We start from the raw sequence: 288,358 nt of genomic DNA, 5'->3' as shown, positions 1-288,358 counted from the left end.
GGTCTGGAGAATCGCGGAGGTGCTGGAGGGTACCGGGTCTGGAGAATCGCGGAGGTGCTGGAGGGTACCGGGTCTGGACAATCGCGGAGGTGCTGGAGGGTACCGGGTCTGGAGAATCGCGGAGGTGCTGGAGGGTACCGGGTCTGGAGAATCGCGGAGGTGCTGGAGGGTACCGGGTCTGGAGAATCGCGGGGGTGCTGGAGGGAACCGGGTCTGGAGAATCGCGGAGGTGCTGGAGGACACCGGGTCTGGAGAATCGCGGGGGTGCTGGAGGGTTCCGGGTCTGGAGAATCGCGGAGGTGCTGGAGGGTACCGGGTCTGGAGAATCGCGGAGGTGCTGGAGGACACCGGGTCTGGAGAATCGCGGGGGTGCTGGAGGGTACCGGGTCTGGAGAATCGCGGAGGTGCTGGAGGGTACCGGGTCTGGAGAATCGCGGAGGTGCTGGAGGGTACCGGGTCTGGAGAATCGCGGGGGTGCTGGAGGGTACCGGGTCTGGAGAATCGCGGAGGTGCTGGAGGGTACCGGGTCTGGAGAATCGCGGGGGTGCTGGAGGGTACCGGGTCTGGAGAATCGCGGAGGTGCTGGAGGGTACCGGGTCTGGAGAATCGCGGAGGTGCTGGAGGGTACCGGGTCTGGAGAATCGCGGAGGTGCTGGAGGGTACCGGGTCTGGACAATCGCGGAGGTGCTGGAGGGTTCCGGGTCTGGAGAATCGCGGAGGTGCTGGAGGGTACCGGGTCTGGAGAATCGCGGAGGTGCTGGAGGATACCGGGTCTGGAGAATCGCGGAGGTGCTGGAGGGTTCCGGGTCTGGAGAATCGCGGAGGTGCTGGAGGGTACCTAGTCTGGAGAATCGCGGAGGTGCTGGAGGGTACCGGGTCTGGAGAATCGCGGAGGTGCTGGAGGGTACCGGGTCTGGAGAATCGCGGAGGTGCTGGAGGGTACCGGGTCTGGAGAATCGCGGAGGTGCTGGAGGGTACCAGGTCTGGAGAATCGCGGAGATGCTGGAGGATACCGGGTCGGGAGAATCGCGGAGGTGCTGGAGGGTACCGGGTGTGGAGAATCGCGGAGGTGCTGGAGGGTACCGGGTCTGGAGAATCGCAGAGGTGCTGGAGGGTACCGGGTCTGGAGAATCGCGGAGGTGCTGGAGGGTACCGGGTCTGGAGAATCGCGGAGGTGCTGGAGGGTACCGGGTCTGGAGAATCGCGGAGGTGCTGGAGGGTACCGGGTCTGGAGAATCGCGGAGGTGCTGGAGGGTACCGGGTCTGGAGAATCGCGGAGGTGCTGGAGGGTACCGGGTCTGGAGAATCGCGGAGGTGCTGGAGGGTACCGGGTCTGGAGAATCGCGGAGGTGCTGGAGGGTACCGGGTCTGGAGAATCGCGGGGGTGCTGGAGGGTACCGGGTCTGGAGAATCGCGGGGGTGCTGGAGGGTACCGGGTCTGGAGAATCGCGGAGGTGCTGGAGGGTACCAGGTCTGGAGAATCGCGGAGATGCTGGAGGATACCGGGTCGGGAGAATCGCGGAGGTGCTGGAGGGTACCGGGTCTGGAGAATCGCAGAGGTGCTGGAGGGTACCGGGTCTGGAGAATCGCGGAGGTGCTGGAGGGTACCGGGTCTGGAGAATCGCGGAGGTGCTGGAGGGTACCGGGTCTGGAGAATCGCGGAGGTGCTGGAGGGTACCGGGTCTGGACAATCGCGGAGGTGCTGGAGGGTACCGGGTCTGGACAATCGCGGGGGTGCTGGAGGGTACCGGGTCGGGACAATCGCGGAGGTGCTGGAGGGTACCGGGTCTGGAGAATCGCGGAGGTGCTGGAGGGTACCGGGTCTGGAGAATCGCGGAGGTGCTGGAGGGTACCGGGTCTGGACAATCGCGGAGGTGCTGGAGGGTACCGGGTCTGGAGAATCGCGGGGGTGCTGGAGGGTACCAGGTCGGTCCCGCTAATGATATGCAAACGGTGCCTACTGTACGTGCGGAGTGAAATGCATTGACGCCATTTTTGAGGTGACGGAGAATCACGATTTGGCGTCAAATCGGCGGCTGCCGCGATGTTGGCGTTGGAAGCTATTCTCCGCCCAATCGCATTTCACCATTTTGGCGGCAGCTAAGGGAGAATCCCTCCTCCCGCTGTATGATCACTGATCTAGAATCCTTGACACTGAAACTGGATCCTCTTTGTGAATTCAACTGAACGCTGAAGTGAAGGAAAGGACACTGGGTCTCATGAATAACCCACGTCACCGTCCCCCCGACCCCCTCTCCAGGAGAGGAAGGGACCATTTAAAGGTGAATTGTTTCGCACACTGGGCTAAATCGCTGGCTCTGAAAGCAGACCAAGCTAGGCCAGCAGTACGGTTCAATTCCCGTAATAGCCTCCCCGAACAGGCGCCGGAATGTGGCGACTAGGGGCTTTGCACAGTAACACATTTGAAGCCTACTTGTGACAATAAGCGATTTTCATTTCATTTGATTATGAATTGCCGAGTTTGCAAATGACAAAAAATAGGTGGGAAGGGAAGTGTTGAGGATGACACAAAGAGTCTACACAGGGACAGAGGCAGGTATGGGAGTGGGCAAAAACTTGGCAGATGGAATATAATGTAGGAAAATGTTTTGGTGGGAAGAATAAAGGAGCTGAATATTATTTAAATGGAGAGAGACTGCAGAAAGCTGCAGCACTGAGGGATTGGGGGGTCCTCGTGAATAAATCACAAAAAACAACGTGCAAGTTCAGCAGGTACTGGGGAAGGCAAATGGAATGTGGATCCTTATTCCAAAGGGAATGGAGGAGGAAAATAGGGAAATCCTGCTAAAACTGTACAAGGCACGAGTTAGACATCACCTAGAATTACTGTGAACAGTTTTGGTCCCCTTATCTAAGGAAAGAGACACTGGCATTGGAGGCAGTGCAGAGAAGGTTCACCAGGTTGATCCCGGGTATGGGGGGATTTTTTATGAGGAGAGGTTGAGTAGGTTGGGCCTGTACCCATTGGAGTTTAGAAGAATGAGAGGTGACCTGATTGAGACATAGAGGAATCTCAGGCAGCTGGACAGGGGAGATGCTGAGAGGATGTTTCCCCTGATAGAATAATAATAATCTTTAATATTGTCACAAGTAGGCTTACATTAACATTGCAATGAGTTACTGTGAAAATCCCCTAGTCGCCACATCCCGACGCGTCTTCGGGTTCACTGAGGGAGAATTCAGAATGTCCAAATTACCTAACAGCACGTCTTTCAGGACTTGTGGGAGGAAACCGGAGAACCCGGAGGAAACCCACATAGAGACAGGAGAACGAGCAAACTCCGCACAAACAGTGACTCAAGCCGGGAATCGAACCTGGGACCCGGGCGCTGTGAAGCAGGAGCGCTAACCACTGTGCTACCATGCTCCCTGTGCGTGAGAGACTAGGAACAGAAGGTACCATCTCAGAGTAAGGAGTGGCCCATTTAAGACAGAGATGATGACGAATTTTGGGCGGGAATCTCCGACCCTCCCCGCCGGTATCACGCCCGGTGCGGGGGCGGAGAATAGCCGTTCACGCCTGAAACCCGGCGCGACGGCGCATCCGCGATTCTCCGCGGACCCGCCAGTCGCATGCGCGCGGTTGACGTGGCGCCTGTCGGGGGCTGTTGGAAGAGGCCCCTGCGGCGATTCTCCACGGAACTCCCGCCGGCGCGGTATTCATGTGGTACCACCCAGCGGGAGCTGGGACCCGCGATCGTGGTGGGGGCGGGGGAATCTGACTCCAGGGGGTGCCTCAGCGGTGGCCAGGCCCGCGATCGGGGGCCACCGATTGGTGGGCCATCGCGATCTGTGGGGGACCTACCTTCCTCCGCCCGGGCCTGCTGTATGGCTCTGCCATGTCGGCGGCGCCCGAGCCGAGGTGGGCCGCCGCGCACATTCACGGACCTGCTTGCGGCCGCTATGCGCCTGCGCGGACGCGCGGTCTGGCTAGCAGGGCCCCGCGGGCGGCCAGAGCTGCTGGACACAGGCCGGGGCTCTGCTAGCCCCCTGGAAAATGGAGAATCACCCCGTCCGGAGTGATTCTCGCCCGTTTTCCGGCGGGCATGGGGACTTAGTCCCCAGAAGGGAGATTCCCGCCCTTCTTCTCTCAGAGAGGAGTGAATCTGTGGAATTCTTTCCCACACAGAGCTGTAGAGGCTGGGTCGTTAAGCATGTTCACGGCTGAGATAGACAGATTTTTAATCAGCGAGGGAATCGGATTTGATTGGATTTGTTGAATTTGTTTTATTGTCACGTGTACCAAGTTACAGTGAAAAGTATTGTTCTGCGTACAGTCCAGTCCAGAATCAAGGATTTTGGGGCTAAGGCGGGATAATGGAGGATTATATCAGATCAGCCATGACCTCATTGAATAGCGGAGCAGACTCGATGAGCCTAATGGCCAATTCTGCCTCATGGTCTTATTATGGCCTAACCTTGGGGTTGCATTTCCATGGAGGGATCTCTGGACTGTATTAAGTGGGAACCTACAGTGACCCAGGAGAAATGATTGTGGTAAAATGGCCAATATACAATTGGATACTTTAACTGAACCACAGTCAGAACCACAGACAGGCCTGAATGGAATTCAAACAGCCAAGTTTGAATGTGCAGGACAGAGACAAACAGCTGGGGCAAAGAGAACATAGAACATAGAACATTACAGCGCAGTACAGGCCCTTCGGCCCTCAATGTTGCGCCGAACTGTGAAACCACTCTAAAGCCCATCTACACTATTCCCTTATCGCCCATATGTCTATCTAATGACCATTTGAATGCCCTGAGTGTTGGCGAGTCCACTACTGTTGCAGGCAGGGCATTCCACGCCCTTACTACTCTGAGTAAAGAACCTACCTCTGACATCTGACATTTGAGACAGAAGTATATGAAGGAGAGCAGCAGGCTGCCAGTCACTCACAGGACAAAATCCCCACCTCCTCCCATCCTCTCTCCACCCACCCCCACCACCAATAGACCTTCACTCCCATTGCCTGGTTTCAATTATTCCCTGTCGTTCACTCTAACCCTGTTTATTCTTCATTCTGCTCCGGGTTATGTCTCCAGCTCTCAAAGTGGGCGGGACCGAGATCAGCAAATAACAATAATTCCTTGAGGATTGCAGTGAGCATCCTGAGGGAATTACTGAACTGAATGAGTTCAGCAGCAGAGCAGGAACATTGGAACTATAAGTGGTTTGAATCAGGAAGTGCTGAGTGTGAACATGGCTTCCAGACAGCAGGAGAAAAGTTTGTCCGGGAAGGCAATTTGTCCCATTTGTCTTGATTTCTTCACTGATCCGGTTTCACTGAAGTGTGGACACAACTTCTGCCGCTCCTGTATCACCCAGTGTTGGGAAAAGAAGGAGAGAAACTCCTGCCAGGAATGTAGACAGGAGTTTCCAGAAAGAAACCTCAGAGCCAATCGGGTCTTAGTGACAGTTGATTAGGATTCAGAAAAGTCACGTTCCTGAGAGAACGAAGAATAAGTCTGAGAAATTTAAGGAGCCTTGGATAACGAGGGATATTGTGAACCTCGTCAAAAAGAAAAGGAGACTTTTGTCTGGTCGAGAAGGGTGGGGACAGTGGAAACTCTTGAGGAGTACAAAGAATGTAGGAAGGTAGTGAAGTGGGAAATTAGGAGGGCTAGGGGGAGTCATGAAAAGTCCTTGACAAGTAGGGTTAAGGTGAATCCCAAAGCTTTTTATTGATATGTAAAAAGCAAGAGGGTGGCCAGGGAAAGGATTGGACCACTTAAGGACAGTGGGGGGCATCTATGTGTTGAGCCAGAGGAAATGGGCGAGGTACTAAATGAATAGTTTGCATCGATGTTGACCGAAGAAAAGGGGTTGGATTCTCCATTATTGAGGCTATGTCCCCACGCCGGTGTAAAAACCGTGGAGTTTTACTCCTGAAATTCCTGCAAAAGGTTACATGAATTCATAGCCCTTCAGGGGGCTAGCAGGGACCCGGAGTGAATCTCGCAGCTTTTGCTGCAGATATGCGCCCCCGCACTTCAGGGTCAGAGGCCGCGCCTGCGCACGGCGGTGACCTCCAGCGGCCGCGCCGTGCTCCATGGCGGACTCGGACTGTGGAGCCATCCCGATGATGCGCCCGAGCCTCAACCCCCGCACATTAAATCGCCAGCCGCCTATCGGGCAGCACGGTAGCATTGTGGACAGCACAATTGCTTCATAGCTCCACGCGAGCATCCCGACCGGCAATAGGTGGTTAGTTCCACGCCGTCGGGAACTCAGCCGGTCGTGAGCGGAGGATTTCTGAGCGGCCCTTTGGCAATGGCCCCCCCCGGCGGCGTGGCGTACTTCACAATAGTTTTCGGTACCTGGGTATTCAGGTGGCAAGGAGATGGGAGTAGCTCCACAAATTAAATCTGGGCCGGTTAGTTGAACAAATGAAGGAGGACTTCCGGAGGTGGGACATGCTCCGGTTGTCCCTGGCGGGGAGGGTACAGACCGTAAAGATGACGGTTCTCCCAAGATTTTTGTTTGTTTTTCCGTGTATCCCTATTTTTATTCCAAAGGCCTTTTTTAAGCGGGTGAACTTGGTTTGTGTGGGCGCATAAAACCCAGCGAGTAAAGAAAATGTTGCTGGAGCGGAGCCGAGTGGAGGGAGGGCTGGCACTGCCGAACTTTGGAACTACTACTGGGCGGTGAATTTAGCCATGATTAGGAAGTGGGTAGTTGGGAGGGGTCGGGGTGGGAGCGGGTAGAGGTGGCATCATGTAAGGGCACCAGTTCGGGGGCATTGGTAACGGTACCTCTGCTGTTCTCGTTGGCCCGGTACTCCACAAGCCCGGTGGTAGTGGCGGCCCTGAGAGTCTGGGGGCAATGGCGGAAGCATATGGGAGTGGAGGGAGCGTCAGTGTGGGCTCTAATCTGTGGTAATCACCTGTTTGTGCCGGGGATGATGGATGGAGGGTTTCGGAGGTGGCAGAGAGCGGGTATTGAGAGGCTGGGGGATCTGTTTATTGATGGGAGCTTTCCCGGTCTGGAGAATCTGGAAGTGAAGTGTGAATTGCCGGGAGGGAATGGGTTCCGATATCTGCAGGTAAGGGATTTTGTGCCAAGGCAGGTTTTTACCTATCTGCTCCTACTGCCACAGGGGATACAGGACAAGGTAGTTTCTAGAACGGGGGTGGGGGAGGGGAAGGTATCGGAAATTTACAAGGAATTTATGGAGTGGGAGGAACCCTAGATAGGAGAGACAAAGCGTAAATGGGAAGATGAGCTGGGAGGGGAGGCAGAGGCGGGTCTGTGGGAGGATGCCCTGAGCCGAGTCAATACGTCCTCATCATGTGCCAGGCTCAGCCTGATACAATTCAAGGTGGTTCACCGGGCACACATGACTGTGGCCCGGATGAGCAGGTTTTTGGGGGAGAGGAAGGTGTGGGCGATGTGCAGGAGGGCCCGCAAATCATGTCCACATGTTAGGGGATTCAGGCCGGGATTTGCAGATGTTTTATTTTTTTTAATTGATGTCATGTCCAGGGCGTTAAAGGTGAGGGGGCACCGAGTCCAGAGGTGGTGATTTTTGGAGCGTCGGAAGACACGGGAGTCCAGGGGGCGAGAGACGCTGAGGTTTTGGACTTTGCGTCCTTGGTAGCCCGGAGACGGATATTGCTCGCGTGGAGGAACTCAAAGCCCCTGAAAACAGGCGTATGGGTTAGCGACATGGATGCGTTTCTCAGGCTTGAGAAAATCAAGTTCACCCTGAGAGGATCATCATTAGGATTTGTTCGGAGGTGGCAGCCGTTTATCGACTTCTTGGGGAGGTCAGGGAGCATAGGGGGGAGGGATTTAGACTATGTCGGTCCAGCCCAAAAATGTGCAGGTTAGGTGGATTGGCCACGCTAAATTGCCCCTTAATTGGAAAATAAAATAATTGGGGACTCTAAATTTTTTTTAAAAATCTGCACTTGTGTCTTTTGTTATTATAAAACCATAAATGCCTCAATAAAATGTTTTACAAAAAAACAAAAGGCATCTTGACAAGCACATGGATAGGATGGGTATAGAGGGATACGGCACAAGGAATTGCTGAGGGTTTTTGGCAAAGGTTGGCATCATGACAGGTACAGGCTTGGAGGGCCGAAGGGCCTGTTCCTGTGCTGTATTGTTCCTTGTTGAATCTGTCAAAGAAAGCTCGAAAATTAAAGCTGAATGGGAAAGAGAAGGAAAGTAAACTTCACTGTGAGGAACATCAGGAAGAACTGAAGCTGTTTTGAGAAACTGACAGGAAATTGATGTGGGATTTCCGGGAACACTTGATTCCTGTCGACATGCCCTTCTGTTTCTTTCCCCCTCATGTTCTTATCTAGTTTCTCATTAAATATATCTTTACCCTTCACCCCAAACACACTGTGTGATCCTGAGGTCGACACTGTCATCACTCTCTCAGTAAAGACGTTTCTCCTGAACTCCCTATTCCCCCCCCCTGTAAACTGCCCCTCCCCCCCCCCCCCCCCCCCCCCACAACCCCAAACCTGACCACATGCCGGCTCCCATACCGGCCCCATGGCCGGGTGAACTGGCCACTGAGTCCACCAGCTACCCACCTCCTGGGCTGCAGGCCTCGGACTGTCTAACACGGTCATTTTCTGTTTCACTCACGCCAGGAGAAGGCCGCCAATACCCGCCGGGAGGGGGGGATAACTGGAGGAGGACCCCCGGACCTGCGGCCCCTCACCGTGGCAGAGCGGAGGGTCCTGGATGTGGTCGGTGGCCCTTAAGAAAAGGAGGTCGCCGGGGTGGAGTTCGGCCGCGGGCGAGGATGTGAGACCCTGCTGAGTTACCATTCCCCGTGACACGTGTGTCAACAACTCCCCAACACCACCCTCACCCTCGCCCTCGCCCTCACTCGCAGCCTCACCCTCACCCCCAGCCTCACCCTCACCCCAGCCTCACCCTCACCCCAGCCTCACCCTCATCCCCACCCTCACCCCCACCCCCACCCCTCACCCCCAGCTTCACCCTCACCCCCAGCCTCACCCCCACCCCCATCCCCACCATCACCCTGACCCCCCCACCACCCCCATCCCAATCCCCCCACCCTCCCCCCCACCCTCAATACCACACCACCCACACCCTCGCCTCCCCCTCACCCGCACCCCCAAATCCCCACTCCCCCCGGCCCGTGGTCTAATCATGCATCTTGTCTTGTGTCTTGCAGGACCTGCTGGAGATGGGATGGGTCCACCAGTGTCCCCCTCCCCCAGCCAGTGTCCCCCTCCCCCAGCCAGTGTCCCCCTCCCCCAGCCAGTGTCCCCCTCCCCAGCCAGTGTCCCCCTCCCCAGCCAGTGTCCCCCTCCCACAGCCAGTGTCCCCGCTCCCAGCCAGTGTCCCCCTCCCCAGCCAGTGTCCCCCGCCCCCAGCCAGTGTCCCCCTCCCCCAGCCAGTGTCCCCCTCCCCCAGCCAGTGTCCCCCTCCCCAGCCAGTGTCCCCCTCCCACAGCCAGTGTCCCCCTCCCCAGCCAGTGTCCCCCTCCCCCAGCCACTGTCCCCCTCCCCCAGCCAGTGTCCCCCACCCCCAGCCAGTGTCCCCCTCCCCCAGCCAGTGTCCCCCTCCCCAGCCAGTGTCCCCCGCCCGCAGCCAGTGTCCCCCTCCCCAGCCAGTGTCCCCCTCCCCCAGCCACTGTCCCCCTCCCCAGCCAGTGTCCCCCACCCCCAGCCAGTGTCCCCCTCCCCCAGCCAGTGTCCCCCGCCCCCAGCCAGTGTCCCCCGCCCGCAGCCAGTGTCCCCCGCCCCAGCCAGTGTCCCCCGCCCCCAGCCAGTGTCCCCCACCCCCATCCAGTGTCCCTCTCCCCCAGCCAGTGCCCCCTGCCCCCAGCCAGTGTCCCCCACCCCCAGCCAGTGTCCCCCTCCCCAGCCAGTGTCCCCCGCCCCCAGACATGGTCCCCCGCCCCCAGCCAGTGTACCCCGCCCCCAGCCAGTGTCCCCCACCCCCAGCCAGTGTCCCCCGCCCCCAGCCAGTGTCCCCCACCCCCAGCCAGTGTCCCCAACTGCCGTCCAGATAGGTTTCGGGCCTCTGGAACGGACGATCCCATTGATTGAGGAGGTGCAGTCACAGAGCCAGGGACTACATGAGGGGTTGTCGGCGAACATCCAGCATCTGCAGGTGCAGTTGGAGGAGTCCAACCGTGTGGAGGAGCAGGAGGTGGTGCCGTCCAGGCCAACACCACACGGGTGGCGTCCGCGGTGGAGGCACTGGGGGCGACGGTTTCGGCCATGGATCAGCATGTCCAAGGCCTGGGGCATTCTGTGCAAGCGCTGGCCGAGGCCCAGGACAGGGCGGCCCTCTCACAGGCAGCCATGTGCCAGAGCCAGCTGGAAATTACAGCGGCGCTCCTCAGCATGGCCCAGTCACAGCAGGCCATGGCTGGGAATGTCGGCGGCATTGCCCAGGCGCTGACCACCGCGCCACAAACTCAGAGGGAGGTGGCCCAGTCCCAGAGGGAAATGGCGCAGTCACTGGCTGATGTGACACAGACCCAGAAGGTGGTGACACAGTCAATGGGTGATGTCGCGCAGGCCCAGACGGAGATGGTCCACTCCCTGTGCTCCGTGGACACTCTGGTCGAGACCTGAGCGGGTCACCAGGACTGGCAGGGCCAGGTGGCAGGGGAGCCTCAGGGGATAGCTTTGCTTGTCCCCTGCCCCACGGAGCAGCCCAAGGGCCATCGAACACCCAGAGGGAGGAGGAGGTGATGGGACCCGTGCAACAGCACCTTGGACCCCCCCACCTGCTCTTGTTCTTGGCGCATCTGGTGGGCAGCGGGCAGAACAGGGCGGCATCACGCCACCCGGGACACCCGGGCAGCAGCCGGGTCCATCCAGGCCCGGTCGCGTCAGCAGACGCGCGCCAATGGGGACCCAGGTCACAGGCCGGGAATCACAGCAGGCCGCCTCCACTCCTGATGTCCCGTCTGTGATCCACCAAGATGTAGCGTCAGGGCCTGTAAGGCCAGAAAGTTAGACACCGGTTACGTTGGCACGGGTGCAGGGCACAGTTTAGTTATAGGGGCGAGGGCACAAATTAAACAGCTGTTCACACTGCTACAACCTGCCTCGGTGCTCTGTCAGATGGGTGTGAGTGGGGGTCTGGGCTGGCCACAGAGGGGTGCGGGGGGGGGGGGGGGGGGGGGGGGGGGGGCGGGGAGGGGGGGGGGGGGGGGGAATGAGCAGATGAGCAGGCCTTGTGGGTAGCCTAGCCCCCCCCCCCCCCCCGGCACCCTCGGCCGTTCCCACCACCATCACCCCAAGGATTCGATGGCACCGTGTGATGGTATGGCCAGCTCGCAGGCAGGGATCACCCAGGTGGACGGTGGAAAGTGTCACCTTGGGCAGGAGTCAGACATTGTCAAACGATGCGGAGAACCAGGGCCCATCACAGAGCGGGTTGTCATCACCCCGTAGTGGGGCAGGTATGTATCACGGAGGGTGTTGCAGGCGGTGAGGTGTCTGGCGGAGGGGAGGGGGGAGAGGTGTGGGGGTGGGAAACGGAGTCCGTGCCCCTGACCAGTCCCTCCCCACCCCCTGCCCCCATCTCCACCCTAAGTCAGTGAACCTGGAGGCAATCAGAGCATCCCGTGCGCGTTGGCCCTGGCGCACACATCGTGCAGCCTCCCGTGCCTGCCTGGGCTCCATGTCCTGCCCATCTCCCCCTCCCCCTCCCCCTCCTCCAGCACGTCGCCCCTCTGCTGCGCGATGTTGTGGAGGACGGAGCAGGCCGCCATGATGCGGGCGACCCTCCCAGCGTCATATTGGAGGCCCGTCCAGAGCGGACCAAGCACCTGAACCGTATCTTCAGGAGGCGGAATCACCGATCGATCATGCTCCTGGTCGCTGCATCGGCGTCATTGTCCTGGGTCTCGGTGGCGGGTTGTGAACTCGGATACGCATCGTCAGCCACGACCACAGCGGGAATCCCAGGAGCCAAACCCCCGGCCGGTGGGGAGGGGCGTCTTGAACATGTCTGAATCATCGAGGGTGCCAGGACGAAGGCGTACTGCACACTGCCCGGGTATCAACCGCACACGTGAATGATGTGCAGCTGATGGTCACATGGACCCCTTTCGGTTTGTGTAGAGCGGCCTGTCATCTGCAGCTGCTCGTAGGGGGCATGTCAGCGATGGTGGTGAAACCCGCTGCCCGGGCATTCTGGGAGGCTAGGTCCACATTGAAATGGATTCATTGAGCCGCCTGGGCATATAGGGCCTCCATGGTGGCACGGATGCACCTGTGCACCGAGGTCTGTGAGATCCCGGACAGGTCCCCACTCAGTGCCGGAAAGGACCCCGTGGCATAAAGGTTCAGGGTGACCGGGGGGCGGGTGTCCTCCCCCATACCCCTGCAGTGCCAGGTGTGCCAGGATCTGGCAGATATGCTGCACAGTCTCCCTGCTGAGCCGGAGTCTTCGACGGCATGTCCGGTCCCACAGGTCCTCGGTTCACAGGCGCTGCCGGTACACATGAGGCCTCATGCGGTGCATCCTCCTGACCTCCTCCTCCTCGGCCTATAGGGCAGCCGGCTCTCCATCGTGGGCAGCTGCCTCCTGTTCCACTGCTGCCCGCTCCACTGCTGCGGCTTCCTCCTCCTCGAGCAGCTCCAGCTCGTACAGCCGCAGAACATCCCCAGGGCTGCGGAGACCAGCAGGAAGGCCATCATTGCTGGTTGTGTTCCAATACCCATTGTCTGCAGGGGGTGAAAGGTTGATATGTTTGTTATGGGAGAGGTGTTTTCAGAAGCCCAAAATGTATCATGGAGTTCAACCAACCCCCACCTTTAATGGATTGTTGCTTTTGAAGCACACGGCTTGTTCCCCAGGTGTCGTATTACAATTATGGACACGTGGTTTTTAAACAAAACAATGTTTATTCCATGAACTCAAATTAACCTTTTAAATAAACATTGGATCTCTTAACACCCCTTACTTCAAAGATAACCCCGAAAATAATACAACACTACCCAATCCTGCAAACGGTTCCCTTACACATCCAAAAGACTTCACCTTCACAAAAACAGTAACACACCAGGTCACAGTTAATACATAATTTCTATTGGATGGCAGAGATATATCAGCTTGGTTGATTCAGCTCCAGCACCTTGCTTTTCTTCCTGCAGCTCACAGCCAAAAACACAGTCACACCCAAGCTGCTGTCTCAAAACTGAAACTAAAACTCAGAACTAACCTCAAAATTGAGCTCAGCTCCACTCACTCTCTGACATCACTATTTTCTTCACCGTACATTGCTTAAACATCCATTTCTTAAAGGAACTCTCACATGACATGTTAGCATGGGGCTTACCCCCGTACCCAGACAGGTCCAACTGGCTACATGGTGGCCCCAATTGGCACTGTGGCCCCAGCCCCCCATTGTCCCCCACCCACCGGCCCGTCGGCGCCCAGCACTGTGAAGCTTCTGGCCCTGGCGCCCGTCTCTGATGACAGGGGTACCGTCAGCTGGCACAGCCCTTGCCAGCAGTACACTTTGCGTCCCCCTCCCGGCGCCTCCGTAGGGGTTACAGTGGGCATTTCCCTGGGTGGGGCGCTTGGTGCTCCGCCAGCAGGTGTGGCGGCATGGCGGAGGGTGGGGTGCAGAGGTGAGGGGGTGGGGGCACCCATAAGGCCAGTTTCACTCTGCAGAACCAATGGCCAAGGTTGGTCAGTGGGGTGCGCAGCAAGGTGGCTGCTTTGCAGGCCACAGCAATGGCGGTCCATGCCTGGACACCGCCTCAATCTCAGTGGGTTTTGATTTATGGGATTTAGTTTTTAAATTGGAACAGTTAAGGGGGAATCCATTCAGTGTTTACATAGATTACTGCAGCTGTGGGGTGTCTTTATGTTTGTAATTGATAAAAATTCTTGCTGTGTGTTTATATAAATGTTAACTAAGTTCTTAGAATAAAGCTGGTTTTGATTAAAGTATCTGGGAAGATGGTTAAATCACACCTTATGTGAAAGCTCTTGTGCTCATCCTAGCCAAATTCAACATAAAAGTTATAGGTCAGGTGAACTCCAGACTACACTTTGGATTTTTAAACCCTGGCCCATAACAGTATGTATGAGATAGAGTCTGTGGGCGGGATCCTCCGACCCCCTGCCGGGTCGGGGAGAATCCCACTCTGCGTCTGAGAGAGTGTTTTTGTGTATAGGTGAGGTAGAAAGTGTGTGTGTGTGTGTGTGTGAGTCTGTGTGTAGGTAACTGGGTGATTGAGTGTGTGTGAGTGTCTATGGATGTAAGTGTGTGTGATGGTGAGAGAGTCTGTGTGTGTGGTGATTGAGTGTGCGAGAGCAGAAACTCTGAGACTGGGTGTGAACCCGGACACACACTCTGCCTTCCTCAGCCTCCCTCCCCAACCACCCATCCACAAAGCAGGTGGGGAGAAGAGGAAATCCCCAGGCTGAAAGAAAATCCACTTCCAGCCCTTTACCCCCACTTTTGTATGAATTCCGCCAAGCCCACCACGGCATGTGTGCCCCCAGAGGCAAGGTCAGTGTTAGTGAAAAACAAGCCCTCAGCTCAGGCCTGGTCCCCACCACTTGTTTGACAACCAGGATTTAGGGCCCAGTCTGTCTCTCTCCAGCTCTGCTCCTGAGGTGAAAAGATAAACTGAAGTTTTCGTGGTGAACTCTATTTCTTGGAACTTTTTAATGGACATTTTTAGTCATCCCTCTTTTTTGAAATTTATTGCGGTGACATTGATATTTTTCACATTCACGTCTAATGTTGAGTGAAAACTTTTCTCACCCAAATTTGATCATCAACCCTTGAGTGAGTAATGGAAATGTGGCTCATCCAGCTGGAAAGGTTGGACAGGCCTGATCGAGGCAGTCCGTCTCTGTCAACTCAGATTTGTGTTTTCTTTATTTCAGGAGGAAGCATCTCGGAAGAGGAGGTAAGACAGGAACTTTTTTTTTCAGAAAATATTTTATTGAGGCATTTAGAATTTTAACATTTTTCAACAATAACATTCAACAGGACCCACAACAAAATAACCCTCAATCCCCCCAAACACAACCCCCAACCAACATGGCTTAGAAAAACACACCACCAGCCCTTCCCGGCCCTCACGCCATCGGTTTTCCTACCCGTATTCGTCACTTCCATGCCTCCCCTCCCCCCATCCCCCCCCCACCCCCCACTCCCCCCCGCACCCCCCACCCCCACCCCCGCCCCCACCGGCTGACAGTCTAATTTTTCTGGAAGAAATCGATGAACGGCTGCCACCTCGAGCGAACCCCCACAACAAACCCCTCAAGGCGAATTTAATTTTCTCAAGCCTGCGAAACCCCGCCATGTCGCTAACCCAAACCCCCGACTTCGGGGCTCCAAGTCCCTCCATCCCAGTAAAATCCGTCTCCGGGCCACCAGGGAAGCAAAGGCCAAAATGTCGGCCTCTCCCCCCCCTGGGTTCCCGGGTCTTCCAACATTCCAAAGATCGTCACCTCTGGACTCGGAGCCACCCTCCCTTGCAGGACCTCTGGCATGACGTCCGCAAATCCCTGCCAAAGTCCCCTCAGCCTCGGACACGCGCAGAACATGTGTCCATGATTCACCGGGCTTCCCGCTCACCGCCCACACCTGTCCTCCACCTCCTCAAAAAACCTGCTCATCCGGGTCACAGTCATCTGAGCCGTGTGGACCACCTTGAATTGGATCAGGCTGAGCCTGGCACACGACGAGGACGCGTTAACTCTCCGCAGGGCCTCTCCCATAACCCGGCCTCCAACTCCCCCCCCCCCCCCCCCCCCCCAACCCCCACCCCCCGCCCCTCCACCAACTCGTCTTCCCACTTTCTCTTCACCTCCCCTATTGGGGCTCCTTCCCACTCCATCAGCTCCTTATAGATCTCCGAGACCTTCCCCTCCCCAACTCCAGTTCTCAACATCGCCTTATCCTGTAGCCCCGTTTGCGGGAGGCGTGGAAAGCTCGAGACCTGCTTCCGTACAAAATCCCTCACTTGCAGGTACCGGAACCTGTTCCCACCGGCAACTCAAACTCCTCCTCCAGCTCCTCCAAACTCAGAAAACCCTCATCAATAAACAGATCCCAAATCTCTCGATCCCCACCCGCTGCCACCTCTGAAACCCCCCGTCGAGCCCCTCCGGAGCGAACCGATGGCTATCGCATATTGGTGCCCACACCGACGCCCCCTCCAAACCCCTGTGCTGCCGCCACTGTCCCCACACCCTCAGGGCTGCCACTACTACCGGGCTTGTGGGGTACCGAGCCGGCGAGAATGGCAGAGGTGTTGTTAACAATGCCCCCAAACTCGTGCCCTTACAGAATGCCGCCTCCACTCGCTCCCACACCGACCCCTCCCCCACTACCTACTTCCTGACCATTGATATATTCGCCGCCCGGTAAAAGTTAATAGTTCAGAAGAGCCAGCCGCCCTCCCCACGCCTCATTCCAGCAGCACCTTCCTCACCTGCGGGGTTTTACCGGCCCAATTAAAACCCAAAATTACCCCATTCATCTTCCTAAAAACACCCTGGGGGTAAAAATTGGGAGACACTGAAAAACAAACAGCAACCTCGGGAGGTCTGTCATTTTCACAGTCTGTACCCTCCCCGCCAGAGACAGGGGGAGCACGTCCCACCTCCGGAGGTCCCCCTTCAACTGCTCTACTCGCCTACCCAGGTTCAATTTGTGGAGCTGTCCCCCTTCCTGTGCCACCTGGATACCTAAGTACCTAAAGCTCCCTCCCACCACCTTGAATGGCATCTCCCCAATCTCCTCTCCTGCCTCCTTGCCTGATCGCAAAAGCTTTTACACATATTCAATTTATACCCCGAGAACCGGCCGAATATCCCCATAATCCCTCCAATCCCCCCCCCCCCCCACGGGTCTGATATACATAAGAGCAAATGATCCGCCCAGAGCGAGACCTTATGCTCCACCCCGCCTCACACTATCCCTTGCCAGACCCTCGAAGCTCGCAGCGCCATTGCCAAGGGCTCTATGGCCGGGGCAAACAGTAGTGGGGAGAGTGGACACCCCTGCCTCGTCCCCCGGTACAGCCTAAAATACTCCGACCTCACCCAATTCGTCTGCACACTCGCCACCGGTGCCTGATATCGCAACTGGGCCCAGTCCACAAATCCCTGCCCAATCCCAAACCATCCCAGGACCTCCCATAAGTACCCCCACGCCACCCGATCAAAGGCCTTCTCAGCGTCCATAGCCACCATCAGCTCAACCTCGGATCTTTGCCAGCAGTATGGCATCCGCATTCAATAAGGAGATTGGTCTGTATGATCCACAGTTTTACGGGTCCTTGTCCTGCTTCAAAATGAGAGAGACCGACGCCTGCGACAACGTCGGGGGGTGGGGGAGCACTCCTAACTCCTTTGCTTCATTAAATGCCCTTCCCAACAGTGGCCCCAGCACCCCGCAAAACCTCTTATAAAATTCCACCGGGTATCCTTCCGGTCACGGTGCCTTACCCGATTGCATTGCCTCTCGCCCCTCCATTACCTCCCAAGCCCGATTGAGGCCCCCAGGCCCTTGACCAGCTCCTCGTCCTCCCAAAAATTGCCTCATCCCCTCTTCTCCGGCTGAGGGTTCTGATTTATACACCTTGCTGTAGAAATCTCAAAACACTCCATTCACCCCCGTCTGATCCAAGACCACCTTCCCCCCCCCCCCCCCCGTATCTCTCACTTATCCCATCTCTCTCGCCGCCTCCTGCTTCCACAACTGATGCACGAGCATCCTGCTCACTAATTCCCCGTACTCACACACCGCCCCTCTCACCCTCCTCAGCTGTCCCACCGCCTTGCCCGTGGATAGGAGACCAAATTGCAATTGTAGCCTCTGGCGTTCCTTCAAAAGCCCTTCCTTCGGGCTCTCTGCGAACCTTCTGTCCACCTGTAGGATTTCTCCCACCAGCCTCTATCTCTCTCCCCTGCTCCGCCTTCTCCTGGTGTGCCTGAATAGAAATTAATTCCCCCCCGATAACTTCCTCCAGCGCCTCCCAGACCATACCCGCCGACACCTCACCCGTATAGTTGATGTTTATATACCCCCGGATTGCCTTCCTCACCCGCCCACACACCTCCTCCTCCGCCCCGCTCCCCTCCCCCCGCTCCCCTCCCCCCCGCTCCCCTCCCCGCTCCCCTCCCCCCGCTCCCCTCCCCCCGCTCCCCTCCCCTCCCCGCTCCCCTCCCCGCTCCCCTCCCCCCGCTCCCCTCCCCCCGCTCCCGTCCCCTCCCCGCTCCCCTCCCCGCTCCCCTCTCCCCGCTCCCCTCCCCCCGCTCCCCTCCCCTCCCCGCTCCCCTCCCCTCGCTCCCCTCCCCCCGCTCCCCTCCCCTCGCTCCCCTCCCCCCGCTCCCCTCCCCCCCCCCCCTGCTCCCCTCCCCCCTGCTCAAACATTAGTGCAAACAATCATTAGGAACAGAACAAAGAAACCAGCCGCCCTCATCCCTTGACAAAGAACAAAAATGAAAAAAACAGAACTGAAGCCAGAAACCAAGGGAAAACAGGAATGGTCCCGAACAAAAGTCCTTCCACCAGAGTTCAAGGTCTACCTTCTCCCGCCAGTCCATTGTCTGTCATAAACACCGCTGCCTCTTCCAAAGATCCAAAATATAGTCCCCGGCCCCATACGTCACCCATAGGCGTGCCGGGTACAATAGTCCAAACTTCACCCCCTTCTTGTAGAGGGACGCCTTGACCTTATTGAAACTTGCCCTCTTCTTGGCCAGCTCTGCATTCAGGTCCTGGTACACGCGAATCTCACTGCCCTCCCAGGCGCAGCGCCTCGCCTGCCTGGTCCACCTCATGATTCGCTCCTTACCAAGGAACCGGTGCAGCCGCACCACCATCGCCCTCGGCGGCTCGTTCCCCCCGGAGCCTCCTCATCAACGCCCTGTGAGCTCGGTCCACCTCCAACGGCCGGTCAAACGCACCTTCACCAAGCAGCTTCTCGAGCATCTTCCCTGTGGACGTGCCAGCATCGGCCCCTTCGCACGTCTCCGGCAGACCCATGATCCCAATATTCTGCCTGCGTGACCGGTTCTCCACATCCTCCACCGTCTCCTCCAACTGCTTCTGGTGGTCCCACATCAGCCCCATCTCCACTGCCATCGAGGTGACCTGCTCGTCGAGCTCCCCCGCCAACTCCTCCAACGTCTGGATTGCCCGACCCTGAGCTGCCAGTCTCGTCTCCACGCGGTCAACCACCGCCTTGATCGAGTCCACCGCCTGGACCAGGTCCTCCAGACTCTCCTTTCGATGCTGGGTGAACTCCTCATTCAAGAAGCTCACCAGCTGCTCCGCCGACCACTGAGCCGGCAAGGCCGCTTCCTGCCCCTTCGCCATCTCCACGTGCATTTCCAGCTCCACACCCACTTCGACCAACTTGTTCCTTCTTTTTCGGGCACTTCTGGTCCTCAGCTCCATAAACTAGAGGGTCAATCTCCTCGACTCACACTCCTGAACCTTTTTCCGCCTCACTTCCACTTGAAAACCGGGGGAAAAGCCCCAAAAAGACCGCCACGAGCGGGAGCTCCCAAATGTGCGACCACTCACTCCATGGCTGTCACCGGAAGACCGGTAGGACATGAACTTTACTGAAACTCAGTGCAAGTCGGGAAAATTACTCAGCAAAGTGTTTGTGGTCAATTTATAATCAACTATTTACAGGATTCACAATCGGTGTAAAAAGCTGTCAGGAGCAGATGGTGTCCTGTCCATCGGAAAATTCAACAGCCCTTTCCCGTTCCCAGTGTGGAGAGAAATGCTGGATGTCATTAACCCTGGTAAAACTCAGATAAGTTCCTCTGTCCTGATTTATACCTTGGGCTGGATTCTCCGCCGTCAGGATTCTCCATTTTGCCGGCAGCCCGGAGGTTTCCCGATGGTGTGGGGCTGCCCCACAATGGGGAACCCCATTGACCAGCCTGCGGGACGGAGAATACCGACGGCGGGGTGAAGCTGAAATCCGGGGCGGCGGGACGGAGAATCCCGCCGGCGGGGTGAAGCTGAAATCCGGTGCGGCGGGACGGAGAATCCCGCCGACGGGGGGAACCTGAAATCCGGGGCGGCGGGACGGAGAATCCCGCTCCTTACTGTGTGTGTAACTGTGTGTGTGTGTAACTGTGTGTGTGTAACTGTGTGTGTAACTGTGTGTGTGTGTAACTGTGTGTGTGTAACTGTGTGTAACTGTGTGTGTGTGTAACTGGGTGTGTGTGTAACTGTGTGTGTGTGTAACTGTGTGTGTGTAACTGTGTGTAACTGGGTGTGTGTGTAACTGTGTGTGTGTGTGTAACTGTGTGTGTGTGTGTGTAACTGTGTGTGTGCAACTGTGTGTGTGTGTAACTGTGTGTGTGTGTGTAACTGTGTGTGTGTGTAACTGTGTGTGTAACTGTATGTGTGTGTAACTGTGTGTAACTGTGTGTGTGTGTAACTAACTGTGTGTGTGTAACTGTGTGTGTGTATAACTGTGTCTGTAACTAACTGTGTGTGTGTAACTGTGTGTGTGTAACTGTGTGTGTAACTGTGTGTGTGTGTGTGTGTAACTGTGTGTGTAACTGTGTGTGTGTGTGTAACTGTGTGTGTAACTGTGTGTGTGTGTGTAACTGTGTGTGTGTGTAACTGTAACTGTGTGTGTGTGTGTGTAACTGTGTGTGTGTAACTGTGTCTGTAACTGTAACTGTGTAACTGTGTGGGTGTAACTGTGTGTGTAACTAACTGTGTGTGTGTAACTGTGTGTGTGTAACTGTGTGTGTGTGTAACTGTGTGTGTGTAACTGCGTGTGTGTGTAACTGTAACTGTGTGTGTGTGTACCTGTGTGTGTGTAACTGTGTCTGTAACTGTAACTGTGTGTGTAACTGTGCGTGTAACTGTAACTGTGTGTGTAACTGTGTGTGTGTAACTGTGTCTGTAACTGTAACTGTGTGTGTGTAACTGTGTGTGTGTAACTGTGTGTGTGTGTAACTGTGTGTGTGTGTAACTGTAACTGTGTGTGTAACTGTGTGTGTGTAACTGTGCCTGTAACTGTAACTGTGTGTGTGTAACTGTGTGTGTAACTGTAACTGTGTGTGTGTAACTGTGTGTAACTGTGTGTGTAACTGTGTGTGTAACTGTAACTGTGTGTGTGTAACTGTGTGTGTGTGTAACTGTGTGTGTAACTGTGTGTGTGTAACTGTGTGTAACTAACTGTGTGTGTAACTGTGTGTGTGTGTAACTGTGTGTGTGTGTAACTGTAACTGTGTGTGTAACTGTGTGTCTGTGTAACTGGGTGTGTGTAACTGTGTGTAGCTGTGTGTGTAACTGTGTAACTGGGTGTGTAACTGTAACTGTGTGTGTGTGTGTAACTGTGTGTAACTGTAACTGTGTGTGTGTGTGTGTAACTGTGTGTGTGTAGCTGTGTGTGTGTAACTGTGTGTGTGTAACTGTGTGTGTGTAACTGTGTGTGTGTGTGTGTGTGTAACTGTGTGTGTGTAACTGGGTGTGTGGATGACATCATCAAAATACACGAATCTTTTCACAAATTTAGAAAAGACCTTACGTTGTTTTTATAGAACTGTTTATTAATTAAAAGGCATTTTTCTCTTGGATTACAATGCGATAAATTCTGTGTGAATAATAAAGTTTCCTTTAATACTCATCAGTGGAATCGCTCCTGGAGTGAAGATGCCTTTCCTCAGTTTACAAATTGAAAAATAGTTGGGGTCTCAATATGAATTGGGATCTGGTTCAGGTACCATAACAGGAAAAATTGAGTAGACGAGGGCTGGGATTTTCCCGCCCTTCCCATTAGTCGAGGGATGGGATCCTGTGGTGATGCATGCCGCTGGCTGACCAGGAAAATTCCACTGGCTGGACTAGAACATTCCACTAGCTGGACTGGAAAATTCCACTGACTGGACTGGAACATTCCACGGGCTGGACTGGAACATTCCACTGGCTGGACTGGAAAATTCCACTGACTGGACTGGAAAATTCCACGGGCTGGACTGGAACATTCCACTGGCTGGACTGGGAAATTCCACGGGCTGGACTGGAACATTCCACTGGCTGGACTGGAAAATTCCACGGGCTGGACTGGAACATTCCACTGGCTGGGCTAGAACATTCCACTGCCTGGACTAGAACATTCCACTGGCTGGACTGGAAAATTCCACGGGCTGGACTGGAACATTCCACTGGCTGGACGGGAACATTCCACTGGCTGGACTGGAACATTCCACTGGCTGGACTGGAAAATTCCACGGGCTGGACTGGAACATTCCACTGGCTGGACTGGGAAATTCCACGGGCTGGACTGGAACATTCCACTGGCTGGACTGGAAAATTCCACGGGCTGGACTGGAACATTCCACTGGCTGGGCTAGAACATTCCACTGCCTGGACTAGAACATTCCACTGGCTGGACTGGAAAATTCCACGGGCTGGACTGGAAAATTCCACGGGCTGGACTGGAACATTCCACTGGCTGGACTGGAAAATTCCACGGGCTGGACTGGAACATTCCACTGGCTGGACTGGAACATTCCACGGGCTGGACTGGAACATTCCACTGGCTGGACTGGAAAATTCCACGGGCTGGACTGGAACATTCCACTGGCTGGACTGGAACATTCCACTGGCTGGACTGGAACATTCCACTGACTGGACTGGAACATTCCACGGGCTGGACTGGAACATTCCACTGGCTGGACTGGAAAATTCCACTGACTGGACTGGAAAATTCCACGGGCTGGACTGGAACATTCCCCTGGCTGGACTGGGAAATTCCACGGGCTGGACTGGAACATTCCACTGGCTGGACTGGAAAATTCCACGGGCTGGACTGGAACATTCCACTGGCTGGGCTAGAACATTCCACTGCCTGGACTAGAACATTCCACTGGCTGGACTGGAAAATTCCACGGGCTGGACTGGAACATTCCACTGGCTGGACGGGAACATTCCACTGGCTGGACTGGAACATTCCACTGGCTGGACTGGAAAATTCCACGGGCTGGACTGGAACATTCCACGGGCTGGACTGGAACATTCCACTGGCTGGACTGGGAAATTCCACTGGCTGGACTGGAACATTCCACTGGCTGGACTGGAAAATTCCACGGGCTGGACTGGAACATTCCACTGGCTGGGCTAGAACATTCCACTGCCTGGACTAGAACATTCCACTGGCTGGACTGGAAAATTCCACGGGCTGGACTGGAACATTCCACGGGCTGGACTGGAACATTCCACTGGCTGGACTGGAAAATTCCACGGGCTGGACTGGAACATTCCACTGGCTGGACTGGAACATTCCACGGGCTGGACTGGAACATTCCACTGGCTGGACTGAAAAATTCCACGGGCTGGACTGGAACATTCCACTGGCTGGACTGGAACATTCCACTGGCTGGACTGGAACATTCCACTGGCTGGACTGGAAAATTCCACGGGCTGGACTGGAACATTCCACTGGCTGGACTGGAAAATTCCACGGGCTGGACTGGAACATTCCACTGGCTGGACTGGAATATTCCACTGGCTGGACTGGAACATTCCACTGGCTGGACTGGAACATTCCACTGACTGGACTGGGACATTTCATCCCAGACATATTTTCCTTAGGCCGGAATTATCCCACCACACATGCCGCCCCCTCTTGCGTGGCCACCAAAGAACCCGCTGTGGAGAGTTGACTTCGGCGGGACCGGAACACACCGCGGGCAGGAAGCACGTGAAATTCCCACCTTGGTGTTCAGATTAATGAGCAGCGGTCGCATTGAAATGCACAATGGTTAAGGGGCTTTAGAGAGGTAGGGATGTTGCGGCCTGTCGAGGTGAGACCCGCCACGGTAGATTCGGTGGCCTAGCCAATGACTTTCAGTGGGAGTGGATGATCCTGGCTACAGGGGGGACTGGAAAATCCTGCCCAGAGTGTATATTGGGAGAATGTTTGCCCTGGCTGGGGAGAATAGAACTAGGGATCACAATCTCAGAGTGAGGGATCAACCATTGGTTACTGGGAGGTCTTGTGGTGCAGTGGGTCAGGTCCCTGGCTCTGAGTCAGAAATTCCAGGTTCGAGTCCCACCTTCAGACCTGACGGCCAAGAAAGGTGCGTTCAAAACGTGGCCAAACAGGCTGATTGTTCACCTGTAAATCCTTCCAAACGTGCCAATGGCCGGTGGTAAGAGCGGGAGAGACTCCTGGTCAGTCACACATGATGTGGAGTTGCGCCCTCTCAAGTTATAATGTGGGGATTTCAGATATATTATCGTGTATATATTTGGTGCAGTCAGCATGAAAAGTCTGGGTTACGGTGCGTATGACCGCTGCAGTCGTGTTTTTAAAAATCCTGTTTGCAAGGCAGCCAGAGGTGCAATTAAAGCATTGCAAAGGTTTGGGCTCATGTATTTATGCTTATATTAAGGGGGTTCCCTGAGGAGAGATAATTCGAAGGAAACAAAGTCCCCGAGCGAGCACATTTAACCACGTGTTTCCTGGCACTCGAGCGCTGAGAAACACGTGACTATTCAACGCGACTCGTGTTGAATAAGGGGCCTAAAGAGGGCCTGCGTCGCCAGTACCCCCTGTTGCAGCGAGAGATTGGGACGCCATTTTAAATGGGGCTGGATTCTCCGATCGCTGACGCCAAAATCGCATTCGGCGATCGGCCGGAGAATCCACGTTCACCATGTTTGCGATGCTCCACCGCCTCAAAAATGGCACACTCGGGGAGTACGCCGCACGCTGTCAGGACGGCCTCAGGATGTCACCTGAGGCCCTCTCCTGATGCTCCGTCCCCAATGGGCCGAGTCCCCGACTGCATCGCTCGCGCGTGCTCGCACCATTCAGGGATATCGCGTGGCGGCTGCGGTCTCAGTCGGGGGGACGCCACCACAGTCGGGAGAGGGGGCTGTTCCACTGTCAGAGGGGGCTTCAGCAGGGGCAGCGGGGACTGGTGGGGGGTGGTCCGGGGAGGGTGGCGAGGTTGGTTACAGGGTGGCAGTGTTTGGCAGACCGGATCCACCCACGACTGGCGCCATGTTGCATGGCGCGGCCGCCACAGGCCATCGCGGGCGGGATTCACCTTGCAATGTCTCGCGAGATTGCTTTGAATGTCACAAAGCATGGCGATCCGGGTAGATACTGGGAGTGGGGTCTCCCGGCTTTCACCGCACACTGCACCGCAGGGAAATGTTTTTCTGGCACAGTGTGGCCGGAAGATCGCGGCCACTGTGTTCAGCTTTGCAAGGTGATGGAGTTAATGGGAGGAGCCAGGACTGAAGCAGTTTCTGGGGTTTCAGTGCAGTTTTAGGTTGGGATTTGAACAGAAGACAAGCAGCTGCTCCCAACACAGTTCAGTTAAAGATCTGTCTGTGGACACACGAGCGGTGTCTTTCCTAAACAGTTCAGTTCAAGCTTTGACTGGGGACAGGCCAGAAGCAGCTGACCTCAAGACAGTGAGTTAAAGATCTGCCAGTGAAAAGGGTTGGCAGGTTCAGAAATACGTTGAGACAGGCAAGAAACTGCAGCTGGTTCCTGAGGGATATCACTCTCTCAAAGTGGTTTATCCCTTTACAGCAAATATTCCTGAGTGTTCTAACTGTATTTCAAAGTGGATTTTGGTTTGAGATGGGTTTGTTTGAGTGGGAGTAAAGATAGCGGTTAAGAGTTATTGTGTCACTGTATTCAGAAACATTGTTCAACTGATAATTGAAAGCTATTTGTATTGAAAAGGTTAAAGGTATTGAGACTGTGTTAGTAATAAAGTTTGTTTTAATATGCCATATCCCTGTTTGTGGGCGAAATCACTCCTGCAGCAAGGTATCCTTTCCTCACAGTCATACAGATTAAATAGAATATTGGGGTTTCTGTCCGGTATCCTAGCAACTGTTGGGATCTGGTCCGGGATCGTAATAGGCCCGAATGAGACGGGGAACCTCCTTCTGTCAATCAACGCTCGTTGGAGCTTGAAATGGCAGTTGACGTGTCGGAGTCAGCAGGGACGTATTCCGAACAATTCAGGAAATTCCGGGAATTCTCAGCAGATCTGTCAGCCTTCAGTTCTCGTAACTGGCAAGGTTTCAGTTTTTTTTTTCGCCAACCTGCATGATCTCGGACACGGTGTCAAGGAAGCGGCAAAGAAAAAAAAAACAGATGAAGAGCTACCATTAAAAACTTGATGTTGTCTTGTTCCCTCAGCTCTTGTTCAATATCCTGAACAGCAGCGGAAAGCGATGAGATTTCCTCCGTTATCTTCTCAATCCTCTCCTTCATCTCCTGACTCTTTTCCTCTTTCTCCAGTTTCAGACCTTCCAATACAATCCTCTCTTCCTCACGGAGAAACTGGTGAAGTTTCTCAAATTGGGCGTTGATCTCTTTCTCTGCATTTATACCTTGGTCCTGGAGAAAGAGGACGGAGGTTGATTAATAGAAATGAACATTCCAAAAACGTTGTGCAGTTTTCTTCATAAGAATATTCATAGAATCCCTGCAGTGCAGAAGGAGCCCATTCGGCCCATCAAATCAACACCGACCCTCTGAAAGAGCACCTTACCTGGGCCCAATCCTCTGTCCTATCCCTGTAACCTTACCTAACCGTTTGGACACTGAGGGGCAATTTTGCATGGCCAATCCACCAAACCTGCACACCATTGGGCTGTGGGAGGAAACCAGAGCACCCGGAGGAAACCCACGCAGACACGGGGAGAACGTGCAAACTCCGCACAGGAAGTTACCCAAGGCCGGAATTAAACCCGGGTCCCTGGCACTGTGAGGCTGCAATGCTGACCACTGAGCCACCGTGTCGCCTCTAAAGTAAAACCCTCTCTTCGGGGAGGCAGTGGTATTGTCGCTGAACTAGTAATTAAAAGAGCCAGGGAAATGCTCCAGTGACCCAGGTTCAAATCCCACCAGGACAGGTGGTGAAATTTGTATTCAATAAAATCTGGAATTATAAGTTTGATGACGACCATGAAACCATTGTCGATTGTCCTAAAAATCCATCTGGTTCACTAAGCCCTTTAGGGAAGGAAATCTGCCGTCCTTACCTGGTCTGGCCTACATGTGACTCCAGACCTACACCAATGTAGTTGGCTCTGTGCCCTCAGCGATACCCACATCCCTTAAATTAATTTCAAAACACTGAGGATTGTGTTGCTGTATTGTATTGAACTCGGGTTTTACCAGAACATGGAGATTTGCTGAAGTGACATTTTATTTTGGTGACGAATAGAACATAGAACACAGTGCAGAAGGAGGCCATTCAGCCCATTGAGTCTGCACCGATCCACTTAAGCCCTCACTTCCACCCTATCCCCCTAACCCAATGACCCCTCTTAACCCTTTTGGAGATGAAGGACAATTTAGCATGGCCAATCCACCTAACCTGCACATCTTTGGACTGTGGGAGGAAACCGGAGCACCCGGAGGAAACCCACGCAGACACGGGGAGAACGTGCAGACTCCGCACAGACAGTGACCCAAGCCGGGAATCGAACCTGGGACCCTGAAGCTGTGAAGCAACAGTGCTAACCACTGTGTTACCCTGCTGCTCATAAATCCACATAACCTTGAACTGAATATTGAACTGGTCAAAGAAAAAGAAAGAGTGACATCAAAAGTACCTGAATGTGGTTTAATATTTTCTCATAATCACTTCTCACAGCGTTACAGTCCTTCTTCTTGTCCTGGACTGGCTTCAGGAAGGTTCGCAGCTTCGCCTGAATAAAGAACATCAATTAACGTGAGCATACCATAAATATCTGAAAATTAAATTCCATTTGGTTTATACAATGGAAATTCTCACTGTCTTGAAGATAGAAAATGAATAGGTTCCTGTTTTCTATTCACTGGGATGTGAGCACTGCTGTCCCGGCCAGAACAAATTCAAAATTCAATTCCAGAATGTGGGGCCCACTGACTAGACCAACATTATTGCCCATCCCTAATTGCCCCTTGACAAGGTGGTGCTGAGCTGCCTTCTTGAAGCCGCTGCAGTCCCTGAGGTGTAGGTACACCCACCATGCTGTTAGGGAGGGAGCTCCAGGATTTGGACCCGGTGACACTGAAGGAACGGCCAATATATTTCCCAGTCAGGATGGGGAGTGACTTGGAGGGGAACCTCCAGGTGGGGGTGATCCCAGGTATCTGCTGCTCTTGTCCTTCTAGATGGTGGTGGCCGTGTGTTTGGAAGGTGCTACCTGAGGAACCTCGGTGAGTTCCTGCAGTGAATCTTGTCGATGGTGCACACGGCTGACACTGTCCATCGGAGGTGGAGGGAGTGAATGTTTATGGAAGGGACGCCAATCAAGCGGGGCTGCTTTGTCCTGGATGGTGTTGAGCTTCTTCAGTGTCGGAGCTGAGCTCATCCAGACAAATGGAGAGTTTAACATCTCACTCCTGCCTTGTGCCTTCTAGACGGTGGACAAGCTTTGAGGAGTCAGAAGCTGAGTTACTTGCCGTAGGATTCCTAATCTCCAACCTGTTCTGATAGCCAGAGTATTTATATGGCTAGTCCAGTTCAGTTTGTGGTTAACGGTAACCCCAGATGTTGATTGGGGGGGTTCAGTGATGTAATGCCATTGAATGTCAAGGCCGTTGGTTAGATCCTCTCTTGTAGGAGATGGTCATTACCTGGCACTTGTGTAACGTGAATGTAACTTGCCACTTGTCAGCCCAAGCCTGGATATTGTCCAGGTCTTGCTATATTTGGACATGGACTGCTTCATTATCTGGGGAGTCATGAATGGTGCTGAATATTGTCCAGTCATCACCAAACATCACCACTTCTGACCTTATGATGGATGGAAGGTGAAGGAGCTGGAGATGGTTGGGCCAAGGACACTACCCTGAGGAACTGCTGTACCTTAAGGAACTCCTGCAGTGATGTCCTGATGCTGCAACAATTGACCTCCAACCACCACAACATCTTCCTTTGTGCCGGGTATGACTCCAACCAGCAGAGAGTTTTCCCCCTGATTCCCATTCCCTCCAGTTTAGCTAGGGTTCCTCAATGCCATACTTGGTCGAATGCTACCTTGATGTCAAGGGCAGTCACTCTCTCCTCACTTCTGATATTCAGCTCTGTTGGCCACTTTTGAACCAAGGCTGTAATGAGGTCAGGAGCTGAATGACTCTGGCAGAACCCAAACTGAGTGTTTGACCACCCCTAATTGCCCTTGACTGAGTGGCTTGCTAGGCCATTGCAGTGCCATCATGTCGCTGTGGATCTTGACTTAGAGGCAGACATGTGAGCCAGATTTTTTCTTTTAAACAACAATCGTTTCACGTCATCATTAGATTTTTAAATCCAGATTTTAATTTCATCTGTCACAATGGAGTTTGATAGATTTTTGACGTTAAGGATCATAAAATCAAATAATTGACTAGAGTTAAGACCCAGACCAGCCAGGATTTGATTGAATGGTAGGACAAACATTTAGAGGCCGAATTGACTCTTCCTGCCCTATGTGGAACTCTCCAGAATTTTATGAGGCCTCTTCTTCTTCACATTCAGCAGTTTGGGGTCGATTTGCAGATTGCTGTCTGGTGGTAAAGTTGGAACGAGGGATCAGCTGCTGTCCATAGGAACCATCTGATCTCCATTTGCTTTGCAAGCCAATCTGTGGTCTGAGGCATGGAGTTAACATTGAGGATATGTTGACTGGAATAGCTTGTGAGAAATGAAGTATCGTTCCACTTATTCTCCTGTTGACCCTGTTGTCCTGCTTCTCTTTGGTAAGCAATCATGCAGTGGACGTCATTAGAACTTAGGGACATAGTTTAAAAATAAGGCCTCTCACATTGAAGATGGAGACAGGAAATGTTTGTCCTCTCAGAGAGTGAATTTTTGGAACTCTCTCCCCCCCCCCCCGCCCCCCCCCCCCCCCCCCCCCCCCCCCCCCGCCCCCGCCTCCCCCCGGGGAGCAGTGGAGGCAGGCTCAATGAATATTTTTCACAGATGTAGACAGGGTGCACATTAACAAGGGGAGTCAAAAGTTTCATTCGACCTGGGAGATTACAGGGATCAATAGCCCGTATGAGAGCTGAGGGGGGTGCATATCGACATGACTTGCCCTGACCTTCAATAATGCTATCGCAATCCCATCGACCAGCAAAAGTTGCAAATGCTATTGTTTTCCCCAGTTTTAGATTTCTATTGATAATAATGAAAACACTTTTACCGCTGGTCTGATTTGTGTAATCATAGTTACAGAGTTTTACACCACAGAACGAGACCCTTCAGCCCACCGTGACTGTGCCGGCCATTGGGACCTAATCTATTCTAATCCCATTTCCCAGCACTTGGCGGCCTTCTTGAAAGTGAACCCTTGGAAAGCAACGGGTCCTGACGGAGTCCCTGGTCGTGCAGTCAGATCCTGCGCGGACCAACTGGCGGGTGTGTTCGCGGACATCTGCAACCTATCCCTACTCCGTTCCGAGGTTAAAGAAACTATCACAGCGGTGCCAAAGACGTACCAGGCAATGCGCCTCAACAGCAACTGTCCAGTTGCCTTGACATCGATCATTATGAAGGGCTTCGAGAGGTCGGTCATGAGACACATCAACTCCACACTCCCAGAACTCCTTGATCCACTGCAATTCGCATAACGCCACAACCGGTCCACAGCAGACACCTTCTCCCTTGCCCTACACTCACCCTGGAGCATCTCGACAACAAGGACTCCGACATCAGATTCCTATTCATTGACTACAGCCCTGCCATCAACACCAGAATCCTGGCCAAGCTCATAAAACCCCAAAACCTATGACTTGGCTCCTCCTTCTGCAATTGGATCATCGACTTCCTGACCCATAGACAACAACCAGCAAGGATAAACAACAACACCTCCTCCACAATAGTCCTCAATACCGGGGCCCCATAAGGCTGCGTACTTAGCCCCCTACTCTACTCCCTATACAAACACGGCTGTGTGGCAAAATGTGGCTCCAACTCCATCTACAAGTTTGCTGATGACATGACCGTAGTGGGTCAGATTCATACAATGAGTCAGAATACAGGAGGGAGATAGAGAACCTAGTGGTGTTGTGTTATTACAACAATCTCTCTCTCAACATCAGCAAAACTAAGGAGCTGGTTATTAACTTCAGGAAGTGAAGTATCGTACACACCCCTGTCAGCATCAACGGGGCCGAGGTGGAGATAGTTAACAGTTTCAAATTCCTAGGTGTGCACATCTCCAAAAATCTGTCCTGGTCCACCCACGTTGACGCTACCACCAAGAAAGCACAACAGCGCCTATACTTCCTCAGGAAACTAAGGAAATTCAGCATGTCCACATTGACTCTTACTAATTTTTATAGATGCACCATAGAAAGCATCCTATCTGGCTGCATCACAGCCTGGTATGGCAACTGCTCGGCCCAAGATGAAAAGAAATTACACAGAGTCTTGAACACAGCCGAGTCCATCACATGAAGCCGCCTCCCATCCATTGACTCCATTTCCACCTCCCGCTGCCTGGGGAAAGCGGGCAGCATAATCAAAGACCCCTCCCACCCGGGTTATTCTCACTTCCAACCTCTTCCACCGGGCAGGAGATACAAAAGTCTGAGAACAGGCACTGACAGGTTCAAAAACAGCTTCTTCCCCGCTGTTACCAGACTCCTGAATGGCCCTCATGGACTGAACTGACCTCTCCACACATCTTCTCTAGTGAGTCGCACTACACTCTGTGTGCTTCACCCAATGCCTGTGTGTCTGTATTTACATTGGGTATTTATGTATGTCCTGTATTTTTTCATGTATGAAACGATCTGTCTGGACTGTATGCAAAACAATACTTTTCACTGTACACGTGACAATAAATCTAACTCAGATCAAATGTAGCCTTGTATGCTCTGGCATTTTCAGTGCTGATCTAAATACTTCTTAAATGTTTCCGCCTCCCCCACCCTTTCAGGCAGTGAGCTCCAGATTCCAACCACCCTCTGGATGTAAAAACATTTCCTCAAAATCCCCTCTCAATCACCTGCCCCGAATTTAAATCTATGCCCCGGTTATTGACTCCTCTACTAAGGGGAATAGTTTCTTCCTATCTACCCGATGTCACTCATTGTTGTGTACATCTCTATCAGGTCTCCCCCTCTTCCCCCACAGCTGCCTCTGCTCTAAGGAGAACCGCCCCGGCCTAACCAGCCTCCCTCCATTGCTGACATGCTCCAGTCCAGGCGACATCCTGGTGGATCTCCTCTGCACCCCCTCCAGTACAATCACATCCTTCCTGTAGTGTGGCGACCACAACTGCACACAGTACTCCAACTGTGGCCTAATAAGCGCCATGCAAACCTCCCGCTCTTATAGTCTCTGCTCAGGGAATAAAGTCTTCCTTCTTAACCACCTTACCGACCTGTCCTTCTGCCTTCAGAGATCTATGGACATGCACACCATGATCCCTCTGATCCTCTGTACTTCGGAGCATCCGACCCTTCCCTGTATATTCGCTTGTCTTGTCAGTACTCCCAAAATGCATTACCTCGCACTTTTCATGGTTAAATTCCATTTGCCACCATTCTGCCCATCTCACCAGCCCGTCTATGTCACCCTATAAACTCGGGCTGTCCTCTCGATTCACCACACCACCAATTTTTTTGTGACATGTGAGATCCCATTAGATCTCGGTGACGCAACAAGATCGTTAAATTTCTTGAGAGGCATTCCCGCGAGATTTACGTTTCCCGGAATGTGTCGCCGGATCGAATGAGATCTTATGAGACGTCGCATTTTTAATCTCGCCCTCGCTGGGCAAGATCCAGATTAACATATTTAAGCGAGCCAATAGGCTCATTTAAAAATGTTGCCTCACGATTCTCCCGAGGCCCAAGAACAAACACCTGGGAGAGCTCGCCATGCCGCCATTTAGCACTGGTACACACAAACCTGGACCAGGCATAATGGCACCTGGGGGTGTCTCCCAGGGCATAGGAGACTCCCGGGTAGTCGGGCTCTGGGCAGGTTCGTATCTTGGCATTCCCGCTTGGTACTGCCAACATGGCACCGAGCACTGTCACCCTGGCACACTGCCGGGCGCACTGCCGGGGTGCCAGGCTGGAAGTGCCAAAGTGCCCTGATGCTAAATTGTTTGTGCTAGGATCGGACCTGGTAGCGGCCTGCTCTCAGGAGGGATTGGGGGGCTTGAGGACCTCCTAAGAGGTAGGTTGGGGAAGTGGGAGGCGTCCGGTATTGATTTGGTATCTGAGGAGAGTCAAGAGATCGTAGAATCATTGAATCATAGAATTGACAGTGCAGAAGGAGGCCATTCGGCCCATCGAGTCTGCACCGGCCCTTGGAAAGCCCACACCGCCATCCTATCCCGTAACCCAGTAACCCCACTTCACCTTTTGTTTGAACACTAAGGGCAATTGATCATGCCCTTTCCCTGCAACCCCATCTAACCCGCACACCCCTGGACACTAAGGGGCAATTTAGTATGGCCAATCCACCTAACCTACACATCTTTGGACCGTGGGAGGAAACCGGAGCACCCGGAGGAAACCCACGCAGACACAGGGGGAACGTGCAGACTCCGCACAGACTGTCACCCAAGCCGGGAATCGACCCTGGGACCCTGGAGCTGTGAAGCAACAGTGCTAACCACTATGCTACCGTTTTTAAACTCCACCCTGATCTCTTCCTGCACTGACGAGCTGAGCTGGTTAGTTCAGGAAATGAGGTAAGTACGGCCTTGTCGGGGCGTTCCTCACCGGAGTCCTGCTTGATAGCGGAGTTGTTCTTGGCGCTACTGGCACTGAGGCAGACCATGCTACACGTGCCTGAAATGAAACTCTGATTTTGCACGTTAAATCATGCCCACTACCTCCTTACGGATTCAAAATAAATTTATTTTCCCACACTTCCAAATTGCTTATTCCTGTTAAAGCTGCCTCTGTCTGGGCTGTTCTTTCGGAAAAGGCCCGGAAAAATGGATCTGCCTGTTTCATGATCCCGGTTATTTTACCATATTGCCAAAGGCTGTTGGAGAGGTGTCGGTGATAGAACGATTCATGCTGGCACTAACTGCTTCAGATCTGGATCAGGCAGTTGAAGGGCTCGTCTACATTAATCAATCTAACACTTGCACGTTTTATCCCTGGCCTCCGAAAACAACAATACAACTCGCAGCCCAAGTAATGGGCTGGTTTAGCACAGTGGGCAAAGACAGCTGGCTTGTAATGCAGAACAAGGCCAGCAGCACGGGTTCAATTCCAGGACCAGCCTCCCCGAACAGGCGCCGGAATGTGGTGACTAGGGGCTTTTCACAGTAACTTCATTGAAACCTACTTGTGACAATAAGCGATTATTATTATTATTACTAATGGCTCTGTAATGACATAAATACAAACACAGTATCAAAAATGTCTTAAGTATTGACAGCCAGGCCTCAACCCCAAGTCAATGAACACCATTGTGATCAGGATCGATTCTGTTAGGTCCCTCTGCTTTACACAGTATCTCCTCACCTTAAACTCTTCAGCAGCTTCTTCCAGCGGCAGCAACCCGTGGGTTTGGTGGCTTTTTGAACTCTGGCAAACAACACAGATGAGCTGATTGTCCGTTTTGCAAAACAATTTCACCTTCTCCTTGTGGAGGCTGCACAGCTCCTTCCTCTGATCGTTTCTCAGCATCTCCCAAAAGTTGGACATCTCGGAGGGTTGCTCAGGTCCAACCCAGTTGAAAATTGGCGGTCCCGTATCAATTGGGCCACTTGTCAGTCGCTGCCGCTGGCTCCAGTGGCAATAAGTACATCTCAGAACAGGACAGGCAATTGTGATGAGCAGAAATGGATTGTTGAATAACCAGACTTGGTTCATTCATTTCCTTCAGGGAGCCTTCCATCGTGACCGGGTGTGAGCTGAACATTTTTAAAAGGCGTTAAGCCTTGTGTGCTTTTATGCGCAAAGAGACTTGGGTGTATTCGTAGAAGGAATGCAGCAGGTTGACACGTAAGTTCAGTGAGCCATTAGGGAGGCAAATGGCATGTTGGCCTTTATTTCAAGGGAGTTGGAATACAAAAACTAAACCAGTCTTGCTGTAATTATGCAACATTTCGGTGAGCCTGTAACTGGATGGCTGGGTGGAGTTTAGGTCCCCATGTATCAGAAACAATGTACTTATATTGCAGGCCGCATAGCCAAGGCTTAATCATAGAATTTACAGTGCAGAAGGAGGCCATTCGGCCCATCGAGTCTGCACCGGCTCTTGGAAAGAGCACCCCACCCAAGGTCGACACCTCCACCCTATCCCCATAACCCAGTAACCCCACCCAACACTAAGGGCAATTTTGGACACTAAGGGCAATTTATCATGCCCAATCCACCTAACCTGCACATCTTTGGACTGTGGGAGGAAACCGGAGCACCCGGAGGAAACCCACGCACACACGGGGAGGATGTGCAGACCCCGCACAGACAGTGACCCAAGCCGGAATAGAACCTGGGACCCTGGAGCTGTGAAGCAATTGTGCTATCCACAATGCTACCGTGCTGCCCCAATTAATAGATTGGTTCTTGGGATAAGGAGAGTGTCCTACGATGAGAGGCTGAGCAAACAAGGCCTAAATTCTCTGGAGTTTAGAAGAAGGAGAGGTGATCTCATTGAAACCAACAAAATTCTGAAGGGGTTTCAAAGAATCATAGAATTCATAGTGCAGAGGAAGGCCATTCAGCCCATCGGGGCTGCACCGATTCTTTGAAAGAGCTCCCTGCCTAGGCCCAATCCCCCATAACCTCAACTCGGGGCAATTCATCATGGCCAGTCCACCGAACCTCCACATCTTTGAACTGTGGGAGGAAACCGGAGCAAACCCACGGCGACACAGGGAGGATGTACAAACTCCACACTGACTGTCACCCAGGGTTGGGATCGAACCCAGTGTCCCTGGTGCTGCGAGGCAGCAGTGCCAACCACTGTGCCACCGTGCTGCCCGTTTAATAGGGTGGACACTGAGAGATTGTTTCTGCGGGTCGAGGAGTCTAAAACAAGGGGAGCGCAGTCTCGATAAGAAGCTGACCATTTCAGACCAGGATGAGAAGAAATTATTTCCCTAGAGTTGTGAATCCAGGGAATTCCCTATCCCAGTGGGGCGTGCATGCTTCATCAATGAATATCGTTAAGGCTGGGATAGACAGATTTTTGGTCCCATAGCGCGTTTAACCGCTCGCAGCGCCGAGAAACACATAGTTATACAACCCAACCGCGTTGTATAAGGTTCCTCAGCGGGGAACGCGGCCGAGAGCACATCACACCATTTTGTGCACTAAGGACCACTTGCTGGAATTCCCCAGTGTAGCAAGAGATCGGGCATCCTGATCTCCGAGGACCCCGAAGCGACCACCATCCCCAACCCACTTTAGGAGGGCACCCCAGGCCAATTAAAAAAAATGCCAGCTTGGCACCTTAGCAGTGCCAACCTGGCAATGCTCCTGCCAGCTGGTAGTGCCATCTGGGCACCTTGGCAGTGCAGGGTGCCCAGGTGTCACCAGCAGCACCAGGGTGCCACCTGTCCAAAGGGCATGCAGCTGGAGGCCTCCAATCCCCAGGGAGGCCCCCACAAGCACCATCATGTCTGGTCCCTGTTTGTGGGGACCAGTTCTGCACAGCACTCACCCAAGCCTCTGAGGCAAAGGGGATGAATCACAAAGACTCAGGTACCTGGGGAATCTGCACATTAACGCGAGACTAGCTGTCTCTCTCTGCTATGCAGATTTGCTACAAAGTGATTCCGCCCATTTACATCGTAACGCCTTGCGAGATCGCGTTAGATCTCACCAGGCGTTGCGAGCTGGGTAGATCCTGGGAGCGGAGTCTCCCGGCTTTTATTTTCCACACGGTGAGCTGCTTTTTGGGTGCAGCGTGACCATTGGATCGTGGCAATGGCTTCAGTCACCCGCTATTTAATTGGAGAAAAGTTCCGGTATTGATGTCGGACAAGCAGTGGGATAATTTTGAGACTGTGCAGGAGTCAAGAGAGACGGTGGTGAATTAGAGCTTGAAGTTATTAGCATGCATGCAGAAGCAAGGAATGAGCAGAGAATCCATATTGTAAAGATGGATGAGGTGAAATAAATGAAATATTATGAATGATTATGAAGCAGGAATATTTGTGCATCTGAAATGAAAAACAAAAAATGCTGGAAATACTCAGAAAACTCTGTGGGGAGAGAGACACAGACACTGTTATCGTTTCCGTACCTTCCATCGGAACAGGGCACCATTAGAGATGTAACAGGTGTCATAATATACACCAGTATATCATGGTGCAGACACACACTGATGGACACACGGTGGGACCAATCAACACACACAACACCGCAGCCAATCACCAGTGAGAGCACACGCACTATAAAGACAGGGGGCATCAGAGTTCCCGTTCATTCGAATTGCAGCTAGCTAGGAGGACAGAGCTCACAGCCTGTAACACAGACATTCACCATGTGCTGAGTGCATCGACTGGTTAGGACAAGGCAAAGGTCTTTAGTTAAAGCTGGTATTGTATTAACCCACAGTCTGAGTATGTTTAAACAGTTAATGATTCAATAAAATAGTGTTGCACTATTTCAAGTGTTGGTGACCTGTATGTGATCCAGAACACCCAACACATCATGATACCAGGAGTTGAGGGATATTAGCACTTCTTAGACCTACCTGCAAGTGATCTGCCTTCCGCCAGCATTCCGTCATCCTGCAACATGGACAACATCAGCCCGCCGCCGCCGCTCCGCTTCGCCGCCGGCTCCCGACCCACCCTTGAGGCTTAATTTGTGAACTTTGTGGACTTATGGGCTTTCTGACTTTTTCTGTTCTTCCGTTTAATCGTTCAAGTGGTTTGTATATAGTGTTCATCTCGTTATTCTTGTGACACACTGTTTTTCTGCACCAGGCACCTTCCCATGTAAATAGCTTAGTTTTCATGTACATAGTCCTGGAAATATTTTGCACACACGTAGTCAGGAACATTCACCATACACTATTTATTGCCACGCAGCTACATTTTTTATAAAAGGGGGGGATGTCATAATAGACACCAGTATATCATGGTGCAGACACACACTGATGGACACACAGTGGGACCAATCAACACACACAACACCGCAGCCAATCACCAGTGAGAGCACACACACTATAAAGACAGGGGGCATCAGAGTTCCCGCTCATTCAAGTAGCAGCTAGCTAGGAGCACAGAGCTCACAGCCTGTAACACAGACATTCACCATGTGCTGAGTGCATCGACTGGTTAGGACAAGGCAAAGGTCTTTAGTTAAAGCTGGTATCGTATTTGCCCACAGTTCAAGTATGTTTAAATAGTTCATCTTGTAATAAAATAGAGTTGCTCCACTTCAAGTGTTGGTGACCTATATGATCCAGAACACCCAACACATCATGATACCAGGGGTGGTTGCGTACTAGCACTTCTTAGACCTACCTACAAGTGATCTGCCTTCCGCCAGCATTCCGTCATCCTGCAACCTGGACAACATCAGCCCGCCGCCGCCGCTCCGCATCGCCGGCAACCTCGGGGCCAACTGGAAGATTTTCAAACAGCGCTTCCAGCTCTTCCTCGAAGCCACGGACAGGGAGGGCGCCTCGGACACCAGAAAGATTGTTCTTCTCCTCTCCACGGCCGGGGACCATGCCATCCACATCTTCCACATCCTCGTCCCCTCAGGGAGTTTCTCTGTTTCTGCCTTGAAATGAGGCCCAACTAATCCCCATCCACCAGCACCCTCCTCCGACCTGGCTCGACCTGTTCTCACGTCGAACAGCTTCTCCACTCATTGCGCTCACCTCCTCCAAATACAATTTGTTGCTATGGGAACAGGTCTGCGTCCAAGTTATGTTTGCACTTTGCAGGAGATGTGCAACATCTCTTCTTGCAGTCCTGCCCAGACCCCTCCCTTGTTTTTCCAGCAAGTTGATTCTTTACTTTATTACCACGCCCGTTTGTTTTGCACCATCAGCCTTTATTTGTGATTTAACATCTTCAATTCTCTGCCCTATTACAGTCCTTAACTTTAGTTCCCCCCCGACCCACTTTTCCTGCCTCAGGAATTTTTTAAAATCTGTTTCGTGGTTAGCTTTCTCCAGTTCTGACAAAGAACATAGAACATTACAGCGCAGTACAGGCCCTTCGGCCCTCGATGTTGCGCCGACCTGTGAAACCACTCTAAAGCCCATCTACACTATTCCCTTATCATCCATATGTCTATCCAATGACCATTTTAATGCCCTTAGTGTTGGCGAGTCCACGACTGTTGCAGGCAGGGCATTCCACGCCCTTACTACTCTCTGAGTAAAGAACCTACCTCTGACATCTGTCCTATATCTATCTCCCCTCAATTTAAAGCTATGTCCCCTCGTGCGAGACATCACCATCCGAGGAAAAAGGCTCTCACTGTCCACCGTATCCAATCCTCTGATCACCTTGTATGCCTCAATTAAGTCACCTCTTAACCTCCTTCGCTCTAACGAAAACAGCCTCAAGTCCCTCAGCCTTCCCTCATAAGATCTTCCCTCCATACCAGGATCAGTAGCCTGAGATAATGAGCCCAATCTGTCCAATTTGTGTCTATAATTTGCAGATTTCCGCTACACTATAAATTTCCCCCTCCACCTCATCTGGCTGCCGCTGTGAATTTCTTCCAGAATCTTCTGGTCAGGGGCTGTCAAAGAAATGCAGAGCGTCTCTCGGGAGCCTCAGTCAGAGCAGAGATAGAACATACAGGGCAGAAGGAGTCCATTCAGCCCATCGAGTCTGCACCGACCCACTTAAGCCCTCACTTCCACCCTATCCCCGTAACCCAATAACCCCTCCTAACCTTTTTGGACACTAAGGGCAATTTATCATGGCCAATCCACCTAACCTGCACGTCTTTGGACTGTGGGAGGAAACAGGAGCACCCGGAGGAAACCCACGCGCACACGGGGAGAACGTGCAAACGCCGCACAGACTGATTCACAGCGGGGAATCGAACCTGGGACCTTAGTGCTGTGAAGCCACAGTGCTACCCACTTGTGCTGGACTGGGTGTCACATGCACAAAGTTGTGCCTCCTGGCAAAGTTGGACCATTCCTGGCTTGCGAAGCAGGGGCCATTGTCCGACATCACAGTGAGTGGGATGCTATGACGAGCAAAGGTGTCCTTACAGGCACGGATGACTGCAGACGATGTGATGTCGTGCAAACGTACCACCTCCGGGTAGTTAGAAAAATAGTCTACAATCAGAACATAATCCCTGCCCAGCGCATGGAACAGGTCGATGCCGACCTTGGACCAAGGGGACGTGACCAGCTCATGGGGCTGTAGGGTCTCACGTGGTTGGACCGGCTGGAAGCGCTGACAGGTGGGGCAGTTGAGCACTGTGTTGGCGATGTCGTCATTGATGCCGGGCCAGTACACTGCCTCTCGGGCCCGTCGGCGGCACTTCTCCACGCCAAGATGGCCCTCGTGTAGCTGTTCCAAGACGAGCTGGCGCATGCTGTGCGGGATAACAATGCGGTCCAGCTTCAGGAGGACACCATCGACTACCGCCAGATCGTCTCTGATGTTGTAGAACTGCGGGCATTAGCCCTTGAGCCACCCGTCTGTTAGGTGGCACATGACACGCTCTGGCAGGGGGTCAGCCGCTGTCTCGTGCCGAATTTGGACGAGGCGTTCATCCGTGGCAGGTAGATTGGAGGCCACGAAGGCCACATGGGCGTCAACCTGGCAGATGAATCCCGTTGGGTCACACGGGGTGTTGACTGCCCTGGACAGAGTGTCGGCTATGATCAGGTCTTTGCCCGGGGTGTATACGAGCTGGATGTCGTATCGCCGGAGTTTAAGCAGAATGCGCTGGAGGCGAGGCGTCATGTCGTTCAAGTCTTTCTGTATTATATTGACCAGCAGGCGATGGTCGGTCTCGACGATGAATTGGGGAAGGCCTTACATATAATCATGAAACTTGACGACACCGGTCAAAAGGCCCAGGCACTCCTTTTCTATCTGCGCGTAGCACTGTTCCGTGGGGGTCATGGCGCGTGATGCATATGCAACGGGGGCCCATGATGAGGCCTCATCGCGTTGCAGGAGCACTGCCCCAATGCCAGATTGGCTGGCATCGGTCGAAATTTTTGTCTCTTTCGCTGGATCAAAAAAGGCCAATACCGGGGCCGTGGTAAGTTTGGTTTTAAGTCCTTTCCATTCGCGCTCGTGGGCAAGAAGCCATTGGAAGTCTGTCGTCTTCCTGACCAGGTTCCTGAGAGCTGTGGTATGAGAGGCGAGGTTAGGGATGAACTTCCCTAGGAAGTTGACCATGCCCAGAAATCTGAGGACCGCCTTCTTGTCCTCTGGCCTTTTCATGTCCGTGATAGCAGCCACCTTGTCCGCATCCGGCCGCACACCCAACTGGGAGATGTGGTCCCCTGGGAACTTTGGTTCCGTCTGACCGAAGGAACATTTGGCTCTGTTGAGGCGTAGGCCCTGCTCCCGTATGCGTTTGAACACACGCTGGAGGCGACTGACATGCTCCTGCGGGGTGGTGGACCAAATGATTATGTCGTCGACATAGACGCGAACACATTCAATGCCTTCCATCATTTGTTCCATGATCCTGTGGAACACTTCTGACGCCGATATGATCCCAAACGGCATCCTGTTGTAACAAGATCTGCCAAAAGGGGTGTGAAAGGTACACAGTTTCCTACTGGATCTGTCTAGTTGGATTTGCCAGAATCCTTTCGAGGCATCAAGTTTGGTGAAGAGCTTGGCGCGAGCCTTCTCACATGTAATTTCTTTGCGCTTGGGGATTGGGTAATGCTCCCTCATTATGTTGCGATTCAGATCCTTTGGATCAATGCAGATTCTGAGATCGCCTGAAGGCTTTTTTACGCACACCATGGAACTGACCCAGTCGGTTGGTTCCGTAACTCTGGAGATCACTCCTTGGTCTTGGAGGTCCTGCAGCTGCTGCTTGAGGCGGTCCTGACGGGTGCTGGGACTCTGCGAGGTGCATGCACCACAGGCGTGGCGTTCTGTTTGAGTAGGATCTTGTCAGTATATGGGATCATGCCCATGCCTTCGAAGACGTCGCGGTGCTGGTCGATGATGGCGTTGAGTTGCGCCCTGAAGTCAGCATCCTGGAAGGCAGACGTGCCATCAGGAGAGAGAGAGTGAACTCTTTGAACGCGATTTAGCAGCTTGCACGCCTGTGCGCCAAGCAGAGAGTCCTTCGAGGAGCCCACGATCTCGACAGGAAGGATGGCTTTTCGTGACTTGTGCGTCACTTCGAGTTGGCATGAGCCGGTAGCAGGAATGATGTTGCCATTGCAGTCCAATAGCTGGCAGGCCGATGGAAGAATGGTTGGTTTGACACGAAGGCTTTGAAAAGCAGACCACGCCATGAGATTGGATTGGATTTGTTTATTGTCACGTGTACTGAGGTACAGTGAAAAGTATTTTTCTGCGAGCAGCTCAACAAAAAAAATACTTTTCACTGTATCTCGGTACACGGAGATTGGCGGAGGCACCAGTGTCCAGGCGGAGTCGTATTTGGGACCGGTTGACCGTCAGGGTGGCACACCACTCATCGTCTGGATCGATGCTGTATACCGACAGCGGCTGGTGTCTTTGCTTCGGGGACAGCCTGTTTATCGTTACGACACCGACTCGAAAAGGCGCCTTCAGGTCCTCGGTGTCACTGCTGTGTGGGAGGTCGGAATCGGACTCATTGACCGTGGGTTGAATTGCCCGAACATTCCTGCGAGGCTGGCTGAAGCGATATGAATTGGAAGGCTGAGCTGCTCGACAGCAGGCAGCATAGTGGGCAAGTCTTCCACATCGTACGCATTGTCGAGATTTTACGGGGCATTGCCGCTTTAAATGGGCGGAGCCACAGTTGCCGCACGTTGTGACGTCAGCACGTTCGCTGCGCCACCGCGCATGCGTGGTGCGGTCATGCATGGTGCGCGCCTGCGCATTACGTTCCTCCACATCGCCGTCCACCTGTTTGGTGTGTACAAGCGCGGGAGTCCGTGAAAAGCGCGCGAAATGGCCGCCCTCATCCAGGCTGAGGCCCTGGAGGTGCTCAATCACTTGGACCCGTTCTGCCTCATGGGGACCTTGCCGCGCCGTTTCAGTTGCTTGTATATGGGAATACCAACTCGTGGCATTTTCATGTAGGACACAGGTCTCGATGGCGGTCGCTAGGGTGAGTTGCTTTACTTTGAGGAGCTGCTGACGTAGGGGGTCCGACTGAACACCGAAAATGATCTGGTCGCGTATCATGGAGTCGGAGGTGGGCCCGTAGCTGCAAGATTGCGCAAGGATGCGGAGGTGCGTGAGAAAGGATTGGAAAGGTTCATCCTTACCCTGCAAACGCTGCTGGAACACGTAGCATTCGAAACTTTCATTCACCTCCACGCCGCAGTGAGTGTCAAATTTGAGGAGAACCGTCTTGAACTTCGTCTTGTCTTCGTCATCTGCAAAGGTGAGAGAGTTGAAAATGTGGATGGCATGGTCCCCGGCCGTGGAGAGGAGAAGAACAATCTTTCTGGTGTCCGAGGCGCCCTCCCTGTCCGTGGCTTCGAGGAAGAGCTGGAAGCGCTGTTTGAAAATCTTCCAGTTGGCCCCGAGGTTGCCGGCGATGCGGAGCGGCGGCGGCGGGCTGATGTTGTCCAGGTTGCAGGATGACGGAATGCTGGCGGAAGGCAGATCACTTGCAGGTAGGTCTAAGAAGTGCTAGTATGCAACCACACCTGGTATCATGATGTGTTGGGTGTTCTGGATCATATAGGTCACCAACACTTGAAGTCGTGCAACACTATTAGTGCAACACTATTTTATTGAAAGATTAACTATTTAAACATACTTGAACTGTGGGTAAATACGATACCAGCTTTAACTAAAGACCTTTGCCTTGTCCTAACCAGTAGATGCACTCAGCACATGATGAATGTCTGTGTTGCAGGCTGGGAGCTCTGTGCTCCTAGCTAGCTGCTACTCGAATGAGCGGCAACTCTGATGCCCCCTGTCTTTATAGTGCGTGTGCTCTCACTGGTGATTGGCTGCGGTGTTGGTATGTTGATTGGTCCCACTGTGTGTCCATCAGTGTGTGTCTGCACCATGATATACTGGTGTATATTATGACAAACGTGTCTATAAAGGGTTGATGTGTTTAAAGGGTTAACAGGTGGGATATTCTATTGTGTGACGTTGATGATGATGTAACAATGACTCTCGTCAGTCATGTGTTCGACTCTCGAGGGAGAGTTTGGAATCATGCCTAAGACCTACGTGCCTATTCTGTAACCGGTTCAGAAGTAATCCTAATAAACAAGTGTTGAAGCGGATACTAAAGTCTGTCTCCAGTCTGTCTGAGAACCACGTCCCAGACCCAGAGTCCGAGCCAAAGAACCCAATCTCAGAACATGGTGGCAGCTCAGAACAGGCGGGTGTCAATGGCAAAGCCAGCATTTGTTGTCCATCCCTAATATCTACACAGACTAATGGAGCCACTCACTGACACAAACAGTGATGCTCCCTTCGCTAGTTATAGTTAAGTTTGTAAACAGTCAACAGAATCGTCTCTCCAGCACCACCAGCAAAGTCAGTAATGCAGGACAAATAAATCTCTGGAGACCCGATCTCAACCAGCAGGTGGCGGTGTGGCTCCACGGGAATTAGGATTTTTATGTAAAAAATATTTTTATTTATTTACCTGAATAAAGATCAACACAGAGGAACCCTGGAGAGACATTTTTGTAAGGTCCACGAGGAATCCAGCACGAGGTTTAAGGATACAAAGTAATAACGTTTATTTACTGTAACAATATATACATAACAGTAGCAGTAACTTCCCTTGCTACCTTCTCCTTCCTGCTGGTTCCTGAACTGGCCAGCTTATTTATACTAGGAGTTTCTCCGCCCCCCTCATTGGGGAAGTTCATACTCCCACAGGATTGTGGGATAGTCATTAGTCCCCAGCCAATCGTCAGTAGGCAGGTTATAACATCCCTCCCCCCCCAAAGTCCAAGGAATCCACCGAAGACCCTGGCGAAGGAAGGCGTCGGACTCGTTTGGCCGCAGGCCGGACGCCATTTGCACGCGGCGCTGGATCAGGCGGCGTGTATCGAGACGGAGACCGGCGCTTCCGTGATGAACGGCGCGGTTGTACATCCACGGCCCGTGGACCCGAGGATTCCCCCTCTGATGCATCCTGTGTCTCCATCTCGGAGTCAGAGTCTGCTGCCTCCGTCATGTCAGCGTCTCTATCTCCATTCGGTCCCGTAACGACCTGCGCAGGCTTCGAGTGAGGCACCAGTGGAAGATTTTGAGGACTACCTTCCCTTGTCTCTGGTCTTTGCGGCTGTTGAAATGAGCTCCGGGGGCGGGGAGTCTTTTGAGGGGATGATCTTCTGGACCGGACATGGTCTACGTGTTTTCGCTGGAGACGACCCTGGGCTTGCACTTGGTAAGATATAGGGCCCGTTTGGCGAAAGATTACACCAGGAACCCATTGGGCACCACCAGCAAAATTCCGCACGAATACTGGGTCATCGGGCGCAAACTGCCGAATCGGACGATGCCGAGACAATCCCTGTCCCTGTCATTCTTGTGTGCGGCGTACCTTTGCGCCAATGTCCGGGAAAACCATACTAAGTCTCCGGCCCATTAGGAGTTCTGCGGGAGCTACCCCAGTCACTGCATTTGGGGGGGGGGGGGGGGTGGTCCTGTACGTAAACAAAAAGCGAGCCAGTCTCGTGTCCATTGATCCGGAAGACTGCTTCTTTAGGCCTCTTTTGAATGTTTGCACTGCACGCTCTGCCAACCCATTTGAAGCCGGGTGGTAAGGGGCAGTGCGGATATGGCGGATACCGTTCATCTTTGTAAACCTAGCAAACTCCTGACTCGCGAATGGAGTGCCATTATCCGTGACCATCACCTCGGGGAGGCCATGCGTACTAAACGATAAACGCATCTTTTCAATTGTTGCGCAGGACGTAGTCCCCTGCATCTTATGCACCTCCAGCCATTTGGACTGGGCGTCAATTAGTAGAAGGAACATGGATCCCTGAAAAGGGCCTGCGAAATCTGCATGTAAGCGTGCCTAAGGCCGCCCTGGCCATTCCCAGTGATGTAGGGGCGCGGCCGGCGGAAGCTTCTGATGCTCCTGGCAAATGGAGCAGTTTTGGGCCACCTTCTCAATGTCGGTGTCGAGGCCTGGCCACCAGACATAACTCCGGGCCAACATTTTCATCTTGGTCACGCCCGGATGCCCATTGTGCAAGTCTGATAATATCAGCTCCTGGCCTTTTTCCGGGACAATCACACGCGTCCCCCACAAGAGGATGCCGTCTTCCACGCTGAACTCTGACAGCTTGGAGGAAAATGCCCGCAACTCGCCTGGGAGCAGTCTATGCTGCCCACCATACAGGACTATGTGCCGAACCTTTGACAGGACTGGCTCCGTCTGGGTCCACTCACGGATCTGTGATGCCATGACAGGCGAGGTGTCCATAAAATTTAGGGTACCAACCACCTCACCGGTCGTGGGGGTCGACATGGGGCCGGTCGATAAAGGCAATCGGCTCAGTGCATCGGCATTTGCTATCTGCGTACCTGGTTTGTGCTCCAGAGAATACTCATATGCAGCAAGCAACAAAGCCCAGCGCTGGATCCATGCAGAAGCAATGGGCGGTATTGGCTTATCCTCTCTGAAGAGTCCCAGCAGGGGCTTATGATCAGTCACGATAGTGAAATGGCGGCCGTACACATACTGGTGGAAGCGTTTCACCGCGAAAACCACTGCCAGTCCCTCCTTCTCGATCTGCGCGTACTTCTTCTCCGCTGCAGTCAATGTGCGGGAGGCGAAAGCTATCGGTCGCTCGGCCCCGTTCTCCATCTTGTGGGACAGGACGGCCCCAATACCATACGGGGATGCATCACATGTGACGAGCAAAGGCTTTCCCGGATCATAGTGGGTTAGTAACCCAGATGACGACAATTGTTGCTTTACCCGCCGGAAAGTGGTTTCTTGCGGCTGACCCCAAACCCAGGTGTGATTTTTCTTTAGCAGAAGGTGCAAAGGGGCCAGCGTAGTTGCCAGATTGGGGAGGAACTTCCCGTAATAGTTTACGAGACCGAGAACAGAACGAAGATGCAAAGTGTCAGTCGGGGTGGGGGCATGATGAATTGCACGCACCTTCTCTGCGACGGGGTGCAGACCCTCGCGGTCCATCCGATAACCTAGGTAGACTACTTCTTTTGCCTGAAATACGCGCTTTGTGCGACGTAAACGGACTCCAGCCTCCGAAAGGCGTCTAAGGACAGCCTCCAGATTTTCCAAATGCTCTTGCTCCGACGTCCCTGTAATCAACACGTCATCTAGGTAGACAGCCACACGTGGTAAGCCTCTCAAAATGCCCTCCATAACACGTTGAAAAATTGCGCAGGCAGAGGATACTCCAAAGGGCAACCGTGTATATTCATACAGGCCCCGGTGTGTATTAATTGTTACATATGGTCGGGAGGCAGGGTCCAGCTCCAACTGCAGGTAGGCGTGACTCATATCTAATTTTGTGAATGAGAGTCCACCTGCAAGTTTCGCGTAGAGATCCTCTATGCGAGGCATTGGATATCGGTCGAGTCGGGAAACTGTATTCACTGTAAGTTTATAGTCGCCACAAGCGAACTGTGGCATCTGGCTTCATTACTGGTACAATTGGTGCTGCCCAGTCAGCAAAACGGACGGGCCTGATAATACCCAAACGAGTGAGCTCCCCTTCTACCTTCTCGAGCAAGGCGTAAGGCACTGGGCGCGCCCGGAAATAGCGCAGCGTGGCTCCTGGTTCAACTTGGATACGGGCTACGGCCCCTTTTATTTTCCCCAAACCAGGCTGGAATACCTCTGGGTATCGTCCTAGCACCTCAGTCAACCCTCCAGAAACTGTTGAGGATGTGCTGCCATTGCAACCGCAAATGGCGCAACCAGTCATGACCCAACAGGCTGGGCCCATGGCCACGCACTACGATAAGTGGGAAACGCCCCTCCTGGCGTCCATAGACAACAGGGGTCATTGTAGTTCCTGCAATGTCCAGTGGTTCCCCCGTGTAGGTGGCCAACCTGGCCTGTGAGTCGGTTAATGTAAGGGTCTGTGTACCCTGCTTGATGCGGTCGAATGTCCTCTGGGCAATCACGGAGACCAATGCGCCAGTATCCAACTCCATCTCCAGCGGGTGGCCATTGACCCGTACTGTCACCTTAATGGGGGCCACACGGGGAGCTGCCACACAATGCAGCTGCAGGCAGTCGTCCTCCGTCTCCACGTCCTCAGGAGTGGTCGCCGCAGGTTCATCCACATGGAAGGTACGGCCTCTGGGCTGGTCCCAGTTACGGCCCCTGGGCTGGTCCCAGTTTCGGTCGGAACGACGGCGCCTCTGGCGTCCCCAGGACCGCTGTCCGCGACTGGGTCGGCGCCGACAAGTCTGACACGGACATGGCTCCTCATCCATTGGCTCTGGAGAAGGCTCCCTTCGGGGAGGATGTCCAATGGCCACTGGCGTCGGTCCGGACGTTGCCTCGCCCAAGGTACCGCAGGAGTGTGGGGGGAAGTTTTTGGGCGGAAAGGGTTGCGCCCCAAGGCATGCACTTCCATTCCCTGTAGCTCCTGTACTCCTCGCTCTGCGCTCTCTCGGGACAAGACTATTTGTATTGCCTGTTGAAAAGTCAATGTTGGCTCCGCTAACAACTTTCTCTGGGTTGCTGCATTGTTAATACCGCAAACCAAACGGTCGCGTAACATTTCTGACAAGGTCTCACCATAGTCACAGTATTCCGCAATCCCACGTAGCCTGGATAAAAAAAAAAAATTTTAAAAAATTTAAAAAATTTTAAAAAAATTAAAAATTAAAAAAAAAAAAAATCGGCAAGGGATTCTCCAGGGGTCCTCTCAGCGGTATTAAACCGGTAACGCTGGACTATCGTGGATGGGGTTGGGTTAAAGTGTTGCCCCATTATATTCACAAGTTCGTCAAACGTTTTGGTGTCCGGCGCAGCTGGGTAAGTAAGGCTCCTAATCACCCCAAACGTATGTGGGCCGCAGGCGGTGAGCAATATGACCACCTGGCGCTCGTTTTCAGTGATATTGTTTGCCCAGAAATAGTGACGCACCCGTTGTGTGTACTGGCTCCAGCTTTCCAGCGCAGCATCAAAAACATCCAAACGTCCGTACAGAAGCATGGTATAATAGAAAACAACTTCCAACCTGTATCCAACAAAAATCCAGGGAGGTGGCTTCAGCAGTGTAGACAGCTATTCACTTTTACCTTCATTGCCAGTTTTGTAAGGTCCACGTAATATCCAGCACAAGTTTTAAGGATACAAAGTAATAACGTTTATTTACTATAACAATATATACATAACAGAAGCTGTAACTTCCCTTGCTACCTTCTTCTTCCTGCTGGTTCCTGAACTGGCCAGCTTATTTATACTAGGAGTTTCTCCGCCCCCCTCATTGGGGAAGCTCATACTCCCACAGGATTGTGGGATAGTCATTAGTCCCCAGCCAATCGTAAGTAGGCAGGTTATAACAGACATCATCAGATATTAGTGACTGAAGTGAAGGTGTATGAACTAATTGAACATTGAAATATATTTGAGGGTCTGAATAACATAAAGATTCTGAGAAATTGCTGGGTTAAAAATAAATCCATAAACAGTTTGTGGTTTTAGGTTTACTGTTTTGCTGACAAGTAATGTTGTTGTATCAAGTAAACTATATTTATACAATCTAACAATTCGATCTGTTGTAATAGAAGCAAAATACTGAGACTGCTGGAAATCATCTGAAAAAGATTCATATTCCACTCGAGACGTCAACTCTGTTTCCCTCTCCACAGACTGGACCTAAAACATAGAACATACAGGGCAGAAGAAGGCCATTCGGCCCATCGAGTCTGCACCGACCCACTTCAGCCCTCACTTCCACCCTATTCCCGTAACCCAATAACCCCTCCTCACCTTTTTGGTCATTCGAACTATCCACCAATGTCCCAGTTATTAAACCAGGAGGACATTCTTATCCTCTCTGTACTCGGAATACACGCTCAGATTTGTGAATTCAGCTCCTGACACACAGCAAGATCCCAAACTGGGAAATCTCACTCTCCCAACCTGGGATTTCCTGAACATTGTCCCGACCGGCTGTGTGGAATTTCCCGATAGCGACTCGGTGTGTGACAGGAACATGGAAGTGGGAAGTCCAGGCTCATGTTTATTTTCCCTCCTTTGTTTCTGATTCAATTCTCTTTCAGTTGTGAAGAAAGATCCTGCCTGAATTGTCTGATCAGCGATTAAGCATTTTTAGTTGTTGAATTCCTGCCAGTACCAGGTATCCAGCAGCAGGTGGCGATACTGCGCTGTAAAACTTTACTGACCTTTGTACAGCTCGACATCACCATCGTGTGGCTGAAATCGGCACTACAATGAACTGCAAGGGAAAGTTCAAGATATTTAATTTCCTTTTTATTTTAATCCTCTGACGTTTTTATTTGTGTTGTTTTTATTTACAGTCTGATTGGGATTTTACAATTTGCAAATTAAACAACACATTTAGTGACAAACTGTTGTCTGTGGCAGTTTCTGACCCCCAACCCCTGACCTCTGCCCCTGACCCTCAAGTCATTGTGATGTCAGTGATGATGTCACCACCCCGAGGCCCCACCCCTTTCCCGATCCGGATCAGAACCGGAGCAGATTCTCAGAAACTGGTTTACATCCAAAGTCCCGAATAAAGGATAAAGTTTCTCAGTGAATTTATTCCCGGTGAAGGTGTGGAGATGGGACTTGGTGTCCACGTTGTAAAATGAAACTGTCCCAGACTCATAACTGAGATAAACTCCCACCTTCCCGGGGATCTGACCGACACGGAGACGGGATCCAGGAGAGGAATTTATATTAAACTGATCCTCAAACCGCCCAATGGTCCAGACTCCAGTCTCTGGGATCAGATTGACCGGGTCCTTCCTCTTCACAGACTCTGCGGCTACTCCCAGACCCCAGACCCGATTCCCCGTCACCTCCACCTCCCAGTAATGTCTCCCCGATGTGAATCCCTCTGATCCCAGCACACAGGGCCAGTGTGTAAACCTCTTCCTGGTGTCAGGGAGACGCCTCCGGGTCAGGGTCAGTCTCAAACTCTTCAGATCCTCAGACACCTCGAGCTGGGGATTCGCTGTTTCCACATCCAGGGTCACAGAGACTGGGAGAAAAAAACAGAAAATTAGAGACTCACTGGGGATCGGGGAGAGACTCACTGGGGATTGGGGAGAGACTCACTGGGGATCGGGGAGAGACTCACTGGGGATCAGGGGGAGACTCACTGGGGATCGGGGAGAGACTCACTGGGGATCGGGGGAGAGACTCACTGGGGATCGGGGAGAGACTCACTGGGGATCGGGGAGAGACTCACTGGGGATCGGGGGAGAGACTCACTGGGGATCGGGGAGAGACTCGCTGGGGATCGGGGAGAGACCAACTGGGGATCAGGGGGAGACTCACTGGGGATCGGGGGGAGACTCACTGGGAATCGGGGAGACTCACTGGGGATCAGGGGGAGACTCACTGGGGATCGGGGAGAGTCACTGGGGATCGGGGGAGACTCACTGGGGATCAGGGGGAGACTCACTGGGGATCGGGGAGAGACTCACTGGGGATCGGGGGAGAGACTCACTGGGGATCGGGGAGACACTCACTGCGTATCGGGGAGAGACTCACGGGATCGTGGGGAGAGTCTCACTGGGGATCGGGGGAGAGACTCACGGGTTCGGGGGAGAGTCGCACTGGGGATCGGGGGGAGAGTCCCACTGGGGATCGGGGGGAGACTCACTGGGGATCGGGGGGAGAGACTCACTGGGGGTCGGGGGGAGGCTCACTGGGAATCGGGGAGAGACTGGGGATCAGGGGGAGAGACTGGGGATCAGGGGGAGACTCACTCGGGATCGGGGAGAGACCCCCCAGGGATCGGGGGAGACTCACTGGGGATCGGGGAGAGACTCACTGGGGATCGGGGGAGACTCACTGGGGATCAGGGGGAGACTCACTGGGGATCGGGGAGACTCACTGGGGATCAGGGGGAGACTCACAGGGGATCGGGGAGAGACTCACTGGGGATCGGGGGAGAGACTAACTGGGGATCGGGGAGACACTCACTGCAGATCGGGGAGAGACTGGGGATCAGGGGGAGAGTCACTGGGGATCGGGGGGCGAGACTCACTGGAGATCAGGGGGAGAGACTCACTGGGCATCGGGGAGGAGACTCACTGGGGATCGGGGGGAGAGACTTACTGGGTTTCGGGGGGGAGAGACTCACTGGGGATCGGGGGAGAGGCTCACTGGGGATCGGGAGGGAGACTCACTGGAGATCGGGGGAGACTCACTGGGGATCGGAGGAGACCCACTAGGGATCAGGGGGAGACTCACTGGGGATCGGGGGGAGACTCACTGGGGATCGGGGGAGACTCACTGGGGATCAGGGGGAGACTCCTGGGGATCGGGGAGACTCACTGGGGATCAGGGGGAGACTCACGGGATCGGGGAGAGACTCACTGGGGATCGGGGGAGAGACTAACTGGGGATCGGGGTGACACTCACTGCAGATCGGGGAGAGACTGGGGATCAGGGGGAGAGTCACTGGGGATCGGCGGGCGAGACTCACTGGGGATCGGGGGGAGAGACTCACTGGGCATCGGGGAGGAGGCTCACTGGGGATCGGGGGGAGAGACTTACTGGATTTCGGGGGGGAGAGACTCACTGGGGATGGGGGGAGAGACTCACTGAGGATCGGGGGGGAGAGACTCACTGGGGATCGGGGGGAGAGACTCACTGGGGATCGGGGGGGAGAGACTCACTGGGGATCGGAGGGAGACTCACTGGGGATGGAAGGAGAGTCTGGGGATCGGGGGAGAGACTCACTGGGGATCGGAGAGAGACTCACTGGGGATCGGGGGAGACTCACTGGGGATCGGGGGGAGAGACTCACTGGGGATCGGGCAGAGACTCACTGGGGATTGGGGGGGACTCACTGGGGATCGGGGGAGAGTCTCAGTAGGGATCGGGGGAGACTTACTGGGGATCGGGGAGAGACTCACTGGGGATCAGGGGGAGACTCACTGGGGATAGGGAGGAGACTCACTGGGGATCGGGGGAGAGTGACTGGGGATCGGGGGAGTCTCACTGGGGATCGGGGGGAGAGACTCACTGCGGATTGGGGAGAGGCTCACTGGGGATCGGGGAGAGACTCACTGGTGATCGGGGGAGAGACACACTGGGGATCGGGGGAGAGACACACTGGGGATCGGGGGGAGAGACTCACTGGGGATCGGGGAGATACTCACTGGGGCTCGGGGGGGAGACTCACTGGGGATCAGGGGGAGAGTCACTGGGGATCGGGGGAGACTCACTGGGGATCAGGGCGAGAGTCACTGGGGATCGGGGGAGACTCACTGGGGATCGGGGGGAGAGACTCACTGGGGATCGGGCAGAGACTCACTGGGGATTGGGGGGGACTCACTGGGGATCGGGGGAGAGTCTCAGTAGGGATCGGGGGAGACTTACTGGGGATCGGGGAGAGACTCACTGGGGATCAGGGGGAGACTCACTGGGGATAGGGAGGAGACTCACTGGGGATCGGGGAGAGTGACTGGGGATCGGGGGAGTGTCACTGGGGATCGGGGGGAGAGACTCACTGCGGATTGGGGAGAGGCTCACTGGGGATCGGGGAGAGACTCACTGGTGATCGGGGGAGAGACACTGGGGATCGGGGGAGAGACTCACTGGGGATCGGGGGGAGAGACTCACTGGGGATCGGGGAGATCCTCACTGGGGCTCGGGGGGAGACTCACTGGGGATCAGGGGGAGAGTCACTGGGGATCGGGGGAGACTCACTGGGGATCAGGGCGAGAGTCACTGGGGATCGGCGAGGCTCACTGGGGATCGGGGGGAGAGACTCACTGGGGATCGGGGGAGAGACACACTGGGGATCGGGGGAGAGACTCACTGGGGATCGGGGGGAGAGACTCACTGGGGATCGGGGAGATACTCACTGGGGATCGGGGGGAGACTCACTGGGGATCAGGGGGAGAGTCACTGGGGATCGGGGGAGACTCACTGGGGATCGGGGGAGAGACTCACTGGGGATCGGGGGAGAGACTCACAGGTTCGGGGGAAAGACTTACTGGGGATCGGGGGAGAGTCACTGGGGATCGGGGAGAGACTATGTGTGCGTGTGTGTAACTGTGTGTGTGTGTGTAAATGTGTGTGTGTGTGTAACTGTGTGTGTGCGTGTAACTGTGTGTGTGTGTAACTGTGTGTGTGTGTGTGTAACTGTGTATGTGTGTGTGTCACTGTATGTGTGTGTGTAACTGTGTGTAAGTCTGTGTGAAACTGTGTGTGTGTGTGTGTATAACTGCGTAACTGTGTGGGTGGGTGGGTGTGAAACTGTGTGTGTGTAACGGTGTGGGTGTGTGAAACTGTGTGTGTGTAACTGTGTGCGTGTAACTGTGTGTGCGTGTGTGTGTAACTATGTATGTGTATAACTGTGTGTGTGCGTGTAACTGTGTTTGCGTGTAACTGTGTGTGTGTAACTGTGTGTATGTGTGTGTAATTGTGTGTGTGTGCAACTGCGTGTGTGTAACTGTGTGTGTAACTGTGTGCGTGTGTGTAACTGTGTGTGGGTGGGTGTAACTGTGTGTGTGTAACTGTGTGTGTGTAACTGCGTGTAACTGTGTGTGGGTGCGTAACTGTGTGTGTGTGTAACTGTGTGTGTAACTGTGTGTGTGTGTAACTGTGTGTGTGTGTGGAACCTTGTGTGCGTCGGTGTGTGGGTGTGTGTGTAACTGTGTGTGTGTAATTGTGTGCAGTGTGTGTAACTGTGCGTGTGTAACTGTGTGTGTGTGTAACTTTGTGTGTAACTGTGTGTAACTGTGTGTGTGTCTAACTGTGTGTGTGTAATTGTGTGTGTATGTAACTGTGTGTGTGTGTAACTGTGTGTGTGTGTCTGCAACTCTGTGTGTGTAACTGTGTGTGTGTGTGTGTGTCTGTAACTGTGCGTGTGTCACTGTGTGTGTGTGTAACTGTGTGTGTGTGTGTGTAACTTTGTGTGTGTCGGTGTGTGTGTGTGTGTGGGTGTGTGTGTCTAATTGTGTGCATGTGTATGTAACTGTGCGTGTGTAACTGTGTGTGTGTAACTTTGTGTGTAACTGTGTGTGTGTCTAACTGTGTGTGTGTAATTGTGTGTGTATGGAACTGTGTGTGCGTGTAACTGTGTGTGTGTAACTGTGTGTATGTAACTGTGTGTGTGTGTCTCTGCAACTGTGTGTGTGTAACTGTGTGTGTGTGTCTGTGTCTGTAACTGTGCGTGTGTAACTGTGTGTGTGTGTAACATTGTGTGTAACTGTGTGTGTGTAACTGTGTGTGTAACTGTGTGTGTGTAACTGTGTGTGTAACTGTGTGTAATTGTGTATGTAACTGTGTGTGCGTGTAACTGTGTGTGAGTAACTGTGTGTGTGTGTAACTGTGTGTGTGTGTGTGTGTGACTGTGTGTGTGTGTGTGTGTGTAACTGTGTGTGTGTGTAACTGTGTGCTGTGTGTGTGTAACTGTGTGTGTGTGTGTAACTGGGTGTGTGTGTAACTGGGTGTGTGTGTAACTGTGTGTGTGTAACTGTGTGTGCGTGTGTGTGTAACTATGTATGTGTATAACTGTGTGTGTGCGTGTAACTGTGTTTGCGTGTAACTGTGTGTGTGTAACTGTGTATGTGTGTGTAATTGTGTGTGTGTGCAACTGCGTGTGTGTAACTGTGTGTGTAACTGTGTGCGTGTGTGTAACTGTGTGTGTGTGGGTGTAACTGTGTGTGTGTAACTGTGTGTGTGTAACTGCGTGTAACTGTGTGTGGGTGCGTAACTGTGTGTGTGTGTAACTGTGTGTGTAACTGTGTGTGTGTGTAACTGTGTGTGTGTGTGGAACCTTGTGTGCGTCGGTGTGTGTGTGGGTGTGTGTGTAACTGTGTGTGTGTAATTGTGTGCAGTGTGTGTACCTGTGCGTGTGTAACTGTGTGTGTGTGTAACTTTGTGTGTAACTGTGTGTAACTGTGTGTGTGTCTAACTGTGTGTGTGTAGTTGTGTGTGTATGTAACTGTGTGTGTGTGTAACTGTGTGTGTGTGTGTCTGCAACTCTGTGTGTGTAACTGTGTGTGTGTGTGTCTGTAACTGTGCGTGTGTCACTGTGTGTGTGTGTAACTGTGTGTGTGTGTGTGTAACTTTGTGTGTGTCGGTGTGTGTGTGTGTGTGGGTGTGTGTCTAATTGTGTGCATGTGTATGTAACTGTGCGTGTGTAACTGTGTGTGTGTGTAACTTTGTGTGTAACTGTGTGTGTGTCTAACTGTGTGTGTGTAATTGTCTGTGTATGGAACTGTGTGTGCGTGTAACTGTGTGTGTGTAACTGTGTGTATGTAACTGTGTGTGTGTGTGTCTCTGCAACTGTGTGTGTGTAACTGTGTGTGTGTGTCTGTGTCTGTAACTGTGCGTGTGTAACTGTGTGTGTAACTTTGTGTGTAACTGTGTGTGTGTAACTGTGTGTGTAACTGTGTGTGTGTAACTGTGTGTGTAACTGTGTGTAATTGTGTATGTAACTGTGTGTGCGTGTAACTGTGTGTGAGTAACTGTGTGTGTGTGTAACTGTGTGTGTGTGTGTGTGTGTGTGACTGTGTGTGTGTGTGTGTGTAACTGTGTGTGTGTGTGTGTAACTGTGTGTGTGTGTAACTGTGTGCTGTGTGTGTGTAACTGTGTGTGTGTGTGTAACTGGGTGTGTGTGTAACTGTGTGTGTGTAACTGGGTGTGTGTGTAACTGTGTGTGTGTGTAACTGTGTGTGTGTGTGTGTGTAACTGTGGGGTGTGGGTGACATCAACAAAATAAACAAATCTCTTCTCAAATTTAGATGAAGATCTCAACACCGAGATATTTCCGTTCTGCTCCGTGGAAACAAATATGGGGGATTCTCCGCTTCACGGCACCGGAAGTGCGATCGGGCGGAGAATCGGGCGTAATGCACAAATCGAGGTTTGTGCCCGGCACTGATTCCGACGCCAGGCTCCTGTCCCTCCCTGGCGGTGAAATCAAAGTTTGTGCCCTGCAGCGTGCCCATGTCACACCCTCATTTACATAGAGTTAAATCTAATCAGCGGATTGGACACAGTATGCTCCGCCCTTCCACGATGCTCCGCCCCTCTCAGGCAGACGTCACGCGGGTGTGAATTAGTGCAAGTATTTACAAACGGGGACTGGGCTCCATGGCTGCTGAGGGGCAGAGAGAGGGGAAAAAACCCTCAAAAAGCCTCAATAATTGTGGGACTTGCTGGGGGGGCTGCCTGGGCCGGGGGGAGTAACGGGGAGCGACTTGGTGACAGGTCTGTGCACTCGGGGTGTCCCCCTCGGGATCGGGGTGGCCTGGCTCAGACCCCCATTGCTGCAGTCTGGGTTTTAAACACACCCCTTTGGTGCTACTCACAGGCCCCTGGCTGCTCACTCTGCTGACTGCTCACTGTGTCCTGGAAATGTTCACAGAGCCTCTGGTCATTTGGGAGCCACCCAGGCCGCCCCTCTGGAAAGCCTCAGACCCCGGCTGAGCCATCACCGGGATGGGCGTGGCCAAGCTCAATCAGTGACACACCAGGTGCTGCCACTCCTCAGTTCACTCATCAGAAGCTCAGCCCCACTGCAGGGGAAGCAGGGGAATAGCAGAGCTCACCCCAAACAAAGCACACAGGCACCCAGGTGGCCCTGTGTGGGGAATGTATAGTGCTAATAATTCACCAGTGCATTTGTATCATGTTCTGCTGTTGTGTTATGTTGTTAACCCTGTGGGCTCCACCTATGGGCCATTGTGTGGCTTCACCCACAGGGGGATATGTTGGGGCATGTACAGGCTCCGCCCATGGCTCCTCCCCTTGAAAGGAAGTATAAAGAGCAGCTGACCTGCAGGCGGTTCCCAGTATTGTCCAGTCGCAGGCAGGCACTGTTCTAAGCTGATTAAAACCACGGTTTACTTCTCCTCGTGTCTTTGAGTGAATTGATGGTTGCATCACACTGCTAGCTGACAAGGGCACTGCCAGGCTGTCACTGCCAATGTGCCAAGCTGCCATTTTCTGTGTGCTGGTGATCGGACTGGGGGTGTCCAGCGTGTGTGTTGCGGGGGGAGCTGGGGACCCTCCCAAAGTGAGTTGGTGCTTGGGAGGGGGGGGGGGGGGTGTCGGGGTGGCGTCGGTGGCCTGGGAGATCGGGATATCATTTTAAAATAGTGTCCCGATCTCTCGCTGCACTGAGGAGTTCGGACGAGCGGAGCTCCTCACTGCACAAAACGGGGCGATGAGCGGCCTCGGCCCCGCGTTCCCCACAGGCACCTTACCCAACGTGGGGGGCGTTTTATCGCCATGTGTTTCTCGGCACTGTGAGCGCCGGGAAACACGCGGTTAAATACGATCACTCCGGGATTTTCGGGGAGGAAAGGTTCAGCTGGGAATGGCGGAGTTTCCACTTGCTGAAGTTTGTAAAGTATCGATGGGTTCTGGAGACAGAGCTTCATCTGAGAGTTCCTGTGTTGGTGATGTTTGGGGAGCTGACAGTTTCAGCTGACCGAGCTGAGAATGATGTTTAGAAAGTGGATTAGGTGCATGAATCAGACTTTAATTCCAATCAGGACCATTTTTATCCTCATTTCTTTATAACAAAGCTCTTAAACATTCTCTCTGCCGACGGATTCTCCGTTGCGCCGGCAGCGCTCCCACGCCCGCGGGTTTCCCGGCGGTGTGGGGTGGCCACAATGGGCAATCCCATTGGCAGGTGGCAGAGGCGGAGAATCCCGCTGCCAGTGAGGGCCCCTGCCCAGGAAAAGGGCGCTGGCGGACCGGAGAATCCCGCCCGGTGTCTTCGATATTTATATGGATAATGATTGAAATATAAGATATAAATCAGGACAGAGGAACTTATCTGAGTTTTACCAGGGTTAATGACATCCAGCATTTCTCTCCACACTGGGAACGGGAAAGGGCTGTTGTATTTTCCGATGGACAGGACATCATCTGCTAGTGACAGCTGTTTACCCTCATCACTAATCCTGTAAATATTAAAGAGTTGATTATAAATTGACCATAAACACTTTGCTGAGTAATTTTACCAACTTGCCCTGAGTTTCAGTAAAGATCATGTCCTACCTCCTCTTCCGAGATGCTTCCTCCTGAAATAAACAAAACACAAATCTGAGTTGACAGAGACGGACTGTCTATATCCAGAAAGCAGAAATGACCCTCACATTGTTACAAGCTGCTGAGAATTGTCAATTCCCATTGCTGCAGACATGGAATAGAAAGAGGATGTTACACAAAGGATATTGAAGCACAGGAGAAAGTATCAGAAAGATTGACAGCAACTGAGAGGCTTCAACTAACAGCAAAGATTGATCAACTTTACTGTAGAAAAGAGAAGACCTGATAGAGATCTTTCAAATGATGAAAGGGGTCGGGCTTGATAGATTCAGTGAAGATGTTTACACTGTAGAGAATCCAGAAATAGGGATAGAAACATAAGATATGTCATGATATAGTAGCACGATAGCACAAGTGGCTAGCACAGTGGCATCACAGCACCAGGGTCCCTGGTTCGATTCCCCACTGGGTCACTAACTGTGCGGACCCTGCACGTTCTCTCCGTGTCTGCGTGGGTTTCCTCCGGGTGCTCCGGTTTCCTCCCACAGTCCAAAGACGTGCAGGTTAGGTGGATTGGCCATGCTAAATTGCCCTTAGTGTCCAAAAAGGTTTGTGGGGGGTTATTGGGTTATGGGATTAGAGTGGAAGTGAGGGCTTAAGTGGGTCGGTGCAGACTCGATGGGCCGAATGGCCTCCTTCTGCACAGTATGTTCTAAGGACCCGCGACAACGCAGAATCGCCGAGCAGAAACTTATAGCCAAGTTCCGCACACATGAGTGCGGCCTCAACCGGGACCTGGGATTCATGTCGCATTACATTCATCCCCCACCATCTGGCCTGCGAAATCCTACCAACTGTCCTGGCTTGATACAATTCACGCCTCTTTAACCTGGGGTTACCCCATCTCTGGATCTGTAAGGATTTAATCACCTGCTAATGGTCGCATTCCTAGCATTGTTTGGCATCTTTGAATTTGTCTATATATGTGTTTCTGGGACAGACCTCTTCATTCACCTGAGGAAGGAGCAGCGCTCCGAAAGCTAGTGACATCGAAACAAACCTGTTGGACTTTAACCTGGTGTTGTAAGACTTCGTACTGTGTTCTAAGATATGCAAACATGCAGCTAATGAACACATAGAATTTGGACACGACCAATGAGCAGTCAGGACACTGAGGGGTGGTATCTCACTATAAAAGGGATGAGGCACTCACACCCCGCCTCTTTCCACAGACCAACATCTACAGAGTGAGACAGGGTGTATCCTCAGCATCACACCCCAGCACGTGGCTTAGAGCAAAGCTGGTTCAGTTAGACTGAGTTACTACATTTAGATTAGCAGAGAGTCGAACTCATTGAGAACTGTGCTCATAGTTCAATAAAACACATTGAACTCACTTCAAAGTTTGGAGCAACCTTTACTCAAAACTGCATCAAGTGGCAGCTTGTGTTCTTCCAAATTACATAACACAACCATAAAGTTACAAATAAATCCAATCGGGAGTTCAGGAGAAACTTCTTTGCCGAGAGAGTGATGGGAATGTGGAACTCACTGTCACACGGGGTGGAATTTACTCCAGTCTGTCACAGCAGCGAGCATGGTGTCCGGACACAGGGAATCACACGAGAGGACACGGCTCAGTCTGTCGATGGCAGGAAAACCTCCCGGGATTAAGTCAGAGTCGGGAAGGGGTCAATGCACCGGACTAGCGGCAGGAAGTTAATTAGTCTCATTAATGAGTCTGTGAAGCCAGTTTAAACCTGATTCCAACATCATTAACTGCTGCTTTTCCAATTCAGTTTAAACCCCATGGGTTGGATTTTATGAGGATCCCACTTCCCGCGATCGGGAACGCCGTGACCCTGGGATTGAAAATGAGTGTGTAAAGAGATTGAAAGGTGCTGAGCACTGACCCTCCAGCAGGATGGCTTCAGGAAATGTGTTTGTGATATTCCGATAAGAATCATCATTAAAAGGACAAGATCCAAGGGTCTGGCACTGCAGTCAAGAAGGAGGGTCAAGAACGGTCAACCTGGCTCCCGGGCCTACAATTCACACCAGAAGGAGCAGCCGGGTGGGGAATTGTAATTTATCAGCCAAATCCGAGGGGGATTGGGGCTGAGGATTTAAAATAACTTCAGTGTAACATCCAAATCCTGGGGGGATTTGGGTTTGAATTGAGGAACGTTTGGGCTGAAATGTGGGGTTTTGTCTGTGGATTTTCAGGAGAGGCTTTTTAATAAGTTGTGGTGATTTGTGTGTTTATGTGGAAGCCAGGTTAAATTGTGGAGGGATTTAAATCGGGAAAACCAATTAAATGCTGTGTGATGTTATTTACACTATTTACAGCTCTTTGTATTCGGGTGTTGGGAGTGTTTTCACTAAACAACAAGTTTGTGGTTGAGCCAATCCCCGTGTCTGTGTAATTTTGTCCTTTACAAAATCCTCAAGTCAAGAACCATCAGTCAGAGGAAACGGGAGCGTGAACCTCTTACAGTCCCTCAATCAGGTACACAGTGCAACTGAACAAGGGCATTCCCGCTACAGCCTCAATCCCACCCCCTCTCCCCCCATCCCCTCCCAGAATCCCACCAATAACCCCAACAGGGTTTGATTTTCAGGCTTCCCGTATTGTGAGACCCCTGCTCATTGCTGAGGGAATACCAGTGACAGCAGGATGAGAACATTCATTGCCCTGTTAAGGGGCTAAATTGGTTACAGGAAGGCTGTCCCACAAGACTTACCACCACGGACTTAATCTGTGTAGAGATGGAAAGACAACAGAAACTCCACACAGTGTCATTCCCCATGTCCCCTTCCACTCACCCCACACCCTGACTAAATGTACCCTGGGGGGGAACAGCATTAAATTCCACCCACCCAGGGAAAGCCAGGGATACATTTAAGGAGAAGCTGGATACAGATGAGGGAGAAAGGAACAGAAGGATATATTGACAGGGAAATGAAGTAGGATGGGAGGAGGCTCGTGTGGATCCTGTTGTGACTGTGAACTTTCACTGAACGAAACTGAAATATAATCCCTCACCTTCAGAAATCTCACTCCGTCTTTTTGTTCCAACTGGTTTTCCAACTTTGAGAGTTTTTCCTGAATAGAATTTAAATTCTCCTGAATTTCACAAAGATTTTCCTCCATTGGTTTTAGAATTTTTTCCTCTTCTTCCCTGAGATCTCGGATGAAACGCTGCTCTTTCTCAGTGAGAATCTGGTGCATTTTAGTGAACTCGGATGTGATGTGGCTCTGCAGACTGACCGACTGTTTCTATAAGAAGAAACATTAAAAATAATATGTTTCTGTAATAAAAACAACAAAATAATGGATTAAATTTGGAAGCTCAGCTCAGGGAGACTTTACCCTAATTTGGGAAATCTTCTGTTTCTGCTGCTGCTCCATTTCGAGAACCATCGATTTCTTCTCCGTGAGAGAATCGAAGGAAGATTTCACCCCATCCTGGGATTGGGAGAGAAAATCAGAAAATAAAAGTGTTAGATCCTGAAAATGTGATCAGATAATCAGGGGATCAAATCTGTTCCCTTTTACCTTGTAGATTTCAACAGCTTCTTTAATCGGGATGAAGCGGTGTTCTCTGTGTTCCCGCGAAACTACACAATTCACACAGGTCAATTTCTTGTCAGTTTCACAAAACAGCTTCAGTTCTTCCTGATGTTCCTCACAGTGAAGTTTACTTTCCTTCTCTTTCCCATTCAGCTTTAATTTTCGAGCTTTCTCAGCCAGATTCACTAAGATCCGACTTCCTCTGAGGATTCTTTCTGGAAACTCCTGTCTACATTCCGGGCAGGAGTTTCTCTCCTTCTTTTCCCAACACTGGGTGATACAGGAGCGGCAGAAGTTGTGTCCACACTCCAGTGAAACCGGATCAGTGAAGAAATCAAGACAAATGGAACAAATTAAATCCTCGGACCAACTCTCCTCCTGCTGTGTGGAAGCCATGTTCACACTCAGCACTTCCTGATTCAAACCACTTTCAGTTTCAATGTTCCTGCTCCGCTACTGAACATATTCAGTTCAGTAATTCCCTCATGACGTTCACTGCAATACTCACGGAATTCACCTGAGGAAGGAGCAGTGCTCTGACAGCTAGCAATTCGAAACAAACCTGTTGGACTTTAACCTGGTGTCAGACTTCTTACTGTGCCCACCCCAGTCCAACGCCGGCATCTCCACATCAAGGAATTATTGTTATTTGCTGCTCTCGGTCCTGCCCACTTTGAGAGCTGGAGACAAAACCCGGAGCAGAATCAAGAATAAACAGGGTTAGAGTGAACGACAGGGAATAATTGAACCCAGGCGATGGGAGTGAAGGTCTGTTGGTGGTGGGGGTGGGTGGAGAGAGGATGGGAGGAGGTGGGGATTGTGTCCTGTGAGTGACTGGCAGCCTGCTGCTCTCCTTCATATACTTCTGTCTCAAAGCAGCCCCAGGCACGGATGGTCAAGTTGTGTTTTACTTTGTGGGAAACACAAACTGAAACATATTGTCCAGCCCCTCCTGACCTTCCCTTTACGTAAACCCAGCCTGACTCCAACTCAAGTTAGATGTTTGGTATTTATTTGTTATGAATTTTGACTGAAACTTATATCACTGTGAAAATGAAGATTTTTTGATAAAAATCAGCTTTGGAGAATTACAAGGTTGTCTGAATTTTTTCCAAGAATAATATTTGAATTAAAAGCGAGTCTGAAATGTCTCTGGTGCTGGCTGACTCCTCCCCCAGCCCTCAGGGCTTTTCATACTGATGCTGGGGGTGTTGGTTGAGTTGATTTGTTGAACAAGCTGCACAGTGAGTATATTGAAGTGGGTGAGGTTTGTACAGAGCCGCTCTCTGCTCTGAGGCAGCTATTGCTGCACTGGTGTAATGTGTGTCACAGTGTAGCAGCTGAAAGGCTGCAGCTTTTAACTTTACACTTGTCCTTTTCCTCGATACTGAACAAGCTGGAGAGCCTCAGCAGCTCTTTCTACATCCAGACCATTGGTCTTGTCTGTCTCCTTCCGCACTGTCAGCCAATGAAGACTTTACTATTTGACCCATGGCTGGGGTTTCAAATCAGAGTTTTCCTTCTCCAGGGCAGGCTGCCAATCAAAGCTGCCAATCGGGAACGGTCTGGTTTTGAGGAGGCAGACACTCACTTTCACATCTCTGCCCAAACAGGGATCAGTGTGTGAAGCCGGGCAGAGGCAGTTTGATTCGGAGGGACTATTTCACACACTGACCAGATGGGACTTTTTGTGAATGACGAGAATCTCCATTCTCTTCAGCATCCTGGTCATTCCTGACCCTTTTTCACGATCCATAAGGAATTAACTCCGTGCTGCTCTTTGACGCATTGGGTGGGATTTTGCTCTCTGTGCACAGAGAGCTGGTTAGAGAGAGAAAGCCGGTGTGTAGCTCTCCAGCTGCACAGCTGAGTTTTCTCTCCAGATTCTCTGGCACTCTGAGCTCAGAAAATCTATGGCCGTGGTTTTCACCCTCACGCTGGCAGGGCGGGGCCTGATAGATCCGGCAACGCCGGCTCCACCGAGATCGGGGCGCCCTGATCTGTGTTAAAATAATACAGCCCCACCCCCCACGGATACGGGGAACCCCCTCCCCACAAGCACAGGGGCAACCCCACCCCCCACAAACACAGGGGCCCCCCCCTCCGCCAAACCCCACACATAAACATGGAAACATATGAAAAAGGAGTAGGCCATTCGGCCCTTCGAGCCTGCTCCACCATTCAATATGATTGTGTCTGATCCTCTATCTCAATGCCACATTCCCGCTTTCTCCCCAAACCCCTTGATGCCATTGAAATGTAAAAAGTATCTGTCTCTTTCTTCAATATTTGGATTTATTGTCACGTGTACTGAGGTACAGTGAAACCTATTGTTCTGCGCACTGTCCAGACAGATCGTTATATACATGAAAAACATACGATAGATACACAATGTAAATACATACACAGAGACATTGGGTGAACATACGAAGTGTAGTACTCCTGAGTAGAGAAGATGTGTGGAGAGATCTGTTCAGTCCATAGGTGAGTCATTCAGGAGTCTGGTAACAGCGGGGAAGAAGCTGATTTTGAATCTGCTCGTCCGTGATCTCAGACTTTTGTTTCTTCTGCCTGATGGAAGAAGAGAGAATAACCTGGGTGGGAGGGGTCTTTGATTATGCTGCCCACTTTCCTGTATTCTGACTCATCGTTGTTTGAGATCTGACCCACTGTGGTCGTGTCATCAGCAAACCTGTGGATGGAGTTGAAGCCAAATTTTGCCCCACAGTCGTGTGTGCAGAGGGAGTATAGTAGGGTGCTAATTATGCAGCTTTGCGGGGCCCCGGTATTGAGGACTACCATGGAGCAGGTGTTGTTGTTTATCCTCACTGATTGTGGTCTATGGGTCAGGAAGTCGAGGATCCAGTTACAAAGGGAGGAGCCAAGTCCTAGGTTTTGGAGTTTGGATACAAGCTTGGCTGGGATTATGGTGTTGAAGGCGGAGCTGTAGTCAATGAATAGGAGTCTGGCGTTGGACTCCTTGTTGTCAAGATGCTCCGGAGATAAGTCAGGAAGGTAGAGCCAGGGAATATTTCAGGGATTTGTGGTCACTTCCTGTGGTCTGGAATTCCACAGGTTCACAACCCTTTGAATGAAGAAATATTTCCTAATTTCGGTCCTGAATGGTCTACCCCGTATCCTGAGACTGTGTCCCCTGGTTCGAGATTCCCCAACCAGGGAAAACATCTGCCCTGAATCTAGTCTGTCCAGCCCTGTTAGAATTTTATACGTTTCAATCAGATCTTAGAATAATAATTCTATTAACAATAATCTTTATTATCACAAGTGGACTTACATTAATACTGCAATGAAGTTACTGTGAAAAGCCGCTGGTCTCCACATTCCGGCGCCTGTTCGGGTACTTGGAGGGCGAATTCAGAATATCCGATTCACCTAACAATGTCTTTCGGGACATATGTACAATTCTTGGTCAGTTTTGCCCTTGCAGCACACATTTAGTTTAACAAAATGTTTTCCCCAGGGCAGCACAGAGATGCAGTGGTTAGCACTGCTGCCTCACGGCGCCGAGGTCCCAGGTTCGATCCCGGCTCTGGGTCACTAACCATGTGGAGTTTGCACATTCTCCCTGTGTCTGCGTGGGTCTCACCCCCACAACCCAAAGATGTACAGGTTAGGCGGATTGGCCTCATTAAATTGCCCCTTAATTGGAAAAAATGAATTGGGTACTCTAAATTTAGTTTTCCCCAATTAAAGGGCAATTTATCGTGACCAATCCACCTGCACTGCATATCTTTGGGTTGTTGGGGGTGAGGCCCACACAAACACACAGATCTCCTCTCGTCTTTCTAAACCCGAGTGAACACAGGCCCAGTCGAATCATTCTCTCCTCATTGCACTGTCCCCCCAACCCCAGTATTAGCCGAGTGAATCACCGCTGCACTCCCTCTGTGACAAGTAAATCCTTTCTCAGGCAGGGAGACCAAAACTGCTCACAATACTCCAGGTGTGGTCTCACCAAGGCCCTGTATAACTGCAGTGACACATCCCTACTTCTGAACTCCAATCCTCTCACAATGAAGGCCAACAAACCATTCACCTTCCTAATTGCTTGCTGCAGCTGCCTCTCCACTTTGATTGGCTGGTGTACAAGGACCCAGAACCCTTTGTACATCCACACTTCCCAATACATCACCATTTAAATAATCCTCTTCCTTTCTGTTTTTCACACCGCAGTGAATAACTTCACATTTAGCCACGTTATCCTGCATCTGCCATGTGTTTGTCCACTCACTCAACTTGTCTCAATCACCTTGAAGCCTCCTTGCATCCTCCTCACAACTCACAATTCCACCCAGTTTTGTGTCATCCACAAACTTAGAAATGTTACATTTGGTTCCCTCATCCAGGTTGTGTATAGATATTGTGAACAGCTCGGGCCCAAACAATGACCCCTGTGGTACCTCACTAGTCACTGCCTGCCACTCGGAAAAAGATCCATTTATTCCCACTCCCTGTTTCCTGTCTGTCACCAATTCCTCATCCACATCAGTACATTACCCACAATCCCATTTAATTTTGCCAACTAACCTCTTGTCGCCAATTGGCTGCCGGGACATTTAACCTAAAATTTGGCCAACTGAGGAGGATGCTGGGATTTAAAAGCAGACTTGTCCAAAGTCTGCTGAAATCCGCAGTCTGGCAAAAGCAGACAGAGCGCAGCCCCGCCGGACTCCAGCAGTCAGGTGCTGACTGGAAGCAGCAGAAGGAAGGAGCGCGAATGGACACAAGACAAACAGAATCTCAGCAGAGACAAAGGAGGCATTTGTATCTGAACCCTCTCTCCGGACAGAACGGCACCTGGGCGGAGGGAAAGGACAACCTTCCCCACACATCCAAACCAATTCAGGGCTGCACCCTGATTGGAGGAGATGACAGTCTATATACTGGAGGCTGACCCTGAATCTCTCTCTCTCATCCATTCCATCGAGCAAGAAACCTCCACCCAAGACTGACAGACACTCAACCTAGAGAGTTGCCTGAGGTAGTGACAGAGAGAGAGAGAGACACACAGACAGAGAGAGAGAGAGAGCGACAGAGAGAGAGAGGGAGACAGAGAGAGAGAGGGATAGAGAGAGAGAAAGACAGAGAGAGAGCGACACAGAGAGAGTGAGAGAGAGACAGAGAGAGAGGGAGACAGAGAGAGGGAGACAGAGAGAGGGAGACAGAGAGGGATAGAGAGACAGAGAGAGAGAGTGGCACAGAGAGAGTGAGAGAGAGACAGAGAGAAAGACAGAGAGATAGATAGAGATAGACAGAGCGAGAGACAGACAGAGACAGACAGAGAGTGAGGTAGACAGAGAGAGATAGAGAGAGAGAAAGACAGAGAGAGACAGATGTGGTGTTGGGTGTTCTGACACACAGATGAGCCAACACAGTTGCATATGGTACAACACTACTTTATTTAAACTTACTATTTACAGTTTGGTCTTTGCACTCTGCACGTGGGGGGTTCCCTGCTTGTGGTGTTTTAACAGCTCTTTCTTGTTCCCTTCTCCCCAGACCTACTGACCACCAGGTGTCGTGCTCGTGCTTTTTATGTGGTTGGTGTTCTTGTCTGTGATTGGTTGTGGTGTTGTGTACTCTGATTTGCCTGTTAGTGTGTCCATCATGATGTGTGTGTTTGAATATCATGACAACAGACAGAGAGAGAGAGACAGACAGGCAGAGAGAGAGACATCGAGAGACAGACAGAGAGAGAGAGACAGACAGAGCGAGAGAGAAACTTTTATATCCTGCTAACATTGCCAGAAGCTGACAAGTTCATACACGATGTGGAGATGCCGGCGCTGGACTGGGGTGAGCGCAGTAAGAAGTCTGACAACACCAGGTTAAAGTCCAACATGTTTGTTTCGAACACCAGCTCTCGGAGCACTGCTCCTTCCTCAGGTGAATGAAGAGGTTTGTTCCAGAAACATATATATGGAGAAATTCAAAGATGCTTGACAATGCTTGGAATGCGAGCATTAGCAGGTGATTAAATCTTTACAGATCCAGAGATGGGGTAACCCCAGGTTAAAGAGGTGTGAATTGTGTCAAGCCAGGACAGTTGGTAGGATTTCGCAGGCCAGATGGTGGGGGATGAATGTAATGCGATATGAATCCCAGGTCCCGGTTGAGGCCGCACTCATGTGTGCGGAACTTGGCTATAAGTTTCTGCTCGACGATTCTGCGTTGTCGCGCGTCCTGAAGGCCGCCTTGGAGAACGCTTACCCGGAGATCAGAGGCTGAATGCCCTTGACTGCTGAAGTGTTCCCCGACTGGAAGGGAACATTCCTGCCTGCTGATTGTCGCGCGATGTCCGTTCATTCGTTGTCGCAGTGTCTGCATGGTCTCACCAATGTACCACTCTTCGGGACATCCTTTCCTGCAGCGTATGAGGTAGACAACGTTGGCCGAGTCGCACAAATATGTACCGCGTACCTGGTGGGTGGTGTTCTCACGTGTAATGGTGGTATTCATGTTGATGATCTGGCACGTCTTGCAGAGATTGCCATGGCAGGGTTGTGTGGTGTCATGGTCACTGTTCTGAAGGCTGGATAGTTTGCTGCAAACAATGGTTTGTTTGAGGTTGCACGGTTGTTTGAAGGCAAGTAGTGGGGGTGTGAGGATGACGTTGGCAAGATGTTCATCTTCATCAATGACGTGTTGAAGGCTGCGAAGAAGATGTCGGAGTTTCTCCGCTCCGGGAAAGTATTGGACGACGAAGGGTACTCTGTTGGTTGTGTCCCATGCTTGTCTTCTGAGGAGGTCAGTGCGGTTCACACACAACACGGGAAGTATTAGTGGGAAGGTCTCGGACAGACAGACACAAACATGCCTCCAGATTGAGCAGGGATGTAGCAGCAGCCTGCAGCCTTCAATACTCACGGGGCAAAGATGGTGAAGTTAGAAAGCTCAGCGAGCGGCTAGAGGGTGTCAAAGAGGAGTTGGAAAAACTCAAACTCCGAGCTGAGGAAGAGGGTCAGAGAATCCAGGAGAATTGGATCCAATGGCTCAGTTGCACACACAATGTGAAAGTGCAGATTGGGGGGAACAGAAGGCAATTTGGCAGCGAGAGGTGGCCCTAGTCACGGCAGAGAAGCTGGAGCAGAAATGTAGCAATTTGTTCGGCCCCCTTCCGGAATAACCCTGGCCTCTCTGCCGCCCCCCTCCTCCCCGCCCATTAATAACCTGCCACCGGAATGGCTCAGTGACCTGAACACCACCCCCTTCTTGGCAGCACAATTAGCCGAGATTGACAAGAAGCTGCCCGTCTTTGACCCACATCTGACCCCTTCACATTCTTTGATGATCCAAATCCAGAGAGAGAGCGACACGGGTTGGATGACAACGAGGAAACTAAATGGATCAGAACGTGCCAGACCCCACAGTTCATTCAGCCCTGCCCGGCCCACAGGACACAGGCGGTGGCATCTGGACCACATCCTGGCCCCTGTTGGATACGACCGGGGGGGGGGGGGGGGGGGGGGGGCGTCAATTGGCCAAAGTTATCGACAGTTTATGAGCAAAAGGGGTCCTTCACCTGGTCGCCTTGACAAATAACTCTACGATTTGGCCCGTACGGAAGCCCAACGACTCCTGGAGGCTGACCATTGATTCCAGAGAGCGAAGCAAGATGACCCCAATTACAGCACCCACTGTCGTGACCATCGAGACTATGATGAAGTCAGCCCCGGGTGCCTGATAGATCTACCGTTCGGTTTCAGCTGCCCTTTGCCATTACTAGAACTCAGTAGGAATTTAAGTTAAAACTTCTCAGGTGCAAATAAGAATCGTTTTATTTGTCTTCTATTGATTACAATTTGAAAGTCATTTAAAAGGCAATTCGTAGACAATTTGAAGTTTTCAAAGAATCACGGAAATTATCTTCTTGCTCAAACAGCTCGCAATAACTTTAAAAGTCAAAGTCTGAAAATGAAAAATGAATACGGGGAGACAGAGTTCAGATCAAAGTATTGATGATTCATGAAAAAGAGAGAAAGAAATCGAGCTAATGATCCAGCCCAGCTCCAGCTTCAAATTCAACTCCAACTAAAAATGGCCGAACAAAACTTTACAGTTATACTGTTTCCTTTCTGTCTGAAGCCATCTAATTACACCCCCATATAATCCTAATTGGTTTGGGTTAGACTCAAACACATATGATTTGACAGCAAGCCGTCCAGCTTTAATATGCAACATTAGTTCTAATTGTTTCGTATCTGCATACTTGTGTATGTTAAAGAATGTAATATTGTGCTGTTATCAAGGCCAGTTTGAACTGGTCTTTTGCTGACTTAGCTGTTATAACAATAGAGCCTTCATGTTATCTTGTCTTTGCCATGCTGTTGCTATAGATGCTGCCCTGTCCTTGGACACTGTCCTGAAAAATATATTCATTAGTTCAGTTCAAGTGCTTGTTTTAATCTCTACTGCTTTTCCATGTATCAGGTTCTTTTGTGTAGTAAAGTGAATTATGCTGTGTGATGCTGTTTTGGAAGCTGTTATGTTTTGAGATGACCTGAGGTTATGAAAGTGTTGAAATCCTTAATTTAAAATGGGTAAAATTGGGGCTTAATATTTATCCTAAATAACTATCCTCTACCGATGAGGTGTGTCAGGAAACAGTTGACCGCCACAGTGCCCGCTCCTTCACCGTGCTGCTCATCAATGTTTCTGGTCCATCCCCTTAGATAGACGATGCCATGACATATTCACTTTCACCTTTCCAAGGGCAACAGTGCATCTGGATCTGTTTGCCACAGGACTTTCACAACTCTCCATCAATTTTTCACCAGCGACTGGCAAAAGGGTTTGAGACCTTTTCAAAGCCGGTTGGTCTTGTTTAATACGCAGCCGACCTCTTTTTACAAACAGACACCAGGGAAGAGCACATCCTCCTCCTAAAGGAGCTCTTACATTTACTGATCCATCTGGGACTCGAGGTTAATCCTAAAAAAAAGCCAAAGTCCCGGATCTCGTATCTGGGAATGATAATCACCCACGGGAAACATGGGATTGAACAGAAGCTCATCCACTCGATCTGTGAGCGACATCTACTGGCGGTTTTCTGGGCCGTTCAGTATTTCTCCCACATCGTCGGCCTTAACCCCCTCACTACCCTCAGAGAGCAGACCCCCACCCACAGTTATTACTCAATGGGCAGATTAAAGACGGGACCGTTAGTCAGAACCGGATGGCCAGATGGACCCTCATGCTTCAGGGGAGGGACATCACGGTCAGACGAATATAAGATCCCCACATATTTAGCAGAAAACCTCAACTACTGCGGAGACCACCAGCAGTGCCAGATTATAGCCCCAAACAATCCCAAGGGACCGTTTGTGCCCAAATCCAAGGGGGCGGGGGGGGGTGGAAAAGTGGGGGATCAACCACTGAAAGTTTCCATTGACAGATCAGCGATGGTGGGGACTGGGATTGGAGAAAGTGGATATGGGGTCTATATGGAAGATCACCAAGGGAATGTTCAGGGAGAGAGAGCTTTCAAACTGCCCACCAAGATGAGTGCTCAGGCTGCTGGGTTAGCTGCTGGAACAGACATAGTGGGACATCAAGCTCCATCCTCCCCACCCACAGACACACTTTCACACAGTATGTACGTCTGCAACAGCCGCACACATTTCCTGTCACCATGGCAACAAAGGGGTTTAGTTTCAGCAGACGGGAAACCTCTTCCCTCAGCACCACCCCCCCGCCCCCCCCCCCTTTACTGAGATCCAGACTTCACCCTGCCCCGGGGGAGGGGGGGGGGGGGCGGATCAGACCACAAGACTTCTCCGATGGGGAATATCCGAGACGACGGGCTCGATAGACAGGGAGTCTGAAAGGGGGAACCATGGCAACCGCCCATTCCGCAGCAAATCAGTGCGATCGCAGTCAAACAAACCGAGAAGATGTGAAAGAGGCCCAGGGTGCTGACAGCAAAATAAAACAACTGACACGGGGGGAATACCCCGATGGAAAGGGGGAATAACTGTAAAAGAGGAGTCGTCCTGAAGGGGGCACTCGACATTGGACCCACCCAAAACCCCAATCAATAACCTACCAATGCCCTGATGGCCAGGGCCATTGGGGGGGGGGGGGGGGAGAAGCCATAGGGGAAAGATCAGGTAGCGCAGTGGTTAGCACAATTGCTTCACAGCTCCAGGGTCCCTGGTTCGATACCCGGCTTGGGTCACTGTCTGTGTGGAGTCTGCACGTTCTCCCCGTGTGTGCGTGGGTTTCCTCCGGATGCTCTGGTTTCCTCCCACAGTCCAAAGATGTGCAGGTCAGGTGGATTGGCCATGCTAAATTGCCCTTAGTGTCCAAAATTGCCCTTAGTGTTGGGTGGGGAAACTGGGTTATGGGGATAGGGTGGAGGTGTGGGCTTGGGTAGGGTGCTCTTTCCAAGAGCCGGTGCAGACTCGATGGGTCAAATGGCCTCCTTCTGCACTGTAAATTCTATGATTATATGATTCAAAGTCCTGTGTTGGTGGCCTGGTCTTGATAAAGATCTCAGACACGACAGTGACAACTGCCTAATCTGTGCACAAAACCACCGCATTGATACACCCATCAGGGTGAGCTAAGGCCCACTCGACCAGCCGAGGACCCCGGACAAACCTCCACATTGACCACCTGTCCGGGGCATTTAAATACGCACTGGTTACCATGGAGACCTTCACCAAATGGGTAGAAGCTTTCCCCACTCCAACAAACACAGCTAAAGTTGCCTCTAAAACCTTGGTGCAGCAGGTTTTTAGCCGATGGGGCCTCCCCCGGGGTATTGAGTCAGACCAAGGCCCCCACTTCACTGGCCAAGTGATGCAGGAAGTCATGTGGCTGCTCAGCATGAATTAAAAATTCCACCTGGCCGATCAGCCCCAGTCCAGTGACAATTGTCAAACGAATGAATGAATCACATCCTTAAAGGAACGCTCAGGAAAACTGTTCAGGAAAACAGCCCCGCCTGGGACATGGGGCTAACTTTCATCCTGATGCTTGGACGGAACTCGGTGTCAAGTTCCACCGGTTTCACCCCCAACCTCCTAATGACCAGGATCCCCCTGAGAGGCATCGAACCCCTCCTAGGCCTTGACCTCTCTGAACCACAGGTCACCGCCTCACTCATGAGACCACATTGCGAACACGACTTGGGAACATACAAGCTGCCCAACAGTCTGCAGCGGTGAGAATTGGACAAGGGCAGGAATGAAATCAGGCCGACTTCGATGCCAAAGTCCCCCCTTTGGAATATGAAGTGGGGCAGCAACTCGTGCTCCAGGTTTTCCAGCCTGACTCCTTCCTTGCTCCGAGATTCCCAGGTCCCCACTCCATTGCTGACAAAGCCAGTCCCTCCGTGTATAAGCTCTTGTTGGACACAGGAAAAACTGGATGGTACCATGTCCACCAGATAAAGTCAGCCCCCCCCCAAGCAGAGCCCTCCTGGGGCCGAGCCACTCACACCCTGCCCTTCCCCTCCTTCATCATGCTCGTCACTGGGTAACAATCTGAACCCCGCCAACTGCTTCCTGCAGGGATCAAGGAAACATTTTCACACAACCTTGGCCCTGAGCAGGTGCTGGTGTCAGGCCGGCGTCACCATGACAACATCTTCTCTGCTCAGAGATTCCCGCCGGCGGGCGGGGGCCCTGGACATTTGTTTCCACCGACCCAGACTGGGAAATAATCCCAATCCGCTAAACACTGCTCCCAATGTCCCCACATCCCGGGACAGGCTGGGATTTAAAAGCAGACTTGTCCAAAGTCTGCTGAAATCCGCAGTCTGGCAAAAGCAGACAGAGCGCAGCCCCGCCGGACTCCAGCAGTCAGGTACTGACTGGAAGCAGCAGAAGGAAGGAGCGCGAATGGACACAAGACAAACAGAATCTCAGCAGAGACAAAGGAGGCATTTGTATCTGAACCCTCTCTCCGGACAGAACGGCACCTGGGCGGAGGGAAAGGACAACCTTCCCCACACATCCAAACCAATTCAGGGCAGCTCCCTGACTGGAGGAGACGACAGTCTAGAGACTGGAGGCTGACCCTGAATCTCTCTCTCTCATCCATTCCATCGAGCAAGAAACCTCCACCCAAGACTGACAGACACCCGACCCAGAGAGTCGGCTGAGGCAGTGACAGAGAGAGAGAGACAGAGAGAGAGAGAAAGGAGAGAGAGAAAGAGGGAGAGAGAGGGAGACAGACAGAGAGAGAGAGAGACAGACAGAGAGAGAGAGAAAGAGGGAGAGAGAGGGAGACAGAGAGAGAGGGAGACAGACAGAGAGAGAGAGAGACAGAAAGAGGGAGCCAACTTTGCCAGAACCTGACAAGTTTGTGCAGAACACGGGAAGTATTAGTGGGAAGGTCTCGGGCAGATAGACAGAAGTATTGTAGTCAATGTTAAATTAATTTACTTTAATTATTTGGGGAATAAAGTGCCGACTGTTTCATCGGAATCTGAGGTGTGTGGTTTCTTGTTGGTTTCAATATGACAGAGTACCTGGGTAAATGTCTTTTAGAAACATAAGTGTGTGACTGCAGGCATTTTGCCACTGTCTACACTCTTATGAGGGACCTTATCAAATGCCTTCTGAAAATCAAAATATACCACATCCAGCGGTTCTCCCTTGTCTACTCAACAGTGACATCTTCAAAAAAACTTCAGCAGATTTGTTAAACATGATTTCCCTTCATAAACCCATGCTGGCTTTGTACAATCCCATGAATACTTTCCAAATGTTCTGTTATCACATCTTTTATAATAGACTCCAGAATCTTCCCCACTCCTGGTATCAGGCTAACTGCTTTGTAATTCTCCCTTTTTTCTCTCCCTCCCTTTTTAATCAGTGGGGTTATATTTGCCACCCTCCAATCTGTCGGAACTGCTCCAGGGTCTATAGAATTTTGGAAGATGGTCACCAATGTGTCCAACATTTCCAGAGCCAATTCCTTTAATAATCTGGGATGGGGATTATCAGGCCCTGGTGATTTGTCAGCCTTTAACCTCATTCATTCACCCAGCACCATTATCTGACTGATACTGATTTCCTTCAATTCCACCCTCTCACTGGACCCCTGCTTCCATCACATTTCTGGGAAGTTATTTGTGCCTCTTTGTGACCCCCCCTCCCCTCCCAGGGGTCTATACTCACTTTGTGTCCCTGGCGGGTTCCCCTCGACTGCTTCAAGTTTTTTAATACCTGCTGTGACCCTCACCGATGTGACGTCAGCGAGGGGGGGAATTCTTTATCGGGGGAACAGATGGCGGGGAAGCCCTTTAAGAACTTGTACATTTATTAAAATCGATTGAAATCAGGTTCCCGCCCAATCGTCACGTCACCAGCGAGGGGCGGGAAAATCAGAGAACAAAATCTCGCCGCCGAGATTCTCGTTCCCGCAGCCTCGGGAGATTTTCCACGAATGTCGTCATTCTCGCCCGTGGTGAAGACCAGCAGAAAATCCCCCCCATTGTGTTTGTCAATGTAAAGAGCGGCTGGATTTGTTTATTCTCAGTATCAGCTCGAGGTGATAGCAGCACATTCACTATTGTGAAAACTCTTGTGGAACATGTTCTTTGAGTTGGGGAATTTTAATTTTAATTTTAGAGTACCCAATTATATTTTTTCCCAATTAAAGGGCAATTTAGCGTGGCCAATCCACCTAACCTGCACATCTTTGGGTGGTGGGGGTGAAACCCACTCAGACACGGGGAGAATGTGCAAACTCCAGACGGGCAGTGACCCGGAGCCGGGATTCGAACCCGGATCCTCAGCGCCTTAATCCCAGTGCTAACCACTGCGCCATGTGCCACCCTCGAGTTGGGGGATTTGAGATGATTACTAATGATAATGGAGCATCATTTTCAGGCCGGGTTCAATCCGTGTCTCAGTAAATAGTTCTGCATTGTTCGCTCATTTAACTTGGATGTTACACAATGGTTCCTACATGGTTTCCTATTGCTCACACTCTCACATCTCTGTACAGTATCCATGGCCAGGATGTTTCAGATGTTGGAGTTTCTCACTGACACTACCTGTCCCACAGCCATGTCACACTCGAATGAGCGTTCATTGGCTGGAAACGGGTCTTCTGACTCTCACTCGGGAGGAAATCCCACCCTAAAGAGATATCGACCAATCTGATTGGCTGGCAGCTCTCCCATCCCTGCAGCGCCAGCAGCAGCAGTGGACAGAGGTGGAAGTTCATGAAGTGCACAGAGCCTGAATCCCAGGTCCGGATGGGAAGGTAGGTTTTTGTGGTTTCTGGGTGGGAGGGCAGGGAAGGCCTTGGAGGGTGGATAGTGGGTGATTGGGGTGTCAGGGTAGAACTGGGCGGTTGGCAGGGAGGATCAGTCAACACCGGACCTAACCTGGGGGTGGCCCAAAGTTAGAAGGGGAGTTTTGATGGAGGCAGCCTATCCTTCCCACCCGAAGCCCAATCCTGATCATTTTGGGGCTTCGCCCATGCCCGGGAACTGCTCCCACCAGCCTAAACATTGAGGCTGGGCAAGAAATGACCTGTGAGTGGCCAATGATTGTGGGGAGTGGAAGGGAGGGAGGGGGGGAGGGAGGGGGTCTGGGAAATTCCACCCATGGTCACCATTACTGAAACAGACTTTTAATTCCAGATTGAATTTAATCATCAATTCAATTTAAATTCCACCAACTGCGATGGTGGGATTTGAACCCATGGCCCAGAGCATTAGTCTGAGCCACTGGATTATTCATTGAGCGGCGCAGTGGTTGGCACTGCTGCCTCACAGCGCCAGGGACACATCTGGGGCCCGTATCCCTCTATTCCCATCCTCTTCATGTACTTGTCACAACGTCCCTTAAACACAATGTGGTTTACTGTTAACTTCCCTCTGAAACGGTCCAGCAAGCCACTCAGTTCAAGGGAAGTTAGGGATGAGAAACAAACGCTGCCTGGCCACATCCCATAAAATAAGTTTCAAAAAATCTTTCCAGAAATTATCAGAAAGAAAATACACAAAATAAAAATTGAAAATAAAATAACACATATCTGATTGAGCAGCTCCAGTTAATATAACCACTGTGGCATCCAACTTTCTTCTGAATTTACACGTACTTTACAGCCAGGATTCTCTGCTCTCTCCCCTCAGGGGGGCCTGAGGAGGTGGCGGGAGTGAGGTGTGAATTTATTGGATGGGATTCCCTCCAGATTCCCACCCATCCCGACCCTGCAGTGATTTCACACTGGGTTGGACAGAACCTCAGACAGGAAACCTGCCCTTGCCCCAATTAATGGCCACTTCAGGGCAGTTTTACGTCCAACCTCAACTTTTAGACTGGCAGGCGGATGCCAGCCCAGGGTGGGGGAAACCCGGAAACAAGGAATTAAGGAATGTTAACTCTCGTCGGGGAGTGTGGAGGAGGCAGTGTCTCCTTCAGAACCCCAATTCTGCGGTCACCTCCCCACCTTGAGGCCTGATGACCTCTGGACCTCTCTATCCTCTGGCCCATCCCCAAGACCCTGATTTCCCCTTTGATGACCACCCAGGCCTCCCCTACCCTCCCCGCACTGGGACCCCTTTCACTTGCCTGCGTCTGCCAGAACATGGTGGCAGCTCAGAGCAGGTGGGTGTCAATGGCAAAGCCAGCATTTGTTGTCCATCCCTAATATCTACACAGACTAATGGAGCCACTCACTGACACAAACAGGAATGCTCCCTTCGCTAGTTATTGTCAGTAAAGTCAACAGAATCGTCTCCCCAAAAAGAAACAACTGTGTTCTAGCACCACCAGGTGGCCAAAGTCAGTAATGCAGAGAAAATAAATCTGTGGAGTCCCGATCTCAGCCAGCGGGTGGCAGTGTTGCTCCATGCAAAATAGGATTTTTACTTCAAGAACGTTTTAATTTATTTATCTGAATAAAGATCAAAACACAGGAACTCTGGAGAGATATCATCAGATATTAGTGACTGAAATCCTGAACCCACCTTTGGAGCTGGAAATGAAGGTGTGTGAACTAATTGACCATTGAAATTAATTTGGGGGCCTGAATAACATAAAGATTCTGAGAAATTACTGAGTTAAAGATAAATCCATAGACAGCTTGTGGTTTTAGGTTTACTGTTTTCCTGACAAGTAATGATGTTGCATCAAGTAAACTATATACAATCTAACAATTTGATCTGTTGTAATAAAAACAAAATACTGTGAATGCTGGAATTCATCTGAAAAAGATTCATATTCCACTCGAGTCGTTAACTCTGATTCTCTCTCCACAGACTGGACCTGCTGAACATTTTTCCAGAACTTTCTGTTTTTATTATTAATTTGATCTGCTGGTTAATTGAACAGGGAAACATGTTGTTCCAGTCTCACCAGGAGCTGCTGCACTGGTTTTTGAAAAATTAATTTTATAGCTGCAATACCATTCTCAGCCAGGGAGAGGTGGTGTTGTGCTGCGAGTGGGAAGTTCAGGCTGATGTTTATTTCTCCTCCTTTGTTTCTGATCCAATTCTCTTTCAGTTGTGAAGAAAGGTCCTGCCTGAATTGTCTGATCAGCGATTAAGCATTTTGAGTTGTTGGTATTCCTGCCAGTACCAGGTATCCAGCAGCAGGTGGCGATACCGAGCTGTACAACTTCACTGATCTTTGTACAGCTCGACATCACCATCGTGTGGCTGAACGTGGCACTACAATGAACTGCAAGGGAAAGTTCAAGATACTTAATTTACTTATTTTAATGCTCTGACATTTCTATTTGTATTGTTTTTATTTACATTCTGATTGGGATTTTACAATTTGGAAATTAAATGACACATTTCGTGCCAACCTGTTGTCAATAGTGGTTTCTGGGTTGGAGACCTTGGGCGAGTGCCGTTCAGGACTCGTCTCCACAAATGGGGACCAGATGGAACAGCACTTGTGAGGTGTCCCAGGGATTGGAGACCCCCAGTGCATCCCATATTAGCAGGGTGGCGCCCTGGCATTGCTGTTGCCACCTGGGCACTTCCAACCTGGCACCCTGGTAGTGCCACCTGGGTGCCAAGCTGGAACTGCCATGGTGCCGTGTGGCACTGTCAGCTGGGAGGGGCATTGCAGGCTGGCACTGCTGGTTGCCATTTTTACATGGTGGTGATTGGGCCTGGGGGGTGCCCTGTACAGGAGGGAGGGGGCAGTGGCCCCTTACAGTGAGTTGGGGCATCGGAGGGTTCAGAGATCACATCGGGGGGGGGTCATGAGTGATCGGGACGCCATGAGGAGTTCCAGCGAGCGGAGCTGCTCAGTGTAGAAAATGAGGCTGAGTGCGGCACCGTCGGGGAAATCCCCACTGAGGCCCCCCAGCTACCCGGATGGGTGTAAAAAAAAATAGTGGTTTCTGACTCCTGACCTCTGACCTCTGCCACGAATCACAGGGTCAAGCCACTGTGACATCAGGGATGACATAACTACCCGAGGCCCCGCCCCTTTCCCAGATCCGGATCAGAACCGGAGCAGATTCTCAGCCATTTGTTAACATCCCGAGTCCAGAAGAAAGGATAAAGTTTCTCAGTGAATTTATTCCCAGTGAAGGTGTGGAGATGGGACTTGGTGTCCACGTTGTAAAATGAAACTGTCCCAGACTCATAACTGAGATAAACTCCCACCTTCCCGGGGATCTGACCGACACGGAGACGGGATCGAGGAGAGGAATTTGTATAAAACTGATCATCAACCCGCCCAATGGTCCAGAATCCAGTCTCTGGGATCAAACTGACCCAGTCCTTCATCTCCACAGATTCTGCGGCTACTCCCAGACTCCAGTCCCGATTCCCCGTCACCTCCACCTCCCAGTAATGTCTCCCCAATGTGAATCCCTCTGATCCCAGCACACAGAGCCAGTGTGTAAACCTCTTCCTGGTGTCAGGGAGACTCCTCTGGGTCCGGGTCCGTCTCAAACTCTTCAGATCCTCAGACACCTCGAGCTGGGGATTCGCTGTTTCCACATCCAGGGTCACAGAGACTGGGAGAAAAAACAGAAAATTAGAGACTCACTGGGGATCGGGGAGAGACTCACTGAGGATCGAGGGAGAAACTCACTGGGGATCGGGGAGAGACTCACTGGGGATCGGGGAGAGACTCACTGGGGATCGGGGAGAGACTCACTGGGGATCAGGGCGAGACTCACTGGGGATCGGGGAGAGACTCACTGGGGATCGGGGAGAGACTCACTGGGGATCAGGGGGAGACTCACTAGGGATCGGGGGGGAGACTCACTGGGGATCGGGGGAGAGACTCACTGGGGATCGGGGAGAGACTCACTGGGGATCGGGGAGTGACTCACTGGGGATCGGGGGCGAGAGACTCACTGGGGATCGAGGGAGAGACTCACTGGGGATCGGGGGGAGAGACTCACTGGGGATAGGGGGAGAGACTCACTGGGGATCGGGGAGAGACTCACTGGGGATCGGGGGGAGAGACTCACTGGGGATCGGGGGAGAGACTCACTGGGGATCGGGGGGAGAGACTCACGGGATGGGGGAGAGACTCACTGGGGATCGGGGGAGACTCACTGGGGATCGGGGGGAGAGACTCACTGGGGATCGGAGCAGACTCACTGGGGATCGGGGGAGAGACTCACTGGGGTTCGGGGGGAGAGACTCACTGGGGATAGGGGGAGAGACTCACTGGGGATCGGGGAGAGACTCACTGGGGATCGGGGGGTGAGACTCACTGGGGATCGGGGGAGAGACTCACTGGGGATCGGGGGGAGAGACTCACGGGATGGGGGAGAGACTCACTGGGGATCGGGGGAGACTCACTGGGGATCGGGGGAGAGACTCACTGGGGATCGGGGGGGACTCACTGGGGCTCGGGGGAGAGACTCACTGGGGATCGGGGAGAGACTCACTGGGGAATGGGGAGAGACTCACTGGGGATCGGGGGGAGAGACTCATTGGGGATCGGGGGAGAGACTCACTGGGCATCGGGGGGAGAGACTCACTGGGGATCGGGGAGAGACTCACTGGGGATCGGGGGAGAGACTCACTGGGGATCTGGGGAGACTCACTGGGGGTCGGGGGGTGAGTCTCACTGGGGATCGGGGGAGACTCACTGGGGATCGGGGGGGAGACTCACTGGAGATCGGGGGAGACTCACTGGGGATCGGGGGGAGACTCACTGGGGATCGGGGAGCGACTCACTGGGGATCTGGGAGAGACTCACTGGGGATCGGGGGGGAGACTCACTGGGGATCGGGGAGAGACTCACTGGGGATCAGGGCGAGACTCACTGGGGATCGGGGAGAGACTCACTGGGGATCAGGGGGAGACTCACTGGGGATCGGGGGGAGACTCACTGGGGATCGGGGGAGAGACTCACTGGGGATCGGGGAGAGACTCACTGGGGATCGGGGAGAGACTCACTGGGGATCAGGGGGGAGAGACTCACTGGGGATCGGGGGAGAGACTCACTGGGGATCGGGGGGAGAGACTCACTGGGGATAGGGGGAGAGACTCACTGGGGATCGGGGAGAGACTCACTGGGTATCGGGGGGAGAGACTCACTGGGGATCGGGGGAGAGACTCACTGGGGATCGGGGAGAGACTCACTGGGGATCAGGGGGAGACTCACTGGGGATCGGGGGGGAGACTCACTGGGGATCGGGGGAGAGACTCACTGGGGATCGGGGAGAGACTCACTGGGGATAGGGGAGAGACTCACTGGGGATCGGGGGGGAGAGACTCACTGGGGATCGAGGGAGAGACTCACTGGGGATCGGGGGGAGAGACTCACTGGGGATAGGGGGAGAGACTCACTGGGGATCGGGGAGAGACTCACTGGGGATCGGGGGGAGAGACTCACTGGGGATCGGGGGAGAGACTCACTGGGGATCGGGGGGAGAGACTCACGGGATGGGGGAGAGACTCACTGGGGATCGGGGGAGACTCACTGGGGATCGGGGGGAGAGACTCACTGGGGATCGGAGGAGACTCACTGGGGATCGGGGGAGAGACTCACTGGGGTTCGGGGGGAGAGACTCACTGGGGATAGGAGGAGAGACTCACTGGGGATCGGGGAGAGACTCACTGGGGATCGGGGGGTGAGACTCACTGGGGATCGGGGGAGAGACTCACTGGGGATCGGGGGGAGAGACTCACGGGATGGGGGAGAGACTCACTGGGGATCGGGGGAGACTCACTGGGGATCAGGGGGAGAGACTCACTGGGGATCGGGGGGGGACTCACTGGGGCTCGGGGGAGAGACTCACTGGGGATCGGGGAGAGATTCACTGGGGAATGGGGAGAGACTCACTGGGGATCGGGGGGAGAGACTCATTGGGGATCGGGGGAGAGACTCACTGGGCATCGGGGGGAGAGACTCACTGGGGATCGGTGAGAGACTCACTGGGGATCGGGGGAGAGACTCACTGGGGATCTGGGGAGACTCACTGGGGGTCGGGGGGTGAGTCTCACTGGGGATCGGGGGAGACTCACTGGGGATCGGGGAGGAGACTCACTGGAGATCGGGGGAGACTCACTGGGGATCGGGGGGAGACTCACTGGGGATCGGGGAGCGACTCACTGGGGATCTGGGAGAGACTCACTGGGGATCGGGGGGGAGACTCACTGGGGATCGGGGAGAGACTCACTGGGGATCAGGGCGAGACTCACTGGGGATCGGGGAGAGACTCACTGGGGATCAGGGGGAGACTCACTGGGGATCGGGGGGAGACTCACTGGGGATCGGGGGAGAGACTCACTGGGGATCGGGGAGAGACTCACTGGGGATCGGGGAGAGACTCACTGTGGATCGGGGGGGAGAGACTCACTGGGGATCGGGGGAGAGACTCACTGGGGATCGGGGGGAGAGACTCACTGGGGATAGGGGGAGAGACTCACTGGGGATCGGGGAGAGACTCACTGGGTATCGGGGGGAGAGACTCACTGGGGATCGGGGGAGAGACTCACTGGGGATCGGGGGGAGAGACTCACGGGATGGGGGAGAGACTCACTGGGGATCGGGGGAGACTCACTGGGGATCGGGGGGAGAGACTCACTGGGGATCGGAGGAGACTCACTGGGGGTCGGGGGAGAGACTCACTGGGGTTCGGGGGGAGAAACTCACTGGGGATCGGGGGAGACTCACTGGGGATCGGGGGGAGACTCACTGGGGATCAGGGAGAGAGACTCACTGGGGGTCGGGGGAGAGACTCACTGGGGATCGGGGAGAGACTCACTGGGGATCGGGGGAGAGACTCACTGGGGTTCGGGGGAGACTCACTGGGGATCAGGGGGTGAGACTCACTGGGGATCGGTGGGGGGACTCACTGGGGCTCGGGGGAGAGACTCACTGGGGATCGGGGGGAGAGACTCATTGGGGATCGGGGGAGAGACTCACTGGGCATCGGGGGGAGAGACTCACTGGGGATCGGGGAGAGACTCACTGGGGATCGGGGGAGAGACTCACTGGGGATCTGGGGAGACTCACTGGGGACCGGTGGGGATCTCACTGGGGATCGGAGGAGAGACTCACTGGGGATCAGGGCGAGACTCACTGGGGATCGGGGAGAGACTCACTGGGGATCAGGGGGAGAGACTCACTGGGGATCGGGGGAGAGACTCACTGGGGATCGGGGGGAGAGACTCACGGGATGGGGGAGAGACTCACTGGGGATCGGGGGAGACTCACTGGGGATCGGGGGGAGAGACTCACTGGGGATCGGGGGAGACTCACTGGGGATCGGGGGGAGAGACTCACTGGGGATCGGAGGAGACTCACTGGGGATCGGGGGAGAGACTCACTGGGGTTCGGGGGGAGAGACTCACTGGGGATAGGAGGAGAGACTCACTGGGGATCGGGGAGAGACTCACTGGGGATCGGGGGGTGAGACTCACTGGGGATCGGGGGAGAGACTCATTGGGGATCGGGGGGAGAGACTCACGGGATGGGGGAGAGACTCACTGGGGATCGGGGGAGACTCACTGGGGATCGGGGGGAGAGACTCCCTGGGGATCGGGGAGAGACTCACTGGGGATCGGGGGGTGAGACTCACTGGGGATCGGGGGAGAGACTCACTGGGGATCGGGGGGAGAGACTCACGGGATGGGGGAGAGACTCACTGGGGATCGGGGGAGACTCACTGGGGATCGGGGGGAGAGACTCACTGGGGATCGGGGGGGGGACTCACTGGGGCTCGGGGGAGAGACTCACTGGGGATCGGGGAGAGACTCACTGGGGAATGGGGAGAGACTCACTGGGGATCGGGGGGAGAGACTCATTGGGGATCGGGGGAGAGACTCACTGGGCATCGGGGGGAGAGACTCACTGGGGATCGGGGAGAGACTCACTGGGGATCGGGGGAGAGACTCACTGGGGATCTGGGGAGACTCACTGGGGGTCGGGGGGTGAGTCTCACTGGGGATCGGGGGAGACTCACTGGGGATCGGGGGGGAGACTCACTGGAGATCGGGGGAGACTCACTGGGGATCGGGGGGAGACTCACTGGGGATCGGGGAGCGACTCACTGGGGATCTGGGAGAGACTCACTGGGGATCGGGGGGGAGACTCACTGGGGATCGGGGAGAGACTCACTGGGGATCAGGGCGAGACTCACTGGGGATCGGGGAGAGACTCACTGGGGATCAGGGGGAGACTCACTGGGGATCGGGGGAGACTCACTGGGGATCGGGGGAGAGACTCACTGGGGATCGGGGAGAGACTCACTGGGGATCGGGGAGAGACTCACTGTGGATCGGGGGGGAGAGACTCACTGGGGATCGGGGAGAGACTCACTGGGGACCGGGGGGGAGACTCACTGGGGATCGGGGAGAGACTCACTGGGGATCGGGGGGGAGACTCACTGGGGATCGGGGAGAGACTCACTGGGGATCAGGGCGAGACTCACTGGGGATCGGGGAGAGACTCACTGGGGATCAGGGGGAGACTCACTGGGGATCGGGGGAGACTCACTGGGGATCGGGGGAGAGACTCACTGGGGATCGGGGAGAGACTCACTGGGGATCGGGGGGAGACTCACTGGGGACCGGGGGGAGACTCACTGGGGATCGGGGGGAGACTCACTGGGGACCGGTGGGGATCTCACTGGGGATCGGAGGAGAGACTCACTGGGGATCAGGGCGAGACTCACTGGGGATCGGGGAGAGACTCACTGGGGATCGGAGGAGACTCACTGGGGGTCGGGGGAGAGACTCACTGGGGTTCGGGGGGAGAAACTCACTGGGGATCGGGGGAGACTCACTGGGGATCGGGGGGAGACTCACTGGGGATCAGGGAGAGAGACTCACTGGGGATCGGGGGAGAGACTCACTGGGGATCGGGGAGAGACTCACTGGGGATCGGGGGAGAGATTCACTGGGGTTCGGGGGAGACTCACTGGGGATCAGGGGGTGAGACTCACTGGGGATCGGTGGGGGGACTCACTGGGGCTCGGGGGAGAGACTCACTGGGGATCGGGGGGAGAGACTCATTGGGGATCGGGGGAGAGACTCACTGGGCATCGGGGGGAGAGACTCACTGGGGATCGGGGAGAGACTCACTGGGGATCGGGGGAGAGACTCACTGGGGATCTGGGGAGACTCACTGGGGGTCGGGGGGTGAGTCTCACTGGGGATCGGGGGAGACTCACTGGGGATCGGGGGGGAGACTCACTGGAGATCGGGGGAGACTCACTGGGGATCGGGGGGAGACTCACTGGGGATCGGGGGGGGGAGACTCACTGGGGATCGGGGGAGAGACTCACTGGGGATCGGGGAGAGACTCACTAGGGAATGGGGAGAGACTCACTGGGCATCGGGGGGAGAGACTCACTGGGGATCGGGGGAGAGACTCACTGGGCATCGGGGTAGACTCACTGGGGATCGGGGGAGAGAATCACTGGGGATCGGGGAGGGACTCACTGGGCATCGAGGGAGACTCACTGGGGATCGGGGAGAGACTAACTGGGGATCGTGGGTGGACACTCACTGGGCATCGGGGGAGACTCACTGGGGATCGGGGGGAGACTCACTGGGGATCAGGGAGGAGACTCACTGGGGACCGGGGGGAGACTCACTGGGGACCGGGGGGAGACTCACTGGGGATCGGGGGGAGACTCACTGGGGACCGGTGGGGATCTCACTGGGGATCGGAGGAGAGACTCACTGGGGATCAGGGCGAGACTCACTGGGGATCGGGGAGAGACTCACTGGGGATCAGGGGGAGACTCACTGGGGATCGGGGGGAGACTCACTGGGGATCGGGGAGAGACTCACTGGGGATCGGGGAGAGACTCACTGTGGATCGGGGGGGAGAGACTCACTGGGGATCGGGGGAGAGACTCACTGGGGATCGGGGGGAGAGACTCACTGGGGATAGGGGGAGAGACTCACTGGGGATCGGGGAGAGACTCACTGGGTATCGGGGGGAGAGACTCACTGGGGATCGGGGGAGAGACTCACTGGGGTTCGGGGGGAGAGACTCACGGGATGGGGGAGAGACTCACTGGGGATCGGGGGAGACTCACTGGGGATCGGGGGGAGAGACTCACTGGGGATCGGAGGAGACTCACTGGGGGTCGGGGGAGAGACTCACTGGGGTTCGGGGGAGAAACTCACTGGGGATCGGGGGAGACTCACTGGGGATCGGGGGGAGACTCACTGGGGATCAGGGAGAGAGACTCACTGGGGGTCGGGGGAGAGACTCACTGGGGATCGGGGAGAGACTCACTGGGGATCGGGTGAGAGACTCACTGGGGTTCGGGGGAGACTCACTGGGGATCAGGGGGTGAGGCTCACTGGGGATCGGTGGGGGGACTCACTGGGGCTCGGGGGAGAGACTCACTGGGGATCGGGGGGAGAGACTCATTGGGGATCGGGGGAGAGACTCACTGGGCATCGGGGGGAGAGACTCACTGGGGATCGGGGAGAGACTCACTGGGGATCGGGGGAGAGACTCACTGGGGATCTGGGGAGACTCACTGGGGGTCGGGGGGTGAGTCTCACTGGGGATCGGGGGAGACTCACTGGGGATCGGGGGGGAGACTCACTGGAGATCGGGGGAGACTCACTGGGGATCGGGGGGAGACTCACTGGGGATCGGGGGGAGACTCACTGGGGATCGGGGGGGGAGACTCACTGGGGATCGGGGGAGAGACTCACTGGGGATCGGGGAGAGACTCACTAGGGAATGGGGAGAGACTCACTGGGCATCGGGGGGAGAGACTCACTGGGGATCGGGGGAGAGACTCACTGGGCATCGGGGTAGACTCACTGGGGATCGGGGGAGAGAATCACTGGGGATCGGGGAGGGACTCACTGGGCATCGAGGGAGACTCACTGGGGATCGGGGAGAGACTAACTGGGGATCGTGGGTGGACACTCACTGGGCATCGGGGGAGACTCACTGGGGATCGGGGGGAGACTCACTGGGGATCAGGGAGGAGACTCACTGGGGACCGGGGGGAGACTCACTGGGGACCGGGGGGAGACTCACTGGGGATCGGGGGGAGACTCACTGGGGACCGGTGGGGATCTCACTGGGGATCGGAGGAGAGACTCACTGGGGATCGGGGGAGGGACTCACTGGGGATCGGACGAGAGAGTCACTGGGGATCGGACGAGAGAGTCACTGGGGATCGGGGAGGAGACTCACTGGGGATCGGGGGGAGACGCACTGGGGATCGGGGAGAGAGACTCACTGCGGATCAGGGGAGAGACTCACTGGAGTTCGGGGGAGACTCACTGGGGATCAGGTGGTGCGACTCACTGGGGATCGGGGGGGGAGACTCACTGGGGATCGGGGGAGAGACTCACTGGGGATCGGGGAGAGACTCACTGGGGAATGGGGAGAGACTCACTGGGCATCGGGGGGAGAGACTCACTGGGGATCGGGGGAGAGACTCACTGGGCATCGGGGTAGACTCACTGGGGATCGGGGGAGAGAATCACTTGGGATCGGGGAGGGACTCACTGGGCATCGAGGGAGACTCACTGGGGATCGGGGAGATACTCACTGGGGATCGGGGGTGGACACTCACTGGGGATCAGGGGAGAGACTCACTGGGCATCGGGGGAGACTCACTGGGGATCGGGGGGAGACTCACTGTGGACCGGGGAGGAGACTCACTGGGGACCGGGGGGAGACTCACTGGGGATCGGGGGGAGACTCACTGGGGACCGGTGGAGGTCTCACTGGGGTTCGGGGAGTGACTCACTGGGGACTGGAGGAGCGACTCACTGGGGATCGGGGGAGGGCCTCACTGGGGATCGGACGAGAGAGTCACTGGGGATCGGGGAGGAGACTCACTGGGGATCGGGGAGAGACGCACTGGGGATCGGGGGAGAGACTCACTGGCGATCGGGGGAGAGACTCACTGGGGATCGGGGGAGAGACTCACTGGGGTTCGGGGGAGAGACTCACTGGGGATCGGGGAGATACTCACTGGGGATCGGGGAGAGACTCACTGGGGATCGGGGGGGAGAATCACTGGGGATTGGGGAGGAGACTCACTGGGGATCGGGGGGAGACTCACTGGCGATCGGGGGGAGACTCACTGGGGATCGGGGGAGAGACTCACTGGGTATCGGGGAGAGATTCACTGGGGATCGGGGAGGAGACTCACTGGGGATCGGGGAGAGACGCACTGGGGATCGGGGGAGAGACTCACTGGGGATCGGGGCTGAGACTCTCTGGGGATCGGGGGAGAGACTCACTGGGGATCGGGGAGAGACTCACTTGGGATCGGGGGGAGACTCACTGGGGATCGGGGGGAGACTCACTGGGGATCGGGGAGAGAGACTCACTGCGGATCAGGGGAGAGACTCACTGGGGATCGGGGAGAGACTCACTGGGGATCGGGGGAGAGACTCACTGGGGTTCGGGGGAGACTCACTGGGGATCAGGGGGTGCGACTCACTGGGGAACGGGGGGGGAGACTCACTGGGGATCGGGGGAGAGACTCACAGTGGATCGGGGAGAGACTCACTGGGGATTGGGGAGAGACTCACTGGGCATCGGGGGGAGAGACTCACTGGGCATCGGGGTAGACTCACTGGGGATCGGGGGAGAGAATCACTGGGGATCGGGGAGGGACTCACTGGGCATCGAGGGAGACTCACTGGGGATCGGGGAGAGACGCACTGGGGATCGGGGGAGAGACTCACTGGGGGTCGGGGGGTGAGTCTCACAGGGGATCGGGGGAGATTCACTGGGGATCGGGGGGGGGGACTCACTGGGGATCGGGGAGACTCACTGGGGATCGGGGGGAGACTCACTGGGGATCGGGGAGAGAGACTCACTGCGGATCAGGGGATAGACTCACCGGGGATCGGGGAGCGACTCACTGGGGATCGGGGGAGAGACTCACTGGAGTTCGGGGGAGACTCACTGGGGATCAGGGGGTGCGGCTCGCTGGGGATCGGGGGGGGAGACTCACTGGGGATCGGGGAAGAGACTCACTGGGGATCGGGGAGAGACTCACTGGGTAATGGGGAGAGACTCACTGGGCATCGGGGGGAGAGACTCACTGGGGATCGGGGGAGAGACTCACTGGGCATCGGGGTAGACTCACTGGGGATCGGGGGTGGACACTCACTGGGCATCGGGGGAGACTCACTGGGGATCGGGGGAGACTCTCTGGGGACCGGGGAGGAGACTTACTGGGGACCGGGGGAAGACTCACTGGGGATCGGGGGGAGACTCACTGGGGACCGCTGGGGGTCTCACTGGGGATCGGCAGAGACTCACTGGGGATCGTGGGAGGGACTCACTGGGGATCGGACGAGAGAGTCACTGGGGATCGGACGAGAGAGTCACTGGGGATCGGGGAGGAGACTCACTCGGGATCGGGGAGAGACGCACTGGGGATCGGGGGAGAGACTCACTGGGGATCGGGGGAGAGACTCACTGGGGATCGGGGGAGAGAGTCACTGGGGATCGGGGAGAGACTCACTGGGGATCGGGGGGAGACTCACTGGGGATCGGGGAGAGAGACTCACTGCGGATCAGGGGAGAGACTCACTGGGGATCGGGGAGAGACTCACTGGGGATCGGGGGAGAGACTCACTGGGGTTCGGGGGAGACTCACTGGGGATCGGGGGGGGAGACTCACTGGGGATCGGGGGAGAGACTCACTGGGGATCGGGGAGAGACTCACTGGGGAATGGGGAGAGACTCACTGGGCATCGGGGGGAGAGACTCACTGGGGACGGGGGAGAGACTCACTGGGCATCGGGGTAGACTCACTGGGGATCGGGGGAGAGAATCACTTGGGATCGGGGAGGGACTCACTGGGCATCGAGGGAGACTCACTGGGGATCGGGGAGAGACTAACTGGGGATCGTGGGTGGACACTCACTGGGCATCGGGGGAGACTCACTGGGGATCGGGGGGAGACTCGCTGGGGATCAGGGAGGAGACTCACTGGGGACCGGGGGGAGACTCACTGGGGACCGGGGGGAGACTCACTGGGGATCGGGGGGAGACTCACTGGGGACCGGTGGGGATCTCACTGGGGATCGGAGGAGAGACTCACTGGGGATCAGGGCGAGACTCACTGGGGATCGGGGAGAGACGCACTGGGGATCAGGGGGAGACTCACTGGGGATCGGGGAGAGACTCACTGGGGATCGGGGAGAGACTCACTGGGGATCGGGGAGAGACTCACTGTGGATCGGGGGGGAGAGACTCACTGGGGATCGGGGGAGAGACTCACTGGGGATCGGGGGGAGAGACTCACTGGGGATAGGGGGAGAGACTCACTGGGGATCGGGGAGAGACTCACTGGGTATCGGGGGGAGAGACTCACTGGGGATCGGGGGAGAGACTCACTGGGGATCGGGGGGAGAGACTCACGGGATGGGGGAGAGACTCACTGGGGATCGGGGGAGACTCACTGGGGATCGGGGGGAGAGACTCACTGGGGATCGGAGGAGACTCACTGGGGGTCGGGGGAGAGACTCACTGGGGTTCGGGGGGAGAAACTCACTGGGGATCGGGGGAGACTCACTGGGGTTCGGGGGGAGACTCACTGGGGATCAGGGAGAGAGACTCACTGGGGGTCGGGCGAGAGACTCACTGGTGATCGGGGAGAGACTCACTGGGGATCGGGTGAGAGACTCACTGGGGTTCGGGGGAGACTCACTGGGGATCAGGGGGTGAGACTCACTGGGGATCGGTGGGGGGACTCACTGGGGCTCGGGGGAGAGACTCACTGGGGATCGGGGGGAGAGACTCATTGGGGATCGGGGGAGAGACTCACTGGGCATCGGGGGGAGAGACTCACTGGGGATCGGGGAGAGACTCACTGGGGATCGGGGGAGAGACTCACTGGGGATCTGGGGAGACTCACTGGGGGTCGGGGGGTGAGTCTCACTGGGGATCGGGGGAGACTCACTGGGGATCGGGGGGGAGACTCATTGGAGATCGGGGGAGACTCACTGGGGATCGGGGGGAGACTCACTGGGGATCGGGGGGAGACTCACTGGGGATCGGGGGGGGAGACTCACTGGGGATCGGGGGAGAGACTCACTGGGGATCGGGGAGAGACTCACTAGGGAATGGGGAGAGACTCACTGGGCATCGGGGGGAGAGACTCACTGGGGATCGGGGGAGAGACTCACTGGGCATCGGGGTAGACTCACTGGGGATCGGGGGAGAGAATCACTGGGGATCGGGGAGGGACTCACTGGGCATCGAGGGAGACTCACTGGGGATCGGGGAGAGACTAACTGGGGATCGTGGGTGGACACTCACTGGGCATCGGGGGAGACTCACTGGGGATCGGGGGGAGACTCACTGGGGATCAGGGAGGGGACTCACTGGGGACCGGGGGGAGACTCACTGGGGACCGGGGGGAGACTCACTGGGGATCGGGGGGAGACTCACTGGGGACCGGTGGGGATCTCACTGGGGATCGGAGGAGAGACTCACTGGGGATCGGGGGAGTGACTCACTGGGGATCGGACGAGAGAGTCACTGGGGATCGGACGAGAGAGTCACTGGGGATCGGGGAGGAGACTCACTGGGGATCGGGGGGAGACGCACTGGGGATCGGGGAGAGAGACTCACTGCGGATCAGGGGAGAGACTCACTGGGGATCGGGAGAGAGACTCACTGGAGTTCGGGGGAGACTCACTGGGGATCAGGTGGTGCGACTCACTGGGGATCGGGGGGGGAGACTCACTGGGGATCGGGGGAGAGACTCACTGGGGATCGGGGAGAGACTCACTGGGGAATGGGGAGAGACTCACTGGGCATCGGGGGGAGAGACTCACTGGGGATCGGGGGAGAGACTCACTGGGCATCGGGGTAGACTCACTGGGGATCGGGGGAGAGAATCACTTGGGATCGGGGAGGGACTCACTGGGCATCGAGGGAGACTCACTGGGGATCGGGGAGATACTCACTGGGGATCGGGGGTGGACACTCACTGGGGATCAGGGGAGAGACTCACTGGGGATCGGGGGAGACTCACTGGGGATCGGGGGGAGACTCACTGGGGACCGGGGAGGAGACTCACTGGGGACCGGGGGGAGACTCACTGGGGATCGGGGGGAGACTCACTGGGGACCGGTGGAGGTCTCACTGGGGTTCGGGGAGTGACTCACTGGGGACTGGAGGAGCGACTCACTGGGGATCGGGGGAGGGCCTCACTGGGGATCGGACGAGAGAGTCACTGGGGATCGGGGAGGAGACTCACTGGGGATCGGGGAGAGACGCACTGGGGATCGGGGGAGAGACTCACTGGCGATCGGGGGAGAGACTCACTGGGGATCGGGGGAGAGACTCACTGGGGTTCGGGGGAGAGACTCACTGGGGATCGGGGAGATACTCACTGGGGATCGGGGAGAGACTCACTGGGGATCGGGGGGGAGAATCACTGGGGATTGGGGAGGAGACTCACTGGGGATCGGGGGGAGACTCACTGGCGATCGGGGGGAGACTCACTGGGGATCGGGGGAGAGACTCACTGGGTATCGGGGAGAGATTCACTGGGGATCGGGGAGGAGACTCACTGGGGATCGGGGAGAGACGCACTGGGGATCGGGGGAGAGACTCACTGGGGATCGGGGGAGAGACTCACTGGGGATCGGGGCTGAGACTCTCTGGGGATCGGGGGAGAGACTCACTGGGGATCGGGGAGAGACTCACTGGGGATCGGGGGGAGACTCACTGGGGATCGGGGGGAGACTCACTGGGGATCGGGGAGAGAGACTCACTGCGGATCAGGGGAGAGACTCACTGGGGATCGGGGAGAGACTCACTGGGGATCGGGGGAGAGACTCACTGGGGTTCGGGGGAGACTCACTGGGGATCAGGGGGTGCGACTCACTGGGGAACGGGGGGGGAGACTCACTGGGGATCGGGGGAGAGACTCACAGTGGATCGGGGAGAGACTCACTGGGGATTGGGGAGAGACTCACTGGGCATCGGGGGGAGAGACTCACTGGGCATCGGGGTAGACTCACTGGGGATCGGGGGAGAGAATCACTGGGGATCGGGGAGGGACTCACTGGGCATCGAGGGAGACTCACTGGGGATCGGGGAGAGACGCACTGGGGATCGGGGGAGAGACTCACTGGGGGTCGGGGGGTGAGTCTCACAGGGGATCGGGGGAGACTCACTGGGGATCGGGGGGGAGACTCACTGGGGATCGGGGAGACTCACTGGGGATCGGGGGGAGACTCACTGGGGATCGGGGAGAGAGACTCACTGCGGATCAGGGGATAGACTCACCGGGGATCGGGGAGCGACTCACTGGGGATCGGGGGAGAGACTCACTGGAGTTCGGGGGAGACTCACTGGGGATCAGGGGGTGCGGCTCGCTGGGGATCGGGGGGGGAGACTCACTGGGGATCGGGGGAGAGACTCACTGGGGATCGGGGAGAGACTCACTGGGTAATGGGGAGAGACTCACTGGGGATCGGGGGGGAGACTCACTGGAGATCGGGGGAGACTCACTGGGGATCGGGGGGAGACTCACTGGGGATCGGGGGGAGACTCACTGGGGATCGGGGGGGGAGACTCACTGGGGATCGGGGGAGAGACTCACTGGGGATCGGGGAGAGACTCACTAGGGAATGGGGAGAGACTCACTGGGCATCGGGGGGAGAGACTCACTGGGGATCGGGGGAGAGACTCACTGGGCATCGGGGTAGACTCACTGGGGATCGGGGGAGAGAATCACTGGGGATCGGGGAGGGACTCACTGGGCATCGAGGGAGACTCACTGGGGATCGGGGAGAGACTAACTGGGGATCGTGGGTGGACACTCACTGGGCATCGGGGGAGACTCACTGGGGATCGGGGGGAGACTCACTGGGGATCAGGGAGGAGACTCACTGGGGACCGGGGGGAGACTCACTGGGGACCGGGGGGAGACTCACTGGGGATCGGGGGGAGACTCACTGGGGACCGGTGGGGATCTCACTGGGGATCGGAGGAGAGACTCACTGGGGATCGGGGGAGGGACTCACTGGGGATCGGACGAGAGAGTCACTGGGGATCGGACGAGAGAGTCACTGGGGATCGGGGAGGAGACTCACTGGGGATCGGGGGGAGACGCACTGGGGATCGGGGAGAGAGACTCACTGCGGATCAGGGGAGAGACTCACTGGGGATCGGGAGAGAGACTCACTGGAGTTCGGGGGAGACTCACTGGGGATCAGGTGGTGCGACTCACTGGGGATCGGGGGGGGAGACTCACTGGGGATCGGGGGAGAGACTCACTGGGGATCGGGGAGAGACTCACTGGGGAATGGGGAGAGACTCACTGGGCATCGGGGGGAGAGACTCACTGGGGATCGGGGGAGAGACTCACTGGGCATCGGGGTAGACTCACTGGGGATCGGGGGAGAGAATCACTTGGGATCGGGGAGGGACTCACTGGGCATCGAGGGAGACTCACTGGGGATCGGGGAGATACTCACTGGGGATCGGGGGTGGACACTCACTGGGGATCAGGGGAGAGACTCACTGGGCATCGGGGGAGACTCACTGGGGATCGGGGGGAGACTCACTGGGGACCGGGGAGGAGACTCACTGGGGACCGGGGGGAGACTCACTGGGGATCGGGGGGAGACTCACTGGGGACCGGTGGAGGTCTCACTGGGGTTCGGGGAGTGACTCACTGGGGACTGGAGGAGCGACTCACTGGGGATCGGGGGAGGGCCTCACTGGGGATCGGACGAGAGAGTCACTGGGGATCGGGGAGGAGACTCACTGGGGATCGGGGAGAGACGCACTGGGGATCGGGGGAGAGACTCACTGGCGATCGGGGGAGAGACTCACTGGGGATCGGGGGAGAGACTCACTGGGGTTCGGGGGAGAGACTCACTGGGGATCGGGGAGATACTCACTGGGGATCGGGGAGAGACTCACTGGGGATCGGGGGGGAGAATCACTGGGGATTGGGGAGGAGACTCACTGGGGATCGGGGGGAGACTCACTGGCGATCGGGGGGAGACTCACTGGGGATCGGGGGAGAGACTCACTGGGTATCGGGGAGTGATTCACTGGGGATCGGGGAGGAGACTCACTGGGGATCGGGGAGAGACGCACTGGGGATCGGGGGAGAGACTCACTGGGGATCGGGGCTGAGACTCTCTGGGGATCGGGGGAGAGACTCACTGGGGATCGGGGAGAGATTCACTGGGGATCGGGGGGAGACTCACTGGGGATCGGGGGGAGACTCACTGGGGATCGGGGAGAGAGACTCACTGCGGATCAGGGGAGAGACTCACTGGGGATCGGGGAGAGACTCACTGGGGATCGGGGGAGAGACTCACTGGGGTTCGGGGGAGACTCACTGGGGATCAGGGGGTGCGACTCACTGGGGAACGGGGGGGGAGACTCACTGGGGATCGGGGGAGAGACTCACAGTGGATCGGGGAGAGACTCACTGGGGATTGGGGAGAGACTCACTGGGCATCGGGGGGAGAGACTCACTGGGCATCGGGGTAGACTCACTGGGGATCGGGGGAGAGAATCACTGGGGATCGGGGAGGGACTCACTGGGCATCGAGGGAGACTCACTGGGGATCGGGGAGAGACGCACTGGGGATCGGGGGAGAGACTCACTGGGGGTCGGGGGGTGAGTCTCACAGGGGATCGGGGGAGACTCACTGGGGATCGGGGGGGAGACTCACTGGGGATCGGGGAGACTCACTGGGGATCGGGGGGAGACTCACTGGGGATCGGGGAGAGAGACTCACTGCGGATCAGGGGATAGACTCACCGGGGATCGGGGAGCGACTCACTGGGGATCGGGGGAGAGACTCACTGGAGTTCGGGGGAGACTCACTGGGGATCAGGGGGTGCGGCTCGCTGGGGATCGGGGGGGGAGACTCACTGGGGATCGGGGGAGAGACTCACTGGGGATCGGGGAGAGACTCACTGGGTAATGGGGAGAGACTCACTGGGCATCGGGGGGAGAGACTCACTGGGGATCGGGGGAGAGACTCACTGGGCATCGGGGTAGACTCACTGGGGATCGGGGGTGGACACTCACTGGGCATCGGGGGAGACTCACTGGGGATCGGGGGAGACTCTCTGGGGACCGGGGAGGAGACTTACTGGGGACCGGGGGAAGACTCACTGGGGATCGGGGGGAGACTCACTGGGGACCGCTGGGGGTCTCACTGGGGATCGGCAGAGACTCACTGGGGATCGGGGGAGGGACTCACTGGGGATCGGACGAGAGAGTCACTGGGGATCGGACGAGAGAGTCACTGGGGATCGGGGAGGAGACTCACTGGGGATCGGGGAGAGACGCACTGGGGATCGGGGGAGAGACTCACTGGGGATCGGGGGAGAGACTCACTGGGGATCGGGGGAGAGAGTCACTGGGGATCGGGGAGAGACTCACTGGGGATCGGGGGGAGACTCACTGGGGATCGGGGAGAGAGACTCACTGCGGATCAGGGGAGAGACTCACTGGGGATCGGGGAGAGACTCACTGGGGATCGGGGGAGAGACTCACTGGGGTTCGGGGGAGACTCACTGGGGATCGGGGGGGGAGACTCACTGGGGATCGGGGGAGAGACTCACTGGGGATCGGGGAGAGACTCACTGGGGAATGGGGAGAGACTCACTGGGCATCGGGGGGAGAGACTCACTGGGGACGGGGGAGAGACTCACTGGGCATCGGGGTAGACTCACTGGGGATCGGGGGAGAGAATCACTTGGGATCGGGGAGGGACTCACTGGGCATCGAGGGAGACTCACTGGGGATCAGGGAGAGACTCAATTGGGGATCGGGGGTGGACACTCACTGGGGATCAGGGGAGAGACTCACTGGGCATCGGGGGAGACTCACTGGGGATCGGGGGGAGACTCACTGGGGACCGGGGAGGAGACTCACTGGGGACCGGGGGGATACTCACTGGGGATCGGGGGGGAGACTCACTGAGGATCGGGGAGAGACTCACTGGGGATCGGGGGGGAGACTCACTGGGGATTGGGGAGGAGACTCACTGGGGATCGGGGGGGAGACTCACTGGCGATAGGGGGAGACTCACTGGGGATCGGGGGAGAGACTCACTGGGGATCGGGGAGAGACTCACTGGGGTTCGGGGGGAGACTCACTGGGGATCGGGGAGAGACTCACTGGAGATCGGGGGGGAGACTCACTGGGGATCGGGGGGATAATCATTGGGGATCGGGGAGAGACTCACTGGGGATCAGGGGGAGACTCACTGGAGATCGGGGGGGAGACTCACTGGGGATCGGGGGGATAATCATTGGGGATCGGGGAGAGACTCACTGGGGATCGGGGGGGGAGACTCACTGGGGATCAGGGGAGAGACTCACTGGGGATCGGGGAGAGACTCACTGGGGATCTGGGAGAGACTCACTGGGGATCGGGGGAGAGACTCACTGGGGATCGGGGGAGAGACTCACTGGGGATCGGGGAGAGACTCACTGGGGTTCGGGGGGAGACTCACTGGTGATCGGGGTGAGACTCACTGGGGATCGGCGAGAGACTCACTGCGGATCAGGGGAGAGACTCACTGGGGATCGGGGAGAGACTCACTGGGGATCGGGGGAGAGACTCACTGGGGTTCGGGGGAGACTCACTGGGGATCAGGGTGTGCGACTCACTGGGGATCGGGGGGGGAGACTCACTGGGGATCGGGGGAGAGACTCACTGGGGATCGGGGAGAGACTCACTGGGGAATGGGGAGAGACTCACCGGACATCGGGGGGAGAGACTCACTGGGGATCGGGGGAGAGACTCACTGGGGATCGGGGGAGAGTCACTGGGGATCGGGGAGAGACTATGTGTGCGTGTGTGTAACTGTGTGTGTGTGTAACTGTGTGTGTAACTGTGAGAGTGTAACTGTGTGTGTGTGTAACTGTGTGTCTGTGTAACTGTGTCTGTGTAACCGTGTGTGTGTGCGTGTGTGGGGGGGTTTACTGTGTATGTGTGTGTGCAACTGTGTGTGTGTAACTGTGTGTGTAAGTGTGTGTGTGTGTGTGTAACTGTGTGTGTGAAACTGTGTGTATAACTGTGTGTGTGTGTGTGTAACTGTGTGGGTGTGTGTGTGTGAAACTGTGTGTGTGTGTAACTGTGTGTGCGTGTAACTGTGTGTGCGTTTGTGTGTAACTGTATATGTGTATAACTGTGTGTGTGCGTGTAACTGTGTGCGTGTAACTGTCTGTGTGTCCGTAACTGTGTGTATGAGTGTGTGTAACTGTGTGTGTGTGTGTAACTGTGTGTGTGTGTAACTGTGTGTGTGTAACTGCATGTGTGTAACTGTGTGTGTAACTGTGTGTAACTGTGTGTGTGGGTGTGTGTAACTGTGTGTGTAACTGTGTGTGTGTAACTGTGCGTGAAACTGTGTGTGTGCGTAACTGTGTGTGTGTGTAACTGTGTGTGTGTAACTGTGTGTGTTACTGTGTGTGTGTGTGTAACTGTGTGTGTGTCGGTGTGTGTGTAACTGCGTGTGTGTTGGTGTGCGTGTAACTGTGTGTGTGTAACTGTGTGCATGTGTGTGTAACTGTGTGTGTAACTGTGTGTGTGTGTAACTTTGTGTGTGTAACTGTGTGTGTGTCTAACTGTGTGTATGTAACTGTGTGCATGTAACTGTGTCTGTAACTGTGTGTGTGTGTGTCTAACTGTGTGTGTGTGTAACTGTGTGTGTGTGTGTAACTGTGCGTGTGTGTGTGTGTGTAACTGTGTGTGTGTGTAACTGTGTGTGTGTGTGTAAAACTGGGGTGTGGGTGACATCATCAAAATAAACTAATCTCTTCACAAATTTAGATGAAGATCTCAACACCGAGATATTTCCGTTCTGCTCCGTGGAAACAAATAATGCGGATTCTCCGCTTCACGGCACCGGAAGTGCGATCGGGCGGAGAATCGGGCGTAATGCACAAATCGAGGTTTGTGCCCGGCACTGATTCCGCGCCAGGCTCCAGTCCCTCCCTGGCGGTGAAATCAAAGTTTGTGCCCTGCAGCGGGCCCATGTAACACCCTCATTTACATAGATTTAAATCTAATCAGCGGATTGGACACAGTATGCTCCGCCCTTCCACGATGCTCCGCCCCTCTCTGGCAGAAGTCTCGCGGGTGTGAATTAGTGCAAGTATTTACAAACGGGGACTGGGCTCCATGGCTGCTGAGGGGCAGAGAGAGGGGAAAAAACCCCTCAAACAGCCTCAATAATTGTGGGACTTGCTGGGGGGGCTGCCTGGGCCGGGGGGAGTAACGGGGAGCGACTTGGTGACAGGTCTGTGCACTCGGGGTGTCCCCCTCGGGATCGGGGTGGCCTGGCTCAGACCCCCATTGCTGCAGTCTGGGTTTTAAACACACCCCTTTGGTGCTACTCACAGGCCCCTGGCTGCTCACTCTGCTGACTGCTCACTGTGTCCTGGAAATGTTCACAGAGCCTCTGGTCATTTGGGAGCCACCCAGGCCGCCCCTCTGGAAAGCCTCAGACCCCGGCTGAGCCATCACCGGGATGGGCGTGGCCAAGCTCAATCAGTGACACACCAGGTGCTGCCACTCCTCAGTTCACTCATCAGAAGCTCAGCCCCACTGCAGGGGAAGCAGGGAAATAGCAGAGCTCACCCCAAACAAAGCACACAGGCACCCAGGTGGCCCTGTGTGGGGAATGTATAGTGCTAATAATTCACCAGTGCATTTGTATCATGTTCTGCTGTTGTGTTATGTTGTTAACCCTGTGGGCTCCACCTATGGGCCATTGTGTGGCTTCACCCACAGGGGGATATGTTGGTGCATGTACGGGCTCTGCCCATGGCTCCTCCCCTTGAAAGGAAGTATAAAGAGCAGCTGACCTGCAGGCGGTTCCCAGTATTGTTCCAGTCGCAGGCAGGCACTGTTCTAAGCTGATTAAAACCACGGTTTACTTCTCCTCGTGTCTTTGAGTGAATTGATAGTTGCATCACACTGCTAGCTGACAAGGGCACTGCCAGGCTGTCACTGCCAATGTGCCAAGCTGCCATTTTCTGTGTGCTGGTGATCGGGCTGGGGGCGTCCAGCGTGTGTGTTGCGGGGGGAGCTGGGGACCCTCCCAAAGTGAGTTGGTGCTTGGCGGGGGGGGGGGGGGGGGGGGTGTCGGGGTGGCGTCGGTGGCCTGGGAGATCGGGATATCATTTTAAAATGGCGTCCCGATCTCTCGCTGCACTGAGGAGTTCGGACGAGCGGAGCTCCTCACTGCACAAAACGGGGCGATGAGCGGCCTCGGCCCCGCGTTCCCCACAGGCACCTTACCCAACGTGGGGGGCGTTTTATCGCCATGTGTTTCTCGGCACTGCGAGCGCCGGGAAACACGCGGTTAAATACGGTCACTCTGGGATTTTTGGGGAGGAAAGGTTCAGCTGGGAATGGCGGAGTTTCCACTTGCTGAAGTTTGTAAAGTATCGATGGGTTCTGGAGACAGAGCTTCATCTGAGAGTTCCTGTATTGGTGATGTTTAGGGAGCCGACAGTTTCAGCTGACCGAGCTGAGAATGATGTTTAGAAAGTGGATTCGGTGCATGAATCAGACTTTAATTCCAATCAGGACCATTTTTATCCTCATTTCTTTATAACAAAGCTCTTAAACATTCTCTCTGCCGACGGATTCTCCGTTGCGCCGGCAGCGCCCCCACGCCCGCGGGTTTCCCGGCGGTGTGGGGTGGCCACAATGGGCAATCCCATTGGCAGGTGGCGGAGACTGAGAATCCCGCTGCCGGTGAGGGCCGCTGCCCAGGAAAAGGAGGCTGGCGGACCGGAGAATCCCGCCCGGTGTCTTTGATATTTATATGGATAATGATTGAAATATAAGATATAAATCAGGACAGAGGAACTTATCTGAGTTTTACCAGGGTTAATGACATCCAGCATTTCTCTCCACATTGAGAACTGTACAAGGCTGTTGTATTTTCCGATGGACAGGACACCATCTGCTAGTGAAAACTTTTTCCTCTCATCGCTAATCCTGTAAATATTAAAGAGTTGATTATAAATTGACCATAAACACTTTGCTGAGTAATTTTACCAACTTGCCCTGAGTTTCAGTAAAGTTCATGTCCTACCTCCTCTTCCGAGATGCTTCCTCCTGAAATAAACAAAACACAAATCTGAGTTGACAGAGACGGACTGTCTATATCCAGAAAGCAGAAATGACCCTCACATTGTTACAAGCTGCTGAGAATTGTCAATTCCCATTGCTGCAGACATGGAATAGAAAGAGGATGTTCCACAAAGGATATTGAAGCACAGGAGAAAGTATCAAAAAGATTGACAGCAACTGAGAGGCTTTAGCTAACAGCAAAGATTGATCAACTTTACTGTAGAAAAGGGAAGACCTGATAGAGATCTTTCAAATGATGAAATGGGTCGGGTTCGATAGATTCAGTGAAGATGTTTACACTGTAGAGAATCCAGAAATAGGGATAGAAACATAATATATGTCATGATATAGTAGCACGGTAGCACAAGTGGCTAGCACTGTGACGTCACAGCGCCAGGGTCCCAGGTTCGATTCCCCACTGAGTCACTAACTGTGCGGAGTCTGCATGTTCTCCCCGTGCCTGCGTGGGTTTCCTCTGGGTGCTCCGGTTTCCTCCCACAGTCCAAAGACGTGCAAGGTTAGGTGGATTGGCCATGCTAAATTGCCCTTAGTGTCCAAAAAGGTTTGGAGGGTTGTTGGGTTATGGGATTAGAGTGGAAGTGAGGGCTTAAGTGGGTCGGTGCAGACTCGATGGGCCGAATGGCCTCCTTCTGCACAGTATGTTCTATGATATGCAAACATGCAGCTAATGAACACATAGAATTTGGACACGACCAATGAGCAGTCAGGACACTGAGGGGTGGTATCTCACTATAAAAGGGATGAGGCACTCACACCCCGCCTCTTTCCACAGACCAACATCTACAGAGTGAGACAGGGTGTATCCTCAGCATCACACCCCAGCACGTGGCTTAGAGCAAGGCTGGTTCAGTTAGACCGAGTTACTACATTTAGATTAGCAGAGAGTCGAACTCATTGAGAACTGTGCTAATAGTTCAATAAAACACATTGAACTCACTTCAAAGTTTGGAGCAACCGTTACTCAAAACTGCATCAAGTGGCAGCTTGTGTTCTTCCAAATTCCATAACACAACTATAAAGTTACAAATAAATCCAATCGGGAGTTCAGGAGAAACTTCTTTGCCGAGAGAGTGATGGGAATGTGGAACTCACTGTCACACGGGGTGGAATTTACTCCAGTCTGTCACAGCAGTGAGCATGGTGTCCGGACACAGGGAATCACACGAGAGGACACGGCTCAGTCTGTCGATGGCAGGAAAACCTCCCGGGATTAAGTCAGAGTCGGGAAGGGGTCAATGCACCGGACTAGCGGCAGGAAGTTAATTAGTCTCATTAATGAGTCTGTGAAGCCAGTTTAAACCTGATTCCAACATCATTAACTGCTGCTTTTCCAATTCAGTTTAAATCCCATGGGTTGGATTTTATGAGGATCCCACTTCCCGCGATCGGGAACGCCGCGACCCTGGGATTGAAAATGAGTGTGTAAAGAGATTGAAAGGTGCTGAGCACTGACCCTCCAGCAGGATGGCTTCAGGAAATGTGTTTGTGATATTCCGATAAGAATCATCATTAAAAGGACAAGATCCAAGGGTCTGGCACTGCAGTCAAGAAGGAGGGTCAAGAACGGTCAACCTGGCTCCCGGGCCTACAATTCACACCAGAAGGAGCAGCCGGGTGGGGAATTGTAATTTAACAGCCAAATCCGAGGGGGATTGGGGCTGAGGTTTTAAAATAACTTCAGTGTAACATCCAAATCCGGGGGGGATTTGGATTTGAATTGAGGAACGTTTGGGCTGAAATGTGGGGTTTTGTCTGTGGATTTTCAGGAGAGGCTTTTTAATAAGTTGTGGTGATTTGTGTGTTTATGTGGAAGCCGAGGTTAAATTGTGGAGGGATTTAAATTGGAAAACCAATTAAATGCTGTGTGTTGTGATTTACACTAGTTTACAGCTCTTTGTATTCGGGTGTTGGGAGTGTTTTCACTAAACAACAAGTTTGTGATTGAGCCAATCCCCGTGTCTGTGTAATTTTGTCCTTTATAAAATCCTCAAGTCAAGAACCATCAGTCAGAGGAAACGGGAGTGTGAACCTCTTACAGTCCCTCAATCAGGTACACAGTGCAACTGAACAAGGGCATTCCCGCTACATCCTCAATCCCACCACCTCTCCCTCACCCCCTCCCAGAATCCCACCAGTAATCCCAACAGGGTTTGATTTTCAGGCTTCCCGTATTGTGAGACCCCTGCTCATTGCTGAGGGAATACCAGTGACAGCAGGATGAGAACATTCATGGCCCTGTTAAGGGGCTGAATTGGTTACAGGAAGGCTGTCCCACAAGACTTACCACCACAGACTTAATCTGTATAGAGATGGAAAGACAACAGAAACTCCACAGTGTCATTCCCCATGTCCCCTTCCACTCACCCCACACCCTGACTAAATGTACCCTGGGGGGAACAACATTAAATTCCACCCACCCAGGGAAAGCCAGGCATACATTTAAGGAGAAGCTTGATAAACACATGAGGGAGAAAGGAAGAGAAGGATATATTGACAGGGAAATGAAGTAGGATGGGAGGAGGCTCGTGTGGATCATGTTGTGACTGTGAACTTTCACTGAACGAAACTGAAATATAATCCCTCACCTTCAGAAATCTCACTCCGTCCTTTTGTTCCAACTGGTTTTCCAACTTTGAGAGTTTCTCCTGAATAGAATTTAAATTCTCCTGAATTTCACAAAGATTTTCCTCCATTGGTTTTAGAATTTTTTCCTCTTCTTCCCTGAGATCTCGGATGAAACGCTGCTCTTTCTCAGTGAGAATCTGGTGCATTTTAGTGAACTCGGATGTGATGTGACTCTGCAGACTGACCGACTGTTTCTATAAGAAGAAACATTAAAAATAATATGTTTCTGTAATAAAAACAACAAAATAATGAATTAAATTTGGAAGCTCAGCACAGGGAGACTTTACCCTAATTTGGGAAATCTTCTGTTTCTGCTGCTGCTCCATTTCTAGAACCGTCGATTTCTTCTCTGTGAGAGAATCGAAGGAAGATTTCACCCCATCCTGGGATTGGGAGAGAAAATCAGAAAATAAAAGTGTTAGATCCTGAAAATGTGATCAGATAATCAGGGGATCAAATCTGTTCCCTTTTACCTTGTAGATTTCAACAGCTTCTACCATCGGCAGAAAGTTGTGAGATTTGTGTTTCCGCGAATCTCTACAAATCAGACAGATCAATTTCTTGTCAGTTTCACAAAACAGCTTCAGTTCTTCCTGATGTTCCTCACAGTGAAGTTTACTTTCCTTCTCTTTCCCATTCAGCTTTAATTTTCGAGCTTTCTCAGACAGATTCACTAAGATCCGATTGGCTCTGAGGTTTTTTTCTGGAAACTCCTGTCTACATTCCGGGCAGGAGTTTATCTCCTTTTCCCAACACTGGGTGATACAGGAGCGGCAGAAGTTGTGTCCACACTCCAGTGAAACCGGATCAGTGAAGAAATCAAGACAAATGGAACAAATTAAATCCTCGGACAAACTTTCTTCCTGCTCTCTGGAAGCCATGTTCACACTCAGCACTTCCTGATTCAAACCACTTTCAGTTTCAATGTTCCTGCTCCACTACTGAACATATTCAGTTCAGTAATTCCCTCATGATGTTCACTGCAATACTCAAGGAATTCACCTGAGGAAGGAGCAGTGCTCCGACAGCGAGCAATTCGAAACAAACCTGTTGGACTTTAACCTGGTGTCAGACTTCTTACTGTGCCCACCCCAGTCCAACGCCGGCATCTCCACATCAAGGAATTATTGTTATTTGCTGCTCTCGGTCCTGCCCACTTTGAGAGCTGGAGACAAAACCCGGAGCAGAATCAAGAGTAAACAGGATTAGAGGGAGCAACAGGGAATAATTGAACCCAGGCGATGGGAGTGAAGGTCTGTTGGTGGTGGGGGTGGGTGGAGAGAGGATGGGAGAAGGTGGGGATTTTGTCCTGTGAGTGACTGGCAGCCTGCTGCTCTCCTTCATATACTTCTGTCTCAAAGCAGCCCCAGGCACGGATGGTCAAGTTGTGTTTTACTTTGTGGGAAACACAAACTGAAACATATTGTCCAGCTCCTCCTGACCTGTCCCTTTACGTAAACCCAGCCTGACTCCAACTCAAGTTGGATGTTTGGTATTTATTTGTTATGAATTTTGACTGAAACTTATATCACTGTGAAAATGAAGATTTTTTGATAAAAATCAGCTTTGGAGAATTACAAGGTTGTCTGAAATTTTTCCAAGAATAATATTTGATTTAAAAGCGAGTCTGAAATGTCTCTGGTGCTGGCTGACTCCTCACCCGGCCCGCAGGGCTTTTCATACTGATTATAGATCATAGAATTTACAGTGCAGAAGGAGGCCATTCAGCCCATCGAGTCTGCACCGGCTCTTGGAAAGAGCACCCTACCCAAGGTTAACACCTCCACCCTATCCCCATAACCCAGTAACCCCACCAAACACTAAGGGCAATTTTGGACACTAAGGGCAATTTATCATGGCCAATCCACCTAACCTGCACATCTTTGGACTGTGGGAGGAAACCGGAGCACCCGGACGAAACCCAAGCACACACGGGGAGGATGTGCAGACTGCGCACAGACTGTGACCCAAGCCGGAATCGAACCTGGGACCCTGGAGCTGTGAAGCAATTGTGCTATCCACAATGCTACCGTGCTGATGATGGGGGTGTTGGTTGAGTTGATTTGTTGAACAAGCTGCACAGTGAGTATATTGAAGTGGGTGAGGTTTGTACAGAGCCGCTCTCTGCTCTGAGGCAGCTATTGCTGCACTGGTGTAATGTGTGTCACAGTGTAGCAGCTGAAAGGCTGCAGCTTTTAACTTTACACTTGTCCTTTCCCTCGATACCAAACAAGCTGGAGGGCCTCAGCAGCTCTTTCTACATCCAGACCATTGGTCTTGTCTGTCTCCTTCCGCACTGTCAGCCAATGAAGACTTTACTATTTGACCCATGGCTGGGGTTTCAAATCAGAGTTTTCCTTCTCCAGGGCAGGCTGCCAATCAAAGCTGCCAATCGGGAACGGTCTGGTTTTGAGGAGGCAGACACTCACTTTCACATCTCTGCCCAAACAGGGATCAGTGTGTGAAGCCGGGCAGAGGCAGTTTGATTCGGAGGGACTATTTCACACACTGACCAGATGGGACTTTTTGTGAATGACGAGAATCTCCATTCTCTTCAGCATCCTGGTCATTCCTGACCCTTTTTCACAATACATAAGGAATTAACTCCGTGCTGCTCTTTGACACATTGGGTGGGATTTTGCTCTCTGTGCACAAAGAGCTGGTTAGAGAGAGAAAGCCGGTGTGTAGCTCTCCAGCTGCACAGCTGAGTTTTCTCTCCAGATTCTCTGGCACTCTGAGCTCAGAAAATCTATGGCCGTGGTTTTCACCCTCACGCTGGCAGGGCGGGGCCTGATAGATCCGGCAACGCCGGCTCCACCGAGATCGGGGCGCCCTGATCTGTGTTAAAATAATACAGCCCCACCCCCCACGGATACGGGGAACCCCCTCCCCACAAACACAGGGGCAACCCGACCCCCCACAAGCACAGGGGACCCCCCCCCTCCGCCAAACCCCACACATAAACACAGAAACATATAAAAAAGGAGTAGGCCATTCGGCCCTTCGAGCCTGCTTACCATTCAATATGATTGTGTCTGATCCTCTATCTCAATGCCACATTCCCGCTTTCTCCCCAAACCCCTTGATGCCATTGAAATGTAAAAAGTATCTGTCTCTTTCTTGAATATATTCAGTGACTTGTGGTAACCTCCTGTGGTCAAGAATTCCACAGGTTCACAACCCCTTGAATGAAGAAATATTTCCTAATCTCAGTCCTGAATGGTCTTCCCCGTATCCTGAGACTGTGTCCCCTGGTTCGAGATTCCCCAACCAGGGAAAACATCCTCCCTGAATCTAGTCTGTCCAGCCCTTTTAGAATTTTATCCGTTTCAATCAGATCTCCTCTCGTTTTTCTAAACCAGAGTGAACACAGGCCCAGTCGAATCATTCTCTCCTCATTGCACTGTCCCCCCAACCCCAGTATTAGCCGAGTGAATCTCCGCTGCACTCCCTCTGTGACAAGTAAATCCTTTCTCAGGCAGGGAGACCAAAACTGCTCACAATACTCCAGGTGTGGTCTCACCAAGGCCCTGTATAACTGCAGTGACACATCCCTACTTCTGAACTCCAATCCTCTCACAATGAAGGCCAACAAACCATTCACCTTCCTAATTGCTTGCTGCAGCTGCCTCTCCACTTTGATTGGCTGGTGTACAAGGACCCAGATCCCTTTGTACATCCACACTTCCCAATACATCACCATTTAAATAATCCTCTTCCTTTCTGTTTTTCACACCGCAGTGAATAACTTCACATTTAGCCACGTTATCCTGCATCTGCCATGTGTTTGTCCACTCACTCAACTTGTCTCAATCACCTTGAAGCCTCCTTGCATCCTCCTCACAACTCACAATTCCACCCAGTTTTGTGTCATCCACAAACTTGGAAATGTTACATTTGGTTCCCTCATCCAGGTTGTGTATATATATTGTGAACAGCTGGGGCCCAAACACTGACCCATTTGGTACCTCACTAGTCACTGCCTGTGACTCGGAAAAAGATCCATTGATTCCCACTCTGTTTCCTGTCTGTCACCAATTCCTGATCCACTTACATTCCCACAATCCCATGTGCTTTAATTTTTGCCAACTAACCTCTTGTGAATGACCTTATCAAAATCCTTCTGAAAATCCAAATATACCACACCTGCTGGTTCTCCCTTATCTATACTAGTTACATCCTGAAAACACTCCAGTGAATTATTGAAGCGCTTCATAAGCCTATGCTGGCTTTGTCCAATCCTGTTAATGCTTTCCAAATGTTCTGTTATTGCATATTTTATAATTGACTCTAGAATCTTCCCCACTCCAGGGGCGTCATTCTCCGACCCCCCGCCGGGTCGGAGAATGGCCATTGGCCGCCGTGAATCCCGCCCCCTCCCCCGCCGAAGTCTCCGGTACCGGAGATTGGGCGGGGGCGGGAATCGGGCCGCGCCGGTTGGCAGGACCCCCCACTCAATTCTCCGGCCCGGATGGGCTAAAGTCCCGCCCAGAAATTGCCTGTCCCGCCGGCGTTAATTAAACCTGGTATTTACCGGCGGGACCAGGCGGCGTGGGCGGGCTCCGGGGTCCTGGGGGGGGCGCGGGCCGATCTGGCCCCGGGGGGTGCCCCCACGGTGGCCTGGCCCGCGATCGGGGCCCACCGATCCGTGGGCGGGCCTCTGCCGTGGGGGCACTCTTTCCCTACCGCCTCCGCCACGGTCTCCACCATGGCGGAGGCGGAAGAGACTCTCCCCATTGCGCATGCGCGGGAAACTTTCAGCGGCCGCTGACGCTCCCGCGCATGCGCCGGGAAACTGTCAGCGGCCGCTGATGATCCCGCGCATGCGCCGCATTTCCGCGCCAGTCGGCGGGCATCGCGCCGTTGGGGGAGAATTTCACCCCAGGTGTCAGACTAACTGTAATTCTCCCTTTTTTCTCTCCCTCCCTTTTTAATCAGTGGGGTTATATTTGCCACCCTCCATCTGCAGGAACTGCTCCAGGGTCTATAGAATTTTGGAGATGGTCACCAATGTGTCCAACATTTCCAGAGCCACTTCCTTTAATAATCTGGGACGGAGATTTGTCAGCCTTTAACTCCATTCATTTCCCAGCACCATTACCTTACTGATACTGATTTCCTTCAATTCCACCCTCTCACTGGACCCTTACATTTCTGGGTAATTATGTGTGCCCTCTTTCCTGAACACCCCCAATGGAGCTCCCCAGAGGACCTGCCCCTGACACTGGCCCCTGTTAAAGGAGAGAGACTCAGGGCTGGATTCTCCGGACGCCAAAATCACGTTCGGCCGGAGAATCACAGTTCCCGACCAAATCAGCGGCGGCATCGCTTTCTCATTGCTCCGCCCCCTCCAAAGCGTACTCTCCGAGTCCACCCGCCACGTATCGACGGCCTCAGGACATTGCCTGAGGCCCACCCCCCCGATGCTCTGCCCCCGACCGGCCAAGTTCCCGAAGGCGACGGTCACGCGTGGTCTCATCCGTCGGGAACTCGGCGTGGCGGCTACAGACTCAGTCCAGCTCCGCCACAGACAGGGGAGGGCTGATCCACGGGCAGGGGGGACTTTATGAGGGTCTGGGACCACTGTGGGGGGATGGTCCGGGGCGTGCGAGCCGGCGAAAGTGGGGGGGCACTATTTCGCGGGCCGGGTCCGCGAGCGGCCTCGGCCATGTAGCACGGCGAGGCGGCTGCAGGCTGCCGCCACGCGCATGCGTGGCCACGGATCCGGCAATTCTCCGGCGGTATCGGCAGCTAGAGCCGGGTGCTCTACGCTGCGTTCATGCTAGCCCCCAGCAAAACGGGGAATCGGCGGCCATTTTACCCCCTTTTTGCTGGCGCAAAATGCCGGCGTGGGGACATTGCCCCAGAATCAGAGAATCCAGCCCTCACAGTCTGGGCCCCGTTCCTGTCACCAGCGGTTACCAGCAGCAATTCTCTGCTGGTGGGAACACTTTGCCTCCGGAACGGAGAATCACGGGCACTGTGCCGGGGCTGGTTTAGCACGGTGGGCTAAGACAGTGGCTTGTAATGCAGAACCAGACCAGCAGCACGGGTTCAATTCCCGTTCCAGCCTCCACGAACAGGCGCCAGAATGTGGCGACTAGGGGCTTTTCACAGTAACTTCATTGTAGCCTACTTGTGACAATAAGCGATTAGTATTATTATTTTCTGATAAGATGATAGGAATCTGATGAGTGGAGTTAGGGTAAATGAATAGATTTAATAAAATAGGGTTGGAGCTCAAACCCTTTTCACAGCAGTGAACCTTGTGCACACCGCAGGGTTGAGATCAGCAAGATACCTCCAGCAAGGCCTTGGTTGTTTCTGTCAGAGCAGATAGTCCCCAGCTAGGAGGAGATAATGGTCCTTCTTCTGAGCGAAGGTTTAATTATAAACCTCTGTAGACGACATGGGGGTTTTAACCAATGTTCTGTGTGCTGACTAACTGTACAAACACAGTGTGTATCTGTGACCTGGGAGTGGGCTGTATTAGAGGAGGGCGCTGCTTCCGAGGTTTCTCTGGGGTAGTCGACTCCATGTTTGAATCATGAATAAACCATTGCAACCTGTCCCAGGGTCTCCTGTGGTTAGATGGAAGACGTCCACCACAACATTAGGATTAGTTTTGAGTTGCTGTCACAGAGCCAGCACACATAATGGACTCCTCATTTGTTATTAAGTTTCACTTGGGTCTGTGGAGTGGGAGGCGAGTCAATAGGATCCACAGCACTAACCTGATAACCGAATCCATCACTGGGAAAAGCTGGTGTGATGGATGGAGGGATTCACACTGGGCAGTCATGGTGTCGTGCGCTGATGCTGGGTCTATGATGCATTGTGGCGACCCTGGGTGGGAGTTTCCGTTGCCCGACGCTGATATCATAATCAGCGATTGGGCGGAGACGCCTGCATTGACGCACCATCGGAAGGCCCTCCCCTGATGCTCCGCCCCCGATGGGCCGAGTTCCCGACCGCGCGGGGGACGTGTAGTCTCAGCGGTTGGGAACCCGGAGTGGGGGCTGCGGACTGTGACCAGCGGTGCGACAGTCGGCCGGGAGGCATGCTGCTGGCTGGGGGGGGCTTCCGCGAGGGCTAGGGGGGACTGCCGGGGGTGGCCATGGGGTAGCCATGGGGGCAGTATTTGGCAGGTTGTTCCGCGCACGGCTGGCGGGGCCGTATCGGCAGCTAAAGCTGGTCGTCGCCATGCGCCTGCGCGTCACGGACCCGGCCATTCCTCCGACGTTTGTGTCGTGGGAGCCGGGAGTTTCACCCGCCGCGGCTGCTGGCCCTGCACCGGTCCCAGGATCGGTGAGGATTGGGCGCCGATTTTGGCGTCGAAAAAGGCCACGGTTTCCATGCCGCCATCGGCACTTCGCCACAAAATGGGAGAATCCAGCCCGAAGTGTTGACGCCGCGGAGAATCTGTGGACTTTTACGACAGAAAAAGCGGCGCCGCCCCTGGACCAATTCCGCTTCCATTCAGGGCCGAGCACCGGGGCCTCGTGGAACACAATTATTCCAATGAAAAACGGTGCGGGATTCGACACTCGGGAGGCTGACAAGCTGCAGCCACACATACACATTACACTCCCCACACATACTTACTCCAGACAAAACCATGGCACTGGCTGTGCTGGAGTGTGCCCAGACAGCTGTGGGTCATTTGGGGCCAGAGGGCACTCGGGGGGGGTGCCCTGGGGGGGGAACTATACGACCCCTGGCACCAGGTTCAAAGTGGGCAGACAGCGGTTGGCGCAGCTACGTGGCGGCCTTGCCGGCTGTGGCAATGGTGTCCTGTGCCCGTCCACCCCAACCTTATAGCCCATCTCCTAGCCACCCCCTAGCACTCCCCCCGGCCCTGGCAGAAGGCCCCAGCCAGCAACCTGTCAGTAAACTATGGTGATGATGGACATATTCCGTACCCCTCTCTCTCCCTCAGCAGCCACGATGCCGGTTTCACCATTTTTAAAAGCACAAGTGAAACACTCGGCCCATCAGAGACGGACAATCGCGGAGGTGCTGGAGGGTACCGGGTCTGGAGAATCGCGGAGGTGCTGGAGGATACCGGGTCTGGAGAATCGCGGAGGTGCTGGAGGGTACCGGGTCTGGAGAATCGCGGAGGTGCTGGAGGGTACCGGGTCTGGAGAATCGCGGGGGTGCTGGAGGATACCGGGTCTGGAGAATTGCGGAGGTGCTGGAGGATACCGGGTGTGGAGAATCGCGGGGGTGCTGGAGGGTACCGGGTCTGGACAATCGCGGAGGTGCTGGAGGGTACCGGGTCTGGAGAATCGCAGAGGTGCTGGAGGGTACCGGGTCTGGACAATCGCGGGGGTGCTGGGGGATACCGGGTCTGGAGAATCGCAGAGGTGCTGGAGGGTACCGGGTCGGGACAATCGCGGGGGTGCTGGGGGATACCGGGTCTGGAGAATCGCAGAGTGCTGGAGGGTACCGGGTCTGGAGAATCGCGGAGGTGCTGGAGGGTACCGGGTCTGGAGAATCGCGGAGGTGCTGGAGGGTACCGGGTCTGGAGAATCGCGGAGGTGCTGGAGGGTACCGGGTCTGGACAATCGCGGAGGTGCTGGAGGGTACCGGGTCTGGAGAATCGCGGGGGTGCTGGAGGGTACCGCGTCTGGAGAATCGTGGAGGTGCTGGAGGGTACCGGGTGTGGAGAATCGCGGAGGTGCTGGAGGGTACCGGGTGTGGACAATCGCGGAGGTGCTGGAGGGTACCGGGTCGGGAGAATCGCGGAGGTGCTGGAGGGTACCGGGTCGGGAGAATCGCGGGGGTGCTGGAGGGTCCCGGGTCTGGAGAATCACGGGGGTGCTGGAGGGTCCCAGGTCTGGAGAATCGCGGAGGTGCTGGAGGGTACCGGGTCTGGAGAATCGCGGAGGTGCTGGAGGGTACCGGGTCTGGAGAATCGCGGAGGTGCTGGAGGGTACCGGGTCTGGAGAATCACGGGGTGCTGGAGGGTCCCGGGTCTGGAGAATCACGGGGGTGCTGGAGGGTCCCGGGTCTGGAGAATCGCGGAGGTGCTGGAGGGTACCGGGTCTGGGCAATCGCGGAGGTGCTGGAGGGTACCGGGTCTGGAGAATCGCGGAGGTGCTGGAGGGTACCGGGTCTGGAGAATCGCGGAGGTGCTGGAGGGTACCGGGTCTGGAGAATCGCCGAGGTGCTGGAGGGTACCGGGTCTGGAGAATCACGGGGTGCTGGAGGGTCCCGGGTCTGGAGAATCACGGGGGTGCTGGAGGGTCCCGGGTCTGGAGAATCGCGGAGGTGCTGGAGGGTACCGGGTCTGGAGAATCGCGGGGGTGCTGGAGGGTACCGGGTCTGGAGAATCGCGGAGGTGCTGGAGGGTACCGGGTCTGGAGAATCGCGGAGGTGCTGGAGGGTACCGGGTCTGGAGAATCGCGGAGGTGCTGGAGGGTGCCGGGTCTGGACAATCGCGGAGGTGCTGGAGGGTACCGGGTCTGGAGAATCGCGGAGGTGCTGGAGGGTACCGGGTCTGGACAATCGCGGAGGTGCTGGAGGGTACCGGGTCTGGAGAATCGCGGAGGTGCTGGAGGGTACCGGGTCTGGAGAATCGCGGAGGTGCTGGAGGGTACCGGGTCTGGACAATCGCGGAGGTGCTGGAGGGTACCGGGTCTGGAGAATCGCGGAGGTGCTGGAGGGTACCGGGTCTGGACAATCGCGGAGGTGCTGGAGGGTACCGGGTCTGGAGAATCGCGGGGGTGCTGGAGGGTACCGGGTGTGGAGAATCGCGGAGGTGCTGGAGGGTACCGGGTATGGAGAATCGCGGAGGTGCTGGAGGGTACCGGGTCTGGAGAATCGCGGAGGTGCTGGAGGGTACCGGGTCTGGAGAATCGCGGAGGTGCTGCAGGGTACCGGGTCTGGAGAATCGGGGAGGTGCTGGAGGGTACCGGGTCTGGACAATCGTGGAGGTGCTGGAGGGTACCGGGTGTGGAGAATCGCGGAGGTGCTGGAGGGTACCGGGTGTGGAGAATCGCGGGGGTGCTGGAGGGTCCTGGGTCTGGAGAATCGCGGAGGTGCTGGAGGGTACCGGGTCTGGAGAATCGCGGAGGTGCTGGAGGGTACCGGGTCTGGAGAATGGCGGAGGTGCTGGAGGGTACCGGGTGTGGAGAATCGCGGGGGTGCTGGAGGGTCCCGGGTCTGGAGAATCGCGGAGGTGCTGGAGGGTATCGGGTCTGGACAATCGCGGAGGTGCTGGAGGGTATCGGGTCTGGAGAATCGCGGAGGTGCTGGAGGGTACCGGGTCTGGAGAATCGCGGGGGTGCTGGAGGGTACCGGGTCTGGAGAATCGCGGAGGTGCTGGAGGGTACCGGGTCTGGAGAATCGCGGAGGTGCTGGAGGGTACCGGGTCTGGACAATCGCGGAGATGCTGGAGGGTACCGGTTCTGGACAATCGCGGAGGTGCTGGAGGGTACCGGGTCGGGACAATCGCGGAGGTGCTGGAGGATACCGGGTCTGGAGAATCGCGGAGGTGCTGGAGGGTACCGGGTCTGGACAATCGCGGAGGTGCTGGAGGGTACCGGGTCTGGAGAATCGCGGAGGTGCTGGAGGATACCGGGTGTGGAGAATCGCGGAGGTGCTGGAGGGTACCGGGTCTGGAGAATCGCGGAGATGCTGGGGGATACCGGGTCTGGAGAATCGCGGAGGTGCTGGGGGATACCGGGTCTGGAGAATCGCGGAGATGCTGGAGGGTCCCGGGTCTGGAGAATCGCGGAGTTGCTGGAGGGTATCGGGTCTGGAGAATTGCGGAGGTGCTGGAGGGTATCGGGTCTGGAGAATCGTGGAGGTGCTGGAGGGTACCGGGTCGGGAGAATCGCGGAGGTGCTGGAGGGTACCGGGTCTGGACAATCGCGGAGGTGCTGGAGGGTACCGGGTCTGGACAATCGCGGAGGTGCTGGAGGGTACCGGGTCTGGAGAATCGCGGAGGTGCTGGAGGGTACCGGGTCTGGACAATCGCGGAGGTGCTGGAGGATACCGGGTCTGGAGAATCGCGGAGGTGCTGGAGGGTACCGGGTCTGGAGAATCGCGGAGGTGCTGGAGGGTACCGGGTCTGGAGAATCGCGGGGGTGCTGGAGGGTACCGGGTCTGGACAATCGCGGAGGTGCTGGAGGGTACCGGGTCTGGACAATCGCGGAGGTGCTGGAGGATACCGGGTCTGGACAATCGCGGAGGTGCTGGAGGGTACCTGGTCTGGAGAATCGCGGAGGTGCTGGAGGGTACCGGGTGTGGAGAATCGCGGAGGTGCTGGAGGGTTCCGGGTCTGGAGAATCGCGGGGGTGCTGGAGGGTACCGGGTCTGGAGAATCGCGGAGGTGCTGGAGGGTACCGGGTCTGGAGAATCGGGGAGGTGCTGGAGGGTACCGGGTCTGGAGAATCGCGGGGGTGCTGGAGGGTACCGGGTCTGGAGAATCGCGGAGGTGCTGGAGGGTACCGGGTCTGGAGAATCGCGGAGGTGCTGGAGGGTACCGGGTCTGGAGAATCGGGGAGGTGCTGGAGGGTACCGGGTCTGGAGAATCGCGGAGGTGCTGGAGGGTACCGGGTCTGGAGAATCGCGGAGGTGCTGGAGGGTACCGGGTCTGGAGAATCGCGGAGGTGCTGCAGGGTACCGGGTCTGGAGAATCGCGGAGGTGCTGGAGGGTACCGGGTCTGGAGAATTGCGGAGGTGCTGGAGGGTACCGGGTCTGGAGAATCGCGGAGGTGCTGGAGGGTACCGGGTCTGGACAATCGCGGAGGTGCTGGAGGGTACCGGGTCTGGAGAATCGCGGAGGTGCTGGAGGGTACCGGGTCTGGACAATTGCGGGGGTGCTGGAGGATACCGGGTCTGGACAATCGCGGAGGTGCTGGAGGGTACCGGGTCTGGAGAATCGCGGAGGTGCTGGAGGGTACCGGGTCTGGAGAATCGCGGAGGTGCTGGAGGGTACCGGGTCTGGACAATCGCGGAGGTGCTGGAGGATACCGGGTCTGGAGAATCGCGGAGGTGCTGGAGGATACCGGGTCTGGAGAATCGCGGAGGTGCTGGAGGATACCGGGTGTGGAGAATCGCGGAGGTGCTGGAGGGTACCGGGTGTGGAGAATCGCGGAGGTGCTGGAGGGTACCGGGTCTGGAGAATCGCGGAGGTGCTGGAGGGTACCGGGTCTGGAGAATCGCGGAGGTGCTGGAGGGTACCGGGTCTGGAGAATCGCGGAGGTGCTGGAGGGTACCGGGTCTGGAGAATCGGGGAGGTGCTGGAGGATACCGGGTCTGGAGAATCGCGGAGGTGCTGGAGGGTACCGGGTCTGGAGAATCGCGGAGGTGCTGGAGGGTACCGGGTCTGGAGAATCGCGGAGGTGCTGGAGGGTACCGGGTGTGGAGAATCGCGGAGGTGCTGGAGGGTACCGGGTCTGCAGAATCGCGGAGGTGCTGGAGGGTACCGGGTCTGGAGAATCGCGGAGGTGCTGGAGGGCACCGGGTCTGGAGAATCGCGGAGGTGCTGGAGGGTACCGGGTCTGGAGAATCGTGGAGGTGCTGGAGGGTACCGGGTGTGGACAATCACGGAGGTGCTGGAGGGTACCGGGTCTGGAGAATCGCGGAGGTGCTGGAGGGTACCGGGTGTGGAGAATCGCCGAGGTGCTGGAGGGTACAGGGTGTGGAGAATCGCGGGGGTGCTGGAGGGTACCGGGTCTGGAGAATCGCGGAGGTGCTGGAGGGTACCGGGTCTGGAGAATCGCGGAGGTGCTGGAGGGTACCGGGTCTGGACAATCGCGGGGGTGCTGGAGGGTACAGGGTGTGGAGAATCGCGGAGGTGCTGGAGGGTACCGGGTCTGGACAATCGCGGAGGTGCTGGAGGGTACCGGGTCTGGAGAATCGCGGGGGTGCTGGAGGGTACCGGGTCTGGAGAATCGCGGAGGTGCTGGAGGGTACCGGGTCTGGACAATCGCGGAGGTGCTGGAGGGTACCGGGTCGGGACAATCGCGGAGGTGCTGGAGGGTACCGGGTGTGGAGCATCGCGGAGGTGCTGGAGGGTACCGGGTCTGGAGAATCGCGGAGGTGCTGGAGGATACCGGGTCTGGAGAATCGCGGAGGTGCTGGAGGGTACCGGGTCTGGAGAATCGCGGAGGTGCTGGAGGGTACCGGGTGTGGAGAATCGCGGAGGTGCTGGAGGGTACCGGGTCTGGAGAATCGCGGAGGTGCTGGAGGGAACCGGGTCTGGAGAATCGCGGAGGTGCTGGAGGGTACCGGGTCTGGAGAATCGCGGAGGTGCTGGAGGGTACCGGGTCTGGAGAATCGCGGAGGTGCTGGAGGATACCGGGTGTGGAGAATCGCGGAGGTGCTGGAGGATACCGGGTCTGGAGAATCGCGGAGGTGCTGGAGGGTACCGGGTCTGGAGAATCGCGGAGGTGCTGGAGGGTACCGGGTGTGGAGAATCGCGGAGGTGCTGGAGGGTACCGGGTCTGGACAATCGCGGAGGTGCTGGAGGGTACCGGGTCTGGACAATCGTGGAGGTGCTGGAGAGTACCGGGTCTGGACAATCGCGGGGGTGCTGGAGGGTACCGGGTCTGGGGAATCGCGGAGGTGCTGGAGGGTACCGGGTCTGGAGAATCGCGGAGGTGCTGGAGGGTACCGGGTCTGGAGAATCGCGGAGGTGCTGGAGGGCACCGGGTCTGGAGAATCGCGGAGGTGCTGGAGGGTACCGGGTGTGGAGAATCGCGGAGGTGCTGGAGGGTACCGGGTCTGGAGAATCGCGGAGGTGCTGGAGAGTACCGGGTGTGGAGAATCGCGGAGGTGCTGGAGGGTACCGGGTCTGGAGAATCGCGGAGGTGCTGGAGAGTACCGGGTGTGGAGAATCGCGGAGGTGCTGGAGGATACCGGGTCTGGAGAATCGCGGGGGTGCTGGAGGGTACCGGGTCTGGACAATCGCGGAGGTGCTGGAGGGTACCGGGTCTGGAGAATCGCGGAGGTGCTGGAGGATACCGGGTCTGGAGAATCGCGGAGGTGCTGGAGGGTATCGGGTCTGGAGAATCGCGGAGGTGCTGGAGGGTACCGGGTCTGGAGAATCGCGGAGGTGCTGGAGGATACCGGGTCTGGACAATCGCGGAGGTGCTGGAGGGTATCGGGTCTGGAGAATCGCGGAGGTGCTGGAGGATACCGGGTCTGGACAATCGCGGAGGTGCTGGAGGGTACCGGGTCTGGAGAATTGCGGAGGTGCTGGAGGATACCGGGTCTGGACAATCGCGGAGGTGCTGGAGGGTACCGGGTCTGGACAATCGCGGAGGTGCTGGAGGATACCGGGTCTGGAGAATGGCGGAGGTGCTGGAGGGTCCCGGGTCTGGAGAATCGCGGGGGTGCTGGAGGGTACCGGGTCTGGAGAATGGCGGAGGTGCTGGAGGGTACCGGGTCTGGACAATCGCGGGGGTGCTGGAGGATACCGGGTCTGGAGAATGGCGGAGGTGCTGGAGGGTCCCGGGTCTGGAGAATCGCGGAGGTGCTGGAGGGTACCGGGTCTGGAGAATCGCGGAGGTGCTGGAGGGTACCGGGTCTGGAGAATCGCGGAGGTGCTGGAGGGTACCGGGTCTGGAGAATCGCGGAGGTGCTGGAGGGTACCGGGTCTGGAGAATCGCGGAGGTGCTGGAGGATACCGGGTCTGGAGAATCGCGGAGGTGCTGGAGGGTACCGGGTCTGGAGAATCGCGGAGGTGCTGGAGGGTACCGGGTCTGGAGAATCGCGGAGGTGCTGGAGGGTACCGGGTGTGGAGAATCGCGGGGGTGCTGGAGGGTACCGGGTCTGGAGAATTGCGGAGGTGCTGGAGGGTACCGGGTGTGGAGAATCGCGGAGGTGCTGGAGGGTACCGGGTGTGGAGAATCGCGGAGGTGCTGGAGGGTACCGGGTCTGGAGAATCGCGGAGGTGCTGGAGGGTACCGGGTGTGGAGAATCGCGGGGGTGCTGGAGGGTACCAGTTCGGTCCCGCTAATGATATGCAAACAGTGCCTACTCTACGTGCGGAGTGAAATGCATTGGCGCCATTTATGAGGTGACGGAGAATCACGATTTGGCGTCAAATCGGCGGCTGCCGCAATTTTGGCGTTGGAAGCTATTCTCCGCCCAATCGCATTTCACCATTTCGGCGGCAGCTAAGGGAGAATCCCTCCCCCCGCTGTATGATCACTGATCTAGAATCCTTGACACTGAAACTGGATCCTCTTTGTGAATTCAACTGAACGCTGAAGTGAAGAAATGGACACTGGGTCTCATGGATAACCCACGTCCCCGTCCCCCCGACCCCCTCTCCAGGAGAGGGAGGGACCATTTAAAGGTGAATTGTTTAGCACACTGGGCTAAATCGCTGGCTCTGAAAGCAGACCAAGCTAGGCCAGCAGTACGGTTCAATTCCCGTAATAGCCTCCCCGAACAGGCGCCGGAATGTGGCGACTAGGGGCTTTGCACAGTAACACATTTGAAGCCTACTTGTGACAATAAGCGATTTTCATTTCATTTGCTTAAGAATTGCCGAGTTTGCAAATGACAAAAAACAGGTGGGAAGGCAAGTGTTGATGATGACACAAAGAGTCTACACAGGGACAGAGGCAGGTATGGGAGTGGGCAAAAACTTGGCAGATGGAATATAATGTAGGAAAATGTTTTGGTGGGAAGAATAAAGGAGCTGAATATTATTTAAATGGAGAGAGGCTGCAGAAAGCTGCAGCACTGAGGGATTGGGGGGTCCTCGTGAATAAATCACAAAAAACAACGTGCAAGTTCAGCAGGTACTGGGGAAGGCAAATGGAATGTGGATCCTTATTCCAAAGGGAATGGAGGAGAAAAATAGGGAAATCTTGCTAAAACTGTACAAGGCACGAGTTAGACATCACCTAGAATTACTGTGAACAGTTTTGGTCCCCTTATCTAAGGAAAGAGACACTGGCATTGGAGGCAGTGCAGAGAAGGTTCACCAGGTATGGGGGGATTTTTTTATGAGGAGAGGTTGGGCCTGTACCCATTGGAGTTTAGAAGAATGAAAGGTGACCTGATTGAGACATAGAGGAATCTCAGGCAGCTGGACAGGGGAGATGCTGAGAGGATGTTTCCCCTGATGGAATAATAATAATCTTTATTATTGTCACAAGTAGGCTTACATTAACATTGCAAGTCGCCACATCTTCGGGTACACTGAGGGAGAATTCAGAATGTCCAAATTTCCTAACAGCTCGTCTTTCAGGACTTGTGGGAGGAAATCGGAGCACCCGGAGGAAACCCACATAGAGACAGGAGAACGTGCAGACTCTACACAAACAGTGACTCAAGCCGGGAATCAAACCTGGGACCCGGGCACTGTGAAGCAGGAGCGTTAACCACTGTGCTACCATGCTCCCTGTGTGTGAGAGACTAGGAACAGAGGGTACCATCTCAGAGTAAGGAGTGGCCCATTTAAGACAGAGATGATGAGGAATTTTGGACGGGAATCTCCGACCCTCCCCGCCGGAATCACGCCCGGTGCGGGGGTGGAGAATAGCCGTTCACGCCGGAAAACCGACGCGATGGCGCATCCGCGATTCTCCGCCCAATCGCATTTCACCATTTCGGCGGCAGTTAACGGAGAATCCCTCCCCCCGCTGTATGATCACTGGGAATCGGTGAGACTCACTGGGGATCAGGGGGAGACTCACTGGGGATCGGGGAGAGTCACTGGGGATCGGGGGAGACTCACTGGGGATCAGGGGGAGACTCACTGGGGATCGGGGAGAGACTCACTGGGGATCGGGGGAGAGACTCACTGGGGATCGGGGAGACACTCACTGCGTATCGGGGAGAGACTCACGGGATCGTGGGGAGAGTCTCACTGGGGATCGGGGGAGAGACTCACGGGTTCGGGGGAGAGTCGCACTGGGGATCGGGGGGAGACTCACTGGGGATCGGGGGAGACTCACTGGGGATCGGAGGAGACCCACTAGGGATCAGGGGGAGACTCACTGGGGATCGGGGGGAGACTCACTGGGGATCGGGGGAGACTCACTGGGGATCAGGGGGAGACTCCTGGGGATCGGGGAGACTCACTGGGGATCAGGGGGAGACTCACGGGATCGGGGAGAGACTCACTGGGGATCGGGGGAGACACTAACTGGGGATCGGGGTGACACTCACTGCAGATCGGGGAGAGACTGGGGATCAGGGGGAGAGTCACTGGGCATCTGGGAGGAGGCTCACTGGGGATCGGGGGGAGAGACTTACTGGATTTCGGGGGGGAGAGACTCACTGGGGATGGGGGTAGAGACTCACTGAGGATCGGGGGGGAGAGACTCACTGGGGATCGGGGGGAGAGACTCACTGGGGATCGGGGGGGAGAGACTCACTGGGGATCGGAGAGAGACTCACTGGGGATCGGGGGAGACTCACTGGGGATCGGGGGGAGAGACTCACTGGGGATCGGGGGGAGAGACTCACTGGGGATCGGGCAGAGACTCACTGGGGATTGGGGGGGACTCACTGGGGATCGGGGGAGAGTCTCAGTAGGGATCGGGGGAGACTTACTGGGGATCGGGGAGAGACTCACTGGGGATCTGGGGGAGACTCACTGGGGATAGGGAGGAGACTCACTGGGGATCGGGGGAGAGTGACTGGGGATCGGGGGAGTCTCACTGGGGATCGGGGGGAGAGACTCACTGTGGATTGGGGAGAGGCTCACTGGGGATCGGGGAGAGACTCACTGGTGATCGGGGGAGAGACACACTGGGGATCGGGGGAGAGACACACTGGGGATCGGGGGAGAGACTCACTGGGGATCGGGGAGATACTCACTGGGGCTCGGGGGGGAGACTCACTGGGGATCAGGGGGAGAGTCACTGGGGATCGGGGGAGACTCACTGGGGATCAGGGCGAGAGTCACTGGGGATCGGGGGAGACTCACTGGGGATCGGGGGGAGAGACTCACTGGGGATCGGGCAGAGACTCACTGGGGATTGGGGGGGACTCACTGGGGATCGGGGGAGAGTCTCAGTAGGGATCGGGGGAGACTTACTGGGGATCGGGGAGAGACTCACTGGGGATCAGGGGGAGACTCACTGGGGATAGGGAGGAGACTCACTGGGGATCGGGGAGAGTGACTGGGGATCGGGGGAGTCTCGCTGGGGATCGGGGGGAGAGACTCACTGCGGATTGGGGAGAGGCTCACTGGGGATCGGGGAGAGACTCACTGGTGATCGGGGGAGAGACACTGGGGATCGGGGGAGAGACTCACTGGGGATCGGGGGGAGAGACTCACTGGGGATCGGGGAGATCCTCACTGGGGCTCGGGGGGAGACTCACTGGGGATCAGGGGGAGAGTCACTGGGGATCGGGGGAGACTCACTGGGGATCAGGGCGAGAGTCACTGGGGATCGGCGAGGCTCACTGGGGATCGGGGGGAGAGACTCACTGGGGATCGGGGGAGAGACACACTGGGGATCGGGGGAGAGACTCACTGGGGATCGGGGGGAGAGACTCACTGGGGATCGGGGAGATACTCACTGGGGATCGGGGGGAGACTCACTGGGGATCAGGGGGAGAGTCACTGGGGATCGGGGGAGACTCACTGGGGATCGGGGGAGAGACTCACTGGGGATCGGGGGAGAGACTCACAAGTTCGGGGGAAAGACTTACTGGGGATCGGGGGAGAGTCACTGGGGATCGGGGAGAGACTATGTGTGCGTGTGTGTAACTGTGTGTGTGTGTGTAAATGTGTGTGTGTGTGTAACTGTGTGTGTGCGTGTAACTGTGTGTGTGTGTAACTGTGTGTGTGTGTGTAACTGTGTATGTGTGTGTGTCACTGTATGTGTGTGTGTAACTGTGTGTAAGTCTGTGTGAAACTGTGTGTGTGTGTGTGTATAACTGCGTAACTGTGTGGGTGGGTGGGTGTGAAACTGTGTGTGTGTAACGGTGTGGGTGTGTGAAACTGTGTGTGTGTGTAACTGTGTGCGTGTAACTGTGTGTGCGTGTGTGTGTAACTATGTATGTGTATAACTGTGTGTGTGCGTGTAACTGTGTTTGCGTGTAACTGTGTGTGTGTAACTGTGTGTATGTGTGTGTAATTGTGTGTGTGTGCAACTGCGTGTGTGTAACTGTGTGTGTAACTGTGTGCGTGTGTGTAACTGTGTGTGGGTGGGTGTAACTGTGTGTGTGTAACTGTGTGTGTAACTGCGTGTAACTGTGTGTGGGTGCGTAACTGTGTGTGTGTGTAACTGTGTGTGTAACTGTGTGTGTGTGTAACTGTGTGTGTGTGTGGAACCTTGTGTGCGTCGGTGTGTGGGTGTGTGTGTAATTGTGTGTGTGTAATTGTGTGCAGTGTGTGTAACTGTGCGTGTGTAACTGTGTGTGTGTGTAACTTTGTGTGTAACTGTGTGTAACTGTGTGTGTGTCTAACTGTGTGTGTGTAATTGTGTGTGTATGTAACTGTGTGTGTGTGTAACTGTGTGTGTGTGTCTGCAACTCTGTGTGTGTAACTGTGTGTGTGTGTGTGTGTGTCTGTAACTGTGCGTGTGTCACTGTGTGTGTGTGTAACTGTGTGTGTGTGTGTGTAACTTTGTGTGTGTCGGTGTGTGTGTGTGTGTGGGTGTGTGTGTCTAATTGTGTGCATGTGTATGTAACTGTGCGTGTGTAACTGTGTGTGTGTAACTTTGTGTGTAACTGTGTGTGTGTCTAACTGTGTGTGTGTAATTGTGTGTGTATGGAACTGTGTGTGCGTGTAACTGTGTGTGTGTAACTGTGTGTATGTAACTGTGTGTGTGTGTGTCTCTGCAACTGTGTGTGTGTAACTGTGTGTGTGTCTGTGTCTGTAACTGTGCGTGTGTAACTGTGTGTGTGTGTAACATTGTGTGTAACTGTGTGTGTGTAACTGTGTGTGTAACTGTGTGTGTGTAACTGTGTGTGTAACTGTGTGTAATTGTGTATGTAACTGTGTGTGCGTGTAACTGTGTGTGAGTAACTGTGTGTGTGTGTAACTGTGTGTGTGTGTGTGTGTGTGTGTGTGACTGTGTGTGTGTGTGTGTGTAACTGTGTGTGTGTGTAACTGTGTGCTATGTGTGTGTAACTGTGTGTGTGTGTGTAACTGGGTGTGTGTGTAACTGTGTGTGTGTGTAACTGTGTGTGTGTAACTGTGTGTGCGTGTGTGTGTAACTATGTATGTGTATAACTGTGTGTGTGCGTGTAACTGTGTTTGCGTGTAACTGTGTGTGTGTAACTGTGTATGTGTGTGTAATTGTGTGTGTGTGCAACTGCGTGTGTGTAACTGTGTGTGTAACTGTGTGCGTGTGTGTAACTGTGTGTGTGGGTGTAACTGTGTGTGTGTAACTGTGTGTGTGTAACTGCGTGTAACTGTGTGTGGGTGCGTAACTGTGTGTGTGTGTGTGTAACTGTGTGTGTAACTGTGTGTGTGTGTAACTGTGTGTGTGTGTGGAACCTTGTGTGCGTCGGTGTGTGTGTGTGGGTGTGTGTGTAACTGTGTGTGTGTAATTGTGTGCAGTGTGTGTACCTGTGCGTGTGTAACTGTGTGTGTGTGTAACTTTGTGTGTAACTGTGTGTATCTGTGTGTGTGTCTAACTGTGTGTGTGTAGTTGTGTGTGTATGTAACTGTGTGTGTGTGTAACTGTGTGTGTGTGTGTCTGCAACTCTGTGTGTGTAACTGTGTGTGTGTGTGTCTGTAACTGTGCGTGTGTCACTGTGTGTGTGTGTAACTGTGTGTGTGTGTGTGTGTAACTTTGTGTGTGTCGGTGTGTGTGTGTGTGTGGGTGTGTGTCTAATTGTGTGCATGTGTATGTAACTGTGCGTGTGTAACTGTGTGTGTGTGTAACTTTGTGTGTAACTGTGTGTGTGTCTAACTGTGTGTGTGTAATTGTGTGTGTATGGAACTGTGTGTGCGTGTAACTGTGTGTGTGTAACTGTGTGTATGTAACTGTGTGTGTGTGTGTCTCTGCAACTCTGTGTGTGTAACTGTGTGTGTGTGTGTCTGTGTCTGTAACTGTGCGTGTGTAACTGTGTGTGTAACTTTGTGTGTAACTGTGTGTGTGTAACTGTGTGTGTAACTGTGTGTGTGTAACTGTGTGTGTAACTGTGTGTAATTGTGTATGTAACTGTGTGTGCGTGTAACTGTGTGTGAGTAACTGTGTGTGTGTGTAACTGTGTGTGTGTGTGTGTGTGACTGTGTGTGTGTGTGTGTGTAACTGTGTGTGTGTGTGTGTAACTGTGTGTGTGTGTAACTGTGTGCTGTGTGTGTGTAACTGTGTGTGTGTGTAACTGGGTGTGTGTGTAACTGTGTGTGTGTAACTGGGTGTGTGTGTAACTGTGTGTGTGTGTAACTGTGTGTGTGTGTGTGTGTGTGTAACTGTGGGGTGTGGGTGACATCAACAAAATAAACAAATCTCTTCTCAAATTTAGATGAAGATCTCAACACCGAGATATTTCCGTTCTGCTCCGTGGAAACAAATATGGGGGATTCTCCGCTTCACGGCACCGGAAGTGCTATCGGGCGGAGAATCGGGCGTAATGCACAAATCGAGGTTTGTGCCCGGCACTGATTCCGACGCCAGGCTCCAGTCCCTCCCTGGCGGTGAAATCAAAGTTTGTGCCCTGCAGCGGGCCCAAGTAACACCCTCATTTACATAGATTTAAATCTAATCAGCGGATTGGACACAGTATGCTCCGCCCTTCCACGATGCTCCGCCCCTCTCAGGCAGACGTCACGCGGGTGTGAATTAGTGCAAGTATTTACAAACGGGGACTGGGCTCCATGGCTGCTGAGGGGCAGAGAGAGGGGAAAAAACCCTCAAAAAGCCTCAATAATTGTGGGACTTGCTGGGGGGGCTGCCTGGGCCGGGGGGAGTAACGGGGAACGACTTGGTGACAGGTCTGTGCACTCGGGGTGTCCCCCTCGGGATCGGGGTGGCCTGATCAGACCCCCATTGCTGCAGTCTGGGTTTTAAACACACCCCTTTGGTGCTACTCACAGGCCCCTGGCTGCTCACTCTGCTGACTGCTCACTGTGTCCTGGAAATGTTCACAGAGCCTCTGGTCATTTGGGAGCCACCCAGGCCGCCCCTCTGGAAAGCCTCAGACCCCGGCTGAGCCATCACCGGGATGGGCGTGGCCAAGCTCAATCAGTGACACACCAGGTGCTGCCGCTCCTCAGTTCACTCATCAGAAGCTCAGCCCCACTGCAGGGGAAGCAGGGGAATAGCAGAGCTCACCCCAAACAAAGCACACAGGCACCCAGGTGGCCCTGTGTGGGGAATGTATAGTGCTAATAATTCACCAGTGCATTTGTATCATGTTCTGCTGTTGTGTTATGTTGTTAACCCTGTGGGCTCCACCTATGGGCCATTGTGTGGCTTCACCCACAGGGGGATATGTTGGTGCATGTACGGGCTCTGCCCATGGCTCCTCCCCTTGAAAGGAAGTATAAAGAGCAGCTGACCTGCAGGCGGTTCCCAGTATTGTCCAGTCGCAGGCAGGCACTGTTCTAAGCTGATTAAAACCACGGTTTACTTCTCCTCGTGTCTTTGAGTGAATTGATGGTTGCATCACACTGCTAGCTGACAAGGGCACTGCCAGGCTGTCACTGCCAATGTGCCAAGCTGCCATTTTCTGTGTGCTGGTGATCGGACTGGGGGTGTCCAGCGTGTGTGTTGCGGGGGGAGCTGGGGACCCTCCCAAAGTGAGTTGGTGCTTGGGAGGGGGGGGGGGTTGTCGGGGTGGCGTCGGTGGCCTGGGAGATCGGGATATCATTTTAAAATAGCGTCCCGATCTCTCGCTGCACTGAGGAGTTCGGACGAGCGGAGCTCCTCACTGCACAAAACGGGGCGATGAGCGGCCTCGGCCCCGCGTTCCCCACAGGCACCTTACCCAACGTGGGGGGCGTTTTATCGCCATGTGTTTCTCGGCACTGTGAGCGCCGGGAAACACGCGGTTAAATACGATCACTCCGGGATTTTCGGGGAGGAAAGGTTCAGCTGGGAATGGCGGAGTTTCCACTTGCTGAAGTTTGTAAAGTATGGATGGGTTCTGGAGACAGAGCTTCATCTGAGAGTTCCTGTGTTGGTGATGTTTGGGGAGCTGACAGTTTCAGCTGACCGAGCTGAGAATGATGTTTAGAAAGTGGATTAGGTGCATGAATCAGACTTTAATTCCAATCAGGACCATTTTTATCCTCATTTCTTTATAACAAAGCTCTTAAACATTCTCTCTGCCGACGGATTCTCCGTTGCGCCGGCAGCGCTCCCACGCCCGCGGGTTTCCCGGCGGTGTGGGGTGGCCACAATGGGCAATCCCATTGGCAGGTGGCAGAGGCGGAGAATCCCGCTGCCAGTGAGGGCCCCTGCCCAGGAAAAGGGCGCTGGCGGACCGGAGAATCCCGCCCGGTGTCTTCGATATTTATATGGATAATGATTGAAATATAAGATATAAATCAGGACAGAGGAACTTATCTGAGTTTTACCAGGGTTAATGACATCCAGCATTTCTCTCCACACTGGGAACGGGAAAGGGCTGTTGTATTTTCCGATGGACAGGACATCATCTGCTAGTGACAGCTGTTTACCCTCATCACTAATCCTGTAAATATTAAAGAGTTGATTATAAATTGACCATAAACACTTTGCTGAGTAATTTTACCAACTTGCCCTGAGTTTCAGTAAAGATCATGTCCTACCTCCTCTTCCGAGATGCTTCCTCCTGAAATAAACAAAACACAAATCTGAGTTGACAGAGACGGACTGTCTATATCCAGAAAGCAGAAATGACCCTCACATTGTTACAAGCTGCTGAGAATTGTCAATTTCCATTGCTGCAGACATGGAATAGAAAGAGGATGTTACACAAAGGATATTGAAGCACAGGAGAAAGTATCAGAAAGATTGACAGCAACTGAGAGGCTTCAACTAACAGCAAAGATTGATCAACTTTACTGTAGAAAAGAGAAGACCTGATAGAGATCTTTCAAATGATGAAAAGGGGTCGGGTTTGATAGATTCAGTGAAGATGTTTACACTGTAGAGAATCCAGAAATAGGGATAGAAACATAAGATATGTCATGATATAGTAGCACGATAGCACAAGTGGCTAGCACAGTGGCATCACAGCACCAGGGTCCCTGGTTCGATTCCCCACTGGGTCACTAACTGTGCGGACCCTGCACGTTCTCCCCGTGTCTGCGTGGGTTTCCTCCGGGTGCTCCGGTTTCCTCCCACAGTCCAAAGACGTGCAGGTTAGGTGGATTGGCCATGCTAAATTGCCCTTAGTGTCCAAAAAGGTTTGTGGGGGGTTATTGGGTTATGGGATTAGAGTGGAAGTGAGGGCTTAAGTGGGTCGGTGCAGACTCGATGGGCCGAATGGCCTCCTTCTGCACAGTATGTTCTAAGGACGCGCGACAACGCAGAATCGCCGAGCAGAAACTTATAGCCAAGTTCCGCACACATGAGTGCGGCCTCAACCGGGACCTGGGATTCATGTCGCATTACATTCATCCCCCACCATCTGGCCTGCGAAATCCTACCAACTGTCCTGGCTTGTACAATTCACGCCTCTTTAACCTGGGGTTACCCCATCTCTGGATCTGTAAGGATTTAATCACCTGCTAATGGTCGCATTCCTAGCATTGTTTGGCATCTTTGAATTTGTCTATATATGTGTTTCTGGGACAGACCTCTTCATTCACCTGAGGAAGGAGCAGCGCTCCGAAAGCTAGTGACATCGAAACAAACCTGTTGGACTTTAACCTGGTGTTGTAAGACTTCGTACTGTGTTCTAAGATATGCAAACATGCAGCTAATGAACACATAGAATTTGGACACGACCAATGAGCAGTCAGGACACTGAGGGGTGGTATCTCACTATAAAAGGGATGAGGCACTCACACCCCGCCTCTTTCCACAGACCAACATCTACAGAGTGAGACAGGGTGTATCCTCAGCATCACACCCCAGCACGTGGTTTAGAGCAAGGCTGGTTCAGTTAGACTGAGTTACTACATTTAGATTAGCAGAGAGTCGAACTCATTGAGAACTGTGCTAATAGTTCAATAAAACACATTGAACTCACTTCAAAGTTTGGAGCAACCTTTACTCAAAACTGCATCAAGTGGCAGCTTGTGTTCTTCCAAATTACATAACGCAACCATAAAGTTACAAATAAATCCAATCGGGAGTTCAGGAGAAACTTCTTTGCCGAGAGAGTGATGGGATTGTGGAACTCACTATCACACGGGGTGGAATTTACTCCAGTCTGTCACAGCAGCGAGCATGGTGTCCGGACATAGGGAATCACACGAGAGGACACGGCTCAGTCTGTCGATGGCAGGAAAACCTCCCGGGATTAAGTCAGAGTCGGGAAGGGGTCAATGCACCGGACTAGCGGCAGGAAGTTAATTAGTCTCATTAATGAGTCTGTGAAACCAGTTTAAACCTGATTCCAACATCATTAACTGCTGTTTTTCCAATTCAGTTTAAACCCCATGGGTTGGATTTTATGAGGGTCCCCCTTCCCGTGATCGGGAACGCCGCGACCCTGGGATTGAAAATGAGTGTGTAAAGAGATTGAAAGGTGCTGAGCACTGACCCTCCAGCAGGATGGCTTCAGGAAATGTGTTTGTGATATTCCGATAAGAATCATCATTAAAAGGACAAGATCCAAGGGTCTGGCACTGCAGCCAAGAAGGAGGGTCAAGAACGGTCAACCTGGCTCCCGGGCCTACAATTCACACCAGAAGGAGCAGCCGGGTGGGGAATTGTAATTTGTCAACCAAATCCGAGGGGGATTGGGGCTGAGGTTTTAAAATAACTTAAGGGTAACAACCAACGGTAGCATTGTGGATAGCACAATTGCGTCACAGCTCCAGGGTCCCATGTTCGATTCCGGCTTGGGTCACTGTCTGTGAGGAGTCTGCACATCCTCCCCGTGTGCGCGTGGGTTTCCTCCGGGTGCTCCGGTTTACTCCCACAGTTCAAAGATGTGCAGTTTAGGTGGATTGGCCGTGATAAATTGCCCTTAGTGTCCAAAATTGCCCTAGTGTTGGGTGGGGTTACTGGGTTATGGGGACTGGGTGGAGGTGTTGACCTTGGGGAGGGTGCTCTTTCCAAGAGCCGGTGCAGACTCGATGGGCCGAATGGCCTCCTTCTGCACTGTAAATTCTATGGTAATCTATGATGAAACCAAATCCTGGGGGGATTTGGGTTTGAATTGAGGAACGTTTGGGCAGAAATGTGGGGTTTTGTCTGTGGATTTTCAGGAGAGGCTTTTTAATAAGTTGTGGTGATTTGTGTGTTGATGTGGAAGCTGAGGTTAAATTGTGGAGGGATTTAAATTGGAAAACCAATTAAATGCTGTGTGATGTGATTTACACTATTTACAGCTCTTTGTATTCGGGTGTTGGGAGTGTTTTCACTAAACAACAAGTTTGTGGTTGAGCCAATCCCCGTGTCTGTGTAATTTTGTCCTTTACAAAATCCTCAAGTCAAGAACCATCAGTCAGAGGAAACGGGAGGGTGAACCTCTTACAGTCCCTCAATCAGGTACACAGTGCAACTGAACAAGGGCATTCCCGCTACATCCTCAATCCCACCACCTCTCCCCCCATCCCCTCCCAGAATCCCACCAGTAATCCCAACAGGGTTTGATTTTCAGGCTTCCCGTATTGTGAGACCCCTGCTCATTGCTGAGGGAATACCAGTGACAGCAGGATGAGAACATTCATTGCCCTGTGAAGGGGCTGAATTGGTTACAGGAAGGCTGTCCCACAAGACTTACCACCACGGACTTAATCTGTGTAGAGATGGAAAGACAACAGAAACTCCACAGTGTCATTCCCCATGTCCCCTTCCACTCACCCCACACCCTGACTAAATGTACCCTGGGGGGAACAGCATTAAATTCCACCCACCCAGGGAAAGCCAGGGATACATTTAAGGAGAAGCTGGATACAGATGAGGGAGAAAGGAACAGAAGGATATATTGACAGGGAAATGAAGTAGGATGGGAGGAGGCTCGTGTGGATCATGTTGTGACTGTGAACTTTCACTGAACTAAACTGAAATATAATCCCTCACCTTCAGAAATCTCACTCCGTCTTTTTGTTCCAACTGGTTTTCCAACTTTGAGAGTTTCTCCTGAATAGAATTTAAATTCTCCTGAATTTCACAAAGATTTTCCTCCATTGGTTTTAGAATTTTTTCCTCTTCTTCCCTGAGATCTCGGATGAAACGCTGCTCTTTCTCAGTGAGAATCTGGTGCATTTTAGTGAACTCGGATGTGATGTGGCTCTGCAGACTGACCGACTGTTTCTACAAGAAGAAACATTAAAAATAATATGTTTCTGTGATATAAACAACAAAATAATGGATTAAATTTGGAAGCTCAGCTCAGGGAGACTTTACCCTAATTTGGGAAATCTTCTGTTTCTGCTGCTGCTCCATTTCTAGAACCGTCGATTTCTTCTCCGTGAGAGAATCGAAGGAAGATTTCACCCCATCCTGGGATTGGGAGAGAAAATCAGAAAATAAAAGTGTTAGATCCTGAAAATGTGATCAGATAATCAGGGGATCAAATCTGTTCCCTTTTACCTTGTAGATTTCAACAGCTTCTACAATCGGGATGAAGCGGTGTTCTCTGTGTTCCCGCGAATCTCTACAAATCAGACAGATCAATTTCTTGTCAGTTTCACAAAACAGCTTCAGTTCTTCCTGATGTTCCTCACAGTGAAGTTTACTTTCCTTCTCTTTCCCATTCAGCTTTAATTTTCGAGCTTTCTCAGCCAGATTCACTAAGATCCGATTGGCCCTGAGGATTCTTTCTGGAAACTCCTGTCTACATTCCGGGCAGGAGTTTCTCTCCTTCTTTTCCCAACACTGGGTGATACAGGAGCGGCAGAAGTTGTGTCCACACTCCAGTGAAACCGGATCAGTGAAGAAATCAAGACAAATGGAACAAATTAAATCCTCGGACCAACTTTCTTCCTGCTCTCTGGAAGCCATGTTCACACTCAGCACTTCCTGATTCAAACCACTTTCAGTTTCAATGTTCCTGCTCCGCTGCTGAACATATTCAGTTCAGTAATTCCCTCATGACGTTCACTGCAATACTCACGGAATTCACCTGAGGAAGGAGCAGTGCTCTGACAGCTAGCAATTCGAAACAAACCTGTTGGACTTTAACCTGGTGTCAGACGTCTTACTGTGCCCACCCCAGTCCAACGCCGGCATCTCCACATCAAGGAATTATTGTTATTTGCTGCTCTCGGTCCTGCCCACTTTGAGAGCTGGAGACAAAACCCGGAGCAGAATCAAGAGTAAACAGGATTAGAGGGAGCAACAGGGAATAATTGAACCCAGGCGATGGGAGTGAAGGTCTGTTGGTGGTGGGGGTGGGTGGAGAGAGGATGGGAGGAGGTGGGGATTTTGTCCTGTGAGTGACTGGCAGCCTGCTGCTCTCCTTCATATACTTCTGTCTCAAAGCAGCCCCAGGCACGGATGGTCAAGTTGTGTTTTACTTTGTGGGAAACACAAACTGAAACATATTGTCCAGCTCCTCCTGACCTGTCCCTTTACGTAAACCCAGCCTGACTCCAACTCAAGTTGGATGTTTGGTATTTATTTGTTATGAATTTTGACTGAAACTTATATCACTGTGAAAATGACGATTTTTTGATAAAAATCAGCTTTGGAGAATTACAAGGTTGTCTGAATTTTTTCCAAGAATAATATTTGATTTAAAAGCGAGTCTGAAATGTCTCTGGTGCTGTCTGACTCCTCACCCGGCCCTCAGGGCTTTTCATACTGATGCTGGGGGTGTTGGATGAGTTGATTTGTTGAACAAGCTGCCCAGTGAGTGTATTGAAGTGGGTGAGGTTTGTACAGAGCCGCTCTCTGCTCTGAGGCAGCTATTGCTGCACTGGTGTAATGTGTGTCACAGTGTAGCAGCTGAAAGGCTGCAGCTTTTAACTTTACACTTGTCCTTTCCCTCGATACTGAACAAGCTGGAGAGCCTCAGCAGCTCTTTCTACATCCAGACCATTGGTCTTGTCTGTCTCCTTCCGCACTGTCAGCCAATGAAGACTTTACTATTTGACCCATGGCTGGGGTTTCAAATCAGAGTTTTCCTTCTCCAGGGCAGGCTGCCAATCAAAGCTGCCAATCGGGAACGGTCTGGTTTTGAGGAGGCAGACACTCACTTTCACATCTCTGCCCAAACAGGGATCAGTGTGTGAAGCCGGGCAGAGGCAGTTTGATTCGGAGGGACTATTTCACACACTGACCAGATGGGACTTTTTGTGAATGACGAGAATCTCCATTCTCTTCAGCATCCTGGTCATTCCTGACCCTTTTTCACAATACATAAGGAAGTAACTCCGTGCTGCTCTTTGACGCATTGGGTGGGATTTTGCTCTCTGTGCACAGAGAGCTGGTTAGAGAGAGAAAGCCGGTGTGTAGCTCTCCAGCTGCACAGCTGAGTTTTCTCTCCAGATTCTCTGGCACTCTGAGCTCAGAAAATCTATGGCCGTGGTTTTCACCCTCACGCTGGCAGGGCGGGGCCTGATAGATCCGGCAACGCCGGCTCCACCGAGATCGGGGCGCCCTGATCTGTGTTAAAATAATGCAGCCCCACCCCCCACGGATACGGGGAACCCCCTCCCCCACAAACACAGGGGCAACCCCACTCCCCACAAGCACAGGGGCAACCCCCCCCCCCCAAACCCCACACATAAACATAGAAACATATAAAAAAGGAGTAGGCCATTCGGCCCTTCGAGCCTGCTCCACCATTCAATATGATTGTGTCTGATCCGCTATCTCAATGCCACATTCCCGCTTTATCCCCATACCCCTTGATGCCATTGAAATGTAAAAAGTATCTGTCTCTTTCTTGAATATATTCAGTGACTTGTGGTAACCTCCTGTGGTCAAGAATTCCACAGGTTCACAACCCTTTGAATGAAGAAATATTTCCTAATCTCAGTCCTGAATGGTCTTCCCCGTATCCTGAGACTGTGTCCCTTGGTTCGAGATTCCCCAACCAGGGAAAACATCCTCCCTGAATCGAGTCTGTCCAGCCCTGTTAGAATTTTATACGTTTCAATCAGATCTCCTCTCATCCTTCTAAACCCGAGTGAACACAGGCCCAGTCGAATCATTCTCTCCTCATTGCACTGTCCCCCCAACCCCAGTATTAGCCGAGTGAATCTCCGCTGCACTCCCTCTGTGACAAGTAAATCATTTCTCAGGCAGGGAGAGCAAAACTGCTCACAATACTCCAGGTGTGGTCTCACCAAGGCCCTGTATAACTGCAGTGACACATCCCTACTTCTGAACTCCAATCCTCTCACAATGAAGGCCAACAAACCATTCACCTTCCTAATTGCTTGCTGCAGCTGCCTCTCCACTTTGATTGGCTGGTGTACAAGGACCCAGATCCCTTTGTACATCCACACTTCCCAATACATCACCATTTAAATAATCCTCTTCCTTTCTGTTTTTCACACCGCAGTGAATAACTTCACATTTAGCCACGTTATCCTGCATCTGCCATGTGTTTGTCCACTCACTCAACTTGTCTCAATCACCTTGAAGCCTCCTTGCATCCTCCTCACAACTCACAATTCCACCCAGTTTTGTGTCATCCACAAACTTGGAAATGTTACATTTGGTTCCCTCATCCAGGTTGTGTATATATATCGTGAACAGCTCGGGCCCAAGCACTGACCCCTGTGGTACCTCACTAGTCACTGCCTGCCACTCGGAAAAAGATCCATTTATTCCCACTCTGTTTCCTGTCTGTCACCAATTCCTGATCCACTTACATTCCCACAATCTCATGTGCTTTAATTTTTGCCAACTAACCTCTTGTGAAGGATCTTATCAAAATCCTTCTGAATATCCAAATATACCACACCTGCTGGTTCTCCCTTCTCTATTCTACTAGTTACATCCTGAAAACAGTCCAGTGGATTATTGAAGCCCTTCATAAGCCTATGCTGGATTTGTCCAATCCTGTTAATGCTTTCCAAATGTTCTGTTATTGCATCTTTTATAATTGACTCTAGAATCTTCCCCACTCCTGGGGTGAAATTCTCCCGAAACGGCGCGATCAGGCGGGTATCGCGCCGCCCCAAAGGTGCGGAATGCTCCGCATCTTTGGGGGCCGAGCCCCAACATTGAAGGGCTAGGCCGACGCTGGAGGAATTTCCGCCCCGCCAGCTGGCGGAAACGGCCTTTGGTGCCCCGCCAGCTGGCGTGGAAATGACATGTCGGGGCGGCGCATGCGCGGGAGCGTCAGCGGCCGCTGACAGTTTCCCGCGCATGCGCAGTGGAGGGAGTCTCTTCCGCCTCTGCCATGGTGGAGACCGTGGCGGACGCGGAAGGGAAAGAGTGCCCCCACGGCACAGGCCCGCCCGCGGATCGGTGGGCCCCGATCGCGGGCCAGGCCACCGTGGGGGCACCCCCCGGGGTCAGATCGCCCCGCGCCCCCCCGCAGGACCCCGGAGTCCGCCCGCGCCGCCTTGTCCCGCCGGTAAGGTAGGTGATTTCATTTACGCCGGCGGGACAGGCAATTTATCGGCGGGACTTCGGCCCGTCCGGGCCGGAGAATCGAGCGGGGGGGGGGCCCGCCAACCGTTGCGGTGCGATTCCCGCCCCCGCCTAATATCCGGTGCCGGAGACTTCGGCAACCGGCGGGGGCGGGATTCACGCCAGCCCCCGGCGATTCTCCGACCCGGCGGGGGGTCAGAGAATGTCGCCCCAGATGAGTGGGGTTAGGGTAAATGAATAGATTTAATAAAATAGGGTTGGAGCTCAAACCCTTTTCACAGCAGTGAACCTTGTGCACACCGCAGAGTTGAGATCAGCAAGATACCTCCAGCAAGGCCTTGGTTGTTTCTGTCAGAGCAGATAGTCCCCAGCTAGGAGGAGATAATGGTCCTTCTTCTGAGCGAAGGTTTAATTATAAACCTCTGTAGACGACATGGGGTTTTTAACCAATGTTCTGTGTGCTGACTAACTGTACAAACACAGTGTGTATCTGTGACCTGGGAGTGGGCTGTATTAGAGGAGGGTGCTGCTTCCGAGGTTTCTCTGCGGTAGTCGACTCCATGTTTGAATCATGAATAAACCATTGCAACCTGTCCCAGGGTCTCCTGTGGTTAGATGGAAGACGTCCACCACAACATTAGGATTAGTTTTGAGTTGCTGTCACAGAGCCAGCACACATAATGGACTCCTCATTTGTTATTAAGTTTCACTTGGGTCTGTGGAGTGGGAGGCGAGTCAATAGGATCCACAGCACTAACCTGGGGCGTCATCCTCCGACCCCCCCGCCGGGTTGGAGAATCGCCGGGGGCTGCCGTGAATCCCGCCCCTGCCGGTTGCCGAAGTCTCCGGCACCGGAGATTCGGCGGGGGCGGGAATCGCGCCGGTTGGCGGGCCCCCCCAGCTCGATTCTCCGGCACGTATGGGCCGAAGTCCCGCTGATAAATTGCCTGTCCCGCCGGCGTAAATTAAAGCACCTACCTTACCGGCGGGACAAGGCGGCGTGGGCGGGCTCCGGGATCCTGGGGGGGGCGCGGGGCGATCTGACCCCGGGGGGTGCCCCCACGGTGGCCTGGCCCGCGATCGGGGCCCACCGATCCGCGGGCGGGCCTGCGCCGTGGGGGCGCACTTTCCCTTCTGCCTCCGCCACGGTCTCACCATGGTGGAGGCGGAAGAGACTCCCTCCATTGCGCATGCGCGGGAAACTGTCAGCGGCCGCTGACGCTCCCGCGCATGCGCCGCCCCGACATGTCATTTCCGCGCCAGCTGGCGGGGCAACAAAGGCCGTTTCCGCCAGCTGGCGGGGCAGAAATTCCTCCGACGACGGCCTAGCCCCTCAATGTTGGGGCTCAGCCCCCAAAGATGCGGAGCATTCCGCACCTTTGGGGCAGCGCGATGCCCGTCTGATTGGCGCCGTTTTGGGCGCCAGTCGGCGGACATCGCGCCGTTTCAGGAGAATTCTGCCCCTGATAACCGAATCCCGGGTCTGGAGAATCGCGGAGGTGCTGGAGGGTACCGGGTCTGGAGAATCGCGGGGGTGCTGGAGGGTACCGGGTGTGGAGAATCGCGGAGGTGCTGGAGGGTACCGGGTCTGGAGAATCGCGGAGGTGCTGGAGGGTACCGGGTCTGGAGAATCGCGGAGGTGCTGGAGGGTACCGGGTCTGGAGAATCGCGGAGGTGCTGGAGGGTACCGGGTCTGGAGAATGGCGGAGGTGCTGGAGGGTACCGGGTCTGGAGAATCGGGGAGGTGCTGGAGGGTACCGGGTGTGGAGAATCGCGGAGGTGCTGGAGGGTACCGGGTCGGTCCCGCTAATGATATGCAAACGGTGCCTACTCTACGTGCGGAGTGAAATGCATTGACGCCATTTATGAGGTGACGGAGAATCACGATTTGGCGTCAAATCGGCGGCTGCCGCGATGTTGGCGTTGGAAGCTATTCTCCGCCCAATCGCATTTCACCATTTCGGCGGCAGCTAAGGGAGAATCCCTCCCCCCGCTGTATGATCACTGATCTAGAATCCTTGACACTGAAACTGGATCCTCTTTGTGAATTCAACTGAACGCTGAAGTGAAGAAAAGGACACTGGGTCTCATGAATAACCCACGTCCCCGTCCCCCCGACCCCCTCTCCAGGAGAGGAAGGGACCATTTAAAGGTGAATTGTTTAGCACACTGGGCTAAATCGCTGGCTCTGAAAGCAGACCAAGCTAGGCCAGCAGTACGGTTCAATTCCCGTAATAGCCTCCCCGAACAGGTGCCGGAATGTGGCGACTAGGGGCTTTGCACAGTAACACATTTGAAGCCGACTTGTGACAATAAGCGATTTTCATTTCATTTGATTATGAATTGCCGAGTTTGCAAATGACAAAAAATAGGTGGGAAGGCAAGTGTTGAGGATGACACAAAGAGTCTACACAGGGACAGAGGCAGGTATGGGAGTGGGCAAAAACTTGGCAGATGGAATATAATGTAGGAAAATGTTTTGGTGGGAAGAATAAAGGAGCTGAATATTATTTAAATGGAGAGAGACTGCAGAAAGCTGCAGCACTGAGGGATTGGGGGGTCCTCGTGAATAAATCACAAAAAACAACGTGCAAGTTCAGCAGGTACTGGGGAAGGCAAATGGAATGTGGATCCTTATTCCAAAGGGAATGGAGGAGGAAAATAGGGAAATCCTGCTAAAACTGTACAAGGCACGAGTTAGACATCACCTCGAATTCCTGTGAACAGTTTTGGTCCCCTTATCTAAGGAAAGAGACACTGGCATTGGAGGCAGTGCAGAGAAGGTTCACCAGGTTGATCCCGGGTATGGGGGGATTTTTTTATGAGGAGAGGTTGAGTAGGTTGGGCCTGTACCCATTGCAGTTTAGAAGAATGAAAGGTGACCTGATTGAGACATAGAGGAATCTCAGGCAGCTGGACAGGGGAGATGCTGAGAGGATGTTTCCCCTGATAGAATAATAATAATCTTTATTATTGTCACAAGTAGGCTTACATTAACATTGCAATGAGTTGCTGTGAAAATCCCCTAGTCGCCACATCCCGACGCGTCTTCGGGTTCACTGAGGGAGAATTCAGAATGTCCAAATTACCTAACAGCACGTCTTTCAGGACTTGTGGGAGGAAACCGGAGCACCCGGAGGAAACCCACATAGAGACAGGAGAACGAGCAAACTCCACACAAACAGTGACCCAAGCCGGGAATCGAACCTGGGACCCGGGCGCTGTGAAGCAGGAGCGTTAACCACTGTGCTACCATGCTCCCTGTGTGTGAGAGACTAGGAACAGAGGGTACCATCTCAGAGTAAGGAGTGGCCCATTTAAGACAGAGATGATGAGGAATTTTGGGCGGGAATCTCCGACCCTCCACGCCGGAATCACGCCCGGTGCGGGGGTGGAGAATAGCCGTTCACGCCTGAAACCCGGCGCGACGGCGGATCCGCGATTCTCCGTGGACCCGCCAGTCGCATGCGTGTGGTTGACGTGGCGCCTGTCGGGGGCTGTTGGAAGAGGCCCCTGCGGCGATTCTCTGCGGAACTCCCGCCGGCGTGGTATTCATGTGGTACCACCCGGCGGGAGCTGGGACCCGCGGTCGTGGTGGGGAGGGCGGGGGAATCTGACTCCAGGGGGGGCCTCAGCGGTGGCCAGGCCCGCGATCGGGGGCCACCGATTGGTGGGCCATCGCGATCTGTGGGGGACCTACCTTCCTCCACGCGGGCCTGCTGTATGGCTCCGCCATGCCGGCGGCGCCCGAGCCGAGGTGGGCCGCCGCGCACATTTACGGACCCGCTTGCGGCCGCTATGCGCCTGCGCGGGCGTGCGGTCTGGCTAGCAGGGCCCCGCCGGCGGCCAGAGCTGCTGGACACAGGCCGGGGCTCTGCTAGCCCCCTGGAGTGATTCTCGCCCGTTTTCCGGCGGGCATGGGGACTTAGTCCCCAGAAGGGAGATTCCCGCCCTTCTTCTCTCAGAGAGGAGTGAATCTGTGGAATTTTTTCCCGCACAGAGCTGTAGAGGCTGGGTCGTTAAGCATGTTCACGGCTGAGATAGACAGATTTTTAATCAGTGAGGGAATCGGATTTGATTGGATTTGTTGAATTTGTTTTATTGTCACGTGTACCAGGTTACAGTGAAAAGTATTGTTCTGCGTACAGTCCAGTCCAGAATCAAGGATTTTGGGGCTAAGGCAGGATAATGGAGTGGAGGATTATATCAGATCAGCCATGACCTCATTGAATAGCGGAGCAGACTCGATGAGCCTAATGGCCAATTCTGCCTCATGGTCTTATTATGGCCTAACCTTGGGGTTGCATTTCCATGGAGGGATCTCTGGACTGTATTAAGTGGGAACCTACAGTGACCCAGGAGAAATGATTGTGGTAAAATGGCCAATATACAATTGGATACTTTAACTGAACCACAGTCAGAACCACAGACAGGCCTGAATGGAATTCAAACAGCCAAGTTTGAATGTGCAGGACAGAGACAAACAGCTGGGGCAAAGAGAACATAGAACATAGAACATTACAGCGCAGTACAGGCCCTTCGGCCCTCGATGTTGCGCCGACCTGTGAAACCACTCTAAAGCCCATCTACACTATTCCCTTATCGCCCATATGTCTATCTAATGACCATTTGAATGCCCTTAGTGTTGGCGAGTCCACTACTGTTGCAGGCAGGGCATTCCACGCCCTTACTACTCTGAGTAAAGAACCTACCTCTGACATCTGACATTTGAGACAGAAGTATATGAAGGAGAGCAGCAGGCTGCCAGTCACTCACAGGACAAAATCCCCACCTCCTCCCATCCTCTCTCCACCCACCCCCACCACCAACAGACCTTCACTCCCATCGCCTGGGTTCAATTATTCCCTGTCGTTCACTCTAACCCTGTTTATTCTTCATTCTGCTCCGGGTTATGTCTCCAGCTCTCAAAGTGGGCGGGACCGAGATCAGCAAATAACAATAATTCCTTGAGGATTGCAGTGAGCATCCTGAGGGAATTACTGAACTGAATGAGTTCAGCAGCAGAGCAGGAACATTGGAACTATAAGTGGTTTGAATCAGGAAGTGCTGAGTGTGAACATGGCTTCCAGACAGCAGGAGAAAAGTTTGTCCGGGAAGGCAATTTGTCCCATTTGTCTTGATTTCTTCACTGATCCGGTTTCACTGAAGTGTGGACACAACTTCTGCCGCTCCTGTATCACCCAGTGTTGGGAAAAGAAGGAGAGAAACTCCTGCCCGGAATGTAGACAGGAGTTTCCAGAAAGAAACCTCAGAGCCAATCGGGTCTTAGTGACAGTTGATTCGGATTCAGAAAAGTCACGTTCCTGAGAGAACGAAGAATAAGTCTGGGAAATTTGAGGAGCCTTGGATAACGAGGGATATTGTGAACCTCGTCAAAAAGAAAAGGAGACTTTTGTCTGGTCTAGAAGGGTGGGGACAGTGGAAACCCTTGAGGAGTACAAAGAATGCAGGAAGGTAGTGAAGTGGGAAATTAGGAGGGCTAGGGGGGGTCTTGAAAAGTCCTTGACAAGTAGGGTTAAGGTGAATCCCAAAGCTTTTTATTGATATGTAAAAAGCAAGAGGGTGGTCAGGGAAAGGATTGGACCACTTAAGGACAGTGGGGGGCATCTATGTGTTGAGTCAGAGGAAATGGGCGAGGTACTAAATGAATAGTTTGCATCGATGTTGACCGAAGAAAAGGGGTTGGATTCTCCATTATTGAGGCTATGTCCCACGCCGGTGTAAAAACCGTGGAGTTTTACTCCTGAAATTCCTGCAAAAGGTTACATGAATTCATAGCCCTGCAGGGGGCTAGCAGGGACCCGGAGTGAATCTCGCAGCTTTTGCTGCAGATATGCGCCCCTGCACTTCTGGGTCAGAGGCCGCGCCTGCGCACGGCGGTGACCTCCAGCGGCCGCGCCGTGCTCCATGGCGGACTCGGACTGTGGAGCCATCCCGATGATGCGCCCGAGCCTCAACCCCCGCACATTAAATCGCCAGCCGCCTATCGGGCAGCACGGTAGCATTGTGGATAGCACAATTGCTTCATAGCTCCACGCGAGCATCCCGACCGGCAATAGGTGGTTAGTTTCACGCCGTCGGGAACTCAGCCGGTCGTGAGCGGAGGATTTCTGAGCGGGCCTTTGGCAATGGCCCCCCGGCGGCGTGGCGTACTTCACGATAGTTTTCGGTACCTGGGTATTCAGGTGGCAAGGAGATGGGAGTAGCTCCACAAATTAAATCTGGGCCGGTTAGTTGAACAAATGAAGGAGGACTTCCGGAGGTGGGACATGCTCCGGTTGTCACTGGCGGGGAGGGTACAGACCGTAAAGATGACGGTTCTCCCAAGATTTTTGTTTGTTTTTCCGTGTATCCCTATTTTTATTCCAAAGGCCTTTTTTAAGCGGGTGAACTTGGTTTGTGTGGGTGCATCAAACCCAGCGAGTAAAGAAAATGTTGCTGGAGCGGAGCCGAGTGGAGGGAGGGCTGGCACTGCCGAACTTTGGAACTACTACTGGGCAGTGAATTTAGCCATGATTAGGAAGTGGGTAGTTGGGGAGGGGTCGGTGTGGGAGCGGGTAGAGGTGGCATCATGTAAGGGCACAAGTTTAGGGGCATTGGTAACGGTACCTCTGATGTTCTCATTGGCCCGGTACTCCACAAGCCCGGTGGTAGTGGCGGCCCTGAGAGTCTGGGGGCAATGGTGGAAGCATATGGGAGTGGAGGGAGTGTCAGTGTGGGCTCTAATCTGTGGTAATCACCTGTTTGTGCCGCGGATGATGGATGGAGGGTTTCGGAGGTGGCAGAGAGCGGGTATTGAGAGGCTGGGGGATCTGTTTATTGATGGGAGCTTTCCCGGTCTGGAGAATCTGGAAGTGAAGTGTGAATTGCCGGGAGGGAATGGGTTCCGACATCTCCAGGTAAGGGATTTTGTGCCAAGGCAGGTTTTTAACCTATCTGCTCCTACCGCCACAGGGGATACAGGACAAGGTAGTTTCTAGAACGGGGGTGGGGGAGGGGAAGGTATCGGAAATTTACAAGGAACCTATGGAGTGGGAGGAACCCTAGATAGGAGAGACAAAGCGTAAATGGGAAGATGAGTTGGGAGGGGAGGTAGAGGCGGGTCTGTGGGAGGATGTCCTGAGCCGAGTTAATACGTCCTCATCATGTGCCAGGCTCAGCCTGATACAATTCAAGGTGGTTCACCGGGCACACATGACTGTGGCCCGGATGAGCAGGTTTTTGGGGGAGAGGAAGGTGTGGGCGATGTGCAGGAGGGCCCGCAAATCATGTCCACAAGTTAGGGGATCCTGGCCGGGATTTGCAGATGTTTTATTTTTTTTCATTGATGTCATGTCCAGGGCGTTAAAGGTGAGGGGGCACCGAGTCCAGAGGTGGTGATTTTTGGAGCGTCGGAAGACACGGGAGTCCAGGGGGCGAGAGACGCTGAGGTTTTGGACTTTGCCTCCTTGGTAGCCCGGAGACGGATATTGCTCGCGTGGAGGGACTCAAAGCCCCTGAAAACAGGCGTATGGGTTAGCGACATGGATGGGTTTCTCAGGCTTGAGAAAATCAAGTTCACCCTGAGAGGATCATCACTAGGATTTGTTCGGAGGTGGCAGCCGTTTATCGACTTCTTGGGGGGGTCAGGGAGCAAGGGGGGTAGGGGGGAGGGAGTTAGACTATGTCGGTCTAGCTTAGGCAAGAACTGTGGGAGATGGAGGGGTGTGTTGGTGTGTTCCGCGTTGAACTATGTTTATATCTGCACTTGCAGGGCGGCATGTGGCGCAGTGGTTAGCACTGGGACTGCGGCGCTGAGGACCCAGGTTCGAATCCCAACCCTGGGTCACTGTCTGTGTGGAGTTTGCACATTCTCCCCGTGTCTGCGTGGGCTTCTCCCCCACAACCCAAAAATGTGCAGGTTAGGTGGATTGGCCACGTTAAATTGCCCCTTAATTGGAAAATAAAATAATTAGGTACTCTAAATTTTAAAAAAATATCTGCACTTGTGTCTTTTGTCGTTATAAAACCACAAATACCTCAATAAAATGTTTTATAAAAAAACAAAAGGTATCTTGACAAGCACATGGATAGGATGGGTATAGAGGGATACGGCACAAGGAAGTGCTGAGGGTTTTTGGCAAAGGTTGGCATCATGACAGGTACAGGCTTGGAGGGCCGAAGGGCCTGTTCCTGTGCTGTATTGTTCTTTGTTGAATCTGTCTGAGAAAGCTCGAAAATTAAAGCTGAATGGGAAAGAGAAGGAAAGTAAACTTCACTGTGAGGAACATCAGGAAGAACTGAAGCTGTTTTGAGAAACTGACAGGAAATTGATGTGAGATTTCCGGGAACACTTGATTCCTGTCGACATGCCCTTCTGTTTCTTTCCCCCTCATGTTCTTATCTAGTTTCTCATTAAATATATCTTTACCCTTCACCCCAAACACACTGTGTGATCCTGAGGTCGGCACTCTCATCACTCTCTCAGTAAAGACGTTTCTCCTGAACTCCCTATTGGATATATTTGTAACTACATTGGGCTGAATTCTCTGTTCGTGAGGCTCAGTGTTGACTCTGGGGCAGGATTCATGGAGCTCCACAACAGCAAAACTGGCGCCGCATCTGGAGCGATTCAGCGACTGTTGAGGGATTAGCACCGACGCCACGTGGAACACAATCGATTCCAATGAGAAACGGTGCTGGATTTGCCAGGCCTGAGATTGACAATCAGGAGGCTGACAATCTGCAGCTACATAGACACACTTCACTCCTCACACACACCATCCCAGTCACCAAGATGGCAGCGAGGAGAGCAGCTTCATGATTAATGGACCCTCCTGGACGGGGTGGAGGAGAGGCGGTTGACCCTGTGGCCCGGCTGTAGAAGCCAGGTATTTCGAATACAACTAGTATAGGTAATAGATAGTTTTAGTACCCATTTTAAAAATGAGAATTTCAGCACACATAAATTCAGGACTTCAATATGATACATGAAACAGCATAAAATTCCATTATAAGATTATAGCAGCACATAGAACATAGAACATAGAACAATACAGCGCAGTACAGGCCCTTCGGCCCACGATGTTGCACCGAAACAAAAGCCATCTAACCTACACTATACCATTATCATCCATATGTTTATCTAATAAACTTTTAAATGCCCTCAATGTTGGCGAGTTCACTACTGTAGCAGGTAGGGCATTCCAGGGCCTCACTACTCTTTGCGTAAAGAACCTACCCCTGACCTCTGTCCTATATCTATTACCACTCAGTTTAAGGCTATGTCCCCTCGTGCTAGCCATTTCCATCCGCGGGAGAAGGCTCTCACTGTCCACCCTATCTAACCCTCTGATCATTTTGTATGCCTCTATTAAGTCTCCTCTTAACCTTCTTCTCTCTAACGAAAACAACCTCAACCTCAAGTCCATCAGCACAGTTGCAAGACAATTTGACACTGCTTGTGCTAATTGTCAAGGCCAAGGACTGAGTTCCATGGCAACTAGGTGGCAAGAGTCCAATGCAGTTTGTAAGAGCATTGAATCATATATATATTCTCGATATGAAGTCTCAATTGTTACATTAGCCAAGCCAGCTAAAAGATTAGCAAAATATCACATTCCATAACTTGTAGACATGAAACAATTAAAAAGCTGATGTTGCACATTGAAGATGGATGGCTTGCCATCAAATCAAATGTGTTTGAGTCTAACCCAAACCAATTAGGATTATATTGGGGTATAATTAGATGACTTAAGACAGATATGAAAGTGTATAACTGAAAAGTTTCCGCCCGCCATTTTAGTGTATTGTCTTTGTGTGTATTGTCTTTGGGGGGGTGTTGTGCGAAGATGTCTTTGTATTGTCTTTGTGTTGTCTTTCTGTTAGTTTAGTCAGTTTTGTCCTTTATAGTCTCCATTTTAGTTATTATCTTTGGGGGTTATGTCAGTCTAACAGTCTGTGTCAGTGATGTTAGTCCACTTTTGACTTTGAGTTGGAGTTTAGCTGAAGATTAGCTTTCTCTCTCTCTTCATGTTTCATTGCCAGACTTTGACCTTTAAAAGTTACTTTTGAGCTGTCTGCCTAAGCAAAGAAAGATAATGTCTGTAATTCTCTGAAAGCTTCGAATTGTCTACGAATTGCCTTTTAAATGACTTTCAAATTGTAATCAAGCGACTACAAATAAAACAATTCTTTTTGGCACCTGAGGAGTTTATACTGCAAATTTCTGCTGAGTCCCAGTATTCGCAAAGTGCTACTGATAACCGAATAGCAGAGATGATATAAATTCCTTCAACTATACACAGTCGAATAATACAAGGAATCGAACAACTTGACATAGTCTACAAATATTACAAATCTTACAACTTGTCGTATTGCGCTAGGACTTGATTCATCAATTAAGCTTCCCCCAAACTTGGCGTAGTTCGACAGGTTAAGATCCCACTACATCCCTATAAATTAAAGATTCCTTATAATTGGCGAGCCAGCCAGGAGTCGAACCTAGAATCTTCTGATTACAAGTCATTCATTTTGGCGTAGTCAGGCAGAAGGGGAGAGTACTGAACGACATTCGGAGGCCCAGGTGACGACGGAAAGCTTTGAAGATAATTGGAGGAGGTCCGGAACCTTCGGGAAGCTTCGGAGATAGTCAGAGGAGGCCCAGAAGACAGCCGGAACCCACGGCTAGACTAGAGTAAGAAATATCTTTTTCACCCATTAAAAGCCTTAAAGCCGCATCAATCAGTACTTCGACCCTTGAAAAGAACATTTTTTATAGACTGTGTTAAATAAATCAAGTGCCAGTCGTTCAGATTATCATAGACGTGACTGGAAGATTAGTCACTGCAGTAACTAAAATAAAACGGCAGTCAGCGATCAAGAAAAGTTATGGCTGATCCAAATCAAAGTGTAGATTCAGGGTCTTTGGCAGACAGAAAATTACTCCCCACTACATCCAAGGGGGGTGCTGGAATACCAGATGTTTCTGTTGAAGATATGTTGGGGGATTTTAGATCTTTCATTCGTAGACAATTTGGACTGTCTGAAGTTGCTACAAAAATTGAATCAAAATATGATATCCCCAAAGGACAGTGGTCTCTTGATAATATCAAGAAGGCATGGGGTAAGACCACACGGTTAAACGGTGGAAGACGTATGAAATGGTCTTTTGCAGTAATGGCACAGCTCCAAAAACATCAAGAGACAATTGCAAAAATTAAATTTGATCATGAGTATAGGTCTACTAAAAAGCAACTAATTGCAGTTGTTGAAGAATTGCAAGATGCAAAATCCAAACTTGAGTATTATGATGAAATTACAACAGAATTGCGAGATGCAAAATCCAAACTTGAGCATTATGATGAAATTAGAACAGATTTGCAAAACAAAACCTCTGAACTCCAGCAATTTCAAATCCAAGTTTTTAAAGTGGAGTCAAAATACCAACAGTTGCAATTCAATAGTGAGCGAAGTGATGATGAGTATAGGTCCACTAAAAAGCAACTAATTGCAGTTGTTAAAGAATTGCAAGATGCAAAATCCAAACTTGAGCATTATGATGAAATTAAAACAGATTTGCAAAACAAAACCTCTGAACTCCAGCAGTTATCTTTTCAAATAACGGAATTCCAAAATCAAGTCTTTGAAGTGGAGTCAAAATACCGACAATTGCAATTAAAAACTGAGCGAATTGAACTTGAAAATTGCAAGTTAATCGAAGAAAGATGTGTTTTAGCTGAACACTGCAAAATTTCTGTGCAGAAATTTGAACAAACAGCACAAACTCAGAAAGCAGCCCAAGCACCCCACCTAGTGGCACAATCGGCAATTGCACAGCCAAGAACAAATGTCACGAATAAATCAGTTACTTTGTCAGATGAATCAGACGAAGATAGTGTTCAAATCCAGCCCATGTTACCTGCTGCTCCAGCGGCGGCTGTTGCAGCACCTGCAGGAATATCAGCAGTAACTACAATTTCACCACCAGCGCTAGAACAAACATGTACCCTTGCTCCATTAAAATCACGTAAGGAAATACCACAATGTCTTTTCTGTGCTAGAGTAGGACACTGGATGGCAAAATGCTATCAAAAACAACGGATGGATTTGAGAGATGATAATGAAGTAGACAATGTTCACTACAATACATCTCCACCTCGTGGTCAACCATGTAACACGTACCAACAAGACACACCCAGTTTGGCTTCTGGTCAGCAACACTGGCTAAGCAACTACAACCATGGTTTGCTTTTACAGTTAATCAACAACAGTATCATAATAGCCCAACTGTTTACCACATGGCTTTACAGAATCATCTCAGGCAACTGCCTGTTCGGCCTTCCACCATTATCCAATATGAAGATGATGTTCTGATAACCTCTATCAATAAAGATGATCATGACAAAGATTTACAGGTGGTCTTGAACCACCTCAGTACTAACAGTCACAAAGCTAGCTTTCACAAAGCACAAATTGCCCAGAAAGATGTTTACTTGGGACAGAAAATTTCCAAACTAAAAAGAGAACTTACTCAGAACAGAACGGCTGCCATCAAAGCAGCTAAAGAAACCTCAATGTATCGCTAAAAAGTTGCCAAGAACTGTCAACTTAAGAAAACTGTCATTATTCTGAACGTTGCTTTATTAATTTAAAGAAATTAACATATCTTGTTAGCTGTGTTTCCTTTAACAGAATCGACAAATTCATCTACAGAAAATCAAGATACAGCACAAGATTGGTTCAGTTATATATTTAATAAGTTATTGTATTTGATATTTTAAAATAAATGTTTAAAATTAGCCTGGAAATTAAAACTTCAAACAATGTGGAAGCTGATTTTTTAAAAAAACCAACAATCTTTGATTAAAAGCCACAAGAACAGATCGTTCAAAGAAATTTGATAACGGGAATTTGGCAGCAATCCAACTTTTACTCCCAGTCCATTTGAGTGACAAAAAAAAAGTTTCAAGATGCGAATGGCATCATTCCAAGCTATACGCCTCTTTTTGTCTCTGCAAGAGAATTAACCCTTTCAACAAGCTTTTGTGTATTATCCAGAAGATGTCAAAGACTTGACATCAATTTTGATAATCATTTTACCATTTATTACTAGATCATATGTTCAACTTTTATTGTATAATCATTTTATTTTTATACAAGAAGTTATTATTAATTGTTTATTGCTGAATTATGTAATCATGATATCAATGGTAAGATCTGTAAAATGATTAACCGTATTATTACAAAATCGAATGGCACTTGACTATGTGCTAGCTGAAAAAGGTGGCACCTGCGCCCTGATTGGTGCAGAGTGTTGTACTTTCATTCCCGATAACTCGAAAGAAGTTAAAGATTTGGCATTACATATCCAAAACGAAATCAAAAAACTTGATCCACCCCAATTTATCTCTCTCTGGGACAAAATTTGTGGGTGGCTTGGACACACTGGAATGTCCACAATAAGAATAATCCTATTCTCCTGTGTAGCTGTATTCATCATTTACATAAGGGGCGAAATTCTCCCCCAACGGCGGGATGCCCGCCGACTGGCGCCAAAGCCGGCGCAAATCAGACGGGCATCGCGCCGGCAAAAAGGTGCGGAAGTCTCCGCATCTTTGGCGGCCTAGCCCCAACATTGAGGGGCTAGGCCGACGCCGGAGGGATTTCCGCCCCACCAGCTGGCGGAAATGGCGTTTGTTGCCCCGCCAGCTGGCGCGGAAATGCGGCGCATGCGCGGGAGCGTCAGCGGCCGCTGTCAGTTTCCCCGCGCATGCGCGGGAGCGTCAGCGGCCGCTGAAAGTTTCCCGCGCATGCGCAGTGGGGAGAGTCTCTTCCGCCTCCGCCATGGTGGAGGCCGTAGCGGAGGCGGAAGGGAAAGAGTGCCCCCACGGCACAGGCCCGCCCGCGGATCGGTGGGCCCCGATCGCGGGCCAGGCCCCCAGATCGCCCCGCGCCCCCCCCCAGGACCCCGGAGCCCGCCCACGCTGCCTGGTCCCGCCGGTAAATACCAGGTTTGATTTACGTCGGCGGGACAGGCAATTCCTGGGCGGGACTTCGGCCCATCCGGGCCGGAGAATCCAGCGGGGGGTCCCGCCAACCGGCGCGGCTGGATTCCCGCCCCCGCCCAATCTCCGGGAGCGGAGACTTCGGCAGGGGCGGGGGCGGGATTCACGGCGGCCAACGGCCATTCTCCGACCCGGCGGGGGGTCGGAGAATGACGCCCCTGATACCAATGTGATCAAATTTGATTAATTTATTAATTATAATAATTATTGTTTAAAACTGCAATGATTCTTTGCGCTTTTACCTATCCTATCGCATTAATGATGTATTTTAATCTTTCCTGATATATCTCAATTTTTCGATTTATCAAAGGGCCAACTGTAGAAGCCAGGTATTTCAAATACAACTAGTATAGGTAATAGATAGTTTTAGTACCCATTTTTAAAAATGAGAATTTCAGCACACATAAATTCAGGACTTCAATATGATACATGAAACAGCATAAAATTCCATTATAAGATTATAGCAGCACAGTTGCAAGACAATTTGACACTGCTTGTGCTAATTGTCAAGGCCAAGGACTGAGTTCCATGGCAACTAGGTGGCAAGAGTCCAATGTAGTTTGTAAGAGCATTGAATCATATATATATTCTCGATATGCTGCCTCCTGCTTCCACAACTGATGTACGAGCATCCTGCTCGCTAATTCCCCGTACTCATACACCGCCCCTCTCACCCTCCTCAGCTGTCCCACCGCCTTGCCCGTGGATAGGAGACCAAATTCCAATTGTAGCCTCTGGCGTTCCTTCAAAAGCGTTTCCTCTGAGCTCTCTGCGAACCATCTGTCCACCTGTAGAATTTCTCCCACCAGCCTCTCTCTCTCCCCCCCTGCTCCGCCTTCTCCTGGTGTGCCTGAATAGAAATTAATTCCCCCCGATAACTTCCTCCAGCGCCTCCCAGACCATATCCGCCGACACCTCACCCGTATCGTTGATGTTTACATACCCCCGGATTGCCTTCCTCACCCGCCCACACACCTCCTCCTCCGCTAACAGCCCCACATCCAACCTCCATTGTGGCCGCTGGGCCCTTCCTTTGCTCACTCGAAGGTCTAGCCAATGTGGGGTGTGGTCCGACACCACTATTGCTGAATATTCAGCATCTATCACCTCTGCCAGCAGGGTTTTATCCAGCACAAAGAAATCTATCCGGGAATACACCTTGTGCACATGGGAGTAGAACGAAAACTCTTTCCCCCTCGGCCTCCCAAATCTCTACGGATTGACCCCCCACCCCCACCCCATGTGCTCCATGAACCCCCGGAGCTCCTTCGCCGTAACTGATACCTTCCCTGACCTAGGGCTTGACCGGTCCAGTCTTGGATCCAGGACCGTGTTGAAGTCTCCCCCCATAATCAGCCAATGAGAATCCAGGTCTGGAATCCTCCCCAGCACCGGCCTCATGAATTTCACATTGTCCCAGTTTTGGGCATAAATATTCCCTCCAGTTTCCCACTAACCATGACATATCTCCTCCCCGGATTCGCCTCTATATTCCCCACCTCGAACACCACCCACATATTGACCAGAATCGGCACCACCTTCGTTTTAAAGTCCAACCCCGAGTGGAATACTTGCCCAACCCATCCCTCCCTCAACCTGATCTGGTCCGCTGACTCCCCTCCCCCCGCTCCCCTCCCCCCCACCCCGCTCCCCTCCCCCACTCCCCTCCCCCCGCACCCCTCCCCCCCACCCCGCTCCCCTCCCCCTGCTCCCCTCCCCCCCCACCCCGCTCCCCTCCCCCCGCTCCCCTCCCCCCACCCCGCTCCCCTCCCCCCGCTCCCCTCCCCCCCACCCCACTCCCTTCCCCCCGCTCCCCTCCCCCCCCACCCCACTCCCTTCCCCCCGCTCCCCTCCCCCCCACCCCGCTCCCCTCCCCCCGCTCCCCTCCCCCCACCCCGCTCCCCTCCCCCCGCCCCGCTCCCCTCCCCCACTCCCCTCCCCCCGCTCCCCTCCCCCCACCCCGCTCCCCTCCCCCGCTCCCCTCCCCCCCACCCCACTCCCTTCCCCCCACTCCCCTCCCCCACCCCACTCCCTTCCCCCGCTCCCCTCCCCCCACCCCGCTCCCCTCCCCCTGCTCCCCTCCCCCCCACCCCGCTCCCCTCCCCCCGCTCCCCTCCCCCCACCCCGCTCCCCTCCCCCCCACCCTGCTCCCCTCCGCCCCGCTCCCCTCCCCCCGCTCCCCTCCCCCCCACCCCGCTCCCCTCCCCCCCCACCCCACTCCCCTCCCCCTGCTCCCCTCCCCCCGCTCCCCTCCCCCCCACCCCGCTCCCCTCCCCCTCACCCCACTCCCCTCCCCCTGCTCCCCTCCCCCCTGCTCAAACATTGGTGCAAACAATCAATAGGGACAGAACAAAGAAACCAGCCGCCCTCATCCCTTGACAAAGAACAAAAATGAAAAAAACAGAACTGAAGCCAGAAACCAAGGGAAAACAGGAATGGTCCCGAACAAAAGTCCTTCCACCAGAGTTCAAGGTCTACCTTCTCCTGCCAGTCCATTGTCTGTCATAAACACCGCTGCCTCTTCCAAAGATCCAAAATATAGTTCCCGGCCCCATACGTCACCCATAGGCGTGCCGGGTACAATAGTCCAAACTTCACCCCCTTCTTGTAGAGGGACGCCTTGACCTTATTGAAACTTGCCCTCTTCTTGGCCAGCTCTGCATTCAGGTCCTGGTACACGCGAATCTCACTGCCCTCCCAGGCGCAGCGCCTCGCCTGCCTGGTCCACCTCATGATTCGCTCCTTACCAAGGAACCGGTGCAGCCGCACCACCATCGCCCTCGGCGGCTCGTTCCCCCCGGAGCCTCCTCATCAACGCCCTGTGAGCTCGGTCCACCTCCAACGGCCGGTCAAACGCACCTTCACCAAGCAGCTTCTCGAGCATCTTCCCTGTGGACGTGCCGGCATCGGCCCCTTCGCATGTCTCCGGCAGACCCATGATCCCAATATTCTGCCTGCGTGACCGGTTCTCCACCTCCTCCACCTTCTCCTCCAACTGCTTCTGGTGGTCCCACATCAGCCCCATCTCCACTGCCATCGAGGTGACCTGGTCGTCGAGCTCCCCCGCCAACTCCTCCAACGTCTGGATTGCCCGACTCTGAGCTGCCAGTCTCGTCTCCACGCGGTCAACCACCGCCTTGATCGAGTCCACCGCCTGGACCAGGTCCTCCAGACTCTCCTTTCATTGCTGGGTGAACTCCTCATTCAAGAAGCTCACCAGCTGCTCCGCCGACCACTGAGCCGGCAAGGCCACTTCCTGCCCCTTCGCCATCTCCACGTGCATTTCCAGCTCCACACCCACTTCGATCAACTTGTTCCTTCTTTTTCGGGCACTTCTGGTCCTCAGCTCCATAAACTAGAGGGTCAATCGCCTCGACTGACACTCCTGAACCTTTTTCCGCCTCACTTCCACTTGAAAACCGGGGGAAAAGCCCAAAAAAGACCGCCACGAGCGGGAGCTCCCAAATGTGCGACCACTCACTCCATGGCTGTCACCGGAAGACCGGTAGGACATGAACTTTACTGAAACTCAGTGCAAGTCGGGAAAATTACTCAGCAAAGTGTTTATGGTCAATTTATAATCAACTATTTACAGGATTCACAATCGGGGTAAAAAGCTGTCAGGAGCAGATGGTGTCCTGTCCATCGGAAGATTCAACAGCCCTTTCCCGTTCCCAGTGTGGAGAGAAATGCTGGATATCATTAACCCTGGTAAAACTCAGATAAGTTCCTCTGTCCTGATTTATATCTTGGGCTGGATTCTCCACCGTCAGGATTCTCCATTTTGCCGGCAGCCCGGAGGTTTCCCGATGGTGTGCGGCTGCCCCACAATGGGGAACCCCATTGACCAGCTGGCGGGACGGAGAATCCCGCCGGCGGGGTGATCCTGAAATCCGGGGCGGCTGGACGGAGAATCCCGCCGGCGGGGGGAGCCTGAAATCCGGTACGGCCGGACGGAGAATCCCACCGGCGGGGTGAACCTGGAATCCGGGGCGGCCGGACGGAGAATCCCGCCAGCGGGGTGAACCTGAAATCCGGTGCGGCCGGACGGAGAATCCCGCCGGCGGGGTGAACCTGAAATCCGGGGCGGCGGGACGGAGAATCACGCCGGCGGGGTGAAGCTGAAATCAGGGGCGGCGGGACGGAGAATCCCGCCGGCGGGGTGAACCTGAAATCCGGTGCGGCCGGACGGAGAATCCCGCCGGCGGGGTGAAGCTGAAATCCGGTGCGGCCGGACGGAGAATCCCGCCGGCGGGGTGAACCTGAAATCCGGTGCGGCCGGACGGAGAATCCCGCCGGCGGGGTGAACCTGAAATCCGGGGCGGCGGGACGGAGAATCCCGCCGGCGGGGTGAACCTGAAATCCGGGGCGGCCGGACGGAGAATCCCGCCGGCGGGGTGAACCTGAAATCCGGTGCGGCCGGACGGAGAATCCCGCCGGCGGGGTGAACCTGAAATCCGGGGCGGCGGGACGGAGAATCCCGCCGGCGGGGTGAACCTGAAATCCGGTGCGGCCGGACGGAGAATCCCGCCGGCGGGGTGAACCTGAAATCCGGGGCGGCGGGACGGAGAATCCCGCCGGCGGGGTGAACCTGAAATCCGGTGCAGCGGGACGGAGAATCCCGCCGGCGGGGGGGGAACCTGAAATCCGGTGCGGCCGGACGGAGAATCCCGCCGGCGGGGTGAAGCTGAAATCCGGTGCGGCCGGACGGAGAATCCCGCCGGCGGGGTGAACCTGAAATCCGGGGCGGCCGGACGGAGAATCCCGCCGGCGGGGTGAACCTGAAATCCGGTGCGGCCGGACGGAGAATCCCGCCGGCGGGGTGAACCTGAAATCCGGGGCGGCGGGACGGAGAATCCCGCCGGCGGGGTGAACCTGAAATCCGGTGCGGCCGGACGGAGAATCCTGCCGGCGGGGTGAACCTGAAATCCGGGGCGGCCGGACGGAGAATCCCGCCGGCGGGGGGGAACCTGAAATCCGGGGCGGCCGGACGGAGAATCCCGCCGGCGGGGTGAACCTGAAATCCGGTGCGGCCGGACGGAGAATCCCGCCGGCGGGGTGAACCTGAAATCCGGGGCGGCGGGACTGAGAATCCCGCCGGCGGGGTGAACCTGAAATCCGGTGCGGCGGGACGGAGAATCCCGCCGGCGGGGGGGAACCTGAAATCCGGTGCGGCGGGACGGGGAATCCTGCCGGCGGGGGGGGAACCTGAAATCCGGTGCGGCGGGACGGGGAATCCCGCCGGCGGGGGTGAACCTGAAATCCGGTGCGGCGGGACGGGGAATCCTGCCGGCGGGGGGGGAACCTGAAATCCGGTGCGGCCGGACGGAGAATCCCGCCGGCGGGGTGAACCTGAAATCCGGCGCGGTGGGACGGAGAATCCCGCCGGCGGGGTGAAGCTGAAATCCGGTGCGGCCGGACGGAGAATCCCGCCGGCGGGGTGAACCTGAAATCCGGGGCGGCGGGACGGATAATCCCGCCGGCGGGGTGAACCTGAAATCCGGTGCGGCCGGACGGAGAATCCCGCCGGCGGGGTGAACCTGAAATCCGGGGCGGCCGGACGGAGAATCCCGCTCCTTATATTTGAATCATTATAGATATAAATATCAAAGAGAGTTTATGTTTAAATGCTTTGTTGTAAAGAAATGAAGATTAAAATGGTCCTGATTGGAATTAAAGTCTGATTCATGCACCTAATCCACTTTCTAAACATCATTCTCAGCTCGGTCAGCTGAAACTGTCGGCTCCCCAAACATCACCAATACCGGAACTCTCAGATGAAGCTCTGTCTCCAGAACCCATCGATACTTTACAAACTTCAGCAAGTGGAAACTCCGCCATCCCCAGCTGAACCTTTCCTGCTCTACAATCCTCATCCTCCTGATACATCTCCACCTTGTGGACCAGACTCGTGTCCATGACCAAGGGTGGGGCAGGAAGCCTGGGAATGAGGCTTTGTCTGCCTGTTGAGGGAGGAGGAGAGCTGAGGGGGATGGAGTCAGCTGCTGTTCACTGTGGACCTGGGGAACAAGCCCTGGATTGCAATCCATTTCCTCAAAGTGTCAGCAAAGCCCATTTTCTCAATTGCCTTGAGGAAACATTGCACTCGCTCCAGATGAATATCTTTTATACATCCAGGGAGAGGATTCAGGTAGAGGTTTGTCTGTGGAGGATCACATTGAATAACCACCTCCACATGTGGCCTCATATCAAATATTATGGCCGGGATTCTCCATTTGGGAGAGTAAGGGCGCGATTCAACTAAAAGGGAACAAAGTCCCGGAGCGAGCGTATTTAACCGCGTGTTTCCCGGCGCTCGCAGTGCCGAGAAACACATGGCGATAAAACGCCCCCCACGTTGGGTAAGGTGCCTGTGGGGAACGCGGGGCTGAGGCCGCACATCGCCCCGTTTTGTGCAGTGAGGAGCTCCGCTCGCTGGCCCCCAGCCACATCCCCAGAACACCCCGGAGCGCCAGTCCGGGGAAGACAGCGACTTCTCGTCACTGCTGTCACCTGCACCCTCCACCATCGCAGAGACTATCACCTCGGGGGGCATTTTAGTGAAGAGGCTCCTGGGTCACCTTCTGGTGCTCACTTCACACAGACTGCAGCACATCAGGTGGAGGCAGGGACTCCCGAGGGAGCGGGCGGTCGGAGGGCTGCCCGATCCCAGGAAGCAGCTGGAGTCCGGACAGGGATCGAGCTTCTGGAATGTATGGCGGGGGCAGGGCCCCAGGACACTTGAACGTCCCACCTGGGGTCCCCCTCAGTGAGAGGTGGCAGGAAACAGGGCCAGAAGTGTGAGGCCGCCGTGTATGTCAGCTTACCCAGTGAGTGAGCCGTTACCACTCACTATCTCCCCAAACCCCCTCCCCACAAGCTATATGGGCCTGTGAGATGGATTGGCCGGCACACATGCAGGGATGACCCGGGTGGACAGTGGAATGTGATCCTAAAGGCAGGAGTCAGATTGTATCAAACGATGAGGAGATCCAGAGCTCATCTCCCAGCGAGTCGTCATCATCCTCCGTCCCGCGGACAAGACCCGCTGATACTGCCAACCCAGCGCCAACACCCTGTGGTGATGCTGGTAGGACCCTCGGAGGGAGGGAGGAGAAGCTGGGGTAGTGGGATGGAGTGAGGGGAGGAGGGACAGGGAAGGGAGGAGCCACGGGAAAGGGAGGAGCGACAGGGAATGGAGGAGGGACAGGGAAGGGAGGAGGGACAGGGAAGGGAGGAGGAACAGGGAATGGAGGAGCGACAGGGAATGGAGGAGGGACAGGGAAGGTGGAGTGTAGGGAGGAGGGACAGGGCCTGTGATGTGGGGAGGCTCTATCCTCACCGATCATCCCTGTCGACAGGGGTACCGGTGGGTGACGAAACCCGTTTCAGCGACAGGCTCTCTGGCCTGTGTCCTGTTTCCTCCAGTGGGGTTTACTGCGGGTCTCCTCACTGGGTGGGCCGTGTGCTATCCCACCAGCAGGGTGGCACATGGTCGTGGAGTGGAGAGGGTCACCGTGTGCCTCCAATCGCCTCCATGCTTAGAGGCTTGTGTGTGGGCAGGTCCTACAGATGGGGGTGAGGCTGGGCAGTGTGTGTCTGCTGGGAGCTTAGCTGCAGTGTGATGTGGGTCCTGGGTGTGACACATCCACCCTATCCCTGTAACCCAATAACCCTTCCTCATCTTTTTGGTCACTAAGGACAATTTATCATGGTCAATCCATCTAATCTGCACGTCTTTGGACTGTGGGAGGAAACCGGAGCACCCGGAGGAAACCCACGCAGACACAGGGAGAACGTGCAGACAACCAGTAAAATTAAACTGCTGTACATTTTGTAGAACTTTCTGTTTTTGTTATTAATTTGATCTGCTGGTCAATTGAACAGGGAAACATGGGGCGAAATTCTCCCCAAACGGCGCGATGGCCGCCGACTGGCGCCCAAATCGGCGCCAATCAGACGGGCATCGCGCCGCCCCAAAGGTGCGGAATGCTCCGCATCTTTGGCGGCCTAGCCCCTCAATGTCGGGGCTAGGCCGGCGCCGGAGGGATTTCCGCCCCGCCAGCTGGCAGAAATGGCGTTTGTTGCCCCGCCAGCTGGCGTGGAAATGCGGCGCATGCGCGGAGCGTCAGCGGGCGCTGACAGTTTCCCGCGCATGCACAGTGGGGAGAGTCACTTCCGCCTCCGCCATGGTGGAGGCCGTGGCGGTGGTGGAAGGGAAAGATTGCCCCCACGGCACAGGCCCGCCCGTGGATCGGTGGGGCCCGATCGCGGGCCAGGCTACCGTGGGGGCACCCCCCGGGGTCAGATCGCCCCGCGCCCCCCCCCAGGACCCTGGAGCCCGCTCATGCCGCCTGGTCCCGCCGGTAAATACCAGCTTTAATTTACGGCGGCGGGACAGGCAATTTCTGGGCGGGACTTCGGCTCATCCGGGCCGGAGAATTGAGCGGGGGGTCCCACCAACCGGCGCGGCCCGATTCCCGCCCCTGCCCAATCTCCGGTACCGGAGACTTAGGCGGGGGCGGGATTCACGGTGGCCAACGGCTATTCTCCAACCCGCTGGGGGGTCGGACAATGACGCCCAAGTTGTTCCAGTCTCACCAGGAGCTGCTGCACTGATTTTGAAAAATCCAATTTTATTGCTGTAATACCATTGTCAGCCAGGGGGAGGTGGTGTTGCTCTGTCTAATATCACTTTCATTCTCCCATTCTAACTATCCACCAATGTCCCAGTTATTAAACCAGGAGGTCATTCTTTTTTTAAATATAAAGTTAGAGTACCCAATTCATTTTTTCCAATTACGGGGCAATTTAGCATGTTCAATCCACCTACCTTGCACATCTTTGGGTTGTGGGGGCGAAACCCACGCAAACACAGGGAGATTGTGCAAACTCCACACAGTCAGTGACACAAAGCCGGGATTGAACCTGGGATCTCGGCGCCATGAGACTGCAGTGCTAACACTGCGCCACCGGGCTGCCCTAACCAGGGGGTCATTCTTATCCTCTGTGTATTCGGAATCCAGGCCCAGATTTTTGAATTCAGCTCCTGACACACAGCAGGATCCCAAACTGGGAAATCTCACTCTCCCAACCTGGGATTTTTGGAATATTGTCCAGACCGGCTGTGTGGAATTTCCCGATCGGGTCTTGGTGTGTGACAGCAACATAGAAGTGGAAAGTTCAGGATCGTGTTTATTTTCTCTCCATTGTTCCTGATCCAATTCTCTTTCAGTTGTGAAGAAAGGTCCTGCCTGAATTGTCTGATCAGCGAGTGTTTAAGCATTTTGAGTTGTTGGTATTCCTGCCAGTACCAGGTTTCCAGCAGCAGGTGGCGATATTGCGCTGTAAAACTTCACTGAACTTTGTACAGCTCGACATCACCATCGTGTGGCTGAAACCGGCACTACAATGAACTGCAAGGGAAAGTTCAAGATATTTAATTTCTTTTTCATTTTAATTCTGACATTTTTATTTGTGTTGTTTTTATTTACAGTCTGATTGGGATTTTACAATTTTCAAATTAAACAAACACATTTAGTGATAACCTGTTGTCAATGGCGGTTTCTGACCCCCAACCCCGACCTCTGCCTCTGACCCCTGACTCTGCCTCTGACCCTGATCACGGGGTCAAGTCATTGTGATGTCAGGGATGATGTCACCACCCCTCGGCCCCGCCCCTTTTCCAGATCCTGTTCAGAACCGGAGCAGATTCTCAGAAACTGTTTTTCATCCAAAGTCTGTCTGTGTGTAACTGTGTGTGTGTAACTGTGTGTGTGTAGCTGTGTGTGTGTAACTGTGTGTAACTGTGTGTGTGTAACTGTGTGTGTAACTGTGTGTGTGTAACTGTGTGTAACTGTGTGTGTAACTGTGTGTTGTGTAACTGTGTGTGTGTAGCTGTGTGTGTGTAACTGTGTGTAACTGTGTGTGTGTAACTGTGTGTGTAACTGTGTGTGTGTAACTGTGTGTAAAACTGTGTGTGTGTGTAACTGTGTGTGTGTGTAACTGTGTGTTGTGTAACTGTGTGTAAAACTGTGTGTGTTGTGTAACTGTGTGTGTTGTGTAACTGTGTGTAACTGGGTGTGTGTGTAACTGTGTGTGTGTAACTGTGTGTGTGTGTGTAACTGTGTGTGTGTGTAACTGTGTGTGTTGTGTAACTGTGTGTGTAACTGTGTGTGTGTGTGTAACTGTGTGTGTGTGTAACTGTGTGTGTGTGTAACTGTGTGTGTTGTGTAACTGTGTGTAAAACTGTGTGTGTTGTGTAACTGTGTGTAAAACTGTGTGTTGTGTAACTGTGTAACTGGGTGTGTGTGTAACTGTGTGTGTAACTGTGTGTGTGTGTAACTGTGTGTAAAACTGTGTGTGTGTGTAACTGTGTGTGTGTGTGTAACTGTGTGTAACTGTGTGTGTGTGTAACTGTGTGTGTAACTGGGTGTGTGGATGACATCATCAAAATACACTAATCTTTTCACAAATTTAGAAAAGACCTTACGTTGTTTTTATAGAACTGTTTAACTATTAATTAAAAGGCATTTTTTTCTTGGATTACAATGCGATAAATTCTGTGTGAATAATAAAGTTTCCTTTAACACTCATCAGTCGAATCGCTCCTGGAGTGAAGATGCCTTTCCTCACAGTTTACAAATTGAAAAATAGTTGGGGTCTCAATATGAATTGGGATCTGGTTCAGGTACCATAACAGGAAAAATTGAGTAGACAGGGCTGGGATTTTCCTGCCCTTCCCATTGGTAGAGGGATGGGATCCTGTGGTGATGCATGCCACTGGCTGACCAGGAAAATTCCACTGGCTGGACTAGAACATTCCACTGGCTGGACTAGAACATTCCACTGGCTGGACGAGAACATTCCACTGGCTGGACTGGAACATTCCACTGGCTGGACTGGAATATTCCACTGGCTGGACTGGAACATTCCACTGGCTGGACTGGAAAATTCCACGGGCTGGACTGGAAAATTCCACTTTCTGGACTGGAATATTCCACGGGCTGGACTCGAACATTCCACTGGCTGGACTAGAACATTCCACTGGCTGGGCTAGAATATGCCACTGGCTGGACTGGAAAATTCCACTGACTGGACTGGAAAATTCCACTGACTGGACTGGAAAATTCCACTGACTGTACTGGAAAATTCCACTGGCTGGACGAGAACATTCCACTGGCTGGACTGGAACATTCCACTGACTGGACTAGAACATTCCCCTGGCTGGACTGGAAAATTCCACTGGCTGGACGAGAACATTCCACTGGCTGGACTGGAACATTCCACTGGCTGGACTGGAAAATTCCACGGGCTGGACTGGAACAATCCACTGGCTGGACTAGAACATTCCACTGCCTGGACTAGAACATTCCACTTGCTGGACTGGAATATTCCACTGGCTGGACTGGAAAATTCCACGGGCTGGACTGGTACATTCCACTGGCTGGACTGGAAAATTCCACTGGCTGGACTGGAACATTCCACGGGCTGGACTGGAACATTCCACTGGCTGTACTGGGACATTTCATCCCAGGCATATTTTCCTTAGGCCGGAATTATCCCACCACACATGCCGCCCCCTCTTGCGTGGCCACCAAAGAACCCGCTGTGGAGAGTTGACTTCGGTGGGACCGGAACACACCGCGGGCAGGAAGCACGTGAAATTCCCACCTTGGTGTTCAGATTAATGAGCAGCGGTCGCATTGAAATGCACAATGGTTAAGGGGCTTTAGAGAGGTAGGGATGTTGTGGCCTGTCGAGGTGAGACCCGCCACGGTAGATTCGGTGGCCCAGCCAATGACTTTCAGTGGGAGTGGATGATCCTGGCAACAGGGGGACTGGAAAATCCTGCCCAGAGTGTATATTGGGAGAATGTTTGCCCTGGCTGGGGAGAATAGAACTAGGGATCACAATCTCAGAGTGAGGGATCAACCATTGGTTACTGGGAGGTCTTGTGGTGCAGTGGGTCATGTCCCTGGCTCTGAGTCAGAAATCCCAGGTTCGAGTCCCACCTTCGGACCTGACGGCCAAGAAAGGTGCGTTCAAAACGTGGCCAAACAGGCTGATTGTTCACCTGTAAATCCTTCCAAACGTGCCAATGGCCGGTGGTAAGAGCGGGAGAGACTCCTGGTCAGTCACACATGATGTGGAGTTGCTCCCGTAACCCAATAACCCCTCCTTACCTTTTTGGTCATTCGAACTATCCAGTTATTAATTTGACTTTCATTCGCACATTCGAACTATCCACCAATGTCCCAGTTATTAAACCAGGAGGACATTCTTATCCTCTCTGTACTCGGAATACACGCTCAGATTTGTGAATTCAGCTCCTGACACACAGCAAGATCCCAAACTGGGAAATCTCACTCTCCCAACCTGGGATTTCCTGAACATTGTCCCGACCGGCTGTGTGGAATTTCCCGATAGCGACTCGGTGTGTGACAGGAACATGGAAGTGGGAAGTCCAGCCTCATGTTTATTTTCCCTCCTTTGTTTCTGATTCAATTCTCTTTCAGTTGTGAAGAAAGGTCCTGCCTGAATTGTCTGATCAGCGATTAAGCATTTTGAGTTGTTGGTATTCCTGCCAGTACCAGGTATCCAGCAGCAGGTGGCGATACTGGGCTGTAAAACGTTACTGATCTTTGTACAGCTCAACATCACCATCGTGTGGCTGAAATCGGCACTACAATGAACTGCAAGGGAAAGTTCAAGATATTTAATTTCCTTTTTATTTTAATCCTCTGACGTTTTTATTTGTGATGTTTTTATTTACAGTCTGATTGGGATTTTACAATTTGCAAATTAAACAACACATTTAGTGACAAACTGTTGTCAATGGCAGTTTCTGACCCCCAACCCCTGACCTCTGCCCCTGACCCTCAAGTCATTGTGATGTCAGTGATGATGTCACCACCCCGAGGCCCCGCCCCTTTCCCAATCCGGATCAGAACCGGAGCAGATTCTCAGAAACTGGTTTTCATCCCAAGTCCAGAATAAAGGATAAAGTTTCTCAGTGAATTTATTCCCGGTGAAGGTGTGGAGATGGGACTTGGTGTCCACGTTGTAAAATGAAACTATCCCAGACTCATAACTGAGATAAACTCCCACCTTCCCGGGGATCTGACCGACACGGAGACGGGATCCAGGAGAGGAATTTATATTAAACTGATCAACAACCCGCCCAATGGTCCAGAATCCAGTCTCTGGGCTCAGACTGACCGAGTCCTTCCTCTCCACAGACTCTGCGGCTACTCCCAGACTCCAGTCCCGATTCCCCATCACCTCCACCTCCCAGTAATGTCTCCCCGATGTGAATCCCTCTGATCCCAGCACACAGAGCCTGTGTGTAAACCTCTTCCTGGTGTCAGGGAGACTCCTCTGGGTCCCGGTAAATCTCAAACTCTTCAGATCCTCAGACACCTCGAGCCAGGGATTCGCTGTTTCCACATCCAGGGTCACAGAGACTGGGAGACAAAACAGAAAATTAGAGACTCACTGGGGATCGGGGAGAGACTCACTGGGGATCGGGGGAGACTCACTGGGGATCAGGGGGAGACTCACTGGGGATAAGGGGGAGACTCACTGGGGATCGGGGGAGACTCACTGGGGATCGGGGGAGAGACTCGCTGGGGATCGGGGGAGACTCACTGGGGATCAGGGGGAGAGACTCTCTGGGGATCGGGGAGAGACTCACTGGGGATCGGGGAGAGACTCACTGGGGATCGGGGGAGACTCACTGGGGATCGGGGGAGAGACTCGCTGGGGATCGGGGGAGACTCACTGGGGATCAGGGGGAGAGACTCTCTGGGGATCGGGGAGAGACTCACTGGGGATCGGGGAGAGACTCACTGGGGATCGGGGGAGACTCACTGGGGATCAGGGGGAGAGACTCTCTGGGGATCGGGGAGAGACTCACTGGGGATCGGGGAGAGACTCACTGGGGATCGGGGGAGACTCACTGGGGATCGGGGGGGAGACTCACTGGGGATCGGGGAGAGACTCACTGGGGATCGAGGGAGAGACTCACTGGGGATCGGGGAGAGACTCACTGGGGATCGGGGAGAGATTAACTGGGGATCGGGGGGGAGACTCACTGGGGATCGGGGAGCGACTCACTGGGGATCGGGGGAGACTCACTGGGGATCGGGGGAGAGACTCACTGGGGATCAGGGGGAGACTCACGGGGGATCGGGGGAGACTCACTGGTGATCGGGGAGAGACTCACGGGATCGGGGGAGAAACTCACTGGGGATCGGGGAGAGACTCACTGGGGATCGGGGGAGAGACTCACTGGGGATCGGGGAGGACTCACTGGGGATCGGGGAGAGTCACTGGGGATCGGGGGAGACTCACGGGATCAGGGGGAGACTCACTGGGGATCGGGGAGAGACTCACTGTGGATCGGGGGAGAGACTCACTGGGGATCGGGGAGAGACTCACTGGGGATCGGGGAGAGACTCACTGGGGATTGGGGAGAGACTCACTGGGGATCGGGGGAGACTCACTGGGGATCGGGGGAGAGACTCACTGGGGATCAGGGGGAGACTCACGGGGGATCGGCGAGGCTCACTGGGGATCGGGGGAGACTCACTGGGGATCAGGGGGAGACTCACTGGGGATCGGGGGGAGACTCACTGGGGATCGGAGGGAGACTCACTGGGGATCAGGGGGGACTCACTGGGGATCGGGGAGAGTCACTGGGGATCGGGGGAGACTCACTGGGGATCAGGGGGAGACTCACTGGGGATCGGGGAGAAACTCACTGGGGATCGGGGAGGGACTCACTGGGGATTGGGGGGAGAGACTCACTGGAGATCGGGGGGAGAGACTCACTGGAGATCGGGGGAGAGACTCACTGGGGATCGTGGGGAGAGTATCACTGGGGATCGGGGGAGAGACTCACTGGAGATCGGGGTAGAGACTCACTGGGGATCGTGGGGAGAGTATCACTGGGGATCGGGGGAGAGACTCACTGGGATTCGGGGGGAGAGTCTCACTGGGGATCGGGGGGAGACTCACTGGGGATCGGGGGGGAGAGACTCACTGGGGGTCGGGGGAGACTCACTGGGGATCGGGGAGAGACTGGGGATCAGGGGAGAGTCACTGGGGATCAGGGGGGCGAGACTCACTGTGGGTCGGGGGAGAGACTCACTGGGATCGGGGAGGAGACTCACTGGGGACCGGGGGGAGAGACTTACTGGGTTTCGGGGGGAGAGACTCACTGGGGATCGGGGGAGAGGCTCACTGGGGATCGGGAGGGAGACTCACTGGTGGTAAAGGGAGACTCACTGGGGATCGGTGGAGACTCACTGGGGATCAGGGGGAGAGACTCACTGAGGATCGGGGGGGAGAGACTCACTGGGGATCGGGGGCAGAGACTCACTGGGGATCGGGGAGGAGAGACTCACTGGGGATCGGGGAGAGACTCACTGGAGATCGGGGAGAGACTCACTGGGGATCGGGGGGAGAAACACACTGGGTTTCGGAGGGAGAGTCTCACTGGGTTTTGGGGGGGAGACTCACTGGGGATCGTGGGGGAGAGACTCACTGGGTTTCGGCGGGGAAAGACTCACTGCGTTTTGGGGGGAGAGACTCACTCGTGATGGGGGGGCTGACTCACTGGGGATCGGGGGGGGAGACTCACTGGGGATCGGGGAGACTCACTGGGGATCGGGGGGAGACCCACTGGGGATCAGGGGGAGACTCACTGGGGATCGGGGGGAGACTCACTGGCGATCAGGGGGAGACTCACTGGGGATCGGGGAGAGTCACTGGGGATCGGGGGAGACTCACTGGGGATCAGAGGGAGACTCACTGGGGATCGGGGAGAGACTCACTGGGCATCGGGGAGGGACTCACTGGGGATCGGTGGGAGAGACTCACTGGAGATCGGAGGAGAGGCTCACTGGTGATCGGGGAGACACTCACTGCAGATCGGGGAGAGACTCACTGGGGATCGTGGGGAGAGTCTCATTGGGGATCGGGGGAGAGACTCACGGGTTCGGGGGGAGAGCCTCACTGGGGATCGGGGGGAGACTCACTGGGGATCGGGGGGAGAGACTCACTGGGGATCGGGGGAGAGGCTCACTGGGGATCGGGAGGGAGACTCACTGGGGATAAAGGGAGACTCACTGGGGATCGGTGGAGACACACTGGGGATCGGGGGGAGAGACTCACTGAGGATCGGGGGGGAGAGACTCACTGGGGATCGGGGGGAGAGACTCACTGGGGATCGGGGGAGACTCACTGGGGATCGGGGGGGAGAGACTCACTGGGGATCGGGCGAGACCCACTGGGGATCGGGGGGAGAGACTCACTGGGGGTCGGGGGAGACTCACTGGTGATCGGGGGGAGAGACTCACTGGGTTTCGGGGGGGAAAGACTCACTGCGTTTCGGGGGAAGAGATTCACTCGGGATCGGGGGGGAGACTCACTGGGGATCGGGGGGAGCGACTCACTGGGGATCGGGGAGAGACTCACTGGGGATTGGGGGGGACACACTGGGGATCGGGGGAGAGACTCAGTTGGGATCGGGGGAGACTTACTGGGGATCGGGGAGAGACCCACTGGGGATCAGGGGGAGACTCACTGGGGATCGGGAGGAGACTCACTGGGGATCGGGAGGTGACTCACTGGGATCGGGAAGAGAGACTCACTGGGAATCGGGGGAGAGAATCACTGGGGATCGGGGGAGAGTCACTGGGGATCGGGGGAGACTCACTGGGGATCAGGGGGAAAGTCACTGGGGAACGGGCAGAGACTCACTGGGGATCGGGGAGAGACTCACTGGTGATCGGGGGAGAGTCACTGGGGATTAGGGGAGACTCACTGGGGATCAGGGCGAGAGTCACTGGGGATCGGGGAGGCTCACTGGGGATCGGGGGAGAGACTCACTGGGGATCGGGGGAGAGTCTCACTGGGGATCGGAGGAGAGACTCACTGGGGTTCATGGGGAGAGTCACTGAGAATCGGGGGAGATTCACTGGGGATCGGGGGGAGAGACTCACTGGGGATCGGGGAGGGACTCACGGGATCGGGGGAAAGACTTACTGGGGATCGGGGGAGAGTCACTGGGGATCGGGGAGAGACTATGTGTGCGTGTGTGTAACTGTGTGTGTGTGTAACTGTGTGTGTGTAACTGTGAGTGTGTAACTGTGTGTGTGTGTAACTGTGTGTCTGTGTGTGTGTGTAACTGTGTGTGTGTAACCGTGCATGTGTGGGGGGGTTTACTGTGTATGTGTGTGTGTAACTGTCTGTGTGTAACTGTGTGTGTAAGTGTGTGTGTGTGTAACTGTGTGTGTGAAACTGTGTGTGTGTATAACTGTGTGTGTGTGTGTGTGTAACTGTGTGTGTGTGTGTGTGTGAAACTGTGTGTGTGTGTAACTGTGTGTGCGTGTAACTGTGTGTGCGTTTGTGTGTAACTGTATATGTGTATAACTGTGTGTGTGCGTGTAACTGTGTGCGTGTAACTGTCTGTGTGTCCGTAACTGTGTGTATGTGTGTGTGTAACTGTGTGTGTGTGTGTAACTGTGTGTGTGTGTAACTGTGTGTGTGTGTAACTGCATGTGTGTAACTGTGTGTGTAACTGTGTGTAACTGTGTACGTGTGTGTAACTGTGTGTGTGGGTGTGTGTAACTGTGTGTGTAACTGTGTGTGTGTAACTGTGCGTGAAACTGTGTGTGTGCGTAACTGTGTGTGTGTGTAACTGTGTGTGTGTAACTGTGTGTGTTACTGTGTGTGTGTCGGTGTGTGTGTGTGTGTAACTGCGTGTGTGTTGGTGTGCGTGTAACTGTGTGTGTGTAACTGTGTGCATGTGTGTGTAACTGTGCGTGTGTAACTGTGTGTGTGTAACTTTGTGTGTGTAACTGTGTGTGTGTCTAACTGTGTGTGTATGTAACTGTGTGTGCATGTAACTGTGTGTGTAACTGTGTGTGTGTGTCTGTAACTGTGTGTGTGTGTGTGTAACTGTGTGTGTGTGTGTAACTGTGTGTGTGTGTAACTGTGTGTGTGTGTGTGTGTAAAACTGTGTGTGTGTGTAACTGTGTGTGTGTGTAACTGTGTGTGTGTGTGTAAAACTGGGGTGTGGGTGACATCATCAAAATAAACTAATCTCTTCACAAATTTAGATGAAGATCTCAACACCGAGATATTTCCGTTCTGCTCCGTGGAAACAAATATGGGGGATTCTCCGCTTCACGGCACCGGAAGTGCGATCGGCGGAGAATCGGGCGTAATGCACAAATCGAGGGTTGTGCCCGGCACTGATTCCGACGCCAGGCTCCAGTCCCTCCCTGGCGGTGAAATCAAAGTTTGTGCCCTGCAGCGGGCCCAAGTAACACCCTCATTTACATAGATTTAAATCTAATCAGCGGATTGGACACAGTATGCTCCGCCCTTCCACGATGCTCCGCCCCTCTCAGGCAGACGTCACGCGGGTGTGAATTAGTGCAAGTATTTACAAACGGGGACTGGGCTCCATGGCTGCTGAGGGGCAGAGAGAGGAGAAAAAACCTCAAAAAGCCTCAATAATTGTCGGACTTGCTGGGGGGCTGCCTGGGCCGGGGGGAGTAACGGGGAGCGACTTGGTGACAGGTCTGTGCACTCGGGGTGTCCCCCTCGGGATCGGGGTGGCCTGGCTCAGACCCCCATTGCTGCAGTCTGGGTTTTAAACACACCCCTTTGGTGCTACTCACAGGCCCCTGGCTGCTCACTCTGCTGACTGCTCACTGTGTCCTGGAAATGTTCACAGAGCCTCTGGTCATTTGGGAGCCACCCAGGCCGCCCCTCTGGAAAGCCTCAGACCCCGGCTGAGCCATCACCGGGATGGGCGTGGCCAAGCTCAATCAGTGACACACCAGGTGCTGCCACTCCTCAGTTCACTCATCAGAAGCTCAGCCCCACTGCAGGGGAAGCAGGGGAATAGCAGAGCTCACCCCAAACAAAGCACACAGGCACCCAGGTGGCCCTGTGTGGGGAATGTATAGTGCTAATAATTCACCAGTGCATTTGTACCATGTTCTGCTGTTGTGTTATGTTGTTAACCCTGTGGGCTCCACCTATGGGCCATTGTGTGGCTTCACCCACAGGGGGATATGTTGGGGCATGTACGGGCTCCTCCCCTTGAAAGGAAGTATAAAGAGCAGCTGACCTGCAGGCGGTTCCCAGTATTGTCCAGTCGCAGGCAGGCACTGTTCTAAGCTGATTAAAACCACGGTTTACTTCTCCTCGTGTCTTTGAGTGAATTGATGGTTGCATCATACTGCTAGCTGACAAGGGCACTGCCAGGCTGTCACTGCCAATGTGCCAGGCTGCCATTTTCTGTGTGCTGGTGATCGGGCTGGGGGTGTCCAGCGTGTGTGTTGCGGGGGGAGCCCAGCGTGTGTGTTGCGGGGGGAGCTGGGGACCCTCCCAAAGTGAGTTGGTCCTTGGGAGGGGGGGGTTGTCGGGGTGGCGTCGGTGGCCTGGGAGATCGGGATATCATTTTAAAATGGCGTCCCGACCTCTCGCTGCAGTGAGCAGTTCGGACGAGCGGAGCTCCTCACTGCACAAAACGGGGCGATGAGCGGCCTCGGCCCCGCGTTCCCCACAGGCACCTTACCCAACGTGGGGGGCGTTTTATCGCCATGTGTTTCTCGGCACTGCGAGCGCCGGGAAACACGCGGTTAAATACGATCACTCCGGGATTTTCGGGGAGGAAAGGTTCAGCTGGGAATGGCGGAGTTTCCACTTGCTGAAGTTTGTAAAGTATCGATGGGTTCTGGAGACAGAGCTTCATCTGAGAGTTCCTGTGTTGGTGATGTTTGGGGAGCTGACAGTTTCAGCTGACCGAGCTGAGAATGATGTTTAGAAAGTGGATTAGGTGCATGAATCAGACTTTAATTCCAATCAGGACCATTTTTATCCTCATTTCTTTATAACAAAGCTCTTAAACATTCTCTCTGCCGACGGATTCTCCGTTGCGCCGGCAGCGCCCCCACGCCCACGGGTTTCCCGGCGGTGTGGGGTGGCCACAATGGGCAATCCCATTGGCAGGTGGCGGAGACGGAGAATCCCGCTGCCGGTGAGGGCCGCTGCCCAGGAAAAGGGGGCTGGTGGACCGGAGAATCCCGCCCGGTGTCTTTGATATTTATATGGATAATGATTGAAATATAAGATATAAATCAGGACAGAGGAACTTATCTGAGTTTTACCAGGGTTAATGACATCCAGCATTTCTCTCCACACTGGGAACGGGAAAGGGCTGTTGAATTTTCCGATGGACAGGACACCATCTGCTAGTGACAGCTGTTTAACCTCATCACTAATCCTGTAAATATTAAAGAGTTGATTATAAATTGACCATAAACACTTTGCTGAGTAATTTTACCAACTTGCCCTGAGTTTCAGTAAAGTTCATGTCCTACCTCCTCTTCCGAGATGCTTCCTCCTGAAATAAACAAAACACAAATCTGAGTTGACAGAGACGGACTGTCTATATCCAGAAAGCAGAAATGACCCTCACATTGTTACAAGCTGCTGAGAATTGTCAATTCCCATTGCTGCAGACATGGAATAGAAAGAGGATGTTACACAAAGGATATTGAAGCACAGGAGAAAGTATCAAAAAGATTGACAGCAACTGAGAGGCTTCAACTAACAGCAAAGATTGATCAACTTTACTGTAGAAAAGAGAAGACCTGATAGAGATCTTTCAAATGATGAAAGGGGTCGGGTTTGATAGATTCAGTGAAGATGTTTACACTGTAGAGAATCCAGAAATAGGGATAGAAACATAATATATGTCATGATATAGTAGCACGGTAGCACAAGTGGCTAGCACTGTGGCGTCACAGCGCCAGGGTCCCAGGTTCGATTCCCCACTGGGTCACTAACTGTGCGGAGTCTGCACGTTCTCCCCGTGTCTGCGTGGGTTTCCTCCGGGTGCTCCGGTTTCCTCCCACAGTCCAAAGACGTGCAGGTTAGGTGGATTGGCCATGCTAAATTGTCCTTAGTGTCCAAAAAGGTTTGGAGGGTTGTTGGGTTATGGGATTAGAGTGGAAGTGAGGGCTTAAGTGGGTCGGTGCAGACTCGATGGGCCGAATGGCCTCCTTCTGCACAGTATGTTCTATGATATGCAAACATGCAGCTAATGAACACACAGAATTTGGACACGACCAATGAGCAGTCAGGACACTGAGGGGTGGTATCTCACTATAAAAGGGATGAGGCACTCACACCCCGCCTCTTTCCACAGACCAACATCTACAGAGTGAGACAGGGTGTATCCTCAGCATCACACCCCAGCACGTGGCTTAGAGCAAGGCTGGTTCAGTTAGACTGAGTTACGACATTTAGATTAGCAGAGAGTCGAACTCATTGAGAACTGTGCTAATAGTTCAATAAAACACATTGAACTCACTTCAAAGTTTGGAGCAACCTTTACTCAAAACTGCATCAAGTGGCAGCTTGTATTCTTCCAAATTACATAACACAACTATAAAGTTACAAATAAATCCAATCGGGAGTTCAGGAGAAACTTCTTTGCCGAGAGAGTGATGGGAATGTGGAACTCACTATCACACGGGGTGGAATTTACTCCAGTCTGTCACAGCAGCGAGCATGGTGTCCGGATATAGGGAATCACACGAGAGGACACGGCTCAGTCTGTCGATGGCAGGAAAACCTCCCGGGATTAAGTCAGAGTCGGGAAGGGGTCAATGCACCGGACTAGCGGCAGGAAGTTAATTAGTCTCATTAATGAGTTTGTGAAGCCAGTTTAAACCTGATTCCAACATCATTAACTGCTGCTTTTCCAATTCAGTTTAAACCCCATGGGTTGGATTTTATGAGGATCCCACTTCCTGTGATCGGGAACGCCGCGACCCTGGGATTGAAAATGACTGTGTAAAGAGATTGAAAGGTGCTGAGCACTGACCCTCCAGCAGGATGGCTTCAGGAAATGTGTTTGTGATATTCCGATAAGAATCATCATTAAAAGGACAAGATCCAAGGGTCTGGCACTGCAGTCAAGAAGGAGGGTCAAGAACGGTCAACCTGGCTCCCGGGCCTACAATTCACACCAGAAGGAGCAGCCGGGTGGGGAATTGTAATTTATCAGCCAAATCCGAGGGGGATTGGGGCTGAGGTTTTAAAATAACTTCAGTGTAACATCCAAATCCTGGGGGGATTTGGGTTTGAATTGAGGAACGTTTGGGCTGAAATGTGGGGTTTTGTCTGTGGATTTTCAGGAGAGGCTTTTTAATAAGTTGTGGTGATTTGTGTGTTTATGTGGAAGCTGAGGTTAAATTGTGGAGGGATTTCAATTGGAAAACCAATTAAATGCTGTGTGATGTGATTTACACTATTTACAGCTCTTTGTATTCGGGTGTTGGGAGTGTTTTTACAAAACAACAAGTTTGTGGTTGAGCCAATCCCCGTGTCTGTGTAATTTTGTTCTTTATAAAATCCTCAAGTCAAGAACCATCAGTCAGAGGAAACGGGAGCGTGAACCTCTTACAGTCCTGTTATAACCTGCCTACTTACCAATGGCTGGGGGCTAATGACTATCCCACAATCCTGTGGGAGTATGAGCTTCCCCAATGAGGGGGGCGGAGAAACCACGAGTAAACTCCTAGTATAAATAAGCTGGCCAGTTCAGGAACCAGCAGGAAGGAGAAGGTAGCAAGGGAAGTTACTGCTACTGTTATGTATATATTGTGATAGTAAATAAATGTTATTACTTTGTATCCTTAAAACCCGTGCTGGATTCTTCGTGGCCCTTACAAAACTGGCGGCGAAGGTAAAAGTGAATAGCTGTCTACACTGCTGAAGCCACCTCCCTGGATTTTTGTTGGATACAGGTTGGAAGTTGTTTTCTATTATACCATGCCTCTGTATGGACGTTTGGATGTTTTTGATGCTGCGCTGGAAAGCTGGAACCAGTACACACAACGGATGCGTTACTATTTCCGGGCAAACAATATCACTGAAAACGAGCGCCAGGTGGTCATATTGCTCACCACCTGCGGCCCGCATACGTTTGGGGTGATTAGGAGCCTTACGTACCCAGCTGCGCCGGACACCAAAACGTTTGATGAACTTGTGAATATAGTGGGGCAACACTTTAACCCAACCCCGTCCACGATAGTCCAGCATTACCGGTTTAATACCGCTGAGAGGACCCCTGGAGAATCCCTTGCCGATTTTCTATCCAGGCTACGCAGGATTGTGGAATACTGTGACTATGGTGAGAGCTTGTCAGAAATGTTACGCGACTGTTTGGTTTGCGGTATTAACAATGCGGCCACCCAGAGAAAGTTGTTAGCTGAGCCAACATTGACTTTTCAACAGGCCATTCAAATAGTATTGTCCCGAGAGAGCGCAGAGCGAGGAGTACAGGAGCTACAGGTAATGGAAGTGCATGCCTTGGGGCGCAACCCTTTCCGACCGAAAACGTCCCCCCGCACTCCTGCGGTACCTTGGGCGAGGCAACGTCCACACCGACGCCAGTGGCCATCGGACATTCCTCCCCGAAGGGAGCCTTCTCCAGAGCCAATGGATGAGGAGCCATGTCCGTGTCAGACGTGTAGGCGCCGACCCCGTCACGGACGGTGGTCCTGGGGACGCCAGAGGCACCGTCGTTCCGACCGAAACTGGGACCAGCCCAGGGGCCGTAACTGGGACCAGCCCAGAGGCCGTACCTTCCATGTGGATGAACCTGCGGCGACTACTCCTGAGGATGTGGAGACGGAGGACGACTGCCTGCAGCTGCATTGTGTGGCAGCTCCCCGTGTGGCCCCCATTAAGGTGACAGTACGGGTCAATGGCCACCCGCTTGAGATGGAGTTGGATACTGGCGCAGCGGTCTCCGTGATCGCCCAGAGGACATTCGACCGCATCAAGCAGGGTATACAGACCCTTACATTAACTGACTCACAGGCCAGGTTGGCCACCTACACAGGGGAACCACTGGACATTGCAGGAACTACAATGATCCCTGTTGTCTATGGACGCCAGGAGGGGTGTTTCCCACTTATCGTGGTGCATGGCCATGGGCCCAGCCTGTTGGGTCGGGACTGGTTGCGCCATTTGCGGTTGCAATGGCAGCACATCCTCCAAACAGTTTCTGAAGGGTTGACTGAGGTGCTAGGACGATACCCAGATGTATTCCAGCCTGGGTTGGGGAAAATAAAAGGGGCCGTAGCCCGTATCCAAGTTGAACCAGGAGCCACGCCGTGCTATTTCCGGGCGCGCCCAGTGCCTTATGCCTTGCTCGAGAAGGTAGAAGGGGAGCTCACTCGTTTGGAGAGTTTGGGTATTATCAGGCCCGTCCGTTTTGCTGACTGGGCAGCATCAATTGTACCTGTAATGAAGCCAGATGCCACAGTTCGCTTGTGTGGCGACTATAAACTTACAGTGAATACGGTTTCCCGACTCGACCGATATCCAATGCCTCGCATAGAGGATCTCTACGCGAAACTTGCAGGTGGACTCTCGTTCACAAAATTAGATATGAGTCACGCCTACCTGCAGTTGGAGCTGGACCCTGCCTCCCGACCATATGTAACGATTCATACACACCGGGGCCTGTATGAATATACACGGTTGCCCTTTGGAGTATCCTCTGCCTGCACAATTTTTCAACGTGTTATGGAGGGAATTTTGAGAGGTTTACCACGTGTGGCTGTCTACCTAGATGACGTGTTGATTACAGGGACGTCGGAGCAGGAACATTTGGAAAATCTGGAGGCTGTCCTTAGACGCCTTTCGGAGGCTGGAGTCCGTTTACGTCGCACAAAGTGCGTATTTCAGGCAAAGGAAGTAGTCTACCTAGGTTATCGGGTGGACCGCGAAGGTCTGCACCCCGTCGCAGAGAAGGTGCGTGCGATTCAACAGGCCCCCGCCCCGACTGACACTTCGCACCTTCGTTCTTTTCTCGGTCTCGTAAACTATTACGGGAAGTTCCTCCCCAATCTGGCAACTACGCTGGCCCCTTTGCACCTTCTGCTAAAGAAAAATCACACCTGGGTTTGGGGTCAGCCGCAAGAAACCGCTTTCCGGCGGGTAAAGCAACAATTGTCGTCGTCTGGGTTACTAACCCACTATGATCCTGGAAAGCCTTTGCTCGTCACATGTGATGCATCCCCGTATGGTATTGGGGCCGTCCTGTCCCACAAGATGGAGAACGGGGCCGAGCGACCGATAGCTTTCGCCTCCCGCACATTGACTGCAGCGGAGAAAAAGTATGCGCAGATCGAGAAGGAGGGCCTGGCAGTGGTTTTTGCGGTGAAACGCTGCCACCAGTACGTGTACGGCCGCCATTTCACTATCGTGACTGATCATAAGCCCCTGCTGGGACCTTTCGGAGAGGATAAGCCAATACCGCCCATTGCTTCTGCACGGATCCAGCGCTGGGCTTTGTTGCTTTCTGCATACGAGTATTCTCTGGAGCACAAACCAGGTACGCAGATAGCAAATGCCGACGCACTGAGCCGATTGCCTTTATCGACCGGCCCCAGGTCGACCCCCACGACCAGTGAGGTGGTTGCAACCCTAAATTTTCTGGACACCTTGCCTGTCACGGCATCACAGATCCATGAGTGGACCCAGACGGAGCCAGTCCTGTCAAAGGTTCGGCACATAGTCCTGTATGGTGGGCAGCATAGACAGCTCCCAGGCGAGTTGCGGGCATTTTCCTCCAAGCTGTCAGAGTTCAGCGTGGAAGACGGCATCCTCTTGTGGGGGACGCGTGTGATTGTCCCGGAAAAAGGCCAGGAGCTGATACTATCAGACTTGCACAATGGGCATCCAGGCGTGACCAAAATGAAAATGTTGGCCCGGAGTTATGTCTGGTGGCCAGGCCTCGACACCGACATTGAGAAGGTGGCCCAAAACTGCTCCATTTGGCAGGAGCATCAGAAGCTTCCGCCGGCCGTGCCCCTACATCACTGGGAATGGCCAGGGCGGCCTTGGGCACGCTTGCATGCAGATTTCGCAGCCCCTTTTCAAGGATCCATGTTCCTTCTACTAATTGACGCCCAGTCCAAATGGCTGGAGGTGCATAAGATGCAGGGAACAACGTCCTGCGCATCAATTGAAAAGATGCGTTTATCGTTTAGTACACATGGCCTCCCCGAGGTGCTGGTCATGGATAATGGCACTCCATTCACGAGTGAGGAGTTTGCTAGGTTCACAAAGATGAACGGCATCCGCCATATCCGCACTGCCCCTTACCACCCGGCTTCAAATGAGTTGGCAGAGCGCGCAATGCAGACATTCAAAAGAGGCCTAAAGAAGCAGTCTTCCGGATCAATTGACACGAGACTGGCTCGCTTTTTGTTTACGTACAGGACCGCCCCCCATGCAGTGACTGGGGTAGCTCCCGCAGAACTCCTAATGGGCCGGAGACTTCGCACCCGCCTTAGTGTGGTTTTCCCGGACATTGGCGCAAAAGTACGCCGCACACAAGAACGGCAGGGACAGGGATTTTCTCGGCATCGTCCGATTCGGCAGTTTGCGCCCGGTGACCCAGTATTCGTTCGGAATTTTGCTGGTGGTGCCCAATGGGTTCCTGGTGTAATCTTTCGCCAAACGGGGCCTATATCTTACCAAGTGCAAGCCCAGGGTCGTCTCCAGCGAAAACATGTAGACCACGTTCGGTCCAGAAGATCATCCCCTCAAAAGATTCCCCGCCCCCGGAGCTCATTTCAACAGCCGCAGAGACCAGAGACAAGGGAAGGTAGTCCTCACAATCTTCCACTGGTGCCTCACTCGAAGCCTGCGCGGGTCGTTACGGGACCGAATGGAGATAGAGACGCTGACATGACGGAGGCAGCAGACTCTGACTCCGAGATGGAGACACAGGATGCATCAGAGGGGGAATCCTCGGGTCCACGGGCCGTGGATGTACAACCGCGCCGTTCATCACGGAAACACCGTCTCGTTACACGCCGCCTGATCCAGCGCCGCGTGCAAATGGCGTCCGGCCTGCGGCCAAACGAGTCCGACGCCCTCCTTCGCCAGGGTCTTCGGTGGATTCCTTGGACTTTGGGGGGGAGGGATGTTATAACCTGCCTACCTACCATTGGCTGGGGACTAATGACTATCCCACAATCCTGTGGGAGTATGAGCTTCCCCAATGAGGGGGGCGGAGAAACCACTAGTAAACTCCTAGTATAAATAAGCTGGCCAGTTCAGGAACCAGGAGGAAGGAGTATGTAGCAAGGGAAGTTACTGCTACTGTTATGTATATATGTTATAGTAAATAAATGTTATTACTTTGTATCCTTAAAACTCGTGCTGGATTCTTCGTGGCCCTTACAAAAAGTCCCTCAATCAGGTACACAGTGCAACTGAACAAGGGCATTCCCGCTACATCCTCAATCCCACCACCTCTCCCTCACCCCCTCCCAGAATCCCACCAGTAACCCCAACAGGGTTTGGTTTTCAGGCTTCCCGTATTGTGAGACCCCTGCTCATTGCTGGGGGAATACCAGTGACAGCAGGATGAGAACATTCATTGCCCTGTTAAGGGGCTGAATTGGTTAGAGGAAGGCTGTCCCTCAAGACTTACCACCACGGACTTAATCTGTGTAGAGATGGAAAGACAACAGAAACTCCACAGTGTCATTCCGCATGTCCCCTTCCACTCACCCCACACCCTGACTAAATGTACCCTGGGGGGGAACAGCATTAAATTCCACCCAGCCAGGGAAAGCCAGGGATACATTTAAGGAGAAGCTGGATACAGATGAGGGAGAAAGGAACAGAAGGATATATTGACAGGGAAATGAAGTAGGATGGGAGGAGGCTCGTGTGGATCATGTTGTGACTGTGAACTTTCACTGAACGAAACTGAAATATAATCCCTCACCTTCAGAAATCTCACACCGTCTTTTTGTTCCAACTGGTTTTCCAACTTTGAGAGTTTCTCCTGAATAGAATTTAAATTCTCCTGAATTTCACAAAGATTTTCCTCCATTGGTTTTAGAATTTTTTCCTCTTCTTCCCTGAGATCTCGGATGAAACGCTGCTCTTTCTCAGTGAGAATCTGGTGCATTTTAGTGAACTCGGATGTGATGTGGCTCTGCAGACTGACCGACTGTTTCTACAAGAAGAAACATTAAAAATAATATGTTTCTGTAATAAACACAACAAAATAATGGATTAAATTTGGAAGCTCAGCTCAGGGAGACTTTACCCTAATTTGGGAAATCTTCTGTTTCTGCTGCTGCTCCATTTCTAGAACCGTCGATTTCTTCTCTGTGAGAGAATCAAAGGAAGATTTCACCCCATCCTGGGATTGGGAGAGAAAATCAGAAAATAAAAGTGTTAGATCCTGAAAATGTGATCAGATAATCAGGGGATCAAATCTGTTCCCTTTTACCTTGTAGATTTCAACAGCTTCTTTAATCGGGATGAAGCGGTGTTCTCTGTGTTCCCGCGAAACTACACAAATCACACAGGTCAATTTCTTGTCAGTTTCACAAAACAGCTTCAGTTCTTCCTGATGTTCCTCACAGTGAAGTTTACTTTCCTTCTCTTTCCCATTCAGCTTTAATTTTCGAGCTTTCTCAGCCAGGTTCACTAAGATCCGATTGGCCCTGAGGTTTTTTTCTGGAAACTCCTGTCTACATTCCGGGCAGGAGTTTCTCTCCTTCTTTTCCCAACACTGGGTGATACAGGAGCGGCAGAAGTTGTGTCCACACTCCAGTAAAACTGGATCAGTGAAGAAATCAAGACAAATGGAACAAATTAAATCCTCGGACCCACTTTCCTCCTGCTCTCTGGAAGCCATGTTCACACTCAGCACTTCCTGATTCAAACCACTTTCAGTTTCAATGTTTCTGCTCCGCTACTGAACATATTCAGTTCAGTAATTCCCTCATGATGTTCACTGCAATACTCACGGAATTCACCTGAGGAAGGAGCAGTGCTCTGACAGCTAGCAATTCGAAACAAACCTGTTGGACTTTAACCTGGTGTCAGACGTCTTACTGTGCCCACCCCAGTCCAACGCCGGCATTTCCACATCGAGGAATTATTGTTATTTGCTGCTCTCGGTCCTGCCCACTTTGAGAGCTGGAGACAAAACCCGGAGCAGAATCAAGAGTAAACAGGATTAGAGTGAGCAACAGGGAATAATTGAACCCAGGCGATGGGAGTGAAGGTCTGTTGGTGGTGGGGGTGGGTGGAGAGAGGATGGGAGGAGGGGGGGATTTTGTCCTGTGAGTGACTGGCAGCCTGCTGCTCTCCTTCATATACTTCTGTCTCAAAGCAGCCCCAGGCACGGATGGTCAAGTTGTGTTTTACTTTGTGGGAAACACAAACTGAAACATATTGTCCAGCTCCTCCTGACCTGTCCCTTTACGTAAACCCAGCCTGACTCCAACTCAAGTTAGATGTTTGGTATTTATTTGTTATGAATTTTGACTGAAACTTATATCACTGTGAAAATGACGATTTTTTGATAAAAATCAGCTTTGGAGAATTACAAGGTTGTCTGAATTTCTTCCAAGAATAATATTTGATTTAAAAGCGAGTCTGAAATGTCTCTGGTGCTGGCTGACTCCTCCCCCAGCCCTCAGGGCTTTTCATACTGATGCTGGGGGTGTTGGTTGAGTTGATTTGTTGAACAAGCTGCACAGGGAGTATATTGAAGTGGGTGAGGTTTGTACAGAGCCGCTCTCTGCTCTGAGGCAGCTATTGCTGCACTGGTGTAATGTGTGTCACAGTGTAGCAGCTGAAAGGCTGCAGCTTTTAACTTTACACTTGTCCTTTCCCTCGATACTAAACAAGCTGGAGAGCCTCAGCAGCTCTTTCTACATCCAGACCATTGGTCTTGTCTGTCTCCTTCCGCACTGTCAGCCAATGAAGACTTTACTATTTGACCCATGGCTGGGGTTTCAAATCAGAGTTTTCCTTCTCCAGGGCAGGCTGCCAATCAAAGCTGCCAATCGGGAACGGCCTGGTTTTGAGGAGGCAGACACTCACTTTCACATCTCTGCCCAAACAGGGATCGGTGTGTGAAGCCGGGCAGAGGCAGTTTGATTCGGAGGGACTATTTCACACACTGACCAGATGGGACTTTTTGTGAATGACGAGAATCTCCGTTCTCTTCAGCATCCTGGTCATTCCTGACCCTTTTCCACAATCCATAAGGAATTAACTCCGTGCTGCTCTTTGACACATTGGGTGGGATTTTGCTCTCTGTGCACAGAGAGCTGGTTAGAGAGAGAAAGCCGGTGTGTAGCTCTCCAGCTGCACAGCTGAGTTTTCTCTCCAGATTCTCTGGCACTCTGAGCTCAGAAAATCTATGGCCGTGGTTTTCACCCTCACGCTGGCAGGGCGGGGCCTGATAGATCCGGCAACGCCGGCTCCACCGAGATCGGGGCGCCCTGATCTGTGTTAAAATAATACAGCCCCACCCCCCATGGATACGGGGAACCCCCTCCCCACAAGCACAGGGGCAACCCCACCCCCCACAAGCACAGGGGCAACCCCCCCCCCCCCCCAAACCCCACACATAAACACAGAAACATATAAAAAAGGAGTAGGCCATTCGGCCCTTCGAGCCTGCTCCACCATTCAATATGATTGTGTCTGATCCTCGATCTCAATGCCACATTCCCGCTTTCTCCCCAAACCCCTTGATGCCATTGAAATGTAAAAAGTATCTGTCTCTTTCTTGAATATATTCAGTGACTTGTGGTAACCTCCTGTGGTCAAGAATTCCACAGGTTCACAACCCTTTGAATGAAGAAATATTTCCTAATCTCAGTCCTGAATGGTCTTCCCCGTATCCTGAGACTGTGTCCCCTGGTTCGAGATTCCCCAACCAGGGAAAACATCCTCCCTGAATCTAGTCTCTCCAGCCCTGTTAGAATTTTATACGTTTCAATCAGATCTCCTCTCGTTTTTCTAAACCCGAGTGAACACAGGCCCAGTCGAATCATTCTCTCCTCATTGCACTGTCCCCCCAACCCCAGTATTAGCCGAGTGAATCTCCGCTGCACTCCCTCTGTGACAAGTAAATCCTTTCTCAGGCAGGGAGAGCAAAACTGCTCACAATACTCCAGGTGTGGTCTCACCAAGGCCCTGTATAACTGCAGTGACACATCCCTACTTCTGAACTCCAATCCTCTCACAATGAAGGCCAACAAACCATTCACCTTCCTAATTGCTTGCTGCAGCTGCCTCTCCACTTTGATTGGCTGGTGTACAAGGACCCAGATCCCTTTGTACATCCACACTTCCCAATACATCACCATTTATATAATCCTCTTCCTTTCTGTTTTTCACACCGCAGTGAATAACTTCACATTTAGCCACGTTATCCTGCATCTGCCATGTGTTTGTCCACTCACTCAACTTGTCTCAATCACCTTGAAGCCTCCTTGCATCCTCCTCACAACTCACAGTTCCATCCAGTTTTGTGTCATCCACAAACTTGGAAATGTTACATTTGGTTCCCTCATCCAGGTTGTGTATATATATCGTGAACAGCTGGGGCCCAAACACTGACCCCTGTGGTACCTCACTAGTCACTGCCTGTGACTCGGAAAAAGATCCATTTATTCCCACTCTGTTTCCTGTCTGTCACCAATTCCTGATCCACTTACATTCCCACAATCCCATGTGCTTTAATTTTTTGCCAACTAACCTCTTGTGAAGGACCTTATCAAAATCCTTCTGAATATCCAAATATACCACACCTGCTGGTTCTCCCTTATCTATTCTACTAGTTACATCCTGAAAACAGTCCAATGGATTATTGAAGCCCTTCATAAGGCTATGCTGGATTTGTCCAATCCTGTTAATGCTTTCCAAATGTTCTGTTATTGCATCTTTTATAATTGACTCTAGAATCTTCCCCACTCCTGGGGCGAAATTCTCCCGAAACGGCGCGATCAGACGGGCATCGCGCCGCCCAAAAGGTGCGGAATGCTCCGCATCTTTGGGGGCCGAGCCCCAACATTGAGGGGCTAGGCCGACGCTGGAGGAATTTCCACCCCGCCAGCTGGCGGAAACGGCCTTTGGTGCCCCGCCAGCTGGCGCGGAAATGACATGTCGGGGCGGCGCATGCGCGGGAGCGTCAGCGGCCGCTGACAGTTTCCCGCGCATGCGCAGTGGAGGGAGTCTCTTCCGCCTCCGCCATGGTGGAGACCGTGGCGGACACGGAAGGGAAAGAGTGCCCCCACGGCACAGGCCCGCCCGTGGATCGGTGGGCCCTGATCGCGGGCCAGGCCATCGTGGGGGCACCCCCCGGGGTCAGATCGCCCCGCGCCCCCCCCCAGGACCCCGGAGTCCGCCCGCGCCGCCTTGTCCCGCCGGTAAGGTAGGTGATTTCATTTACGCCGGCGGGACAGGCAATTTATCGGCAGGACTTCGGCCCGTCCGGGCCGGAGAATCGAGCGGGGGGGGGCCCGCCAACCATTGCGGTGCGATTACCGCCTCCGCCTAATATCCGGTGCCGGAGACTTTGGCAACCGGCGGGGGTGGGATTCACGCCAGCCCCCGGCGATTCTCCGACCCGGCGGGGGGTCAGAGAATGTCGCCCCAGATGAGTGGGGTTAGGGTAAATGAATAGATTTAATAAAATAGGGTTGGAGCTCAAACCCTTTTCACAGCAGTGAACCTTGTGCACACCGCAGGGTTGAGATCAGCAAGATACCTCCAGCAAGGCCTTGGTTGTTTCTGTCAGAGCAGATAGTCTCCAGCTAGGAGGAGATAATGGTCCTTCTTCTGAGCGAAGGTTTAATTATAAACCTCTGTAGACAACATGGGGTTTTTAACCAATGTTCTGTGTGCTGACTAACTGTACAAACACAGTGTGTATCTGTGACCTGGGAGTGGGCTGTATTAGAGGAGGGCGCTGCTTCCGAGGTTTCTCTGGGGTAGTCGACTCCATGTTTGAATCATGAATAAACCATTGCAACCTGTCCCAGGGTCTCCTGTGGTTAGATGGAAGACGTCCACCACAACAGTAGGATTAGTTTTGAGTTGCTGTCACAGAGCCAGCACACATAATGGACTCCTCATTTGTTATTAAGTTTCACTTGGGTCTGTGGAGTGGGAGGCGAGTCAATAGGATCCACAGCACTAACCTGGGGCGTCATTCTCTGACCCCCCCGCCGGGTTGGAGAATCGCCGGGGGCTGCCGTGAATCCCGCCCCTGCCGGTTGCCGAAGTCTCCGGCACCGGAGATTCGGCGGGGGCGGGAATCGCGCCGGTTGGCGGGCCCCCCCAGCTCGATTCTCCGGCACGTATGGGCCGAAGTCCCGCCGATAAATTGCCTGTCCCGCCGGCGTAAATTAAAGCACCTACCTTACCGGCGGGACAAGGCGGCGTGGGCGGGCTCCGGGGTCCTGGGGGGGGCGCGGGGCGATCTGACCCCGGGGGGTGCCCCCACGGTGGCCTGGCCCGCGATCGGGGCCCACCGATCCGCGGGCAGGCCTGCGCCGTGGGGGCGCACTTTCCCTTCTGCCTCCGCGACGGTCTCACCATGGTGGAGGCGGAAGAGACTCCCTCCACTGCGCATGCGCGGGAAACTGTCAGCGGCCGCTGACGCTCCCGCGCATGCGCCGCCCCGACATGTCATTTCCGCGCCAGCTGGCGGGGCAACAAAGGCCGTTTCCGCCAGCTGGCGGGGCAGAAATTCCTCCGGCGTCGGCCCAGCCCCTCAATGTTGGGGCTCAACCCCCAAAGATGCGGAGCATTCCGCACCTTTGGGGCGGCGCAATGCCCGTCTGATTGGCGCCGTTTTGGGCGCCAGTCGGCGGACATCGCGCCGTTTCGGGAGAATTCCGCCCCTGATAACCGAATCCATCACTGGGAAAAACTGGTGTGATGGATGGAGGGATTCACACTGGGCAGTCATGGTGTCGTGCGCTGATGCTGGGCCTATGATGCATTGTGGCGACCCTGGGTGGGAGTTTCCGTTGCCCGACGCTGATATCATAATCAGTGATTGGGCGGAGCCTCCTGCATTGACGCACCATCGGAAGGCTCTCCCCTGATGCTCCGCCCCCGATGGGCCGAGTTCCCCACCGCGCGGGGGACGTGTAGTCTCAGCGGTTGGGAACCCGGAGTGGGGGCTGCGGACTGTGACCAGCGGTGCCACAGTCGGCCGGGAGGCATGCTGCTGGCTGGGGGGGGGCTTCCGCGAGGGCTAGGGGGGACTGCCGGGGGTGGCCATGGGGTAGCCATGGGGGCAGTATTTGGCAGGTTGTTCCGCGCACGGCTGGCGGGGCCGTATCGACAGCTAAAGCTGGTCGTCGCCAGGCGCCTGCGCGTCACGGACCCGGCCATTCCTCCGCCGTTTGTGTCGTGGGAGCCGGGAGTTTCACCCACAGTGGCTGCTGGCCCTGCACCGGTCCCAGGATCGGTGAGGATTGGGCGCCGATTTTGGCGTCAAAAACGCCACGGTTTCCATGCCGCCGTCGGCACTTAGCCACAAAATGGGAGAATCCAGCCCGAAGTGTCGACGCCGCGGAGAATCTGTGGACTTTTACGACAGACAAAGCGGCGCCGCCCCTGGACCAATTCCGCTTCCATTCAGGGCCGAGCACCGGGGCCTCGCGGAACACAATTATTCCAATGAAAAACGGTGCGGGATTCGACACTCGGGAGGCTGACAAGCTGCAGCCACACATACACATTACACTCCCCACACATACTTACTCCAGACAAAACCATGGCACTGGCTGTGCTGGAGTCTGCCCATACAGCTGTGGGTCATTTGGGGCCAGAGGGCACTCAGGGGGGGTGCCCTGGGGGGACACCTATACGACCCCTGGCACCAGGTTCAAAGTGGCAGTCAGCGGTTGGCGCAGCTACGTGGCGGCCTTGCCGGCTGCGGCAATGGTGTCCTGTGCCCGTCCCCCCCAACCCTACAGCCCATCTCCTAGCCACCCCCTAGTACTCCCCCCGGCCCTGGCAGAAGGCCCCAGCCAGCAACCTGTCAGTAAACTATGGTGATGATGGACATATTCCGTACCCCTCTCTCTCCCTCAGCAGCCACGATGCCGGTTTCACCATTTTTAAAAGCACAAGTGAACCACTCGGCCCATCAGAGACGGAGAATTGCGGAGGTGCTGGAGGGTACCGGGTCTGGAGAATCGCGGAGGTGCTGGAGGGTACCGGGTCTGGAGAATCGCGGAAGTGCTGGAGGGTATCGGGTCTGGAGAATCGCGGAGGTGCTGGAGGGTACCGGGTCTGGAGAATCGCGGAGGTGCTGGAGGGTACCGGGTCTGGAGAATCGCGGAGGTGCTGGAGGGTACCGAGTCTGGAGAATGGCGCAGGTGCTGGAGGATACCGGGTCTGGAGAATCGCGGAAGTGCTGGAGGGTTCCGGGTCTGGAGAATCGGGGAGGTGCTGGAGGGTACCGGGTCTGGAGAATCGCGGAGGTGCTGGAGGGTACCGGGTCTGGAGAATCGCGGAGGTGCTGGAGGATACCGGGTGTGGAGAATCGCGGAGGTGCTGGAGGGTTCCGGGTCTGGAGAATCGCGGAGGTGCTGGAGGGTACCGGGTCTGGAGAATCGCCGAGGTGCTGGAGGGTACCGGGTGTGGAGAATCGCGGAGGTGCTGGAGGGTTCCGGGTCTGGAGAATCGCGGAGGTGCTGGAGGGTATCGGGTCTGGAGAATCGCGGAGGTGCTGGAGGGTACCGGGTCTGGAGAATCGCGGAGGTGCTGGAGGGTACCGGGTCTGGAGAATCGCGGAGGTGCTGGAGGGTACCGGGTCTGGACAATCGCGGAGGTGCTGGAGGGTACCGGGTCTGGACAATCGCGGAGGTGCTGGAGGGAACCGGGTCTGGACAATCGCGGAGGTGCTGGAGGGTACCGGGTCTGGGGAATCGCGGAGGTGCTGGAGGGTACCGGGTCTGGAGAATCGCGGAGGTGCTGGAGGGTACCGGGTCTGGAGAATGGCGGAGGTGCTGGAGGGTACCGGGTCTGGACAATCGCGGAGGTGCTGGAGGGTACCGGGTCTGGAGAATCGCGGGGGTGCTGGAGGGTACCGGGTCTGGACAATTGCGGAGGTGCTGGAGGGTACCGGGTCTGGAGAATCGCGGAGGTGCTGGAGGGTACCGGGTCTGGAGAATCGCGGAGGTGCTGGAGGGTACCGGGTCTGGACAATCGCGGAGGTGCAGGAGGGTACCGGGTCTGGACAATCGCGGAGGTGCTGGAGGGTACCGGGTCTGGAGAATCGCGGAGGTGCTGGAGGGTACCGGGTCTGGACAATCGCGGAGGTGCTGGAGGGTACAGGGTCTGGACAATCGCGGAGGTGCTGGAGGGTACCGTGTCTGGAGAATCGCACAAATGCTGGAGGGTACCGGGTCTGGAGAATCGCGGGGGTGCTGGAGGGTACCGGGTCTGGAGAATCGCGGAGATGCTGGAGGATACCGGGTCTGGAGAATCGCGGAGGTGCTGGAGGGTACCGAGTCTGGAGAATCGGGGAGGTGCTGCAGGATACCGGGTCTGGAGAATCGCGGAGGTGCTGGAGGGTACCGGGTCTGGAGAATCGGGGAGGTGCTGCAGGATACCGGGTCTGGAGAATCGCGGAGGTGCTGGAGGGTACCGGGTCTGGACAATCGCGGAGGTGCTGGAGGATACCGGGTCTGGGGAATCGCGGAGGTGCTGGAGGGTACCGGGTCTGGACAATCGCGGAGGTGCTGGAGGGTACCGGGTCTGGAGAATCGCGGAGGTGCTGGAGGATACCGGGTGTGGAGAATCGCGGAGGTGCTGGAGGGTACCGGGTCTGGAGAATCGCGGGGGTGCTGGAGGGTACCGGGTCTGGAGAATCGCGGAGGTGCTGGAGGGTACCGGGTCTGGAGAATTGCGGGGGTGCTGGAGGGTACCGGGTCTGGAGAATCGCGGAGGTGCTGGAGGGTACCGGGTCTGGAGAATCGCGGGGGTGCTGGAGGGTACCAGGTCGGTCCCGCTAATGATATGCAAACGGTGCCTACTCTGCGTGCGGAGTGAAATGCATTGACGCCATTTATGAGGTGACGGAGAATCATGATTTGGCGTCAAATCGGCAGCTGCCGCGATTTTGGCGTTGGAAGCTATTCTCCGCCCAATCGCATTTCACCATTTCGGTGGCAGCTAAGGGAGAATCCCTCCCCCCGCTGTATGATCACTGATCTAGAATCCTTGACACTGAAACTGGATCCTCTTTGTGAATTCAACTGAACGCTGAAATGAAGAAAAGGACACTGGGTCTCATGAATAACCCACGTCCCCGTCCCCCCGACCCCCTCTCCAGGAGAGGGAGGTACCATTTAAAGGTGAATTGTTGTCATGTTTACAATTTGATTAAGAATTGCCGAGTTTGCAAATGACAAAAAATCGGTGGGAAGGCAAGTGTTGAGGATGACACAAAGAGTCTACACAGGGACAGAGGCAGGTATGGGAGTGGGCAAAAACTTGACAGATGGAATATAATGTAGGAAAATGTTTTGGTGGGAAGAATAAAGGAGCTGAATATTATTTAAATGGAGAGAGACTGCAGAAAGCTGCAGCACTGAGGGATTGGAGGGTCCTCGTGAATAAATCACAAAAAACAACGTGCAAGTTCAGCAGGTACTGGGGAAGGCAAATGGAATGTGGATCCTTATTTCAAAGGGAATGGAGGAGAAAAATAGGGAAATCTTGCTAAAACTGGACAAGGCAGTACGAGTTAGACATCACCTCGAATTCCTGTGAACAGTTTTGGTCCCCTTATCTAAGGAAAGAGACACTGGCATTGGAGGCAGTGCAGAGAAGGTTCACCAGGTTGATCCCGGGTATGGGGGGATTTTTTTATGAGGAGAGGTTGAGTAGGTTGGGACTGTACCCATTGCAGTTTAGAAGAATGAAAGGTGACCTGATTGAGACATAGAGGAATCTCAGGCAGCTGGACAGGGGAGATGCTGAGAGGATGTTTCCCCTGATAGAATAATAATAATCTTTATTATTGTCACAAGTAGGCTTACATTAACATTGCAATGAGTTGCTGTGAAAATCCCCTAGTCGCCACATCCCGACGCGTCTTCGGGTTCACTGAGGGAGAATTCAGAATGTCCAAATTACCTAACAGCACGTCTTTCAGGACTTGTGGGAGGAAACCGGAGCACCCGGAGGAAACCCACATAGAGACAGGAGAACGAGCAAACTCCACACAAACAGTGACCCAAGCCGGGAATCGAACCTGGGACCCGGGCGCTGTGAAGCAGGAGCGTTAACCACTGTGCTACCATGCTCCCTGTGTGTGAGAGACTAGGAACAGAGGGTACCATCTCAGAGTAAGGAGTGGCCCATTTAAGACAGAGATGATGAGGAATTTTGGGCGGGAATCTCCGACCCTCCACGCCGGAATCACGCCCGGTGCGGGGGTGGAGAATAGCCGTTCACGCCTGAAACCCGGCGCGACGGCGGATCCGCGATTCTCCGTGGACCCGCCAGTCGCATGCGTGTGGTTGACGTGGCGCCTGTCGGGGGCTGTTGGAAGAGGCCCCTGCGGCGATTCTCTGCGGAACTCCCGCCGGCGTGGTATTCATGTGGTACCACCCGGCGGGAGCTGGGACCCGCGGTCGTGGTGGGGAGGGCGGGGGAATCTGACTCCAGGGGGGGCCTCAGCGGTGGCCAGGCCCGCGATCGGGGGCCACCGATTGGTGGGCCATCGCGATCTGTGGGGGACCTACCTTCCTCCACGCGGGCCTGCTGTATGGCTCCGCCATGCCGGCGGCGCCCGAGCCGAGGTGGGCCGCCGCGCACATTTACGGACCCGCTTGCGGCCGCTATGCGCCTGCGCGGACGTGCGGTCTGGCTAGCAGGGCCCCGCCGGCGGCCAGAGCTGCTGGACACAGGCCGGGGCTCTGCTAGCCCCCTGGAAATGGAGAATCACCCCGTCCGGAGTGATTCTCGCCCGTTTTCCGGCGGGCATGGGGACTTAGTCCCCAGAAGGGAGATTCCCGCCCTTCTTCTCTCAGAGAGGAGTGAATCTGTGGAATTTTTTCCCGCACAGAGCTGTAGAGGCTGGGTCGTTAAGCATGTTCACGGCTGAGATAGACAGATTTTTAATCAGTGAGGGAATCGGATTTGATTGGATTTGTTGAATTTGTTTTATTGTCACGTGTACCAGGTTACAGTGAAAAGTATTGTTCTGCGTACAGTCCAGTCCAGAATCAAGGATTTTGGGGCTAAGGCGGGATAATGGAGTGGAGGATTATATCAGATCAGCCATGACCTCATTGAATAGCGGAGCAGACTCGATGAGCCTAATGGCCAATTCTGCCTCATGGTCTTATTATGGCCTAACCTTGGGGTTGCATTTCCATGGAGGGATCTCTGGACTGTATTAAGTGGGAACCTACAGTGACCCAGGAGAAATGATTGTGGTAAAATGGCCAATATACAATTGGATACTTTAACTGAACCACAGTCAGAACCACAGACAGGCCTGAATGGAATTCAAACAGCCAAGTTTGAATGTGCAGGACAGAGACAAACAGCTGGGGCAAAGAGAACATAGAACATAGAACATTACAGCGCAGTACAGGCCCTTCGGCCCTCGATGTTGCGCCGACCTGTGAAACCACTCTAAAGCCCATCTACACTATTCCCTTATCGCCCATATGTCTATCTAATGACCATTTGAATGCCCTTAGTGTTGGCGAGTCCACTACTGTTGCAGGCAGGGCATTCCACGCCCTTACTACTCTGAGTAAAGAACCTACCTCTGACATCTGACATTTGAGACAGAAGTATATGAAGGAGAGCAGCAGGCTGCCAGTCACTCACAGGACAAAATCCCCACCTCCTCCCATCCTCTCTCCACCCACCCCCACCACCAACAGACCTTCACTCCCATCGCCTGGGTTCAATTATTCCCTGTCGTTCACTCTAACCCTGTTTATTCTTCATTCTGCTCTGGGTTATGTCTCCAGCTCTCAAAGTGGGCGGGACCGAGATCAGCAAATAACAATAATTCCTTGAGGATTGCAGTGAGCATCCTGAGGGAATTACTGAACTGAATGAGTTCAGCAGCAGAGCAGGAACATTGGAACTATAAGTGGTTTGAATCAGGAAGTGCTGAGTGTGAACATGGCTTCCAGACAGCAGGAGAAAAGTTTGTCCGGGAAGGCAATTTGTCCCATTTGTCTTGATTTCTTCACTGATCCGGTTTCACTGAAGTGTGGACACAACTTCTGCCGCTCCTGTATCACCCAGTGTTGGGAAAAGAAGGAGAGAAACTCCTGCCCGGAATGTAGACAGGAGTTTCCAGAAAGAAACCTCAGAGCCAATCGGGTCTTAGTGACAGTTGATTCGGATTCAGAAAAGTCACGTTCCTGAGAGAACGAAGAATAAGTCTGGGAAATTTGAGGAGCCTTGGATAACGAGGGATATTGTGAACCTCGTCAAAAAGAAAAGGAGACTTTTGTCTGGTCTAGAAGGGTGGGGACAGTGGAAACCCTTGAGGAGTACAAAGAATGCAGGAAGGTAGTGAAGTGGGAAATTAGGAGGGCTAGGGGGCGTCATGAAAAGTCCTTGACAAGTAGGGTTAAGGTGAATCCCAAAGCTTTTTATTGATATGTAAAAAGCAAGAGGGTGGCCAGGGAAAGGATTGGACCACTTAAGGACAGTGGGGGGAATCTATGTGTTGAGCCAGAGGAAATGGGCGAGGTACTAAATGAGTAGTTTGCATCGGTGTTGACCGAAGAAAAGGGGTTGGATTTTCCATTATTGAGGCTATGTCCCCACGCCGGTGTAAAAACCGTGGAGTTTTACTCCTGAAATTCCTGCAAACAGTTAAATGAATTCATAGCCCTGCAGGGGGCTAGCAGGGACCCGGAGTGAATCTCGCAGCTTTTGCTGCAGATATGCGCCCCTGCACTTCTGGGTCAGAGGCCGCGCCTGCGCACGGCGGTGACCTCCAGCGGCCGCGCCGTGCTCCATGGCGGACTCGGACTGTGGAGCCATCCCGATGATGCGCCCGAGCCTCAACCCCGCACATTAAATCGCCAGCCGCCTATAGGGCAGCACGGTAGCATTGTGGATAGCACAATTGCTTCATAGCTCCACGCGAGCATCCCGACCGGCAATAGGTGGTTAGTTCCACGCCGTCGGGAACTCAGCCGGTCGTGAGCGGAGGATTTCTGAGCGGCCCTTTGGCAATGGCCCCCCGGCGGCGTGGCGTACTTCACGATAGTTTTCGGTACCTGTGTATTCAGGTGGCAAGGAGATGGGAGTAGCTCCACAAATTAAATCTGGGCCGGTTAGTTGAACAAATGAAGGAGGACTTCCGGAGGTGGGACATGCTCCGGTTGTCACTGGCGGGGAGGGTACAGACCGTAAAGGTGTCGGTTCTCCCAAGATTTTTGTTTGTTTTTCCGTGTACCCCTATTTTTATTCCAAAGGCCTTTTTTAAGCGGGTGAACTTCGTTTGTGTGGGCGCATAAAACCCAGCGAGTAAAGAAAATGTTGCTGGAGCGGAGCCGAGTGGAGGGAGGGCTGGCACTGCCGAACTTTAGGAACTACTACTGGGCAGTGAATTTAGCCATGATTAGGAAGTGGGTAGTTGGGAGGGGTCGGTGTGGGAGCGGGTAGAGGTGGCATCATGTAAGGGCACCAGTTTGGGGGCATTGGTAACGGTACCTCTGCTGTTCTCGTTGGCCCGGTACTCCACAAGCCCGGTGGTAGTGGCGGCCCTGAGAGTCTGGGGGCAATGGCGGAAGCATATGGGAGTGGAGGGAGCGTCAGTGTGGGCTCTAATCTGTGGTAATCACCTGTTTGTGCCGGGGATGATGGATGGAGCGTTTCGGAGGTGGCAGAGAGCGGGTATTGAGAGGCTGGGGGATCTGTTTATTGATGGGAGCTTTCCCGGTCTGGAGAATCTGGAAGTGAAGTGTGAATTGCCAGGAGGGAATGGGTTCCGATATCTGCAGGTAAGGGATTTTGTGCGAAGGCAGGTTTTTACCTATCCGCTCCTACCGCCACAGGGGATACAGGACAAGGTAGTTTCTAGAACGGGGGTCGGGTAGGGGAAGGTATCGGAAATTTACAAGGAACTTATGGAGTGGGAGGAACCCTAGATAGGAGAGACAAAGCGTAAATGGGAAGATGAGCTGGGAGGGGAGGTAGAGGCGGGTCTGTGGGAGGATGTCCTGAGCCGAGTTAATACGTCCTCATCATGTGCGAGGCTCAGCCTGATACAATTCAAGGTGGTTCACCGGGCACACATGACTGTGGCCCGGATGAGCAGGTTTTTGGGGTAGAGGACAGGTGTGGGCGATGTGCAGGAGGGCCTGCAAATCATGTCCACATGTTAGGGGATCCAGGCCGGGATTTGTAGATGTTTTATTTTTTTTAATTGATGTCATGTCCAGGGCGTTAAAGGTGAGGGTGGCACCGAGTCCAGAGGTGGTGATTTTTGGAGCGTCGGAAGACACGGGAGTCCAGGGGGCGAGAGACGCTGAGGTTTTGGACTTTGCCTCCTTGGTAGCCCGGAGACGGATATTGCTCGCGTGGAGGAACTCAAAGCCCCTGAAAACAGGCGTATGGGTTCGCGACATGGATGGGTTTCTCAGGCTTGAGAAAATCAAGTTCACCCTGAGAGGATCATCATTAGGATTTGTTCGGAGGTGGCAGCCGTTTATCGACTTCTTGGGGAGGTCAGGGAGCATAGGGGGGAGGGATTTAGACTATGTCGGTCTAGCCCAAAAATGTGCAGGTTAGGTGGATTGGCCACGCTAAATTGCCCCTTAATTGGAAAATAAAATAATTAGGTACTCTAAATTTTTTTTTAAAATCTGCACTTATGTCTTTTGTTATTATAAAACCATAAATGCCTCAATAAAATGTTTTACAAAAAAACAAAAGGCATCTTGACAAGCACATGGATAGGATGGGTATAGAGGGATACGGCACAAGGAAGTGCTGAGGGTTTTGGCAAAGGTTGGCATCATGACAGGTACAGGCTTGGAGGGCCGAAGGGCCTGTTCCTGTGCTGTATTGTTCTTTGTTGAATCTGTCTGAGAAAGCTCGAAAATTAAAGCTGAATGGGAAAGAGAAGGAAAGTAAACTTCACTGTGAGGAACACCAGGAAGAACTGAAGCTGTTTTGAGAAACTGACAGGAAATTGATGTGGGATTTCCGGGAACACTTGATTCCTGTCGACATGTTCTTATCTAGTTTCTCATTAAATATATCTTTACCCTTCACCCCAAACACACTGTGTGATCCTGAAGTCGACACTGTCATCACTCTCTCAGTAAAGACGTTTCTCCTGAACTCCCTATTCCCCCCCTGTAAACTGCCTCTCCCCCCCCCCCACCCCCCGCCACAACCCCAAACCTGACCACATGCCGGCTCCCATACCAGCCCCATGGCCGGGTGAACTGGCCACTGAGTCCACCAGCTACCCACCTCCTGGGCTGCAGGCCTCGGACTGTCTAACACGGTCATTTTCTGTTTCACTCACGCCAGGAGAAGGCCGCCAATACCCGCCGGGAGGGGGGGATAACTGGAGGAGGACCCCCGGACCTGCGGCCCCTCACCGTGGCAAAGCAGAGGGCCCTGGACGTGGTCGGTGGCCCTTAAGAAAAGGAGGTCGCCGGGGTGGAGTTCGGCCGCGGGCGAGGATGTGCGACCCTGCTGAGTTACCATTCCCCGTGACACGTGTGTCAACAACTCCCCAACACCACCCTCACCCTCGCCCTCACCCTCACCCGCAGCCTCACCCTCACCCTCACCCCCAGCCTCACCCTCACCCCAGCCCCACCCTCACCTTCACCCCCACCCCCACCCCTCACCCCCAGCTTCACCCTCACCCCCAGCCTCACCCCCACCCCCATCCCCACCATCACCCTGACCCCCCTCACCACCCCCATCCCAATCCCCCCACCCTCTCCCCCACCCTCAATACCACACCACCCACACCGTCGCCTCCCCCTCACCCGCACCCCCAAATCCCCACTCCCCCCGGCCCGTGGTGTAATCATGCATCTTGTCTTGTGTCCTGCAGGACCTGCTGGAGATGGGATGGGTCCACCAGTGTCCCCCTCCCCCAGCCAGTGTCCCCCTCCCCCAGCCAGTGTCCCCCTCCCCAGCCAGTGTCCCCCTCCCACAGCCAGTGTCCCCGCCCCCAGCCAGTGTCCCCCTCCCCAGCCAGTGTCCCCCGCCCCCAGCCAGTGTCCCCCTCCCCCAGCCAGTGTCCCCCTCCCCCAGCCAGTGTCCCCCTCCCCAGCCAGTGTCCCCCTCCCACAGCCAGTGTCCCCCTCCCCAGCCAGTGTCCCCCTCCCCCAGCCACTGTCCCCCTCCCCCAGCCAGTGTCCCCCACCCCCAGCCAGTGTCCCCCTCCCCCAGCCAGTGTCCCCCGCCCCCAGCCAGTGTCCCCCGCCCGCAGCCAGTGTCCCCCGCCCCCAGCCAGTGTCCCCCTCCCCAGCCAGTGTCCCCCGCCCCCAGCCAGTGTCCCCCACCCCCATCCAGTGTCCCCCTCCCCCAGCCAGTGCCCACCGCCCCCAGCCAGTGTCCCCCACCCCCAGCCAGTGTCCCCCGCCCCCAGCCAGTGTCCCCCTCCCCAGCCAGTGTCCTCCGCCCCCAGACAGTGTCCCCCGCCCCCAGCCAGTGTACCCCGCCCCCAGCCAGTGTCCCCCACCCCCAGCCAGTGTCCCCCGCTGCCGTCCAGATAGGTTTCGGGCCTCTGGAACGGACGATCCCATTGATTGAGGAGGTGCAGTCACAGAGCCAGGGACTACATGAGGGGTTGTCGGCGAACATCCAGCATCTGCAGGTGCAGTTGGAGGAGTCCAACCGTGTGAGGAGCAGGAGGTGGTGCCGTCCAGGCCAACACCACACGGGTGGCGTCCGCGGTGGAGGCACTGGGGGCGACGGTTTTGGCCATGGATCAGCATGTCCAAGGCCTGGGGCATTCTGTGCAAGCGCTGGCCGAGGCCCAGGACAGGGCGGCCCTCTCACAGGCAGCCATGTGCCAGAGCCAGCTGGAAATTACAGCGGCGCTCCTCAGCATGGCCCAGTCACAGCAGGCCATGGCTGGGAATGTCGGCGGCATTGCCCAGGCGCTGACCACCGTGGCACAAACTCAGAGGGAGGTGGCCCAGTCCCAGAGGGAAATGGCGCAGTCACTGGCTGATGTGACACAGACCCAGAAGGTGGTGACACAGTCAATGGGTGATGTCGCGCAGGCCCAGACGGAGATGGTCCACTCCCTGTGCTCCGTGGACACTCTGGTCGAGACCTGAGCGGGTCTCCAGGACTGGCAGGGCCAGGTGGCAGGGGAGCCTCAGGGGATAGCTTTGCTTGTACCCTGCCCCACGGGGCATCCCGGGGGCCATCGAACACCCAGAGGGAGGAGGAGGTGATGGGACCCGTGCAACAGCACCTCGGCCCCCCCCCCACCTGCTCTTGTTCTTGGTGCATCTGGTGGGCAGCGGAAGAACAGGGCGGCGTCACGCCACCCGGGACACCCGGGCAGCAGCCGGGTCCATCCAGGCCCAGTCGCTTCAGAAGACCCAGGTCACAGGCCGGGAATCACAGCAGGCCGCCTCCACTCCTGATATCCCGTCTGTGACCCACCAAGATGTAGCGTTAGGGCCTGTAAGGCCAGAAAGTTAGACACCGGTTACGTTGGCACGGGTGCAGGGCACAGTTTAGTTATAGGAGCGAGGGCACAAATGAAACAGCTGTTCACACTGCTACAACCTGCCTCGGTGCTCTGTCAGATGGGTGTGAGTGGGGGACTGGGTTGGCCACAGAGGGGTGCGGGGGGGGGGCGGGGGGGGGGGGGGGGTGCGGGGGGAATGAGCAGATGAGCAGGCCTTGTGGGTAGCCTAGCCCCCCCCGCCCCGGCACCCTCGGCCGTTCCCACCACCATCACCCCAAGGATTCGATGGCACCGTGTGATGGTGTGGCCAGCTCGCAGGCAGGGATCACCCAGGTGGACGGTGGAAAGTGTCACCTTGGGCAGGAGTCAGACATTGTCAAACGATGCGGAGAACCAGGGCCCATCACAGAGCGGGTTGTCGTCACCCCGTAGTGGGGCAGGTATGTATCACGGAGGGAGTTGCAGGCGGTGAGGTGTCTGGCGGAGGGGAGGGGGAGAGGTGTGGGGGTGGGAAGCGGAGTCCGTGCCCTTGACCAGTCCCTCCCCACCCCCTCCCCCCATCTCCACCCTAAGTCAGTGAACCTGGAGGCAATCAGAGCATCCCGTGCGTGTTGGCCCTGGCGCACACATCGTGCAGCCTCCCGTGCCTGCCTGGGCTCCATGTCCTGCCCATCTCCCCCCTCCCCCTCCCCCTCCTCCAGCACGTCGCCCCTCTGCTGCGCGATGTTGTGGAGGACGGAGCAGGCCGCCATGATGCGGGCGACCCTCCCAGCGTCATATTGGAGGCCCCTCCAGAGCGGACCAAGCACCTGAACCGTATCTTCAGGAGGCGGAATCACCGATCGATCATGCTCCTGGTCGCTGCATCGGCGTCATTGTCCTGGGTCTCGGTGGCGGGTTGTGAACTCGGATACGCATCGTCAGCCACGACCACAGCGGGAATCCCAGGAGCCAAACCCCCGGCCGGTGGGGAGGGGCGTCTTGAACATGTCTGAATCATCGAGGGTGCCAGGACGAAGGCGTACTGCACACGGCCCGGGTATCAACCGCACACGTGAATGATGTGCAGCTGATGGTCACATGGATCCCTTTCGGTTTGTGTAGAGCGGCCTGTCATCTGCAGCTGCTCGTAGGGGGCATGTCAGCGATGGTGGCGAAACCCGCTGCCCGGGCATTCTGGGAGGCTAGGTCCACATTGAAATGGATTCATTGAGCCGCCTGGGCATATAGGGCCTCCATGATGGCACGGATGCACCTGTGCACCGAGGTCTGTGAGATCCCGGACAGGTCCCCACTCAGTGCCGGAAAGGACCCCGTGGCATAAAGGTTCAGGGTGACCAGGGGGCGGGTGTCCTCCCCCATACCCCTGCAGTGCCAGGTGTGCCAGGATCCGGCAGATATGCTGCACAGTCTCCCTGCTGAGCCGGAGTCTTCGACGGCATGTCCGGTCCCACAGGTCATAGATTACATAGATTACATAGAACATACAGTGCAGAAGGAGGCCATTCGGCCCATCGAGTCTGCACCGACCCACATTAATCCCTCACTTCCACCTTATCCCCGCAACCCAATAACCCCTCCCAACCCTTATGGACACTACGGGTAATTTAGCATGGCCAATCCACCTAACCTGCACGTCTTTGGACTGTGGGAGGAAACCGGAGCACCCGGAGGAAACCCACGCGGACACGGGGAGAACGTGCAAACTCCACACAGACAGTGACCCAGCGGGGAATCGAACCTGGGACCCTGGCGCTGTGAAGCCACAGTGCTAATCACTTGTGCTACCGTGCTGCCCTCGGTTCACAGGCGCTGCCGGTACACATGAGGCCTCATGCGGCGCATCCTCCTGACCTCCTCCTCCGCGGCCTATAGGGCAGCCGGCTCTCCATCGTGGGCAGCTGCCTCCTGTTCCACTGCTGTCCGCTCCACTGCTGCGGCTTCCTCCTCGAGCAGCTCCTGCTCGTACAGCCGCAGAACATCCCCAGGGCTGCGGAGACAAGCAGGAAGGCCATCATTGCTGGTTGTGTTCCAATACCCATTGTCTGCAGGGGGTGAAAGGTTGATATGTTTGTTATGGGAGAGGTGTTTTCAGAAGCCCAAAATGTATCATGGAGTTCAACCAACCCCCACCTTTAATGGATTGTTGCTTTTGAAGCACACGGCTTGTTCCCCAGGTGTAGTATTACAATTATGGACACGTGGTTTTTAAACAAAACAATGTTTATTCCATGAACTCAAATTAACCTTTTAAATAAACATTGGATCTCTTAACACCCCTTACTTCAAAGATAACCCCGAAAATAATACAACACTACCCAATCCTGCAAACTGTTCCTTTACACATCCAAAAGACTTCACCTTCACAAAAACAGTAACACACCAGGTCACAGTTAATACATAATTTCTATTGGATGGCAGAGATATATCAGCTTGGTTGATTCAGCTCCAGCACCTTGCTTTTCTTCCTGCAGCTCACAGCCAAAAACACAGTCACACCCAAGCTGCTGTCTTAAAACTGAAACTAAAACTCAGAACTAACCTCAAAATTGAGCTCAGCTCCACTCACTCTCTGACATCACTATTTTCTTCACCGTACTTTGCTTAAACATCCATTTCTTAAAGGTACTCTCACATGACATGTTAGCATGGGGCTTACCCCCGTACCCAGACAGGTCCAACTGGCTACATGGTGGCCCCAATTGGCACTGTGGCCCCAGCCCCCCATTGTCCCCCACCCACCGGCCCGTCGGCGCCCAGCACTGTGAAGCTTCTGGCCCTGGCGCCCGTCCCTGATGACAGGGGTACCGTCAGCTGGCACAGCCCTTGCCAGCAGTACACTTTGCGTCCCCCTCCCGGCGCCTCCGTAGGGGTTACAGTGGGCATTTCCCTGGGTGGGGCGCATGGTGCTCCGCCAGCAGGTGTGGCGGCATGGCGGAGGGTGGGGTGCAGAGGTGAGGGGGTGGGGGCACCCATAAGGCCAGTTTCACTCTGCAGAACCAATGGCCAAGGTTGGTCAGTGGGGTGCGCAGCAAGATGGCTGCTTTGCAGGCCACAGCAATGGCGGTCCATGCCTGGACACCGCCTCAATCTCAGTGGGTTTTGATTTATGGGATTTAGTTTTTAAATTGGAACAGTTAAGGGGGAATCCATTCAGTGTTTACATAGATTACTGCAGCTGTGGGGTGTCTTTATGTTTGTAATTGATAAAAATTCTTGCTGTGTGTTTATATAAATGTTAACTAAGTTCTTAGAATAAAGCTGGTTTCGATTAAAGTATCTGGGAAGATGGTTAAATCACACCTTAAGTGAAAGCTCTTGTGCTCATCCGAGCCAAATTCAACATAAAAGTTAGAGGTCAGGTGAACTCCAGACTACACTTTGGATTTTTAAACCCTGGCCCATAACAGTATGTATGAGATAGAGTCTGTGGGCGGGATCCTCCGACCCCCTGCCGGGTCGGGGAGAATCCCACTCTGCGTCTGAGAGAGTGTTTTTGTGTATAGGTGAGGTAGAAATTGTGTGTGTGTGTGTGTGTGTGAGTCTGTGTGTAGGTAACTGGGTGATTGAGTGTGTGTGAGTGTCTATGGATGTAAGTGTGTGTGATGGTGAGAGAGTCTGTGTGTGTGGTGATTGTGTGTGCGAGAGCAGAAACTCTGAGACTGGGTGTGAACCCGGACACACACTCTGCCTTCCTCAGCCTCCCTCCCCAACCACCCATCCACAAAGCAGGTGGGGAGAAGAGGAAATCCCCAGGCTGAAAGAAAATCCACTTCCAGCCCTTTACCCCCACTTTTGTATGAATTCCGCCAAGCCCACCACGGAATGTGTGCCCCCAGAGGCAAGGTCAGTGTTAGTGAAAAACAAGCCCTTGGCTCAGGCCTGGTCCCCACCACTTGTTTGACAACCAGGATTTTGGGCCCAGTCTGTCTCTCTCCAGCTCTGCTCCTGAGGTGAAAAGATAAACTGAAGTTTTCGTGGTGAACTCTATTTCTTGGAACTTTTTAATGGACATTTTTAATGGACCTCTTTTTTGAAATTTATTGCGGTGACATTGATATTTTTCACATTCACGTCTAATGTTGAGTGAAAACTTTTCTCACCCAAATTTGATCATCAACCCTTGAGTGAGTAATGGAAATGTGGCTCATCCAGCTGGAAAGGTTGGACAGGCCTGATCGAGGCAGTCCGTCTCTCAACTCAGATTTGTGTTTTCTTTATTTCAGGAGGAAGCATCTCGGAAGAGGAGGTAAGACAGGAACTTTTTTTTTCAGAAAATATTTTATTGAGGCATTTAGAATTTTAACATTTTTCAACAATAACATTCAACAGGACCCACAACAAAATAACCATCATTCCCCCCAAACACAACCCCCAACCAACATGGCTTAGAAAAACACACCACCAGCCCTTCCCGGCCCTCATGCCATCGGTTTTCCTACCCTTATCCGTCACTTCCATGCCTCCCCATTCCCCACCCACACCCCCACCCCCCACCCCCCCCACCCACCCCCCCACCCCCACCCCCGCCCCCACCGGCTGACAGTCTAATTTTTCTGGAAGAAATCGATGAACGGCTGCCACCTCGAGCGAACCCCCACAACAAACCCCTCAAGGCGAATTTAATTTTCTCAAGCCTGAGAAACCCCGCCATGTCGCTAACCCAAACCCCCGACTTCGGGGCTCCAAGTCCCTCCATCCCAGTAAAATCCGTCTCCGGGCCACCAGGGAAGCAACGTGCTGAGCCTGGCACACGACGAGGACGCGTTAACTCTCCGCAGGGCCTCCTCCCATAACCCGGCCTCCTACCCCCCCCCCCCCCCCCCCCCCCCCCACCAACTCGTCTTCCCACTTTCTCTTCACCTCCCCTATTGGGGCTCCTTCCCACTCCATCAGCTCCTTATAGATCTCCGAGACCTTCCCCTCCCCAACTCCAGTTCTCGACATCGCCTTATCCTGCAGCCCCCTTTGCGGGAGGCGTGGAAAGCTCGAGACCTGCTTCCGTACAAAATCCCTCACTCGCAGGTCCCGGAACCTGTTCCCACCGACAACTCAAACTCCTCCTCCAGCTCCTCCAAACTCAGAAAACCCTCATCAATAAACAGATCCCAAATCTCTCGATCCCCATCCGCTGCCACCTCTGAAACCCCCCGTCGAGCCCCTCTGGAGCGAACCGATGGCTATCGCATATTGGTGCCCACACCGACGCCCCCTCCAAACCCCTGTGCTGCCGCCACTGTCCCCACACCCTCAGGGCTGCCACTACTACCGGGCTTGTGGGGTACCGAGCCGGCGAGAATGGCAGAGGTGCTGTTAACAATGCCCCCAAACTCGTGCCCTTACAGAATGCCGCCTCCACTCGCTCCCACACCGACCCCTCCCCCACTACCTACTTCCTGACCATTGATATATTCACCGCCCGGTAAAAGTTAATAGTTCAGAAGAGCCAGCCCCCCTCCCCACGCCTGATTCCAGCAGCACCTTCCTCACCTGCGGGGTTTTACCGGCCCAAATAAAACCCAAAATTACCACATTCATCTTCCGAAAAAACACCTTGGCTAAAAATTGGGAGACACTGAAAAACAAACAGCAACCTCGGGAGGTCTGTCATTTTCACAGTCTGTACCCTCCCCGCCAGAGACAGGGGGAGCACGTCCCACCTCCGGAGGTCCCCCTTCAACTGCTCTACTCACCTACATAAGAGCAAATGATCCGCACAGAGCGAGACCCTATGCTCCACCCCGCCTCGCACGATCCCTTGCCAGACCCTCGAAGCTCGCAGCACCATTGCCAAGGGCTCTATGGCCGGGGCAAACAGTAGTGGGGAGAGTGGACACCCCTGCCTCGTCCCCCGGTACAGCCTAAAATACTCCGACCTCACCCAATTCGTCCGCACACTCGCCACCGGTGCCTGATATAGCAACTGGGCCCAGTCCACAAATCCCTGCCCAATCCCAAACCATCCCAGGACCTCCCATAAGTCCCCCCACGCCACCCGATCAAAGGCCTTCTCAGCGTCCATAGCCACCATCAGCTCAACCTCGGATCTTTGCCAGCAGTATGGCATCCACATTCAATAAGGAGATTGGTCTGTATGATCCACAGTTTTCCGGGTCCTTGTCCTGCTTCAAAATGAGAGAGACCGACGCCTGCGACAACGTCGGGGGGAGCACTCCTAACTCCTTTGCTTCATTAAATGCCCTTCCCAACAGTGACCCCAGCACCCCGCAAAACCTCTTATAAAATTCCACCGGGTATCCTTCCGGTCACGGGGCCTTACCCGATTGCATTGCCTCTCGCCCCTCCATTACCTCCCAAGCCCGATTGAGGCCCCCAGGCCCTTGACCAGCTCCTCGTCCTCCCAAAAATTGCCTCATCCCCTCTTCTCCGGCTGAGGGTTCTGATTTATACACCTTGCTGTAGAAATCTCAAAACACTCCATTCACCCCCGCCTGATCCAAGACCACCTTCCTCCCCCCCCCCGTATCTCTCACTTATCCCATCTCTCTCGCCGCCTCCTGCTTCCACAACTGATGCACGAGCATCCTGCTCACTAATTCCCCGTACTCACACACCGCCCCTCTCACCCTCCTCAGCTGTCCCACCGCCTTGCCCGTGGATAGGAGACCAAATTGCAATTGTAGCCTCTGGCGTTCCTTCAAAAGCCCTTCCTTCGGGCTCTCTGCGAACCTTCTGTCCACCTGTAGGATTTCTCCCACCAGCCTCTATCTCTCCCCCCTGCTCCGCCTTCTCCTGGTGTGCCTGAATAGAAATTAATTCCCCCCCGATAACTTCCTCCAGCGCCTCCCAGACCATACCCGCCGACACCTCACCCGTATCGTTGATGTTTATATACCCCCGGATTGCCTTCCTCACCCGCCCACACACCTCCTCCTCCGCCCCGCTCCCCTCCCCCCGCTCCCCTCCCCCCGCTCCCCTCCCCCCACTCCCCTCCCCTTGCTCCCCTCCCCCCCACCCCGCTCCCCTCCCCCACCCCGCCCCGCTCCCCTCCCCCCGCTCCCCTCCCCCCTGCTCAAACATTAGTCCAAACAATCATTAGGAACAGAACAAAGAAACCAGCCGCCCTCATCCCTTGACAAAGAACAAAAAAGAAAAAAACAGAACTGAAGCCAGAAACCAAGGGAAAACAGGAATGCTCCCGAACAAAAGTCCTTCCACCAGAGTTCAAGGTCTACCTTCTCCTGCCAGTCCATTGTCTGTCATAAACACCGCTGCCTCTTCCAAAGATCCAAAATATAGTTCCCGGCCCCATACGTCACCCATAGGCGTGCCGGGTACAATAGTCCAAACTTCACCCCCTTCTTGTAGAGGGAAGCCTTGACCTTATTGAAACTTGCCCTCTTCTTGGCCAGCTCTGCATTCAGGTCCTGGTACACGCGAATCTCACTGCCCTCCCAGGCGCAGCGCCTCGCCTGCCTGGTCCACCTCATGATTCGCTCCTTACCAAGGAACCGGTGCAGCCGCACCACCATCGCCCTCGGCGGCTCGTTCCCTCCGGAGCCTCCTCATCAACGCCCTGTGAGCTCGGTCCACCTCCAACGGCCGGTCAAACGCACCTTCACCAAGCAGCTTCTCGAGCATCTTCCCTGTGGACGTGCCAGCATCGGCCCCTTCGCACGTCTCCGGCAGACCCATGATCCCAATATTCTGCCTGCGTGACCGGTTCTCCACCTCCTCCACCTTCTCCTCCAACTGCTTCTGGTGGTCCCGCATCAGCCCCATCTCCACTGCCATCGAGGTGACCTGCTCGTCGAGCTCCCCCGCCAACTCCTCCAACGTCTGGATTGCCCGACCCTGAGCTGCCAGTCTCGTCTCCACGCGGTCAACCACCGCCTTGATCGAGTCCACCGCCTGGACCAGGTCCTCCAGACTCTCCTTTCGTTGCTGGGTGAACTCCTCATTCAAGAAGCTCACCAGCTGCTCCGCCGACCACTGAGCCGGCAAGGCCGCTTCCTGCCCCTTCGCCATCTCCACGTGCATTTCCAGCTCCACACCCACTTCGACCAACTTGTTCCTTCTTTTTCGGGCACTTCTGGTCCTCAGCTCCATAAACTAGAGGGTCAATCTCCTCGACTCACACTCCTGAACCTTTTTCCGCCTCACTTCCACTTGAAAACCGGGGGCAAAGCCCCAAAAAGACCGCCACGAGCGGGAGCTCCCAAATGTGCGACCACTCACTCCGTGGCTGTCACCGGAAGACCGGTAGGACATGAACTTTACTGGAACTCAGGGCAAGTTGGGAAAATTACTCAGCAAAGTGTTTCTGGTCAATTTATAATCAACTATTTACAGGATTCACAATCGGGGTAAAAAGCTGTCAGGAGCAGATGTGTCCTGTCCATCGGAAAATTCAACAGCCCTTTCCCGTTCCCAGTGTGGAGAGAAATGCTGGATGTCATTAACCCTGGTAAAACTCAGATAAGTTCCTCTGTCCTGATTTATATCTTGGGCTGGATTCTCCGCCGTCAGGATTCTCCATTTTGCCGGCAGCCCGGAGGTTTCCCGATGGTGTGGGGCTGCCCCACAATGGGGAACCCCATTGACCAGCTGGCGGGACGGAGAATCCCGCCGGCGGGGTGATCCTGAAATCCGGTGCGGCCGGACGGAGAATCCCGCCGCCGGGGTGAACCTGAAATCCGGTGCGGCCGGACGGAGAATCCCGCCGCCGGGGTGATCCTGAAATCCGGTGCGGCCGGACGGAGAATCCCGCCGGCGGGGTGAACCTGAAATCCGGTGCGGCCGGACGGAGAATCCCGCCGGCGGGGTGATCCTGAAATCCGGTGCGGCCGGACGGAGAATCCCGCCGGCGGGGTGAGCCTGAAATCCGGTGCGGCCGGACGGAGAATCCCGCCGGCGGGGTGAACCTGAAATCCGGTCCGGCGGGACAGAGAATCCCGCCGGCGGGGTGAAGCTGAAATCCGGGGCGGCCGGACGGAGAATCCCGCTCCTTATATTTGAATCATTTTCTATATAAATATCAAAGAGAGTTTATGTTTAAATGCTTTGTTGTCAAGAAATGAGGATAAAAATGGTCCTGATTGGAATTAAAGTCTGATTCATGCACCTAATCCACTTTCTAAACATCATTCTCAGCTCGGTCAGCTGAAACTGTCGGCTCCCCAAACATCACCAATACAGGAACTCTCAGATGAAGCTCTGTCTCCAGAACCCATCGATACTTTACAAACTTCAGCAAGTGGAAACTCCGCCATTCCCAGCTGAACCTTTCCTCCCCGAAAATCCTCATCCTCCTGATACATCTCCACCTTGTGGACCAGACTCGTGTCCATGACCAAGGTTGGGGCAGGAAGCCTGGGAATGAGGCTTTGTCTGCCTGTTGAGGGAGGAGGAGAGCTGAGGGCGATGGAGTCAGCTGCTGTTCACTGTGGGCCTGGGGAACAAGCCCTGGATTGCAATCCATTTCCTCAAAGTGTCAGCAAAGCCCATTTTCTCAATTGCCTTGAGGAAACATGGCACTCACTCCGGATGAATATCTTTTATACATCCAGGGAGAGGATTAAGGTAGAGGTTTGTCTGTGGAGGATCACATTGAATAACCACCTCCACATGTGGCCTCATATCAAATATTATGGCCGGGATTCTCCATTTGGGAGAGTAAGGGCGCGATTCAACTAAAAGGGAACAAAGTCCCAGAGCGAGGGTATTTAACCGCGTGTTTCCCGGCGCTCGCAGTGCCGAGAAACACATGGCGATAAAACGCCCCCCACGTTGGGTAAGGTGCCTGTGGGGAACGCGGGGCTGAGGCCGCACATCGCCCCGTTTTGTGCAGTGAGGAGCTCCGCTCGCTGGCCCCCAGCCACATCCCCAGAACACCCCGGAGCACCAGTCCGGGGAAGACACCGACTTCTCGTCACTGCTGTCACCTGCACCCTCCACCATCGCAGAGACTATCACCTCAGGGGGCATTTTAGTGAAGAGGCTCCTGGGTCACCTTCTGGTGCTCACTTCACACAGGCTGCAGCACATCAGGTGGAGGCAGGGACTCCCGAGGGAGCGGGCGGTGGGAGGGCTGCCCGATCCCAGGAAGCAGCTGTAGTCCGGACAGGGATCGAGCTTCTGGAATGTATGGCGGGGGCAGGGCCCCAGGACACTTGAACGTCCCACCTGGGGTCCCCCTCAGTGAGAGGTGGCAGGAAACAGGGCCAGATGTGTGAGGCTGCCGTGTCTGTCAGCTTACCCAGTGAGTGAGCCGTTACCACTCACTATCTCCCCAAACCCCCTCCCCACAAGCTATATGGGCCTGTGAGATGGATTGGCCGGCACACATGCAGGGATGACCCGGGTGGACAGTGGAATGTGATCCTAAAGGCAGGAGTCAGACTGTATCAAACGATGAGGAGATCCAGAGCTCATCTCCCAGCGAGTCATCATCATCCTCCGTCCCGCGGACAAGACCCGCTGATACTGCCAACCCAGCGCCAACACCCTGTGGTGATGCTGGTAGGACCCTCGGAGGGAGGGAGGAGAAGCTGGGGTAGTGGGGTGGAGTGAGGGGAGGAGGGACAGGGAAGGGAGGAGCCACAGGGAAGGGAGGAGCGACAGGGAATGGAGGAGGGACAGGGAATGGAGGAGGGACAGGGAAGGTGGAGTGTAGGGAGGAGGGACAGGGCCTGTGATGTGGGAGGCTCTATCCTCACCGATCATCCCTGTCGACAGGGGTACCGGTGGGTGATGAAACCCGTGTCAGCAACAGGCTCTCTGGCCCGTGTCCTGTTTCCTCCAGTGGGGTTTACTGTGGGTCTCCTCACTGGGTGGGCCGTGTGCTATCCCACCAGCAGGGTGGCACCTGGTTGTGGGGTGGAGAGGGTCACCGTGTGCCTCCAATCGCCTCCATGCTTAGAGGCTTGTGTGTGGGCAGGTCCTACAGATGGGGGTGAGGCTGGGCAGTGTGTGTCTGCTGGGAGCTTAGCTGCAGTGTGATGTGGGTCCTGGGTGTGACACATCCACCCTATCCCTGTAACCCAATAACCCTTCCTCATCTTTCTGGTCACTAAGGACAATTTATCATGGCCAATCCATCGAATCTGCACGTCTTTGGACTGTGGGAGGAAACCGGAGCACCCGGAGGAAACCCACGCAGACACAGGGAGAACGTGCAGACAAACAGTAAAATGAAACTGCTGTACATTTTACCAGAACTTTCTATTTTTGTTATTAATTTGATCTGCTGGTCAATTGAACAGGGAAACATGGGGCGAAATTCTCCCTGAACGGCGCGATGTCCGCCGACTGGCGCCCAAATCGGCGCCAGACGGGCATCGCGCCGCCCCAAAGGTGCGGAATGCTCCGCATCTTTGGCGGCCTAGCCCCTCAATGTCGGGGCTAGGCCGGCGCCGGAGGGATTTCCGCCCCGCCAGCTGGCGGAAATGGCGTTTGTTGCCCCGCCAGCTGGCGCGGAAATGCGGCGCATGCGCGGAGCGTCAGCGGGCGCTGACAGTTTCCCGCGCATGCACAGTGGGGAGAGTCACTTCCGCCTCCGCCATGGTGGAGGCCGTGGCGGTGGTGGAAGGGAAAGATTGCCCCCACGGCACAGGCCCGCCCGCGGATCGGTGGGCCCCGATCGCGGGCCAGGCTACCGTGGGGGCACCCCCCGGGGTCAGATCGCCCCGTGCCCCCCCCAGGACCCCGGAGCCCGCCCACGCCGCCTGGTCCCGCCGGTAAATACCAGCTTTAATTTACGGCGGCGGGACAGGCAATTTCTGGGCGTGACTTCGGCCCATCCGGGCCGGAGAATTGAGCGGGGGGTCCCGCCAACCGGCGCGGCCCGATTCCCGCCCCTGCCCAATCTCCGGTACCGGAGACTTAGGCGGGGGCAGGATTCACGGTGGCCAACGGCCATTCTCCGACCCGCTGGGGGGTCGGACAATGACGCCCAAGTTGTTCCAGTCTCACCAGGAGCTGCTGCACTGATTTTCAAAAATCCAATTTTATTGCTGTAATACCATTGTCAGCCAGGGGGAGGTGGTGTTGCTCTGTCTAATTTCACTTTCATTCTCCCATTCTAACTATCCACCAATGTCCCAGTTATTAAACCAGGAGGTCATTCTTTTTTTAAATATAAAGTTAGAGTACCCAATTCATTTTTTCCAATTACGGGGCAATTTAGCATGTTCAATCCACCTACCTTGCACATCTTTGGGTTGTGGGGGCGAAACCCACGCAACCACCGGGAAATTGTGCAAACTCCACACAGTCAGTGACACAGAGCCGGGATTGAACCTGGGACCTCAGTACCATGAGACTGCAGTGCTAACACTGCGCCACCGGGCTGCCCTAACCAGGGGGTCATTCTTATCCTCTCTGTATTCGGAATCCAGGCCCAGATTTTTGAATTCAGCTCCTGACACACAGCAGGATCCCAAACTGGGAAATTCACTCTCCCAACCTGGGATTTTTGGAATATTGTCCAGACCGGCTGTGTGGAATTTCCCGATAGGGTCTTGGTGTGTGACAGCAACATAGAAGTGGGAAGTTCAGGATCGTGTTTATTTTCTCTCCATTGTTTCTGATCCAATTCTCTTTCAGTTGTGAAGAAAGGTCCTGCCTGAATTGTCTGATCAGCGAGTGTTTAAGCATTTTGGGTTTTGGGTATTCCTGCCAGTACCAGGTATCCAGCAGCAGGTGGCGATACTGCGCTGTAAAACTTCACTGAACTTTGTACAGCTCAACATCACCATCTTCTGGCTGAAAGTGGCACTACAATGCAGGGGAAAGTTCATGATATTTAATTTCCTTTTCATTTTAATCCTCTGACATTTTTATTTGGGTTGTTTTTATTTACAGTCTGATTGGGATTTTACAATTTGCAAATTAAACAACACATTTAGTGACAACCTGTTGTCAATGGCGGTTTCTGACCCCCAACCCCGACCTCTGGCTCTGACCCCTGACTCTGCCTCTGACCCTGATCACGGGGTCAAGTTATTGTGATGTCCGGGATGATGTCACCACCCCAAGGCCCCGCCCCTTTTCCAGATCCGGTTCAGAACCGGAGTTGATTCTCAGAAACTGTTTTTCATCCAAAGTCTGTCTGTGTGTAACTGTGTGTGTAACTGTGTATGTAACTGTGTGTGTATAACTGTGTGTGTGTGTGTAACTGTGTGCAACTGTGAGTGTAACTGTGTGTGTATAACTGTGTGTGTGTAACTGTGTGTGTAACTGTGTGTGTATAACTGTGTGTGTGTAACTGTGTGTGTAACTGGGTGTGTGTGTGCAACTGTGTGTGTATAACTGTGTGTGTGTAACTGTGTGTGTGTAGCTGTGTGTGTAACTGTGTGTAACTGTGAGTGCATCTGTTTGTGTAGCTGTGTGTGTAACTGTGAGTGCAACTGTGTGTGTAACTGGGTGTGTGTAACTGTGTGTGTGTGTAGCTGTGTGTGTAACTGTGTGCAACTGTGAGTGCAACTGTGTGTGTGTAGCTGTGTGTGTAACTGTGAGTGCATCTGTTTGTGTAGCTGTGTGTGTAACTGTGTGTAACTGAGTGCAACTGTGTGTGTAACTGGGTGTGTGTAACTGTGTGTAACTGGGTGTGTGGATGACATCATCAAAATAAACTAATTTTTTTACAAATTTAGAAAAGACCTTACGTTGTTTTTATAGAACTGTTTAACTATTAATTAAAAGGCATTTTTCTCTTGGATTACAATGCGATAAATTCTGTGTGAATAATAAAGTTTCATTTAACACTCGTCAGTGGAATCGCTCCTGGAGTGAAGATGCCTTTCCTCACAGTTTACAAATTGAAAAATAGTTGGGGTCTCAATATGAATTGGGATCTGGTTCAGGTACCATAACAGGAAAAATTGAGTAGACGAGGGCTGGGATTTTCCTGCCCTTCCCATTGGTAGAGGGATGGGATCCTGTGGTGATGCATGCCACTGGCTGACCAGGAAAATTTCACTGGCTGGACTAGAACATTCCACTGGCTGGACTAGAACATTCCACTGGCTGGACTAGAACATTCCACTGGCTGGACTGGAAAATTCCACTGGCTGGACTAGAACATTCCACTGGCTGGACTGGAAAATTCCACTGACTGGACTGGAACATTCCACTGGCTGGACTGGAACATTCCACTGGGTGGACTGGAAAATTCCACTGGGTGGACTGGAATATTCCACTGGGTGGACTGGAATATTCCACTGGGTGGACTGGAACATTCCACTGGGTGGACTGGAAAATTTCACTGGGTGGACTGGAACATTCCACTGGGTGGACTGGAAAATTCCACGGGCTGGACTGGAACATTCCACGGGCTGGACTGGAACATTCCACTGGCTGGACTAGAACATTCCACTGGCTGGACTGGAAAATTCCACTGGCTGGACTGGAACATTCCACTGGCTGGACTGGAAAATTCCACTGGCTGGACTGGGAAATTCCACGGGCTGGACTAGAACATTCCACTGGCTGGACTGGAAAATTCCACTGGCTGGACTAGAACATTCCACTGGCTGGACTGGAACATTCCACTGGCTGGACTGGAACATTCCACTGGCTGGACTGGGAAATTCCACGGGCTGGACTAGAACATTCCACTGGCTGGACTGGAACATTCCACTGGCTGGACTGGAAAATTCCACTGGCTGGACTGGAATATTCCACTGGCTGGACTGGAATATTCCACGGGCTGGACTGGAAAATTCCACGGGCTGGACTGGAACATTCCACTGGCTGGACTGGAAAATTCCACGGGCTGGACTGGAACAATCCACTGGCTGGACTAGAACATTCCACTGCCTGGACTAGAACATTCCACTGGCTGGACTGGAACATTCCACTGGCTGGACTGGAAAATTCCACGGGCTGGACTGGAACATTCCACGGGCTGGACTGGAAAATTCCACTGACTGGACTGGAATATTCCATGGGCTGGACTGGAACATTCCACTGGCTGGACTGGAAAATACCAATGGCTGTACTGGGACATTTCATCCCAGGCATATTTTCCTTAGGCCGGAATTATCCCACCACACATGCCGCCCCCTCTTGCGTGGCCACCAAAAAACCCGCTGTGGAGAGTTGACTTCGGTGGGACCGGAACACACCGCGGGAAGGAAGTGCGTGAAATTCCCACCTTGGTGTTCAGATTAATGAGCAGCGGTCGCATTGAAATGCACAATGGTTAAGGGGCTTCAGAGAGGTAGGGATGTTGCGGCCTGTCGAGGTGAGACCCGCCATGGTAGATTTGGTGGCCTAGCCAATGACTTTCAGTGGGAGTGGATGATCCTGGCAACAGGGGGGACTGGAAAATCCTGCCCAGAGTGTATATTGGGAGAATGTTTGCCCTGGCTGGGGAGAATAGAACTAGGGATCACAATCTCAGAGTGAGGGATCAACCATTGGTTACTGGGAGGTCTTGTGGTGCAATCGGCCATGTCCCTGGCTCTGAGTCAGAAATTCCAGGTTCGAGTCCCACCTTCGGACCTGACGGCCAAGAAAGGTGCGTTCAAAACATGGCCAAACAGGCTGATTGTTCACCTGTAAATCCTTCCAAACGTGCCAATGGCCAGTGGTAAGAGCGGGAGAGACTCCTGGTCAGTCACACATGATGTGGAGTTGCGCCCTCTCAAGTTATAATGTGGGGATTTCAGATATATTATCGTGTATATATTTGGTGCAGTCAGCATGAAAAGTCTGGGTTACGGTGCGTATGACCGCTGCAGTCGTGTTTTTAAAAATCCTGTTTGCAAGGCAGCCAGAGGTGCAATTAAAGCATTGCAAAAGTTTGGGCTCATGTATTTATGCTTATATTAAGGGGGTTCCCTGAGGAGAGATAATTCGAAGGAAACAAAGTCCCCGAGCGAGCACATTTAACCACGTGTTTCCTGGCACTCGAGCGCTGAGAAACACGTGGCTATTCAACGCGACTCGTGTTGAATAAGGGGCCTAAAGAGGGCCTGCGTCGCCAGTACCCCCTGTTGCAGCGAGAGATTGGGACGCCATTTTAAATGGGGCTGGAATCTCCGATCGCTGACGCCAAAATCGCATTCGGCGATCGGCCGGAGAATCCACGTTCACCATGTTTGCGATGCTCCACCGCCTCGAAAATGGCACACTCGGGGAGTACGCCGCACGCTGTCAGGACGGCCTCAGGATGTCACCTGAGGCCCTCTCCTGATGCTCCGTCCCCAATGGGCCGAGTCCCCGACGGCATCGCTCTCGCGTGCTCGCACCATTCAGGGATATCGCGTGGCGGCTGCGGTCTCAGTCGGGGGGACCCCACCACAGTCGGGAGAGGGGGCTGTTCCACTGTCAGAGGGGGCTTCAGCGGGGGCAGCGGGGAATGGTGGGGGGTGGTCCGGGGGGGTGGTGAGGTTGGTTACAGGGTGGCAGTTTTTGGCAGACCGGATCCACCCACATACGGGGCCATGTTGCATGGCGCGGCCGCCAGAGGCCATCGCGGGCGGGATTCACCTTGCAATGTCTCGCGAGATTGCTTTGAATGTCACAAAGCATGGCGAGCCGGGTAGATACTGGGAGTGGGGGCTCCCGGCTTTCACCGCACACTGCACCACAGGGAAATGTTTTTCTGGCACAGTGTGGCCGGAAGATCGCGGCCACTGTGTTCAGCATTGCAAGGTGATGGAGATAATGGGAGGAGCCAGGACTGAAGCAGTTTCTGGGGTTTCAGTGCAGTTTTAGGTTGGGATTTGAACAGAAGACAAGCAGCTGCTCCCAACACAGTTCAGTTAAAAATCTGTCTGTGGACACACGAGCGGTGTCTTTCCTAAACAGTTCAGTTAAAGCTTTGACTGGGGACAGGCCAGAAGCAGCTGACCTCAAGACAGTGAGTTAAAGATCTGCCGGTGAAAAGGGTTGGCAGGTTAAACAATAAGTTGAGACAGGCAAGAAACTGCAGCTGGTTCCTGAGGGATATCACTTTCTCAAAGTGGTTTATCCCTTTACAGCAAATATTCCTGAGTGTTCTAACTGTATTTCAAAGTGGATTTTGGTTTGAGATGGGTTTGTTTGAGTGGGAGTAAAGATAGCGGTTCAGAGTTATTGTGTCACTGTATTCAGAAACATTGTTCAACTGATAATTGAAAGCTATTTGTATTGAAAAGGTTAAAGGTATTGAGACTGTTAGTAATAAAGTTTGTTTTAATATGCCATATCCCTGTTTGTGGGTGAAATCACTCCTGCAGCGAGGTACCCTTTCCTCACAGTCATACAGATTAAATAGAATATTGGGGTTTCTGTCCGGTATCCTAGCAACTGTTGGGATCTGGTCCGGGATCATAATAGGCCTGAATGAGACGGGGAACCTCCTTCTGCCAATCAACGCTCGTTGGAGCTTGAAATGGCAGTTGACGTGTCGGAGTCAGCAGGGACGTATTCCAAACAATTCAGGAAATTCCGGGAATTCTCAGCAGATCTGTCAGCCTTCAGTTCTCGTAACTGGCAAGGTTTCAGGGTTTTTTTTTAGCGCAACCTGCATGATCTCGGACACGGTGTCAAGGAAGCGACAAAGAAAAAAAACAGATAAAGAGCTACCATTAAAAACTTGATGTTGTCTTGTTCCCTCAGCTCTTGTTCAATATCCTGACCAGCAGCAGAAAGCGATGAGATTTCCTCCGTTATCTTCTCAATCCTCTCCTTCATCTCCTGACTCTTTTCCTCTTTCTCCAGTTTCAGACCTTCCAATACAATCCTCTCTTCCTCACGGAGAAACTGGTGAAGTTTCTCAAATTGGGCGTTGATCTGTTTCTCTGCATTTATACCTTGGTCCTGGAGAAAGAGGACGGAGGTTGATAAATAGAAATGAACATTCCAAAAACGTTGTGCAGTTTTCTTCATAAGAATATTCATAGAATCCCTGCAGTGCAGAAGGAGCCCATTCGGCCCATCAAATCGACACCGACCCTCTGAAAGAGCACCTTACCTGGGCCCAATCCTCTGCCCTATCCCTGTAACCTTACCTAACCTTTTGGACACTGAGGGGCACTTTTGCATGGCCAATCCACCTAACCTGCACACCTTTGGGCTGTGGGAGGAAACCAGAGCACCCGGAGGAAACCCACGCAGACACGGGGAGAACGTGCAAACTCCGCACAGGAAGTTACCCAAGGCCGGAATTAAACCCGGGTCCCTGGCACTGTGAGGCTGCAATGCTGACCACTGAGCCACCGTGTCGCCCCGAGAGTAAAACCCTCTCTTCGGGGAGGCAGTGGTATTGTCGCTGAACTAGTAATTAAAAGAGCCAGGGAAATGCACCAGTGACCCAGGTTCAAATCCCACCAGGACAGGTGGTGAAATTTGTATTCAATAAAATCTGGAATTAAAAGTTTGATGATGACCATGAAACCATTGTCGATTGTCCTAAAAATCCATCTGGTTCACTAAGCCCTTTAGGGAAGGAAATCTGCCGTCCTTACCTGGTCTGGCCTACATGTGACTCCAGACCTACACCAATGTAGTTGGCTCTGTGCCCTCAGCGATACCCACATCCCTTAAATTAATTTCAAAACACTGAGGATTGTGTTGCTGTATTGTATTGAACTCGGGTTTTACCAGAACATGGGAGATTTGCTGAAGTGATATTTTATTTTGGTGACGAATAGAACATAGAACACAGTGCAGAAGGAGGCCATTCGGCCCATCGAGTCTGCACCAATCCACTTAAGCCCTCACTTCCCCCTTATCCCCCTAACCCAATAACCCCTCTTAACCCTTTTGGAGACTAAGGACAATTTAGCACGGTCAATCCACCCAACCTGCACATCTTTGGACTTGTGGGAGGAAACCGGAGCACCCGGAGGAAACCCACTCAGACACGGGGAGAACGTGCAGACTCCGCACAGACAGTGACCCAAGCCGGGAATCGAACCTGGGACCCTGAAGCTGTGAAGCAACAGTGCTAACCACACTGTTACCCTGCTGCTCATAAATCCACATAACCTTGAACTGAATATTGAACTGGTCAAAGAAAAAGAAAGAGTGACATCAAAAGTACCTGAATGTGGTTTAATATTTTCTCATAATCACTTCTCACAGCGTTACAGTCCTTCTTCTTGTCCTGGACTGGCTTCAGGAAGGTTCGCAGCTTCGCCTGAATAAAGAACATCAATTAACGTGAGCATACCATAAATATCTGAAAATTAAATTCCATTTGGTTTATACAATGGAAATTCTCACTGTCTTGAATATAGAAAATGAATAGGTTCCTGTTTTCTGTTCACTGGGATGGGAGCACTGCTGTCCCGGCCAGAACAAATTCAAAATTCAATTCCAGAATGTGGGGCCCACTGACTAGACCAACATTATTGCCCATCCCTAATTGCCCCTTGACAAGGTGGTGCTGAGCTGCCGTCTTGAAGCCGCTGCAGTCCCGGAGGTGTAGGTACACCCACCGTGCTGTTAGGGACGGAGCTCCAGGATTTGGACCGGGCGACACTGAAGGAACGGCCGATATATTTCCCAGTCAGGATGGGGAGTGACTTGGAGGGGAACCTCCAGGTGGGGGTGATCCCAGGTATCTGCTGCTCTTGTCCTTCTAGATGGTGGTGGCCGTGGGTTTGGAAGGTGCTGCCTGAGGAACCTCGGTGAGTTCCCGCAGTGAACCTTGTCGATGGTGCACACGGCTGACACTGTCCATCGGAGGGGGAGGGAGTGAATGTTTGTGGAAGGGACGCCAATCAAGCGGGGCTGCTTTGTCCTGGATGGTGTTGAGCTTCTTCAGTGTCGGAGCTGAGCTGATCCGGACAAATGGAGAGTTTAACATCTCACTCCTGACTTGTGCCTTATAGACAGTGGACAAGCTTTGAGGAGTCAGAAGCTGAGTTACTTGCCGTAGGATTCCTAATCTCCAACCTGTTCTGATAGCCAGAGTATTTATATGGCTAGTCCAGTTCAGTTTGTGGTTAACGATAACCCCAGATGTTGATTGGGGGGGTTCAGTGATGTAATGCCATTGAATGTCAAGGCCGTTGGTTAGATCCTCTCTTGTAGGAGATGGTCATTACCTGGCACTTGTGTAACGTGAATGTAACTTGCCACTTGTCAGCCCCAGCCTGGATATTGTCCAGGTCTTGCTACATTTGGACATGGACTGCTTCATTATCTGGGGAGTCATGAATGGTGCTGAATATTGTCCAGTCATCACCAAACATCACCACTTCTGACCTTATGATGGCTGGAAGGTGAAGGAGCTGGAGATGGTTGGGCCAAGGACACTACCCTGAGGAACTGCTGTACCTTAAGGAACTCCTGCAGTGATGTCCTGATGCTGCAACAATTGACCTCCAACCACCACAACATCTTCCTTTGTGCCGGGTATGACTCCAACCAGCAGAGAATTTTCCCCCTGATTCCCATTCCCTCCAGTTTAGCTAGGCTTCCTCAATGCCATACTCGGTCGAATGCTACCTTGATGTCAAGGGCAGTCACTCTCTCCTCACTTCTGAGATTCAGCTCTGTTGACCACTTTTGAACCAAGGCTGTAATGAGGTCAGGAGCTGAATGACTCTGGCAGAACCCAAACTGAGTGTTTGACCACCCCTAATTGCCCTTGACTGAGTGGCTTGCTAGGCCATTGCAGTGCCATCATGTCGCTGTGGATCTTGACTGACATGCAGACATGTGAGCCAGATTTTTTCTTTTAAACAACAATCGTTTCACGTCATCATTAGATTTTTAAATCCAGATTTTAATTTCATCTGTCATAATGGAGTTTGATAGATTTTTGACATTAAGGATCATAAAATCAAATAATTGACTAGAGTTAAGACCCAGACCAGCCAGGATTTGATTGAATGGTAGGACAAACATTTAGAGGCCGAATTGACTCTTCCTGCCCTATGTGGAACTCTCCAGAATTTTATGAGGCCTCTTCTTCTTCACATTCAGCAGTTTGGGGTCGATTTGCAGATTGCTGTCTGGTGGTAAAGTTGGAACGAGGGATCAGCTGCTGTCCATAGGAACCATCTGATCTCCATTTGCTTTGCAAGCCAATCTGTGGTCTGAGGCATGGAGTTAACATTGAGGATATGTTGACTGGAATAGCTTGTGAGAAATGAAGTATCGTTCCACTTATTCTCCTGTTGACCCTGTTGTCCTGCTTCTCTTTGATAAGCAACCATGCAGTGGACGTCATTAGAACTTAGCGACACAGTTTAAAAATAAGGCCTCTCACATTGAAGATGGAGATAGGAAATGTTTTTCCTCTCAGAGAGTGAATTTTTGGAACTCTCTCCCGCCCCCCTCCCCCCAGGGAGCAGTGGAGGCAAGCTCAATGAATATTTTTCACAGATGTAGACAGGGTGTACACTAACAAGGGGAGTCAAAAGTTTCATTCGACCTGGGAGATTACAGGGATCAATAGCCCGTATGAGAGCTGAGGGGGGTGCATATCGACATGACTTGCCCTGACCTTCAATAATGCTATCGCAATCCCATCGACCAGCAAAAGTTGCAAATGCTATTGTTTTCCCCAGTTTTAGATTTCTTTTGATAATAATGAAAACACTTTTACCGCTGGTCTGATTTGTTTAATCATAGTTACAGAGTTTTACACCACAGAACGAGACCCTTCAGCCCACCGTGACTGTGCCGGCCATTGGGACCTAATCTATTCTAATCCCATTTCCCAGCACTTGGCGGCCTTCTTGAAAGTGAACCCTTGGAAAGCAACGGGTCCTGACGGAGTCCCTGGTCGTGCAGTCAGATCCTGTGCGGACCAACTGGCGGGTGTATTCGCGGACATCTGCAACCTCTCCCTACTCCGTTCCGAGGTTAAAGAAACTATCACAGCGGTGCCAAAGACGTACCAGGCAATGTGCCTCAACAGCAACTGTCCAGTTGCCTTGGCATCGATCATTATGAAGGGCTTCGAGAGGTCGGTCATGAGACACATCAACTCCACACTCCCAGAACCCCTTGATCCACTGCAATTCGCATAACGCCACAACCGGTCCATAGCAGATGCCTTCTCCCTCGCCCGACACTCACCCTGGAGCATCTCAACAACAAGGACTCCTACATCAGATTCCTATTCACTGACTACAGCCCTGCCATCAACACCATAATCCCGGCCAAGCTCATAAAACCCCAAAACCTATGACTTGGCTCCTCCTTCTGCAATTGGATCATCGACTTCCTGACCCATAGACAACAACCAGCAAGGATAAACAACACCTCCTCCACAATAGTCCTCAATACCGGGGCCCCATAAGGCTGCGTACTTAGCCCCCTACTCTACTCCCTATACAAACACGGCTGTGTGGCAAAATGTGGCTCCAACTCCATCTACAAGTTTGCTGATGACATGACCGTAGTGGGTCAGATTCATACAATGAGTCAGAATACAGGAGGGAGATAGAGAACCTAGTGGTGTTGTGTTATTACAACAATCTCTCTCTCAACATCAGCAAAACTAAGGAGCTGGTTATTAACTTCAGGAAGTGAAGGATCGTACACACCCCTGTCAGCATCAACGGGGCCGAGGTGGAGATAGTTAACAGTTTCAAATTCCTAGGTGTGCACATCTCCAAAAATCTGTCCTGGTCCACCCACGTTGACGCTACCACCAAGAAAGCACAACAGCGCCTATACTTCCTCAGGAAACTAAGGAAATTCAGCATGTCCACATTGACTCTTACTAATTTTTATAGATGCACCATAGAAAGCATCCTATCTGGCTGCATCACAGCCTGGTATGGCAACTGCCCGGCCCAAGATGAAAAGAAATTACACAGAGTCTTGAACACAGCCGAGTCCATCACATGAAGCCGCCTCCCATCCATTGACTCCATTTACACCTCCCGCTGCCTGGGGAAAGCGGGCAGCATAATCAAAGACCCCTCCCACCCGGGTTATTCTCACTTCCAACCTCTTCCACCGGGCAGGAGATACAAAAGTCTGAGAACAGGCACGAACAGACTCAAAAACAGCTTCTTCCCCGCTGTTCCCAGACTCCTGAATGGCCCTCATGGACCGAACTGACCTCTCCACACATCTTCTCTACTGAGTCGCACTACACTCCGTATGCTTCACCCAATGCCTGTGTGTCTGTATTTACATTGGGTATTTATGTATGTCCTGTATTTTTTCATGTATGAAACGATCTGTCTGGACTGTATGGAAAACAATACTTTTCACTGTACACGTGACAATAAATCTAACTCAGATCAAATGTAGCCTTGTATGCTCTGGCATTTTCAGTGCTGATCTAAATGCTTCTTAAATGTTTCCGCCTCCCCCACCCTTTCAGGCAGTGAGCTCCAGATTCCAACCACCCTCTGGATGTAAAAACATTTCCTCAAAATCCCCTCTCAATCACCTGCCCCGAATTTAAATCTATGCCCCGGTTATTGACTCCTCTACTAAGGGGATTAGTTTCTTCCTATCTACCCGATGTCACTCATTGTTGTGTACATCTCTATCAGGTCTCCCCCTCTTCCCCCACAGCTGCCTCTGCTCTAAGGAGAACCGCCCCGGCCTAACCAGCCTCCCTCCATTGCTGACATACTCCAGTCCAGGTGACATCCTGGTGAATCTCCTCTGCACCCCCTCCAGGACAATCACATCCTTCCTGTAGTGTGGCGACCACAACTGCACACAGTACTCCAACTGTGGCCTAATAAGCGCCATGCAAACCTCCCCGCTCTTATAGTCTCTGCTCAGGGAATAAAGTCTTCCTTCTTAACCACCTTACCGACCTGTCCTTCTGCCTTCAGAGATCTATGGACATGCACACCATGATCCCTCTGATCCTCTGTACTTCGGAGCATCCGGCCCTTCCCTGTATATTCGCTTGCCTTGTCAGTCCTCCCAAAATGTATTACCTCGCACTTTTCATGGTTAAATTCCATTTGCCACCATTCTGCCCATCTCACCAGCCCGTCTATGTCACCCTATAAACTCGGGCTGTCCTCTCTATTCACCACACCACCAATTTTTTTGTGACATGGGAGATCTCATTAGATCTCGGTGACGCAACAAGATCGGTAAATTTCTTGAGGCATTCTCGCGAGATTTACGTTTCCCGGAATGTGTCGCCGGATCGAATGAGCTCTTATGAGACGTCGCATTTTGAATCTCGCCCTCGCTGGGCAAGATCCAGATTAACATATTTAAGCGAGCCAATAGGCTCATTTAAAAATGTTGCCTCACGATTCTCCCGAGGCCCAAGAACAAACACCTGGGAGAGCTCGCCATGCCTCTATTTAGCACTGGTACACACAAACCTGGACCAGGCATAATGGCACCTGGGGGTGTCTCCCAGGGCATAGGAGACTCCCGGGTAGTCGGGCTCTGGGCAGGTTCGTATCTTGGCATTCCCGCTTGGTACTGCCAACATGGCACCGAGCACTGTCACCCTGGCACACTGCCGGGCGCACTGCCGGGGTGCCAGGCTGGAAGTGCCAAAGTGCCCTGATGCTAGATTGCCTGTGCTAGGATCGGACCTGGTAGCGGCCTGCGCTCAGGAGGGATTGGGGGGCTTGAGGACCTCCTAAGAGGTAGGTTGGGGAAGTGGGAGGAGTCCGGTATTGATTTGGTATCTGAGGAGAGTCAAGAGATCATAGAATCATTGAATCATAGAATTGACAGTGCAGAAGGAGGCCATTCGGCCCATCGAGTCTGCACCGGCCCATGGAAAGCCCACGCCGCCATCCTATCCCGTAACCCAGTAACCCCACCTCACCTTTTTTTTTAACACTAAGGGCAATTGATCATGCCCTTTCCCTGCAACCCCATCTAACCCGCACATCCCTGGACACTAAGGGGCAATTTAGTATGGCCAATCCACCTAACCTACACATCTTTGGACCGTGGGAGGAAACCGGAGCACCCGGAGGAAACCCACGCAGACACAGGGGGAACGTGCAGACTCCGCACAGACTGTCACCCAAGCCGGGAATCGAACCTGGGACCCTGGAGCTGTGAAGCAACAGTGCTAACCACAATGCTACCGTTTTTAAACTCCACCCCGATCTCTTCCTGCACTGACGAGCTGAGCTGGTTAGTTCAGGAAATGAGGTAAGTACGGCCTTGTCGGGGCGTTCCTCACCGGAGTCCTGCTTGATAGCGGAGTTGTTCTTGGCGCTACTGGCACTGAGGCAGACCATGCTAAACGTGCCTGAAATGAAACTCTGATTTTGCACGTTAAATCATGCCCACTACCTCCTTACGGATTCAAAATAAATTTATTTTCCCACACTTACAAATTGCTTATTCCTGTTAAAGCTGCCTCTGACTGGGCTGGTCTTTCGGAAAAGGCCCGAAAAAATGGATCTGCCTCTGTTTCATGATCCCGGTTATTTTACCATATTGCCAAAGGCTGTTGGAGAGGTGTCGGTGATAGAACGATTCATGCTGGCACTAACTGCTTCAGATCTGGATCAGGCAGTTGAAGGGCTCGTCTACATTAATCAATCTAACACTTGCACGTTTTATCCCTGGCCTCCGAAAACAACAATACAACTCGCAGCCCAAGTAATGGGCTGGTTTAGCAGAGTGGGCAAAGACAGCTGGCTTGTAATGCAGAGCAAGGCCAGCAGCACGGGTTCAGTTCCCGGACCAGCCTCCCCGAACAGGTGCCGGAATGTGGTGACTAGGGGCTTTTCACAGTAACTTCATTGAAACCTACTTGTGACAATAAGCGATTATTATTATTACTAATGGCTCTGTAATGACATAAATACAAACACAGTATCAAAAATGTCTTAAGTATTGACAGCCAGGCCTCAACCCCAAGTCAATGAACACCATTGTGATCAGGATCGATTCTGTTAGGTCCCTCTGCTTTACACAGTATCTCCTCACCTTAAACTCTTCAGCAGCTTCTTCCAGCGGCAGCAACCCGTGGGTTTGGTGGCTTTTTGAACTCTGGCAAACAACACAGATGAGCTGATTGTCCGTTTTGCAAAACAATTTCACCTTCTCCTTGTGGAGGCTGCACAGCTCCTTCCTCTGATCGTTTCTCAGCATCTCCCAAAAGTTGGACATCTCGGAGGGTTGCTCAGGTCCAACCCAGTTGAAAATTGGCGGTCCCGTATCAATTGGGCCACTTGTCAGTCGCTGCCGCTGGCTCCAGTGGCAATAAGTACATCTCAGAACAGGACAGGCAATTGTGATGAGCAGAAATGGATTGTTGAATAACCAGACTTGGTTCATTCATTTCCTTCAGGGAGCCTTCCATCGTGACCGGGTGTGAGCTGAACATTTTTAAAAGGCGTTAAGCCTTGTGTGCTTTTATGCGCAAAGAGACTTGGGTGTATTCGTAGAAGGAATGCAGCAGGTTGACACGTAAGTTCAGTGAGCCATTAGGGAGGCAAATGGCATGTTGGCCTTTATTTCAAGGGAGTTGGAATACAAAAACTAAACCAGTCTTGCTGTAATTATGCAACATTTCGGTGAGCCTGTAACTGGATGGCTGGGTGGAGTTTAGGTCCCCATGTATCAGAAAGAATGTACTTATATTGCAGGCCGCAGAGCCAAGGCTTAATCATAGAATTTACAGTGCAGAAGGAGGCCATTCAGCCCATTGAGTCTGCACCGGCTCTTGGAAAGAGCACCCTACCCAAGGTCCACACCTCCACCCTATCCCCATAACCCAGTAACCCCACCCAACACTAAGGGCAATTTTGGACACTCAGGGCAATTTATCATGCCCAATCCACCTAACCTGCACATCTTTGGACTGTGGGAGGAAACCGGAGCACCCGAAGGAAACCCACGCACACACGGGGAGGATGTGCAGACTCCGCACAGACAGTGACCCAAGCCGGAATAGAACCTGGGACCCTGGAGCTGTGAAGCAATTGTGCTATCCACAATGCTACCGTGCTGCCCCAATTAATAGATTGGTTCCTGGGATAGGGAGACTGCCCTACGATGAGAGGCTGAGCAAACGAGGCCTAAATTCTCTGGAGTTTAGAAGAAGGAGAGGTGATCTCATTGAAACCAACAAAATTCTGAAGGGGTTTCAAAGAATCATAGAATTCATAGTGCAGAGGAAGGCCATTCAGCCGATCGGGGCTGCACCGATTCTTTGAAAGAGCTCCCTGCCTAGGCCCAATCCCCCTTAACCTCAACTCGGGGCAATTCATCATGGCCAGTCCACCGAACCTCCACATCTTTGAACTGTGGGAGGAAACCGGAGCAAACCCACGGCGACACAGGGAGGATGTACAAACTCCACACTGACTGTCACCCAGGGTTGGGATCGAACCCCGTGTCCCTGGTGCTGCGAGGCAGCAGTGCCAACCACTGTGCCACCGTGCTGCCCGTTTAATAGGGTGGACCCTGAGAGATTGTTTCTGTGGGTCGAGGAGTCTAAAACAAGGGGAGCGCAGTCTCGATAAGAAGCTGACCATTTCGGACCAGGATGAGAAGAAATTACTTCACTCCAAGAGTTGTGAATCTAGGGAATTCCCTATCCCAGTGGGGTGTGCATGCTTCATCAATGAATATCGTTAAGGCTGGGATAGACAGATTTTTGGTCCCATAGCGCGTTTAACCGCTCGCAGCGCCGGGAAACACATAGTTATACAACCCAACCGCGTTGTATAAGGTTCCTCAGCGGGGAACGCGGCCGAGAGCACATCACACCATTTTGTGCACTAAGGACCACTTGCTGGAATTCCCCAGTGTAGCAAGAGAGCGGGCATCCTGATCTCCGAGGACCCCGAAGCGACCACCATCCCCAACTCACTTTAGGAGGGCACCCCAGGCCAATTCAGAAAAATGCCAGCTTGGCAACTTAGCAGTGCCAACCTGGCAATGCTCCTGCCAGCTGGTAGTGCCATCTGGGCACCTTGGCAGTGCAGGGTGCCCAGGTGTCACCAGCAGCACCAGGGTGCCACCTGTCCAAAGGGCATGCAGCTGGAGGCCTCCAATCCCCAGGGAGGCCCCCACAAGCACCATCATGTCTGGTCCCTGTTTGTGGGGACCAGTTCTGTACAGCACTCACCCAAGCCTCTGAGGCAAAGGGAATGAATCACAAAGCCTCAGGTACCTGGGGAATCTGCACATTAACGCGAGACTAGCTGTCTCTCTCTGATATGCAGATTTGCTCTAAAGTGATTCCGCCAATTTACATCGTAACGCCTTGCGAGATCGCGTTAGATCTCACCAGGCGTTGCGAGCTGGGTAGATCCTGGGAGCGGAGTCTCCCGGCTTTTATTTTCCACACGGTGAGCTGCTTTTTGGGCGCAGCGTGACCATTGGATCGTGGCAATGGCTTCAGTCACCCGCTATTTAATTGGAGAAAAGTTCCGGTATTGATGTCGGACAAGCAGTGGGATAATTTTGAGACTGTGCCGGAGTCAAGAGAGTGAATTAGAGCTTGAAGTTATTAGCATGCATGCAGGAGCAAGGAATGAGCACAGAGTCCATATTGTAAAGATGGATGAGGTGAAATAAATGAAATATTATGAATGATTATGAAGCAGGAATATTTGTGCATCTGAAATGAAAAACAAAAAATGCTGGAAATACTCAGAAAACTCTGTGCGGAGAGAGACACAGACACTGTTATCGTTTCCGTACCTTCCATCGGAACAGGGCACCATTAGAGATGTAACAGGTGTCATAATATACACCAGTATATCATGGTGCAGACACACACTGATGGACACACAGTGGGACCAATCAACACACACAACACCGCAGCCAATCACCAGTGAGAGCACACGCACTATAAAGACAGGGGACATCAGAGTTCCCGCTCATTCGAGTTGCAGCTAGCTAGGAGCACAGAGCTCACAGCCTGTAACACAGACATTCACCCTCTGCTGAGTGCATCGACTGGTTAGGACAAGGCAAAGGTCTTTAGTTAAAGCTGGTATTGTATTAACCCACAGTTCAAGTATGTTTAAATAGTTAATCTTTCAATAAAATAGTGTTGCACTATTTCAAGTGTTGGTGACCTGTATGTGATCCAGAACATCCAACACATCATGATACCAGGAGTTGAGGGATATTAGCACTTCTTAGACCTACCTGCAAGTGATCTGCCTTCCGCCAGCATTCCGTCATCCTGCAACATGGACAACATCAGCCCGCCGCCGCCGCTCCGCATCGCCGGCAACCTCGGGGCCAACTGGAAAATTTTCAAACAGCGCTTCCAGCTCTTCCTCGAAGCCACGGACAGGGAGGGTGCCTCGGACACCAGAAAGATTGTTCTTCTCCTCTCCACGGCCGGGGACCATGCCATCCACATCTTCCACATCCTCGTCCCCTCAGGGAGTTTCTCTGTTTCTGCCTTGAAATGAGGCCCAACTAATCCCCATCCACCAGCACCCTCCTCCGACCTGGCTCGACCTGTTCTCACGTCGAACAGCTTCTCCACTCATTGCGCTCACCTCCTCCAAATACAATTTGTTGCTATGGGAACAGGTCTGCGTCCAAGTTATGTTTGCACTTTGCAGGAGATGTGCAACATCTCTTCTTGCAGTCCTGCCCAGACCCCTCCCTTGTTTTTCCAGCAAGTTGATTCTTTACTTTATTACCACGCCCGTTTGTTTTGCACCATCAGCCTTTATTTGTGATTTAACATCTTCAATTCTCTGCCCTATTACAGTCTTTAACTTTAGTTCCCCCCCGACCCACTTTTCCTGCCTCAGGACTTTAAAACAAATCTGTTTCGTGGTTAGCTTTGTCCAGTTCTGACAAAGAACATAGAACATTACAGCGCAGTACAGGCCCTTCGGCCCTCGATGTTGCGCCGACCTGTGAAACCACTCTAAAGCCCATCTACACTATTCCCTTATCGTCCATATGTCTATCCAATGACCATTTGAATGCCCTTAGTGTTGGCGAGTCCACTACTGTTGCAGGCAGGGCGTTCCACACCCTTACTACTCTCTGAGTAAAGAACCTACCTCTGACATCTGTCCTATATCTATCTCCCCTCAATTTAAAGCTATGTCCCCTCGTGCGAGACATCACCATCCGAGGAAAAAGGCTCTCACTGTCCACCGTATCCAATCCTCTGATCACCTTGTATGCCTCAATTAAGTCACCTCTGAACCTTCTTCTCTCTAACGAAAACAGCCTCAAGTCCCTCAGCCTTCCCTCATAAGATCTTCCCTCCATACCAGGATCAGTAGCCTCAGATAATGACCCCAATCTTTCCAATTTGTGTCTATAATTTGCAGATTTCCGCTACACTAGAAGTTTCCCCCTCCACCTCAACTGGCTGCCGCTGTGCATTTCTTCCAGAATCTTCTGGTCAGGGGCTGTCAAAGAAATGCAGAGCGTCTCTCGGGAGCCTCAGTCAGAGCAGAGATAGAACATACAGGGCAGAAGGAGTCCATTCGGCCCATCGAGTCTGCACCGACCCACTTAAGCCCTCACTTCCACCCTATCCCCGTAACCCAATAACCCCTCCTAACCTTTTTGGACACTAAGGGCAATTTATCATGGCCAATCCACCTAACCTGCACGTCTTTGGACTGTGGGAGGAAACAGGAGCACCCAGAGGAAACCCACGCGCACACGGGGAGAACGTGCAGACTCCGCACAGACAGTGATTCACAGCGGGGAATCGAACCTGGGACCTTAGCGCTGTGAAGCCACAGTGCTAGCCACTTGTGCTGGGCTGGGTGTCACATGCACAAAGTTGTACCTCCTGGGAAAGTTGGACCATTCCTGGCTTGCGAAGCAGGGGCCATTGTCCGACATCACAGTGAGTGGGATGCTGTGACGAGCAAAGGTGTCCTTACAGGCACGGATGACTGCAGACGATGTGATGTCGTGCAAACGTACCACCTCCGGGTAGTTATAAAAATAGTCTACAATCAGAACATAATCCCTGCCCAGCGCATGGAACAGGTCGATGCCGACCTTGGACCAAGGGGACGTGACCAGCTCATGGGGCTGTAGGGTCTCACGTGGTTGGACCGGCTGGAAGCGCTGACAGGTGGGGCAGTTGAGCACTGTGTTGGCGATGTCGTCATTGATGCCGGGCCAGTACACTGCCTCTCGGGCCCGTCGGCGGCACTTCCCCACGCCAAGATGGCCCTCGTGTAGCTGTTCCAAGACTAGCTGGCGCATGCTGTGCAGGGTGACAATGCGGTCCAGCTTCAGGAGGACACCATCGACTACCGCCAGATCGTCTCTGATGTTGTAGAACTGCGGGCATTGGCCCTTGAGCCACCCGTCTGTTAGGTGGCGCATGACACGCTCTGGCAGGGGGTCAGCCGCTGTCTCGTGCCGAATTTGGACGAGGCGTTCATCCGTGGCAGGTAGATTGGAGGCCACGAAGGCCACATGGGCGTCAACCTGGCAGATGAATCCCGTTGGGTCACACGGGGTGTTGACTGCCCTGGACAGAGTGTCGGCTATGATCAGGTCTTTGCCCGGGGTGTATACGAGCTGGACGTCGTATCGCCGGAGTTTGAGCAGAATGCGCTGGAGGCGAGGCGTCATGTCGTTCAAGTCTTTCTGTATTATATTGACCAGAAGGCGATGGTCGGTCTCGACGGTGAATTGGGGAAGGCCGTACATATAATCATGAAACTTGACGACACCGGTCAAAAGGCCCAGGCACTCCTTTTCTATCTGCGCGTAGCACTGTTCCGTGGGGGTCATGGCGCGTGACGCATATGCAACGGGGGCCCATGATGAGGCCTCATCGCATTGCAGGAGCACTGCCCCAATGCCAGATTGGCTGGCATCGGTCAAAATTTTTGTCTCTTTCGCTGGATCAAAAAAGGCCAATACCGGGGCCGTGGTAAGTTTGGTTTTAAGTTCTTTCCATTCGCTCTCGTGGGCAAGAAGCCATTGGAAGTCTGTCGTCTTCCTGACCAGGTTCCTGAGAGCTGTGGTATGAGAGGCGAGGTTAGGGATGAACTTCCCTAGGAAGTTGACCATGCCCAGAAATCAGAGGACCGCCTTCTTGTCCTCTGGCCTTTTCATGTCCGTGATAGCAGCCACCTTGTCCGCATCCGGCCGCACACCCAACTGGGAGATGTGGTCCCCTAGGAACTTGAGTTCCGTCTGACCGAAGGAACATTTGGCTCTGTTGAGGCGTAGGCCCTGCTCCCGTATGCGTTTGAACACGCGCTGGAGGCGACTGACATGCTCCTGCGGGGTGGTGGACCAAATGATTATGTCGTCGACATAGACGCGAACACATTCAATGCCTTCCATCATTTGTTCCATGATCCTGTGGAACACTTCTGACGCCAATATGATCCAAAACGGCAACCTGTTGAAACAATATCTGCCAAAAGGGGTGTTAAAGGTACACAGATTCCGACTGGATCTGTCTAGTTGGATTTGCCAGAATCCTTTCGAGGCATCAAGTTTGGTGAAGAGTTTGGCGCGAGTCATCTCGCATGTGATCTCTTCGCGCTTGGGGATTGGGTAATGCTCCCTCATTATGTTGCGATTCAGATCCTTTGGATCAATGCAAATTCTGAGATCGCCTGAAGGCTTTTTTACGCACACCATGGAACTGACCCAGTTGGTTGGTTCCATAACTCTGGAGATCACTCCTTGGTCTTGGAGGTCCTGCAGCTGCTGCTTGAGGCGGTCCTTGAGGGGTGCTGGGACTCTGCGAGGTGCATGCACCACAGGCGTGGCGTTCTGTTTGAGTAGGATCTTGTCAGTATATGGGATCGTGCCCATGCCTTCGAAGACGTCGTGGTGCTGGTCGATGATGGCGTTGAGTTGCGCCCTGAAGTCAGCATCCTGGAAGGCAGACGTGTCATCAGGAGAGAGAGAGTGAACTCTTGGAACGAGAGTTAGCAGCTTGCACGCCTGTGCGCCAAGCAGAGAGTCCTTCGAGGAGCCCACGATCTCGAAAGGAAGGATGGCTTTTTGTGACTTGTGCCTCACTTCGAGTTGGCATTAGCCGGTAGCAGGAATGATGTTGCCATTGTAGTCCAATAGCTGGCAGGCCGATGGAAGAATGGTTGGTTTGACACGAAGGCTTTGAAAAGCAGACCACGCCATGAGATTTATTGGATTTGTTTATTGTCACGTGTACCGAGGTACAGTGAAATGTATTTTTCTGCGAGCAGCTCAACAAAAAAATACTTTTCACTGTATCTCGGTACACGGAGATTGGCGGAGGCGCCAGTGTCCAGGCGGAGTCGTATTTGGGACCGGTTGATCTTCAGGGTGGCACACCACTCATCGTCTGGATCGATGCCGTATACCGACAGCGGCTGGTGTCTTTGCTTCGGGGACAGCCTGTTTATCGTTACGACACCGACTCGAAAAGGCGCCTTCAGGTCCTCGGTGTCACTGCTGTGTGGGAGGTCGGAATCGGACTCATTGACCGTGGGTTGAATTGCCCGAACATTCCTGCGAGGCTGGCTGAAGCGATATGAATTGGAAGGCTGAGCTGCTCGACAGCAGGCAGCATAGTGGGCAAGTCTTCCACATCGTACGCATTGTCGAGATTTTGCGGGGCATTGCCGCTTTAAATGGGCGGAGCCACAGTTGCCGCACGTTGTGACGTCAGCACGTTCGCTGCGCCACCGCGCATGCGTGGTGCGGTCATGCATGGTGCGCGCCTGTGCATTACGTTCCTCCACATCGCCGTCCCCCTGTTTGGTGTGTACAGGCGCGGGAGTCCGTGAAAAGCGCGCAAAATGGCCGCCCTCATCCAGGCTGAGGCCCTGGAGGTGCTCAATCACTTGGACCCGTTCTGCCTCGTGGGGACCTTGCCGCGCCGTTACAGCCGCTTGTATATGGGAATACCAACTCGTGGCATTTTCATGTAGGACACAGGTCTCGATGGCGGCCGCAAGGGTGAGTTGCTTCACTTTGAGGAGCTGCTGACGTAGGGGGTCCGACTGAACACCGAAAATGATCTGGTCGCGTATCATGGAGTCGGAGGTGGGCCCGTAGCTGCAAGATTGCGCAAGGATGCGGAGGTGCGTTAGATAGGATTGGAAAGGTTCATCCTTACCCTGCAAACGCTGCTGCAACACGTAGCGTTCAAAACTTTCATTCACCTCCACGCTGCAGTGAGTGTCAAATTTGAGGAGAACCGTCTTGAACTTTGTCTTGTCTTCGTCATCTGCAAAGGTGAGAGAGTTGAAAATGTGGATAGCATGGTCCCAGGCCGTGGAGAGGAGAAGGGCAATCTTTCTGGTGTCCGAGGCACCCTCCCTGTCCATGGCTTCGAGGAAGAGCTGGAAGCGCTGTTTGAAAATCTTCCAGTTGGCCCCGAGGTTGCCGGCGATGCGGAGCGGCGGCGGCGGGCTGATGTTGTCCAGGTTGCAGGATGACGGAATGCTGGCGGAAGGCAGGTCGGTCTAAGAAGTGCTCGTATGCAACCACTCCTGGTATCATGATGTGTTGGGTGTTCTGGATCATATAGGTCACCAACACTTGAAGTAGTGCAACACTATTTTATTGAAAGATTAACTATTTAAACATACTTGAACTGTGGGTAAATACGATACCAGCTTTAACTAAAGACCTTTGCCTTGTCCTAACCAGTAGATGCACTCAGCACATGGTGAATGTCTGTGTTGCAGGCTGCGAGCTCTGTGCTCCTAGCTAGCTGCTACTCGAATGAGCGGGAACTCTGATGCCCCCTGTCTTTATAATGCGTGTGCTCTCACTGGTGATTGGCTGCGGTGTTGGTATGTTGATTGGTCCCACTGTGTGTCCGTCAGTGTGTGTCTGCACCATGATATACTGGTGTATATTATGACAAACGTGTCTATAAAGGGTTGATGTGTTTAAAGGGTTAACAGGTGGGATATTCTATTGTGTGACGTTGATGATGATGTAACAATGACTCTCGTCAGTCATGTGTTCGACTCTCATGGGAGAGTTTGGAATCATGCCTAAGAGCTACGTGCCTATTCTGTAACCGGTTCAGAAGTAATCCTGATAAACAAGTGTTGAAGCGGATACTAAAGTCTGTCTCCAGTCTGTCTGAGAACCACGTCCCAGACCCAGAGTCCGAGCCAAAGAACCCAATCTCAGAACATGGTGGCAGCTCAGAACAGGCGGGTGTCAATGGCAAAGCCAGCATTTGTTGTCCATCCCTAATATCTACACAGACTAATGGAGCCATTCACTGACACAAACAGTGATGCTCCCTTCGCTAGTTATAGTTAAGTTTGTAAACAGTCAACAGAATCGTCTCCCCAAAAAGAAACAGCTGTGTTCCAGCACCACCAGCAAAGTCAGTAATGCAGGACAAATAAATCTCTGGAGACCCGATCTCAACCAGCAGGTGGCGGTGTGGCTCCACGGAAATTAGGATTTGTATGTAAAAAATGTGTTTATTTATTTACCTGAATAAAGATCAAAACAGAGGAACCCTGGAGAGACAGCCTCAGATATTAGTGACTGAAGTGAAGGTGTGTGAACTAATTGAACATTGAAATATATTTGAGGGTCTGAATAACATAAAGATTCTGAGAAATTGCTGGGTTAAAAATAAATCCATAAACAGTTTGTGGTTTTAGGTTTACTGTTTTGCTGACATGTAATGCTGTTGTATCAAGTAAACTATATTTATACAATCTAACAATTCGATCTGTTGTAATAAAAACAAAATACTGAGACTGCAGGAAATCATCTGAAAAAGATTCATATTCCACTCGAGACGTCAACTCTGTTTCCCTCTCCACAGACTGGACCTAAAACATAGAACATACAGGACAGAAGGAGGCCATTCGGCCCATCGAGTCTGCACCGACCCACTTACGCCCTCACTTCCACCCTATTCCCGTAACCCAATAACCCCTCCTCACCTTTTTGGTCATTCGAACTATCCACCAATGTCCCAGTTATTAAACCAGGAGGACATTCTTATCCTCTCTGTACTCAGAATACACGCTCAGATTTGTGAATTCAGCTCCTGACACACAGCAAGATCCCAAACTGGGAAATCTCACTCTCCCAACCTGGGATTTTCTGAACATTGTCCAGACCGGCTGTGTGGAATTTCCCGATAGGGACTCGGTGTTACAGGAACATGGAAGTGGGAAGTCCAGGCTCATGTTTATTTTCCCTCCTTTGTTTCTGATTCAATTCTCTTTCAGTTGTGAAGAAAGGTCCTGCCTGAATTGTCTGATCAGCGATTAAGCATTTTGAGTTGTTGGTATTCCTGCCAGTACCAGGTATCCAGCAGCAGGTGGCGATACTGCGCTGTAAAACTTTACTGACCTTTGTACAGCTCGACATCACCATCGTGTGGCTGACATCGGCACTACAATGAACTGCAAGGGAAAGTTCAAGATATTTAATTTCCTTTTTATTTTAATCCTCTGACGTTTTTATTTGTGTTGTTTTTATTTACAGTCTGATTGGGATTTTACAATTTGCAAATTAACCAACACATTTAGTGACAAACTGTTGTCTGTGGCAGTTTCTGACCCCCAACCCCTGACCTCTGCCCCTGACCCTCAAGTCATTGTGATGTCAGGGATGATGTCACCACCCCGAGGCCCCGCCCCTTTCCCGATCCGGATCAGAACCGGAGCAGATTCTCAGAAACTGGTTTACATCCCAAGTCGAGAAGAAAGGATAAAGTTTCTCAGTGAATTTATTCCCGGTGAAGGTGTGGAGATGGGACTTGGTGTCCACGTTGTAAAATGAAACTATCCCAGACTCATAACTGAGATAAACTCCCACCTTCCCGGGGATCTGACCGACACGGAGACGGGATTCAGGAGAGGAATTTATATAAAACTGATCAACCTCCCGCCCAATGGTCCAGACTCCAGTCTCTGGGATCAGACTGACCGAGTCCTTCCTCTCCACAGACTCTGCGGCTACTCCCAGAATCCAGCGCCGATTCCCCGTCACCTCCACCTCCCAGTAATGTCTCCCCGATGTGAATCCCTCTGATCCCAGAGCACAGGGCCAGTGTGTAAACCTCTTCCTGGTCTCAGGGAGACTCCTCTGGGTCCGGGTCCATCTCAAACTCTTCAGATCCTCAGACACCTCGAGCCGGGGATTCGCTGTTTCCACATCCAGGGTCACAGAGACTGGGAGAAAAAACAGAAAATTAGAGACTCACTGGGGATCGGGGAGAGACTCACTGGGGACCGGGGAGAGACTCACTGGGGATCAGGGGGGAGACTCACTGGGGATCGGGGGGGATACTCACTGGGGATCGGGGAGAGACTCACTGGGGATCGGGGGAGACTCACTGGGGATCGGGGAGAGACTCACTGGGGATCGGGGGAGAGACTCACTGGGGATCGGGGAGAGACTCACTGGGGATCGGGGGAGAGACTCACTGGGGATCGGGGAGAGACTCACTGGATCGGGGGAGACTCACTGGGGATCGGGGAGAGACTCACTGGGGATCGGGGAGAGACTCACTGGGGATCGGGGAGAGACTCACTGGGGATAGGGGAGAGTCACTGGGGATCGGGGGGGAGACTCACTGGGGATCGGGGAGAGACTCACAGGGGATCGGGGGAGACTCACTGGGGATCGGGGGAGAGACTCACTGGGGATCAGGGGGAGACTCATGGGGGATCAGGGGAGACTCACTGGGGATCGGGGGAGACTCACTGGGGATCGGGGGGAGACTCACTGGGGATCGGGGGAGACTCACTGGGGATCGGGGGGAGACTCACTGGGGATCGGGGAGAGACTCACTGGGGATCGGGGGAGACTCACTGGTGATCGGGGAGAGACTCACTGGGGATAGGGGGAGAGACTCACTGAGGATCGGGGAGAGACTCACTGGGGATCGGGGGAGAGACTCACTGGGGATCGGGGAGAGACTCACTGTGGATCAGGGGGAGACTCACTGTGGATCGGGGAGAGACTCACTGGGGATCGGGGGAGAGACTCACTGGGGATCGGGGAGAGACTCACTGGGGATAGGGGAGAGTCACTGGGGATCGGGGGGGAGACTCACTGGGGATCGGGGAGAGACTCACTGGGGATCGGGGGAGACTCACTGGGGATCGGGGGAGAGACTCACTGGGGATCAGGGGGAGACTCACGGGGGATCGGGGGAGACTCACTGGGGATCGGGGGAGACTCACTGGGGATCGGGGGGAGACTCACTGGGGATCGGGGGAGACTCACTGGGGATCGGGGGGAGACTCACTGGGGATCGGGGGGAGACTCACTGGGGATCAGGGAGAGCTCACTGGGGATCGGGGAGAGTCACGGGATCGGGGGAGACTCACTGGGGATCAGGGAAGACTCACTGGGGATCGGGGGGAGACTCACTGGGGATCGGGGGGAGACTCACTGGGGATCAGTGAGGACTCACTGGGGATCGTGGAGAGTCACTGGGGATCGGGGGAGACTCACTGGGGATCAGGGGGAGACTCACTGGGGATCGGGGAGTGACTCACTGGGGATCGTGGGGAGAGACTCACTGGGGATCGGGGGAGAGACTCACTGGGGATCGGGGAGAGACTCACTGGGGATCGGGGGAGAGACTCACTGGGGATCGGGGAGAGACTCACTGAGGATCGGGGAGAGCTCACTGGGGATTGGGGAGAGACTCACTGGGGATCGGGGGAGAGACTCACTGGGGATCGAGGAGAGACTCACTGGGGATCGGGGGGGAGACTCACTGGGGATCGGGGAGAGACTCACTGGGGATCGGGGGAGACTCACTGGGGATCGGGGGAGAGACTCACTGGGGATCAGGGGGAGACACACGGGGGATCGGGGAGACTCACTGGGGATCGGGGGAGACTCACTGGGGATCGGGGGGAGACTCACTGGGGATCGGGGGAGACTCACTGGGGATCAGGGAGGACTCACTGGGGATCAGGGAGGACTCACTGGGGATCGGGGAGAGTCAGTGGGGATCGGGGGAGACTCACTGGGGATCAGGGGGAGACTCACTGGGGATCGGGGAGTGACTCACTGAGGATCGTGGGGAGAGACTCACTGGGGATCGGGGGAAAGACTCACTGGGGATCGGGGAGAGACTCACTGGGGATCGGGGAGAGACTCAATTGGGATCGGGGAGAGACTCACTGGGGATCGGGGAGAGACTCACTGGGGATCGGGGAGAGCTCACTGGGAATCGGGGGGGAGACTCACTGGGGATCGGGGGAGAGACTCACTGGGGATCGGGGGAGACTCACTGGGGATCGGGGGAGAGATTCACTGGGGATCAGGGGGAGACTCACGGGGGATCGGGGGAGACTCACTGGGGATCGGGGGAGAGACTCACTGGGGATCGGGGAGAGACTCACTGGGGATCGGGGGAGACTCACTGGTGATCGGGGAGAGACTCACTGGGGATCGGGGGAGAGACTCACTGGGGATCGAGGAGAGACTCACTGGGGATCGGGGGAGAGTCACTGGGGATCGGGGGGGAGACTCACGGGATCGGGGAGAGACTCACTAGGGATCGGGGGAGACTCACTGGGGATCGGGGGAGAAACTCACTGGGGACAGGGGGAGACTCACGGGGGATCGGGGGAGACTCACTGGGGATCGGGGGAGACTCACTGGGGATCAGGGAGGACTCACTGGGGATCGGGGAGAGTCACTGGGGATCGGGGGGGACTCACTGGGGATCAGGGGGAGACTCACTGGGGATCAGGGAGAGACTCACTGTGGATCGGGGGAGAGACTCACTGGGGGTCGGGGAGAGACTCACTGGGGATTGGGGAGAGACTCACTGGGGATCGGGGGAGAGACTCACTGGGGATCGAGGAGAGACTCACTGGGGATCGGGGGGGAGACTCACTGGGGATCGGGGAGAGACTCACTGGGGATCGGGGGAGACTCACTGGGGATCGGGGGAGAGACTCACTGGGGATCAGGGGGAGACACACGGGGGATCGGGGAGAGACTCACTGGGGATTGGGGAGAGACTCACTGGGGATCGGGGGAGAGACTCACTGGGGATCGAGGAGAGACTCACTGGGGATCGGGGGGAGACTCACTGGGGATCGGGGAGAGACTCACTGGGGATCGGGGGAGACTCACTGGGGATCGGGGGAGAGACTCACTGGGGATCAGGGGGAGACACACGGGGGATCGGGGGAGGCTCACTGGGGATCGGGGAGACTCACTGGGGATCGGGGGGAGACTCACTGGGGATCGGGGGAGACTCACTGGGGATCAGGGAGGACTCACTGGGGATCGGGGAGAGTCAGTGGGGATCGGGGGAGACTCACTCGGGATCAGGGGGAGACTCACTGGGGATCGGGGAGTGACTCACTGGGGATCGTGGCGAGAGATTCACTGGGGATCGGGGGAAAGTCTCACTGGGGATCGGGGAGAGACTCACTGGGGATCGGGGGAGAGACTCAATTGGGATCGGGGAGAGACTCACTGGGGATCGGGGAGAGACTCACTGGGGATCGGGGAGAGACTCACTGGGGATCGGGGAGAGACTCACTGGGGATCGGGGGAGACTCACTGGGGATCGGGGGAGAGACTCACTGGGGATCAGGGGGAGACTCACTGGGGATCGGGGGAGACTCACTGGGGATCGTGGGGGAGACTCAATGGGGATCGGGGAGACTCACTGGGGATCGGGGGGGAGACTCACTGGGGATCGGGGGGAGACTCACTGGGCATCAGGGAGGACTCACTGGGGATGGGGGAGAGTCACTGGGGATCGGGGAGACTCACTGGGGATCAGGGGGAGACTCACTGGGGATCGGGGAGAGACTCACTGTGGATCGGGGGAGACTCACTGGGGATCGGGGAGAGACTCACTGGGGATCGGGGAGAGACTCACTGGGGATCGGGGAGACTCACTGGGGATCGGGGGAGAGACTCACTGGGGATCAGGGGGAGACTCACGGGGGATCGGGGGAGACTCACTGGGGATCGGGGGAGACTCACTGGGGATCAGGGGGAGACTCACTGGGGATCGGGGGGAGACTCACTGGGGATCGGGGGGAGACTCACTGGGGATCAGGGGGGACTCACTGGGGATTGGGGAGAGTCACTGGGGATCGGGGGAGACTCACTGGGGATCAGGGGGAGACTCACTGGGGATCGGGGAGAGACTCACTGGGGATCGGGGAGGGACTCACTGGGGATCGGGGGGAGAGACTCACTGGAGATCGGGGGGAGAGACTCACTTGAGACCGGGAAGAGACTCACTGGGGATCGTGGGGAGAGGATCACTGGGGATCGGGGGAGAGACTCACTGGGATTCGGGGGGAGAGTCTCACTGGGGATCGGGGGGAGACTCACTGGGGATCGGGGGGGAGAGACTCACTGGGGATCGGGGGAGACTCACTGGGGATCGGGGAGAGACTGGGGATCAGGGGAGAGTCACTGGGGATCAGGGGGGCGAGACTCACTGGGGATCGGGGGAGAGACTCACTGGGATCGGGGAGGAGACTCACTGGGGACCGGGGGGAGAGACTTACTGGGTTTCGGGGGGAGAGACTCACTGGGGATCGGTGGAGAGGCTCACTGGGCATCGGGAGGGAGACTCACTGGGGATAAAGGGAGACTCACTGGGGATCGGTGGAGACTCACTGGGGATCGGGGGGAGAGACTCACTGAGGATCGGGGGAGAGACTCACTGGGGATCGGGTGGAGAGACTCACTGGGGATCGGGGAGGAGAGACTCACTGGGGATCGGGGAGAGACTCACTGGTGATCGGGGGGGAGAAACACACTGGGTTTCGGAGGGAGAGTCTCACTGGGTTTCGGGGGGGGAGACTCACTGGGGATCGTGGGGGAGAGACTCACTGGGTTTCGGCGGGGAAAGACTCACTGCGTTTTGGGGGGAGAGACTCACTCGGGATCGGGGGGCTGACTCACTGTGGATCGGGGGGGGAGACTCACTGTGGATCGGGGAGACTCACTGGGGATCGGGGGAGACCCACTGGGGATCAGGGGGAGACTCACAGGGGATCGGGGCGAGAATCACTGGGGATCGGGGGGAGACTCACTGGGGATCAGGGGGGGACTCACTGGGGATCGGGGAGAGTCACTGTGGATCGGGGGAGACTCACTGGGGATCAGAGGGAGACTCACTGGGGATCGGGGAGAGACTCACTGGGCATCGGGGAGGGACTCACTGGGGATCGGGGGGAGAGACTCACTGGAGATCGGAGGAGAGGCTCACTGGGGATCGGGGAGACACTCACTGCAGATCGGGGAGAGACTCACTGGGGATCGTGGGGAGAGTCTCATTGGGGATCGGGGGAGCGACTCACTGGGGTTCGGGAGGGTGACTCACTGGGGATAAAGGGAGACTCACTGGGGATCGGTGGAGACTCACTGGGGATCAGGGGGAGAGACTCACTGAGGATCGGGGGGGAGAGACTCACTGGGGATCGGGGGGAGAGACTCACTGGGGATCGGGGGGAGACTCACTGGGGATCGGGGGGGAGAGACTCACTGGGGATCGGGGGGAGAGACTCACTGGGGATCGGGGGGGAGAGACTCCCTGGGGATCGGGGAGAGACCCACTGGGGATCGGGGGGAGAGATTCACTGGGGATCGGGGGAGACTCACTGGTGATCGGGGGGAGAGACTCACTGGGTTTCGGGGGGGAGACTCACTCGGGATCAGGGGGAGACTCACTGGGGATCGGGGAGTGACTCACTGGGGATCGTGGGGAGAGACTCACTGGGGATCGGGGGAAAGACTCACTGGGGATCGGGGAGAGACTCACTGGGGATCGGGGGAGAGACTCAATTGGGATCGGGGAGAGACTCACTGGGGATCGGGGAGAGACTCACTGGGGATCGGGGAGAGGCTCACTGGGGATCGGGGAGAGACTCACTGGGGATCGGGGGAGACTCACTGGGGATCGGGGGAGAGACTCACTGGGGATCAGGGGGAGACTCACTGGGGATCGGGGAGACTCACTGGGGATCGGGGGGAGACTCAATGGGGATCGGGGGAGACTCACTGGGGATCGGGGGGGAGACTCACTGGGGATCGGGGGGAGACTCACTGGGCATCAGGGAGGACTCACTGGGGATCGGGGAGAGTCACTGGGGATCGGGGGAGACTCACTGGGGATCAGGGGGAGACTCACTGGGGATCGGGGAGAGACTCACTGTGGATCGGGGGAGAGACTCACTGTGGATCGGGGAGAGACTCACTGGGGATCGGGGAGAGACTCACTGGGGATCGGTTGAGACTCACTGGGGATCGGGGGAGAGACTCACTGGGGATCAGGGGGAGACTCACGGGGGATCGGGGGAGACTCACTGGGGATCGGGGGAGACTCACTGGGGATCAGGGGGAGACTCACTGGGGATCGGGGGGAGACTCACTGGGGATCGGGGGGAGACTCACTGGGGATCGGGGGGAGACTCACTGGGGATCAGGGGGGACTCACTGGGGATTGGGGAGAGTCACTGGGGATCGGGGGAGACTCACTGGGGATCAGGGGGAGACTCACTGGGGATCGGGGAGAGACTCACTGGGGATCGGGGAGGGACTCACTGGGGATCGGGGGGAGAGACTCACTGGAGATCGGGGGGAGAGACTCACTGGAGATCGGGGAAGAGACTCACTGGGGATCGTGTGGAGAGTATCACTGGGGATCGGGGGAGAGACTCACTGGGATTCGGGGGGAGAGTCTCACTGGGGATTGGGGGGAGACTCACTGGGGATCGGGGGGGAGAGACTCACTGGGGATCAGGGGAGACTCACTGGGGATCGGGGAGAGACTGGGGATCAGGGGAGAGTCACTGGGGATCAGGGGGGCGAGACTCACTGGGGATCGGGGGAGAGACTCACTGGGATCGGGGAGGAGACTCACTGGTGACCGGGGGGAGAGACTTACTGGGTTTCGGGGGGAGAGACTCACTGGGGATCGGGGGAGAGGCTCACTGGGCATCGGGAGGGAGACTCCCTGGGGATAAAGGGAGACTCACTGGGGATTGGTGGAGACTCACTGGGGATCGGGGGGAGAGACTCACTGAGGATCGGGGGGAGAGACTCACTGGGGATCGGGGGGAGAGACTCACTGGGGATCGGGGAGGAGAGACTCACTGGGGATCGGGGAGAGACTCACTGGTGATCGGGGGGGAGAAACACACTGGGTTTCGGAGGGAGAGTCTCACTGGGTTTCGGGGGGGGAGACTCACTGGGGATCGTGGGGGAGAGACTCACTGGGTTTCGGCGGGGAAAGACTCACTGCGATTTGGGGGGAGAGACTCACTCGGGATCGGGGGGCTGACTCACTGCAGATCGGGGGGGGAGACTCACTGTGGATCGGGGAGACTCACTGGGGATCGGGGGAGACCCACTGGGGATCAGGGGGAGACTCACTGGGGATCGGGGGGAGACTCACTGGGGATCGGGGGGAGACTCACTGGGGATCAGGGGGGGACTCACTGGGGATCGGGGAGAGTCACTGGGGATCGGGGGAGACTCACTGGGGATCAGAGGGAGACTCACTGGGGATCGGGGAGAGACTCACTGGGCATCTGGGAGGGACTCACTGGGGATCGGGGGGAGAGACTCACTGGAGATCGGAGGAGAGGCTCACTGGGGATCGGGGAGACACTCACTGCAGATCGGGGAGAGACTCACTGGGGATCGTGGGGAGAGTCTCATTGGGGATCGGGGGAGCGACTCACTGGGGTTCGGGGGAGAGCCTCACTGGGGATCGGGGGGAGACTCACTGGGGATCGGGTGGAGAGACTCACTGGGGATCGGGGGAGAGGCTCACTGGGGATCGGGAGGGTGACTCACTGGGGATAAAGGGAGACTCACTGGGGATCGGTGGAGACTCACTGGGGATCGGGGGGAGAGACTCACTGAGGATCGGGGGGGAGAGACTCACTGGGGATCGGGGGGAGAGACTCACTGGGGATCGGGGGGAGACTCACTGGGGATCGGGGGGGAGAGACTCACTGGGGATCGGGGGGAGAGACTCACTGGGGATCGGGGGGGAGAGACTCACTGGGGATCGGGGAGAGACCCACTGGGGATCGGGGGGAGAGACTCACTGGGGATCGGGGGAGACTCACTGGTGATCGGGGGGAGAGACTCACTGGGATTCGGGGGGGAGACTCACTCGGGATCGGGGGGGAGAGACTCACTGGGTTTCGGTGGGGAAAGACTCACTGCGTTTCGGGGGAAGAGATTCACTCGGGATCGGGGGGGAGACTCACTGGGGATCAGGGTGAGAGACTCACTGGGGATCGGGGAGAGACTCACTGGGGATTGGGGGGGACACACTGGGGATCGAGGGAGAGACTCAGTAGGGATCGGGGGAGACTTACTGGGGATCGGGGAGAGACCCACTGGGGATCAGGGGGAGACTCACTGGGGATCGGGAGGAGACTCGCTGGGGATCGGGGGGGGAGACTCACTGGGGATCGGGAAGAGAGACTCACTGGGAATCGGGGAAGAGAATCACTGGGGATCGGGGGAGAGTCACTGGGGATCGGGGGAGACTCACTGGGGATCAGGGGGAAAGTCACTGGGGAACGGGCAGAGACTCACTGGGGATCGGGGAGAGACTCACTGGTGATCGGGGGAGAGTCACTGGGGATCGGGGGGAGACTCACTGGGGATCAGGGCGAGAGTCACTGGGGATCGGGGAGGCTCACTGGGGGTCGGGGGAGAGACTCACTGGGGATCGGGGGAGAGTCTCACTGGGGATCGGGGGAGAGACTCACTGGGGTTCATGGGGAGAGTCACTGGGAATCGGGGGAGACTCACTGGGGATCGGGGGGAGAGACTCACTGGGGATCGGCGAGGGACTCACGGGATCAGGGGAAAGACTTACTGGGGATCGGGGGAGAGTCACTGGGGATCGGGGAGAGACTATGTGTGCGTGTGTGTAACTGTGTGTGTGTGTGTAACTGTGTGTGTGTAACTGTGAGTGTGTAACTGTGTGTGTGTGTGTAACTGTGTGTCTGTGTGTGTGTGTAACTGTGTGTGTGTAACTGTGTGTGTGCGTGTGTGGGGGGGGTTTACTGTGTATGTGTGTGTGTAACTGTGTGTGTAAGTGTGTGTGTGTAACTGTGTGTGTGAAACTGTGTGTGTATAACTGTGTGTGTGAGTGTGTAACTGTGTGGGTGTGTGTGTGTGAAACTGTGTGTCTGTGTAACTGTGTGTGCGTGTAACTGTGTGTGCGTTTGTGTGTAACTGTGTATGTGTATAACTGTATGTGTGCGTGTAACTGTGTGCGTGTAACTGTCTGTGTGTCCGTAACTATGTGTATGTGTGTGTGTAACTGTGTGTGTGTGTGTAACTGTGTGTGTGTGTAACTGTGTGTGTGTGTAACTGCATGTGTGTAACTGTGTGTGTAACTGTGTGGAACTGTGTACGTGTGTGTAACTGTGTGTGTGGGTGTGTGTAACTGTGTGTGTAACTGTGTGTGTGTAACTGTGTGTGTAACTGTGTGTGTGTAACTGTGCGTGAAACTGTGTGTGTGTGTATGTAACTGTGTGTGTGTCGGTGTGTGTGTGTGTAACTGCGTGTGTGTGTAACTGTGTGTGTTACTGTGTGTGTGTGTGTGTAACTGTGTGTGTGTCGGTGTGTGTGTGTGTAACTGCGTGTGTGTTGCTGTGCGTGTAACTGTGTGTGTGTAACTGTGTGCATGTGTGTATAACTGTGTGTGTGTAACTGTGTGTGTGTCTAACTGTGTGTGTAACTCTGTGTGTGTGTAATTGTGTGTGTATGTAACTGTGTGTGTCTGTAACTGTGTGTAACTGTGTGTGTGTAACTGTGTGTGTGTGTCTGTAACTGTGTGTGTGTAACTGTGTGTGTGTGTCTGTAACTGTGTGTGTGTGTGTGTGTAACTGTGTGTGTGTGTGCAACTGTGTGTGTGTGTGTGTGTAACTGTGTGTGTGTGTGTGCAACTGTGTGTGTGTGTGTGTAACTGTGTGTGTGTGTGCAACTGTGTGTGTGTGTAACTGTGTGTGTGTGTAACTGTGGGGTGTGGGTGACATCATCAAAATAAACTAATCTCTTCACAAATTTAGATGAAGACCTCAACACCGAGATATTTCCGTTCTGCTCCGTGGAAACAAATATGGCGGATACTCGGCTTCACGGCACCGGAAGTGCGATCGGGCGGAGAATCGGGCGTAATGCACAAATCGAGGTTTGTGCCCGGCACTGATTCCGCGCCAGGCTCCAGTCCCTCCCTGGCGGTGAAATCAAAGTTTGTGCCCTGCAGCGGGCCCAAGTAACACCCTCATTTACATAGATTTAAATCTAATCAGCGGATTGGACACAGTATGCTCCGCCCTTCCACGATGCTCCGCCCCTCTCAGGCAGAAGTCACGCGGGTGTGAATTAGTGCAAGTATTTCCAAACGGGGACTGGGCTCCATGGCTGCTGAGGGGCAGAGAGAGGGGAAAAAACCCTCAAAAAGCCTCAATAATTGTCGGACTTGCTGGGGGGCTGCCTGGGCCGGGGGGAGTAACGGGGAGCGACTTGGTGACAGGTCTGTGCACTCGGGGTGTCCCCCTCGGGATCGGGGTGGCCTGATCAGACCCCCATTGCTGCAGTCTGGGTTTTAAACACACCCCTTTGGTGCTACTCACAGGCCCCTGGCTGCTCTCTCTGCTGACTGCTCACTGTGTCCTGGAAATGTTCACAGAGCCTCTGGTCATTTGGGAGCCACCCAGGCCGCCCCTCTGGAAAGCCTCAGACCCCGGCTGAGCCATCACCGGGATGGGCGTGGCCAAGCTCAATCAGTGACACACCAGGTGCTGCCACTCCTCAGTTCACTCATCAGAAGCTCAGCCCCACTGCAGGGGAAGCAGGGGAATAGCAGAGCTCACCCCAAACAAAGCACACAGGCACCCAGGTGGCACTGTGTGGGGAATGTATAGTGCTAATAATTCACCAGTGCATTTGTATCATGTTCTGCTGTTGTGTTATGTTGTTAACCCTGTGGGCTCCACCTATGGGCCATTGTGTGGCTTCACCCACAGGGGGATATGTTGGGGCATGTACGGGCTCCGCCCATGGCTCCTCCCCTTGAAAGGAAGTATAAAGAGCAGCTGACCTGCAGGCGGTTTCCACTATTGTTCCAGTCGCAGGCAGGCACTGTTCTAAGCTGATTAAAACCACGGTTTACTTCTCCTCGTGTCTTTGAGTGAATTGATGGTCGCATCACACTGCTAGCTGACAAGGGCACTGCCAGGCTGTCACTGCCAATGTGCCAAGCTGCCATTTTCTGTGTGCTGGTGATCGGGCTGGGGGTGTCCAGCGTGTGTGTTGCGGGGGGAGCTGGGGACCCTCCCAAAGTGAGTTGGTGCTTGGGAGGGGGGGGTGTCGGGGTGGCGTCGGTGGCCTGGGAGATCGGGATATCATTTTAAAATGGCGCCCCGATCTCTCGCTGCACTGAGGAGTTCGGGCGAGCGGAGCTCCTCACTGCACAAAACGGGGCGATGAGTGGCCTCGGCCCCGCGTTCCCCACAGGCACCTTACCCAACGTGGGGGGCGTTTTATCGCCATGTGTTTCTCGGCACTGCGAGCGCCGGGAAACACGCGGTTAAATACGATCACTCCGGGATTTTCGGGGAGGAAAGGTTCAGCTGGGAATGGCGGAGTTTCCACTTGCTGAAGTTTGTAAAGTATGGATGGGTTCTGGAGACAGAGCTTCATCTGAGAGTTCCTGTATTGGTGATGTTTGGGGAGCCGACAATTTCAGCTGACCGAGCTGAGAATGATGTTTAGAAAGTGGATTAGGTGCATGAATCAGACTTTAATTCCAATCAGGACCATTTTTATCCTCATTTCTTTATAACAAAGCTCTTAAACATTCTCTCTGCTGACGGATTCTCCGTTGCGCCGGCAGCGCTCCCACGCCCACGGGTTTCCCGGCGGTGTGGGGTGGCCACAATGGGCAATCCCATTGGCAGGTGGCAGAGGCGGAGAATCCCGCTGCCAGTGAGGGCCCCTGCCCAGGAAAAGGGGGCTGGCGGACCGGAGAATCCCGCCCGGTGTCTTCGATATTTATATGGATAATGATTGAAATATAAGATATAAATCAGGACAGAGGAACTTATCTGAGTTTTACCAGGGTTAATGACATCCAGCATTTCTCTCCACACTGGGAACGGGAAAGGGCTGTTGTATTTTCCGATGGACAGGACACCATCTGCTAGTGACAGCTGTTTACCCTCATCACTAATCCTGTAAATATTAAAGAGTTGATTATAAATTGACCATAAACACTTTGCTGAGTAATTTTACCAACTTGCCCTGAGTTTCAGTAAAGATCATGTCCTACCTCCTCTTCCGAGATGCTTCCTCCTGAAATAAACAAAACACAAATCTGAGTTGACAGAGACGGACTGTCTATATCCAGAAAGCAGAAATGACCCTCACATTGTTACAAGCTGCTGAGAATTGTCAATTTCCATTGCTGCAGACATGGAATAGAAAGAGGATGTTACACAAAGGATATTGAAGCACAGGAGAAAGTATCAGAAAGATTGACAGCAACTGAGAGGCTTCAACTAACAGCAAAGATTGATCAACTTTACTGTAGAAAAGAGAAGACCTGATAGAGATCTTTCAAATGATGAAAAGGGGTCGGGTTTGATAGATTCAGTGAAGATGTTTACACTGTAGAGAATCCAGAAATAGGGATAGAAACATAAGATATGTCATGATATAGTAGCACGATAGCACAAGTGGCTAGCACAGTGGCATCACAGCACCAGGGTCCCTGGTTCGATTCCCCACTGGGTCACTAACTGTGCGGACCCTGCACGTTCTCCCCGTGTCTGCGTGGGTTTCCTCCGGGTGCTCCGGTTTCCTCCCACAGTCCAAAGACGTGCAGGTTAGGTGGATTGGCCATGCTAAATTGCCCTTAGTGTCCAAAAAGGTCTGTGGGGGGTTATTGGGTTATGGGATTAGAGTGGAAGTGAGGGCTTAAGTGGGTCGGTGCAGACTCGATGGGCCGAATGGCCTCCTTCTGCACAGTATGTTCTAAGGACCCGCGACAACGCAGAATCGCCGAGCAGAAACTTATAGCCAAGTTCCGCACACATGAGTGCGGCCTCAACCGGGGCCTGGGATTCATGTCGCATTACATTCATCCCCCACCATCTGGCCTGCGAAATCCTACCAACTGTCCTGGTTTGATACAATTCACGCCTCTTTAACCTGGGGTTACCCCATCTCTGGATCTGTAAGGATTTAATCACCTGCTAATGGTCGCATTCCTAGCATTGTTTGGCATCTTTGAATTTGTCTATATATGTGTTTCTGGGACAGACCTCTTCATTCACCTGAGGAAGGAGCAGCGCTCCGAAAGCTAGTGACATCGAAACAAACCTGTTGGACTTTAACCTGGTGTTGTAAGACTTCGTACTGTGTTCTAAGATATGCAAACATGCAGCTAATGAACACATAGAATTTGGACACGACCAATGAGCAGTCAGGACACTGAGGGGTGGTATCTCACTATAAAAGGGATGAGGCACTCACACCCCGCCTCTTTCCACAGACCAACATCTACAGAGTGAGACAGGGTGTATCCTCAGCATCACACCCCAGCACGTGGCTTAGAGCAAGGCTGGTTCAGTTAGACTGAGTTACTACATTTAGATTAGCCGAGAGTCGAACTCATTCAGAACTGTGCTAATAGTTCAATAAAACACATTCAACTCACTTCAAAGTTTGGAGCAACCTTTACTCAAAACTGCATCAAGTGGCAGCTTGTGTTCTTCCAAATTACATAACACAACCATAAAGTTACAAATAAATCCAATCGGGAGTTCAGGAGAAACTTCTTTCCGAGAGAGTGATGGGAATGTGGAACTCACTGTCACACGGGGTGGAATTTACTCCAGTCTGTCACAGCAGCGAGCATGGTGTCCGGACATAGGGAATCACACGAGAGGACACGGCTCAGTCTGTCGATGGCAGGAAAACCTCCCGGGATTAAGTCAGAGTCGGGAAGGGGTCAATGCACCGGACTAGCGGCAGGAAGTTAATTAGTCTCATTAATGAGTCTGTGAAGCCAGTTTAAACCTGATTCCAACATCATTAACTGCTGCTTTTTCAATTCAGTTTAAACCCCATGGGTTGGATTTTATGAGGATCCCACTTCCCGCGATCGGGAACGCCGCGACCCTGGGATTGAAAATGAGTGTGTAAAGAGATTGAAAGGTGCTGAGCACTGACCCTCCAGCAGGATGGCTTCAGGAAATGTGTTTGTGATATTCCGATAAGAATCATCATTAAAAGGACAAGATCCAAGGGTCTGGCACTGCAGTCAAGAAGGAGGGTCAAGAACGGTCAACCTGGCTCCCGGGCCTACAATTCACACCAGAAGGAGCAGCCGGGTGGGGAATTGTAATTTATCAGCCAAATCCGAGGGGGATTGGGGCTGAGGATTTAAAATAACTTCAGTGTAACATCCAAATCCTGGGGGGATTTGGGTTTGAATTGAGGAACGTTTGGGCTGAAATGTGGGGTTTTGTCTGTGGATTTTCAGGAGAGGCTTTTTAATAAGTTGTGGTGATTTGTGTGTTTATGTGGAAGCCGAGGTTAAATTGTGGAGGGATTTAAATCGGGAAAACCAATTAAATGCTGTGTGATGTTATTTACACTATTTACAGCTCTTTGTATTCGGGTGTTGGGAGTGTTTTCACTAAACAACAAGTTTGTGGTTGAGCCAATCCCCGTGTCTGTGTAATTTTGTCCTTTACAAAATCCTCAAGTCAAGAACCATCAGTCAGAGGAAACGGGAGCGTGAACCTCTTACAGTCCCTCAATCAGGTACACAGTGCAACTGAACAAGGGCATTCCCGCTACAGCCTCAATCCCACCCCCTCTCCCCCCATCCCCTCCCAGAATCCCACCAGTAACCCCAACAGGGTTTGATTTTCAGGCTTCCCGTATTGTGAGACCCCTGCTCATTGCTGAGGGAATACCAGTGACAGCAGGATGAGAACATTCATTGCCCTGTTAAGGGGCTAAATTGGTTACAGGAAGGCTGTCCCACAAGACTTACCACCACGGACTTAATCTGTGTAGAGATGGAAAGACAACAGAAACTCCACACAGTGTCATTCCCCATGTCCCCTTCCACTCACCCCACATCCTGACTAAATGTACCCTGGGGGGGAACAGCATTAAATTCCACCCACCCAGGGAAAGCCAGGGATACATTTAAGGAGAAGCTGGATACAGATGAGGGAGAAAGGAACAGAAGGATATATTGACAGGGAAATGAAGTAGGATGGGAGGAGGCTCGTGTGGATCATGTTGTGACTGTGAACGTTCACTGAACGAAACTGAAATATAATCCCTCACCTTCAGAAATCTCACTCCGTCTTTTTGTTCCAACTGGTTTTCCAACTTTGAGAGTTTCTCCTGAATAGAATTTAAATTCTCCTGAATTTCACAAAGATTTTCCTCCATTGGTTTTAGAATTTTTTCCTCTTCTTCCCTGAGATCTCGGATGAAACGCTGCTCTTTCTCAGTGAGAATCTGGTGCATTTTAGTGAACTCGGATGTGATGTGGCTCTGCAGACTGACCGACTGTTTCTATAAGAAGAAACATTAAAAATAATATGTTTCTGTAATAAACACAACAAAATAATGAATTAAATTTGGAAGCTCAGCTCAGGGAGACTTTACCCTAATTTGGGAAATCTTCTGTTTCTGCTGCTGCTCCATTTCTAGAACCGTCGATTTCTTCTCCGTGAGAGAATCGAAGGAAGATTTCACCCCATCCTGGGATTGGGAGAGAAAATCAGAAAATAAAAGTGTTAGATCCTGAAAATGTGATCAGATAATCAGGGGATCAAATCTGTCCCTTTTACCTTGTAGATTTCAACAGCTTCTTTAATCGGGATGAAGCGGTGTTCTCTGTGTTCCCGCGAAACTACACAATTCACACAGGTCAATTTCTTGTCAGTTTCACAAAACAGCTTCAGTTCTTCCTGATGTTCCTCACAGTGAAGTTTACTTTCCTTCTCTTTCCCATTCAGCTTTAATTTTCGAGCTTTCTCAGCCAGATTCACTAAGATCCGACTTCCTCTGAGGATTCTTTCTGGAAACTCCTGTCTACATTCCGGGCAGGAGTTTCTCTCCTTCTTTTCCCAACACTGGGTGATACAGGAGCGGCAGAAGTTGTGTCCACACTCCAGTGAAACCGGATCAGTGAAGAAATCAAGACAAATGGAACAAATTAAATCCTCGGACCAACTCTCCTCCTGCTGTGTGGAAGCCATGTTCACACTCAGCACTTCCTGATTCAAACCACTTTCAGTTTCAATGTTCCTGCTCCGCTACTGAACATATTCAGTTCAGTAATTCCCTCATGACGTTCACTGCAATACTCACGGAATTCACCTGAGGAAGGAGCAGTGCTCTGACAGCTAGCAATTCGAAACAAACCTGTTGGACTTTAACCTGGTGTCAGACTTCTTACTGTGCCCACCCCAGTCCAACGCCGGCATCGCCACATCAAGGAATTATTGTTATTTGCTGCTCTCGGTCCTGCCCACTTTGAGAGCTGGAGACAAAACCCGGAGCAGAATCAAGAATAAACAGGGTTAGAGTGAACGACAGGGAATAATTGAACCCAGGCGATGGGAGTGAAGGTCTGTTGGTGGTGGGGGTGGGTGGAGAGAGGATGGGAGGAGGTGGGGATTGTGTCCTGTGAGTGACTGGCAGCCTGCTGCTCTCCTTCATATACTTCTGTCTCAAAGCAGCCCCAGGCACGGATGGTCAAGTTGTGTTTTACTTTGTGGGAAACACAAACTGAAACATATTGTCCAGCCCCTCCTGACCTGTCCCTTTACGTAAACCCAGCCTGACTCCAACTCAAGTTAGATGTTTGGTATTTATTTGTTATGAATTTTGACTGAAACTTATATCACTGTGAAAATGAAGATTTTTTGATAAAAATCAGCTTTGGAGAATTACAAGGTTGTCTGAATTTTTTCCAAGAATAATATTTGAATTAAAAGTGAGTCTGAAATGTCTCTGGTGCTGGCTGACTCCTCCCCCAGCCCTCAGGGCTTTGCATACTGATGCTGGGGGTGTTGGTTGAGTTGATTTGTTGAACAAGCTGCAAAGTGAGTATATTGAAGTGGGTGAGGTTTGTACAGAGCCGCTCTCTGCTCTGAGGCAGCTATTGCTGCACTGGTGTAATGTGTGTCACAGTGTAGCAGCTGAAAGGCTGCAGCTTTTAACTTTACACTTGTCCTTTTCCTCGATACTGAACAAGCTGGAGAGCCTCAGCAGCTCTTTCGACATCCAGACCATTGGTCTTGTCTGTCTCCTTCCGCACTGTCAGCCAATGAAGACTTTACTATTTGACCCATGGCTGGAGTTTCAAATCAGAGTTTTCCTTCCCCAGGGCAGGCTGCCAATCAAAGCTGCCAATCGGGAACGGTCTGGTTTTGAGGAGGCAGACACTCACTTTCACATCTCTGCCCAAACAGGGATCAGTGTGTGAAGCCGGGCAGAGGCAGTTTGATTCGGAGGGACTATTTCACACACTGACCAGATGGGACTTTTTGTGAATGACGAGAATCTCCATTCTCTTCAGCATCCTGGTCATTCCTGACCCTTTTTCACGATCCATAAGGAATTAACTCCGTGCTGCTCTTTGACACATTGGGTGGGATTTTGCTCTCTGTGCACAGAGAGCTGGTTAGAGAGAGAAAGCCGGTGTGTAGCTCTCCAGCTGCACAGCTGAGTTTTCTCTCCAGATTCTCTGGCACTCTGACCTCAGAAAATCTATGGCCGTGGTTTTCACCCTCACGCTGGCAGGGCGGGGCCTGATAGATCCGGCAACGCCGGCTCCACCGAGATCGGGGCGCCCTGATCTGTGTTAAAATAATACAGCCCCACCCCCACGGATACGGGGAACCCCCTCCCCCACAAGCACAGGGGCAAACCCACCCCCCACAAGCACAGGTGCAACCCCCCCCCCCCCCCCCAAACCCCACACATAAACACAGAAACATATGAAAAAGGAGTAGGCCATTCGGCCCTTCGAGCCTGCTCCACCATTCAATATGATTGTGTCTGATCCTCTATCTCAATGCCACATTCCCGCTTTCTCCCCAAACCCCTTGATGCCATTGAAATGTAAAAAGTATCTGTCTCTTTCTTCAATATTTGGATTTATTGTCACGTGTGCTGAGGTACAGTGAAACCTATTGTTCTGCGCACTGTCCAGACAGATCGTTATATACATGAAAAACATACGATAGATACACAATGTAAATACATACACAGAGACATTGGGTGAACATACGAAGTGTAGTACTCCTGAGTAGAGAAGATGTGTGGAGAGATCTGTTCAGTCCATAGGTGAGTCATTCAGGAGTCTGGTAACAGCGGGGAAGAAGCTGATTTTGAATCTGCTCGTCCGTGATCTCAGACTTTTGTTTCTTCTGCCTGATGGAAGAAGAGAGAATAATCTGGGTGGGAGGGGTCTTTGATTATGCTGCCCACTTTCCTGTATTCTGACTCATCGTTGTTTGAGATCTGACCCACTGCGGTCGTGTCATCAGCAAACCTGTGGATGGAGTTGAAGCCAAATTTTGCCCCACAGTCGTGTGTGCAGAGGGAGTATAGTAGGGTGCTAATTATGCAGCTTTGCGGGGCCCCGGTATTGAGGACTACCATGGAGCAGGTGTTGTTGTTTATCCTCACTGATTGTGGTCTATGGGTCAGGAAGTCGAGGATCCAGTTACAAAGGGAGGAGCCAAGTCCTAGGTTTTGGAGTTTGGATACAAGCTTGGCTGGGATTATGGTGTTGAAGGCGGAGCTGTAGTCAATGAATAGGAGTCTGGCGTTGGAGTCCTTGTTGTCAAGATGCTCCGGAGATAAGTCAGGAAGGTAGAGCCAGGGAATATTTCAGGGATTTGTGGTCACTTCCTGTGGTCTGGAATTCCACAGGTTCACAACCCTTTGAATGAAGAAATATTTCCTAATTTCGGTCCTGAATGGTCTACCCCGTATCCTGAGACTGTGTCCCCTGGTTCGAGATTCCCCAACCAGGGAAAACATCTGCCCTGAATCTAGTCTGTCCAGCCCTGTTAGAATTTTATACGTTTCAATCAGATCTTAGAATAATAATTCTATTAACAATAATCTTTATTATCACAAGTGGACTTCCATTAATACTGCAATGAAGTTAATGTGAAAAGCCGCTGGTCTCCACATTCCGGCGCCTGTTCGGGTACTTGGAGGGCGAATTCAGAATATCCGATTCACCTAACAAGTATGTCTTTCGGGACATATGTACAATTCTTGGTCAGTTTTGCCCTTGCAGCACACATTTAGTTTAACAAAATGTTTTCCCCAGGGCAGCACAGAGATGCAGTGGTTAGCACTGCTGCCTCACGGCGCCGAGGTCCCAGGTTCGATCCCGGCTCTGGGTCACTAACCATGTGGAGTTTGCACATTCTCCCTGTGTCTGCGTGGGTCTCACCCCCACAACCCAAAGATGTACAGGTTAGGCGGATTGGCCTCATTAAATTGCCCCTTAATTGGAAAAAATGAATTGGGTACTCTAAATTTAGTTTTCCCCAATTAAAGGGCAATTTATCGTGACCAATCCACCTGCACTGCATATCTTTGGGTTGTTGGGGGTGAGGCCCACACAAACACGCAGATCTCCTCTCGTCTTTCTAAACCCGAGTGAACACAGGCCCAGTCGAATCATTCTCTCCTCATTGCACTGTCCCCCCAACCCCAGTATTAGCCGAGTGAATCACCGCTGCACTCCCTCTGTGACAAGTAAATCCTTTCTCAGGCAGGGAGACCAAAACTGCTCACAATACTCCAGGTGTGGTCTCACCAAGGCCCTGTATAACTGCAGTGACACATCCCTACTTCTGAACTCCAATCCTCTCACAATGAAGGCCAACAAACCATTCACCTTCCTAATTGCTTGCTGCAGCTGCCTCTCCACTTTGATTGGCTGGTGTACAAGGACCCAGAACCCTTTGTACATCCACACTTCCCAATACATTACCATTTAAATAATCCTCTTCCTTTCTGTTTTTCACACCGCAGTGAATAACTTCACATTTAGCCACGTTATCCTGCATCTGCCATGTGTTTGTCCACTCACTCAACTTGTCTCAATCACCTTGAAGCCTCCTTGCATCCTCCTCACAACTCACAATTCCACCCAGTTTTGTGTCATCCACAAACTTAGAAATGTTACATTTGGTTCCCTCATCCAGGTTGTGTATAGATATTGTGAACAGCTCGGGCCCAAACACTGACCCCTGTGGTACCTCACTAGTCACTGCCTGCCACTCGGAAAAAGATCCATTTATTCCCACTCCCTGTTTCCTGTCTGTCACCAATTCCTCATCCGCATCAGTACATTACCCACAATCCCATTTAATTTTGCCAACTAACCTCTTGTAGCCAATTGGCTGCCGGGACATTTAACCTAAAATTTGGCCAACTGAGGAGGATGCTGGGATTTAAAAGCAGACTTGTCCAAAGTCTGCTGAAATCCGCAGTCTGGCAAAAGCAGACAGAGCGCAGCCCCGCCGGACTCCAGCAGTCAGGTGCTGACTGGAAGCAGCAGAAGGAAGGAGCGCGAATGGACACAAGACAAACAGAATCTCAGCAGAGACAAAGGAGGCTTTTGTATCTGAACCCTCTCTCCGGACAGAACGGCACCTGGGCGGAGGGAAAGGACAACCTTCCCCACACATCCAAACCAATTCAGGGCTGCACCCTGATTGGAGGAGATGACAGTCTATATACTGGAGGCTGACCCTGAATCTCTCTCTCTCATCCATTCCATCAAGCAAGAAACCTCCACCCAAGACTGACAGACACTCAACCTAGAGAGTTGCCTGAGGTAGTGACAGAGAGAGAGAGAGAGAGACACACAGACAGAGAGAGAGAGAGAGCGACAGAGAGAGAGAGGGAGACAGAGAGAGAGAGGGATAGAGAGAGAGAAAGACAGAGAGAGAGCGACACAGAGAGAGTGAGAGAGAGACAGAGAGAGAGGGAGACAGAGAGAGGGAGACAGAGAGAGGGAGACAGAGAGGGATAGAGAGACAGAGAGAGAGAGTGGCACAGAGAGAGTGAGAGAGAGACAGAGAGAAAGACAGAGAGATAGATAGAGATAGACAGAGCGAGAGACAGACAGAGACAGACAGAGAGTGAGGGAGACAGAGAGAGATAGAGAGAGAGAAAGACAGAGACAGACAGACAGAGAGAGAGAGACAGACAGGCAGAGAGAGAGACATCGAGAGACAGACAGAGAGAGAGAGACAGACAGAGCGAGAGAGAAACTTTTATATCCTGCTAACATTGCCAGAAGCTGACAAGTTCATACACGATGTGGAGATGCCGGCGCTGGACTGGGGTGAGCGCAGTAAGAAGTCTGACAACACCAGGTTAAAGTCCAACATGTTTGTTTCGAACACCAGCTCTCGGAGCACTGCTCCTTCCTCAGGTGAATGAAGAGGTTTGTTCCAGAAACATATATATGGAGAAATTCAAAGATGCTTGACAATGCTTGGAATGCGAGCATTAGCAGGTGATTAAATCTTTACAGATCCAGAGATGGGGTAACCCCAGGTTAAAGAGGTGTGAATTGTGTCAAGCCAGGACAGTTGGTAGGATTTCGCAGGCCAGATGGTGGGGGATGAATGTAATGCGATATGAATCCCAGGTCCCGGTTGAGGCCGCACTCATGTGTGCGGAACTTGGCTATAAGTTTCTGCTCGACGATTCTGCGTTGTCGCGTGTCCTGAAGGCCGCCTTGGAGAACGCTTACCCGGAGATCAGAGGCTGAATGCCCTTGACTGCTGAAGTGTTCCCCGACTGGAAGGGAACATTCCTGCCTGCTGATTGTCGCGCGATGTCCGTTCATTCGTTGTCGCAGTGTCTGCATGGTCTCACCAATGTACCACTCTTCGGGACATCCTTTCCTGCAGCGTATGAGGTAGACAACGTTGGCCGAGTCGCACGAATATGTACCGCGTACCTGGTGGGTGGTGTTCTCACGTGTAATGGTGGTATTCATGTTGATGATCTGGCACGTCTTGCAGAGATTGCCATGGCAGCGTTGTGTGGTGTCATGGTCACTGTTCTGAAGGCTGGATAGTTTGCTGCAAACAATGGTTTGTTTGAGGTTGCACGGTTGTTTGAAGGCAAGTAGTGGGGGTGTGAGGATGACGTTGGCAAGATGTTCATCTTCATCAATGACGTGTTGAAGGCTGCGAAGAAGATGTCGGAGTTTCTCCGCTCCGGGAAAGTATTGGACGACGAAGGGTACTCTGTTGGTTGTGTCCCATGCTTGTCTTCTGAGGAGGTCAGTGCGGTTCACACACAACACGGGAAGTATTAGTGGGAAGGTCTCGGACAGACACAAACATGCCTCCAGATTGAGCAGGGATGTAGCAGCAGCCTGCAGCCTTCAATACTCACGGGGCAAAGATGGTGAAGTTAGAAAGCTCAGCGAGCGGCTAGAGGGTGTCAAAGAGGAGTTGGAAAAACTCAAACTCCGAGCTGAGGAAGAGGGTCAGAGAATCCAGGAGAATTGGATCCAATGGCTCAGTTGCACACACAATGTGAAAGTGCAGATTGGGGGGAACAGAAGGCAATTTGGCAGCGAGAGGTGGCCCTAGTCACGGCAGAGAAGCTGGAGCAGAAATGTAGCAATTTGTTCGGCCCCCTTCCGGAATAACCCTGGCCTCTCTGCCGCCCCCCTCCTCCCCGCCCATTAATAACCTGCCACCGGAATGGCTCAGTGACCTGAACACCACCCCCTTCTTGGCAGCACAATTAGCCGAGATTGACAAGAAGCTGCCCGTCTTTGACCCACATCTGACCCCTTCACATTCTTTGATGATCCAAATCCAGAGAGAGAGCGACACGGGTTGGATGACAACGAGGAAACTAAATGGATCAGAATGTGCCAGACCCCACAGTTCATTCAGCCCTGCCCGGCCCACAGGACACAGGCGGTGGCATCTGGACCACATCCTGGCCCCTGTTGGATACGACCGGGGGGGGGGGGGGGGGGGGGGGGGCGTCAATTGGCCAAAGTTATCGACAGTTTATGAGCAAAAGGGGTCCTTCACCTGGTCGCCTTGACAAATAACTCTCCGATTTGGCCCGTACGGAAGCCCAACGACTCCTGGAGGCTGACCATTGATTCCAGAGAGCGAAGCAAGATGACCCCAATTACAGCACCCACTGTCGTGACCATCGAGACCATGATGAAGTCAGCCCCGGGTGCCTGATAGATCTACCGTTCGGTTTCAGCTGCCCTTTGCCATTACTAGAACTCAGTAGAAATTTAAGTTAAAACTTCTCAGGTGCAAATAAGAATCGTTTTATTTGTTTTCTATTGATTAAAATTTGAAAGTCATTTAAAAGGCAATTCGTAGACAATTTGAAGTTTTCAAAGAATCACGGAAATTATCTTCTTGCTCAGACAAACAGCTCGCAATAACTTTAAAAGTCAAAGTCTGAAAATGAAAAATGAATACAGGGAGACAGAGTTCAGATCAAAGTATTGATGATTCATGAAAAAGCGAGAAAGAAATCGAGCTAATGATCCAGCCCAGCTCCAGCTTCAAATTCAACTCCAACTAAAAATGGCCGAACAAAACTTTACAGTTATACTGTTTCCTTTCTGTCTGAAGCCATCTAATTACACCCCCATATAATCCTAATTGGTTTGGGTTAGACTCAAACACATATGATTTGACAGCAAGCCGTCCAGCTTTAATATGCAACATTAGTTCTAATTGTTTCGTATCTGCATACTTGTGTATGTTAAAGAATGTAATATTGTGGTGTTATCAAGGCCAGTTTGAACTGGTCTTTTGCTGACTTAGCTGTTATAACAATAGAGCCTTCATGTTATCTTGTCTTTGCCATGCTGTTGCTATAGATGCTGCCCTGTCCTTGGACACTGTCCTGAAAAATATATTCATTAGTTCAGTTAAAGTGCTTGTTTTAATCTCTACTGCTTTTCCATGTATCAGGTTCTTTTGTGTAGTAAAGTGAATTATGCTGTGTGATGCTGTTTTGGAAGCTGTTATGTTTTGAGATGACCTGAGGTTATGAAAGTGTTGAAATCCTTAATTTAAAATGGGTAAAATTGGGGCTTAATATTTATCCTAAATAACTATCCTCTACCGATGAGGTGTGTCAGGAAACAGTTGACCTCCACAGTGCCCGCTCCTTCACCGTGCTGCTCATCAATGTTTCTGGTCCATCCCCTTAGATAGACGATGCCATGACATATTCACTTTCACCTTTCCAAGGGCAACAGTGCATCTGGATCTGTTTGCCACAGGACTTTCACAACTCTCCATCAATTTTTCACCAGCGACTGGCAAAAGGGTTTGAGACCTTTTCAAAGCCGGTTGGTCTTGTTTAATACGCAGCCGACCTCTTTTTACAAACAGACACCAGGGAAGAGCACATCCTCCTCCTAAAGGAGCTCTTACATTTACTGATCCATCTGGGACTCGAGGTTAATCCTAAAAAAAAGCCAAAGTTCCGGATCTCGTATCTGGGAATGATAATCACCCACGGGAAACATGGGATTGAACAGAAGCTCATCCACTCGATCTGTGAGCGACATCTACTGGCGGTTTTCTGGGCCGTTCAGTATTTCTCCCACATCGTCGGCCTTAACCCCCTCACTACCCTCAGAGAGCAGACCCCCACCCACAGTTATTACTCAATGGGCAGATTAAAGACGGGACCGTTAGTCAGAACCGGATGGCCAGATGGACCCTCATGCTTCAGGGGAGGGACATCACGGTCAGACGAATATAAGATCCCCACATATTTAGCAGAAAACCTCAACTACTGCGGAGACCACCAGCAGTGCCAGATTATAGCCCCAAACAATCCCAAGGGACCGTTTGTGCCCAAATCCAAGGGGGCGGGGGGGGGTGGAAAAGTGGGGATCAACCACTGAAAGTTTCCATTGACAGATCAGCGATGGTGGGGACTGGGATTGGAGAAAGTGGATATGGGGTCTATATGGAAGATCACCAAGGGAATGTTCAGGGAGAGAGAGCTTTCAAACTGCCCACCAAGATGAGTGCTCAGGCTGCTGGGTTAGCTGCTGGAACAGACATAGTGGGACATCAAGCTCCATCCTCCCCACCCACAGACACACTTTCACACAGTATGTACGTCTGCAACAGCCGCACACATTTCCTGTCACCATGGCAACAAAGGGGTTTCGTTTCAGCAGACGGGAAACCTCTTCCCTCAGCACCCCCCCCCCCCCCCCCCCCCTTACTGAGATCCAGACTTCACCCTGCCCCGGGGGAGGGGGGGGGGGGGCGGATCAGACCACAAGACTTCTCCGATGGGGAATATCCGAGACGACGGGCTCGATAGACAGGGAGTCTGAAAGGGGGAACCATGGCAACCGCCCATTCCGCAGCAAATCAGTGCGATCGCAGTCAAGCAAACCGAGAAGATGTTAAAGAGGCCCAGGGTGCTGACAGCAAAATAAAACAACTGACACGGGGGGAATACCCCGATGGAAAGGGGGAATAACTGTAAAAGAGGAGTCGTCCTGAAGGGGGCACTCGACATTGGACCCACCCAAAACCCCAATCAATAACCTACCAATGCCCTGATGGCCAGGGCCATTGGGGGGGGGGGGGGGGGGAGAAGCCATAGGGGAAAGATCAGGTAGCGCAGTGGTTAGCACAATTGCTTCACAGCTCCAGGGTCTCTGGTTCGATACCCGGCTTGGGTCACTGTCTGTGTGGAGTCTGCACGTTCTCCCCGTGTGTGCGTGGGTTTCCTCCGGATGCTCTGGTTTCCTCCCACAGTCCAAAGATGTGGTCAGGTGGATTGGCCATGCTAAATTGCCCTTAGTGTCCAAAATTGCCCTTAGTGTTGGGTGGGGAAACTGGGTTATGGGGATAGGGTGGAGGTGTGGGCTTGGGTAGGGTGCTCTTTCCAAGAGCCGGTGCAGACTCGATGGGTCAAATGGCCTCCTTCTGCACTGTAAATTCTATGATTCTATGATTCAAAGTCCTGTGTTGGTGGCCTGGTCTTGATAAAGATCTCAGACACGACAGTGACAACTGCCTAATCTGTGCACAAAACCACCGCATTGATACACCCATCAGGGTGAGCTAAGGCCCACTCGACCAGCCGAGGACCCCCGGACAAACCTCCACATTGACCACCTGTCCGGGGCATTTAAATACGCACTGGTTACCATGGAGACCTTCACCAAATGGGTAGAAGCTTTCCCCACTCCAACAAACACAGCTAAAGTTGCCTCCAAAACCTTGGTGCAGCAGGTTTTTAGCCGATGGGGCCTCCCCCGGGGTATTGAGTCAGACCAAGGCCCCCACTTCACTGGCCAAGTGATGCAGGAAGTCATGTGGCTGCTCAGCATGAATTAAAAATTCCACCTGGCCGATCAGCCCCAGTCCAGTGACAATTGTCAAACGAATGAATGAATCACATCCTTAAAGGAACGCTCAGGAAAACTGTTCAGGAAAACAGCCCCGCCTGGGACATGGGGCTAACTTTCATCCTGATGCTTGGACGGAACTCGGTGTCAAGTTCCACCGGTTTCACCCCCAACCTCCTAATGACCAGGATCCCCCTGAGAGGCATCGAACCCCTCCTAGGCCTTGACCTCTCTGAACCACAGGTCACCGCCTCACTCATGAGACCACATTGCGAACACGACTTGGGAACATACAAGCTGCCCAACAGTCTGCAGCGGTGAGAATTGGACAAGGGCAGAAATGAAATCAGGCCGACTTCGATGCCAAAGTCCCCCCTTTGGAATATGAAGTGGGGCAGCAACTCGTGCTCCAGGTTTTCCAGCCTGACTCCTTCCTTGCTCCGAGATTCCCAGGTCCCCACTCCATTGCTGACAAAGCCAGTCCCTCCGTGTATAAGCTCTTGTTGGACACAGGAAAAACTGGATGGTACCATGTCCACCAGATAAAGTCAGCCCCCCCCAAGCAGAGCCCTCCTGGGGCCGAGCCACTCACACCCTGCCCTTCCCCTCCTTCATCATGCTCGTCACTGGGCAACAATCTGAACCCCGCCAACTGCTTCCTGCAGGGATCAAGGAAACATTTTCACACAACCTTGGCCCTGAGCAGGTGCTGGTGTCAGGCCGGCGTCACCATGACAACATCTTCTCTGCTCAGAGATTCCCGCCGGCGGGCGGGGGCCCTGGACATTTGTTTCCACCCCAGACTGGGAAATAATCCCTATCCGCTAAACACTGCTCCCAATGTCCCCACATCCCGGGACAGGCTGGGATTTAAAAGCAGACTTGTCCAAAGTCTGCTGAAATCCGCAGTCTGGCAAAAGCAGACAGAGCGCAGCCCCGCCGGACTCCAGCAGTCAGGTGCTGACTGGAAGCAGCAGAAGGAAGGAGCGCGAATGGACACAAGACAAACAGAATCTCAGCAGAGACAAAGGAGGCTTTTGTATCTGAACCCTCTCTCCGGACAGAACGGCACCTGGGCGGAGGGAAAGGACAACCTTCCCCACACATCCAAACCAATTCAGGGCAGCACCCTGACTGGAGGAGACGACAGTCTAGAGACTGAAGGCTGACCCTGAATCTCTCTCTCTCATCCATTCCATCGAGCAAGAAACCTCCACCCAAGACTGACAGACACCCGACCCAGAGAGTCGGCTGAGGCAGTGACAGAGAGAGACAGAGAGAGAGAGACAGAGACAAAAAGGAGAGAGAGAAAGAGGGAGAGAGAGGGAGACAGACAGAGAGAGAGAGAGACAGACAGAGAGAGAGAGAAAGAGGGAGAGAGAGGGAGACAGACAGAGAGAGAGAGAGACAGACAGAGAGAGAGAGAAAGAGGGAGAGAGAGGGAGACAGACAGAGAGGGAGACAGACAGAGAGAGAGAGAGACAGAAAGAGGGAGCCAACTTTGCCAGAACCTGACAAGTTTGTGCACAACACGGGAAGTATTAGTGAGAAGGTTCTCGGGCAGATGGACAGAAGTATTGTAGTCAATGTTAAATTAATTTACTTTAATTATTTGGGGAATAAAGTGCCGACTGTTTCATCAGAATCTGAGGTGTGTGGTTTCTTGTTGGTTTCAATATGACAGAGTACCTGGGTAAATGTCTTTAAGAAACATAAGTGTGTGACTGCAGGCATTTTGCCACTGTCTACACTCTTATGAGGGACCTTATCAAATGCCTTCTGAAAATCAAAATATACCACATCCAGTGGTTCTCCCTTGTCTACTCAACAGTGACATCTTCAAAAAAACTTCAGCAGATTTGTTAAACATGATTTCCCTTCATAAACCCATGCTGGCTTTTTACAATCCCATTAATACTTTCCAAATATTCTGTTATCACATCTTTTATAATAGACTCCAGAATCTTCCCCACTCCTGGTGTCAGGCTAACTGCTCTGTAATTCTCCCTTTTTTCTCTCCCTCCCTTTTTAATCAGTGGGGTTATATTTGCCACCCTCCAATCTGTCGGAACTGCTCCAGGGTCTATAGAATTTTGGAAGATGGTCACCAATGTGTCCAACATTTCCAGAGCCAATTCCTTTAATAATCTGGGATGGGGATTATCAGGCCCTGGTGATTTGTCAGCCTTTAACCTCATTCATTCACCCAGCACCATTATCTGACTGATACTGATTTCCTTCAATTCCACCCTCTCACTGGACCCCTGCTTCCATCACATTTCTGGGAAGTTATTTGTGCCTCTTTGTGACTCCCCCCCTCCCCTCCCAAGGGTCTATACTCACTTTGTGTCCCTGGCGGGTTCCCCTCGACTGCTTCAAGTTTTTAAATACCTGCTGTGACCCTCACCGATGTGACGTCAGCGAGGGGGGAATTCTTTATCGGGGCAACAGATGGCGGGGAAGCCCTTTAAGAACTTGTACATTTATTAAAATCGATTGAAATCAGGTTCCCGCCCAATCGTCACGTCACCAGCGAGGGGCGGGAAAATCAGAGAACAAAATCTCGCCGCCGAGATTCCCGTTCCCGCAGCCTCGGGAGATTTTCCACGAATGTCGTCATTCTCGCCCGTGGTGAAGACCAGCAGAAAATCCCCCCCATTGTGTTTGTCAATGTAAAGAGCGGCTGGATTTGTTTATTCTCAGTATCAGCTCGAGGTGATAGCAGCACATTCACTATTGTGAAAACTCTTGTGGAACATGTTCTTTGAGTTGGGGAATTTTAATTTTAATTTTAGAGTACCCAATTATATTTTTTCCCAATTAAAGGGCAATTTAGCATGGCCAATCCACCTAACCTGCACATCTTTGGGTTGTGGGGGTGAAACCCACTCAGACACGGGGAGAATGTGCAAACTCCAGACGGGCAGTGACCCGGAGCCGGGATTCGAACCCGGATCCTCAGCGCCTTAATCCCAGTGCTAACCACTGCTCCATGTGCCACCCTCGAGTTGGGGGATTTGAGATGATTACTAATGATAATGGAGCATCATTTTCAGGCCGGGTTCAATCCGTGTCTCAGTAAATAGTTCTGCATTGTTCGCTCATTTAACTTGGATGTTACACAATGGTTCCTACATGGTTTCCTATTGCTCACACTCTCACATCTCTGTACAGTATCCATGGCCAGGATGTTTCAGATGTTGGGGTTTCTCACTGACACTACCTGTCCCACAGCCATGTCACACTCCAATGAGCGTTCATTGGCTGGAAACGGGTCTTCTGCCCCTCACTCGGGAGGAAATCCCACCCGAAAGAGATATCGACCAATCTGATTGGCTGGCAGCTCTCTTGTCCCTGCAGCGCCAGCAGCAGCAGTGGACAGAAGTGGAAGTTCATGAAGTGCACAGAGCCTGAATCCCAGGTCCGGATGGGAAGGTAGGTTTTTGTGGTTTCTGGGTGGGAGGGCAGGGAAGGCCTTGGAGGGTGGATAGTGGGTGATTGGGGTGTCAGGGTAGAACTGGGGGGTTGGCAGGGAGGATCAGTCAACACCGGACCTAACCTGGGGGTGGCCCAAAGTTAGAAGGGGAGTTTTGATGGAGGCAGCCTATCCTTCCCACCCGAAGCCCAATCCTGATCATTTTGGGGCTTCGCCCATGCCCGGGAACCGCTCCCACCAGTCTAAACATTGAGGCTGGGCAAGAAATGACCTGTAAGTGGCCAATGATTGTGGGGAGTGGAAGGGAGGGAGGGGGGTGGGGGGGTGGAGGGGGGGGGGGGGTGGGGGGGGGGGGGGGGAGGGAAGGGTCTGGGAAATTCCACCCATGGTCACCATTACTGAAACAGACTTTTAATTCCAGATTGAATTTAATCATCAATTCAATTTAAATTCCACCAACTGCGATGGTGGGATTTGAACCCATGGCCCAGAGCATTAGTCTGAGCCACTGGATTATTCATTGAGCGGCGCAGTGGTTGGCACTGCTGCATCACAGCGCCAGGGACACATCTGGGGCCCGTATCCCTCTATTCCCATCCTCTTCATGTACTTGTCACAACGTCCCTTAAACACAATGTGGTTTACTGTCAACTTCCCTCTGGAACGGTCCAGCAAGCCACTCAGTTCAAGGGAAGTTAGGGATGAGAAACAAACGCTGCCTGGCCACATCCCATAAAATAAGTTTCAAAAAATCTTTCCAGAAATTATCAGAAAGAAAATACACAAAATAAAAATTGAAAATAAAATAACAGCTACCTGATTGAGCAGCTCCAGTTAATATAACCACTGTGGCATCCAACTTTCTCCTGAATTTACACATACTTTAGAGCCAGGATTCTCTACTCTCTCCCCTCAGGGGGGCCTGAGGAGGTGGCGGGAGTGAGGTGTGAATTTATTGGATGGGATTCCCTCCAGATTCCCACCCATCCCGACCCTGCAGTGATTTCACACTGGGTTGGGCAGAACCTCAGATGGGAAACCTGCCCTTGCCCCAATTAATGGCCACTTCAGGGCAGTTTTACGTCCAACCTCAACTTTTAGACTGGCAGGCGGATGCCAGCCCAGGATGGGGGAAACCCGGAAACAAGGAATTAAGGAATGTTAACTCTCGTCGGGGAGTGTGGAGGAGGCAGTGTCTCCTTCAGAACCCCAATTCTGTGGTCACCTCCCCACATTAAGGCCTGATGACCTCTGGACCTCTCTATCCTCTGGCCCATCCCCAAGACCCTGATTTCCCCTTTGATGACCACCCAGGCCTCCCTACCCTCCCCGCACTGTGATCCCTTTCACTTGCCTGCGTCTGCCAGAACATGGCGGCAGCTCAGAGCAGGTGGGTGTCAATGGCAAAGCCAGCATTTGTTGTCCATCCCTAATATCTACACAGTCTAATGGAGCCATTCACTGACTCAAATAGGAATGCTCCCTTCGCTAGTTATAGTCAGTAAACAGTCAACAGAATCATCTCCCCAAAAAGAAACAACTGTGTTCTACCACCACCAGGTGGCCAAAGTCAGTAATGCAGAGAAAATAAATCTGTAGAGTCCCGATCTCAGCCAGCGGGTGGCAGTGTTGCTCCATGCAAAATATGATTTTTACTTCAAGAATGATTTAATTTATTTATCTGAATAAAGATCAAAACACAGGAACTCTGGAGAGATATCATCAGATATTAGTGACTGAAATCCTGAACCCACCTTTGGAGCTGGAAATGAAGGTGTGTGAACTAATTGACCATTGAAATTAATTTGGGGGCCTGAAAAACATAAAGATTCTGAGAAATTACTGAGTTAAAGATAAATCCAGAGACAGTTTGTGGTTTTAGGTTTACTGTTTTGCTGACAAGTAATGATGTTGCATCAAGTAAACTATATACAATCTAACAATTTGATCTGTTGTAATAAAAACAAAATACTGCGAATGCTGGAAATCATCTGAAAAAGATTCATATTCCACTCGAGACGTTAACTCTGATTCTCTCTCCACAGACTGGACCTGCTGAACATTTTTCCAGCACTTTCTGTTTTTATTATTAATTTGACCTGCTGGTTAATTGAACAGGGAAACATGTTGTTCCAGTCTCACCAGGAGTTGCTGCAATGGTTTTTGAAAAATTAATTTTATAGCTGCAATACCATTCTCAGCCAGGGGGAGGTGGTGTTGCGCAGCGAGTGGGAAGTTCAGGCTGATGTTTATTTTCCCTCCTTTGTTTCTGATCCAATTCTCTTTCAGTTGTGAAGAAAGGTCCTGCCTGAATTGTCTGATCAGCGAGTGGTGTTGCTCTGTCTAATTTCACTTTCATTCTCACATTCAAACTATCCACCAATGTCCCAGTTATTAAACCAGGAGGACATTCTTATCCTCTCTGTACTCGGAATACACGCTCAGATTTGTGAATTCAGCTCCTGACACACAGCAAGATCCCAAACTGGGAAATCTCACTCTCCCAACCTGGGATTTTCTGAACATTGTCCCGACCGGCTGTGTGGAATTTCCCGATAGGGACTTGGTGTGTGACAGCAACATGGAAGTGGGAAGTCCAGGCTCATGTTTATTTTCCCTCCTTTGTTTCTGATTCAATTCTCTTTCAGTTGTGAAGAAAGGTCCTGCCTGAATTGTCTGATCAGCGATTAAGCATTTTGAGTTGTTGGTATTCCTGCCAGTACCAGATATCCAGCAGCAGGTGGCGATACCGAGCTGTACAACTTCACTGATCTTTGTACAGCTCGACATCACCATCGTGTGGCTGAACGTGGCACTACAATGAACTGCAAGGGAAAGTTCAAGATACTTAATTTACTTATTTTAATGCTCTGACATTTCTATTTGTATTGTTTTTATTTACATTCTGATTGGGATTTTACAATTTGGAAATTAAATGACACATTTCGTGCCAACCTGTTGTCAATAGTGGTTTCTGGGTTGGAGACCTTGGGCGAGTGCCGTTCAGGACTCGTCTCCACAAATGGGGACCAGATGGAACAGCACTTGTGAGGTGTCCCAGGGATTGGAGACCCCCAGTGCATCCCATATTAGCAGGGTGGCGCCCTGGCATTGCTGTTGCCACCTGGGCACTTCCAACCTGGCACCCTGGTAGTGCCACCTGGGTGCCAAGCTGGAACTGCCATGGTGCCTTGTGGCACTGTCAGCTGGGAGGGGCATTGCAGGCTGGCACTGCTGGTTGCCATTTTTACATGGTGGTGATTGGGCCTGGGGGGTGCCCTGTACAGGAGGGAGGGGGCAGTGGCCCCTTACAGTGAGTTGGGGCATCGGAGGGTTCAGAGATCACATCGGGGGGGGGTCATGAGTGATCGGGACGCCATGAGGAGTTCCAGCGAGCGGAGCTGCTCAGTGTAGAAAATGAGGCTGAGTGCGGCACCGTCGGGGAAATCCCCACTGAGGCCCCCCAGCTACCCGGATGGGTGTAAAAAAAAAATAGTGGTTTCTGACTCCTGACCTCTGACCTCTGCCACGAATCACAGGGTCAAGCCACTGTGACATCAGGGATGACATAACTACCCGAGGCCCTGCCCCTTTCCCAGATCCGGATCAGAACCGGAGCAGATTCTCAGCCATTTGTTAACATCCCGAGTCCAGAAGAAAGGATAAAGTTTCTCAGTGAATTTATTCCCAGTGAAGGTGTGGAGATGGGACTTGGTGTCCACGTTGTAAAATGAAACTGTCCCAGACTCATAACTGAGATAAACTCCCACCTTCCCGGGGATCTGACCGACACAGAGACGGGATCGAGGAGAGGAATTTGTATAAAACTGATCATCAACCCGCCCAATGGTCCAGAATCCAGTCTCTGGGCTCAAACTGACCCAGTCCTTCCTCTCCACAGATTCTGCGGCTACTCCCAGACTCCAGTCCCGATTCCCCGTCACCTCCACCTCCCAGTAATGTCTCCCCGATGTGAATCCCTCTGATCCCAGCACACAGGGCCAGTGTGTAAACCTCTTCCTGGTGTCAGGGAGACTCCTCTGGGTCCGGGTCCGTCTCAAACTCTTCAGATCCTCAGACACCTCGAGCTGGGGATTCGCTGTTTCCACATCCAGGGTCACAGAGACTGGGAGAAAAAACAGAAAATTAGAGACTCACTGGGGATCGGGGAGAGACTCACTGAGGATTGGGGGAGAAACTCACTGGGGATCGGGGAGAGACTCACTGGGGATCGGGGAGAGACTCACTGGGGATCGGGGAGAGACTCACTGGGGATCAGGGCGAGACTCACTGGGGATCGGGGAGAGACTCACTGGGGATCGGGGGGGAGACTCACTGGGGATCGGGGGAGAGACTCACTGGGGATCGGGGAGAGACTCACTGGGGATCGGGGAGAGACTCACTGGGGATCGGGGAGAGACTCACTGGGGATCGGGGGGGAGAGACTCACTGGGGATCGGGGGAGAGACTCACTGGGGATCGGGGGGAGAGACTCACTGGGGATAGGGGGAGAGACTCACTGGGGATCGGGGAGAGACTCACTGGGGATCGGGGAGAGACTCACTGGGGATCAGGGGGAGACTCACTGGGGATCGGGGGGGAGACTCACTGGGGATCGGGGGAGAGACTCACTGGGGATCGGGGAGAGACTCACTGGGGATCGGGGAGAGACTCACTGGGGATCGGGGAGAGACTCACTGGGATCGGGGGGGAGAGACTCACTGGGGATCGGGGGAGAGACTCACTGGGGATCGGGGGGAGAGACTCACTGGGGATAGGGGGAGAGACTCACTGGGGATCGGGGAGAGACTCACTGGGGATCGGGGGGAGAGACTCACTGGGGATCGGGGGAGAGACTCACTGGGGATCGGGGGGAGAGACTCACGGGATAGGGGGAGAGACTCACTGGGGATCGGGGGAGACTCACTGGGGATCGGGGGGAGAGACTCACTGGGGATCGGAGGAGACTCACTGGGGTTCGGGGGGAGAGACTCACTGGGGATCGGGGGAGACTCACTGGGGATCGGGGGGAGACTCACTGGGGATCGGGGAGAGAGACTCACTGGGGGTCGGGGGAGAGACTCACTGGGGATCGGGGGAGACTCACTGGGGATCAGGGGGTGAGACTCACTGGGGATCGGGGGGGGGACTCACTGGGGCTCGGGGGAGAGACTCACTGGGGATCGGGGAGAGACTCACTGGGGAATGGGGAGAGACTCACTGGGGATCGGGGGGAGAGACTCATTGGGGATCGGGGGAGAGACTCACTGGGCATCGGGGGGAGAGACTCACTGGGGATCGGGGAGAGACTCACTGGGGATCGGGGGAGAGACTCACTGGGGATCTGGGGAGACTCACTGGGGGTCGGGGGGTGAGTCTCACTGGGGATCGGGGGGGGAGACTCACTGGAGATCAGGGGAGACTCACTGGGGATCGGGGGGAGACTCACTGGGGATCGGGGAGCGACTCACTGGAGATCAGGGGAGAGACTCACTGGAGTTCGGGGGAGACTCACTGGGGATCAGGGGGTGCGACTCGCTGGGGATCGGGGGGGGGGAGACTCACTGAGGATCGGGGGAGAGACTCACTGGGGATCGGGGAGAGACTCACTAGGGAATGGGGAGAGACTCACTGGGCATCGGGGGGAGAGACTCACTGGGGATCGGGGGAGAGACTCACTGGGCATCGCGGTAGACTCACTGGGGATCGGGGGAGAGAATCACTGGGGATCGGGGAGGGACTCACTGGGCATCGAGGGAGACTCACTGGGGATCGGGGAGAGACTAACTGGGGATCGTGGGTGGACACTCACTGGGCATCGGGGGAGACTCACTGGGGATCGGGGGGAGACTCACTGGGGATCAGGGAGGAGACTCACTGGGGACCGGGGGGAGACTCACTGGGGACCGGGGGGAGACTCACTGGGGATCGGGGGGAGACTCACTGGAGACCGGTGGGGATCTCACTGGGGATCGGAGGAGAGACTCACTGGGGATCAGGGGAGGGACTCACTGGGGATCGGACGAGAGAGTCACTGGGGATCGGACGAGAGAGTCACTGGGGATCGGGGAGGAGACTCACTGGGGATCGGGGAGAGACGCACTGGGGATCGGGGAGAGAGACTCACTGCGGATCAGGGGAGAGACTCACTGGGGATCGGGAGAGAGACTCACTGGAGTTCGGGGGAGACTCACTGGGGATCAGGGGGTGCGACTCACTGGTGATCGGGGGGGGGAGACTCACCGGGGATCGGGGGAGAGACTCACTGGGGATCGGGGAGAGACTCACTGGGGAATGGGGAGAGACTCACTGGGCATCGGGGGGAGAGACTCCCTGGGGATCGGGGGAGAGACTCACTGGGCATCGGGGTAGACTCACTGGGGATCGGGGGAGAGAATCACTCGGGATCGGGGAGGTACTCACTGGGCATCGAGGGAGACTCACTGGGGATCGGGGAGATACTCACTGGGGATCGGGGGTGGACACTCACTGGGGATCAGGGGAGAGACTCACTGGGCATCGGGGGAGACTCACTGGGGATCGGGGGGAGACTCACTGGGGACCGGGGAGGAGACTCACTGGGGACCGGGGGGAGACTCACTGGGGATCGGGGGGAGACTCACTGGGGACCGGTGGAGGTCTCACTGGGGTTCGGGGAGTGACTCACTGGGGATTGGAGGAGCGACTCACTGGGGATCGGGGGAGGGACTCACTGGGGATCGGACGAGAGAGTCACTGGGGATCGGGGAGGAGACTCACTGGGGATCGGGGAGAGACGCACTGGGGATCGGGGGAGAGACTCACTGGGGATCGGGGGAGAGACTCACTGGGGATCGGGGGAGAGACTCACTGGGGTTCGGGGGAGAGACTCACAGTGGATCGGGGAGAGACTCACTGGGGATTGGGGAGAGACTCACTGGGCATCGGGGGGAGAGACTCACTGGGCATCGGGGTAGACTCACTGGGGATCGGGGGAGAGAATCACTGGGGATCGGGGAGGGACTCACTGGGCATCGAGGGAGACTCACTGGGGATCGGGGAGAGACGCACTGGGGATCGGGGGAGAGACTCACTGGGGGTCGGGGGGTGAGTCTCACAGGGGATCGGGGGAGACTCACTGGGGATCGGGGGGGAGACTCACTGGGGATCGGGGGAGACTCACTGGGGATCGGGGGGAGACTCACTGAGGATCGGGGAGAGAGACTCACTGCGGATCAGGGGATAGACTCACTGGGGATCGGGGAGCGACTCACTGGGGATCGGGGGAGAGACTCACTGGAGTTCGGGGGAGACTCACTGGGGATCAGGGGGTGCGGCTCGCTGGGGATCGGGGGGGGAGACTCACTGGGGATCGGGGGAGAGACTCACTGGGGATCGGGGAGAGACTCACTGGGGAATGGGGAGAGACTCACTGGGCATCGGGGGGAGAGACGCACTGGGGATCGGGGGAGAGACTCACTGGGGATCGGGGGAGAGATTCACTGGGGATCGGGGGAGAGACTCACTGGGGTTCGGGGGAGAGACTCACTGGGGATCGGGGAGAGACTCACTGGGGATCGGGGGGGAGAATCACTGGGGATTGGGGAGGAGACTCACTGGGGATCGGGGGGGGAGACTCACTGGGGATCGGGGGAGAGACTCACTGGGGATCGGGGGGAGACTCACTGGGGATCGGGTGAGAGACTCACTGGGGATCGGGGAGAGATTCACTGGGGATCGGGGAGGAGACTCACTGGGGATCGGGGAGAGACGCACTGGGGATCGGGGGAGAGACTCACTGGGGATCGGGGGAGAGACTCACTGGGGATCGGGGGAGAGACTCACTGGGGATTGGGGAGAGACTCACTGGGGATCGGGGGGAGACTCACTGGGGATCGGGGAGAGAGACTCACTGCGGATCAGGGGAGAGACTCACTGGGGATCGGGGAGAGACTCACTGGGGATCGGGGGAGAGACTCACTGGGGTTCGGGGGAGACTCACTGGGGATCAGGGGGTGCGACTCACTGGGGATCGGGGGGGAGACTCACTGGGGATCGGGGGAGAGACTCACAGTGGATCGGGGAGAGACTCACTGGGGATTGGGGAGAGACTCACTGGGCATCGGGGGGAGAGACTCACTGGGCATCGGGGTAGACTCACTGGGGATCGGGGGAGAGAATCACTGGGGATCGGGGAGGGACTCACTGGGCATCGAGGGAGACTCACTGGGGATCGGGGAGAGACGCACTGGGGATCGGGGGAGAGACTCACTGGGGGTCGGGGGGTGAGTCTCACAGGGGATCGGGGGAGACTCACTGGGGATCGGGGGGGAGACTCACTGGGGATCGGGGGAGACTCACTGGGGATCGGGGGAGACTCACTGGGGATCGGGGAGAGAGACTCACTGCGGATCAGGGGATAGACTCACTGGGGATCGGGGAGCGACTCACTGGGGATCGGGGGAGAGACTCACTGGAGTTCGGGGGAGACTCACTGGGGATCAGGGGGTGCGGCTCGCTGGGGATCGGGGGGGGAGACTCACTGGGGATCGGGGGAGAGACTCACTGGGGATCGGGGAGAGACTCACTGGGGAATGGGGAGAGACTCACTGGGCATCGGGGGGACAGACTCACTGGGGATAGGGGGAGAGACTCACTGGGCATCGGGGTAGACTCACTGGGGATCGGGGGTGGACACTCACTGGGCATCGGGGGAGACTCACTGGGGATCGGGGGAGACTCACTGGGGACCGGGGAGGAGACTCACTGGGAACCGGGGGAAGACTCACTGGGGATCGGGGGAGAGACTCACTGGAGTTCGGGGGAGACTCACTGGGGATCAGGGGGCGGAGACTCACTGGGGATCGGGGGAGAGACTCACTGGGGATCGGGGGAGAGACTCACTGGGGATCGGGGAGAGAGACTCACTGGGGGTCGGGGGAGAGACTCACTGGGGATCGGGGGAGACTCACTGGGGATCAGGGGGTGAGACTCACTGGGGATCGGGGGGGGGACTCACTGGGGCTCGGGGGAGAGACTCACTGGGGATCGGGGAGAGACTCTCTGGGGAATCGGGAGAGACTCACTGGGGATCGGGGGGAGAGACTCATTGGGGATCGGGGGAGAGACTCACTGGGCATCGGGGGGAGAGACTCACTGGGGATCGGGGAGAGACTCACTGGGGATCGGGGGAGAGACTCACTGGGGATCTGGGGAGACTCACTGGGGGTCGGGGGGTGAGTCTCACTGGGGATCGGGGGGGGAGACTCACTGGAGATCAGGGGAGACTCACTGGGGATCGGGGGGAGACTCACTGGGGATCGGGGAGCGACTCACTGGAGATCAGGGGAGAGACTCACTGGAGTTCGGGGGAGACTCACTGGGGATCAGGGGGTGCGACTCGCTGGGGATCGGGGGGGGGAGACTCACTGAGGATCGGGGGAGAGACTCACTGGGGATCGGGGAGAGACTCACTAGGGAATGGGGAGAGACTCACTGGGCATCGGGGGGAGAGACTCACTGGGGATCGGGGGAGAGACTCACTGGGCATCGCGGTAGACTCACTGGGGATCGGGGGAGAGAATCACTGGGGATCGGGGAGGGACTCACTGGGCATCGAGGGAGACTCACTGGGGATCGGGGAGAGACTAACTGGGGATCGTGGGTGGACACTCACTGGGCATCGGGGGAGACTCACTGGGGATCGGGGGGAGACTCACTGGGGATCAGGGAGGAGACTCACTGGGGACCGGGGGGAGACTCACTGGGGACCGGGGGGAGACTCACTGGGGATCGGGGGGAGACTCACTGGAGACCGGTGGGGATCTCACTGGGGATCGGAGGAGAGACTCACTGGGGATCAGGGGAGGGACTCACTGGGGATCGGACGAGAGAGTCACTGGGGATCGGGGAGGAGACTCACTGGGGATCGGGGAGAGACGCACTGGGGATCGGGGAGAGAGACTCACTGCGGATCAGGGGAGAGACTCACTGGGGATCGGGAGAGAGACTCACTGGAGTTCGGGGGAGACTCACTGGGGATCAGGGGGTGCGACTCACTGGTGATCGGGGGGGGGAGACTCACCGGGGATCGGGGGAGAGACTCACTGGGGATCGGGGAGAGACTCACTGGGGAATGGGGAGAGACTCACTGGGCATCGGGGGGAGAGACTCACTGGGGATCGGGGGAGAGACTCACTGGGCATCGGGGTAGACTCACTGGGGATCGGGGGAGAGAATCACTCGGGATCGGGGAGGTACTCACTGGGCATCGAGGGAGACTCACTGGGGATCGGGGATATACTCACTGGGGATCGGGGGTGGACACTCACTGGGGATCAGGGGAGAGACTCACTGGGCATCGGGGGAGACTCACTGGGGATCGGGGGGAGACTCACTGGGGACCGGGGAGGAGACTCACTGGGGACCGGGGGGAGACTCACTGGGGATCGGGGGGAGACTCACTGGGGACCGGTGGAGGTCTCACTGGGGTTCGGGGAGTGACTCACTGGGGATTGGAGGAGCGACTCACTGGGGATCGGGGGAGGGACTCACTGGGGATCGGACGAGAGAGTCACTGGGGATCGGGGAGGAGACTCACTGGGGATCGGGGAGAGACGCACTGGGGATCGGGGGAGAGACGCACTGGGGATCGGGGGAGAGACTCACTGGGGATCGGGGGAGAGACTCACTGGGGATCGGGGGAGAGACTCACTGGGGTTCGGGGGAGAGACTCACAGTGGATCGGGGAGAGACTCACTGGGGATTGGGGAGAGACTCACTGGGCATCGGGGGGAGAGACTCACTGGGCATCGGGGTAGACTCACTGGGGATCGGGGGAGAGAATCACTGGGGATCGGGGAGGGACTCACTGGGCATCGAGGGAGACTCACTGGGGATCGGGGAGAGACGCACTGGGGATCGGGGGAGAGACTCACTGGGGGTCGGGGGGTGAGTCTCACAGGGGATCGGGGGAGACTCACTGGGGATCGGGGGGGAGACTCACTGGGGATCGGGGGAGACTCACTGGGGATCGGGGGGAGACTCACTGAGGATCGGGGAGAGAGACTCACTGCGGATCAGGGGATAGACTCACTGGGGATCGGGGAGCGACTCACTGGGGATCGGGGGAGAGACTCACTGGAGTTCGGGGGAGACTCACTGGGGATCAGGGGGTGCGGCTCGCTGGGGATCGGGGGGGGAGACTCACTGGGGATCGGGGGAGAGACTCACTGGGGATCGGGGAGAGACTCACTGGGGAATGGGGAGAGACTCACTGGGCATCGGGGGGAGAGACGCACTGGGGATCGGGGGAGAGACTCACTGGGGATCGGGGGAGAGACTCACTGGGGATCGGGGGAGAGACTCACTGGGGTTCGGGGGAGAGACTCACTGGGGATCGGGGAGAGACTCACTGGGGATCGGGGGGGAGAATCACTGGGGATTGGGGAGGAGACTCACTGGGGATCGGGGGGGGAGACTCACTGGCGATCGGGGGGAGACTCACTGGGGATCGGGGGAGAGACTCACTGGGGATCGGGGAGAGAATCACTGTGGATCGGGGAGGAGACTCACTGGGGATCGGGGAGAGACGCACTGGGGATCGGGGGAGAGACTCACTGGGGATCGGGGGAGAGACTCACTGGGGATCGGGGGAGAGACTCACTGGGGATTGGGGAGAGACTCACTGGGGATCGGGGGGAGACTCACTGGGGATCGGGGAGAGAGACTCACTGCGGATCAGGGGAGAGACTCACTGGGGATCGGGGAGAGACTCACTGGGGATCGGGGGAGAGACTCACTGGGGTTCGGGGGAGACTCACTGGGGATCAGGGGGTGCGACTCACTGGGGATCGGGGGGGGAGACTCACTGGGGATCGGGGGAGAGACTCACAGTGGATCGGGGAGAGACTCACTGGGGATTGGGGAGAGACTCACTGGGCATCGGGGGGAGAGACTCACTGGGCATCGGGGTAGACTCACTGGGGATCGGGGGAGAGAATCACTGGGGATCGGGGAGGGACTCACTGGGCATCGAGGGAGACTCACTGGGGATCGGGGAGAGACGCACTGGGGATCGGGGGAGAGACTCACTGGGGGTCGGGGGGTGAGTCTCACAGGGGATCGGGGGAGACTCACTGGGGATCGGGGGGGAGACTCACTGGGGATCGGGGGAGACTCACTGGGGATCGGGGGGAGACTCACTGGGGATCGGGGAGAGAGACTCACTGCGGATCAGGGGATAGACTCACTGGGGATCGGGGAGCGACTCACTGGGGATCGGGGGAGAGACTCACTGGAGTTCGGGGGAGACTCACTGGGGATCAGGGGGTGCGGCTCGCTGGGGATCGGGGGGGGAGACTCACTGGGGATCGGGGGAGAGACTCACTGGGGATCGGGGAGAGACTCACTGGGGAATGGGGAGAGACTCACTGGGCATCGGGGGGACAGACTCACTGGGGATAGGGGGAGAGACTCACTGGGCATCGGGGTAGACTCACTGGGGATCGGGGGTGGACACTCACTGGGCATCGGGGGAGACTCACTGGGGATCGGGGGAGACTCACTGGGGACCGGGGAGGAGACTCACTGGGAACCGGGGGAAGACTCACTGGGGATCGGGGGAGAGACTCACTGGAGTTCGGGGGAGACTCACTGGGGATCAGGGGGGGGAGACTCACTGGGGATCGGGGGAGAGACTCACTGGGGATCGGGGGAGAGACTCACTGGGGATCGGGGAGAGACTCACTGGGGATCAGGGGAGAGACTCACTGGGGATCGGGGAGAGACTCACTGGGGATCTGGGAGAGACTCACTGGGGATCGGGGGGGAGACTCACTGGGGATCGGGGAGGAGACTCACTGGGGATCGGGGGGGAGACTCACTGGTGATCGGGGGGAGACTCACTGGGGATCGGGGGAGAGACTCACTGGGGATCGGGGAGAGACTCACTGGGGTTCGGGGGGAGACTCACTGGGGATCGGGTAGAGACTCACTGGGGATCGGGGGAGAGACTCACTGGGGATCGGGGGAGAGACTCACTGGGCATCGGGGTAGACTCACTGGGGATCGGGGGAGAGAATCACTGGGGATCGGGGAGGGACTCACTGGGCATCGAGGGAGACTCACTTGGGATCGGGGAGAGACTCACTGGGGATCAGGGAGAGACGCACCGGGGATCGGGGGAGAGACTCACTGGGGATCGGGGGAGAGACTCACTGGGGATCGGGGGAGAGACTCACTGGGTATCGGGGAGAGACTCACTGGGGATCGGGGGGAGACTCACTGGGGATCGGGGAGAGAGACTCACTGCGGATCAGGGAAGAGACTCACTGGGGATCGGGGAGAGACTCACTGGGGATCGGGGGAGAAACTCACTGGGGTTCGGGGGTAGACTCACTGGGGATCTGGGGGGGAGACTCACTGGGAATCGGGGGAGAGACTCACTGGGGATCGGGGAGAGACTCACTGGGGATCGGGGAGAGACTCACTGGGCATCGGGGGGAGAGACTCACTGGGGATCGGGGAGAGACTCACTGGGCATCGGGGTAGACTGACTGGGGATCGGGGGAGAGAATCACTGGGGATCGGGGGAGAGACTCACTGGGGTTCGGGGGAGAGACTCACTGGGGATCGGGGAGAGACTCACTGGGGTTCGGGGGAGAGACTCACTGGGGATCGGGGAGAGACTCACTGGGGATCGGGGAGAGACTCACTGGGGATCGGGGGGGAGAATCACTGGGGATTGGGGAGGAGACTCACTGGGGATCGGGGGGGGAGACTCACTGGCGATTGGGGGGAGACTCACTGGTGATCGGGGGAGAGACTCACTGGGGATCGGGGAGAGATTCACTGGGGATCGGGGAGGAGACTCACTGGGGATCGGGGAGAGACGCACTGGGGATCGGGGGAGAGACTCACTGGGGATCGGGGGAGAGACTCACTGGGGATCGGGGGAGAGACTCACTGGGGATCGGGGAGAGACTCACTGGGGATCGGGGGAGAGACTCACTGGGCATCGGGGTAGACTCACTGGGGATCGGGGGAGAGAATCACTGGGGATCGGGGAGGGACTCACTGGGCATCGAGGGAGACTCACTTGGGATCGGGGAGAGACTCACTGGGGATCAGGGAGAGACGCACCGGGGATCGGGGGAGAGACTCACTGGGGATCGGGGGAGAGACTCACTGGGGATCGGGGGAGGGACTCACTGGGGATCGGGGAGAGACTCACTGGGGATCGGGGGGAGACTCACTGGGGATCGGGGAGAGAGACTCACTGCGGATCAGGGAAGAGACTCACTGGGGATCGGGGAGAGACTCACTGGGGATCGGGGGAGAGACTCACTGGGGTTCGGGGGTAGACTCACTGGGGATCAGGGGGGGAGACTCACTGGGAATCGGGGGAGAGACTCACTGGGGATCGGGGAGAGACTCACTGGGGATCGGGGAGAGACTCACTGGGCATCGGGGGGAGAGACTCACTGGGGATCGGGGAGAGACTCACTGGGCATCGGGGTAGACTGACTGGGGATCGGGGGAGAGAATCACTGGGGATCGGGGGAGAGACTCACTGGGGATCGGGGGAGAGACTCACTGGGGTTCGGGGGAGACTCACTGGGGATCAGGGGGTGCGACTCACTGGGGATCGGGGGGGGAGACTCACTGGGGATCGGGGGAGAGACTCACAGTGGATCGGGGAGAGACTCACTGGGGATTGGGGAGAGACTCACTGGGCATCGGGGGGAGAGACTCACTGGGCATCGGGGTAGACTCACTGGGGATCGGGGGAGAGAATCACTGGGGATCGGGGAGGGACTCACTGGGCATCGAGGGAGACTCACTGGGGATCGGGGAGAGACGCACTGGGGATCGGGGGAGAGACTCACTGGGGGTCGGGGGGTGAGTCTCACAGGGGATCGGGGGAGACTCACTGGGGATCGGGGGGGAGACTCACTGGGGATCGGGGGAGACTCACTCGGGATCGGGGGGAGACTCACTGCGGATCGGGGAGAGAGACTCACTGCGGATCAGGGGATAGACTCACTGGGGATCGGGGAGCGACTCACTGGGGATCGGGGGAGAGACTCACTGGAGTTCCGGGGAGACTCACTGGGGATCAGGGGGTGCGGCTCGCTGGGGATCGGGGGGGGAGACTCTCTGGGGATCGGGGGAGAGACTCACTGGGGATCGGGGAGAGACTCACTGGGGAATGGGGAGAGACTCACTGGGCATCGGGGGGAGAGACTCACTGGGGATCGGGGGAGAGACTCACTGGGCATCGGGGTAGACTCACTGGGGATCGGGGGTGGACACTCACTGGGCATCGGGGGAGACTCACTGGGGATCGGGGGAGACTCACTGGGGTCCGGGGAGTAGACTCACTGGGAACCGGGGGAAGACTCACTGGGGATCGGGGGAGAGACTCACTGGAGTTCGGGGGAGACTCACTGGGGATCAGGGGAGGGAGACTCACTGGGGATCGGGGGAGAGACTCACTGGGGATCGGGGGAGAGACTCACTGGGGATCGGGGAGAGACTCACTGGGGATCAGGGGAGAGACTCACTGGGGATCGGGGAGAGACTCACTGGGGATCTGGGAGAGACTCACTGGGGATCGGGGGGGAGACTCACTGGGGATCGGGGAGGAGACTCACTGGGGATCGGGGGGGAGACTCACTGGCGATTGGGGGGAGACTCACTGGGGATCGGGGGAGAGACTCACTGGGGATCGGGGAGAGACTCACTGGGGTTCGGGGGGAGACTCACTGGGGATCGGGGAGAGACTCACTGGGGATCGGGGGAGAGACTCACTGGGCATCGGGGTAGACTCACTGGGGATCGGGGGAGAGAATCACTGGGGATCGGGGAGGGACTCACTGGGCATCGAGGGAGACTCACTTGGGATCGGGGAGAGACTCACTGGGGATCAGGGAGAGACGCACCGGGGATCGGGGGAGAGACTCACTGGGGATCGGGGGAGAGACTCACTGGGGATCGGGGGAGAGACTCACTGGGGATCGGGGATAGACTCACTGGGGATCGGGGGGAGACTCAATGGGGATCGGGGAGAGAGACTCACTGCGGATCAGGGAAGAGACTCACTGGGGATCGGGGAGAGACTCACTGGGGATCGGGGGAGAGACTCACTGGGGTTCGGGGGTAGACTCACTGGGGATCAAGGGGGGAGACTCACTGGGAATCGGGGGAGAGACTCACTGGGGATCGGGGAGAGACTCACTGGGGATCGGGGAGAGACTCACTGGGCATCGGGGGGAGAGACTCACTGGGGATCGGGGAGAGACTCACTGGGCATCGGGGTAGACTGACTGGGGATTGGGCGAGAGAATCACTGGGGATCGTGGGAGAGACTCACTGGGGTTCGGGGGAGAGACTCACTGGGGATCGGGGAGAGACTCACTGGGGTTCGGGGGAGAGACTCACTGGGGATCGGGGAGAGACTCACTGGGGATCGGGGAGGAGACTCACTGGGGATCGGGGAGAGACGCACTGGGGATCGGGGGAGAGACTCACTGGGGATCGGGGGAGAGACTCACTGGGGATCGGGGGAGAGACTCACTGGGGATCGGGGAGAGACTCACTGGGGATCGGGGGGAGACTCACTGGGGATCGGGGAGAGAGACTCACTGCGGATCAGGGGAGAGACTCACTGGGGATCGGGGGGAGACTCACTGGGGATCGGGGGAGAGACTCACTGGGGTTCGGGGGAGACTCACTGGGGATCAGGGGGTGCGACTCACTGGGGATCGGGGGGGGAGACTCACTGGGGATCGGGGGAGAGACTCACAGTGGATCGGGGAGAGACTCACTGGGGATTGGGGAGAGACTCACTGGGCATCGGGGGGAGAGACTCACTGGGCATCGGGGTAGACTCACTGGGGATCGGGGGAGAGAATCACTGGGGATCGGGGAGGGACTCACTGGGCATCGAGGGAGACTCACTGGGGATCGGGGAGAGACGCACTGGGGATCGGGGGAGAGACTCACTGGGGGTCGGGGGGTGAGTCTCACAGGGGATCGGGGGAGACTCACTGGGGATCGGGGGGGAGACTCACTGGGGATCGGGGGAGACTCACTGGGGATCGGGGGGAGACTCACTGGGGATCGGGGAGAGAGACTCACTGCGGATCAAGGGATAGACTCACTGGGGATCGGGGAGCGACTCACTGGGGATCGGGGGAGAGACTCACTGGAGTTCGGGGGAGACTCACTGGGGATCAGGGGGTGCGGCTCGCTGGGGATCGGGGGGGAGACTCACTGGGGATCGGGGGAGAGACTCACTGGGGATCGGGGAGAGACTCACTGGGGAATGGGGAGAGACTCACTGGGCATCGGGGGGAGAGACTCACTGGGGATCGGGGGAGAGACTCACTGGGCATCGGGGTAGACTCACTGGGGATCGGGGGTGGACACTCACTGGGCATCGGGGGAGACTCACTGGGGATCGGGGGAGACTCACTGGGGACCGGGGAGGAGACTCACTGGGAACCGGGGGAAGACTCACTGGGGATCGGGGGAGAGACTCACTGGAGTTCGGGGGAGACTCACTGGGGATCAGGGGGGGGAGACTCACTGGGGATCGGGGGAGAGACTCACTGGGGATCGGGGGAGAGACTCACTGGGGATCGGGGAGAGACTCACTGGGGATCAGGGGAGAGACTCACTGGGGATTGGGGAGAGACTCACTGGGGATCTGGGAGAGACTCACTGGGGATCGGGGGGGAGACTCACTGGGCATCGGGGGGAGAGACTCACTGGGGATCGGGGAGAGACTCACTGGGCATCGGGGTAGACTGACTGGGGATCGGGGGAGAGAATCACTGGGGATCGGGGGAGAGACTCACTGGGGATCGGGGGAGAGACTCACTGGGGTTCGGGGGAGACTCACTGGGGATCAGGGGGTGCGACTCACTGGGGATCGGGGGGGGAGACTCACTGGGGATCGGGGGAGAGACTCACAGTGGATCGGGGAGAGACTCACTGGGGATTGGGGAGAGACTCACTGGGCATCGGGGGGAGAGACTCACTGGGCATCGGGGTAGACTCACTGGGGATCGGGGGAGAGAATCACTGGGGATCGGGGAGGGACTCACTGGGCATCGAGGGAGACTCACTGGGGATCGGGGAGAGACGCACTGGGGATCGGGGGAGAGACTCACTGGGGGTCGGGGGGTGAGTCTCACAGGGGATCGGGGGAGACTCACTGGGGATCGGGGGGGAGACTCACTGGGGATCGGGGGAGACTCACTGGGGATCGGGGGGAGACTCACTGCGGATCGGGGAGAGAGACTCACTGCGGATCAGGGGATAGACTCACTGGGGATCGGGGAGCGACTCACTGGGGATCGGGGGAGAGACTCACTGGAGTTCGGGGGAGACTCACTGGGGATCAGGGGGTGCGGCTCGCTGGGGATCGGGGGGGGAGACTCACTGGGGATCGGGGGAGAGACTCACTGGGGATCGGGGAGAGACTCACTGGGGAATGGGGAGAGACTCACTGGGCATCGGGGGGAGAGACTCACTGGGGATCGGGGGAGAGACTCACTGGGCATCGGGGTAGCCTCACTGGGGATCGGGGGTGGACACTCACTGGGCATCGGGGGAGACTCACTGGGGATCGGGGGAGACTCACTGGGGTCCGGGGAGTAGACTCACTGGGAACCGGGGGAAGACTCACTGGGGATCGGGGGAGAGACTCACTGGAGTTCGGGGGAGACTCACTGGGGATCGGGGGGGGAGACTCACTGGGGATCGGGGGAGAGACTCACTGGGGATCGGGGGAGAGACTCACTGGGGATCGGGGAGAGACTCACTGGGGATCAGGGGAGAGACTCACTGGGGATCGGGGAGAGACTCACTGGGGATCTGGGAGAGACTCACTGGGGATCGGGGGGGAGACTCACTGGGGATCGGGGAGGAGACTCACTGGGGATCGGGGGGGAGACTCACTGGCGATTGGGGGGAGACTCACTGGGGTTCGGGGGGAGACTCACTGGGGATCGGGGAGAGACTCACTGGGGATCGGGGGAGACTCACTGGGGTTCGGGGGGAGACTCACTGGGGATCGGGGAGAGACTCACTGGGGATCGGGGGAGAGACTCACTGGGCATCGGGGTAGACTCACTGGGGATCGGGGGAGAGAATCACTGGGGATCGGGGAGGGACTCACTGGGCATCGAGGGAGACTCACTTGGGATCGGGGAGAGACTCACTGGGGATCAGGGAGAGACGCACCGGGGATCGGGGGAGAGACTCACTGGGGATCGGGGGAGAGACTCACTGGGGATCGGGGGAGAGACTCACTGGGGATCGGGGAGAGACTCACTGGGGATCGGGGGAGACTCACTGGGGATCGGGGAGAGAGACTCACTGCGGATCAGGGAAGAGACTCACTGGGGATCGGGGAGAGACTCACTGGGGATCGGGGGAGAGACTCACTGGGGTTCGGGGGTAGACTCACTGGGGATCAGGGGGGGAGACTCACTGGGAATCGGGGGAGAGACTCACTGGGGATCGGGGAGAGACTCACTGGGGATCGGGGAGAGACTCACTGGGCATCGGGGGGAGAGACTCACTGGGGATCGGGGAGAGACTCACTGGGCATCGGGGTAGACTGACTGGGGATTGGGGGAGAGAATCACTGGGGATCGGGGGAGAGACTCACTGGGGTTCGGGGGAGAGACTCACTGGGGATCGGGGAGAGACTCACTGGGGTTCGGGGGAGAGACTCACTGGGGATCGGGGAGAGACTCACTGGGGATCGGGGAGGAGACTCACTGGGGATCGGGGAGAGACGCACTGGGGATCGGGGGAGAGACTCACTGGGGATCGGGGGAGAGACTCACTGGGGATCCGGGGAGAGACTCACTGGGGATCGTGGAGAGACTCACTGGGGATCGGTGGGAGACTCACTGGGGATCGGGGAGAGAGACTCACTGCGGATCAGGGGAGAGACTCACTGGGGATCGGGGGGAGACTCACTGGGGATCGGGGGAGAGACTCACTGGGGTTCGGGGGAGACTCACTGGGGATCAGGGGGTGCGACTCACTGGGGATCGGGGGGGGAGACTCACTGGGGATCGGGGGAGAGACTCACAGTGGATCGGGGAGAGACTCACTGGGGATTGGGGAGAGACTCACTGGGCATCGGGGGGAGAGACTCACTGGGCATCGGGGTAGACTCACTGGGGATCGGGGGAGAGAATCACTGGGGATCGGGGAGGGACTCACTGGGCATCGAGGGAGACTCACTGGGGATCGGGGAGAGACGCACTGGGGATCGGGGGAGAGACTCACTGGGGGTCGGGGGGTGAGTCTCACAGGGGATCGGGGGAGACTCACTGGGGATCGGGGGGGAGACTCACTGGGGATCGGGGGAGACTCACTGGGGATCGGGGGGAGACTCACTGGGGATCGGGGAGAGAGACTCACTGCGGATCAGGGGATAGACTCACTGGGGATCGGGGAGCGACTCACTGGGGATCGGGGGAGAGACTCACTGGAGTTCGGGGGAGACTCACTGGGGATCAGGGGGTGCGGCTCGCTGGGGATCGGGGGGGAGACTCACTGGGGATCGGGGGAGGGACTCACTGGGGATCGGGGAGAGACTCACTGGGGAATGGGGAGAGACTCACTGGGCATCGGGGGGAGAGACTCACTGGGGATCGGGGGAGAGACTCACTGGGCATCGGGGTAGACTCACTGGGGATCGGGGGTGGACACTCACTGGGCATCGGGGGAGACTCACTGGGGATCGGGGGAGACTCACTGGGGACCGGGGAGGAGACTCACTGGGAACCGGGGGAAGACTCACTGGGGATCGGGGGAGAGACTCACTGGAGTTCGGGGGAGACTCACTGGGGATCAGGGGGGGGAGACTCACTGGGGATCGGGGGAGAGACTCACTGGGGATCGGGGGAGAGACTCACTGGGGATCGGGGAGAGACTCACTGGGGATCAGGGGAGAGACTCACTGGGGATTGGGGAGAGACTCACTGGGGATCTGGGAGAGACTCACTGGGGATCGGGGGGGAGACTCACTGGGGATCGGGGAGGAGACTCACTGGGGATCGGTGGGGAGACTCACTGGCGATCGGGGGGAGACTCACTGGGGATCGGGGGAGAGACTCACTGGGGATCGGGGAGAGACTCACTGGGGTTCGGGGGGAGACTCACTGGGGATCGGGGAGAGACTCACTGGGGATCGGGGGAGAGACTCACTGGGCATCGGGGTAGACTCACTGGGGATCGGGGGAGAGATTCACTGGGGATCGGGGAGGGACTCACTGGGCATCGAGGGAGACTCACTTGGGATCGGGGAGAGACTCACTGGGGATCAGGGAGAGACGCACCGGGGATCGGGGGAGAGACTCACTGGGGATCGGGGGAGAGACTCACTGGGGATCGGGGGAGAGACTCACTGGGGATCGGGGAGAGACTCACTGGGGATCGGGGGGAGACTCACTGGGGATCGGGGAGAGAGACTCACTGCGGATCAGGGAAGAGACTCACTGGGGATCGGGGAGAGACTCACTGGGGATCGGGGGAGAGACTCACTGGGGTTCGGGGGTAGACTCACTGGGGATCAGGGGGGGAGACTCACTGGGAATCGGGGGAGAGACTCACTGGGGATCGGGGAGAGACTCACTGGGGATCGGGGAGAGACTCACTGGGCATCGGGGGGAGAGACTCACTGGGGATCGGGGAGAGACTCACTGGGCATCGGGGTAGACTGACTGGGGATCGGGGGAGAGAATCACTGGGGATCGGGGAGGGACTCACTGGGGATCGGGGGGAGACTCACTGGCGATCGGGGGGAGACTCACTGGGGATCGGGGGAGAGACTCACTGGGGATCGGGGAGAGACTCACTGGGGTTCGGGGGGAGACTCACTGGGGATCGGGGAGAGACTCACTGGGGATCGGGGGAGAGACTCACTGGGCATCGGGGTAGACTCACTGGGGATCGGGGGAGAGAATCACTGGGGATCGGGGAGGGACTCACTGGGCATCGAGGGAGACTCACTTGGGATCGGGGAGAGACTCACTGGGGATCAGGGAGAGACGCACCGGGGATCGGGGGAGAGACTCTCTGAAGTTTCTTGCGGTCTTGGGCCGAGCAGTTGCCATACCAGGCTGTGATGCAGCCCGATAGGATGCTTTCTATGGTGCATCTGTAAAGGTTGGTGAGAGTTAATGTGGACATGCCGAATTTCCTTAGTTTCCTGAGGTAGTATAGGCGCTGTTGTGCTTTCTTGGTGGTAGCGCCTAGCTGGGTGGACCAGGACAGATTTTTGGAGATGTGCATCCCTAGGAATTTGAAACTGTTAACTATCTCCACCTCGGCCCCGTTGATGCTGACAGGGGTGTGTACAGTACTTTGCTTCCTGAAGTCAATGACCAGCTCTTTAGCTTTGCTGGCATTGAGGGAGAGATTGTTGTCGCTACACCACTCCACTAGGTTCTCTATCTCCCTCCTGTATTCTGACTTGTCGTTATTCGAGATCCGGCCCACTATGGCTGTGTCATCAGCAAACCTGTAGATGGAGTTGTTGCCAAATTTTGCCATGCAATCGTGTGTGTACAGGGAGTAGAGTAGGGGGCTAAGTACGCCGCCTGGCAGGGCACCGGTGTTGAGGACTATTGTGGAGGAGGTATTGTTGTTAATTCTTACTGATTGTGGTCTGTGGGTCAGAAAGTCGAGGATCCAGTTGCAGAGTGAGGAGCCAAGTCATGGATTTTGGAGTTTAGATATGAGCTTGGCTGGGATTATGGTGTTGAAGGTCAATGAATAGGAGTCTCATGTAGGAGTCCTTGATGTCGAGATGCTCTGGCGATGAGTGCAGAGCCAGGGAGATGGTGTCTGCTGTGGACCGGTTGCAGCGGTATGCGAATTGCAGTGGATCAAGGCGCTCTGGGAGTGTGGAGTTGAAGCGCTTTATGACCAACCTCTCGAAGCACTTCATTGCGACTGACGTCAGGGCCACCAGATGGCCACTGGAGGGGAAGCTCCAGGTGGTGGAGATCCCAGGTATCTGCGACTCTTGTCCTTCTAGATGGTAGTGGTTGTGTGTTTGGAAGGCGTTGTCTCAGGAGCCTTGGTGAGTTGGACCATAAGACATAGGAGCAGAATTAGGCCACTCGGCCCATCGAGTCTGCTCCGCCATTCAATCATGGCTGATATTTTCTCATCCCCATTCTCCTGCCTTCTCCCCAGAACCCCTGATCCCCTTATTAATCAAGAATCTATCTATCTCTGCCTTAAAGACACTCAGTGATTTGACCTACACAGCCTTCTGCAGCATAGAGTTCCACAGATTCACCACCCTCTGGCTGAAGAAATTCCTCCTCATCTCTGTTTTAAAGGATCGCCCCTTTGGTTCTAGTTTTTCCTACAAGTGGAAACATTCTCTCCACATCCACTCTATTCAGGCCTCGCAGTATCCTGTAAGTTTCAGTAAGATCCCCCCTGATCCAACTAAACTCCAACGAGTACAGACCCAGAGTCCTCAACCATTCCTCATACGACAAGCTCTTCATTCCAGGGATCATTCTTGTGAACCTCCTCTGGACCCTTTCCAAGGCCAGCACATCCTTCCTTAGATACGGGGCACAAAACTGCTCACAATACTCCAAATGGGGTCTGACCAGAGCCTTATACAGCCTCAGAAGTACATCCCTGATCTTGTATTCTAGCCCACTTGACATGAATGCTAACCTTACATTTGCCTTCCTAACTGCAGACTGAACCTGCACGTTAACCTTAAGAGAATCGGGAACAAGGACTCCCAAGTCCCTTTGTGCTTCTGATTTCCAAAGCATTTCCCATTTAGAAAATAGTCTATGCCTAAATTCCTCCTTCCAAAGTGCAGAAACTCACACTTTTCCACATTGTATTTCATCTGCCACTTCTTTGCCCAGTCTCCGAGCCTGTCCAAACCCTTCAGCACCCCTCTCGCTTCCTCGTTCTCCCCGTGTGTGCGTGGGATTCCCCACTGCAGTGCATCTTGTAAATGGTACACACGGCTGCCACTGTTCCTCAGTGGTGGAGGGAGTGAATGTTTGTGGAAGGAGGAGCAATCAAGCGGGGCTGCTTTGTCCTGGATGGTGTTGAGCTTCTTGAGTGTTGTTGGAGCTGCACTCATCCAGGCAAGTGGAGTGTTTTCCATCACTCTCCTGACTTGTGCCTTGTAGATGGTGGACAGGCTTTGGAGGGTCAGGAGGTGAGTTACTCGCCGCAGGATTCCTAGCCCCTGACCTGCCCTGGTAGCCACAGTATTAAAATGGGTAGTCCAGTTCAGCTTCTGACCAATGGTAACCCCCAGGATGTTGATTGTGGGGATTCAACGATGGTAATGCCATTGAATGTCAAGGGGCAATGGTTAGATCCTCTCTTGTAGGAGATGGTCATTGCCTGACACTGACACTTGTCAGCCCAGCCTGGATATTGTCCAGGTCTTGCTGCATTTGGACACGGGCTGCTTCATTATCGGAGGAGTCGCGAACATTGTGCAGTCATCCGCGAACATCCCCACAACTGACCTTACGATGGAAGAGAGCTCACTGATGAAGTCGCTGATGAAGATGGTTGGGCCTGGGACACGACCCTAAGGAACTCCTGCAGTGATGTTCTGGAGCTGAGATGATTGACCTCCAACCACCACAACCATCTTCCTTTGTGCCGGGTATGACTCCCACCAGCGGAGAGTTTTCCCCCTGATTCCCATTGACTCCAGTATACCTCGGGCTCCTTGATGCCACTCGGTCAAATGCTGCCTTGATGTCAAGGGCAGTCACTCCCACCTCACCTCCGGCATTCAGCTCTTTTGTCCATGTTTGAACCAAGGCTGTAATGAGGTCAGGAGCTGAGTGACCCTGGGCGTAACCCAAACTGACCGTCCGTGAGCAGGTTATTGCTGAGTAAGTGCCGTTTGATAGCACTGTTGATGATTCCTTCCAACACTTTACTGATGATGGAGAGTAGACTGATAGGGCGGTAATTGGCTGGGTTGGATTTGTCCTGTTTCTTGTGTACAGATACACCTGGGCAATTTTCCACATTGCCGGGTAGATGCCAGTGTTGTATCTGTACTGGAACAGCGTGGCTAGGGGTGCGGCAAGTTCTGGAGCACAAGTCTATTGCCGGGATATTGTCAGGGCCCAGAGCCTTTGCAGTATCCAGTGCCTTCAGCCGTTTCTTGATAGAATAATAATCTTTATTAGTGTCACAAGTAGATTCACATTAACACTGCAATGAAGTTACTGTGAAAATCCCCTTGTTGCCACACTCCGGTGCCTGTTCGGGTACACTGAGGGAGAATTCAGAATGTCCAATTCACCTAACAAGTCAGTCTTTCTGGACTTACATAGAAGATGGGAGCAGGAGGAGGCCTTTTGGCCCTTTGAGCCAGCTCCGCCTTCATCGCGATCATGGCTGATCATCCAACTCAATAGCCTAATCCTGCTTTCTCCCCATAGCCTTTGATCCCATCCTCCCCAAGTGCGATATCCAGCCGCCTCTTGAATATA

The 288,358-nt window shown here is 54.1% G+C and overlaps 6 protein-coding genes across 6 annotated transcripts; all 6 read right to left on the bottom strand.

Annotated features, from left to right (window-relative positions):
- Positions 1 to 26,103: 26,103 nt before the first annotated feature.
- On the bottom strand, positions 26,104 to 34,894 carry LOC140389175 (zinc-binding protein A33-like). Its single transcript, XM_072473336.1, has 3 exons — positions 34,459 to 34,894; positions 27,603 to 27,698; positions 26,104 to 26,379 (listed from the first exon to the last, which is right to left on the bottom strand). Exons 1-3 carry the CDS (start codon positions 34,807 to 34,809, stop codon positions 26,104 to 26,106), a joined length of 723 nt encoding a protein of 240 aa, XP_072329437.1. The 5' UTR covers positions 34,810 to 34,894.
- Positions 34,895 to 50,479: 15,585 nt separating this feature from the next.
- LOC140390533 (zinc-binding protein A33-like) lies at positions 50,480 to 63,578 on the bottom strand. Its single transcript, XM_072475703.1, has 6 exons — positions 62,786 to 63,578; positions 62,600 to 62,695; positions 62,273 to 62,506; positions 59,236 to 59,258; positions 59,023 to 59,138; positions 50,480 to 51,232 (listed from the first exon to the last, which is right to left on the bottom strand). Exons 1-6 carry the CDS (start codon positions 63,194 to 63,196, stop codon positions 50,676 to 50,678), a joined length of 1,437 nt encoding a protein of 478 aa, XP_072331804.1. The 5' UTR covers positions 63,197 to 63,578; the 3' UTR covers positions 50,480 to 50,675.
- A 16,638-nt stretch (positions 63,579 to 80,216) lies between these two features.
- LOC140389174 (uncharacterized) lies at positions 80,217 to 249,606 on the bottom strand. The gene is made up of 16 exons (XM_072473335.1): positions 248,805 to 249,606; positions 248,620 to 248,715; positions 248,293 to 248,526; positions 245,255 to 245,277; positions 245,144 to 245,157; positions 221,962 to 222,302; positions 215,153 to 215,248; positions 213,694 to 213,927; positions 178,942 to 179,409; positions 178,756 to 178,851; positions 178,429 to 178,662; positions 170,981 to 171,003; positions 170,768 to 170,883; positions 163,489 to 164,041; positions 102,075 to 102,190; positions 80,217 to 80,797 (listed from the first exon to the last, which is right to left on the bottom strand). The coding sequence occupies exons 1-16, from the start codon at positions 249,213 to 249,215 to the stop codon at positions 80,217 to 80,219; spliced, it is 3,636 nt and encodes a 1,211-aa protein (XP_072329436.1). The 5' UTR covers positions 249,216 to 249,606.
- LOC140390534 (zinc-binding protein A33-like) lies at positions 102,157 to 106,176 on the bottom strand. The gene is made up of 4 exons (XM_072475704.1): positions 105,445 to 106,176; positions 105,259 to 105,354; positions 104,932 to 105,165; positions 102,157 to 102,310 (listed from the first exon to the last, which is right to left on the bottom strand). The coding sequence occupies exons 1-4, from the start codon at positions 105,850 to 105,852 to the stop codon at positions 102,284 to 102,286; spliced, it is 765 nt and encodes a 254-aa protein (XP_072331805.1). The 5' UTR covers positions 105,853 to 106,176; the 3' UTR covers positions 102,157 to 102,283.
- On the bottom strand, positions 230,496 to 245,373 carry LOC140390535 (E3 ubiquitin-protein ligase TRIM39-like). The gene is made up of 3 exons (XM_072475705.1): positions 245,255 to 245,373; positions 245,042 to 245,157; positions 230,496 to 233,111 (listed from the first exon to the last, which is right to left on the bottom strand). Exons 2-3 carry the CDS (start codon positions 245,061 to 245,063, stop codon positions 232,555 to 232,557), a joined length of 579 nt encoding a protein of 192 aa, XP_072331806.1. The 5' UTR covers positions 245,064 to 245,157; positions 245,255 to 245,373; the 3' UTR covers positions 230,496 to 232,554.
- Positions 249,607 to 266,404: 16,798 nt separating the features above from the next.
- Positions 266,405 to 268,651, bottom strand: LOC140389173 (butyrophilin subfamily 3 member A1-like). Its single transcript, XM_072473334.1, has 2 exons — positions 268,645 to 268,651; positions 266,405 to 266,985 (listed from the first exon to the last, which is right to left on the bottom strand). The coding sequence occupies exons 1-2, from the start codon at positions 268,649 to 268,651 to the stop codon at positions 266,405 to 266,407; spliced, it is 588 nt and encodes a 195-aa protein (XP_072329435.1).
- Positions 268,652 to 288,358: the final 19,707 nt, after the last annotated feature.

Source organism: Scyliorhinus torazame, chromosome 14 (assembly GCF_047496885.1).
Source record: "Scyliorhinus torazame isolate Kashiwa2021f chromosome 14, sScyTor2.1, whole genome shotgun sequence".
Lineage (NCBI taxonomy): Eukaryota > Metazoa > Chordata > Chondrichthyes > Carcharhiniformes > Scyliorhinidae > Scyliorhinus > Scyliorhinus torazame.
This window is presented reverse-complemented; position numbering and strand designations above follow the sequence as displayed.

Bases quoted from the DNA above. Each gene is read 5' to 3' on its own strand.
- LOC140389175 (XM_072473336.1), bottom strand. From the start codon at position 34,809: ATGAACCAAGTCTGGTTATTCAACAATCCATTTCTGCTCATCACAATT. The intron at 27,699-34,458 runs GTGAGGAGATAC...TTCTTTATTCAG, and splicing joins AAGCTGCTGAAGAGTTTAAG to GCGAAGCTGCGAACCTTCCT. The intron at 26,380-27,602 runs GTACTTTTGATG...CTCTTTCTCCAG, and splicing joins AAATATTAAACCACATTCAG to GACCAAGGTATAAATGCAGA.
- LOC140390533 (XM_072475703.1), bottom strand. From the start codon at position 63,196: ATGGCTTCCACACAGCAGGAGGAGAGTTGGTCCGAGGATTTAATTTGT. The intron at 62,507-62,599 runs GTAAAGTCTCCC...TTCTTCTTATAG, and splicing joins AGAAGATTTCCCAAATTAGG to AAACAGTCGGTCAGTCTGCA. The intron at 51,233-59,022 runs GTAAAACTCAGA...TTTTTCTCCCAG, and splicing joins GCTGGATGTCATTAACCCTG to TCTCTGTGACCCTGGATGTG.
- LOC140390534 (XM_072475704.1), bottom strand. From the start codon at position 105,852: ATGGCTTCCAGAGAGCAGGAAGAAAGTTTGTCCGAGGATTTAATTTGT. The intron at 105,166-105,258 runs GTAAAGTCTCCC...TTCTTCTTATAG, and splicing joins AGAAGATTTCCCAAATTAGG to AAACAGTCGGTCAGTCTGCA. The intron at 102,311-104,931 runs GTGAGGGATTAT...TGTTTATTTCAG, and splicing joins ACGGAGTGAGATTTCTGAAG to GAGGAAGCATCTCGGAAGAG.
- LOC140390535 (XM_072475705.1), bottom strand. From the start codon at position 245,063: ATGCTGGATGTCATTAACCCTG. The intron at 233,112-245,041 runs GTAAAACTCAGA...TTTTTCTCCCAG, and splicing joins GCTGGATGTCATTAACCCTG to TCTCTGTGACCCTGGATGTG.
- LOC140389174 (XM_072473335.1), bottom strand. From the start codon at position 249,215: ATGGCTTCCACACAGCAGGAGGAGAGTTGGTCCGAGGATTTAATTTGT. The intron at 164,042-170,767 runs GTAAAACTCAGA...TTTGTCTCCCAG, and splicing joins GCTGGATGTCATTAACCCTG to TCTCTGTGACCCTGGATGTG. The intron at 102,191-163,488 runs GTGACATCATCA...TAATATTTACAG, and splicing joins AGGGGCGGGGCCTCGGGGTG to GATTAGCGATGAGAGGAAAA.